This window comes from Mesoplodon mirus (genome assembly GCF_964341445.2).
Source record: "Mesoplodon mirus genome assembly, chromosome: 2".
Taxonomy (NCBI): domain Eukaryota; kingdom Metazoa; phylum Chordata; class Mammalia; order Artiodactyla; family Ziphiidae; genus Mesoplodon; species Mesoplodon mirus.
Genome location: NC_138977.1, coordinates 196229165 through 196517522, shown reverse-complemented (window position 1 = coordinate 196517522; position 288358 = coordinate 196229165). Strand labels below are relative to the sequence as shown.

The 288358-nt window shown below is 40.0% G+C and overlaps 3 protein-coding genes across 6 annotated transcripts; all 3 read right to left on the bottom strand.

The window, feature by feature from the left end:
- Nucleotides 1–42819: 42819 nt before the first annotated feature.
- CYP26A1 (cytochrome P450 family 26 subfamily A member 1) lies at nt 42820–46317 on the bottom strand. The gene is made up of 7 exons (XM_082608088.1): nt 46120–46317; nt 45702–45926; nt 45161–45451; nt 44913–45071; nt 44293–44427; nt 43623–43775; nt 42820–43349 (listed from the first exon to the last, which is right to left on the bottom strand). Exons 1-7 carry the CDS (start codon nt 46306–46308, stop codon nt 43008–43010), a joined length of 1494 nt encoding a protein of 497 aa, XP_082464214.1. The 5' UTR covers nt 46309–46317; the 3' UTR covers nt 42820–43007.
- A 4764-nt stretch (nt 46318–51081) lies between these two features.
- CYP26C1 (cytochrome P450 family 26 subfamily C member 1) lies at nt 51082–58913 on the bottom strand (the record flags this gene model as incomplete). Its single annotated transcript, XM_082611193.1, has 6 exons — nt 51082–51459; nt 53385–53714; nt 55672–55830; nt 57198–57473; nt 57964–58188; nt 58710–58913. 6 exons carry the CDS (start codon nt 58911–58913, stop codon nt 51082–51084), a joined length of 1572 nt encoding a protein of 523 aa, XP_082467319.1.
- Nucleotides 58914–60677: 1764 nt separating this feature from the next.
- EXOC6 (exocyst complex component 6) lies at nt 60678–266718 on the bottom strand (the record flags this gene model as incomplete). 4 transcript variants are annotated; one of them, XM_082630072.1, is made up of 23 exons in its annotated part: nt 60678–61961; nt 63077–63189; nt 97866–97939; nt 113998–114139; nt 126556–126585; nt 137133–137312; nt 160252–160386; nt 160937–161048; nt 164870–164979; nt 170557–170662; nt 174621–174718; nt 179643–179714; nt 181210–181330; nt 181454–181500; nt 192377–192460; nt 197056–197124; nt 199139–199291; nt 212211–212415; nt 216987–217032; nt 219729–219819; nt 219909–219956; nt 221235–221406; nt 254348–254459. In XM_082630072.1, the coding sequence occupies 23 exons, from the start codon at nt 254446–254448 to the stop codon at nt 61829–61831; spliced, it is 2442 nt and encodes an 813-aa protein (XP_082486198.1). In that variant the 3' UTR covers nt 60678–61828. The 4 variants fall into 4 exon arrangements, with proteins under 4 accessions (XP_082486198.1, XP_082486201.1, XP_082486199.1 ...); XM_082630075.1 differs by lacking the exons at nt 126556–126585; nt 254348–254459 and adding an exon at nt 266606–266718; XM_082630073.1 differs by lacking the exon at nt 126556–126585.
- Nucleotides 266719–288358: the final 21640 nt, after the last annotated feature.

Below are 288358 nucleotides of genomic sequence, written 5' to 3'. Positions count from 1 at the left end.
AAAAAAAAGGGAAAGTTGTTGCAGATGGTCACTGACATGACACCACGGTCGACTGCTCACTTGGCCTAATTTCATCAGAGGTCCTATTACTAATACTCTACTAAACCTTTTTCCATCGAGACAAACCTACTCTAGACAGTTTCTGGTGGCTGACAATGACTTTTTGATGGAAAATACTGGAATGGGTTCTACATCCTTCTCTCACTCACTAGCTTGGCTAACTCATTTAGCTTCTCCGAGGGGTATAGTTGGTGTGACCATCTGTTCGAGTTTGCCCAGAACAGTACTATCTACACCTATGGCCCCACTGTAACTATGAATGGGGCCCCCTATTACTGTAAAGTATTCCAGTCTGGATCATAAGTTATATGGTCACTTCAAGTACGGTGTTCCTCTCTTGAGGTTATTCCCGTTCTTTTAATAGCAGCACCTAGATGTCTGAGGAATTGAAACCGTGGGTTAAATTCTTTTCACCTGCCTTCACTAATCAAGGTTGTTTTAAGACTTGCACGTCCTCCAAGCAGCACGTAGCCTTGGAGCTTTTGCCCGAGCTGTTTTCCTGGAACTTGGGGTCAGCTGCGTCTAGTTCATGCTGAGCCGGTTAAGACTGGATGGGGCCACCGACCCCCGAACTGGGCTTACATGAGTGTCGCATGCCCTTTCAATATCAGAGCCGAAAACTCCACCCTCAGAAGGTGCCGAGACCTATAGCCTAGTTATGCCTGCGCAGAATGACGATTACCGCACCTTTTCCCCACACTCTCTGTGCCTCAGACCGCCCTACTTCTTTATTCTTTACCTCAGAAATACTCCAGCCCCTTGGCTTCAGGGAGGAGTATTTGAGATTCGGTCTCCCGTCTGCTTGCATGGCTGCCTTGCAAATAACCTCTCTCTTTGCTGCAAAACTCTCAGCATTTCGGCTTGCTGTGCATCGCGCAAAACGAACCTGGCTCCGGTAACAGTATCTTCCTGCCCTATATGGCTTAGGCAGCCCAAGCTGGCCAATTATCGGTCTGCATCCCCCGGCCATGGCGATTGGTTCAAAGCTGAGCATGTGGCCCACACCTGGCCAATAAGGGTAGACAGGCGGAACTTCCATACAAACTATCAAGGAGGAGGCCCTCTCTTTCCAGGGAGGTTGCTCAGGTGCTGGTAGGTTATCAATTTAGAGTTGTTGGCGGCTACACCATGAGGGACACCTGCCAGATAAGGAAGCCACACAATATACAAGAACTGAGAAGTGGAAAGAACCAGCATTCTGATGATATGGGCTTAAACCCCTGCACTGAAGCCAGACCCATGCGAGGACCTTCTAGTTAAATGAAACAATGATTTCCCTGTTATGCACAGGCTAGTTTGACTTGGGTTCTGTCCCTTGCAGCTGAAGGGGGGCTGCCTGAGAAAGAGAGGTCAGATTAGAGCATTTCAGCTCTGGCACTTCATGCTTCCATTGATAAATTCACACATGTGCATGTACACACACACACACACGCACACACACACAGAGAGAATAACATGCATAGAGCTCCAACCCCACTGAGAAAACCCAGGCATTACCCACCCAGGTCTTCCAGGTCTTTCATCGTTCGGTAATACTTAGAAGAACATCAAACAGTACCTAATCCAGTGTTTTTCTGACTTCTCCATGGAGACCTAGGTTCTTTTTTTTTTTTTTTTTTTTTTTTTTTGCGGTATGCGGGCCTCTCAGTGTTCTGGCCTCTCCCGTTGCGGAGCACAGGCTCCGGACGCGCAGTCTCAGCGGCCATGGCTCACGGGCCCAGCCGCTCCGCGGCATGTGAGATCTTCCCAGACCAGGGCACGAACCCATGTTCCCTGCATCGGCAGGCGGACTCTCAACCACTGCGCCACCAGGGAAGCCCTAGGTTCTTCTTTTTTTTTTTTTTTTTTTTTGCGGTACGCAGGCTTCTCACCGCTGCGGCCCCTCCCGCCGCAGAGCACAGGCTCCGGACGCACAGGTCCAGCGGCCATGGCCCACGGGCCCAGCCACTCCGCCGCACGCGGGATCCTCCCGGACCGGGGCACGAACCCGCGTCCCCTGCATCAGCAGGCGGACTCCCAACCACTGCGCCACCAGGGAAGCCCTAGACCTAGGTTCTAAGGACATGTCTCAGTGGCCATCCCGGGTAGGGGGAAGGGAATAACAGGGATAGAGCCTGAGGTGGGGCCGGGCTCAACAGCCGTCCCCTGCTTCATTCAGGGAAGCTCCACTCTTACCTGCTTTATATATTAGGAATCAGCTTGAGAGTTCATGTAGAGGACAAAAAGGATTCCATTGCTCTAAGAAGATTGGAAAAACACGTACTTGGTCCAAACCCATCATTTTAATGATGAAAACCCCAGAATCCAGACATAGCTCACTCCCCGCCAAGCCCCTCCCCTCTTCCACTGACACCCTCATCACCACCACATGGTCACACATAGTTGATATGACAGGGAAGACTTGAACCCTGCCTGGTTCTCTGATGTCACAGTGGCTTCCTTAGTATAATAAAAAACCTTTGACTTCACAGTTACGAAGACAAATAGAGTTATATTTATAGCATAAGCAATGCATATTTATATAGTATATAAGTATAATAGGAATAAAATATCCTGCTTGTTTGCTTGCTTAGTGTCTGTGTCCCTCACTAGGTCCTTAGCCCCATGTGGGAGGGAACTAGGTGGATGGGAACCCAGCACCTAAAACACAGTAGGAGCTCAAGAAAATTTTGTTAAAAAAAAAAGAGAAAAAGAAAAATAACGAATTTATAGATGCTAAACAGCACCATAGGGATGAAATCATCAAAATCCAGGTTGCAAAAAATTCTACAGGACAAACACTAGTTTCTTCAACAAATAAATCTCAAGCGGGGAAAAAAAAACCAGTGGAGAAGGAATCTACAGATTAAGAGAGCTCTGAGCAATATATGAAACAGATGTGATATGTGGATCTGATTCGAACCAGCCAAATGTTAAATTTATGGGATAATCAGGAAAATTTCAAAGACCATATGAATGTTGGTTAACATTATTATTGTTTTCGTTTAGGTGTAACAATGACATTGACCGTCCCTTGCTTTGAGTGTCCTTTGCCAAACACTCCCTTGACTGTGTTTAAATAAGAGTCCCTATCTTTTAGAAATATACATGGAAATAGTTACAGCCAAGATGACACAATGAGGCTTCCCTGGTGGCTCAGTGGTTAAGAATCCGCCTGCCAATTCAGGGGACACGGGTTCGAGCCCTGGCCCAGGAAGATCCCACATGCCGCGGAACAACCAAGCCCGTGAGCCACAACTACTGAGCCTGCGCGTCTAGAGCCCATGCTCCGCAACGAGAAGCCACCGCAATGAGAAGCCCACACACAGCAACGAAGAGTAGCCCCCGCTCGCCACAACTAGAGAAAGTCTGCGTGCAGCAACGAAGACCCAATGCAGCCAAAAATAAACAAATTAATTAATTTAAAAAATAGATGACACAATGGCAGGAATTTTGTGCAAATAATCTGGGGGTGGGAGGGGAGGTTGGTGTAGAGATGGAAGAAGAACGGCCTCAAGTTGGTCATTGTTGAAGCTGGGAAAAGCCTATATGGGGGTTCTTGGTACTGTTTTGCTATTTTTGTGTATATCTGAGGTTTTCTATAATAAAAATTTATTTTTATTATAAAATAATAAAATATTATTATTGGGGATGCTGAGGGATGGGAGGGAGAGAAAGAAAGAGAAAGGAAAAGAAGGAAGATCCTAGCCTTTGCAGTCAAACTTGGATTCAAATCTTGGCTCTTCCGCTTACCAGCTGTGAGACTTAAGATACTTCTTGTCATCAGTTCCCTTAACTGTGATGGAACTAAAAATAGCACCTGTCGCCTAGCATGGGTTATAAGAATCAAATGAAATCATATATGTAACGTGTGTCTAATAAATTGTATGTAATAAATGACACCAGCAATTAAGACCAAATATAAAACATGCTGCCCTCATTATCCAAGTATAATTGGTGTTTTTAAAATTACACCTTGGGAATTCCCTGGTGGTCCAGTGGTTAGGACTCTGCACTCTCACTGCCGAGGGCTGGGGTTCAATCCCTGGTCAGAATCTGCAAGCCACGTGGTGTGGCCAAAAAATAAAAATAAAGGGCCTCCCTGGTGGCGCAGTGGTTGAGAGTCCGCCTGCCGATGCAGGGGATACGGGTTCGTGCCCCGGTCTGGGAGGATCCCATATGCCGCGGAGCGGCTGGGCCCGTGAGCCATGGCCGCTGGGCCTGCGCATCCGGAGCCTGTGCTCCGCAACGGGGGAGGCCACAGCAGTGAGAGGCCCGCATACCGCAAAAAGAAAAAAAAAAAAAAAAAAAAAAAAAAAAAAAAAAAAAATAAAAATAAAAATAAAAATTACACTTTAATAACAATAATAACTAAAGTTAGAGTACTTATTATGTACCCAGCACAGTTATAGATGTTTTACATGTAAAAATTCATTTAATCCTCACACTTAAAGTGAATCCTCTTTAAACAAGATTAAAAAGTTTGCAGTAAATAGTGACATAATAGTGACAAAAATGGATGGACATTTATCTTTGAAAAATGAAACTAAGTAAAAATAAGTTTATTTTATCTTATATTAAACCACATTTGGAAAATAGTAGTAAATGTGCTCTAATTCTTAGAACAAACAGCAGATAAATGTTTTTAGGATTTCTTTGGTGCAATTTTTTCTGACAACGTTACATGATAGCACAACAGTAATATTCTTCACATTTTGTTTTTCAGCACAGTCATAAAAATAGTAATTCTCACAAAAATATTAGAGGACTTCGTCCATTTTCTGAAGCCTTCCTTAATATTTCATATTCAAATCATTCTCTCTTGAAGCATCCTGTTGATTTTCTCTCCTTCAATTGTTAAGTGGGCTAATCCTGCCAAATCCACATTTGTTAACAGCTTTGTCTGAAACCATAGGAATTCTCCAACATCACCCTTCAGAATGCTTCATGAAATCCTGCATCTTTGCAAGGTTTTTCAATATGCTGTTAACTTGGATAGATGTTGATGTTACGTAGGGTGAAGGTATTCAAAGGGCATTGATTGTATAAATTGTTAGTTATTAGGGAATTCTGCTTCCCTGTGCTACCTGCCAATTGTTGAGACTAGAATACTGTATCTCAGATGATCTTGTATAAAGTGAAAGTCTCGTGTAAATCATATATAGCCCCAAACTCCTGAAAAGCATTATTAGAACTGACATTTCAGTATTTCAGCCTAAAAGGTTTTTGGCCTAATTATCTTGACAGTTCCCCTAAATCTCCATTTCTCTTTGATTTTATGGATGTAGATTAAACCACCTCCTCTTAAACCCATTCAGATGGACAAAGCTGGGAAGAGCAGCAGGGCCCACCAAAGGCAAGATTAAAAAGTTAAAGATGGGGACTTCCTTGGTGGCACAGTGGTTAAGAATCCGCCTCTCAATGCCAGGGACACAGGTTCGAGCCCTGGTCTGGGAAGATCCCACATGCCGCGGAGCAGGTAAGCCCGTGCACCACAACTACTGAGGCTGTGCTCTAGAGCCCGCAAGCCACAACTACTGAGCCCACATGCCACAACTGCTGAAGCCCATGCACCTAGACCCTGTGCTCCGCAACAAGAGAAGCCACCGCAATGAGAAGCCCGTGCACCACAACCAAGAGTAGCCCCCGCTCGCCACAACTAGAAAAAGCCGCCGCGCAGCAATGAAGATGAACGCAGCCAAAAATAAATAAATAAGTAAATTTATTTTAAAAAATAAGTTTAAGATGAACTTCGGCCTTTCGTGACTTAGTGTTAACCAGAATTCAAACTCCTGCTGCTTAACCAGAGAATTCCTTTTAATTCAATTCATGCAAATAAATATTTCAGGTCTAACATACAAAGTAAAATGGGGAATGACACCACAGGGAGTAAAATGTTGCTGTATTTCAGCCTTACCACCAAATGTAAACATAATCTCCATTGATTATTTGAATAATGTCACGATGTAACAAATCTCAGCAGTATCTGACAGAGATCAGAGGGAAAGTCCATAAATATAACATGAGAGATTTTACTTCCTGAACCACATAAAACCTTGCAAAGATAAACCATTTACAGCCAACTGAATTTATATTCATAAATGTGACAATCTGCCTTTACCAATGTTGACCAAGCTGGCCCCAACACATGGGAATCACATTTGGAGCATGTTAAAAATAGATTTTTTAGATATATCCCACAGACATGCTAATCAGTAGTTCTAGGAGGAGAGCCCAGGAACTGATATATTTTAACAAATATCCCAAGAATCCTTCAGTTCACTTAAGTTTAAAAAGCACTGACTTAGTCAAGTTGGGACATTAAGAGTGAGGATGGTTAGACAATAAACACAGTACCTCCAGCTGATCTCTGGAATCAACATGGAAAGTAAATCGAAATAGGCTTTGGCAGCAGGCAGATGTCGGGGTGGAACTTGGCTTTCCCCCTTCCTTGCTCCAAGCCCTTGAAGAGGTAATTAACATTTGTAAGTTTCTTTTTCCTGGTGTGTAAAATGGGTATAACACCAACCCATAAGAGAAGGAAATAAGGTAAGTAAATGAGAGAACTCAGCATGCTATTTGACATATAGTAAGTGTGCAGTAAATCACTTCACCTTGTATATTGCTGGAAAATGGGTCCCATGAAGAATAATATGGGCCAATACAAGCTACAAGTGTGGCATTCTTTATATCAGCCAGGTGCACCCTGCCAGTATCCTTCTCTACCAGCCCCAGCCACAATCACACCGGACGTCTGTAGATAAAATTAGACACAACCCAGCTGTATTGTGCCAGTGCTGCCACCTGTTGACAGCTCTTCTCCTCTTTCCCCTTGAGGGGCTCATACCCGCACTGCACTCTCCCTTTTCTTCTGTCACCATTTCCCCTTCTATTACTAGCAACTGGCATTGTCTTTCACGTGAAACATCTAACTCTTTTTTTTCCCCTTCTTTTGCTCAAAAACCTCTGAAAACACTTCCTCTTACCTGCCCCCAACACTCTCCATCTGTGTTCGATCTGGGTGCCAAAACCAACCTCAAAAGGAGCTGATGAACATAAGGGAGCTGTAGGGGCAATTCTACCCGTAGCACGGAACAGAAAAGCGAAATTGGAATAAAAAGCATGGCTGTCAACCTGGGAAGTCCTTGAAGGTACCCAGAAGTTCCCTTCAGAATCAGTCCAGAAACTCGTGCCTTTCTTAACCTTTAAGAAAAACTTTCTTGGGCTTCCCTGGTGGCACAGTGGTTGAGAGTCCGCCTGCCAATGCAGGGGACACAGGTTCGTGCCCTGGTCTGGGAGGATCCCACATGCCGCGGAGCGGCTGGGCCTGTGAGCCATGGCCGCTGGGCCTGCGCGTCCGGAGCCTGTGCTCCGCAATGGGAGAGGCCACGACAGTGAGAGGCCCGCGTACTGCAAAAAAAAAAAAAAAAAAACTTTCTCAAATACCAGCTCTCATGATCAGTCACAAGCAATTTCTCTTTTAATCCTTTTATTGCTGCTCATGAAGGGAAGAAACCCTGGTCTAGGTCACAGGTGTGGCCCTCGTAAGAGGTAGTGCTAGAATCACTGAGGCCCACGTATGTGAAGGTGGTCATCTTTCTTCTACTCCGAACTGCTTCTTGGCACCCCATTCTAGTGTGCTCTACGGAGTGGAGAGGATGTTGTGCTTACTGGACTCCTGCTTATACCCTCACTGGATTCCTCTCCTCTTTTGTCTTGCTCCCCTTCCTTTCCTCCCGAATTCATTGTTTTTCCCACTCCCCAACTTAGCACCATCAGATCTGGATTCAAATTCTGGCAGTACCACTTACTAGGTGTGTGGCACGGGGTACACCATCCTTCTGAGCCTCAGTGTTCCCTATCTTTAAAATGGGAGTAGTGAAAATACCAAAGTCATAAGGTCACTATGAGGACTCAATGAAATAATAAGTTCAGAAGACAGTTATTGTGTGTGTCACACTTAGCACTGGGGCTGGCGCAGAGCCAGCACTCAACACCTGTTAGTTCTTGCTTTTAGCTCCTCTGTGTCTTTCACTTGTGCTAGCATGGGCTTGCCAGCAAACCTGGGGGAGTACTCCTTGGCCCCTCATGTGCCAGACTCATTCTCACTACTGCCAGAGGATGTGTTAAAGTAGCAGAGGAGAAGGGATGGACAAACCTTCATGGGGGTTAAGGAGCCTGCAGGACTTTTCCTGAAGGAGATTCACTTTTCCTCTTGCCTATTTTCCAAGCCTCTGTAACTCATTCAGGTCAGGAAGTAACAGAAGCAGTTTAACCTTTGAACACATTTCTATTCTTTACCTAAAAAGTAAAGGTACATTTTTTTTTTTTTTTTTTTTTTTTTTTTGCGGTACACGGGCCTCTCACTGCTGTGGCCTCTCCCCTTGCGGAGCACAGGCTCCGGACGCGCAGGCTCAGCGGCCGTGGCTCACGGGCCCAGCCGCTCCGCGGCATGTGGGATCTTCCCGGACCAGGGCACGAACCCGTGTCCCCTGCATCGGCAGGCGGACTCTCAACCACTGCGCCACCAGGGAAGCCCTAAAGGTACATTTTTAAATGTCTTTCTCCTGATTAGAAATGAGACGTGATTATTCAGGATATTTTGGAAAAACACAGAAAGCTTCAAAGAAGATGAAAATCCCCTGAAATCCCCTCCGCCCTGAGATACTAATAACATTTGCCATCTTTTTCATGTGCATATATCTCTATGTTTGTTAAAAATAGACTCCTGGGCTTCCCTGGTGGCGCATTGGTTGAGAGTCGACCCGGGTTCGTGCCCCGGTCTGGGAAGATCCCACATGCCGCGGAGCGGCTGGGCCCATGAGCCATGGCCGCTGAGCCTGCGCGTCCGGAGCCTGTGCTCCACAATGGGAGAGGCCACAACAGTGAGAGGACCGCATACCGCAAAAAAAAATAAAATAAAAATAAAAGACTCCTACCATTGTTGAACGTTTTTATCATATTTGTATGTTTTGCTTTTGTCCCTTATATGGTGAACATTTCTCAGGATTGAATATTCATTGGAAATGATTGTACCATAATCCATCATGAAAAATATGATTATTTACATATATTTCATGGTTTCCAATTTTATACAATTTACACTACCCTGAAAAATACATTTTTTATCAGAAATCTTTTGTCCTCAATTCCAATTATTTCTCTGGGATTAATTTCTGGAGGGGGATTTTTGGGGTCAGAATGCAATGTCCTTCTTAAGACTCTTGGTAGATGTTGCAAAATTTCTGCAGAAAGATTGTACTGCTTTACAACCCCATCAGCAAAGTCTGAGGGACCTAAAAGGCCCGCTTTTAGTCTTGGCGTCCTGATGAAATAGCCCCTTTGGTATCTGAGTAAAGGTTGTAAGGGCTACTTAATGAGCATTCAAGAGGGATTGACCTTGCTTCCTGCTGCTTACTTTCTTCAAGAGAACCACCGCTGTATTAAAGAGGCGTCATGCTTCAAACAACCCCTACAGCCTGAAATCATCCTAAATTTCTCCACCATCTTTTTAGTGAGACCCCAAATGCACCTGCACTAAAACTGGCTTGCATGCCTCACGACACCCAGAACCCCACCATCACCACCCTCATATGTTGCCTTCATAACACTAATTGCAAGTAGTAACTTTTTGTTCACTTGTTTCGTGTGTATCTCCCCCAGTATAATGTAAGCTCCACGAGGGGCCATCTTACTTTTTCACGACTGTAAGCTCAGCCCTGGCCCTCTGTCCAGCACAGAGCAAGTGCTCAATAAATATTGTTCAGTGACTGAATGATTCATCTTTGTCTTTCCCATGCCACACCTGCCCTCATCCCAGGTTTACAAGAGTAGTTTTGGGGTCCATAAACAGATGTAAATTTTTAATAGTGACCTGCAGTATAGCCAGTTACTATACCACCAAGGAGCACTGAGTTTCTTGACTGGCATAGTCTATTTTGTTAACAAAATTCACTGTTATCCACAAGCTGCCCAGTTTAGAAAATCACTTCAAGGAGCGCCACCAGCACCAGGTGATAGCTTGACCACTGGTGGACTGTCATATTAGTTGTACGATGCTGGGTAAGTTACTTAACCTTACTGTGCCTCAGTTTCCTCATCTGTAAAACAGGAATACTAATGGTATCCTCCTCATATTGTTTTCAGGAGGATTAATGAGCTAATACATGTAAAGCACCTGGAACGGTGACTTGCACCCAGTAAGGACCAGGGAATGTTCACCATCACGATTGCTGCTGTCCCACGGCCACCAGCCCTTGCACCACCTCCATCACCTCCAACTCCTGCTTCCTCAGCCTGACTCTCACCCCCTACCCATTCTTCCTTCTCACATCTCAGATTTAAGTCCTCCCACTATTAAGATCTATCAAGCACCAGCTACAAGCCACCGTGCTAAGGGCTAAGGAAATGTGTTTGCCTTTCTCTTGGAATCTAGTCCAGGACACAGACAAGAAACTGGGCAGTCATGACACAGCATGAAAGGAGTTAGGATGGGGGTAGGTGTGCTGCCATGGGGCCACCTAACCCAGGCTTGGCGAACCAGAAAAGCTTTCCTGCACAAAGAGACCCAGAAGATGAACAGAAATGAGACCACTTAGGGGGTCACAGGAGACAAAAGGTGAAGAAGAAAATTACAGGAAGAGCCCACAGAAAGGCCCAGAGACAAGTGAGGAGAGACCAGTTCAGGGCAGTAAAAAAGCTTCTATGACAGGAAAAAAATGGGGGAGGTGGGGGGAGAGCAGGGAGCTCTGAGAGGTGACGATATGGACCCCAGCCTGACCAGATCATCCTGAGGAGTTTGAAGGCAACAGGGAACATCTGAAGGGTTTTGAGCTGGGTAGTGATGTGATCATATTTCCTTTTTAAAACATCACTCTGGCTGCTGAGGTTAAGAATGGAGAGTCTTCCCTGGTGGTCCAGTGGTAAAGAATCTACCTTATAGTGCAAGGGACAAAGGTTCGATCCCTGGTCAGGAAACTTAAGATCCCACATGCCATGGGGCAACTGGGCCCACGACCCACAACTACTGAGCTCGCACGCCTCAACTAGAGAGCCCACGTGCCACAAACTGCAGAGCCCGTGTGCTCTGAAACCTGCATGCCACAACTACAGAGCCCACACACCCTGGAGCCTGCGCGCCGCAACTAGAGATAGAAAAAACCCACACGCCGCAACAAAGAGCCCACCTGCTGCAACTAAGACCCGATGCAGCCAAAAATAAACTAACTAAATAAATAAATAGTAAATCTTAAAAAAAATAATAATGGAGCCACAGAGACCAGTTAAGGGGCACCAGATCCAGGTGGGATGTCAGTGGGAACTGGGGTTGGAAAGGGTTGGATGGACTTGTGAGTATTGAGGAGAAGCAATGAGCCAGACGTAGAGATGGACTGGATAGTGGCGGGGGGTGGGGGAGGGAGTTACCCTCTCCCAGGCCCTGACCACTTGCCCCTGGGTCCTCCGGTGCCTCCACTCCTAATGCACACCCCCACTTGGCAGCCAGATTCTGCTTCCCCAAGTACCATCTTAAACTGGTCCCCTCTGATCCCCCAAACTACCAGGATTCCTAATCATTGGCTTGGTCACCTCTGCTCACCTGGGAACATGGTGGCTTCCACTTCCATTCCTCATTCACACCGTTGACCTGCCCGCTGTCCCCCTGCCTGGATGTGTCTTCCAGCTCTTTCTCATCCTTCAGGTCTCAGCTTCAGCATCACCGGCCCAGAGAGGGCTCCCCTGAGCACCCCGTTATTCTCACAGCGCTGACAATGAGCGTGCATTTGTGTTTGTGGCCCACTGGCTTCCCCTTCACACACACACTTCAAATGTCAGTCCATGAGGACGAGGACCCTGGCGCCTGTTTTCCATCATCGCCCAGACTCTAGCACTATGTCTGGCACACGCTGGTGCCCAATAAATATTTGTAGAATGAGGAACAAGTGAAGGAAACACACTTTGCTCCCAACCATCAGTCAAGGCAATTGCCTTCATAATCCAACCCTCACGTGCCTCTGAACCTCCATCTCCAACCTCACCCCTACACTCACACAAACCACCACAAACATACGTGCGTGCATGCATGCTCACACCCATCCACCCACACACACACTTTAGCCTCAACAGTGTGAACCTGGCTACAATTTCCCAAATACCAAACCGTTGCACACATGGTTTCCCCTGTAGTCCTCCTATCCACCCAGTCAACTCCTACTGATCCTTTAAATCCCAGCTCAGACATCACTGCTTTCAGGAAGCCTTTGCTCAGCACCTCATGCCAACGAAGTTACTCTCCCCCTTCCTCTCTGCTCCCTCTGCACCGTATTTATTGCACCTGTATGTCATCATTGCCTTGTATTTGAATTCTCTGCACATCTCCCCTACTAGACTTGACAGAGGGCAAGTCCTACCTTTCAACTCTGGAACCCCAGTCCTCTCAGGGTTTTTGGAAAAATAATACTTTGTTACACAGGTTACCGCTCCCTTCCTCTCCCTCCTGAAAGACCTGCACCAACCTCCTAAGGCCTTGGCACAAAAGCAGCTCTTCTGCTTTCAGACATGACGCTGACTGTTGATTTGGTTGGCCTTGTCCTTGTCCTTCAACAGCCAAGGGCCAGCGGCAAATCACAGTTCCTCCCTCCCCATCGTCCCCAACATTTTCATACAAGTAAAAGTAAATACAAAAATGGACATCCCAAACCAGACGCAATAGCAGTGGCTTCCTCTGGGGGGTGAGGAGAGGGAGCCTAAGGTCTGAGGAGGGAAGGTTTTCTTTTTGCTAAATGCTCTTTGTTGAGTTTTTACTATGGGAATGTATTCATTTTTCAGTTACGTTGTAATAATAAAGTAGTTACTAAACAGCATGTGCATCAAGGGCAGGAAGCCTTAAGAAGGAAAAGGCACCACAGGTCAGACCCTCAGGGAACGTATGAAGGGGATGGGGCCACCCAGATGCGGAAGAGGCAACTGAGGCCCTTTTTAGAGGCATCTGCTTCCCCATCCTCCTGCCCTGCTGCATCCTCCATCATTGGATGAACAAACAGAGACATCACCATGCTCGACACCAGCAAAAAAAGAAAAGTTTTGACAAAATTATACACCTGTTAAACACGCCCACTATCAAGATATAGATCATTTCCACCATCCCAGAGCATCCTTCATGCTTCCTTCCTGTCAGACTAACCCTTACCCAGTACGCAAACAGGCAAACAGTGTTCTGATTTTTATCACTATAGATTAACTTTGCCTATTCTAGAACTTAATAGAGATGAAAACGTACAGCATATGACTTTTAGTCTGACTTCTTTCACTTAGCATACTATTTTGAGGTTTATTCATGTTGTTGGGTGTTTTAAGAGTTTGTTCCTTTTTATTGCTGGGTACTCTTCTATTATGTGAAAATGGCACAGTTGTTTTTATCCATTCTCCTGTTAATGAACATTTGGGTTGTTTCCAGTTTGGGGCTCTTATGAATAAAGTTACTAAGAACGTTTTTTAAAAAAGAAAAAAAGGGGGGAATTGGGACCATCACTGAATCTATCTGACCCAAGAGTGACAGATATCATCCTACAGGGGCAGGAGAGAAATCTCACGCACCCATAAGTCATGCATCTTGGGGCCTGGCTATTTGAGGCTATGTCCCTGGGCTCTACCAATGAAGAGGGCAGTATGCCTTCCAGGGCCTTCTGGGGCTGCAGATGTGTAAACGGCTGCCCACATGCAATGCAACAACTCATCATAAACACAAGCACTGGGTACAAAGGTGAGTGGAGAGGAAAGTAAGGATTTTTTTCCAGCCACAGCTTCAATCGGCCAGTGTCTCTGGGACTGTCTCTCCCCATCACCCCCTCTGCACATTAAGGACCCAAAGCCTGGGAGGCCCAGCTCCCAGCCACCTGGGGGGCCTGGAACACACATTCTTTTCTTCAGCACTGAGTCTAGGGACCACCTGGTGACCTGTGCCACCTCTTCTCCCAGGAGAAAGTGGCTTTTTTTTTGTCCACAGTGTTAGAGAAAGGAGACCCCTTCATGGGCTAGAAAACAGTTGCCTTGTTTGTTTTTTCCCTCCCCTTCATGAACCCAGGTTTTGAAAGTCCTGCGCTGAACCTACCCTGGCTACTTACCTCTCTTCATAATTATGCACAAGGCCACAGCTGCGACAACTATAACTTGACACTTGGCAATGCAACTTGGTCCCCTAAATAACTGCCAGCACGGGTATAAAACCTGCAACAATGCCGGCCTGGTGGCTATTAGGGTGATTTACTCTGGACCACATCAAGTTCAGAGGCCGGGAAAGAGAGCAGACCCTGAAATGGTCTTTCACACTTGTGTCGTAAATTCAGATCACAGCTTCAAAGGTGGTGCCAAAGTGTGGTAACCCAAAGTCAAGGGGCCTAGGTTTTGTTTTCCAGGGCAAAGGGACACCATCAATGATGGGAGAGTTCTGCAGAGTGACCCACAGATGGGTTCCTGGCCACCTCTCCCCTCGCTGAATTCCCTTGGCCTCAAGGAAGGGACATAAAAGGTGTCGGTGGCCCCCATGCTCGGTAAATCACTGGGTGTGAACCCAGACAGGCTGGGTGATGGCCTTCGGGGGCCCCTTCTCCTGGAGGCTACACCCAGCAGGCCTCATGCTCAGTGACCTCACTGACGGGTCACCAGGAGTGTGACCACTCGGCCTGCTCAGCCACCAGAAGGGACATTTCCCAGGGTTAGGAAGAGGTGACGGGAGAAGCGTCCTCAAGTCCCCCAAAGACATGGCCTCGGCTCTCTCTTTGGGTAGGAATTTTACTTCACAGAGCTCTTAGGAAAACACCACATGCCGATACTGACAGCTTAATCATCCTCCAGCGTTCACTGAGCTCAGGCTTGGTGCCAAGAAGAGTGCTACTGGAAAAAAAAAAAAGATTTTGTTTCAGGACCAAAAAGGCCAATGGGAAAAAGAAGTGGATATATTGCATTAGAAGCAATTATCAAAGTCATTCGTCAACAACAGGTCCCACCTATTAAGGGAATACTTTGTCCCAATATTGACCTCGAGAGGTAAATATGGTCAGAACTGCCATTTTACAGGAAACAGCAGTCAAGGAACTCTCCCACAATCTCACCACTAGCTGCATCTAGGTGGGTGAAAGCTTTCACATTACATTGTCACATTTAAAAATTCAGCACTTGGGGGACTTCCCTGGTGGCGCAGTGGTTAAGAATCCGTCTGTCAGTGCAGGGGACATGGGTTCAAGCCCTGGTCCAGGAAGATTCCACATGCCGCGGAGCAAGTAACCCTGTGCGCCACAACTACTGAGCCCACGTGCCACAACCACTGAAGCCCACGGGCCTAAAGCCCGTGCTCTGCCACAAGAGAAGCCACCGCAATGAGAAGCCCACGCACGGCAATGAAGAATAGCCCCCGCTTGCCGCAACTAGGGAAAGCCTGTGCGCAGCAACAAACACCCAACACAGCCAAAAACTAATTAATTCATTAATTTAAAAAAATTTAGCATTGGGGTGGTGCATTTACACCTAGTGATCAGGTCCTTTCAGGCACAAAGCACAAGCGTTTTAACCATTTTTATGCAATTTTGGAAAAGAAACATCTTTCTCTTCATTTTATTCAATATAGTAGAAAAACAAGTTGGCACGAAATGTATCTTAAGCTTAGATATTTACCGCGTGGCGAGAGTTAAGAACCAGCTGGTGATCCAAGGAAGTCCAGGGACTCAGGAGACCTGGGGTCCAATCCCACCCTGTCACTCACTTGCTGTGTGACCCCAGTCAACTCCCTTCCCTTTTTGATGTCTCAGGTTTATCTTCTAAGATGAGGAGGCTTATTTCTCAGGTTCCCTCCCACCCAGCTATAAAGTTGGAGTTTTAATACATGCGCTGGGAGGGGAGCCTGTCACCCAGACACCCCAGTCCAAGCGTGTAAAGTTGTTCAAGGCCCTTTCTACTTTATCTTACCTCACTGTGCTTGTTCAGTTAGGTTTGCACTATACTGGAACCATAGAAAATCAAGTTTTATGTAGCAGAGCTTCTGCCATTAATACCACAGAGTGGCCTAGTCCAGGGATGGCAAATAGGTTTTATTTTGTTTGCATTACATCAATCAAGGTCGAGTCAGGGGACAGAAATCACACCAGGTATTTTAATAGACAGAATGAATATAAAGAATTGTTAACTAGGCAACCCAAAAAGTAAAAAGAGAACTCTAGGGTATCACGGAGGTTTCAACTGCAGGAGTAGCTATACTCCTACAGCCAGGGCCCAAAGGGAATTAATAAAACATCGAAGCTTGGATGAGGGTCCCTCAGAGGCAAGATTCAGACCCATGAGGAAGGGGCTGGCAGACTGGTGCCAGTGTCTCTAAAGGAGCACAAGGAGGCTGGTTTTATAGGTGTGTTGGGAAAACTACAAACTGGGTTCAGCATTTACTACAGGAAGAAACTGCCACTGCTGGAGTGAAGGACCGTTGCCCAGGTGACATGCACAGGAACACAACCAGACCCCAAGGAGCCAGTCCCTTCTGTCCCCAAGCCTGGCAGCTTCCCTCTAGCTCCCCCTGCTGGGCAGAGTCCCAGCCCCAGCATCCCAAAGCAGGTATGGAAGGGTGAGGTTGGAATTGAGAGACAGGCATTTGGGTTTGCTACCTGGCCCAGCTACCTGGTATTGCTTCTGGAGTGCAATACTGAGGCTTATGAAGTCTAGTCTAGGCTCAGCAGAAAAAAACTCTCGTGACAAATTGGTGATGTGGACCAGAAGCCTAGAAAAGAGAAATGGTGGCATGAATACCACATATTTGCCCTTCCTCTGGTGACTAAATGACCTACCACAGTAAGCATGAACAGTAAGTGCTACTTCCCAACCTCCAAGATCATGGACAGCTGGGCGGGCAAAGTGAGCCACAGAGCCAAGATGGCGACCCACCAGACCCACTCCTGTCCCTCACGGCCAGCGATCACTCACCTAATGTTCGTGATTAGGTTGTTGTGTCCAGAATCCGAAAGTAAATTCTAGACCCATCACCCAGTGATTTCCAGGGAACTGTTGGTTAGAGCACGAGAGGGATGGTTTGAAAGGATGACCCTGACTACTGCCTTAGCCCCAGCCGAGGATATTCTTCTCATAGGACCATGGAAGGGCAAGAGTGGAGGATGGGGGCAGAATCTCAGACAACACCGCAGGCCAGGCTTCCCCACAGGGCCTCAGCCTAGAGAAGAGAATTCATCACAAGGCTGGCAAGGCTTTGGAGTCGGGTAGCCCTGTGTTCAAACCCCAGGTCAGCCACTTTCTTGGTGTTTAGATTAAGTAACAGATACAATCTCTGTTCATAAATCAGGTAGACAAGAAAGATCCATTCGTATGTTTTGAAAGCACAACTTCATTTCTATTTTGCATAAGAAATGATGATTCTAGACTTTTCCGGGAGTGTTCCAGAAGGGTTTCAGTGGTGGGTGGGAGCCAGCTTGCCCCAGCTCATGAGAGCAGACTGTACACAGCTTTTCCCAACTCTGCATACAGTGACCTCACGTTGGTAGCTTGAAATCAGCTGTGATGGAGCAGTTGCACCACAAAATCAGCAAGTGCTACAAAATCAGGGCTTCTTTCTTTTCTTTGAAAGCCAGTTCACCAGACTCCACTGGTCCCCTTCCTTTCCCAGGGCTTGCATTCAGGTTGGGAGGGGAAGAGGGTGGAGGGTAGATCTGGAATGAAGTAGGGCCCGTCAGGCATGGCTCCACACAGCTCACCCCCAGGATAACCCTGTTCCTGTCTGCAAGGCATCTGCAGATACTTCTCTCTTCCCCCTTCTGTGCCACCTCTGCTGAAGGGACAATCTGGGAGGCTGCCCCCTTGTTCCCTCACTTAAGACTCACCACAAAGCCCTTCCCTGCAGTTCTGGGGGGTGGGGGTGTTTCTTCACTCTCCTTACCTCTTACCCCCAGCCCCAGGAAGCTTTTTTTTAAACGTACATAAAATCCTTCCCTTCTCAAAATACTATTCTTGAAGTTTTTAAGCTTTTGGAAACAAAAAACCAGGAAGCTCTGTCTCAAATCTACCTTGAGCTCAGGAGCACAGGACGGACTTTCTGTCTGAATGGGAAAAAGAGGAGGGCAGACATACTAGAAAGGAAAAAAAGGTTAATATGACCAAGAATTCAGGTCACAAGCACATTCCAGAATTCTGAGGCTTTGGGGTTTTTCTCTACCACTAGAATGAGCTAATAGCTTTATCACACTTCCCTGCTGAGGCTGGAAGGACAAATAATGTTAGTAAATGGTCTCTACAGTGCTTAGCACATAGTAGGTGGCTTCTTTTACCTCCATTGAGGCTGTGCCCAACAAGTCGAGACACTGGAGAGAGAGAGCCGGCGTGGGTGCCTCATCCTTCCCTGTCTTGCCCAGGGAAGGGTTGTGATCCATTGAAATGTCACAGGACCCATCCTCCTAGGCTTTGAGACACAGATACTGCTACATTAATATGGAATAAAAACCCCACCTGCTCAATTAATGTGTAATGTTCTCTTAGGTTAAGCAAAAAGGCAAATGGAATATTTAACAAGTGAATAAAACCAGTAATGGTCTCTCCGAGCGTAGAAGCTTGGCAAGCCACCCTCTTCTTGGATGGTTTCCCTTTAGTCCCTTTCCAAGCCTCCTTTCTTTCCTGTTATTCTAACTCTACATGTTCCCTCTGGTCAGTTTCATCCGTAACCACAGCTGCCAGGCACCTCCCCTCTGCCATCCATTGATGAATCCCAATTCCATTATTCTCTGCCCTGAACACCAGACCATAGCTGCAGCTGTCTCTTGGACATCTCCAGATACACTTCCCACAGACATACCCAAATTCAACATGTCCCGTCTTGAACCCTTCCTCTTCCCCCTTCTCCTGACATTGACCATGGTCTGCTTCTCTGTCCTAGTGAATGTTACTTTCACCTCCTTCATTCTCGTTCCTCACATTCATTCGATTATGAGGTCCTGTGGTTCAACTCCCTGTAGTGCCTGCCTCTGTAGCCTTTCTCTCCAGGTGCCTTGGAGCAGCCATTGTTTCTCACAGGGACAACCAACTGCTCCTGCAAACTCCTTTCTCCGCTCTCCCACTTTGCCCCTTTCCAGTCCAGCCTTCGTTGCCTAAAACAAATCTGAATGTATTAGAGTTCCCTATTCAGTGGCTCCCTAATACCTATGCACTGGAGTTGGAACTTCAGCAGGATACACATGGCTCTCCATGAACCAGAGATTATGCCCTAAACTTCAGCCTCATCTATTCACTCTCGCCATGCTGCCTGCTGCTGCCTGCTCCAGACACACGGGACTACCTGTACTTTCTAGTTCCTTCTGCCCATGGCACCATTTTTCTCTTTTTGCTCCTGGTAAGTCATACCTATTTTTACACCTCCAAGTTTAGCACCTTCTCTGTGAAGTCTTCCTGGATTCCCAACCTCTCTGATCTAATTGGATAAGTCCCTCCTTGAGACCACATATGCCTCCTTTTAAGGCTTCCCTCTCTCTTTATCTCCCTGAAATACAATTCTTCCTTTACATATCCATTTTCTCCCCTGTGCTGGGCTCACTGAAGGCAGCTTGTCTTAATCTTGCCTATCCTATGAAATAAGAGGTCTCTTATAAATGGGAGTGGGTAAATAGAATTTTTCTGTTGGAAGGTTATTGGGTTTGTGAAGTAGGATGTCAGAAGTATGAAGTTTCAGTATGAAGAGTGATATATGAAGTCTGAAGTGGTAAAATCGAATCTAAACAGACTTTAGTAAGTTAAGGATGCATACTGTTAGTCCTAGAGAAACCACTAAAAATATCTTTTTAATGGCTAAGAAACAAATAAAGTAAAGTGAGATATCAAAAAATATTTGATTAACCCAAAAGAAGGCAGAAAAGGAGCAATGGAGAAACAGAAAAACTGAATAAACAAATGGAAAACAAGTAGCAAGATAAGAGGTTTAAACACGGCCATATCAATCATGACTTTAAATGTAAAAATCCTATTTGAAACTCAGAGATGATCCAACTGGATGAAAAGTAAGACTCAAACACATGCTATCTATAAGAGATACAGGTTAATTATGAAGACGCAAATACATTGGAAATAAAAGAGATGATTAAAGATATAATGATAATGGGGGCAATTCTTCAGGAAGGAAGGTATAACTATCTTAAATTTGTATGTACCTAATAATAGAGATTCAAAACTCATGAAGAAAACCTAAAAGAAATAAAGGGGGAAATAGACAAATCCATAATTGTGGTTAGATGTTTTAACACTCCTCTCTCAAAATTCGATACAGCAAGTAGGCAAAAAAGTCATTAAGGAGCAACACCATCAACCAACTTGGTAACCACTTTGAAAACATTTTGGGAATTTCTTTAAAAATTAAACATACATCTACCCTTTGATCCAGCAAGTCCACTCCTAGGTATTTACTCAAGATCAATGAAAATACATGACCACAAAAAGACTTGTTCACGAATTCTTATAGTTACTTTTTTCAGCCCCAAACTGGAAACAACCCAAAAGTACATAAACAGATGAATGTATAAATGAATTGTGGTGTCAGTAAACTAGATTTTTACTCAGTTATAAAGAGGGACAAACTACAATGAACATATCAACATGGATGAATCTTTTTTTTTTTTTTGCGGTACATGGGCCTCTCACTGTTGTGGCCTCTCCCGTTGCGGAGCACAGGCTCTGGACGCGCAGGCTCAGCGGCCATGGCTCTCAGGCCCAGCCGTTCCGCTGCATGTGGGATCTTCCCGGACCGGGGCACAAACTCGTGTCCCCTGCATCGGCAGGCAGACTCTCAACCACTGCACCACCAGGGAAGCCCAACATGGATGAATCTTAAAAAACATTATACTGAGCAAAAGAAGTCAAATCCAAAAGAATACATACTGCATGATTCCCTTTATATGAAGTCCTAAAACAAGCAAAACTAATTTACAGGGACAGAAAACATATAAGTGGCTGACTGGAGGACAAGTTGACTCCACAGCCATGAGAAACTTTCCTAAGGTGATGGAAATGTTTTATTTCTTGACCGTGATGGTAATTACGCAAAGGTATACATTTGACAAAGCTAATTGAGCTGTACACTTGAAAATGTGTGCAATTTAAGATATGTAAATTATACCGCCAAAAGGTTGACTATTAAAAAAAAAAGTCTGGGGGCTTTCCTGGTGGCGCAGTGGTTGAGAGTCCGCCTGCCAATGCAGGGGACACGGGTTCGTGCCCCGGTCTGGGAAGATCCCATATGCCACAGAGCGGCTAGGCCCGTGAGCCATGGCCGCTGAGCCTGCGCGTCCGGAGCCTGTGCTCCACAGCGGGAGAGGCCACAGCAGTGAGAGGCCCACGTACTGCAAAAAAAAAAAAGTAATGAAGTACTGATACATGCTACAAGGTGATGAATCTCGAAAATGTTATCCTAAGTGAAAGAAGCCAGACACAAAATGTCACATATAGTAGGATCTCATTTATATGAAATATCCAGAATAAGTAAAACCATAGAGAGAGAATGCAGATAGTGGTTGCCAGGGATTGAGGGAAGGGGTGAAATGGGGGGGAAACTGCTCAATAGTTTTCCTTTTGGGGTGATGAAAATGTTTTGGAATTAAATAGAGGTGGTGGTTGTTTGTACAACATTGTGAATGTGCTAAATGTCTCTGAGTTGTTCACTTTAAAGTGATTAATTTTATGTTATTTGAATTTTACCACCATAAAAAAGAGGAGTTTCTTCCACTTCCAACTAAGAGAGAGAAACAGAAACCAAATTTGCCTCCATGCCCAAAACAACCAAAAAGAATGGACAAAATATATGAAACAATGATTTCCAGGACACTGTATATCAGGAAACAAAGGACAGTGATCCCTGAGAGGCAGGGAACAAACGAGGCAAACTCTATGATTGCTCCAGTTTCTAATTTGAAAGAGTTTCCAGGCCACAGCACACAGAGGGGGAATCCAGGTGGAATCCACCAGACTCCCCAGTATGAAGAAACACAGCTGAGTCTTGAAAGATCAATAGACACTGAAAGTATACAATCATATCTATAGGAATACAGAAATATCTAACAACAAACAAGATGTAATTTTAAATGTTTGGCATCCAATAAAAAAATTACCAGGTATGTAAAAAAGCTGGAGAATATGATTCAAAATGAAGAGAAAAATTACCAGTCCTAACCAATTTGGAACTGACACAGATGTCAGAATTAGCAGAGATGGACATTAAAACAGTTATTATAACTACATTCCATGTGTTCAAAAAGTTAAGTAGAGGCAAGGAAGGTACCAGAAAAGTTTAACTAAAATTGAACTTCTAGAGATGCACCCTACAATGTCTGAGATGAAAAATATCCTGAATGGGATTAACAGCAGATGAGACATTGCAGAAAAAGAAAATAGTGAATTTGAATAAATAGCAATAGAAACAATCCAAAATGAAACAAAGAAAGAAAAGAGGATTTTTAAGATGAAAAGAGCATTAGTGAGCCATGAGACTACTTCAAGCAATCCCCAAAGGAGAGGAAAGAGAGAAGATAAAGGGAAAAAATATTTGAAGAAATAATGGCTGGAATTCTTCCAAATTTGGTGAAAAATGTAAACCCACAAATCCAAGAAACTCAACAAACTCCAAGCACAAAAGGTTTTGAGAAAACTATTTCAAGATATGTCATAATCATATTGCTCACAATCAGTGATAAAATTTTAAAAACATCCAGAGGAAAAAAAGACACATTAGGCACAGAGGAACAGAAGTACGGCTAACAACAGATTTCTTGTCAGAAGCAGTGAAAGTGACAAGACAGTGAACCGATATCTCTCGAGTACCAAAAGCAAAAAGCTATGTATCTAAAATTCTCTACTTGGTGAAAATATCTTTCAAAAATAAAGACCTTATCAGACATACAAAAGCTGAAAGAATTAATCACAACAGACATATACTACAGGAAACTTTAAAGGAATTCCATCAGGCAGAAGGTAAATGATACTAGATAGAATTATGTGTCAACACAAAGGAACAAAGAACATCAAAAATGGTGACTACATTGGCAAATACAGGAGATTTGTTCTAATTACACAAATATGTTTTTTAAATAATTGATAGTTTTAACCAAAAAATAATAACATAATGAGAGATTTATATGTAATATGTTTTTTATAGAGACAAAATATATGAAGCAATAACTTTCAAGACACTGGACATCAGGCAACAAAGGACTGTGATCCCTGAAAGACAGGGAACAAATGAGGTGAACCCCACGATTACTCCAGTTACTGACTTGAAAGATATACATATCTCAACAATAGGCGTAGAGAAGAGAATTGGAATTGGAGGATTATTGTTTTAAGGTTCTTATCCAAGTATTGGAAAGGGTGTGGAGCAAATGGACCTATCTTACACTGCTTGTAAAAATGTAAAATGGTACATCACTTTGGAAAACAGTTTGGAAGGTTTTTTTTTTTTTTTTTTTTTTTGCGTTACGGGGGCCTCTCACTGTTGTGGCCTCTCCTGTTGCGGAGCATAGGCTCCGGATGCACAGGCTCAGCGGCCATGGCTCACGGGCCCAGCCACTCCGCGGCATGTGGGATCTTCCCGGACCGGGGCACGAACCCGTGTCCCTTGCATCGGCAGGCGGACTCTCAACCACTGCGCCACCAGGGAAGCCCCTGGAAGTTTTTTTAAAAGTTAAACATATGCCCATTATATGATCTGGTCATTCCACTCCTAGTTATTTATCCAAGATAAATGAAAGCTCATGTCCATACAAACACAGGTACATGAATGTTCATAGCACCTTTATGTGTAATGGCTAAAAACTGGAAGCTAAATTGTCTATCAACAGATGGATATGTGAACAAATTGTGGTATATCCATATAATGGAGTGCTATTCAGCAACAAAAAGGAACAAGTCATTATACACATAATAACATGAAGAATTATAATGAGTGAAAAGTCAACACAAAAAGAGCATCCTGTATGATTCCATTTATAGAAAATTCTAGAAAATGCAAACTAATCTGTAATAACAGACCAGTGATTTCCCAGGCATTAGAGAAGCAGGGAGGAACAGGTGAGAGAGATTGCAAAGGAGAAAATTTTATGGGAGATTACAAGGAAACTTTTATGGGCGATAGATATGTTTCCTCTCAATTGTTGTGATGGTTTTACGGGTGTATACCAATGTCAAAATTTATGAAATTGTATACTTTATGTGCCATTTATTGTATGTGAATTATTCTTCAATAGAGCTGTCAAAATAATACATATATACAATAAATTTTTAAGAATCCACCCGGGACTTCCCTGGCGATCCAGTGGCTAAGACGCCACGCTCCCAAAGCAGGGGGCACGGGTTCGATCCCTGGCTGGGGAACTAGGATCCCACGAGCTGCGCGGTGTGGTCTAAAAAAAATTAAAATTAAAAATTAAAAATCTGCCCAGAATCAGCATTTTCCTTCACAATTTCTTGCAGCATCTGTTTTCCTGGTCACTTGCCCTCCCTGCTGCACAGAAACAGGGATGGAGGCTGGCATGGCTGTGGTCAGCATGACACGAGGCGCTGCTCCATCCCCGCCCCTTCCCCATCCCCCAGGCCCAGAGCCATTTCAGTCCCCTTCCCCACGGCCTGCAGCAGATTCACCGGAAGGGAAGAGCAGCCCCCAACCCCTACCTTTGCCCCTACCTTTCTACCCTTCTCGGTGCGTGGCTCCAACTCCCCCCCTCCCCCGCCGGGCGCCCCCCAGCTTATCAGGTGTCCCCAGCCAACAGCTGAGTGTCTGCACAGGGACACCCTTCTCCTGCTCCAGGCTCTGCTCTCACCTTCCCAGGCTAAGGACAGCACTTCCAGGACCCTCCCTGATCCCTCAGGCCCCAGCCCAGACCCCTCTGTCAGGCACTTCTGGGGAAGTCCCCTGCTGTTACTTCAGGGAGATTGAAACAATTTGGTTCTGCTTAAAGCTTCTGTTTGAGGAGTTTGTCACACATGCTAATGAACAGCCGGCTGACAGAGCAGACACAAGGGCAGGAGGGGCGGGGTGGGGGTGGGGGGCCTTCTAATGAATTCTTCCCGGGCGGCTGGGCTGATAAGATTCGGACAAATCGATGACTGGGGCACCTCCTGTCTCCTGGACTTCGGTCACTTCACCTCCCTGAGCAGCTAAGCTCCCAGGCTGTGCTTCTGGGGTCCTCATGGGCTGGGCAAGGCAGGGAAGGATGCGTGGGCAGTGCAAGCGTGGGCAGTGCAAGTGTGGGCAGTGGGTGGGTGTGTGTGGGGTTGGCTGGGCCCAACTCCTGCCCATTCTCCCCACTGTGCCCAACCTCAGGTGCTTCTAAGCCAAGACAGAGGAATCGCCGAGCAACTTATCAGGGGGTTTCAACAAATCAAGACAGTGCTCTTTTCCCCGCTTTGTTCTTAGTGAGCTTTTTCCTTCTTATGTGAGTGGCCCTTATGTATAATAGAAATAAAGAAAACACAGAAGAAAATTAAACCGCATGTGATCCCACCACCTAGAGATAACCATTTTCATTCTGTTTTCATTTCTTCCTTATGTTTTTTGTTTTTTTTTGTTTTTTTTTGTTTTTTTTTTTTTGCGGTACGCGGGCCTCTCACCGTTGCGGCCTCTCCCGTTGCGGAGCACAGGCTCCGGACGCACAGGCCCAGCGGCCATGGCTCACGGGCCCAGCCGCTCCGCGGCATGTGGGATCTTCCCAGACCGGGGCACGAACCCGTTTCCCCTGCATCGGCAGGCGGACTCTCAACCACTGCGCCACCAGGGAAGCCCTTCCTCATGTTTTTAATGCATATGTTTTTGAAAGCAAAAGTGGGTTCATGATAATGGTGATGTTTATTGAGCAAGTGCTTACCTTGCCTAGGTAGGCTGTGCTAAGCACTTCACGTGGATTATCTCGTTTAATTTTCACAATAGCTCTGAGTGATGATGTAATTATTATTCCATGTATGGGGTAACGGAGGCTTAAAGAAGTTAAGTAGCTTGTCTAATGTCATCCAGCAATGAAATAGTGAGGCTGGGATTTCAGCTCGGGAGATCTGATTCCAGAACTGGCTCTCTCACTCCTAGTGCTTCGAAACTGACTACATATCCTTAAATATCTCTCCAAGTCCTTAGCTTTCAGGGTCATTTTAAATGACTACATAATAGTCTATTGTTCAGATGTACCATAATTTCCCCAATCCCCTATCCATGGACATCACGTTGTTTTGAATAATACAGTCTCCAACAAGCATCCTTATAGTTAAATATTTGCTCCAAAACTAAAATTAGAAACCTTGGGTCAAAGAATATGTATAATTTGAAGGCTTTTGATACATGTTGCCAAGATTGTCCTCCAAAAATAATGGACCAAATTATGCTTCCTACATCTTCATCCACACAAGACTACAAAGCATTCTTCACTCAAGTGATTAGAGGCAGCTCAAATTCTACTGCATGAATAATAAAAATTAGATTAATTAGGGGCTCAGGGTAGCCCAACCTTTTCCAGTGGAAATTCCATCCCCCCAGAGCAGAAGAACTGGAGCCAGACATTGGGAAGAAAGGAGCCTGGGGCAGAGAACACAAGACCAACTTCGACTTGACTGAATCAGCTCAGTAATTCTAAATTTCTCAGAAATGCCTTGTTTCAACCATTGTCATTGAACAGTCACTGTCAATGATCAAAAGGGAGAATAGTGTGTGGAATGTCATGAGTCCCTTGGCTGCTAAGTCAATCTGCTATCTACCGCTGCTTTTATGCTTGCTTCCTGACGTCCCAGGCTTGAAATAAAGATACTGTACTATTGTATTCTATACAGTGCTGTACAGTAAAGTACACAAAAGCACAACCACTTGTAGAGGGTATTTTCATGCATGTGAAAATATATGCCAGATACATGAACTAACTTACGTGATTGGACGTGTGAATGCACGTTCGCATCTTTGAAAGTTTGCAGCTTGAAGGTTCGTAGGTAGGGGACTTACTGTAATCTCCCTTTGGACTAATTCAAAGTCAACTGCTTACAGTTGACAACTGCTTAGAGATCTAAATCCTTTCTGCCATACAATGCAAACTAACCACAAGAATGATAGCCCACCACAATCACAAATCCCTCTCACATTCAAGGGAAGTGGACTATATAAGACGTGTACACCGGGGTTGGGAATATTGGGGGTCATCTTAAAATTCTGCCTACAACAGTGACTGTGGCTGAGAGAATAGATAATGACTGAATGAACGCATAAATAAACGAAGTGCTCGCCTGTGCAGATAGAAGGGAGGAGAATGGTCTAAATGTGCACTCACATTGGGATCTGAGTTTGCAGATCCCAGGCCTGCTTCACTCTCCCAGGAGTAGGGACCATGAGAGCTCCCCTCTGTCCCCAGCATCTGACAGAGCATAAGCTTACCCAGAAGCTGAACATACGATCTGTTCTTTGAAGCTTGGAGCAGGGGTAAGTGATAATAATCCAGACAGCAGTAAAGATGAAAAGATCACACCTTATTTATGAGACAAAAAACTTTCATGCCAAATCCCACTTCTCTTCCCTTCTCCCACCTCGTGGGTGTTTACACCATCCCCTCTGAGGAACAGCCTCTCACAGAGACCAACATCTGACCTGGGAAAGCTATATACATTCACTCCAGCCATGAAAGGCACATCCAGGAAGCCACCACTCTCTCACCCCACACTGAGCTGGTCCATGGGGAAAGGCATGGACCTCAGCCCCGTTTACCCTGTCTCTTCTTTCTAGACCATAAAATAACCCTAATCCATAACCACATTCCTCCTGAGTATCAGATGGGCCCAGAGAGTTGGACAAGAGCTAAGCCACCATAAAGAATATTCCCGGAAGAAGAGGCTAAGACCATCTCCATGGTCAGTTGCCTTTCAGCCTGTATTGATGACCGCTCAGTCCTCCATGAACCTGGTGGTGACACCACCTCAGGCTCTTGTGTATAACTTAGGAGGCTTTGCTCATCTCAGGGAGAAGGGGGATGACCGTCCACCTCCCTGTCTGCAGCTGGGGAAACCTCCACCGCCCTCAACATGAAGCATTCTATCATCTTCAGGCATATGAGTTCCACCTCTTTCTGGGATGCCTTTTGGCTGAAATGTGTACTCATCCATTCAAAACTGATTTTGGAAGACCTGTAATGGGCCAGGCATTTTGTTCTAGGTGCCAGGGGTATAACGATGTCAAAGTAAAAACCCTTGTCTTCAAGGACCTTTGATTTAGTGAGGAACACAGACTGTAAGCAAGATAAATAAGGAAATTATATGACATATCAGATGGTGATAAAGTGCTCTGGAGAAAAACAAAGTCAGGAAAGCGGAGAGGGAAGGCGCACGGAGGAAGGAAGCAATGTTAAATAGGGTAGGAGGGAAGGCTGCCTGAGAAGTTGACATGTGAGTTGAGCTACGACTTAAAGGTAATAAAGGGGTGAGTCACCTGGGTATGTAAGTAGCTGCAAGCACAGAAGCCCTGAGACAGCGTGGCTTGCGTGTTTGTGAAACAGCGAGAGGGCCAGACACAGCTGGAGAAAGAGGAAAAGAAACAGGAGACAAGACAGAGCAGCAAGGAGGGCAGGGGCTCCAGAGCACACAGGACCTCCTCAGCTATTGTCACGCCTCTCTTTGGCTTACTCAGAATGACACTGGGAGCCCTTGCAGGGTAGTGAGGAGAGGGGGACCATGAGCCTGCTTGCATTTTTAAGGGGTCATTGTGGCCAGTGTGTGGAGGACAAACTGTGGAGGTATATAGGGTGGGGCTGCTTCACTGGGCCAGGAACACCAGGTCAGGATCTGAAATCCTGGCCCTCAGTGAACATTTCTTGAGTAAGTGAATTGAATGCCTGGGTCGAAGGCCAGCTGAGAGTCTGTGAAAAGAATAAGACAGAAAGGGAACAGGAGGACATAGTTATCAGGGCCTCAGGAAGCTGGGACTGTGGCTAAAAGATCAGCCAGGTAGAAGGAAGAAGCAAGTGAGATTAGTAACTAGCTGGCCAGCAAGCCAGCAAGGCCCACTACAGGAGCCAGTCCTTCAGGCAGATGGAGTTTGTCCCCTCCCAAGCACTTTTTTTTTCCCACTCACCTAGTACTTATTGAGCTCCTACTGCGTAGCAGGTGCCTTTAACACAGAGCAGTAAACATGAAAATCAAGAGCTTGCTGCTTTGCGGGGAAGATGGTCAAGTGATCATACAAATAAGGAATAAAAGAGTTATGGGTTGTAGCAAGTGCTGTGAAGGATACCGTATTGATATAAAATAAATGGGACCTAAGCAAAGATCCAACCAACCAAACAGTGTGTGTGGCAGGGGGTGGCGGGGGCAGTATTCCAGACAGAGGAGACAGCATGTGCAAAGGCCCTGGGGAGCGGAAATCCACAGTGGTTCCAAGAACTAAAAGGAAAACTCCATGGGTTTGAAAGTTAAGCAGGGGCCTTGGTACATCCCGCTTAGGTGGTCCAGGACTGTAAAGGACTGTGCAGGAGGAACAGGACTGGGAGAACAGGTACTGGGTGTAACAGCTGCAGGTGGGTCCTGAGCTCCAGGGATGCTCACTCCCCCAAGAGACCCAGGAAAAAGCTGTCGGCACCAGCAGTTCCTGGACTCACTCAGAGCTTCAGAGGGCACCAATAACCATTGTTAAATGGCCCAAGCATTTTAACAGGTTTATACATGAAATTGTGATAGGAAGATGTAGGAGCTTATTTACTGTTAGTTCTTTATTCCATGAGAGTCACATTTCTGCTTAAAAACAGAGAAAGGAAAAAATAAAAATACAGTCACCCCTTGGTAGTTGCAGGGGGTTGGCTCCAGTAGACCCCGCTTATTCGAAATTCCACAGATGCTCAAGTTCCTGATGGGAAATAGCCATAGTACAGTCGGCCCACTGTAGCCACAGGTTTCACATTCATAGCTGAATCTGCAGATGCGGAACCCGCAGATAGGAAGGTCCTGACTGTACTATATTCCTTCTAGGTGGCACCCCAAAACAAAGGAACTCTATACTAATACTTTTAGCTCAATTTTTGGATTAAAATAGAAAAGGGAAAAACAAAATCCATGGGAATCCTAATTAAAAGTAGCCTTCACCATACATTTAAAAAAAATCACATAGCCAGTTCTATTCCAGCTAATATATATTTAATATATATTAAATTTATGATATCCCACTAAGGGAAAGATCCTTCTTCTGAAAATAGAAAAAAAAGGGGGGGGGATAAAACTCTTCTAGATGATACAGACAGGCGAACAACATTTGCCAATAAGAAAAAATCACATCCTCTCTTAAATACTTCTGAAGTAACACCTGCAACATCTTCCTAACTCACAGTACTTTCGTCTCTCTTCTAGAAACCCCGAAAGCCCCACTCCTCCCAGGCCTACATGGGGACACCTCACCCCAGCTGGACCAATGTAACTCTCACCCAGGAATCTGGATGGCAACTGAGAGACAGCTTATCAGTCTTGGCAGGTGGACGGAATAGGTGGGAGACTGACTTAATAGCTCCCCACAGCCATGTCCTACCGTATGTTCTGCAAAGTGAGAAGGCTATCCAGTCCACAAACAGGTATAAGCTCTTTCTGTGGCTGGATCTGGGAAAGCCAGGATCACCTGAATACACATGGGCTGAGGCTTCCAGGATTCCCATCCAGCTGCAGACAAGCACTTTCTCCTTGGGCCTCACTTTCTCCATCTAGAAAACAATTGAAGTGCCTCTTCCAGCTATACAGCCTGTGACTCCTGAGGACAAAAGCAGTCTGATTGGAAGCTGGGAAGCAGATTTCCCACCTGTTATGGACTGAATATTTGTGTGTTCCCTGTCCCCCAGATTCATATGTTGAAGTCCTAACCTCCAAAGTGACTGTATTTGGAGATAAGACCTGTGAGGAGGTGAAAAGGTTAAATGAGATACTAAGGGTGGAGCCTTAATCCTATATGATTGGCATCCTTATGAGAAGAGGAAGAGACACCAGGACTCTCTCTCTCTCTCTCTCTCTCTCTGTCCTGTGACACAACAAGAAGGCAGCCATCTGCAAGCTAGGAAGAGAACTCTTACTAGGAGTTGAATCGGCTGGCACCTTGATCTTGGACTTCCCAGCTTCCAGAACTGTGAGAAAATAAATTTCTTTTGTTTAAGACACCCGATCTGTGGTATTTGTCATGGCAGCCCAAGTTGACTGACGCATCACCTCTTCTTCAAAGTAGGGCAGAGCAGGCTCTCATATGAGGATAGTTGCCCTGCAGCACCGCATGAAAGCCCCCTGAATGCACACAGCCTGCTTTAAACGGCAGCCACCAGCTTCCCAAGAGACATGAGCAGGAAGGCTCTTCAACAAGCCCCCAAATCTTCCCTGGCCTCATCCCTTAGCCACCCCTCTACAAGGATCCGGGAGCAGACAAAATTCCGCCAGTCCCCCCGGGTGTCCCTCCAGTCTCCTCTGCTGATGCCTGCTGCTTCCTCGGTGAGCAGAGGAAGAACCACTTGGCAAATGAGTGGCCTTGGAGGCAGGAGCACAGCCCAGGACTGTCTGGGCAAGGAGAACTGGCCCCTCCTGCCTTGTTCCCCAGGCTTTCCTGCTGGGATGTGTGGAAAGTGCCAGACGGGGACCTTGGAGGGTTGGGAAGTGGACGGCCCTAGGCCTCTCCTCCAGCCATGCTGCAGTCGCCTGAAATTTATATAGAGGCTCCCCTCCCCCTCTCGTCTTCCTTCATCTCAGTTGACCCACAGCCTCCCCTAAAGCTCACAAAATGCCATTTTCATTCCACTGTGTTATCATTATGCACGAAGACCTTAATGTTCATTAAGATGGAAGACTGGGACGACAACGCAGATCTCTGTCCTGTTTGTTTTGATAATGAAAGCTTGGTTCCTTAAAATCCAATTTTTATGTCTTTTTAAAAATGTCTCTTGGGCTTCCCTGGTGGCGCAGTGGTTGAGAGTCCGCCTGCCGATGCAGGGGACACGGGTTCGTGCCCCGGTCCGGGAAGATCCCACATGCCGTGGAGGGGCTGGGCCCGTGAGCCATGGTCGCTGGGCCTGTGTGTCCGGAGCCTGTGCTCTGCAATGGGAGAGGCCGCAACGGTGAGAGGCCCGCGTACCTCAAAAAAAAAAAAAAAAAAAAAAAAAAAAGTCTCAGCCTCCCTTTATAGCCCTCTCTCTCTCAGGCCTACATCTTGCTCTGTGCCCTTGGGAGTTACCTCCTGAGGAGCCTTGAAAAAACACAACCACAAAAGTCTGTCTATCTCCTCCCTTGGCTTCAGAGATCCTGGCTCCCCAGCTACCCGCCCCCCTCCCTTTCTATACACCTCTAGACACCGCACCCGCTGAACAGCAGTCTCTCCCTCCAAACTTGTGTCCACAGCCAAGCTCTCCTGAAAACCAGACCTAGCACCTGCCTGGGGACATGTCCACCTGGTGTCCTGTGGGTCTCCACCCCACAGACCCACCTGTCTCTTCCCCAAACCAGCATCTGCTTCTGGTCCCCGTCCCTCTCAGGAAGCTCACCTGTCCCTAGTCACCATTGTTATTAAGCTTGGGCTCCTGCATCTCCTCATTCCCTGATCTAGAGCATCATGGAGCCCAAGTACATCCACCACCCAGATGTCTCTGGCTTCTGTCTTCTCCTTGACACACCCAATTGTGCCCTAACTTCCTCTCCTCTGAACTTCTCCAATAAACTCACAACTAATTACCAACTGGGGAACTTTACCTCCTTGAGCTTGAGGATGAACTCTGGTAACATATGTAAATATCAATCACCTAGCAAGTGCCAAACAAACATTAATTCTTCCCCCACTTCTTCAGGCCAGTTCTCCGTGATGTGGTTTATCCTCTAGGGACAAATCTGATTTCTAGATCTGTAGTTTGCCAAAGACACCCTGCAATTTTCTGCTTCCGATCATTCAGCCGCAAGAGTATTGAGTGTCTTTCTTCCCCCATCTTAAACCAAGTTCATATTGTATAAAATGATCTGGTTATTTTGATTTATCTAAACTTTTCAGATCAGATTGATACCTGACTTTTTAAAAATAATTATGATTTTTTAAAGCTTGTCTCAGGAAGTTTTTATAAAACAAAGTAGAAAAAACTCATTCCCATTAGGCATTATCCTTCCTTCTCACTTTACTTTTGGAAGGATTTTCAATTCAAATTGAGGATAAACTGTATTTTCACTTAGAAAAACACATTCCCTCTTAAGAATAAATTCCCCCTCAAAACAGCCATATCTTTATATGTGTAACAATTTAACATGAAAATGTTATTGATCTCTTTTCTTCTTCTTCTTCTTTCCCATCATCTCTTTAATGATGGAAATTTAGGACTGCACAATCATACGTGCGCGTGCACACACACACATACACACATCCTTTGTCTTTTCAGATTTCTTCCCAACAAATCCTCACAAGTGACAGTGATCAGGTTTAATTTAAATTATTTTAGCTGACATCAGCTTAGGGCCAGATCCTCAATATCAAAACAGAATGGAAAATTGAAATAAAACTCATAGCTTCTACCAAGTTATCCTGACAATTGCCCGAAGTTCTGTATCTCTCAAGAGAACTGCTTTCAGATCAATAGAGAAGAAAAGGTGTGTTAGTGTGTTGATGACTAAAGGGACAGTTGGTTCTGGAGTGTCGAGCTGAGTGTGTGGGCTCTGGAGACAGACCCTCTGAGCTGGACTCCTGACTGTGCCCCTTAAGAGCTAAGGGACTCTGGATGAGTTGCTAACATCTCTGAGTTTCAGTTTTCTCATTTGGGTTGTTGTGAGGATTAAATTAATTCATACATAGAAGTTAGGACAGTGCCTGGCACATACTAAGCATTCGGTGACAATAAGAATCACTATTATTCCAGATAAAATCAGTGCCCCTTCCAAGTACCATAAACCTATAGGCAATATAATGTAATGATTAGAACCTTTTACTCAGACAGCCTGGGTTCAAATCCTGACTCCACTACTTACTGGCTGTGTGGCTCTGGGCAAGTTACATAACCATTCTGTGCCTCAATAGCTCCATTTGTAAAAGGTGTATTAAAAACTGTACCTGGGGCCTCCCTGGTGGCGCAGTGGTTGAGAGTCCGCCTGCCGATGCAGGGGATACGGGTTCGTGCCCCGGTCTGGGAGGATCCCATATGCCGCGGAGCGGCTGGTCCCGTGAGCCATGGCCGCTGAGCCTGCGCATCCGGAGCCTGTGCTCCGCAACGGGAGAGGCCACAACAGTGAGAGGCCCGCGTACGGAAAAAAAAAAAAAAAAACTGTACCTGCATCATGGAAATGTCCTGAGAATGAAATGAGACAATGTGAAATACTTAGCACATATAGTAAATGCTCACTGAAGTCTGGTTGTTACTTTTCTTTGCACTCTATGAAAAAAAAGGTTAATTAACTCAAAATTGCTTCCCGAACCGCACAGAGGTTTTCAAAAGGCTAGTGTTGTAAGGTTTTCCACCTTAGCTGCTGATTAGGGACCAAGCTGTATTACAACACACCTCCTATTTGAAGGTTATCCCGAGGTAGGTGGGCCGCAAAGGCCCCTGGGATCAAAGGAGGTCAGAGAACCCCTCTCTCTGCAATTGGCAGCCGGTATGTGGGCATGTGACTGGGCTCAGCCAATCAGATGCTTGCAACTGGGCGGTGGTTTCTGAGAGAGAGTGGGGAAGGTTGGAGCGGGGGAAGGGTCCGAGGGGAGGGGAGACTGAGGGCTGACCTCTAGAGCATCATTCACTTCACCCACAACACCTTCACTTTTTCTCTCTCCTAAAATTAATTACAAAATCAACACATATTCTTTACAACCAGAAGAAGCATCCATAAATGTACTCAGAAAGTGTGATTTATCTCTTTGCAAAATATCCCCCTCAATTTTCCCAGTCAATAACCTAAGTCCCTCTGCAACTTTTTCTCCCTACTTAACAGTACATCGTAGTCATCCTTCAAGGTCAATGGAAGTCTATCATATGCACCCTATTATGACTCCATAAATTTCCATAACATAAATGAACCACTGTTTTTTCAAACACTCCTCTTCAGATAGACACCTTTTTTGGCTCTCCATTACAGTTTTAAATGCACGTTCTCATTGCCACAGCCTCACTCTCAAGACTCAATCCTACAGAAATATAGCACTAGTTTGTATATAAGGCTGCACAAACAAGGTTACTTACTGATTGCAAGTTGCTTAGAGTATCAGAAACTGGAAATAACCTAAATGCCCAGAAATCTCCCCTAATCTGTGTTTTTATGGCATTTTGTTTGGGCAAGGGGGAGGAATTTCAACTGTGAAAAGTGATTTATGAAAACCACTACTCAAACCCAGGTGAGAATTGGGAACTTTAGGTTCCTTCCAACAATGAAACTTTAGATGCCCTTCATTTTGGGGAATCTTGGAGGCAGGAAGAAAAAAATAAGATGTGTACGTCAAGGTCAGATTACCACAGCACAAGTGGGCCATTGTCAGATCTATTTCACCCACATGGACAGCAAATCTGAATCCTCAGAGAGCCCAAGTTCAGGTTTTGTTCCTATTCAGAGTCCTAGACTGCAATGTGCATAAGAATCACCTGGGACTTTTGATAAACTGCAGATTGATTCAGCAGGTCTAGGGTGGGGTCTGAGATGTTGCATCTCTAACAAGCAACCAGGTGATGTAGATACTGCTGGTCCATGGACCGTACTTTGAGTTGTAAGGACCTAATCAATTCACATCTGCTGTCTGAACTGAATTTTCCTATTTTTCAAATAATGTGGTCGATTAGGGTGACCAACCATCTGACTTCTCCCAGGACTATTCAGTTTTGCACTGAAAGTCCTGAGTACTAGGAAACAGGACAGTTGGATTAGAGCAGGGTCAGATAACTCAGTGGCCTGACAAGTAATATAAATGAAGGAAGTGGGCTGGTTGGAGACTTTGGCAAACAGAAGGGCTTAAACGCTCACTCTGAGGCTCTACCCAAGGGTCTCCAACTTGCAACCTTGGCACACATGACCCCTCAGACTCCGTGCGCTGAGAAATGCTGTAATAGAGATTTTCTGATGGCAGTTGTAAGTTCCCATATGTGATGGGTCACTATGAAAATATTAGAAATCAAGCACTGCCCAGAAAAGGGATGAAAATGCTTCTAAGAGAGAGCAGAAGAGGCTACCCACCTACTCAAAAACTGAGTATGGTATCCAGCCTCCAAGATGGCCCCCAATGGTCCTCACCTCCTTGTATTCACATCCCTCCTACAATGAATAGGGCTAAACTGTGTAACCAACAGGATACTGTGGAAATGGAGTGTGACTTCCAAGGCCAGGTCATGAAACATACTGAGGCTTCAGTATTGTCTTGCCACTTTGTTAGACCACTTGCTCTGAAGGAGGTCAGCTGCCATGTTGTGAGAATGCCCAAGCAGTCCTAGGAGAGATTCATATAGCAGGATACTGAGACCTCCTGCCAACAGCCCTGTGAGGGAGCTATCTTGGAAGTGGATCTTCCAGCTTCAGCTAAGCCTTCAAGTGACACAGCCCCAGCCAATATCTTAGCTGCAACCCTATGAGAGACTCTGAGACAGAACCACAGTCAAGCCATCCTCAATCAAGCACTCTGAAAACTTCTCAAGGATCAAAGACCCAAGATGTTGCAAACTGGCAGCCATCAGGGCCAGAAACAAGTTTTATTCTGCCTGCACATTTTTTTTAACTTTTTATTTTATATTGGAGTATAGGCGATTCACAATGTTGTGATAGTTTCAGGTGCACAGCAAAGGGACTCAGCCATACATATGCATGTATCCATTCTCCCCCAAACTCCCCTCCCATCCAGGCTGCCACCTAACACTGAGCAGAGTTCCCTGTTCTACACAGGAGGTCCCCGTTGGCCATCCATTTCAAACATATACCTGCACATTTTTCTTTAATGTGAATTAGTTACGAACATCTAAACATCAGGATGTTCGCATGCAAATCTGAATTTCTAGCACCTCCTGAAAAATGGGAAGAGCTTTCATGCCTACAGGTCAAGGATAGGCCAGACTGAGCAGCACCTGCCCCTTTAGAGTGGACTGGTATGCCCTGCATTAACACACCTACCTTCCCCATCTGTTTCTCTCCCTGGTTCATATCACTTGTTAAATTACCTCCTGGCACCCATGAGTCTGTGATCCTTGACTTAGAGATCAGAAACCTTTCTGTCGGTGGTTCTCAAAGCGTGGTCCTGGGACCAGCAGCATCAGCATCACCTGGGGACTAGCTAGAAATGCAAATTCTTGGGTCAATCTAGAAACTCTGGGGTGAAGCCCAGTAATTTGTATTTCAGCAAGCCCTCCAGGGGATTCTGATGCATGCTAACATTGAGAACCACTGTTTCTCACAAATAAGGTTTCCTGCCTTTGGAAACTGTGTTAGTTTTCTAGGGCTGCCATTTTTAAAAGTACTACAACCTAGGTGGCTTAGAACAACAAAAATTGATTGTCTCACGGTTCCGGAGGCAGCTCTTGTCTAGAAGGCTGAAATCAAGTCTCACAGTTCTTGTCTGGAAGTCTGAAGTGGGCTCCCTCTGAAACCTGCAGGGGACTCCTTCCTTGACTCTTCCTAGCTTCTGGAGGTTTGTCAGGAATCTTCAGCATTCCTTAGGCTGCAGATAACATCACTTCAGTCCTCCATCTTCACATGGCATTCTCCATGCGTGTCTTCACATCATCTCCCCTCTGCGTGCATCTCCCTGGGTCCCAATTTCCCCTTCTTATAAGGACTCCAATCAAATTGGATGAGGACACAGCTGAAGACCTCATTTTAACTTGATTACCTCTGTAAAGACCCTATTTCCAAATAAGGTCACATTCTGATGTACTGAGGGTTCGAACTTCAGCATTTTTTTCCCCTGGGAAGGGGGATACAATTTAACCCATAACAGAAACAATTTTCGGCTGTGCAGTAGAAGAAACTTAAAATGTCTGAGGGTCCAGCTCTACCAACACGCAAACCCAGCCCCCGGCCCCACCAGAAATGCCTGCAATCTGTACCCAGGTGCTCTCAGAGGCACGGTGAGAAGCAGAACCTGTAAGCAATTTAGTCTCAAATAATCTGCTCACCTGCCCTTTATTCCTGACATGTATATAAATAAACAATATGTTTTTTTAATTGAAGACTAATGCTACAATGTACCAGACACTGGACAGCCAGTCCTGATTCTCTGTTGTGGCCTTAAATTTCTTGGAGCCTCAGATTTCTCGGCTGTAAACCTAGGGGCTCGGATGATCTATCCATAATCTCCCTTCCAGCTCTAAAAGTCTGTGACTAATTGACGATTAAATGAACTTTCCATTTCAAAATACCAAATCCCCTCCTCTATCATTAAATAAATCACTGTTATGTTGGATGGTATGGCTGTACTTAATGAATCAATCAACATGTTTCGTCAAATGTCTGTTGTAAGCGAAGTACCTTGTCCTCTTTTCACAAAGCATTTGAGTTAAATACATCTGTTAGTGACCAGATAAAATACTTGAAGCATCTGTGGTCAGAGATGAGTGAGTAGATTTCTGACCCCTTGATAGACTAGGGAGGGGCTTGGCAGTGGTGAGAACTCGTAAGTTGTGGGTCAGCTTCTGTGCTGTGGTGCATGGTTATGAATATTGCAACATGATAACTCTCACCCAGAAAACTCACCTCGTAATCCAGGGCTAAGTTTCCACTCTGTCCCAGGGTTCTAACTCGAGTTGACTCTACTTCAAAAGAAGGAAAGCTTGTTTGGCCAAATACCCATGGAGCATCGGTTTCAGGAATGTGACATGCTGTTAAACCACAGCCGTGTAAGCTTGCGGCTGCTGAGATTTTCCAAGGAAGAAAGTTTCACTTTTCAAAGAAAAACATGGCACCGCAAAGCTGGAGAGACATGAGGTGAATGGCGTCGATTGGCCTCAAGAAACATTTTCTCCCAAAGAACACCTCTTATGTGTGAGTGTGTTCTGGGGGAGGGCAGGGAAGCACATGAGAATGAATTTACAGGATGCCAACGATGAGACACAGCTCCTGCCTTTGAGTAGCTTTTCAGGGAGCTCTGGGGAACGTCTCAGGGCATTGCCCCAGAAGCCAGGTCAAGAGGATGGTCAGCATGGCACAGCTGGGAGAGGCATAGGGGCTGCAGGAGCAGACACAGGACCTGGACCTGCAAGCAACAGGTCACAAGGCAGGAGAGAGGTCTCCCAGCAATCAACGCAGGGATTCAGCGTCTCTGTGAAGACACGCATCAGCCTCCCTGGGTCCCACCTCCACATTTGGCTTGGAGCTTTGACAGAATGACCACCAAGGACTGCTGAATGCCTCTGGAAGAGGATGTCAGGACGTCCTGTCTCCTTAGATTGGAGTTAACGTGCATTTCAAAGTAAAGTGAGTATCTGAGCGGCTGAATTAATACAGAATCAAGTCTCAGAGAATCACAATTCTTGAATTTTGGAAGGGAATTTGGGAGTCATGTAACCCAACCTTTCCCTCCGTGTCAGAATCCTTATGGCCGCTTGGTTATCGGCTTCAGTTTGGATGCCTCAGTTGACAGGGAGCTTCTGTCTCCCTTCTATGCCATGCTCAGCGACCAGTGGTTTCCCCACCAGTGTCCATGAAATCCAGGGGGGCAAGGGACAAAAAAAGTTGCAGAGGGACTTAGGTTATTGGCTGTGTCATCACCAGAGGGCTCTAGTTGACTCAAAGTGTTTTCCTTATATGGTGCTAACATTTCCTTCCTTCTCGCTTACCCTCCTCAGTGCATGCTCTGTCCTTCAGAACAGGTCTGAACCCGCATTTACTACAGCAGCACTTCAACTATTGGAAGGTGGGGCCTCCACAGCCTCCCTAAACATTCCTAGTTCCTCTCACAGTGCTTTTGTGGGGCAGCTCCTGGACCTGGGGAGGGTCGTCTGAACCCTGACTAGTACGCACATGTCCTTTGAAAAACATGGGCCCCACTCCCTAAAAACCGAGAGCCATTTTCCAGGGAGAGTGAAAGCAACATAGGTCAAGTAATGGGCAGTACGTGGGCAACGCTCAAAACCAGAGCCACAGAGACGCAGTGGATGGTGGCTACTTCAGAAGCTAAAAGACGGTCCAGGTCATCCCCGCCTGGGGTGACTCTTCCAGAGGGGCCGGGAAGCCATGACCAGGCCTGAGGCTGAGTATTTGCTAAGCCCTGGGTGATTGTAGCCTCTCACTGTCTGGGGCAAAAGCAGGCCCCGGGCCAGAGTCTGTGGACCCTGGATTTCATGGACACTGGTGGGGAAACCACTGGTCGCTGAGCTTGGCATAGAAGGGAGAAGCCCGCCCCCTTGTGGACCTCTGGGGGGTGGCAAGGTACAAAAAGCACCCTGAAACCTAGAAGGAGATGAGGGGTCAGGGGGGAGCAGCCGCTTCCTGTCGCTGCTCCCATTTCCCCAGTTGCTTGCAAGAGAATTGATCTCTGGAGTGTCACAGGGAAGGGGAGTGGTGGCAGGGGACATGAAGGGAAGTTAGGATGTGGAGACTGCTGGGTCTTCTGGCAACAGAAAGTTGGAGACAAATCAGGCAGGTGTTACTAGATGATGGAAAAAAAAGAAGGAAAAAGCAGCAGGAGGCCTTTCCTGGTTCTGCCACTCCCTGGGTGGCCCCAGGCAAATCACAGTCCCTCTCTGGGCCTCCCAGGGCTAAGCTGGGTGAAGACTACAATCCCTCTGAATGCTGGTGCTTTATGGACTAAGCTGGATGCCTTCATATGCCAGTCCTGACAATGGTCTGTCCTTGGTGGCACCACACCCCTGACTGAAGAGAAGGGGGGATGGGAGGCAGCCAGGGCCAGGGGTACGTGTGGAAGGGGAGACGGAGGCTGCCAACTTGACCCGTTTGGCAGGTCTACCCAAGGCCCAGGAGGGCACAGCACCCTCCATCACAATGCCAGGCCCCGGGGTGCCCCCAAAGAGTCCTTTCTCATAGTGGTCTCCCGTCCTTCCACAACGCTGGCCAAATCTAAATCTGGAACAGTGACCTCCTCCTGAAACACTTGTCCACTGGGTGATGCACGAACGCTGACCCAGAGGAAGCTGGGCTGAAAAAACACGCTTGCCCCAGACATTGTGACCAGGGCCCATCTAACGTCCACACGGCAGCCACAAGCATCGATTCTGCCTCACACGAACACACGTTGAATCTGCCTTTACTCAGCGCTAAGCGCATTATCAAAGATTGTGTTTTTAACGTATTTTCGAGATAAATTCCGCAGTACTCTGTAATCGATGAGTCTAATTAAGCTAAGTGTAGCACTGGGAGAAGCAACCCAGAAGCACTTTCCTTAGAGCTCTCTGGGTAAAAAATATAGGTGGATTTCAAAAATTAAATTATATGCTAAAATGGCTCAAATTTCTTTCTGCACTGTGCTCATACAGACACGCGGTCACGGTGTCACCGAAGACAGGGTTTTGAAACACTGACTGTCCTCTGGCAAAAAGAAAAGTATTGAAACCCTTAAAAAATGACCTTGTATAAATTATCCGAAATAATGTCCTCAGGCTAGTGTGCTTCTAACTGGAATGATCCAGGGCGACCGTTATGGGGCGGGGTGGGTAGGGTCAGCTTTGTACATCACAGTACACTAAAGCTTTGGCTGAAAAAAAAAAAAAAAGCCTGTAATTTCTCATTAAAAAAAAAAGGCATTTATAAGGTTATTATAAGGTATTATAAATTATTATGTAAACACCCCTTAAAAAACAGAGGATTCCAACCTTAAGTTACAATCCAAGTTCCACCTAAAAAACTAAAGTCAGTTAGAACATGTAATTCTCATTGTAGTCAGAACCCTTTTCAAACACCTATTTAGACCACCTAGTTTTTCTGCAGTATTGCCAAATTCTAAAATTGTAATGAAAAATTTAAAGTCCAAAACCTACAAGCCATCAGAGTTTCAGTAAGCAGATTGTGCCATTTCAAAACTGAAAATGTGCTTGCATAAGCAAGTCACTGGGCTAACCTTTCTGGATTGAGAGTCTGGCCTTCAGTTCAGAACATGGCTATGCCAGGGTCAGAAATGTGACAAAACTGCGCTTTCACGGAGGTTAGCCAAGGTTCACAGGGTCATGACTGGGCCATTTTATCAGTCATGTCAGGCTCACACCCTATTGCCTGGCATAGATAAAAACTTTATCTGTCAGTTTGTTAAATTTACTCCTCCTGCCTTATTTTCAATAAAGAAAACCTGGACCCGCTTATCTAAACCAGAGATTGGCCTTTTCCAATACTGTTTTCATATGCAACTTCAGAGTAAAGGAAACACACCAGTGATTTGGGGTCTCATTTTAGTCAATAACTGTCTTACCTAAAACTCTAATTTCAGAAAACAGTTCTGACACTGTGCAACACCATAGATTTATTATGTTTATTAAACATACTAAGTTTATGGCTGAAGGTGTTATATTAGATGATCTTCTCAAAGTGTTCTCTTTTCAAATTCAGCTTTCCCTAAAGTAAAGCAAACCCCTCCCCAAATTTTTAATTAACTTTGATAGATTTTCCAAATAGAGAATCTAAATTATCATCAAAAACTTAACAAAATTACCTTTAGACTGACTCACACACATATAATATATGCTTTCTAATAACTGTTAAGAGAAAAAAACAGCTAAAGTTTCTTCCTCCCAGAAAATAGATATGTACAGATGACAAATAAAGCCATGAATGTAGACATTTAGAAATCTGGTTAAATATACAAATATAAAACCGGTGAGTTTCCCCCCACAGGAATATTAAACGCAACACAAGCACCTTCAGATTTTACTTTATTTGTAAACTATCCAGTTCATTATTTTAATATTTAAAGACTGTGGTACTGTAGAAGAGACACATAAATATTATAATATACATTTAGCAATTAAATATAATAAAATCAACATGACACTAGGTAAAAACGCATATGTACTCTTCAAATAAGTCTGAGGTCTGGGCATTCCCGCCCATCAGATTTCCCCCTGGAAACGGGTGAACCTTGCCGGGAGATCATCCACAGGATACACAGTGGGACTCGTTTTCATTGTAGGAGGTCCATTTAGAAGCTGCCAGTCACAATGCCTGGCCAGCTCCACTGTAAATATTTTGAGAAGAATTTTTGCGAACTCTTTCCCTACACAGCTCCTAAGCCCTCCTCCAAATGGAATGAAGCTGAACCTGGATGCATCCTCCGGGTGAAGCAGCAGAAAGCGGTCAGGATTGAATTCCTCCTTGTTGGTGAAGATATCGGCGACATCGTGAGTATCACAGATACTGTAGATAACATTCCAGCCCTTGGGAATCTGGTATCCCTGCAAAAGATTATGAAGTCCAAAGGACTGACAAACTGGAATTCAACCTTCAACAGGAAAAAAATCTATCACTGATATCCTTGGAGGAGTTATGAGCTGAAAGAAAGGAGATGGGGGAGGTGGAGAGAGAAACAGAGAGACAGACAGACATTCAGAGGCAGGACAATGTTATCAAAAGCCTAAGAAATTTAAGTCAAAGGACAGAGAAACAAAGGGAGATTTAAAACTACAACACAAAAGGTAAGGGTGGGAGGGAGAGAACTTTTAACTTACATTTAATTCAAAAGTCTTAAGGGCAACCCGAAACCCTCCTGGAACTGGGGGATTCAGTCGAAGGGTCTCTTTAATAACACACCCAGTGTACTTAAGCTGTTCCAAAACTTCCATGTCCAACTTGTTGTCTTGATTGCCCTTGCAAAGTAAACCCTATCAAAACAGTCACACAGAGGTGAACGGTTATCCTGTGCTCCAATAAAATCAGCCCAGCAGACGTAAACAGGGCTTAAGTAGCGGCTGGACCCAAAGGGCCTCATGATGGGAAAGTGTGAGGGGGAAACAGGGAGCAGCTAGTTACCATTTGCCTCCACCCCTGGGCCCAAGTCCACTATCTGTTTACAATTCCAAGAGAATCCTGCTCACCAGTTAGAACCACCAAGTTTCTCCCCTCCCCCAATCACCACCACCACTGCTGGCTGCCACCACAGTCCCCCGGGAGTTCCCCATTCATGCCCTTGAACACACAAATCCAAGAAAGTGGAACCTCTCTGAAAATCTCCAAGGTTCTGCAAAACGTGGAGAAGAACAAGGCTGAACCCTGCCCGAGTGGGATCACAGCTCAAGATTCCTTCTTTTTTATTGGGAAAGGACACTTACCTTTTGGGAAGCTGGCTAGACAGTAGCTGAGTTTCTTAAGGTAATCCCCCCACCCCCTCAGTTCCCCTACCTTACTTTTCAGCTCCTCTCGGACTTTCTGGAGGACATGTGGGTAGAGCCCCAGGTAAGTGATCAGAGATGTAGCTGCACTGGCCGTGGTTTCGTGTCCTCCAAAGAGGAGCTCAGTTGAAGACTGCTTTAGTGCCTAAGAGTGGATTAAGACGAACGTTTTGACAAGTCTGCACGCGATTTTACAGAGCGACTACTCAGAATAGAACTGAGGGTCCTGGAGGGAAGATGAGAAGGGCTGAAAGGGTGCTGACAGAAAATCCATTTAAACAAAATGCTAAGACCCTTTAGTTCAGCTAGAGCAGTAAGGCCAGTAAGAGCCCACTCTCCCAGGAACTCTTAAATTAAAGCCTTGGTTGTATTATAATCACCCAACATTATTTATTTACATCTTGCAAATTCCAACTTTCCTTTTAAAACCTGGAAGGGATAGGGAAAGAAGCCTCTCCCCACAGCTCCGCGGACCAGGTGTCTCACCTCTGTGTCCCATCCCTGGGGTCTGGGAGGGCTTCCTACTCTGGGAACCTGGGCCCCAGGCGGGCACTTTGGGGACCCCAGGAACTGCGCTTGGAAAGCCAGGGGATCAAACTCCGCCGTGTCTCTCCTGAAGCTGCCACTCACCTGCATGTCCAGCCTCTCTCCCCTCTCCCACGAGTGCTCGATCAACAGCTGCAGCGCATCTTTGTAGCCGCCGTCCGCCTCGGCTGCCCGCAGCCCGCAGATCTTGGCGCGAATGTTCTCCTCGATGCGCGCGTGGATGAGGTTCCGCGCCTTCAGTCCCTGAGCGCAGAGAGCGCACGGCGGTGAGCAGAAGCCCGGACCCCGCGCTCCCGGAGCCTCTAGCTCCGCACCCTACATGCCGCCCTTACCCGGTACAGCCCGCTGAAGGGCACGTCTATGGGCAACGAGAAGAGATTGCGGGTCATTTCCTCGAAGGCCTCTACCAGCTGCTGCTCTGCTTCCCCGCCGCTCGCCAGCCGGGACTCGCAGCCCATCAGGATGCGCATAGCGATGCGGAACATAAGGCGCTTCACCTGGGGGTAGACTAGGAGGCCGCTCTCACCGCAGCTCAGCCACTGCTCCAGGCAATTGCCCACTTCCTCAGCGATCACTGGCACGTAGCACTGGAGCGCCTCGCGGCTGAAGGCCCGCATAATCACCTGAGCTCCGAGGAGGGAAGAGTGTTAAAACCGGGCCCCACCCGCCCCTCTCGCCTTCCGGGGCCCCCTTCCGGAAACCCACAACCCCACCAGACCCAAGGCACTTCCCGGCTGGGAAAGCTACACTGGGTTTGAGAGGGTACCTAGCCGACGCCTTATGCAGCTGGCGCTCGCCCAGCATCTATTTGCCTGAACCCCACACGCGAATCGGGTACCCCTTCCTGCCAAGGCGCCGCCACCCCGCCCTCACCTTCTTGCGCTGCTTGTGCAAGGAGTCGTGCAGGTTGGAGAGGCAGCCGGAGCCCAGGATGGTGCGCACAGACGCGGGCCAGTGGACTGACACCAGCCGGTGCTCCCCGAGCAAGATGCGCCGCACGTTGTCCGCTCCCATCACCCGCACCGTGGGCCGACCGAACAGATGTGTCTTGTAGATGAAGCCGTATTTCCTTCGCTTCATCTGCAGGAACTTCCTTCGCTGCGAGAGGAAAGCGGAGGAGAAAGGCGGGAGTGAGGGGGCGCCAGGGAGCGCCGAGCCTCCGGCTAGTACTGATCCTAGCCTCAGTCACCTCCCTTCCGGGGGCGCCTACCCCGGCTTCAGTGGAAGCCTGGAGCCGAGTCGGGCTCCGGGACTCCGGGGAACCGCCCTGTCCCGCCCCTATCTCCCTTACCTGAAGCACCATCTGCAAAGTTTCCCCAAAGAAGGGGAAGCCCATAGTTCCGGGGGGCAACGGGAGGGCGCAGCTGCGGTCCCGGCTGCTCACGCAGTACAGGTCCCAGAGCTTGATCGCTGCCAGGAAGAGCAGCAGCGGTAGCACGAAGGTGCAGAGAGCACTGGCCAGCAATGCTAGGAGCCCCATGGCGCGCCGCGACCTCCCGCGCCACCTGCCGCCGTCGCCAGAGCTCCGAACCTGCCGCGCGCCCGCTTTATAGGCGGCCCAGGTTGCTGCCCACGTTACCTTAGACAAATTAGTTCACCCAAAGTTCATCTTTAATTGCGGATTGGGCCCCTGGCTCCTCCCCCCTCGAGGCGCTGCCCAAAATCTTTAACCGTTTGTTCCGCGCAGAGGCAGAGGCGGCGCGGTGGCGGCTTCCCTCAGAGCGCGCCTCCTGGGGTGCAGGGCTAGGAGCAGCCTGCTTCGCCCATACAAGTTGTGCGGGGCTCTGGGACGCTGGCAGGGGCCGAGCCGGGCTCTGGGGAGCGGGAACTCCAAGCCCTGGGCTTCCTGGCGGTCTCTTTGGAATCCCTCCCGCCGGGTCCGACGGGCGGTCCCAGACCAGAGCTGCCTGCACTGGCTTTCCGTTTACAGGCGCCGTGTGGGCCCCCTTCCACCTGCTGGGGGAGCAAAGGGAAGTGCGTTCAGAGATCGTCCAGCTTTCTCGTCCCACAGGTGGGGAAACTGAGGTGCAGAACGCAGAGCAAAACGCAGGCCTCCCGATTCTCCCAAAGATCCCATAGAAGAGCCCAGGGCCAGGACCCAAGCGAGAGTCGCGGGGAGTCGTGACCGGCTGACCATAGATTGCCAGCTCTCCAAGCCCCTCAAGGAGGTCCACACTCATGAAGTCTTGGAAAGTCCTACTTAAGGTACAAGAGAGGCTCCAGATCCTCAGGACTCCAGGTGCAGCCCTGCACAAGTCTGAGCCCTAACTCTTGACTCCCCAGTGGGGGACAACAGTGGCAATTCATCCGCGGCTCGGCGGCAACCAGAGCTCTGCGATCCTGCCACAGCCGGCCGGATCCCGAGGGCCCTGGGGTTAGCAGCTCCAGCTAGGCAGAGGGGAAGAGGGTCCTTGGCCCTGGCAGGATAAGGACACCGAGATGGAGGATGGATGGAAAGCCCGGAGTCTGGACTCTGAGTCCCGGCTCCATCTCCACTTGAATGACCTTGGGCAAGTTACCGCACAGCCTTGCGCCTGTCTCCTCCTCCTCAATATGGAGGTGCTCATTCTTGACCTGTCTACACCACGGGGAAGCTGTGAGTTTCCAAAAGGGGCTTGTGGGTGCAAATACTCTTCCCAGCTCCAGGCACGCTAGGCTTCGTTACCAAGGTGACCTGGGCTCCGGGCACTGGAGCCATCCTCCGCTCTCCCAGCTCCCACCGGGCAGAAAGCCACCCAGGCGAGAGGGGGGCTGGGTCCTAAACTCAGGCCTCTGCCGGCCGCTGTTAAGAGTGTTGAGGGAATCCGTACTGGGAAGTGAGGCTTCTGGCCTTCGCCCAGCTATACAATCGGCTGCTCCTGCAGCCAATGCCTGGAGCTCGGACACTGCGGGAAGCGCACGTGCGCTCCCTGCTTCCCGCCTGGTCGAGCCAGTGGGATTGGGTCCGAACTGCCTCGGACCAGTCAGGGCCACACGCCCCCTTTGATTTGAGCGATGAACCCTCCAGTCGCGCCTAAAACGAAGCAATGATATACGTTTGTTTAAAACTGAAGAGCCGGCTCTCCCAGGAGCACGCCTCACTCATTGGAAAGCGTCCCTCGGGGATGGAATATACTTTGATCCTGACAGCTGTTAAATACGCGGCCCTCCCGCGGTGGTCCCCAAACCCGGCGGGTCGGGAAGTGTCTGCGGAGTCGCAGGGACCGCACACTCGCCGAAACGCTCCAAGCCTGGGTCGCCCCAGGATGTATTTCGGAGATTCGGCGTTTCTCCGTAAACCTACTTGGCGTTTCAGAGGCTCTAGAGAAGGGTCTCTCCCACTGTTATTTCTTCTAACGATTTCACAACTCTAAGCAGTGACAGACGACTTCGGGGGCACCGACTGGAACCGGGTCGAGACGCGCTGGAGGTAATTCTCAGAAATCCCGGGCCCGCCCCTTTCTGGACAGTGCCTCCGGCCGGTGAGCAAAGCTGGCGAGCGGGGGGCGTGACCTGGGGCCCAGTCCCAATCCTCCGGCCTGACCCGCCTGTGACCCCTGCAGGCCGGACCGTGACATCCGAGTGAACTCTGCAGGGCCATCTCGCCAAGTTCAGCGCGCGCCGGGTCACAAGATGAGCGGGGCCTGCGCGCTGGAAATTGCCACAAGGGGGAAAAATGTTTTAATCTACCTGCCTATCGAGACCCGCGGCGGCGACCGGCAGGAAAGGATTAAATGGGATAGTGAGGATCATTAAAGAACATCTTAAAGGGGGAGGGGCCCATAAATTACCAGCCCAATAAGAACTTTGACCTAGATACCTTGCCAAACTTTTCGTGGGTGGCAGTAGGTGGGGAGAGGGTTCACTGGAAAAAAAAAATGTTTCCAAGATGTCTGCAAAACAGCCTGTTGCTAAGGGTTGGGGGTTGGGGAGTGACTTCCTGACTGGGGTCAGGGGAGCCCAGGCAGCTGAAGCACGCATCCTCCACCTTTCTTTCAACTCCTTCTTCCTTTGTCTTGAGCACTCATCCCCACCCCAGGGTTCTAGACCTGCTGTTCCCTCTGCTTGGGGTGCCTCTTTCCCAGCTCACCGCTTGCTGGTTCCTTCCAAAGTTGAATGTCACCCCAGGGAAGTCTTCCCAGGCCCCAGCCTGCCCGGCACTCTGCATTGCAGGCCCGTTTTATTTTCTCCACAGCACCATCATCATCAGACATGTTCTTGCTCTTGTCTGTGAGTTTATTTACTGTCTACCTCCTTGGTGAGCACGCCAAGTCCAGGAGGGCAAGAACCACATCTGCTCCTTCCTCAGAGAATCAAGAGCTACTAAAGCAAGAGCTCAGATTTTCTTGGAAATTACTGAGAATGAAGTATCAATGGGAAATTAGAGCAAAATTGGAGCTGCCCCTACAGGGGCTTATAGTTAGTGCAGACCACCAGCAGGTAAACCAGGTCTCTTGGAACCAGCTAAGTCTGGGCTTCTGAGAGCCCCCTCCCCCAGTCTCTCTCCCCAAGTCAGAATCAGCCCCAAGCCCTCGTCCTCCCACCACCTCAGCCTAGTGGAGTTTCTCAGGCCGAGATGTTGTCTCTGCAGCTTCAGGAGCGCCCTGAGGGCAGGCCCCCAGATCTGCCACTTCTTGCCGGCTCTGTGGCTCTGTCACCTGCCTGCAGATCCCATGGCCTGGCGCCAGGGCCTGTGGTCAGCAGTGGGTGATGAATTGCCCTGGAGGGGGTTATGGCGGTGTCAGCCGAGCTCCGAAGGGCCTGCTGCACTCTTGAGCTACCGACCCTGCCTGTGTCTGCTGCTTCCCCCTTTCCTTCTGGCCCCAGGATCCACCTTAAGCGTAAGGTCAGGAGGGCATCAGCTTTCTTCTGGTTCATTAAGGGGTCAGCTCAGGCCTTGGCGGCAACCTCCCTGACTCACCCATCATGTCCAACTGCCCCCAGCCTGTCCAAAGGTGGGTGGCAGGTTACAGTGAGCTGTTAGGAATAATGACGCTGGAGGCTCTTGGTTTAGATTTAAACACTGTTGGGAACTTCTGTGTTGGAAAGGTCCAGAGAGTCCTTAGGCCAACCTAGGGATCACGCTGAAAGGATAAAAGGCCAAAAGCTTCGCAGCAGCCACAGGCCTGGGAGCTGGAGCAGGGAGTAAGTGATGGGGTATAGGAGAGCACTGGCTGAGTGGTCCAGTCTCTTGCCTGTTTCTCCCCTGTAATAAAGGTGGTTGAAGCAGTAAACCAGAACGTTCCTGCAGCCAACTATCTTGGAGATAATTCACAGGCCAGCTCCCTGGAGCTATGCTCAAGAGAGAAGTTCCATCAGCCTGGACCCCAGGCTGCCCCAGTTCCTAGTCCCTCTCTGGATATATGCAGGGTAGGTCCTTCTGGGGGAAGGGGAGGGGTTCTTTCCTGAGTCTCCCTCACCCCTCATCCCACTTTCCCACCAGGGAGCAGCTGCCCAGCTAAGCTGTAGCCCCCTCACCCAACTATTGCCAGGAAACTATTTCTTGGCCTTTCTGTTTTGGGTACAAATACCTCAAACGTCTCTATGTCTCAATCTCCCATGAAAATAATCCAGCCTTAAAGAGTCCTCTCGTTTGCCTATTCTCCCTTGTATAAATGGAAAGATTAAACGCGTTCTTGAACTAGGAAGTTTTCTTTTAAGAAATCGCCAGCAGAATCCGGCAGTGTTGAGCCTGTTTAGAGCCCTGGAAGCGCCCACCGTTCTGGGTTTCTGCCGAGACCTGCAGAGTGGCTAGGGCGCACCTAGTGGAGGCCAGCTGCCTGAAGGCCTTCCGTTGAGCGCCTTCTCGGTGTCTTCCTATGGCCCAAAGCCAGGCCAGAGATGCGCTCCCGGCGTCCCCTCTTCCTCGCGACCGTTGCAGGTCCCGCATTGTTCTACGGCCCAATCCTCCCCTAACAAGCCTCCCCACGGCCCTGCAATCCACGCCTCCTCCCGGGTTTGGCTTCTAGTGGAGATGTTCCCTCCATCCCTGCTTCGAAATCCTGGGAAGGGCTTAAGAGACTTGGCCCACCACCTTTCCTTCCTCAGGGTGCGTGCGGAGTGCAGGAGGCACCTTCCCACTGGCCAGGGCACTTCTCCAGTGCGGTGGCGGTGGCTCACGCGTCTCCTCCCGCAGAGTCCGGCGCAGAGCCGCATTCGGTAACCGTTTGGTGAACTAGAGAGGGCGCCCGACCCGGTACTGGGGAACGGCAGAAGGGCGGCTCCGCAAGTGCTCCGCTGCCACTGGCCAAGTCAGGTTCCGCGGCGCAGCGGGTCAGAAGCGTCGCCCATCCTGCGCAGCCGAAGGCGCAAGCGGGTGGAAAAAGAGCCGAAGACCGTCCACCGGGTGCACGATGGGCACGGTCTGCATGGCGGGGAAGGCAGGCGTGGCCAGCTCCCAGCGCGCCGTGCGCACCAGCTCCACCGCGAGCAGCTGGAGCACGGCCTGCGCCAGCTCCTGGCCGAGACAGCTGCGCGCACCGCCGCCGAACGGGATATAATGGAAGCGGCCGGCGGCGCCCCGCGCATCCTCGCCCTCAGTGCCGAAGCGCTCTGGGTCGAAGCCCTCAGGCGGGCTGCGGTACACCGCGGCCGTCTCGTGCGTGTCCCGGATGCTGTACATCACGTTCCAGCCCTTGGGGATTTGATAGCCCTGCGGGGAGGTGAGGAGACCCGCCTGACCACGAGGCACCCGGAAACCCAGCCCGAACCGATCCTCCACCCGGGGTATATCAAACAGGCTTCCGAAAACAAGCAGGGAGGCGCGTCTCACCCGGAAGCTACGGCTCTGCATACCCATATCAGCTCCTTCCCTGGTGAGCTGTGTGACGATGGGCTACATGCTCATCTCTGAGCCTCAGTTTCTTAACTGATAAAGTGAGAACAAAAATGCCCATCTTGTTGTGAGGATTCAAATAACGGGTCTGGCCATATATATTAGTGGTCAGTAAATGTGCTCTATTATTTGTTTCACTGTTTTGTTTTTGCCTTTTTTGTTCTCACGTTAGATCGGGAGACCTAAATTCTAGTCCTGCACCCACCAGTTGCCTGGGTCAGAACAATGCAAACGACAGCTCCTCTATGGTCATCTCAATTTTACAGCTTCTCTTGGGACTGAACGGAAAACTGCCTCTCTGTCCTCACCACCCATCAGCTGTAATGTTCAGATCAGGCAGCCACACTCTAAAAAGGTGCACATGAGAATTAAATTGTTGGAAGGCAGCTTTCAGGCTCCTTTTGCTCACCTCCAACTTTTTCAGCTATTCCACTTTTGTGATGTCTTCCAGTCCCGAGCATCCTGCTTCCCTTGCCTGAACAGCTTCAGGAGGCTCTCACAGGCAAACAGATTTCGGAATCACCAAGGCACTCTCCCTCTCCTCTCTAGGCCTGTTTTCCCATCTGGAACCTGGAGGATGGCTAAGACCCCTGCCTCTATTCACCCTGGTGGTCCAGTGCCCTTCTCCTGCGGTTTCTCTAAGGTCTTGCACCCCAGCGCCTGCATGACATCTGAATTCCAAGATTCAGCATCCACGACACTTCTAAACCCCTCACTAATCCACCTACCTTTGTCTGGGCCATCCCCTCCCAGTGATGTGCCGTCCCCATCCTAACCCCTCACTGTTCCAGTTCAAATGCTGGCTCCCAAAATGTTTTGGTGTCATTCAGCTAGAGATCACTCTCTTCTTCACACCAGTTTGTGATGAAGTTGCTGGCTCTGGCCCCCTTTCTTTCCATGACAGCAACTCAGGGGCACAATCCCATTCCCTTAGGGGTCCTCAAATCCTGGTATGCAATGCACTAGGGACATTTGCTGTTTAGTTTAAAGTAAGGGTCAAGGAAGGAGGTGCCCACTCTGCCTGGAGCCACCCAGAGAGTGGGCTGGTGGTAGGGGGGATGCAGGGACAGCCATTCAGGCAAACACCTTCAGTTTAGCGGTGCTAGGGCTCCCCTCCCCCATGCTGCTACTGCAAAGCACAGTGGGGCCCCACCTGGAGTCAAAGCTGGAAGGGACCAAGGCAGCTTCCTTCCAGAGAGCAAACTGAGGCCCAGAGTGAGAAGGGAATTGCCCAGGGTCATAGAGAGATGGAGCCAGTCCTAGACCTTAACTTTCTTGCCCAGCTCATGCCAACCTGATCATACCCCATACTTTAATTAGCCCGCTTCCCTGGAATCCGGCCTCAGCCGGAGGCCTGGACTGGTAACAGTGATTAATCCCTTTTTCTTGTGAGGGAGCCAGAGAGATGGGGTACGGGACATAGTGGGGGTCTCTCTTTGTGCCCCACCCAGCCTCACTGGCTGAAAGGGGGGTGCTGGGCGGAGAAAAGGATGTTTTTATTCTAAAACTCGGCTCTAACTGGTTCACCCGGACCACTGCCAGAAGCTAAAGTGTACAGAGCCCCTAACCTTGCTTTGCTCCCTCAACCGTGGTTCCCGGGAAATGGAAGAGGATTCAGCCCATTTTCCAGGAGGGAAAGCGGAGGCCCGGAGAGGGGGAAGAGTAGACAGCTCGGTCGTAACCCCAACCCCACCTCCCCGCGGCCAGCGGCAGGGGCGGGGCGGGCGGCGCGGCGCACTTACGTCGAGCTCGAAGGTGCGCAGGGCTGTCCGGTAGCCCCCAGACACGGGCGGCAGGAGGCGCAGCACCTCCTTGACCACGCAGCCGACGTAGCGCAGGCGGCCGAGCGCCGCCAGGCTGAGGTCGGGCTCGCAGCCGCAGTTGGCCAGGGGCCCAGCACCGCCCCCTGAGGCCGCCGGCACGCAGCCGCACGCGCGCCCCAGCCCCTGCGCCGCCAGCTCCTGCCGGATCTTGGCGATGGCCGCCGGGTGCTGCAGGAGTAACAGGACGAGGGACGTGCTGGCACTGGCCGTGGTGAAGAAGGCGGCGAAGAGGAGCTCCACAGCTGACTCCTGCAAGACAGCCCGGGAGCGCTGAGTCTCCGTTAGCCGGGCCTCGGCCTCGTGGCCCCCTAACTGAGGCGCAGGGGCCCCACATTTGCCGTTGCGCACAGGCCAGAGCGCCGGGTGCTCCCGTGGCGCGGCTACCTGTGCAGGTCCTGGAGTCGATTGCATCCCAAGTCCGACACTTGGGGAAGTCACAGATAGCAACGAGCAAGAGGAGGATCTATCCACTTGCCGTGGGAGGTTCCCAAAGATAATGCCAGGAACTTTTTTTGTGTACAGTTCTTAGCGCTTTATGTGTACTAACTCATTCGATACTCACCCGATCCTGTGCTGCACAATATGCCCGTTTTACTGAGGCTCTGAGAGGTGCTCGAGGTCCCTGCTGTCACCAGTCCCAGTAGCCGAGCTGGGAGTCCAGCGCTCTTAACCATGCAGCGCTGCCTGCAAGCACTGCTGACAACCCCAGTTGGGCGTCCTGACGGTGACGGCAGTGGAACTGACCAAGGCACCCGCAGCAGCAGCGCCAGCCTCCCACCAACGCAAGCATCGTGCTCCTCCTGCTTAGCGGTGGTCCCAGTGACCAAACCTCTTCCTGGTGTGCACTGCCGGAAGGACGGAGGGGCCCGGTGGCTTCGGCGTCCAGGCCCCAGCCCTCACTGCCTGCCTCTGCCCTCCCAACTCCCCGTGTGTTGTCTTCCTTCCTTGCAGCACCCAGTTTGTGTTTACACACTGATTGATGTTATTATAGGATGAATACGTACCCCTCCCTCTCGCACCGAGGGCAAGGGCTATAGTTTGCTCACTGCTGTTTCCCCAGGCCCAGCATGGAGCCTGGCACTGAATAGGTAGATAATAATATGTGTGGAATGAATGACCTGATCCAAGGCTAACTGCCTGCCCTGGACAAGATGGGGAGCGGGGACAGAGACCTTGGGGCCCCAAGGTCCTCCCTGGCCAGCCAGAACTGAAGATTTCTGGCCAGTGGGTCCCTTCCTGAGAACCTGGAGGGTGTTGTCACCAGCTCCCCAGCCCTGCCAAGGCCGAGGGACCATCCACTTCTTTCCATACCACTCCCCTTCCCAGCCCAGAACTGCTCCTGTCCACTGGCTCCCCCGTGACTCATGAGCCCCCTGCTCATCTACTCCTAACTCCTTTGACTCTTCCAGACTTCACAGCCACCCAGGAGTCAGGAAAGAGATTATCAGTCCCATTCTCGGAGAAGAAACTCAGGCTGAGTGAGCCCCACCCTTCAGTGGCTGGCTAGTGGAAAGTGGGAAATTGAGGCCCCGAGAAAGGATGGGAGTTGCTTATGGAAGGCTTAAGGTGTTCCCATTTCTAACTTCCCTGCCCCCCAACCTCTCCACTCCTTTTTGGGTTCTGGAGCAGGTGGGTCCAGGGACCACTCCAAAGCTTCCCTCCTTACCTCCATTGTATGTGCACTATGCATACATGAGGAGGGGTTCTAATTCTCCAGGAGATTCTGCAGTGGCAAAACAGAGAGGTGCCAGGTGCCAAGGTGGCTCATGGAAGTGTAGATTTGGGGAGGAAGAGGGGAGCTTCAAGGAGACTGTGGAATTTAACCCTGAACCCTTAGGGTTTGTAGAGAAAAGGGGTGAAGAGAGCTTCATAGGCAGGGGGACAGCAGAGGCAAAGGCATGGAGTGACAGAGAAGTGGGGGAGGGGGAGAGCGGTTTGCTGCCAGAACCGGTAAGGGAGGGCCTAGGATTCATGCCATGGACTCTCCTCTGAAAGGGATGGTGACTGGCCCAAGGCCACAGAGATAGTGGGTGCAGCTGAGCCATACGTAGAAGCCAGGTCTCCTCTTTCCCCTCGCCCTGAGGAGTGCCTGTGGCTCAAAGTGGGCCCAGACAGGATGTAGCTCCGTTGCTCCAGGGATGCAGCATGTGTGTAGAGACCTGCTAGAAACGCAAAAGAGGGGAGGAAAAAATCTCCCGCCACCTACCTTCAGCTCCTGCACTGAGAGCTCATGGCCCAGCTCCCTAGTGCTGTGTATGATTCCGTCGAGGGCATCGCCTGGCTCTGCAGCAGCCTTGTCTTCATGAAGCTTCTCTGCAATGGCCTCCTCCAGGTGCCGATGCAGCTGGTCCCGTGCCCGGATGCCCTGATGTGCGGGGAGAGAAGGGAGGTGGGGCAGGAAGGCTGAGGGGACCAGCCCTGGACACCTACCCCCAAAATCTCCCCAGTGCTGGTCTGGCTCTGCTGAGAGCTTGGTGTTAAAAGTTTCCCAGCTTAGCTCCATGCCTGGCACATAGAAGGGGCTCAAAAAATGCTTAGGAATTTGTCCATTAACCCCACACACCATTCTCTCTTGATCACAAGCCCCCTTTGGGGCAAGGCAAACAGTTACTGTCCTCCTGATGGGAGGATGCTGAGGCTCAGAGAGGTCAAGCCATTATCCAGAGTCACACAGCTGTCAAGTGTCCATGTCTGGCACAGAACCCTCCCAGGGAGTCAGTCCATTGTTCTTTCCCTGCACAAGGCTCAGGCAGGGGCAGTGGGCACCAGTGCAGAGAGGAAGGGACAACTTGATGCGCTCAGGAAAGCTCTGGCTTAAAGGACACTACTGGAAGTCTAAACATTAGCCTTTGTAAAGGGGTAGGCAAGAGGGCTGGGGTGACCCTCCAGAGTTCATGGAGCAAGCACAGTGAAAGCGGCTGCCTGGGGAAGCATTTTGAGCACTTGGGCTTTTTAGTCAGGGGAGATGCGGTTCAAATCCTGCCCCCCTCCCTAATAGCTGTGTGATCTTGGGTAAGTCATTTAACGTCTCTGAGCTTCAGCTTCTTCATCAATAAAATGAGAATAATAATACTTTGCAGACTGAGAGGATTAAATCAGAAAATGTACCCAAGGCAATCAGCCCATATAGCATGTACGTTTATACATAACTATTATTTTTATTCAGGTGACTGAAAACCAGGGCACCAGCACAATAAGAAGCCCCAGTTCGGTTGCTCTCTGGGCCCAGCCCATTGCTCTGAAGTTTGAAGAGGCCATGGTTCTCTGATCCGGAAACTAGTGGGCCTGGGGCCGCAGGCGGGGAGCCGGTACCCACCCCTCTCCAGCTGGCGCCGGGCTGGGTCGGGGGTGGGGGTGGGGGGCGTGTCTGCGGCCCTAGTGCTCCCATCCATTCCGCAGCCACGGGTCTTCCGAAGAGGCGCTGGAGGCCAGGCCAGGAGGCGCCGCCCTGGGGAGGGGCTGGGACGACTGGCTGGGCGCCCGCCACCGAGACCCAACGTCGGGAAGTCGGAGGCTGCTGGGGCTGGAGCTCGTTCCTCAGGCGTGACCCAGAGAGGGTGGGTGGCCCGCCGCGGGTCACACAGCGAGTCAGGACAGAGGCCAGCCCCGACGCCCACCGCCACACCACGCCGCCTCCCCACACTGTGCAGAGCCTCCATCTCCCAGCAGAGGTGACGCCTGTGGCGCACCGAGGGAGCCCCAAAGGGAAGGTTTGGGGAGGGGCGGCAGTACCTTGCGCAGGCCACTGAAGGGCACATCTAGGGGAAGCGAGAAGAGGTTCTCCACGAACTGCTCGAAGGTCCGGGCCAGCTCCGAGCACTGCGCCTCGTCTAGCCGCAGCCCCAGTAGGATGCGCGCAGCCATGCGAAAGGTGAGCGCTTTGGCGGCCTCATAGACAGCGACCGGCCCGCGGGTCGCGCACCAGGAGCGCACCTCACGCCGCAGCGCCCCCTGCAGGCGAGGCACGTAGCGCTCCAGCGCCGCGCGGTTAAACACTCGCGCCAGGATCTGTGGGGAGCGCGCGGGGTCAGCCCTGGCAGCCGTCCGGCTCTCTCTGCTCCGCGACTCCATAGGAGCCAAAAGGCCAATTTCGGCCCCTTTCTCCTCTTCTAAGAGACCCGGACCCAAATGTGTTGGGTTTTGCTCTCGCCATTCCGTCTAGTTCTTCTCTGATGTACACAGTCCCTCCCATCCATCCAGGCTACAGGGGCCACCTCCTCCAGGAAGTCGTCGCTAACCCTCTCTAAGTTTGAATTTCCAGCGCTTCTGGTATCAGAATCGCAGAAGATCGAAGATGAAAGGACCTTTAAGTCCCAGTCCTAGCCTTATAAGCCAAAGCCGGAGAAGGTAAGGGGCTGGCCCAGTGGCACCCACTTGTTAGTCAAGGGCCCTGGCCAGGTTCACAGTGTACCCCTAACCTCGCCCCGGACTGGGCCACAGCAGGTTCTCTGAAACCGCGGGTCTGACGTCCCGACGGCACCTTCTGTTTTAGGCTCACCTTGCGCCGCTGCCGGTGCGGCTCGCCAACCGCGCCGAGCAGTGTGTGCGAGCCCAGTAGGATGTGCGCGCTCTGCGGCCACTGGCTGCGCACAAGGCGGTGCTCGCCCAGCAAGATTGTGCGCACGTTCTCGGCGCCGCTCACGCGGATCACCGGCCTGCCCAGCAGGTGCGTCTTGAACACTGTCCCGTAGCGCTCCCGGCGGGAGCTGTGGAAGCGCGAGCCCTGCGAGCCAAGAGCGAAGAGGGATGGGGCCGCTGGGCCTCGGCTGGGGATCTAGCCCAGGCCTCCCAACTGCCGCTTGATAAAAACCTCCTGCTCTAGGCTGGCGCCTTACTCTTTACAAAACAGTCTCAAATGGGCCTCGCGACTACCCTATGGTAATGTACATGCTCCTGTTCCCATTGGTGAGATGAGGAAACTGAGGCTCAGAATGGGGACACGAGCGCCAAAGAGCTCACTGCTGAGACTCGCCCTAGACTCGCACCATTCTATGGTGGCAGGACATAGGGTCCTGGAACCCCTCTGTTCACCCCCGCGTTTTGTCGGGACTTAAGTTGCGTTGGAGAGAACTCCAGTGACATACGGTCCCTTCGAGGGAGCAGCTGGGCAAAGGTCAGGGCCGTGTATGCTCCCTGGGGCCCTGGGCGACAGGAAGAGGCTGGCTACGAACCCTGGGAACATTGAGAACCAGTGGGGAATAGAGAAGGAGCCATATTGGGGTGCGGAAACGACGGACTGCTCACCTGAACTAACCAATGCAGCGTTTCCCCGAAGAAGGGCCAGCCCATGGAACCTTTGGGCAGGGGCAGGGCAGAGGCTCGGTCCCGGCTCAGCGTCCAGCGGAGGGTCCAGAGGTGCTGGGCCAAGCTGAGCAGCAGGCCCGCGCACAGGAGAGCGGTGCCCGCCGCCCCCAGCACCGACAGGCAGCTCAGCCCCCAGGGGAACATGGCGAGCCTGCCGGGGCCAGGCCGCTCCGAGCGCAGGAGGCGCAGGAGGCGCAGGAGCTGCGGCGCAGGAGGCGCAGGAGCTGCGGCGCAGGAGGCGCAGGAGCTGCGGCGCCGGCAGCGCGCAGTGTTCACCTGTTCTGTCCGGAAAGTGCCTGGGGCTCGGGGATCAAAACCGAGATTTACAACCTCGGACAAGGACTTCGCTCTAAAAGCAGACGGGCAGCGGAGGGCAGCAGTGACCACGCGCCCTTAGGGAACGTGCCTTCATCGAGACCCGCGCGCTCAGGACTTTTCCCGGAGTCCGACGGCTCCCGGGCCAAAACGCAACCCCCTTGCGCGGGCGCCGGCTGCCTCAGGACCGCTCGAACCTCCCACCTCCCACCTCCCCTGGTCAGCACTCCTTCGATAGAAGCAGCGAAGGAGGGCAAAGAAAGGAGCAACTCACCGGTGTTGCCAACCAGGGCTGCGCTCACCCGGACTGTAGACCCCCGCCCACCTCTCTCTTCTCCAGCCTTTTAACCCTTTTCGGCCCACCCAGGCCACATTTATATAGGTATTGGCTCCCTCCCTACGGATTGATACCGATTCACACGACGTGACCCGCCTCTGCATATTTAAAGCGCTCCACGCAGAGTAATGATTGGAGGCGGTGGGCAGCGGCGCGCTCTCCGAGGGGTTGAAGTGGGGGAGTGGCAGCCGCTGCGGCGCTATGGCTAAGCCGGGGGCCGTACCCCCGCGCAGATCCTCGGGCGGGGCCTGCAGTTTCGCGCCAAGAACCTCCCGGCTCCCAGCAGGAGCTCGGCGGGTGGACTGACCAAGCGCACGGAGCTAATGCGGGCTCTCTCTGGGATCCCCACCCTCGAACTTCCAGGTGCCCCTTCCCCTCCCGGCACTCCAAGCCTAAAGGGCTGGGGGTTCTCCCCTTTGCTCTGCTTCTGTTTCAGGGAAACTGCGGTCTTCGATGCCTACCTTGGCATCGCAAGCCCTGATGGCCGGGGTTGAGAATCTCGACGTCCCCACCCCTTCGAGGTCTCTGATCTACCACTTCCAGAATCCTTCAAAAGATGGTAGTGTCACTGCTTCTCAAAGCTTCACGGAGACCCCCTAATCCCACGAGGAGCAGATATCCCCCGGCGCCTTTCGGGGCTCGAGGACCAAATTCACTGTCCCCTCCCCCTTCGTATCCTTCCCACCCCATCATTCTACATGATTGCTTCTTGGGGCTTTTTGTGGGACCCGAAATGCCCCAGGACTCGGGCGTCCCAGTCCCTACAGCGCAACGCGAGGGGTGCGGGGTGTGTGTGTGTGTGTGTGTGTGTGTGCAGGGTGCTTGTTTTCCTGCGAACAGTAAAGCGAACTCCTCAAGACCATCACCGCTGAGGACCCACAGTGGTCTGCTCCAAGCAGTACAAAGGAGGCGTCTCTCCGAATCTGGGGACGCCTCATCCCAAGCCGGGGAGACACCCCTGGTGACCTGGAGAGCTGGGTAAGGCACTGGAGGGTCACTACATTCCAGTCCTCAAAGAGAACTATCAGCTCGCGGCTTCTCTGGTAACTTCCAGATTGTATTGTGCCTGTAATTACCATATTTTCCATGTAATATTTTTTAAAACGTTAAATACTTTAGGATAAGAGACGGTCAAGGGAATAAAGGTTTATTTTCTTTGTTTTGGTGACACTCCCATTCCAATAACTAGGGAATAATAGCCCTTCTGAAGAAAGCAGTTGTTTTAAGTCAGGAAGTTCTAAATAGATGCAGTATCATTGAATTTCCAACAACTTGCTCAACCTTTTTAATATTTAATCACAAAATCAAGAAATGTACATATAATTCTTTACACTTACTTTACAGAGTCAAATAAAAGTTTCTTACAGGCATAAATCCTGAAAATGCAAAAGGATTATTCAGCTTAAATACAATGAAGAGAAAGTAAGGATCAGATTGTTATTACCATCTGGACCACAGTACTTTACACAGTAAAACGTACATTCATTTTAGGTTTTCCAGAGTTCATTTGGTTTGGCTTGTTTCCACAGTGAGGACAGGGTACTGAGTCTGCTCTTTGAAGAAAGTAACCTGACCCCTGTGGTAACTTCTGTGTGTAGGAACACATCTCTCCTAGCACAAGCGGCACCTGAAGTGGTTAGTCCCACTTAGTTTCTGTCCTTCTAACTTGAACCAAACCAAACCAAATAAATGGGGCCAGCTACAAACACTATAGTTAGAAATATTAACCCTGCTGAACAGAAACACCTTGCATCTTTAGAAAATCAAATTCCTTTTCTTCATATTCAGATTAAATTAAACCACCCAAGTAGAACAAAATAATTCAAATTCTTATTGGGTTAAATTAAGTTTGATTTCAGGGACTTTTAAAGATTTATATTTCCTCCCTCGAAATCAGCAGAATTAGAAATTTTAGTCTATTTAAATAATATTGAGGTGAAAATTAAAGCTAAAAGTCAGAAAATGACAGTGAAAGATCAGACATAATTTCATTCCAAAACCAGATACTGGAAAACAAACAAACAAACAAAAAACAAAACAGAAAAATCATTCAAGTCTAAGTAGAAAAAACACCAATATATAGAGGCATAAGTTCTTCTAATGTATTTACACAATCAGTTTCATAGACCATTTTTGACCTGATTTATATATTAGTTTTGCCTTTATTCCCTAGAAGTGAAAAAAAATTAATGTCAGGTTTTCCATATATAAAATATTATTCAGGTATTTAAAAATCCATACAAATGATATTTATAATTCTTTCTTGTTTAAGCTCTCTCATCAGTGTCTTTTCTCTACTGTATTTTTGAATTCTGCAAACAACTTTCTGTATCATGACCAGTGCCTGTTAGAGATCAATGTTGAGACACCATGGATTTGGTGTCACTGAGTGCAAGCAATGTGAAGTTTATGTGTGCTGGGACATACCATTCACCAAACTTCTCAGCTGCTTCACAACTGTCTCTATCAACTTCTGTTTGTCTCGATCATTCTTCCTGAATTGAGCAAATATATTGTTCTTTTTGCTAGTATCCTTCATCCTAGGAATATACGTGAATGAAGAAGCTTAGTAAAAGGAAATTAAAAGCTATACTGTCACAAGTGAAATATCTTGGCATGCTCTGGATTATCTCACACTAATCCTATGCTTGAAAAATATACTTCAAAGAAAATAGGTACTACTAATAGAATTACAGAGAAAGCAACCACACAAAATATTAGCAGCTTTATTTTGCATTTTATATGAAGTGGTGTTTTTTGCATTAGTATGTAAATCTAAAGCAAGTTTTCTTACGTGATGCTATTTTCTAATATCATTCCATAAAGTATGCTAAAATACATACCCTCTATGGACTCTGCAAATCACACTCATAGCAAGACAAGGTGAAAGGAAAAATAACATTAGAAAATTTAAAGCAGTAATTTGTTTGCCTCAGTGGTGTTTCATGGCATTGTAAAACAAGCTTACATTTATTTAAAACAGTTCCTATGTCCTCTCAAATCAAATACACCACAGATATTTTGAAATGTGGGAAAACAATATACACTTTTAATTCAAAAATTGAAAATTTTAATAGTGATGCTTAAAATGAAGTATGGTAGAGTGAAAAGAAAACCTGCCACATAAAAGAAGGAAAAGTAACACCTACACTTGTTTTACTTTTAATTGGATAAGACACACCAGTAAGAGTTCTGTTACTTCAGTTTTATAATATCATTTTTTCGAAACGCATACCTCTCTACCTGTAAAGAATCCAAGCCCATCATGGTAGGATCTAGACAGCGCTGGTGGCAAACATTCCAATCCCTAACTACGTTTTACAAAATACTTTCTTTCCTGTGTTACAGTATTTAAAAAAAAAAAGTTCCAATTCTCACTTATCTGCAGTAAACGTATTTCTAAAGCCAATTAGGTCAGATATTGAGGATACAATAGGAAAAATGTTTTGTTTGTATCAACATAAACATCTCATATAAAATTACACAACACTGAAGGCGAGAAAGAAAGAGGCTTATGTTTTGATCATTAAAATGAACTGAACTTTTAAGTTCCATATAGACATTTCTCTTTTGATAAAAATGTCTAGTTCTTCAATTATCACTGAATCATAAAATGCTAAAATGGTATGCAAAAATGTTTGCAGAATATACTCACTTCTCCAAAAGAGTAAGGGCTGTGTTTGGATTCACCCGAAGGTACTTAGAAGCTGGCTGACCATAATCAGCTAGATAAGTAGACCAATCCCAAACCATAAACAGGTCAAGGAGCTGAGGAAGACGGGGAAAAATGTTAAAGCAACTTTTGACTATTTATCCACAGCTAATACATAAAGTATATGTTACTCGTGATCCATTTTAATATGACCTGCTTCTCAGATGGAACAGAATAAGGAATCTCATTTTTAAAAGTTCATTAACTATATTTTATAACCAACAGTGTATAATATCTTTTCACTTTTCAAATTACTAACATTGTCAGGCCTTGCCTTTCTAATAAAATACTTAATTGCATTTTCAAATAATTGTAAAATAATGAAAAGTTATATAATTATATTAACACGTAGTGAGGTACAGAGATTTAATCTTTACACATTATTCAGTTCATACTCAAATTTAATTAATGAGGGTTGCTGCTACTAACTGAAGAATTTTAAAGAACTTAAATTGAACCTTTTTTTAAAAAAAGAGGTTAAGTATGTTTACCTTTCAAAGAAGTCGTTTGCACCTAGACTTTTCCCAAAGTAATTTAAACCGAAAAGCTCAGATAATCTCAATGAAGTGCATTAAACAACCTCTTCTGGATTCTCCCTGGTGATAGATCCTCAGTAGTGTTATGAAATGAGGCCTTCAGGACTCAGCCTGTTAACTCTAGGCAATCATTTTGTATAAACAAACAACAACAAAAAGGAAACCTTCTTGTTTTCCGTAGTGTTTTAAAATTGACTATTTGCTCTATAATCTCCAGTTAGAATTGTTGTCAAATATGGAAGTAATCTTTTAAAAGCAATGAAGTGCCTAAACCAAAGCACCAAACTCCTTATCCAAATTTAAAACCCTAATCCCCTTTAAGCCATTTAAAACCAACTTCCTATCCCCATTTGAATTGTTTCAGAAAGATAAATGCTTTACTTACTACCTTCCTTCGGTTTTTATATTACTTTTTCTTTTTGTTTTAGCTCACTTTATAAGTAAGGGGTGTATTGGTTTTGCTTTCAAATGAAGGAAGTATTTGTATTTACTCATAGGATATGTGAGCCAACCCACTGGCTCTGAGAGGGATAAAATTTCTGGGGTGGTTAAAACGTACAGAAAGTTACAAGAAAGTTACAAGAAACTAGCTCTTCCTTAGGAAGATAATGGACTTGTTTGACTCTTCCCATCCAATATACGGCTGCTAATAGAGACTTTCTTGTACAAAGCAGAAAATTCTATAATGAAAATATTTACTACTAATATTAAAAGCCACACTATTTTCTTTCGGACAACATTCTAGGCCATGCCAGCCATACCAAAAGTTAAAACACTGGTACAGAAACTACACTGAGACAATGTTAAAAGAACACAGTCTTAAAAAGAAAAGGGAACATATTTCAAGTTCTGTGTAATTTTTGACTCTTGCTTAGCAACAAGTACATTTTCCCCTTCTTTCACAAGGAGGAAAAGTTACTTTCTACACTCTGCAGTGAAAATGTAAATTAGTATAACTTCTCTGGAATGTGAATTTGCAGTATGTATTTAAGAACCTTATAAAAAGGCCCATCCCCTTTGACTCAGTAATCCTACTTCTAGGAATCTAACTTCAATAGACAATAATAAAGGTAGATATAAACTTATGAACAAATATATTAATCTCAAAAATGTTATTTGTGTTACCAAAAATTGAAGAAGAAAAAAACCCCACTGAAAACAGCTTAAATCTCAGTATTAAGACAATGGTTAAGTAGTGAGGTGTATCTATCTGTAAAACAAGTATCATGTGGTTATTCAAATTGATGCTTACATAGAATTTTAAATAGCTTGGGAAGAAGTTTATGATAAATATTACTACTAAAATTACATAAAAACCCATCAAAAGAGAGTGGAAAAAAAGTTAAGAAAATGTTAAGAAGAGTTGTAATTTGTGTGGTGGGATTATGGGTAACTGTTATTGTCTTCTTTATTTTCATAATATTCTACAATGGGCATGTATTAACTTTAGAGTTAGAAATAAGGTTTACATAAATACATGTATATTTTTTTCGAATAAATTTCAATAATGAATTCTCCTCATTCAAAATAAAAGCCTCATTTTGAAGGAGTCCTCTTCCAGGTATACGTATGTGTTAGCTCAAGTGTGTGTGGGCATGCGCACAGTCAGCAAAAAGCAACCACTTAATAATGTACTGGCTGCAAATTCCCTTTCTTTCCAAAGGCAACAGCAACATGACCTTTGGGACCTGGAAGAAGAGGCCTTAAAATAAGGGCTGATCTACCCCCAGGTGGGAAAGGAGGAGCCCATTTAATGAATTTAAAACCTACACCAACTCCAGCTGTGAGTATAGAAATGGTTCTTTTACAGCACAGAAACAGACTTTCCTAGATAAAGAAATATTACGCTTACTTTTTTCATGTATGGTCTGACACTCATATGCAAATTTCTTATTGCTAGAAATTACAGGAACCACAAAATTTAACCTAACTGCCCATCTGTAGACAAGTCTAATCCATATGCTTTCAAATTTACACTAATACTTTATAGAAATACATACAGTGAATAGTTAACTTGTAGATATCAATGGAAATCTGCATAAATTTGCACACTAATGGTTAAGGAATGCATTGCCAAGGTGGATAAAAGGGCTAAGGAAGGTAAGATTTACTTATTCATTCAACAAATATTGACTGCCCACCTACAACGTGCAAACTACTGTGCTAGGCACCAGAGATACAGTATTGAATGAGACAAAGTCCCTGTCCTCAAAGAGTTTCCGCTGTAAGTGGGGAAAGTGGGGAGGCAGAGTTAATAAGGAAACAAGTAATTTTTATGTTAACATGAAGAAATTATAAAGAAAAAAACTATTCACACACAATCTTAGTAGCTTAAACTAGAGTAACACATGAGGAAGCTACTGTCAATTTAACATTAAGTAAGATAGAAACTGATTTACATAGGAGCTAACACTGCTTGCTCTGTATTCTCAGGCCATGAATCCAGTGGTTATAGACTTGAGCACCATTTCAGTGTCCATGCCCCAAAGGATACATGGATGTGGGTGGAGAGGAATGATAAGGCCTAGCAAGCATGCTGATCTCATATTCTGATTTCTCATTTCCACGTGTGTAAGTGACAGGGCCCTGTGGGGCTCCTAGGCACAAGAGTCTTCTTTTGTCCCCCAATTCTTGTAGGCAAAACTCCAGCCTCCATGACCTTCTCTGAGTTCCAAAGGGTAGATGTGAACAGCTGCTAATCAAGGGAGGAACAGCCAAGAAACCACCTGAGGCCAGATTAAAGGGAGCAGAGACTCTCCTCGAGATTAGGAGACCACCTGAGACAGATGAAAGGAGGGCAGGCCCTGCACATACCTTAATCTTGTCAGAGACCCCATCCTTGAACCACTGTTATAAAACCCTTCATCAAATTCTCTGGGGTTGGGACACATAGTTTTTTGAGGCAGGAGCCTGCTGTGTCCCCCTTTGCCTGGCAAAGCAATAAAGCTATCCTTTTCTACTTCACCCAAAACTCTGTCTCTGAGATTTGACACCAGTGCAGAGAAGCGGAGCTTTTGGCATCATAAGGATTTTTCAAATGCATAAACCACATTTAATAAGTAAACAGAAACAAACTTCACCGAGCTGGGCAGGCAAACTCGTAAAGTATGTCCAGCAGAGCGTAACCTCTCAGTAGATATTCAAGAAATATCACTCCCTGACTGATGATACCAGACCACTATTCCAAGTTACTTAGGAGCTTTTTTCTTAGGCTTCATGAGTACAAAAAATGAGCACCCTACAGACAATTTCGGTTTATGAAGACAGCTCTAAAAAAAGGCCAAAGTTGGCCAGCAGGCAAACTAGGGCTAGTGAATGTAGTCAACTGACTTCCACCTTTCCCAGGCTTTCCCTGGGGCTTGATAAAGAGGATAGATACCCTTATGATAAGGCATTGGGTCTAATGTTAATTGAGGTAAATGATCTTCTTAGAGAAAGAGCAGTAATATTTCTGAATGGTCTACCAGTGTCCTTCCATCCATAACAATTATAAGATCCTTTTCACTTTTTAAAGTACAGTTATACTGACATGAAAGATGTAACACAAAACTAGGACGTTATTCCTGGGTCCTACCTAACACTATGCCAGGCCAGATTTACGGAATGAGTCCATTTCTATAGGCTGCTACCTATGCCTATTTCGACCAAGAAGCATGATCCCAGGTCTCTGGGACTGTTTTAAAAGAACGTGACTGCTCTGGAGCCAGAGTGTGACGGGAAGGGATGCGGAAACTGAAGTGGCACCAGGTACAACCACTGACACTCCTCTTCACTCCACACAGTCATTGCCTTGGGGACTGCCTCTCACATTCGGTGAGGTTCCACAGGATGTACTAGGTCCTTAATATTTAAGTTATGGAAAACCTTACTTCTCTATCTCAAGTTTTGCTTTCTTCAGATGGCAGTAAACAAATAATACATTTGTTATTAATCATACAAAATCTCCCTCAGTCTTAGAAATAAACTGTAAGACATGGTCTCAACAGGTGAATTTATTAGTTAACACATATACCTGAAGTCCAAAGATGTAGACCAAACATGAACAAAAACAAAATCTCCCCTAGATTATCCAAAAGCAATTTTACAATTACTTATTAGAGGATAAAGTCAGGCATATTAAAATGAAAATTGGTATTAAGTTCTAAAAATGGGTTTGTTCCAATAGTCAAGTAAAGTAATTCCACCTTAAATCCTTTAGGGAAGTAAGCAAAGTATGGATCATATAAAAATGAATAGCAAAATAATGTGCCTCAGTTCTATTTCATCATGATTTTTAAGATTACCTAAAATTAGCAACCTAACTTTTTTTTTCACCAAAGATTCAAAAACACCCTTCATAACTAATCTAATAATGTAAGGTGGGATTTATGCCAACTTTTTAAAGTGAGTTGTATGTTTCACTTCCTCAGCCACCCCTGTGTGTGTCCAGCAAACAAAAAGATTCAGCTTAAGGAAAGAAATGGTTGCATGGGTGGTCCATTTATATCCTCAAAATAGTTGAATCACGGAAGAATCACTGAATTAGTCTGTGTCAAGGCATTTAGCTTGCTGACAGCTTCTCATCCTAAGTCGCACTCGAAATCTACACCCAAGAAACTTGGGGTCTCAGACCTGTTGAGATCACTTTGCACAACTGACACAATGAATCTAGGCCGACTTTAAACCATTCTATGAAACTCTTGAAGTGACTTTTTGCTTTTGTAAAAGTGAACCCAGAGCGCCAGGTCATTTTTTCCTTGAATCTGGTTTAGCTTTCTTTGTTTTGGGTCTTTTGGGTTTTGCTTTTGAAGCACCTCAGGGGCAGTGACCCAAGGCAGAAGATAAATAAAGTTAAGCCAACCTCAAGAGAAAAGCAATTGGGGATACCAGGTTTGCTTTTGTAAATGTGAACAGTGACCTGGGGGCTCAGGGTCAACTTTAGTCCCCCAAATTCCCCTTTCCAAACACTAAATCCACCTGGGGGACCTCAAAGTTGCTTTGCAGATTCCAAAAGTAAACCAGGAGATCATTTTTCCTTTGCCTCCAAAAAACAAAGCCAAAGCAAGGGTTCCTAAAGTGCTTCAGAGATTTTAACAACAACAAAAATCCTAAACCAGAATGTAGCTTTAAGGAAGAAATATGAGTAATTAGGCACTGGGGATTCAAGAAAAATGGGTCTTACTAAATTGGCCACAATGGGGGGAAATACAAGTCCTTTTTCTTTTTTTTTTTTTTTTTTTTTTAAATTTATTTATTTATTGTTGGCTGTGTTGGGTCTTCATTTCTGTGCGAGGGCTTTCTCCATTTGCGGCGAGCAGGGGCCACTCTTCATCGCGGTGCGCGGGCCTCTCACTGTCGCAGCCTCTCTTGTTGCGGGGCACAGGCTCCAGATGCGCAGGCTCAGTAGTTGTGGTTCATGGGCCTAGCTGCTCTGTGGCATGTGGGATCTTCCCAGACCAGGGCTCGAACCCATGTCCCCTGCATTGGCAGGCAGATTCTTAACCACTGTGCCACCAGGGAAGCCCCCCCCTTTTTCTAAATAGATGTTGAAATCAAATGACAAGCTCTATATGCTTTTTTTAAAAATAAATAAATTTATTTATTTATTTATTTTTAGCTGCGTTGGGTCTTTGTTGCTGCGCGTGGGCTTTCTCTAGTTGCAGTGAGCGGGGGTCTTCGTTGTGGTGCACGGGCTTCTCACTGCGGTGGCTTCTCTCGTTGTGGAGCATGGGCTCTAGGTGTGTGGGCTTCAGTAGTTGTGGCACGCGGGCTCAGCAGTTGTGGCTTGTGGTCTCTATAGAGTGCAGGCTCAGCAGTTGTGGCACACAGGCTTAGTTGCTCTGCGGCATGTGGGATCTTCCCGGACCAGGGCTCAAATCTGTGTCCCCTGCATTGGCAGGTGGATTCTTAACCATTGTTCCACCAGGGAAGTCCCTCCATCTACTCTTTTTTTTTAAATTAATTAATTTATTTTTTAAAACTTTTATTTATTTTTGGTTGCGTTGGGTCTTTGTTGCTCTGCCCGGGCTTTCTCTAGTTGTGGCGAGCAGGGGCCGCTCTTCGTTGCGGGGTGTGGGCTTCTCCTTGCAGTGGTTTCTCTTGTTGCAGAGCATGGGCTCTAGGCGCGGGGGCTTCAGTAGATGTGGCATGCGGGCCCAGCAGTTGTGGCTCGCGGGCTCTAGAGTGCAGACTCAGTAGTTGTGGCGCACGGGCTTAGATGCCCCGCGGCATGTGGGATCTTCCCGGACCAGGGCTCGAACCCGTGTCCCCTGCATTGGCAGGTGGATTCTCAACCACTGCGCCACCAGGGAAGGCCCCCTCCATCTACTTTTTAAAGCACTTGGCTTCACCCTTTTCCAGCTATTTGAAAACATATTTGGAAAATTCCACATGCAGCATGGAAGAGAATTTTCAGTAGCAGTTAGAAAGGGCTTGGGCAAAAACTGTAAAGAAGCAGTAATGTGCTTCCACCCACCTCACTTTTTGCCCTCAGGTGTTAATTGCCCTCCTGCTGCCTTTTGGCTCTCTGGTACACCTGACCCCTAACCGGTGCCTGCCCTCTTTAACCGTCCCATCTGCCAAACCCGCTCTCAGCTAGCCTTTCCACTCCCACCTATGTGAGGATCAGAAGCAAGCTCTGAGCACATTGTGGCTTAAAGGCATTCATCTCTTCAAGTCACTTAATTCAAGTGAACTGCACACAGCAGAAGTAGAATGTTCTTAAAGTATTTTTGATGGTAAGCCATGTAATAGTCCTAAATAACTACTAGGTGGGTTTGGAATTTGGGGGGAAAAAAGAGGCAAAAAGAATTTATATCATCAGATTTATACACATCTATATTTGCTTTACCTTGAATTTCTTGGTCACTACCATGGCTAAAAGACCATGCAGATACATATACGTGTACAATTTTATGTGGAAATTTATTCTTTATTAAAAAAAATTTTTTTTAAGGAAAGAGGTATTTATGTATTTATTTACTTTTGGCTGCGTTGGGTCTTCGTTACTGCGTGCAGGCTTTTTCTAGTTGCAGCGAGTGGGGGCTACTCTTCGTTGTGGTGCGTGAGCTTCTCATTGCAGTAGCTTCTCTTGTTGTGAAGCACAGGCTATAGGCATGCTGGCTTCAGTAGTTGTGGCTTGTGGGCTCTACAGCGCAGCCTCAGTAGTTGTGGCACACAGGCTTAGTTGCTCCGCAGCACGTGGGATCTTCCTGGACCAGGGATCGAACCCGTGCCCCCTGCATCGGCAGGCAGATTCTTAACCACTAAGCCACTAGGGAAGTTCCTCTTTATTAAAATTAATTTTATCAAGTAATACATGGTTAATAATCAAATGGGGCATGTCATGAAAACCAACAGTCCATTACCCTACCCTTTCCATTCTCAGAAGCAATCATGTTAACTCTTTCTGTTTTAATACTGGTGATTACCTCAATATCTCTAAATATGCTTATTTTTCTAGTTTTTATTTATCATGTTGCAGTTACCATATATGAGGATTTACCTTACTTATACTACCTTCCTGTTTTTGGTAGTTATAACAATTTTTCTCTATTTTTGCTTTTATAATTTTAATATAATTAAACTCCTATTTTTGGGCCTCCCTGGTGGTGCAGTGGTTGAGAGTCCGCCTGCTGATGCAGGGGACGGGGGTTCGTGCCCCGGTCCAGGAAGATCCCACATGCCGTGGAGTGGCTGGGCCCCTGAGCCGTGGCTGCTGAGCCTGAGCGTCCGGAGCCTGTGCTCCGCAACGGGAGAGGCCACAGCAGTGAGAGGCCCGCGTACCGCAAAAAAAAAAAAAAAAAAAAAAGAAACTCCTATTTTTTGTTATATCACCTTAAAAAATTTTTTTTAACAGTTTTGAGATATATTTCACATACCATTCAATTTATCCATTTAAAGTATACAAATCAATGGTCTTGAGTACATTCACAGAATTCTGCAACTATCTCAATCAATTTGAGAACATTTTTATCCCGCAGAAGAATACCCATACCCATTAGCAGTCACTTTTGAAACTGGAGTCATGTAACATGTGGTTTTTTGTGTCTGGCTTCTTTCACTTAACATAATGTTTTCAAGGTTCAGCCATGTTGTAGCAGGCATCAGGACTTCATCTTTACTGCCAAATAACATTCCATTATATGGATATACCATATTTGTTTATCCATTGATCAGTTAGTGGACATTTGGGTTATTCCCATTTGGGGGCTATTATGAATAACAACTGCTATGAACAAGTTTTTGTGTGGACATGTGTTTTTATTTCTCTTGGGTATATATCTAGGAGTAGAATTTGTTACAGAAACTTTTAAGAGGATCTTTTGACTCTCCATTTAGTAATGTAAGAATATTAGCACATTATATAGCTGAATTTTAAATAATTCTTTTGGCAATTGGGGTTTAAAATATTTATATTATGTATTTAAACCCAAATAATAAAAGATGTGTAACTAAAGTTTTCTAAAAGTTATTTATGAATGCAGAATATATTAATAAATTATTATCAATAATTTGGGGGGACTGCCCTGGCGGTCCAGTGGTTAAGACTCCACTCTCCCACTGCAGGGGGTGCGGGTTCTCTATCCCTGATTGGGGAACTAAGATCCCACGTGCCATGCGGCTCAGTGCTCCCCGACCCCAACCAGAGCCACCAAAGAAAGAATTTTTTCATCCTCTATTTCTAAAACACGAAAAACCTTGTAACTATCCAAACAGAAGAGAACATTTCAGGTATTTTGCTCAAGTAGATTTACCTCAAATAGCTGAATGTGATTTTGGTTTTTATGATACCTTTACATGTATATGTGACTTGTTTTTCTTCAGCCATGAGTACCTGATTCAGCTGCCTCATACTGTAAGGCGAGTCACACACTGAGTGCTAGCACTTACCTAATTACCCAAACCAGAAACCTGGATTCAGGTTGCTTTGACTCTTCTCCCTCACAACTCCTGCATCTTACTTATTGCCAAATTGTGTCAATTTAACTTCCTAAATATTTTTTTCCTAAATACTTCTTGAATTCACTTGCTACCTACCTTCCACCACCACCACACTACTACTACTGTCCTAGATTAGATATCATACTCTCTCCCATGGGGCCTTTGGTCTTGCCTATCCCCTCTGCTTCTCCTTCTAATACGCCAGGATCCATCAACCTCCACACCGCTGCCAGAGAGATGCAGCTAAAATACAAGTCTTATCATACCATTCACTTGCTTAAAACTTTCAGTGGCTTCCCAGCTCCTACAAGATAAAGTTCAAGCTCCTTAACATGACATGCAAAATGACTTTTTGGCTTCCTCTCCTGCCTTGGAATTTAAGCTCCTAAACAAGGAACTACTCATAGTTCTCTTACAAACCGTGATGATGCCCCAGGACATTGTCATTTTCTTCTCTGAGTCCCCTTCCCCTCCTTCTTCACCCAGGTAACTCTTACTTATCCCATAAAATTTAAATCTGGATTCGCCTCTCTCAGGAAGTCTCCCCAGACCACTAAGCGTTAGCTGTTCCTCTTTCGTGTGTCCTCAGAGCCCCCTCCACAAATCTCTATCATAGTATTTTTCACAGTATGCTGATATCACAGTTATTCTGTCTACCCACTGAAGAATCAAATATCAATAATTCCTTTTGTAGTCTGGACAGTTCATGGCTATCTCAGCCCTGTCTCTTTCTAATACGCCAATAGTTGAAGTGCCTTTTCTTCTTCCTAATAATGTACTTTGTAAGTGCCTCAAAGCTGGTGACTTGTTTTGCTTACTCTCTGTATCTTCACATTTGGCCCAGTACCTGGTATATAGTAGGAACCAAGTAAATGTATGTTGAGATGAACTGCAAATGTTACCTTTTGACACAAAGGTAAGTATGTTGAGATGAACTGCAAATGTTACCTTTTATGTCTACACAGAGCCCACATCATATATATTAATAAGATGGCTATGTTATCATTTACTTTACATGCCAACTATTTACAATCAAGACAACTCTGAATTTTTAGTAATGTCTTATAATTATTCTGAAGGCCAGACTAGTCTCTTTGACTGATTTAATTTACATTATAGAATGTACTAAAATATTTCATAACCGAAGTTCTGCTCCTGAGATTACCGTTTGTAAACCAGTGATGCTACCGTCAAGCATGTTAAATAAACATTCCCAGGTCATACCTTTAATTTTCTGTCTGATTCATTATATCATCTGCCACACTTATATAACAGGTAGTTATATAATGACTTCACCAATGAAGCTCAGACTTCTAATACTAAAGAAATCAAACCTTGAAATTCATGATGTGAGGTGTTCACTAGACTTTCAGTTCTCTCTGATGAGTCACTTTGCTTCATTGAAGCTCTGAAGAAATAAGATCTGCTTATATGAATTGACTTTGGAAGAAATCAAACAACAAAGGAAAACAATATGGATTAGCCAATGAAGAAAAATTGTATGCCAATGTGTCTTTACTCCAGGATATAGTAGTTGTTCAAATGTGGGAAGCTAGACTGGGCTGGGGTTTCTTTAAGTTCTCCTTTAGACTGCAGTTGTTAAGAAAAAGAGGGAGGGACTAACCATTTTTTAAAATTTGTAAGAGTCTAAGTGGATATTTCTCTCCCTTCCTCCCCATGGTTGTGTTTTAAAATAATCCAAATGAAAACTTGGAGACTCTAATAGCTGGATTAATTTAGTCTTCAAAAAAATAAGTCACATATGTTTTACTCTAAAATTTTAGCAAGTAATATATATTATTTATAATTTGTCATTAGTTATAAACACTGAGTTTTGCCTTTGAAACAACAAAGCTAAACTAAAACTAAAACTAAATACTTCAGGCCCCAAGACATATTATCATTCTATTCTTTAGCATGGAACTCAGACCATTTGAGACAAATGAAACATACCATGACCATTAAATCCCAATTGCCTCAGAAGGAAAAGGGAGATTGTCACTGTCTGCTAAGGTATTACCATAGAAACTAAGGCAGACACCCCAGTTCTAGTCCTTGCAAGAAATTTTTAGTGAAGTGGGGAACTGAGTTTCAGATACATATGTCATTTGTTCAGCTTTCTAGAGATAAGGTCTCAGTTTTATGTCCTAGAATATAAATACAGACTCTTTATCCTTTTGCCTTAGATTCCTAAAGAATGCAGAGTTAGCTAGTCTACCATACTTAGCATAATGGACATAAGGAAAATAAGGACCTTTATGGTCTATATTAAAGACAAAGAATACTACAATATCTTGGTGAGTATTTGTATTTAATGGGGCTTGCATCCTCACTCATTTTTTTCTTTCAAATCTTATAATAGATTTTATAATTTTTACTCAACTTAAAAAGATATGTATTTTTTGCTTTTCTAAATCTAAAAGGCACTTACTTCTCTTATGTTAACTTATTAACCCCTAATTATCCAGACCTGATTGTATGTAATTACCTTTTGTCAGGTATAATAATTTGCTCAATAAACATGTCAGAACACTTGCTGCTTTGTCTGTTTTAACAGATAAATTTGTTTTTCCATAGCCCCAAGGCATAATTAAATATGAAAACAGGGGGCAGTTATCAAACTACACAAAAGCTGATTCATGAAGGAAGTGCATATTGGGTTGGCCAAAAAGTTCGTTACGGAGTTACAGAAAACCCGAACGAACTTTTTGGCCAGCCCAACGCGTAAAAGGAGCCATGGCTTACTTTGGGACCTGACACTTGCCTGAGTGCTTAGTTAGTTACAGATTTCTGGGACAGGGTAACAGTAACAACATTGTGATGTGATCTTCAAAAGGGCAACTGGCAAACTTTAAGACGCACCTTAATTAAGAAGCAGCTGTTGGTAAATAGCTATTGGCATCCATCCCTCTTTCACTACAGGTTATAGCAGTAAAATACAAAAAGAGAAACTAAATAAAAACAACAGGAGAAGGACTTATTTTCTTGGGAACATAAATGCAGCCAGTGGAATTAAATGGCTTGTGATCTAAGTCCTACAATGCTTGCATGATGTGACTCTACACTATGGGAGTGCAAAATGAAATCCCTACCTGACCTCTGGATAGCCTAAACAGGAAATTAGGACATTTCTAAGCAAAATAGGCTGCGTCATCCTGTTAAGATAATTGTTTCCTTTGACACTCTGCATAAACATCTTACACTAGGCTGTCAGAAAAAATTCAAGCCATAGAGTCTCTTCATTGACTGCCCTCAACATAGCTGAGGAGGTTAAGTTTGTTGGTAATTAGGAAGACAAAGAAGGGGAAAGAGGTATAACAAACAGGTAAGAAAGTTGGAAGCAGTCTTTAAGTATTTAGAGAGAAGTTGAAAATAAATTCATATTTTTTAAAAGGAATTTAATTCTTAAGAAGAATCTGGGTTAATTATGAGAGTATTCAATGATTGGTGCTTCAGGATGTCAGAAATCGGTACCATTTGGTTGGGAAAAATCAAGTTCCTCCAATGTCTCACATGATTAATACTCTACAGATATGACTTGTTTATGTGATTATATTTCACTTGGATAAGAAGTGCTGTTTCAGGACTTCCTTGGCGGTCCAGTGTTTAAGACTCCATGCTTCCACTGCAAGGGGTGTGGGTTCGATCCCTGGTTGGGGAACTAAATTCCCACATGCCGCACGGCCAAAAAATTGGAAAAAAAAAATGCTGTTTCTTTTGACGCCAACAGAATATTTATGTCTATACCTTATTAAATTCCCTCCCAACTCAGTTTTTTTTAAAAAAAATCAGCTTTCATTTTGAATTAATAATTTAAGGGAGTTATAAACTCTGGATCTCAACTTCCTCTTCTATAAAATGAAGGGATTGTGTCTGTATGTGACAAGTACTCTATTTGACACTAGCAATGAAAAGATAAAATGATGACCCAGTGTTTGGATTCAAAGAGTTCCTAAGTGTAATGGAAGAGATAGATAATCATACAAACATAATTATGAACTAACATGAGAATTACACTGACAGAGTTCAGTATAGGTTATTATTATTAGAGCCTTCAATCTTGCTTGGGGGAGTGAGAAGTAAACCCAAGAAAGTACCTTAGTTGGTACCCAAACTGGGTCTTACAAAGGAGTTAATCAAGGGAAAGATGGGGTTTTTCAAGCAGATGAGACAGCATGAGAAAAGGTACAAAGATAAGAAACAGCTGCTTATGGGAAGTGTCACGCACTTTATAGTGTTGCTGAACTGAAATATAAGTAAAGAAGATGGTAGGACAAGATAGGCTGGAGAAGGGGATGGGGGCCAGGCCATGAAAAAACATGTATGTCTTGTTAGGGAACTTTGGGTAGCCACTGAAAGGTCTTAAACGAGGGAGCTGACATAGTCATATTCATCATTTAGATAGGTAACTCCAGCAGCTCTGTGAAGAATGGATTTGAGGAGAAAAAACTAAAGGCACAAAAATTAGTTAGGAAACTGCTGTGATAACCTTGAAATACACCAGAACAGATAAGTAAGTAGTTGGGTTTAAGAAATATTTAGGAGGGAGCTTCCCTGGTGGCGCAGTGGTTGAGAATCTGCCTGCTAATGCAGGGGACACGGGTTTGAGCCCTGGTCTGGGAAGATCCCACATGCCACGGAGCAACTGGGCCCGTGAGCCACAACTACTGAGCCTGCGCGTCTGGAGCCTGTGCTCCGCAGCAAGAGAGGCCGTGATAGTGAGAGGCCTGCGCACCGTGATGAAGAGTGGCCCCCGCTTGCCACAACTAGAGAAAGCCCTCGCACAGAAACAAAGACCCAACACAGCAAAAATAAATAAATTAATAAACTCCTACCCCCAACCAAAAAAAAAGAAAGAAATATTTAGGAGGAAAAATCCCTAGGACATGATGAATGACTAGGTGTGGGACACAGCAGAGTGGTGCCATCAACCAGAATAGAGAACATGGAAAGAAGATCTGATTTGAGAATAAGGGGAGATGATGAGTTGATGAGTTGACAGCTTTGGCCACACAGGATGCAAGACACACATCCCATTGGAAATGTCTACCAAACAACTAGATATGTATCTAAGGCATAGAGCATTTGTGCCAGAGATCTGATGAGAACGGATGAGTTCACCCAGGTAAAGTGGATAGAGAACAGTGTCCTAAGAACAGAAACCTCAGGGTCACCAACATTTAGGCAGTAGGAAAAGAAAGCCACAAAAGAGACAAAGAACATTAAGAGAGGACAGCCTTTGAAGAAGAGAGAATTTGAGAGAGGATGTGATCAACATTATCAAACGCAGTAGGAAGAACCAGTAAGATAAGGGCTGAAAACGTCTACTGGCCTTCCCTGGTGACTTAAGTGAATACTGTTTTAGTGAGCAGTGCAGCAAAGCAGGTTGGGTTGAGGAATGAACTGAGAAATGAGGAAATACGGACATAATCCCTTCTAAATCATTCTCTTAAGGAAACTGGGTGCAAAGGAGAGAAAAAAGAGATTGGAAATAGCTAGAATGAGACTAGAGAAGATACTCTCAAACTTCCCTGGCAGTCCAGTGGTTAAGACTCCATGCTCCCAATGCAGGGGGGAAAGGTTCGATCGCTGGTCACGGATCTGGGGAACTAAGATCCTGACTGCAGCACAGTGCAGCCAAAAAGAAAAAAAAAGAAGAAAATACTCTTATTCTCTCTTTCCTTCTCTCAGATAGGAAAGATCTGAACATGTTTTTAGGCTAAGGTAGTTAGGAAAAGGATAAAGCAGAGGAAAGGTAGAGGAGTAATGAAACAAAGTCTCATAAAAAAAAGATGGCATCAAGGGCATAGGAAGATGGAGAGCCTTGAATAAAATGGCTACCTATCATCTGAGTCTGAAGGAGGGAAAGTGAGGATGAGTGTGAATACAGATAAACTGTTTGACTGTAAAAGCAACAGCGATAGATTGACGGTGATAGAGAGGAATTAAGGAAGCTTAAAGGGGCTGGAGCTTTCACTCAAGAGTGGAAGAACACTGGCTCTATAAATAGAAATGGGGAACTAGGAGAACAACAATCTCTCATTCACACAGTGCAGCCCGTGGAAGAACGCATGGCTACCACTAGAGAGGGCTATGGGCTTAGCAGTACCCTCAGAATTCTACAACAAGGAGGCAGAGAAAACATTCTGCCCACAGTAAAAGCTGTAGGGCCATTTACATTGGAATGAAGGTGTAAGAGGGCTAGAAGAAGTGAAAAGGTACAGAGTAAACAAAACAATGAGGGAATGAGACAGGAAAAAGGTTGGGAGGTGGGAAGGAATGGAGAAAGTAAGTGGAAAGAGAAGGGAGAAAGTACTTAACTTTATTAAGCAATCAAATATTTAATCTTCTAGAAGGAGGGATACATGGTTGGGAAGTGCCAGAAATGACAATGTCTGACCAAGACTCAGGAAGAAATGGGGAAAGTTGCCATGAAGTTTTCAAAAGGACAGAGAGGCCTCTGTTTGAATGTGGGCTATCTCAAGACATCTGGAGCAGCAGTAAGGGTCCTGCCTGGTTAAGGGGAGAGCTTCTAGGAGCTCTGGTTAGATTTTCTGAAATCCCTTCTAATTCTCAAGTCTTAGGATTTCATGACCATGAAAATCATTGAGTCACAGACCGAAGGTAATTGGAAGATGATCTGACATTTAAGAAAACACAAGAGTCAAAGATAAAGAACTATAAATTGTAACACACTTTAGGGACTAAACTGTCACTTAACATTAAATACTAAGCACTGTAATGTATACCTAAGAAGAAAGTTCAGGCAAAAATACTATAATGATTAATTCTCAAGCCAAATAATCGCTTCAGCAATCTCATCCTTTCAATATATATTAGCAAAAATTTTCATCATGACTATATGATCCACTTGGTTCTTAAGAAGTCACTATTGACCTAAAATACACTAATCTAAATTTATTTTAATACATGGTTTCATAAACATATAAGAGCGGAATGCATCCCCCCTTCCAAATGCTAGCTGAATGTTAGCAGTGTTGAGTTCCCCGAGCCATCTAAATTTGAGGATGGGTGGCTCTACAGACAACTGAGAACTTCCTAAAGTTTGGAATATGTACATATACCTAATTTGGGGGTTATGTCTGTTTCTCACTTTCCAACCAAATTATGAGTCCTTCAAGGGCATGGTAATCTGTCTTACTTCTCCTTTAGGATACTCAATAAAAGTTTGTTGAACTGAACTAAATTACATTTCATAGAACACTTTCAGATGCAAAAGTTTAAGGACTGTGTCTTTTCTGTGACAAAACACAGCCATAAAGGAAAAGCAGAGAAATTAACGCACATGTAAAAGCTTCTAATTTAAATCACTAGAAAAGCTTTGCACAAATATAGCCTGACTCTGGGACTCTTTCACACATAGATTACCTAGTGGATCCTGATAGTCTTTACACAAAGTTCACAAATCACCTAACTGTTAATTTTTCTTTATCTCTATTTCAGACCATTAATCATATTTGTGTATAACTTTTCACTTGAACATCTCATTCCAGCGAAGTGGAGGCTTTTCTATACTTTATAAAAGGAGAAACCAAGTTTCAGAGAGATTGTCTTGTTCAAATTTATATGTGAAGTAGGATTAAAAACTAATTTCCTCAATTTATAAATTAAGTGCTTAAACAACTTATTTAGGATGGCTTAATTTACATAGGACTTCTTTTTATTTGTATGTATAACCCATCTGCTTTCAAAAAGAATGCTTGGTAAGGTTTTTTAGAACACTGCTGTAAGATTTCACATTAGATATAGCAAATATAGTATGGGCAATCCAGGTTATTTTGTTATATGTAGCAAAAAAATCATAACAGTGAATATGGTGTTTCTGGTTATAATATTCATTAGTATGTGAAACAAACTACATTATTGCTATCTTTCTGACAAAGCATTTAAATATTTAAACTTCTCATAAATTATCCTCACAACTCAAAGAAATCTATAATTAAAAAGAAGAACATTTCTGGCTTCCCTGGTGGCACAGTGATTAAGAATCTGCCTGCCAATGCAGGGGACACGCGTTCGAGCCCTGGTCAGGGAAGATCCCATGTGCCACAGAGCAACTAAGCCCATGCGCCACAACTACTGAGCCTGCACTCTAGAGCCCATGAGCCACAACTACTGAGCCTGCGAGCCTCAACTACTGAAGCCTGCGTGCCTAGAGCCCATGCTCCACAACAAGAGAAGCCACCGCAATGAGAAGCCTGAGCACCGCAACGAAGGGTAGCCCCCGCTCGCCGTAACTAGAGAAAGCCCGCACTCAGTAATGAAGACCCAACACAGCCAAAAATAAATAAATAAAATAAATAAATTTATATTTAAAAAAGAGAAACATTTCTATTTAATAAAAGAAAAAATATTAGAGAAAAATATTATTTCTTATAAATGAATAATTGGAATTTTGGCAAAAATGTGAATTAATTTTGAGAGGAAGGATAAAGTTCCCTTTTGGAAAGTGTCAAATACTGATTTTATATCTAATAATTAATGGATGTATAATAGTTATTAAAAGCCAGAATATCACTACTCTTTATTGCTGGCAGACTATTCTAAAAATTTTAACTTATCCCTATCAGTGAAAAAAATAGCAAGAATATCAATGATTAAAAACCTTTAGATTTGGGACTACCTCTATTTACATTATGCACTGGCTTATAATTCCCAGTCTATGGAGGCAAAGACTCACTCCTTTTGTAACACATTGAAAATTTACCTCAAAATTAATCATACTATAATACTATAGATAAGGAATATTCCCTATTTGTCCAAATGCACAATTACACAAATGATTTTTCCCCATAAATCTGTTAATTTTGTTTATTGTCATATTTACTAACTTAAGCATTTCTCTTTAAAATAATTCTGATTGGTATAATTTTTTTGAGCATTATTTTGGCAGTACCCAGTAATTCCACTTCTAAAGGGCTGTAAAAATACTTACACTATTGCTCAATATAGATGCCTAGGAATATTAACTGCAGCATTACTTATATGTAGAGAAACTGGAGGGACTTCCCTGGTGGTCCAGTGGTTAAGAATCTGCCTTCCAATGCAGGGGACATGGGTTTGATCCCTGGTTGGGGAACTAAGATCCCACATGCCACGGTGCAACTAAGCCCATGTGCCACAACTACTGAGCCTGCGCTCTAGAGCCCGTGCGCCACAACTAGAGAGAAGCCTACGTGCCACAACAAAAGATCTCACATGCTGCAACCAAGACCCGATGCAGCCAAATAAATAAATATTAAAAAAAAAAAGAAAGAAAAACTGGAGACTCCTTAATGTCCAACAAAAGAGAACTTGTTTAATAAACTACTCATATGAAAGAATGCTATGAAGAAGTGAAAAAGAGTAAAGTAGAGCCATATTTACCAATATGAAATCATGTAGCGTTGCATGAAAAATGTAAATTATAGCGTATATGGTCCATTTCCCCCCTCAATCAAAGAATTCTGTATGTGTGCATACAAGTGGGTGCATGTGTGTGTGTTTAAATGTACATTTTAAAAAGTCTATCGGGAAACACACCAATGATTTTGAGAGGTTGAAGAGGAGGAAAAAATGAGAGCTTTCCTTTTATACACTTCTTCATGTTAGATTTTTCTGTGTGTTTTAAACAGGAAGCATGCAATGTTAACTTCCTGATTTTTATAATTGTAGGTAACTATACAAAAAATTACCATTGGGGGAAGCTGGGTGAAGTATACAAAGGATGTCTCTTAACTATATTTGTAACTTCTTGAGAGTCTGTAATTACTTAAAAAAAAAAAAACAAAAAGAACTGTGAGCATGTATCATTTTTGTAATTATTATGGTGTTTGTTTGATTTTTTTCCCCTATTTTCAAAAAATCATTTAGAGGGTAATTTTCCAAACTACAAAACAGCTCTAAACCTTTACCCTTAAAATAATCACAAAAATCTAAGTTCAAAATTTATATCAATAACTGAAGAAGGTATAAGCATAAATTACATACCTAGTTAAGCACATAAACTGTAAGGCACCAGAATTATGACACTGAAAGGCAAAAGTCATTTAGGTACAGCCTAATCCTTCCTAATCTAAGCTCTCCCAAAGGGCAGCATACTTTTCTAATATCTGGACCTTAAAGGTAAACTTTGTGAGATGTCTGATCTTGTTATATTCAGGAGTAAACCCAAAAACGTCTTCCTTTTATTCTTTGGCACTTCAAATGAATTTAGGATTGTCTAAGGAAAAAATGCTTGCTGGAGGAGCTGTGTGAACAAGCTTGTTGTCCTGCTACCATATCTAGTCAAGCATTTGGATACTACAACTTTGGCAAATCCCATTAATACTTTAAGAAGTCAAAGACTTTAAAACTTCTAAAGAAAGTTCCTGTGAAGTAGTCGCAGGGGCATGTTTAAGCAAGCAGAGTGTGTATACAATATAGTAACAAATACAATGCAAACAAAAGAAGATTTGTTTAATTATAGTGGAAATAATTGTTATTTAAAAGTGCCTTCTTCCTCATCATAAAAGAATAAACTGGACTAGTGGCAAAAGAATTGTATGTTATGATGCCTTAAGATTAGTAACAGAAGACAGAAATTTCAAAGTAAAGTCTTGGCAGATGCCCAGTCTCCAAGGCAAGAATTATGGCCTAACAATTCCTTCATAACTTACAAGGCTCGTTTCATGTCCCTTTAGGTAGAATCCAAAGTTGTTCAGTTTGAGTCAAATACAAGTATATATTTATCAGGTTTCTCCTATCTTTCTCTGGTGAAGTGCATCTGAACTTCTTTCCTAAATTTTATAACCATTTGGGGGCATGTTAGAGAGAGACTGTCTGACTATGTATATAAAAGGGTAGAAGAAATTAGGTGAGGAGGATAATGAGAACAAGAAAGTGGGTTCCCAGGGTACTTCCCTTATTCAGCAATATTGTTAGAAGGAACTATGCTCCTCATAGTTTAACATGATATAGGTCTGGCACACAAGCCTTGCCATCACCCAGATGAAGTACGGTATACGCAAAGAGATGGTAACTTCTGAATCAACTAATGACACCTGCAATGCAAATTTCACACAATTCACTGATTTTAACAACAAAGATTAAGCATGCCATGAAAAAGATCTCTCCCTGAAGTAAATTATACACCATTTTCCCACACAGATTTCATTAAATCATTAAAATATATAGTTGACATAGTTGAGGAAATAGTTTCCCAACAGCACATGGTAGTTATTAAGAGAAGCAGGAATCCATCCTATTTCCTGATTTCCTACACGATAATGTCCTCTTCAACACACCATTTAGATTCTTCAGTGGCTTTCTCTCTACACTCCTTAATTTCCATCCTTTCAGCCAAGATATCTTTCTGAATCTAATAGTCATGTTTATCTTCAACTTTATCTTCTTTGATACCAACTAACTCATCTCTCTAGCTCTTATTTTATTGTCTACTGTTCAATTCTGTTTCCCCAGTGGCTGGCTACATAAGGCACTCAATAAACATTTCTTGAATAAATGAATTAGTAAATGAAGCAATAAATGAAAATCCATCCATGCATAATGCCTTTTACTACAAACAGTTCTAGGATTCCGCTAACAAATGTTTAATTTACTTATACACTGCCTTGTTCCAAAGGCATCTTAAAGCAACTTACAAAAATACATGCAAGATAAATACAGCTTAATAACTGAGAAAAGTCAGGGCCAAGAGAAAGTGAAGACAGGAGAGAAGATAAGGTTAGTATACAAAATGCACGTGATGCTATCCTATATATTTGAGCATTCTAGCTCTGTAATGAAGAATAAAATATAATTAGTTGGATAACTCACAGTATTTTGAGATAAAAACAAACTAGTTGTTGTGGATAAATCCAACCATTTCTCATATTGAAAACAGAAACCTCTGAGTCTACATGAAGAAGCTACTGTGAAATATAGTGAACCACAGCATCAGTAATTAAGCATAGCAATCAATCATCTATACCCTAGACTACCAAAATAATCATCTAACTGTTCTTCCTGATTCTAATTTTGTCCCTTTTCCATCTATTCTCCTTAGGATAGCCAGCATAATCTTTTTAAAATGCAAATCAGAGGATGATACTAACCTGCCTAAAATCCTTGAATGGTTTCCCATCATACATAACATCCCAAACTCCTTAACAAGGCCCTCAAGGTCCTACACGACTTGGCTCTGACAACCTTCCCAATTTCATTTGCACCTCTTTTCCCCTTGCTCACTACACTATAGCCACACTTTCTCTTCCCTGACAGCACCTTAGGACTTTTCATTTGCTCCTCCCTCTGCCAGGAATACTATTTCCCCATATCTCCTAATTTCATTCGGATATCTACTCCTTAAAGAGGTTTACCCTGACAACCCAATCTGAAGTGGTCCACTAACTCCCAGTTACTATTCACGTTAACCAGTTTTATTTTTCTCACAGAATCTAAATGTATTTGAAATTCTATATAAAGCTATTTGAAATTATCATTGTTTGTTATGGATCTCCCTCCAACAAAACAAGTTTTAAGAGCAGGGATCTTGCCTATCTTGTTCACCACTGTATCACCAGCACTTAAAAGAGTGCCCAGAGCAGGTGCTCAAATATTTGTTTAATCAATAAAGACATCTCTGGAAATGGGACAGCTCTTTGTGATCTGGCTTCATCTGGACAGCTTTCAGTTTCCCTAGAGCAGTGATGGTGAGACAACTGTTGTTAGGTCATATATGATGCCTTTGTGAATCTATTAAAACACTGGACCTTCTTCTCGGAAATATGCACATATAGACAAAATTTTGCATAAGCCTCCTAAAACCAACCTGTGATCCCCAGGTTAGAACCCCTGATCTAAAGGCACATAAGGACCTTTATGCAATGCAATCTATGTTATAACCAATTCCTGCTCATGGAGTTGAACGCTGAAGGGAAAAAAAAAAACAGTAAAAAGCTACAAATCATTCCTAACAGATTTCTCTACAAAGTGGTAGAATATCAGAGAAGTCAAATGAGCAATAGTCACAGCTAATGGTTACTTAGTCTCTCATGTAGCATATGGTACTGAGAAGCCCAGATTTGGAATTTATCATGAAAGAAAATGGCATGTATGTTGATGACATATATAAATAAGAAAACATCTGAAGTAGTTTTATGGGTTGCCTTTTTAAAAAATGGCATATACTATACTCTTGTTCCAACTATGAGATCATATTGGATCAGGATATGGATAGTAAAGTTCCAAAAATTGATAAAGTTAAAAAAAAAAAAACTAAAAAGAATTGGCTTAATATTCCGAATGGTCCATTGACTCTTCTGGGACACAGAGAATCTTCCCTGGGTACCATTAATAAAAAGATGCATGTATCAGGTCACAAAATGACTTCTAAAAAATATATTCTTTAAATTATGTCAGATCAAAGAAGTGATGGAAGGTAAAAGAGTTCTTTTAGGTGTACAGCTCCTCCTTTGCCTGCTAGGGAGGACCTGGTGACAGGTAAAAGAGGCAAAGTGAACAAAGGAGCTTTTGTTCCCCTACCCCTTCTCTTTTTGTATCTGAAGGTGCTTACAGCTAAGTTAACGTGTAAAGTAAACCATCTAGGCAAAAAATTTCTGTAAGTTCTAAAGGACTCTGAAGTTTTTTCATCACGTTTTTAGTACCACTAAGTAGGAATACTATCTTCTTTGTGACATTTTGGCTTTGTTTTAAGATTCTTATTTTGGAAGGTATTAGGTTTTCTGTCTTAAGGAAAGGTGCAGTTATCTCGAAAAAAGTCACTTCAAATGTATTTAATACTAGGAGATGCTCTTTATAACAAACAAAATATAGAACATACCTTGATTATTTTATCAAAATATCTCTTTCAAAAATTTCCCATCTCATTTACAGAGTATTAGTAAGGGGGGGGAAGTAGCAAATATATTCTTTATTTCTCTCCAAGTATGCATACTGTGGCTCAATAATGATAGCCTTGATGATTCACTAAGGAATCTGACAACTGTTAGGATCTGAACTCCATATGAGCTGGTATTTTAATTTCCCCCTTTAATCTCTTCATTCTTCACAAGCAATCCTGTGTTACTGTCTCATGCTTCTTAAAAACAAGTTATTCTGGGGCTTCCCTGGTGGCGCAGTGGTTGAGAGTCCGCCTGCCGATGCAGGGGACAAGGGTTCGTGCCCCGATCCCGGAAGATCCCACATGCCGCGGAGCGGCTGGGCCCGCGAGCCATGGCCGCGGAGCCTGTGTGTCCGGAGCCTGTGCTCCGCAACGGGAGAGGCCACAGCAGTGAGAGGCCCGCGTACAGCAAAAAAAAAAAAAAAAAAAAAAAAAAAAAACAAGTTATTCTGTATGACTGACTGACTGGTTTATTGAATCTAAGCAGCATTAATCCTCTAGTAATTACCATCCTTCATAAAATCATCTGAATGTTTTAAAAAAGAGGAAGTTCAACAAATTATTTTTGAAAACTTTCTACTATTTTCATCACTTTTGTATTATTTGTATTTTAATATTTAAATTTCATCTATCTACTGAAAGGTTTATCTTTTTGCTTTCAGAGCCCTATGTTTTAACTAGAACATAGTTCTAGGAACCCATAGAGTAATGCAGTGTAATAGTGGTCCACATAATTCAGTGTTTTCAAACTGTGTGCCATAGAACACTGATTTGCAGGATAGTAAGAGATTTTTTTTGAAAAGTATTTAGTACTCAAACAGGTTTGGGGGGAAAAAGGGGATACATCTCTATTATAGGACTTCTCAAAGCCTTCAATGTGCTAATGAAATTGTGAATTTACAAGAGAGGAACACAATATTCAGGATTTCCTAAATTTGTCTATAATTTACTTTCTTCATGACTCACTGTTCCAAATAACAGAAGTTTAGGACATGGTGCTTTATTTAAGTTCTGCTCTATATTTAGTCACTGCTGATCACTCAATTAAGGCATATACTGCCTTTGTCTAAATTCCTATAATTCCCGTTCAAAATATTTCTTTATCCATAGAAGAACAGTTGGGTTTGGAGCAATGACAACATTTCTTAGAAATAACATATTATTATTTTAGTATCCCTAATGATGACCAAGGTAAATCAAGAAATGTTTGTAATGCTTACACATTTACTCGAGAAGGCAGAGAAATGTGTCATGTATTTTTAGAAATACTCCCATCAAAACTAACTGAAATAAAAATTTTTTTACCGCTTTTAAAGTATGTTTCTTTTTTTTTTTTATTTTTTTTTTTTTGCGGTATGCGGGCCTCTCACTGTTGTGGCCTCTCCCGTTGCGGAGCACAGGCTCCGGACGCGCAGGCTCAGCGGCCATGGCTCACGGGCCCAGCCGCTCCGCGGCACGTGGGATCCTCCCGGACCAGGGCACGAACCCGTGTCCCCTGCACCGGCAGGCGGACTCCCAACCACTGCGCCACCAGGGAAGCCCCTAAAGTATGTTTCTTTACATGGAACATTAACTTACATGTAATATCCCAATTCCAAATAAGGTGTTTCTGTACACCAAAAATATTTTTGAATATAACTGAATAATTTGCATTCACTTATTCAACATTTATTGATTGTTTACTATGTGCCAGGAATAGGGTTAAGCAATACATGTATGGTAGTGAACAAAAAAGGCATGACTGGGCTTCCCTGGTGGCACAGTGGTTGAGAGTCCGCCTGCTGATGCAGGGGACACGGTTTCGTGCCCCGGTCCGGGAGGATCCCACATGCCGCGGAGTGGCTGGGCCCATGAGCCATAGCCACTGAGCTTGCACATCCGGAGCCTGTGCTCCACAACGGGAGAGGCCACAGCAGTGAGAGGCCCGTGTACCACAAAAAAAAAAAAAAAAAAAAAAAGGCATGATTCTTGTCTTCATGGGCTTGTAGCTTAGCTTTTTTCTTTTATGTTACCTGAATTGTTATGAATACTTGCTCTAGAATTGCTTTATTTTTAAAAATACGTTTGATGTTGTGGGGGTATAGTTAGGCTGCTATTTTAAAAACTCAACTTGATAACTAATTTGCTAATGGGGAATGGCATGAATCATGAAATATAAGCATACAGTTAGCTGGGGGACAACAGAAACCATTTTACTTGTATATTAGAAGCACATATCATTTATATTTCAAAGTCTTGTGTTTTATAACTATTTTACATTAAAATGCTACGAGAGGGACTTCCCTGGTGGTGCAGTGGTTAAGAATCCGCCTCCCAATGCAGAGGAGACGGGTTCAAGCCCTGGTCCGGGAAGATCCCACATGCTGCGGAGCAACTAAGCCCGTGCGCCACAACTACTGAGCTGCGCTCTAGAGCCCGCGAGCACAACTACTGAGCCTGTGTGCCAAAACTACTAAAGCCCGCACGCCTAGACCCCGTGCTCCGCAGCCAGAGAAGCCACCGCAATGAGAAACCCGTGCACCGCAACGAAGAGTAGCCCCCCCGCAACTAGAGAAAGCCCACGTGCTCCAACAAAGACCCAATGCAGCCAAAAATAAAAATAAATAAATTTATTTTAAAAAATGCTATGAGAGCCAATTCTTTTCAATAAATGGTGCTGGGTCAATTGCATAACCATGTGGAACAAAATCAATCTTGAACCTTACACCCCATACCATGCACAAAAATCAATTCCAGATGGATTGTAAACCTAAATATGAATGGTAAAACAATAAAACTTTTAGAAAAAAACATTTATAATTTCAGGGGAAGGCAAAGACTTCTTAAACTGGACATTAAAAAGAACTAATCATAAAGGAAAAAATAATAAATTGGATTTCATTAAAATTATGAGCTTTTATTCATCAAAAGCCACCACTAAGAGTGAACAGACCAGCCACAGAGCAGGAAAAGATACTTGCAATACACACATTTGACAAAGGAAGGACTCATATTCAGAATATACAAAGAACTTCTGGAAATCATTAAGAAGCAGACAATCCAATAGAAAAAAATGACGAAAAACCTGAAAAGTTTACTCACAAAGGAGGATATTCAAATAGACAATAAATAAATGAAAAGGAGTTCAATTTTATAAGTCATCAAGGAAACGCAGATTAAAATCACAATGTAAAACTATTGTATACTCCCTGGAATGGCTGAAAAGGAAGAGACAACTAATATCAAGTGATACCGAGGATGCAGAACAACAAGAACTCTTCTACACTGCTGGCTGAAGTACAAACTAGTATTCTTGCTTTGGAAAATGGCTTCACAGTGCCTATTAAAACTGATTATATACCTACCCCCCTGACTCAGCAATTCCACTCCTAGGTAAATACCTCAACAAAAATGGGTCTGTTCACCAAAAGACATGCAAAAGAATGTCATGTTAGCTCAATTTGTAACAATAAAACTGGAATCAATTCATATGTCCATCAATAGTAGAATGTATAAATTATGGTATATTTATATAATGGTAGACTACACAGCAAAGGGAATGAATGAACCATAGCTACATGTAACAACATGGATAAATTTCACAAACATAATATTGAGCAAAAGAAGGCAGAACCAAAAAGTTAATATTGGGGTCAAGGGTGGTGGTGGTAGGTTGAACTGGGAGATTGGGATTGACACATATACAGTAATATGTGTAAAATAGATAACTAATAAGAACCTGCTGTATAAAAAATAAATAAAATTAAATTAAAAAAAGAAAGTTAATACTGCATTATTCCATGTATACAGAGTTCAAAATCAGACAAAATTTATCTGTGGTGTTAGAAGTAACAATAGTTGTCATCCTTTGAGAGGGAGAAGTGCAGTGAGGGGTAGGAGTCTCTTTTGAGGTACTTACTGGTCAAGTTCTTTTTCTTGATCTGGGTGTTACAGAGATGTATTTATTTTGTCAAAAATCAGCAATAGTATGATTTGCCTAAATGTATGTTATATTTCAATAAAACATTTATTTGAAAAGTGCTATGAGATCCATATATATTTTGCACAATTCGAATTCTCTCTCAAATTCTCTAAATATAGTTCAGAGGAATGATCACCCCTCTTTTCCCTATTTTGCCTGAAATAAAATACTTGAAAATGGAAGCTAATCGTAGAGAAAGAAAAATTCTAATTTTTATGGCACAGGGTTGTAACAGGCAGAAGAAAATGGTATAGAAAAAGAAAATGGCTCATATATAAGCTAATAAGAACCACATATTTGATTTGCACTACAAAGGCATACCTCTCTAAGGCTTTAGACTATATATTCCCAGATTTTTTTTTTTTTTTTTTTTTAGCCGTGCAGCATATGGGATCTTAGTTCCCCAACCAGGGATCGAACCTGCACCCCCTGCAGTGGAAGTGAGGACTCTTAACCACTGGTCCGCCAGGGAGGTTCCCTATTCCCAGATTTTTAAAAGGCTCTTCATATGACAAGGTATCCGATCACTCACTACCTTTGTAGTTCTCTCATGTGCTCTCCAACTTGTGAGCGTCCATACCATCATGCACAGTCTTAACAGCCCCAAAGCACAGTGGTCTAACCCAAATACCACACTTTCATTAGTGTAGTCTAAGAATTCCCAGCACGCTGTTGGTTCATTTGGAGTTAACTAAAATGACCAGGTCTTTTTCATAATATAAGTCAGATTTCCTACATCCTGTATTTTTAAAAGTTTAATTAAAAAAATTAAATACAGCACTTAATATTTTTCTTGCTAAATTTAACTTTTTTGGCTTTGGCTTATCACTCAAGACTACTGAGAGCACTTTGATTTTGTCTTCTATCATCTTAGGTAACTTTTCTAGCTTTGTGTAATCTATACAAATAATTCATATTTCTTCTATGTATTTATCCAAGTCATCATTTAAAAAATATGTTGATCCCAAACTGTCAAAGACAGACATCTAGAGGGTGCTGCCAGATTCTTGACTTAAAGCAGCATTTCCCAAAGTATATTTCATGTAATACAAGCCAAAATTAGTAAGGGATGTGTTCTGTGATGAGTTTAGGTTTACCACACCATTTCTCACTCCTTACAATTCTAATGCACATGGTAAGTCTCTAAGAGGGAATTAGAGTACAAAGTGTTTCCCAAACTTAGCTGACTTGGAATCTTTTTTAAAGAAATCTTTTCTCATCTTGAGAAATCAGTGTTCCTGGAAAGACACTTCAGGAAAATGTAGGGTGAAAAGATACATCAGCCAACATTCTTTAGGGAAGAAACTGTTTTATTAGCTTCAAACCTACCTAATTGCATTATCATCCAACCTACCTCAACCTCTCCATATTGCCTGAAGGATTATCAAGATACTGTCAAATGCTGCAATAATATCTTGCCAGTCTAATTTATCACAAAGTGAAATAGGACCAGGTAAAGAGGATTTAGTATTAGGATTATTAGTGAGCCATGGATGCTCAGTCTACTGTGAGAATTATGCTCAATAAGAAGCTATGAAAGTGAGAGATACGTTTTTAAAGTTTCCCGCTAAGTTGGCTACATTTTAAAAGTTTTGGTGATTAAAAACTAATCTTTAGTGGACTTTCCTGGTGGTGCAGTGGTTAAGAATCTGCCTGCCAATGGAGAGGACACGCGTTTCATCCCTGGTCCGGGAAGATCCCACATGCCGTGGAGCAGCTGAGCCTGTGTACCACAACCACTGAGCCTGCGCTCTAGTGCCCAAGAGCCACAACTACTAAAGCCCGCGTGCCCTGGAGCCCATGCTCCGCAGTGGGAGAAGCTACAATGGTGAGAAGCCTGCGCACTGCAACAAAGAGTAGCCCCTGCTCACCGCAGCTAGAGAAGGCCCGCGCGCAGCAATGAAGACCCAATGCAGCCAAAAATAAATAAAATTTAAAAAACAAAACCAAAAAAACCTAATCTTTAGTTTCCTGGGAAATTCAGTTATGTGGGACACCTCACTTTCCAGTGATATTTACTGAAATCTTGCTATGTATTAAGAACGAGTTATTTTTCAAAGTATCACTGAATACTATATATTATACAAAGTCTTATAATAAAAATAGTTTTAAAATTTTAAGGTTTTCATACATTGTCAAAAGAATTTTACATATTTTGAAATTCTTTTGAAATCCGTTTGAAAGATTACATTTAACAAAAGAGATGGTCTTTGTAAAAGAAAACAGATACAAGTAAGTATACCAAAGTCCTTCACCATTTAGTGACTTCATTTCAGAACTGGGGGTAGAAGGTTGGTAGGCTTTACTTATAAAAAATGTACATACAGACAAATCATGTTCAAACGGCATGTTTAAAATTGAGTGAAGTAGTATACTCCCATAATGCAGTATGAGTACTGCTAATCCTCCACATTGTCTATTGGGGCAGTAGGTCTTAAAATGTTGTTGAGATAACTGGCTTCCATTAGCAAGCGTGTGATTGGCAGGATGATAAAGTCTTTTCACTCACAGGTCAGCTATTTCCTTTTCTTTAGAAGAGGGCAATTCTGATGATCCATCTTTTAGCTACAGTCTCTCATTGAGTCCCAATTCTCTTGCCTTCAGCTTTGATATGGTTCTAACTTTCCTCTTGTATCAGCTCATACTTGTCATCAACTCCTCTATTCAGAACAGCAAATATCAGGAGTTTGACCTCAGGGCAAAGTCCGGGTGGGCAGGTAAAATTTGACCACTAGACCTACTTCCTAATCTTTCATACCCAGCAATTCATGAAGCAGTATCAAATTCAAACTAAAAAACAGAAGCATGACCCCTTATAAGTACTATGAAAAGGGCTTTTTTGCCTTTCTAAGTATACTTGAAAAGAACTGTCAGCTGCCCTATTAAGACAGAAATGGATCACAGACCAGGAAAAAAAAAAAAAGGAAAAGTGCAGAAATTCAACTGAAATGTAAATAAAAGTGTTAGCACCCTCTTTATGTTTGGTGATACACTACTTCACAGAAAAGTGTTAAAATAATATGCTGCTATGAAATATCTTTATGAAGTTAGGAACATAAAAACACTACTGAAACTTAAGGTATCCTTATTTAAATAATCACTGATACTGATAAAAAACATTACATCACCTCATATGAGATTAAAGTTGTCAAAATGAATTTTATTTTTGGCCAATTCCCATACTTGGCATTTCACCACTAAACTGTTTGTAAGTTAATTTGAAAAACAAATATAGGTGAAAAATAACTATCATTATCAAATTATTAAATCCAGGCCTCTCAAATCATAAAATTCAAGTTATATCACAGCGGTCCAGTAGCTGAAGACAAGAATTAGTTGCATCGGGACTTCCCTGGTGGCACAGTGGTTAAGAATCCACCTGCCAATGCAGGGGACACAGGTTTGAGCCCTGGTCCAGGAAGATCCCACATGCCGCAGAGCAACTAAGGCCATATGCCACAACTACTGAGCCTGCGCTCTGGAGTCCACGAGCCACAACTACTGAGCCCACGTGCCACAACTACTGAAGCCTGCGCACCTAGAGCCCGTGCTCCGCAGCAAGAGAAGCCACTGCAATGAGAAGTCCACGCACTGCAATGAAGAATAGCCCCTGCTCACTGCAACTACAGAAAGCCCACGCACAGCAACAAAGACCCAATGCAGCCAAAAATAAATAAATAAATTAAAAAAAATAATTAGTTGCATCTTCTTGTTTATTTATTTATTTATTTATTATTTTTGGCTGTGTTGGGTCTTCACTGCTGCACACGGGCTTCAGTAGTTATGGCTCGTGGGCTCTAGAGCGCAGGCTCGGTAGTTGTGGCACATGGGCTTAGTCGCTCCGTGGCATGTGGGATCTTCCCGAACCAGGGCTGGAACCCGTGTCCCCTGCACTGGTAGGCGGGTTCTTAACCACTGCGCCACCACAGAAGTCCCTCTTCTTGTTTTAGAATACAAAAGTACAAGAAGAGAGCATAATTAAATTTTAACATTAATAATCAGAGAAAATAATTTTAAGCCTCTTTTAAGACTAGAAAAATTAATATGTCAAAAATTAGCTCATGGGGCTTCCCTGGTGGCGCAGTGGTTTACAGTCCGCCTGCCGATGCAGGGGACACGGGTTCATGCCCCGGTCTGGGAAGATCCCACATGCCGCGGAGCGGCTGGGCCCGTGAGCCATGGCCGCTGAGCCTGCGCGTCCGGAGCCTGTGCTCCGCAGGGGGAGGGGCCACAACAGTGAGAGGCCCGCGTACCGCAAAAAAAAAAAAAAAAAAATTAGCTCATCAAAATTTTCTATCCACTACTCGCTTCCACTGCGTACTAACTACCATACTTTAAAACTATGTTTTATATTAACTAGTTATTTCTATATAAATCTTTTATTTTAACAGTTCCATATATGTGTCATAATAGATTTCAGAATTCTAAATGTTTCATAATAGACTTTTTTATTCACTTAAGTCTCTTAAAGAAATTACCTTGCAGTGGTTAAGTATCCACCTGCCAATGCAGGGGACATGGGTTCGAGCCCTGGTCTGGGAAGATCCCACATGCCACGGAGCCACTAAGCCCGTGCGCCACAACTACTGAGCCTGCATACCACAACTACTGAAGCCCATGTGCCTAGAGCCCATGCTTCACAACAAGAGAAGCCACTGCAATGAGAAGCCCGTGTGCTGCAACGAAGAGTAGCCCCCGCTCACCGCAACTAGAGAAAGCCCACGTGCAGCAACGAAGACCCAATGCAGCCATAAATAAATAAATAAATAGATAGATAGATAGATAGATAGATAGATATTTTAAAAAAAGAAGTTACCTTGATGAGGAAATGTCAATCAGGACTTAATGCCTCTAAGTGTACTACTTGATAAGTAAATCAACAAAAAAGATTTGAGATGTTTATTAATATTTATAAGTCTGCCTTCATAACAATTCCCTAGTGAGCTATATGCTTGTAAAGAGGATTTCTTTGCTGTCAAATGATGATTGTGTTTGAAGGAAGAAAGTACCTAGGATCAGAGTTTTAATCTGCTTTGAACTAACTACCTATCTGGACAAATCAAGGAACAGAATCTTTGCCAACAGCTTTATAAATTATGTGATCCTACAGCAACATGGATGGATCTAGAGAATATCATATGAAGTGAAGTAAGTCAGAGAAAGACAAATATCATATGATATCACTCATTATGTGGAATCTAATTTTCAAAAAATGATACAAATGAACTTATTTACAAAACAGAAACAGACTTACAGATATCAAAAACAAACTTATGATTACCAAAGGGGAAACGCTGGGGGAAGGGATAAATCAGGAGCTTGAGATAAACATACACACACTACTATACACAAGATAGATAACCAACAAGGACCTACTATATAGCACAGGGAACTCTACTCAATATTCTGTGATAATCTATATGAGAAAAGAATCTGAAAAAGAATAAATATATTTGCATGTATAACTGAATCACTTTGCTGTACACCTGAAACTAACACAACATTGTAAATCAACTATACTCTAATAAAAAAGTTTTTTTAATTATGTGATCCCATCTACAATCCTACAATGAGATTACAAGCTAGTTAACAGCATAAAAATTCATACAAAACTGACAAAACAGCAAACAATAAATTTCAAATTTTCTGTGAACAGATTATTTGTATATAATGGGAGCTATCCTTGAATCACATATTCTTTGGATTGGAGATCATATTCATGTAAGTGGTCATAACCTAATTTGGAAATGAATATACCACCAAACCTGTTTCCAACTTGGTAAAGGACTCAGTTTTCTATATCATCTTATTAGGCGCAACAGGACAGCAACAGAGATAACTCCTTGTAAAGAAAATGGATCTACCTTCAATAGTAAGAATATCTTCTAATAAACTGAAATGGAAGTTCAGAATCCACTTTCTTCATTTTCTACTATCTTCCCCTTAACTTAGTAAAGCTAACCATCTGTAGATCTAGGTCACTCATAATAGTGTTTCTTGTTTGGCATAATACATGAGCACCAATTGTAAACAGAAATAAATATGAATACATTTTCATATTTATTTAGGTTATGAAAATATTTAGGTTATTTCATACTTATGTTATGAAAATATTTCATAAATACTTTCAGTGCTTTACAGATTATAATTGGGAGACAGAACAGCTTTTTCAATTTTCTTCTAAACTTGACTTGAAATACCAGTTATTTCCACATGACTCACTGTCTTGTAAGTATTCCTAGCCAGTTTGTGGGTATTGTGCTTCTCTAAAGGATTGTTAAGCTCCATAAGGATGAAACTATCTCTTATATTACTTTTGTGTCTATTTCAACCATATCTCCTCTCTCCAAATAATCAATACTTAGCATTTCATAAATACTTATTGAACACTGGCTTGGAATTAGAAAAAGCAGCTCTGTGTTCAAACATTTATTAAAATCAGAGCTCTTTAACTGCTCACACTGGTCCTGTTCCAAACATCACTGTGGAAGAGTCTATTCATACCAATGGTGGAGCCCCATCTCCAGTTATCTCCATCCCTCAAAGGGGATGGGACCATTAATAGACTGATACCACAGTGACTTTCTTTTAATCCCATCTCCATTTGGTTCTTCTTGCCAAGGGCAGCAGTCACTCCTGTTGTCAATCCTAGCACTCCTAAGCCCTCTAACTTGGATCTACCCCTCCTCCACACTCCTGTGCCTCTCAGCTTTATTAAGCTCCTTAATCCTATGATTAAGAAAGAAAAAGAAATAGGAGGAGGAGGAAAGAGGAAGAAAGGAATAAGAAGCAAAATTATGAGGGAGATGGAAAAAGGTAATATGAAGAAAATAAAGAAAACGACAATAGAGAAGTTAAAGAGTAAACTGAATAGAAGAAATTTAAAAATCATATTTGTTATTATACTTAGAGTTATGTGACTAGAAAAGAATTACATAAATGTATAATTAATTACCTTTAAAAATTAGTTTTATCCTTCTTTCTGGAAGCATACAGAAAAACTATAAAAATAACATTCTTTACACTGACAACATTTTAAGCAAGGGGTTCCTTTCAAGGTTGTAATAATGTACATTTAACTTGGGTCCTAAAACTAATGTTATACTACCAATTTTCATATATGACCATGAAATCATTAAGAAATAATTTAAGCTTCAAGTGTTACTAAACCAAAGTATAAAGTTTTAATTTATTCATGTGCTTTGCAAGTAATAACTAAGTTAAATATCCACCAATAAGAATGCCCCATGAAGTTGAGACACTGAATGGGTATAGGTTCAAAAGAAGGACCAAATACAGTTATCAAAGAAGAACTTTTCTAAAGAAAAGTTTTTTCAAGGCAAACAAGCATTCCTGTAGCATTAAAAAAAAAAAAAAAAAAAAGGTGAGAAGTAGAAACCAATAAATGAGAAGTACATTATTACATCTTACTTGTCTGAGGTCAATGAATGCTAGCTGCAGAGTATCCCCTTGGAATCCTGGCACGGGCTCAGAGCTGGCAAACACTATTTAAAAAAAAAAAGAATAAAAACAAGATTGCAAAATATACAAGGGTTTAACCACTAAATTAATTTCTACTCATTACAAATGTATTATAATATTTACAGGTAATCATTTCAAATGAAGACTATTTATAACCTTCAATTTTCACCACTGAGAATGTTCTCCACACCCATTACCACAAATATTTTAATAACTTTAAACTTCCAATCTGCCAGTTAATTACTCTAATCCTTAATTACAATAAATTTTAAATGGTTATCCATTTAACTTTTGTAAAAGTTCAAGGGTAGTAATATACTTCAATCAAGAAAAGTTTTCTGACTCTTTTTAGCCTTAAGTGAATGATTATAGAAGCATTTTGAAACTATACCAATTGCACGGTTGTCAACATATTTCAAAACATCTGCTTTGTTACAGAATTTGCTCTACACAAATCCTACTCTAGCTAACAGCGATAATAGGCAGCCATGTAAGAAGTCAGTTTTACAAGCAGTTTTACATTTTACAGCAGGTAAAATGTTCAAAGTAGCAAAATGAGGATGATGCAGGAATGCCTGTTCATTTATTTTAAATATTTTTTTTCCATAAAGGAATCCCACCTCTTTAAAAACTAAGAGACATCTTAAGACAAAATAGATTTCTTAAGACAGATTTCTTAATATCTTTAGAAGAAAAATATTTTGAAAGATATTTTTCAACAAATTTTTTTTTTTGGCCACGCCGCACGGCTTGCAGGATCTTCGTTCCTCAACCAGGGATTAAAGCAGGGCCACCACAGTGAAAGCGCCTATCCTAACCACTGGACCACCAGGGAATCCCTTTCAACAACTTTTTTGTACTTACAAAAAGTTAATACTAGTAACATAGCTTTGTTTAGTTAGTTGAAGACAATCTCAATACTAGTTATTCTGAAAACAAAAGACTTGTGGCTCATAAAAAAGACCCTATCATTTTACACACATGCTTCTCTGGTAAGAATATGAACACTTGCCACCACTCTCCTTCCCCATTAATATCTGAGTTTTCTTAGAGAGTATTATGGATTTTCCATTTGTGAATTTATCTGACCCAGTATTTTAGAAACTGCTTACATTGTTAGCCTATATAGATCTTGGAATAACAAATATAATTCTTAACTTTAGTATATTCTTGTGAAATATAGTTTAGAAAGGCTCAAAAATCAACATCTAAAAACAATAAATACATGAAAGCCTAGCACAGCGTAATTTATTTGGCATTTTTGGAGAATGAAGAATTCAAATTAAGTTTTTCTGTTGATGTTGTTTTTAAGTTAATTATAATTTTTGCTTTAAGCATCAAAACTTTTTTTCATCGTAGGCATTTTTTGATAAAGTTTTAAACTGCATCATAATACTTTCCCTTTTTTTTTTTAGAATACTAAACACTATATAAACTTTTCTTAATTCTCTTCATTGATAACCATTAAGAACACTTTTTATTCTATACAATACAATAAATTCCCAGGGCTGCTATGGTATTAACAGCTGTTTTCTATTACATTAAATAGCTCAGAATGCTGTGTTGTTTGAGTTCTCGTGTCTATCTTTTATAATTTTTCTGCCTTCCCTCTTACAGTTTTAACATAAATTCTTACTCCCTCCTCTCTCACTTATCTCTTATTTTGTTATCTTTAATCTCCTTGAGCAGGTAAGTAAGCTAATCAATTACTAGAGTAGTATCTAAAGTAAGAGAAAACACAGCCTGAGCATGGGCCTCTCCCACAAGTAAGGTGCATGAGTTTATATATGCCTTTGAGTATATGTACCTTTCAGTTACTCAGAGTTACACCATTTTCCTCCTTACTTCTTGGTTCTCTGCTGGGTACTAAGTAGCTATGGCCATTAGATAGGTGACTACATTCATCTTTCTCAGGCCCCCTATTTCCAGAAAACTAAGATTCATTCAGCAAATCTAACCATACTTTTCATTGTTTACTATAATCTACTCACATCACTGTCTTTTCATACAATGAGAAGTAGAATACTTTCATACTGTGGCAACTCCATCACCCCCTACCATTGCCCAGATAACTGAATTGCCTCTTTTTAGTAACATGAGATCTTAATTGAAAAATAACAAGCAAAATTCTAATAGCTTATTAAAAGAAAAGTTTTTTTTTAATCTAAAAAGTACTTTTCTTAAGACCATCCAGCATATCATTGGCTTTCGTGGCAAGTCTCAGGCTACTGTTTCCAAGTAACAATTAACTATGAATCCCCTAATGGTCTCTAATCAAGGCTGTATATGTTAGCTCAGCTTCTACCATCACCACATATACATACACATATAAAGACTTCCTATAATACAGAGAGACTTACTTTATATATCAGGCATAAAAATCAGCTCAATTTCAATTATACTTCGATTATTATGCACTTAATCTTCCAGAATTTTTCTACACTGAAAATAAGCTGTCATTTTTCTTCTCTCTCAGTTCCTATTTAAGATACTACAGTTTAATAAGCCCCATTGCTTGGCATTAATCCAAAGAGCTTAGAGTCAAAATTATAATAGTACCATAAATTTATATAACACTTTATAGCTTACAAAGCACTTTCTCACATACCGTCTTCTTTAATCGTCATAATAATTTATCTTAGTAAACAGGGCATGCAGATGATGGATCACAAAATCTTGCAGCTAGAAGAGACACCCCCCTTTGAAATATCTCCAACAGTCCTCTGAAGTCTCCGTTTAAAACTCACCAAGTTCTTCATTTTATAGGGCAGAAAAGTTAAAATTGAAGTGATTTGCCCAGATCACATAGCTGATTTAGATTTCCTGACATTCAATTCATTGATCCAGAACCTGATTAAGTATTCAGCCTCTCATCTTTTTTTTTTTTTTTTTTTTTTTTTTTTTTGCAGTACGCGGGCCTCTCACTGCTGCGGCCTCTCCCGTTGCGGAGCACAGGCTCCGGACGCACAGGCCCAGCGGCCATGGCTCACGGGCCCAGCCGCTCCGCGGCACATGGGATCCTCCCAGACCGGGGCACGAACCCGTATCCCCTGCATCGGCAGGCGGACTCTCAACCACTGCGCCACCAGGGAGGCCCCAGCCTCTCATCTTTTATGCCATCTCTTCTAAGAACCTAACCAATATGGAAGTGAAATTCACTAGTTTATAGCTCTCCGGTCTTTTCTCAAATATTTTTTAGGGATAGGAGGCTTCATATTTTTTCCTTTACTTCTTTAAAACTCAAATGCAGTCAATCCTGTTGGTTTTATCCTCTACAATATCTTCAGTCTGAATCTGTCTCTACCTCAGTTCAAGCTATCATCATTTCTTGCTTGCATTACTAAAATACATTCTTATCTGGTCTCTCTGCTTATTGTGTGCCACCTTTCCATCTACTTCTCCCAGTAAGATGTAAATGTGATTTATGCCACTTCACAGTTTAACACCTTTCAATGGTTCCCCATCACCTTCACAATAAAGTAGGACAAGTAAAATCCTTTATAACCTGGCCTTTGCCTATCTCTCTAGCCTCATCTCTTACCACCTTCCTAGGGGCACCTTAAACTCCTTCCATTCCAAACCATCTGCACTTCCTTGTATATACCACAGTCTCTTACCGAGTACCTTTGATCCTTCTGCCTGGAGCATCCTTCCCCTTCTTTTCCACTGGGTAACTCTTACTTATCCTTCCATTCAATCTACATCTTCCGTGGAAGACTTCCATTACCCTGCAGCCTGGGTTAGGTCCCTCCTCTGTGATCTCCCTGAAACTTCTGCACACAGCCTAACTATACTACCCATTTTGCTATCTTATAATTGTTTATCAGTCTGGGTTTTCCCACCAGACCATGAACTCCCTGAGGGTAGGAAATATACTTCCATTTTTATATCCCAATCACCTAGTATAAAGCCTGATACATAATGAGTAGGCAATAAAAGTTCCTTAAGTGAATGAAGGAAAACTGAACAAATAAACTCTAAGGGGATGCCATCCAATCCTGGTAATTGACACGTTCTCCAGCTTTTTGATTAGATCTAGAATGATGCTGTCCAACAGAACTTTCTCCAGTAATAGAAATATTCTATATCTGAGCTGAACTGAATTCTTAGTTTTATTTAATTTTAATTGAATAGTCGCATATGACTGCTAGACAGTGTAAATCTAGAACATTCTGTGCATATTTAGTGTATTTATTTCAAAATAACTGAGTGTGGGTAAGAATACTCCAAATGTTTCCTTCAGCCGAAACTAAATTGTGAGTTCTCACAGGAAATAGAGATTTTTTTTTCTTTAACCTTTACATACTCTGTGCCTGGTGTACAAGAGATATTCAGTAAATGCGCTGAATGAATAAATAATAATACAAATAATTAATTTATACTAATATGGTCCCAATAATTCTAGAGGTAGATTTCCATCTGAACTTTTTAAAGAATTGATGACTGATTTTTGGAATAGCTTTAAGTTTGTCTTCAGATTCCTTCTTGGCTCAAGCAGATTCTCAATTTTATATATTTGTCATATTTTGGGGCTTCTTTGTTCTCCACCCTTGGGCCAACTTTTTATTATTTTTATTTAATATCACCTACTTCTTAATATGATATCTTTGTCATTTAATCATGCCATTAAGGAAAGTTTTTTGTTTTTTTGTTTTTTCCAGTACACGGGCCTCTCACTGTTGTGGCCTCTCCCGTTGAGGAGCACAGGCTCCGGACGCGCAGGCTCAGAGGCCATGGCTCACGGGCCTAGCCACTCCGCGGCATGTGGGATCTTCCTGGACCGGGGCACAAACTCGTGTCCCCTGCATCAGCAGGCGGACTCTCAACCACTGCGCCACCAGGGAAGCCCAAAGATAGTTTTTAAAAACACACATTGATCTTGGTCTTTCAATAAGATATTTAAAAATAGTTTCCAGGGCTTCCTGGTGGCGCAGTGGTTAAGAGTCCGCCTGCCAGTGCAGGGGACACAGGTTCAAGCCCTGGTCCAGGAAGATCCCACATGCTGTGGAACAACTAGGGCTTTGCGCCACAACTAATGAGCCTGCGCTCAAGAGCCCACGAGCCACACCTACTGAGCCCACGTGCTGCAACTACTGAAGCCCGCACACCTAGAGCCCGTTCTGCGCGACGAGAAGCCACCACAATAAGAAGCCTGTGCACTGCAACGAAGAGTAGCCTCCGCTCACTGCAACTAGAGTAAGCCCACATGCAGCAACAAAGACCCAATACAGCCCCCAAAATAATTATTTAATTAATTAAAATGTAAATTAAAAAAAATTTTAAAGATTAAAAACAAATAAAATAACATTAGAGAGGGAGGTAGAGGGGAAGGTGTCACCTTATTGGGAAGGTAAATTTTTGCTGTATCAGTCTAACTGAGAAGAAAATACGATTGAATTAATTTAGATAAAACAAAGTAAAAATTAATACATACTGTTGAAGCTGTGATTATAATGACAAAAAAACCCTTACAAATTGGCAATCTATGATGTTTTAAGAGAACAGAGTATCTATAGGCAAAAACATGAATTATTTGTAAATCTAACAAAACTTTAAGCAGGAAAATATGCCCTTCCTGCCCTCAGGATCTATGCACAGATGTACAGGATTGGTATGGGGGGAACAAAGATGGCTAAGAAGTCAGGCTATAAGTATTTATCCTGGCATGAAAATATAAACCTCTGAAATTAAATGCAGAGGGAATAAGTCCTTGAACAATCCTGTCCTAGGCAGACCGTTATTTTTACTGTAAGGTGGATTATTTGGAAAACATTTACACAGGGTAGGAAGAATTGGGAAGTGCAAGAAAAAGTGCCCATGGAATCAGAAGAGTAAATAGATCAAAAGATTGAAAAAGAGGGTGAGGAGGCTAGGCTAAATAAACTCTCAAGACTGCTTGTGGATGACAAGGCAAGGACATATAAAATGGAATAATTTCATAACTAAATAAATGACTGACTGTAAATAAAAACAGTCTGCATATTGAAAAGATTTCTCATAATTCCATTTCTTACTAGATCTGAAGATTTAAATTGGCTAGTTAGAACCCAACTTTTGGCTCGGCAACGTATTCTATGTGGACCAGATGTGTCACTAGAAGCGATGACGAAGAGCACCATCTAGTGGTTTTTCTGGTGGTGAAGAACTCATGCCTGGGAGTCAGGGGTCTTGTTAGAATTCTTGACTGTTAAATTCTGTTACGTGTGGTTGGTAGCAGTGGAATGCAAGCCTCTAGAACCAACTGCCCCTCTACATTCATCACCCCACTCTTATATAAGGTAGTATCTATTCCTCTCCCTTTCTTGGAAAAGGAGCAAAGCAGCCTAAATTTGATACCCTAAATGCCATTAAAACCAGGAACAAACTCAAGTAGGCAAATAATAAAAGAGCATCCAGCTTACTTAAAAAAAAATAAAAGACAAATATCCTCTCATACCATCGACATGATTTTGCCTGAAACCTTTTATTTTGGGGTACGGACCTTTTTCAAGGATAGAATTAGAGGCCCTGGGGTCATAGCCATATACATACAAAAAAATCTATAGAGACTTTCTTTTTTTTTTTTTTTTTTGAGGTGGGCTAAGCCTTTATCCAATTGCAAAAAGACCAAGGCCTTCAAACCTAGAGATTCACCTATTTCTCAATAAATCATCATTGAAAAAGGTACCAGTGCTCTTCAACCTGGAGCTTTTTTAGTGCTTATGAATTTAGGATGTTAGACTCGTAAGAGTTAATAACCTCAGTTAGGTATTTGTGTAGAATATATGAAAAAGTACATTCTAGACCTATTCTGGGTACCTCAAATCCTTCTGATTGCCTGATGCTTTGGAAATGTTATTTTGTTAGGGATGTGAAGGATTTCTGAGATACCTTTATAGGAACTTAAGAAGACACTTTTATTTTTTCCTCTATACTGTTGCATTTGTAAGGTGCCTTCTGTTGCGACCCAATATATGAGGTGTTTAATAAAACAAAAGCACATACACAGATTTAGAACATCAGCTTTATGCCAAGCTTTATGCCAAGCTATGCCAAGCAAATGCTCCTCCAAGAAGTGATTTCTCTTGAACTTATACAAAATCTGTAACAGGATTAAAGGTTCATTGTAGCTTTGCGGGGGGCGGGCTACGTTTGCAATTCCGAATGGAATGCCTTCCTGACTTCTCCAACCACACAGTTATAGTAGTATTATTGGTTACGGTCAAGTTAACCAAAAATGTCTACTTTATTCATGCATAAGCCCTACCTAATATTCTCAATCAATACAACTTTTTATCTAAATTAGGTCTGCTTCTTATACTCTGTCATAGTACCATCTACTTTTCTAGAATTTAACAACTTATAATCATATTTATTAGTGCAGTCATATAACGAATGCCTCCCCACTGGGCCTAAACCCCAAGAGGGTTAGGGGCTTTTTCTGTTTTGTTTACCACTGTATCCCCTAAATGCCAAGGACTTGGTAGATATGAAGGAATTAATTAATGCATGACTCTAAAGTACCATACTCTTCTTCGCCTTAAATTTTACTACTTCTGGAACTTCCCTAGTGGCGCAGTGGTTAAGAATCTGCCTGCCAATGCAGGAGACACAGGTTCGATCCCCGGTCCGGCAAGATCCCACATGCCACGGAGCAACTAAGCCCGTGCACCACAACTACTGAGCTGACATGCCACAACTACTGACGCCTGCGCGCCTAGAGCCTGTGCTCCACAACAAGAGAAGCCACCGCAATGAGAAGCCCACACACCACAATGAAGAGTAGGCCCTGCTCACCGCGACTAGAGAAAGCCCACGTGCAGCAATGAAGACCCAATGCAACCAAAAATAAATAAAATAAACTTATAAAAATAAAAATAAACATAGTCATCAAATATGTGAAGAATTTTTATAAATGATCAGTTATATCTATATCAAGAAGTTGAATGGTCTCAAAGAAAATTACAGCAGCATCAATTGGCCTTAACCTTTTTTTAAAAAAAGAGGCAGCATTTTATGTATGTATGTATGTATGTATGTATGTATGTATGGCTGCGCCACGAGGCATGCAGGAGCTTAGTTCCCCCTGACCAAGGATTGAACCCGTGCCCTCTGCAGTGGAAGTGTGGAGTCTTAACCACTGGACCTGCCAGGAAAGTTCCTAGCCTTAACTTTTTGATAACAAAGTTAGGAGAACTCTAGAAAAGCAAATGTAGATTAGAGAGACTTCCTGATTTGTTAATTTGTTCATTTATGCAACATATACTCTATGAGCATAGCATTCTGCATTGGGTGCGGACAATTATAAATTCTATGTTGAATTTAATTTAACTATGTATCCTAGATAATTAAATCTCTTCTCTTTCCTCTCTCCTCTTCACCTTCCTCTCCTTTTCTCTTTCTTTTTTTCCCTCTTCATACCACCCACCCCAACCATGGGATGTATTCTCGGGTCTCTTCTACTATGTGAGTCTCTGACTCTAACCACCTAAATCATATAAAATTTACTCATTCACTAATTTTATGTATTCCCTCCTCCTCCTTTCAAAATGTCTGAAATCCATCATCTTCTCTTCATTCCCACTGCCCAAAGTCAAGCTCTTTCTATCCTCCACAGGAAAAAGTTGAATAGTCTTTTAACAGGTCTTCCTACTTGTAGTACCTTTCTCATTTCAGTTCAATTTCCACATGACACAGAGTTAACTTTCTATAATATAGACTTCATCATGTCATGGTCCTGATTAAAAAGCTTCAATGGGTCTCTATTGCTTATTAAATAAAGTCCAAGCATTCAGAAGTCTAACTTTTCTCAGCCATATCTTTCAATACTTTCAATCATGCATCTTGTAGTCTAGCTATACAAGACCGTATGAAGATTCCCTAAGCATTCTCTCATCACAGCACTTTTGCCTATGCCATTCCCTCTGCTCAGAATGCCCTTCCTTGCTTTTGATGAAACCTGACTCATCCTTTAAGACTCAAATTTCACTTCTATGACAGTCAATCTTTTCAACCCCGTGGCATGTAGGATTAATTGCTCCTTCTCTACAAGTGATACATACTTCTATAAAGAATTTATGGGGCTTCCCTAGTGGCGCAGTGGTTGAGAATCTGCCTGCCAATGCAGGGGACACGGGTTCGAGCCCTGGTCTGGGAGGATCCCACATGCCGCGGAGCAACTAGGCCCGTGAGCCACAACTACTGAGCCTGCGCGTCTGGAGCTTGTGCTCCGCAACAAGAGAGGCCGCGACAGTGAGAGGCCCGCGCACCGCGATGAAGAGTGGTCCCCACTTGCCACAACTAGAGAAAGCCCTCGCACAGAAATGAAGACCCAACACAGCAAAAATAAATAAATTAATTTAAAAAAGAAAGCTGTTGTATGTAGAAAACTTTAAAAAAAAAAAAAAGAATTTATGTTCTATTACAGTTATTTACATGTCTGTTTCCTCCCCATCTAGTATGTGAGATCTTTGCACCTGATTCATCTTTGATTTCCCAGTAATAACAGGTAGTAGGTTCCCATTAAACATCTGAATAAATGAATCTTCCCTACAAATCAGTTGACTCTACATGGAAAAAATTCAGTTACAGACTGAAATTTGAGCTCAAGCCAATTTAACTCATAAGTATGCGTGTCACAAGGAATACCAAGGAAAAGGGCACACACTGTTTGAAAAAATAAGTGAGTATATAGATGGATCAGTGCTAATTCTTTCACTACCAGAAAAAAACAAAAACAAAAACTAAAAGCACATGGCTGAATGATATGAGAAACTGAATTATTCGTAACTTTCTACCTCCCCAACTTCAGCTGGTTGTGCTATTTGTTTCTACCTGCAGACTAACATTTTAAGGCCTAGGAAATATATGCATAATGTTTTTACAAAGTAATGAGGATGGAAAAATCATCAAACCAAATTATAAAATTTAATTCAGAATAAAGGCCATTCTTGATGCTTATATTTGATGTTAACCTCTTATTGCTTAAATTCTTTGACTTAAGCTTTTCTTGAGTTACCCAAGATCTTTGGTCATTTATGGTATCTAGTTCCTGATCTCTGCTATCTAACTTCCTTGGACTCTGGATTTCTTACTAGTGTAAAACAGACTAGTAGGATTTTATGTTAATCCCACAAACCAGTCACAGACTTTTTTTTTTTTGGCTGCGTTGGATCTTTGTTTGCTGCACAGGGGCTTTCTCTAGTTGAGGCGAACGGGGGCTACTCTTCGCTGCAGTGTGCGGGCTTCTCATTGCAGTGGCCTCTCTTGTTGAGGAGTATGGGCCCTAGGTGTGCAGGCTTCAGTAGTTGTGGCACATGGGCTCAGTAGTTGTGGCTCGCGGGATCTAGAGCACAGGCTCAGTAGTTGTGGCACACGGGCTTACTTGCTCCACGGCATGTGGGATCTTCCCGGACCAGGGCTTGAACCTGTGTCCCCTGCACTGGCAGGCGGATTCTTAACCACTGGGTTACAAGTATAAGTGCCACCAGGGAAGTCCCTGGTCACAGACTTTTAAGTAATAGTTTCTAAGCCTCTTGAAGGGAAAGTAATTACTATGAATCAATATGGGTTTATGAAGAATCAGAGTAGTAACATTTTCTTCTTTGAAAAACTAATTAGACTGGTAGATGAGGAAAATTCAATGGCCATTATTATCCCTATATACCAGCAAGGCATCTGGCAAAGTTGCTCATAACTTTGAGCTATGATTTAGATTCAAAACTATGAGTTAGATTCAACTAGGGAATTAGCAACTGGCTGAAGAAATCTAAAGATACCCAAGAGTTTGAATAATGGATCTAAGTCAATATGAACAGATAGACCCATGTAATGTTGTGGTTCTCAAACTTTACTGTGCATCAGTATCACCTGAAAGGCCTACTCAAAAAGAAATTGCTGTGTCCTGTGCCCAGAATTCACAATTCAGCAGGTGGGGTTCAAGAATTCACATTGCTGGGACTTCCCTGGTGGTACAGTGGTGAAGAATCCACCTTCCAGTGCAAGGGACGCGGGTTTGATCCCTGGTCAGGGAACTAAGATCCCATGTGCCACGGGGCAATTAAGCCCGCGCACGCGCACCACGACTACTGAACTTGCGCACATCAATGAGGGAGCCTGAGTGCCGCAAACTACAGAGCCCACGTGCTCTGGAGCCCGTGTGCCACAACTAGAGAAGAGAAAACCCACATGCCACAACTAGAGAGAAGCCCATGTGCCACAAACGAAAGATCCTGCATGTTGCAACTAAGACCCAATGCAGCTAAAAAAAATAAAGAAAATAAAGAAATAAAATAAAATAAAAAAAGAATTCACACTGCTAACAAGTTCCCAGATGATACTGCTGCTGCTCATCTGGGAACCATGTTTTGAGAATCACTGATGTACTTTATATCAGGATACAGATATCAGGTTTTGTTCAACATTTTGCTAATGACCTTGTTAAATAAAAGCATGATTACAAATCTGCAGATGATATTAAATTTTGATATAAAAAGATCTCAATAGGCTAGCTGTGGGACAAATCTTTTTTTTTTTTTTTAATAGTTCAGAGTACAGACACCCCCTTAATTAATTAATTTATTTTTTTGCTGTGTTGGGTCTTCGTTTCTGTGCGAGGGCTTTCTCTAGTTGTGGCAAGTGGGGGCCACTCTTCATCACGGTGCACGGGCCTCTCACTATCGCGGCCTCTCTTGTTGCAGAGCACAGGCTCCAGACGCGCAGGCTCAGTAGTTGTGGCTCACGGGCCTAGTCGCTCCGCGGCATGTGGGATCCTCCCAGACCAGGGCTTGAACCCACGTCCCCTGCATTGGCAGGCAGATTCTCAACCACTGCGCCACCAGGGAAGCCCCGGGACAAATCTTAAAATAAAATTTAATAGGGATAATCTTAAAATCCTAAAACAAAAGCTAATCATCCAAGTATAAGAAAAACAAAGCTCGACAATCACACACAAAAGAAGAGAAAGATAAAGAGATTTTAGAACGCTACAGCTTCAATGATTCGAGAGTATACTCTGGTAACCACAAAAGGTAATAAGAGTTTGGATTTTACTAATAAAGTACAAAATATGGAACAATGTATTTGATAGTCCAACTACATATTATACTGGTTCCCCCACACCTGGGTATCTCTGTATTCAACTTCGGGTGTCAGACATTAAACAGAAGGCAGTCAAACCAGCTTGTTCAAAGAAGAGCTTTGGACCTAAAATCATTACCACATGAGAACAGTAAGAGGAATTGTTTATCTCTGGCCTCCAGAAGATTCAGAAAGATATGAGAGCAGTTTTCATATAATTGGCTTGTGGATGAAGACTCGGTTTTCTCTATATGACCCTAAGCGGAACTGCCACCTGTGGTTATCAGACTGCTTACTATACACAGGTACCCAGCTGAGGAGAGGAGTGGGGAGGGAACAGGGGCTGAAATCTAGCTCACTTGATAAGTCATGTGCCTTGGTGGGGATGTCCAGCTGGAAAAGGGGTAAACTTTTTTCTAATTCATAGAAAGGGGACAACACTGGAGGACTTTTTCCCTTCAGTGGGAATATCTTTTCTAATTTGCACAAAGGCACAATATGGACTAGTGGTCACTCTAGCCCTAAGGCAGAACTAGGTCCATTAGGAGAAGTTTAGAGAAAACAACTGCAACTCAATGTGAGAAACTGACAGAGTAATATATTAAATGCAAACTCATTTCCTGAAGAGTAATTCAATGTTCAAAGAATAGCTGGACAACTACTTGACCGGGTTATTTTAGAGTGTTTCAAGGTAGAGGAGTATGTGAGTATGTACTACTAGGCGGGTGGTGAAACTCAATGATCTTTTAGCTTCTAGGATTCTACATCTGAACTATCTGCCTATTTTCTCCATATCCCAGTTGATTCTAAAGGCATCCAGATTCCTTCTCTTCACAAATTTACCATACATTCTAGCCTTCCTCTTACCTAGCCAAATTCCTCTTCCTGTCTCCCTTTCTTCTCCTTTCCCTGCCCCAATATGTAGAAACTGCCCCAATATGTAGAAAGCATACACACGGCATTAATACTGAAAATAAACCTTGTATTTAAAAAAATTGCTGTCTTCCAGATTAAAAAACAAACAAACAAAAACACTATTTAAAATAGGGATGGGGCTTCCCTGGTGGCGCAGTGGTTGAGAGTCCGCCTGCCGATGCAGGGGACACGGGTTCGTGCCCCGATCCCGGAGGATCCCACATGCCGCGGAGCGGCTGGGTCCGCGAGCCATGGCCGCGGAGCCTGTGTGTCCGGAGCCTGTGCTCCGCAACGGGAGGGGCCGCAGCAGTGAGAGGCCCGCGTACAGCAAAAAAAAAAAAAATAAATAAAATAGGGATGAAGGGAATTCCCTGGTGGTCCAGAGGTTAGGACTCCATGCTTCCTTTACAGGGGGCACAGGTTCGATCCCTGGTCAGGGAACTAAGACCCTGCAAGCTGTGTGGAGCGGCCAAAAAAAAAAGGGGGATGAAAACTAAAATTCCTTTGAACATATTATTAGAGAAAGCTAAGTTTCATTTTTAAATGATTTATATATCAATCACTAAAAGTCATGAGTTGGGGAGTAGATAATTCTTTTGCACCAGGAAGAGAGTGGAATAGATATGAAAAATGTAATGTCAGGGAATTCCCTGGTGGTCCAGTGGTGAGGACTCTGAGCTTCCAATGCCGGGGGCCTGGGTTTGATCCTTGGTTGGGTAACTAAGATCCCACAAGCCTCGTGGTGTGGCCGGGGGGGGGGAATGTAATGTCAATTTTTATTTGTTCAGTGAGTACTGAATGTGTGATCCTGTATTAAGTAATGATTAAGTAATATTTGATAAAAATCAAGGAGCAGAGCCAACCACAGCCATAATCTTATAGGAATCTGAGTTATCTTCTGTGGTTTGTCTTTGAGTCCTGGTTTCCCCCTTTCCATATCTATAGTACCAGAACCTTGGCCCCCACCAGGCTAGGGTTTATTCCTCTTGCACGTAACCCCGACATCTTTAACTGAGTTATACCTTATACTTAGGTATAATCTCTTCCAAGAGATTAGTCTTTTAAGAAAACATCAACATTTTAAAAGGAACCTTCAGTAACTCCACCCAAGTAAGTAACTAAAGGGAGAAACTGTCCTATGATGTAACAGAGAGGCAAAGTTTTGTGTTTTTTGTGCCTTTCTCTAAGTATAGTTAGGCTTACTCTTCATGGAGAGGTAAGAGGACAGAGAAAAGCCCTAGATACCTGAAGCTGCCTAACCAAACAGTAATTTCCATTTTTTAACAAAAATATCTAATTGAGAAGACACAACCAAATACCAATAGAGGGCTCAACCACCCTCAAGCAATATTTACGTAAAATGTTTACATAAGCATTATCATACTGAAATGATCTCATAAGACAAGTTTTTTTTCCTTTTGGCGTGCGGCACAGCTTGTGGGATCTTAGGTTCCTACCAGGGATCGAATCCAGGCCCTTGTAATGAAATCACGGAATCCTAACCACTGGACCGCCAGGGAATTCCCTCGTAAGATAGCTTCTAAAGAACTTTAAGAAATCAGTTTCAAATTATTTGTAGAATGAATTAACAATTACTTTGAGTTAGAAACATTTTAAAAAGTGCTTTTTGGTAAGTATTTTTGTAAATACAAGATAAATATCATTTTATAAACAATAGTTTTATTTTGAGAAAGAAGTATATAAAGGTTTTCTAATTAGAGAAAATTAGAAATGCTTTCTAGGAAAAGAAAATGAATCCTTCTCTTCCCTAGGGAAAAACTATCTTTCTTTTGCTTTGTAGATCAGTATTTCTCTTTTTTTGAAGGAAATAGGTGGGTTTTTTAAAACTTTGCGTTTCTTTTTTTGTGTAATAAACAATTGATCTTGATCGAAGAGCCTATATAATTATTTTAAATATTAATATGTTTTTCCTAGCAGAATGCTTTATATACAGAAGCAGACAAATATTTTTTACTTGTTGAAAAAAAAAATCTGTCACTCCTGCTTCAGGTGCAAGCCACAGACATTTAATTTTTTAACGTCTTTCACAGAGAATATATTATTGCAAAATCTGCCCAAATAAATATTTTATAATCCTTCTTGTGCCCCACTGATTTTCAGTTTATCAACAGTGGTGCCTGACTAAACTGTCAACCAAGGATTTTTATCATTTAATCAGTGTACCATTCATTTGAAAGTAATGCAAAAAATTGTTCCATAAACTCATGTTCTGTATAAGGGTAACCTACATCTAGAAGTATATATAACAAGGCGAATAACTAAATAGCACATTCAATTTTGAAGGTGACTGGCTAATGTCAACATTAGATTATGGAATCTGCTAACTTGTCACCTAAAGAAAATAAAGTGAAAAACAATGGTAAAGGTAAAGACTTGAGAAATTCTTTGAGAAAGAGAATCAAAATTTCAGAATATAAAAGAAGCTTCACTTGGAATGCAGGGTCCTAAGATTAATCTTTAGCAGGTATCTGAAAAGTTATTTATAGTAAAGTAAGAATGATAAACTTGGAATAATTTCATTCACTTACTACAAACCTCAGGAGAGTCCTGGCAAGAAGACAAGAATAACCAAGAGAAGAAATAAAGGAAAAAAAAAGAATCATAAATGAATCACCTTTTTAATTATCCAGTCTGGATTGTCACTTCAGTGCCCCTCTAGAGCAGAGGTCCCCAACCTTCTTGGCACCAGGGACCGGTTTCGTGGAAGACAACTTTAACATGGGCAGGGGGGTGGGGGTGAGGGGGGTGGTTGGCTCAGGCGGTAATGGGAGCGATGGGGGGCGGCAGATAAAGCTTCGCTCACTTGACCGCCGCGCTCACCTCCTGCTCTGTGGCCCGGTTCTGAACAGGCCGTGGACCAGTAGCAGTCCACGGCCCAGGGGTTGGGGACGCCCGCTCTAGAGGCCCTAAATGTGAAACTGAGATATTTTTCTCTTGTTGAAAAGAAGTTGCTTCTAAGGCTGCCGAAAGTTTAACTGAATCAGGCCTCTTCCCTCCTTTATGAACTATCCTACTACATACTATTTTTTCATATAATTTAAATATAGATTCTTAGAAATGCATCAGATTTAAACAATAAGGTACTTACATTCACACTGTATGACATCTAAGTTAAATTGCTGAACGGCTCCCATGCTTATCTGTTTTAACTCACTGTCCAGGAGCATCTGCATTAATGATGTTGACAGATGCTGGCAGGCTGACATGCAAGCAGTCTGGGCAACTTTCCCCTGTTATACAAATATCCAAACCAAAAAATAAACAAACAAACAAACATATAAATATATCATCGTGTATCACAAAAGTTATATACATGGCATTTTTTTGTTGGTTTTTTTGGTAGAATAGTAATTATTGGCCTTTCTCTTTCTGTGTTCTGAGTGGCTGTCTTTTAGCATAGGAATTGAAAGTAATATTCTGTTGACTTGTCCTTCTCAAGATATAAATATCATTAAAGCTCTAACTGCATGCAGAAAAATTAAAGTACAAGTTTAAAACCCATTATTTATTATTTCAGATCTCCTGAAATGCCTCAAGTATTTTTAAAAATGCACACTAAAATATGGCATTTGTGACATAAAGTAACTGTCATGTTGACAGAACATTTTATTCATATAATGCTCTTTAAGCTTTCCTTTATAGTTAACCAAGCCAAGAATTAAAGAAGTTAATAGTGTAATTTATTAGAATTGAAACTATACCTAATATGCTTTATAATATATACTTTGATATGTATGTAATATATAAAATATACTTTATAAAATATACTTTGAGTCATTAAGTCCTTACTTCTAATAGGAACATTAGTTTGTAGCACAGCTTCAATTAGGAGGGAAAAAAAGAAGCTTGCATACCAATATGATTTCACAGTCATCTACAGATCTTCATTTAGTTTTAGAAATTAAGTTTTAGAATCATCTGATAATTTAGAAATATGTAGTTAAGTGAGCTATAAATACTTGTGGTTGTCTTTTAGTATATATATTATTATGTTTTCTACTATAATAAGCTCCTAAAACTCTACATGAATTTTGACGGACAGCCTTGATTCAGGCTATATCTTCTTTAAAATGATAGAAAGTAATTTAAAATGTTTAGCCTCCAGATTACTGGGATCACAATATAATATTGCTTTTAGTATAAATTGTTCTTCTAAGCAGGCTTTTTATTTCAACTAAAAGTTTAAGTGAAAATATTACAAAAACTATTTTAGGTAAAGTTTTCCAGTGTAATGCTGCTCCTAGTATGGCTATCTCCAAACCACAAGTATGTGATTTGGTGATGGATTGACTCCCATGATAGGATTCAAAGATCTAGGAACAGGGTTAGAAATAATGACATTTGGAAGATGTGCCGTGTTCTGCCTCATTCTCATTAACAAATATTTACCCAGTGATATTTGATAATTATATTTTTTCCTACTTATCACAAAGGCCAATAAAGCTACAAAATCATGAAAATCTTCCAAACATAAATGCTATAATAGATGAAAAATGTTTACATAGGGTTGATCTGTTAGAAAAGTAAGAACAAACATAATATATTTTCAAGTTTACTAGAACAGCTGTTCATTAAGTTACACATTTAAAGTCAGACTAGAAACAAGCAACTTTTATGAATCTTTTATGAGTCTTCAGCATATAGACACTATGCGCAGTGGAAAAACTGTGCATCTGAAATGGAATGCCAATATCTAAATCAAAAACTTTAGAGATAAAAGCTGATGCAAACAATATATTTGACAGATACTGATGGAACTGCCAAAAAGGAATGTAACAAACAATGCAAAACCCAGCATGCTTCAAGACCCCCCAAACCCAAGAGGAATTAGTCTAGGAGACATGCAGCTCCATTCCCCAAGCAGAATAATATCAATATGAATGAGGGGCAGGAGGGAGACAGAAAAAGAAGAAATCAGTGGCATGTAATTTAATTACAATGTAATAGGCTTGAGAATAGTTAATGGAAATGTCATTTTGACCAAATGGAACAACTAGTGCGTTTTAGTTTAATGTACTTCTCCATCAAATCAGCTCCATGTCCTACTTATGTTGCCACTATAATGTACTAACTGCAAAAGCAGATTAATAAATTGCCAGAACAATTATTATTACATTCATTTCATAAACAAACACACTGCATAATGTTAGTAGTATTATTTTAAGGTGATCTTTAAATTTTAACATAGGTTCAGATGCTACAAATGACTACGTAGCAATAGTAATGGAGCCAAAATGATGGTACTAGTACAAAAATTCAGGCTATTCCATAAATTTGGTGGATATAGGTAATGAAAACATATGTGTGTGCGCATGCACACGCACACACACATGCAAACACACGTGCGTTTAGCTTTTTGTTTAAATAATACATGTAATAATAAAATCTTAATATAAAATTTCCTTTGATTATGCATATTAAATACAGGCTTATTGTTCTCAAAGATAGAAGTTTAAAATATTTGTAAAATATTCAAATGAAAAATTCTTCCTTTTTTATAGCTCAAAATTAATATCAAAGGTTCAAATCCTTTAAATATTTAAAGTTATATTCTATAAGATTATACTTTCTTAAATGTCTACTTCCTGATTATAAAATGTGAACAAATATTCTTACATTTTATCTATTACTTATTTTGAGACAGAAAATTTTAATGTTCCCGAAACTTGCACATTACAAAAACATCTCTGGCAATTCATTTTTGATGTCTGTAGGCCTTGGTACACTTTTGTATAACCAAAACACCCCTTTCTGAACACTATTTTGCTATTATTGTTGATCCTTTTAATACTGTATCGCTTTCTAGAACAAAAATAATCTAAGTACTTTTACAACTATCTTTAAAAACTAGCCTTTTTCATTAGAGATGCTCTGGTTTTTAACATTACAGCAAACAAAGCCAAAGTAATTAAGTGAAGTGACTGAGAAAACACAGCGCATTTAATATCAAGCACCTAGAAATTTCTGCTGTCCTCATCTGAAAAATTAATTGCAACTATTATTAACATTCTCCTCTTTAACAACATAAATTTCAGTAAATAAGTAAAAACACCTGCCAAACTTTTAAAGGTAACTACTTTTTTACCCTGATCTAACATTTTGCTGAAAAACAACTTGTAAAGAGAGAAAACCCTTGGACAAACTTCTTATATTTCAAAGGAACTTGTAAAAGAGAATCTGCTGACATATTAGATCCTTTTTGCATTACTCAAAAGCTTTTCTTCTAAGAACAATTGTGGTAAAGAGACATTTGGCTCCTAGGAAATTCCCAAAGGGTCAACCATATGCATCCTTCCATGGCACCTTCACAGTGCTGCTTTCTAGATCCATGTCTCAAAAGCAGCTTTCATCATTTACTTGTGTGTCAGTCAATATGATTTATGGACTGCATTCAACAAAGTCAAAGCATATAGAATGAGAAATATGACTACAATCTGCTAATTTGTTTTGTATTGAGCCACTTAAGAGTCAAAGACCTAATGTCAGACTGAGACCAGCAACACAATTAACCGGTCGGTGACAGATTCATCCATCCTCCCTGCCAGGCTGTGCCAATCAAAGACAGCATGAGGTGACATTTGGTGAAATCAGTAAGAAAACTCATTCTCTAAGTAACCTATGTGAGACCTTGATTGACACTTTTTGAATTTAGTTTGTGGAACACAGACACTCTTTACCCAATAGTCCCTCACTGCAAGCTGTGAAATAAGGCTTTTAATGCCAATCACAGGAACAATAAACCACAAACCACCAATCCTCAGTTTAAAAGGAATCAAGGAAACACATCTGTTTGTATGTCGAGCCAAATTTTCAAAATAATTTACTATTATAGATTAGGCTAAAGATACTCTGCTTCCTTTGAAACGTCGTAAAATGACATGGTAACAAAAATACAACACATTTTATTAGATTATAGCTCAAAACTGTTTTGGTTTCAAAGTAATGTTTTGATAGATCTACTCTCATATAATAGTAGGAGAAATGTAGAATACTTAAAAACTAATTTGACACATTTAAATTTTCATTTGAAGTTTTCATTTCTGTCTCACCATTCTCTTATTTCAAAGGCCTAATAAAGCAGGACGGTTTGATTTCAATAGTACTTATTTGAAAGCATTTTTCAATGCTGCTTTCATTCTCTCAAATACATTTAACATAAAAATGTACTCCTGAAATCACAACCATTCTTTCTGCGTTGGTCTACTTTCCTTAATGATCCCCGGAGAATCCACTTTCCTTTATTTATACCCCCACAAAAGATCAACGTGGCACAAAAACCTACTTTTTATTTAAGTTAAAAAGAATATAGACTCAGAAATATTATGTGCTGTATTTATTAATCTTTAAATTGATAACAGGTTTTGTTTTAAAAGGTTATGTAACTCTTGTCAGGAAAAACTGGAAAACAAAATCATGGTCAATTTGAATATTAAATCTAACATTGATAAGCAGATTTATTAATTCTGATTCTATGTGGCTTTTTAAAGTTGTTATTAATTTTTAAAGTTATTTAAATAAAAATAGTAAAATACTGCTATATTATTCAAACTTACTGCCTCTCAGTTTGCTTCATGAATTTCAGTTATGAGACTATGAAATAGTCTTTTCAGAGGGAAGACAAAAGACGAAAGGAAGTATTTTGATGAATTGGTCAGTCTCCTAAAGAGCTACAATTTCTAGCCTTTTAAAACACATAGTCCAAAAGAGTGAAGTCTTTCATCAAATATGGAGTAAACATTAAAATTAGAAATAAATTCTTAATTGAAAAGTGATGCCTAGTTGAAAAGTAGACATTTTAATTTAAGAAATCTATTCTTCTTTCTCTTTTACATAAGAATCACTGATTTAAATTTTACTATATGAAACTATATTTACTCAAATGTAAAGAATGTTATTAAATCAGGAAAAAAGTACCTAAAACATGAAAATTTCTCCAAGGTGATTTCACAAATGCACAAAGATTCCTTTACCTAGTAAGTTATGTTTTAATCTATTTTCTGGCTGAACACTCTATATAAAACTGAAATGTCTCCGATTCCCAATACTACAGAATAGATGAGTTATAAAGGTTTAAATATCAAGATGAATTCCTTTAGTGAGTTTTAATAATAACGTTAACACTATCTTAAAGACACATTTTTGAGATTATGCCCCCAAAATTCATAGGTCTATCAAAATATACTTATTCTAACACCCCTAACATTCTCTAAAATACCTCCTTCACACCTCTCTATTCCTCTCATACTCTCTCTGTCCTCATCTAAGTAGCTCTAGCTCCCAGAGGATTGGTTATCACATCAGTTAACCACAATTCCCATAGTCAATTATGAATTCCCTTTTTCCCCCTCTGAGGCTTTTCTCCTCTAAACAATCCTCAATCATAAGGATACAAGACATAACATAAAGGCTTGCTCTCGGGACGGACACACACACACACACACACACACACACACACGGATTAAATAAAATAGAAGTATCGCAAGGTTAGGTTGGAAAAAAAATTCCCCAAACTTGGAAAACTTCAGGACACTTGTAATATATGGCACATTTCTATTTCATGCCTTATCCCAGCTTCCTTATCCCAACCATAGGTCTCATCAAACTTTGGTGGCCTTTTTCTTTTTTTTAAACAATCTTTTGAATGTGGCCTTTGATGACATGTAACACCCAGATTTTTAGCTTTCTGCAAGTATCATTGTTGCTGTCATGGCAAGTCCCATGACATCTTCAAACTCCTCCTAACTTTAAAAGGCAGAAAGAGAATGCAAGGACAAGTAGAGCAGTGGAAGTCTAGAAGAGGTCAAGGTTTTGAAGCTACTGATTATACCAGAAATCTGGATAAAATGGTAAAAGCTGCACGCATTCTTGTCCGAAATAGCACAAAGAGGGAGCTAGTTTGTACTATGTAGGAACTGACAGATTCTTCCTATCTCTTAAATCTACTTGATAACAGCAAATTGGGCAATTAGATACATGTTTAAGTAGGGAAGCAATAAAATATCAAGACCCTCTAACTTTCTCACTTGGCAAATGTAAGAAATACAAGAGAAGTTTCCACATGGTGACTGAATACTATGGTCAAGCCACAAGAATTAAGACTGAAAAACCGAAGTATCCCAGGAACTGTTATCAAAGCAACATCTCTTTGACAGCAGAGTCATAGCCTCATTTTTTTACATAAGAACCCAGCTCAGAGTATTAGGGCTAATATAATCATTAAAATGTACTATTTCACAACCCCAGTATGACTTAAAATTTACAAAGAAGTTGTCAGAATCACTAACAGGTTAGGCAACATAGAGTATTTCTGAAACAGGAGGGAAGGGGGCAGGGCACAACCTTTAAAAGAATGACAGAGCCCAAGGACACGACATAAACTGATTAGAACCAACTAGGTCCAAGATGGTGGACCAGTCGACTTCTACTAGACCTTGAGCCTCAGTATACGCTCACTGTAACACGTGAGCAAGCTAAATGACACACCCACAGGCACCATGACAGTTCCAAGGCCTACCATAAGGGTCAAAAAGTGGGTGGTAGCCCAATTCCTGGAAATCCCCCCCCTTCCCCAAAACAGCTGGAATACTCTTCCCACTCATTAGCCTATGAAATTACCCACCCCTATAAAAACTGACAACCCCCATACCCTGGTACCTTTCTTACCTTCTGAGATGGCCCACACTCTGACTGTGGAGTGTGTTTCTCTCTAATAAATCACTTCTTACCTATCACTTTGTCTCTCACTGAATTCTTTCTGTGATGAGACATCAAAACTCTGAGCCTCATTAAGTCCTGAGACCAGGCATGTGATCTCAGTTAAAAGACCGTGGGTTCAAGTCCCAATCTGGGTTTTGGCCGGGTTCAAGTCCTGGCCCGTGGGTTCAAGTCCCAACCTGAAGTTACACAGTTTCATTTCCACATGATCATTAGTAAAACGGACAAATGTCACCCAAGCCAAGAGGTGGCTGATATATTATAAACATAGCCATGTATATATAAACAGCACAGAGCAGGCCTTTGTCATTCAAGGATTTATGTTTAGGTTTCAACCTTTTAAGAATGACTCTGAGAATCCAGTACAAGTAGGGCCTCATTTGCTGAGGCACACATTTGAATTACTTGCTCTGTGAAATGGGTATTGGGCAGGGAGGGACCACTCAGACTGAATGCAGTCAAAGTCCCAACCTCCCCAAGTCAATGTGGCTTTGCTGTCTTCTGTTAGCCGACATGGATAAAGTAACTCTCGCTAAGGCCTACAGTTTTTAATTATATTTTATATCATTTCTGAAAGAAATTACATGGCACAGCAGTATTCTCATATTTGGGAATTTTCAAAGGTTTTGGGTATACTCATCCAGAATGTTAAGGGCTTTTTGAACAAGTAACTTCACTGGGCTAAATCCTAGATTGTGGGAATGTGGCTGGGGTAAATACTGTTAGAGTCACTTCCAGTTGAGGGGGTACCTGGGATAGGAGTTTAAAAGACTCAGGGAAATGTATCATGTGAGGGGAGGATACATATTAAAACAAAACAAAACCCATACAAAGGAGTGATGCCGAAAGCTCAGCTTCTCTGTACACCAGTGCTGAACCAAATCTCGGGGACAGAGTTTTGGGTGAAGAAGAAAAGGAGAGCTTTATTTTGAATACTTTGCCAGGCAAAGGGGGACACAGCAGTCTCCTGCCTTGAAAAACTATGTGTCCCAACCCAGGAGGATTTGATAAGGAGTTTTATAACAATGCTTCCGAAGGGTGGGGTTGCTGACAAGACTAGGGTGTGTGCAGGGTCTCAGGTGGTCTCCTAATCTTGAGGAGCATCTGTGGTCCCTTTAATCTTGCCTCAGGTAGTTTCTTGGCTGCTCCTCTCTTGATTAGCAACTGTTCAAATCTGCCCTTTGCAACTCTGGCAAGGTCATGGAGGTTGGAGTCTTGCCTCCAAGAAATGGGGGACAAAAAAAAGAGGCCTCCATGCCCGGGAGCCTCACAGGGCCCTGCTCAGTTTCAGGAGGAGGGAGCAAACAAGGTAGGTTATCTACTTACCTTGTTTTTTCTAAAGACAATCTTGCAAATGACATTCAACAATACCCTGAGAGTGAAAAATAAGTAGGTCAACTGCCCCCGTCTTGTTTCTAAACAGACAAAGGCTTTAAATCTCAATGCTACCATCTACCACACCAATTTCCATAAGAGGTAGAAAGATTTAAAACATGACAGCTTCCCTACCAGGCTTAAAGTCTCCTGAATGAAAGAAAATGAAGTGATTAAAATGTTGTTGCTTATCTTCTGAATTCCTCCCCCTATGTGCAATATTCATCTAAACATGCACTTTTGTTGGGACTTTACTCTGCAAAGTCTAATCTCTTTACTTTTTGTATTACAGTATCTTGCGCATAAGCTTTTTATGAGTATGTATCAGCATCTTGGCCTGTTGCATTTTGTCTTCTCTACCTGACCTGCAAACATTCTGTAAATATGAATTCACCAAAACAGTTCTACCTCTCCCATCAGCTCTATCCTCACCCTTATCCATTCCTGTCTGTTCCGTACAGGGAAGAAAAAAAAAAAAGTAGGGGCTCTTTAGCCTCACCAGACCCTGGCTTGCACAGGAAACTTCTGACTCCAACATCTTTCCCTACCATCTCCTTTCTTTCTCTCCAGGGGATCTGACCTCCTTTTCGCTATCTTCATCTGCTCACAATAAAACATAAATTCCAACTCAAACAATCTCTTATCCACATATTTTAGTCTCTTTTCCTCCCCCATCTCGACTTTTGCCTATTTAACTCGAGGTGGGGTGGGGTGGGGGGAGAGAACTATCTTCTATTTTTTTCTTTCTACTGTGTAATACAGGTTAAAGGGAAAGATAACATTTGCATTCCTAGAACTTATTCCTATCTGCAAAAACTCAAGTAACTTTCTAAACATGAATTCTCTGCTGCCATCTGGTAGTGAAACTGCTAGTGGTACATTTTCATTTGTTTTTAATACTGAATCTTCCTGTTCAAAATGATCCTTTGCTCATAAAGCCTGAATCAATGGTGTAGTTTATTTCATCTACAGCCATTAAAGAGTAAAGTTATAGGATATTTGTAAGTGTGCACATGCATGTATGTACTAATACTGTGTGTATTTGTATAGGTTGGGAAGAGTCCACTTTATTTTTTATTATTATTAGTTTAAAATATTTATTTATTTATTTATTTTGGCTGCGCAGGGTCTTAGTTGCTGCGTGCGCACTCTTAGATGCAGCATGTGGACTCTTTGTTGCGGCATGCGAACTCTTAGTTGCAGCATGCAGAATCTAGTTCCCTTACCAGGAATCAAACCCAGGCCCCCTGAACTGGAAGTGCAGAGTCTTACCCACTGGACCACCAGGGAAGTCCCAGAGTCCATTTTACTTATTTCCATTTATATGTCCCTGATCTGTTACAGGTGGTTCTTGTAATTCTCTCCTAGCCCACTGGCTTCCTACTAAAACTCCCATGCTATTTCCTTCTAAAAGCCTTCTATTACTACTACTTCTTCCAACTATGCCCTGATTAAGAGCAATTCAAAATACCGTTTTTTATGACCTTTGACAGCAGAGAAATATTTAAGTATGCTATGCTATATACACACATAAGACTTACAAACTTTTGAAATTAAATTTCTCACCAAGATTAGTCAGCATTTAGCTAATAGAGACAGCAACTTAATACCTAAAAGGATTAAAGTTATAAAATTCAAGTATGTTCATTTTCAACTAAAAAGCAAGATTCTTTTTTTTTTACAATTAACTTCCAGCAGTGAAAATAACAACTGTTTTATTACATTATGAAAAAGCTTAAGAAAAAATATAAATTCTATTTCTAATAGTGGGCTTTGACTGTTTTCAACTTTTTCATTTACATTTTCTCTCAAAGTTCTCTCTCTCCAATGTACTGATATACTGTCAATGGTTTGCTCTTGTTGATTTCTGTGTACTTGGAAGTAACTTATTATAAATGTATGGAAATGAATATCAAAATGTGTCATAGAAATACCTAATTTATCACCACAGAAAGAATTATTTCATATAAGTAACTTTTTCAAAACACTGGACATTCAACTGCCAAATCTTTCTAAATTTCTCATGAATATTTATCTAAAACTGATCCCAAAATCTATCCCTCCTTAAATACAGGACAAGAAACAATTCGAGGTTTTTTTTTGGATGGCAGGATTAGTGTCACTTCTGCATTTTGAATATGCATATGGTCTATCTGCAGGAAACCTGTTAGCATGCTTAATAAGTACTTAACAACTACTACATTCATTTAATAAGCAAAAAGGTCAAGTGAAAGCATGAGGGTCTGTCTCTTCCATGAGTCAAAGTGTTTGTCCTTAGTGATGGCAATTTGCAAGTTATTTTGGTGCTGTAGGTTCTTTTATTTTATTTTAATCACTCTTCAAAATTTATAGTAGCATCTAGAGAGTTGTGATCTGAATTATATTATTCTTTCAAATATTTCTAATCAGTACTGATAACATCTTTACTAAATCACACTCATATAGACATTTTCTAAATTAGTGTCTGTAAATAATAGATTGCAAACTTTCGCTTCAAAACTAGAAAGTATTCTATATTTGACAAATAAATTTCTTGATTCAAAAATTCTGATTTTTGCAGTGTACGTTTTTTTTTTTTCTTGGCTGCGCCGCACAGCTTGCAGGATCTCAGTTCCCTGACCAGGGACTGAATCTGGGCCCCGGCAGTGAAAGCCCAGAATCTTAACCACTAGGCCACCAGGGAACTCGCTGCAGTATATTTTTCACACTTTTTAAACATATAAGAAAATGACTTTGGGGCTTCCCTGGTAGCGCAGTGGTTAAGAATCCACCTGCCAATGCAGGGGACACGGGTTTGAGCCCTGGTCCCGGAAGATCCCACATGCCGCAAAGCAACTAAGCCCGTGCACCACAACTACTGAGCCTGCGCTCTAGAGCCCAAGAGCCACAACTACTGAAGCCCATGCGCCACAACTACTGAAGCCAACGCACCTAGAGCCCATGCTCCACAACGAGAAGCCACCACAATGAGAAGTCCACACACCACAACAAAGAGTAGCCCCCGCTCACCACAACTAGAGAAAAGCCCGCACACAGCAACGAAGACCCAACAGTCAAAAATAAATAAATTAAAAAAAAAAAGAAAATGACTTTTAAAGTAGTCCGTTTCTTCACTATTTCTATCATATTAACTTTAAAAATACTTATCAAGCACTTACTCTATGTAACACACTGCTTAGATGCTACAGAAGATACAATGATGAGTAGATATAGCTCCTAACATAAACAGATTAAATTCCAATAGCAGAAAGAAGGCAAGTCTACAACCACAGTACAAGACAAAATATAAATAGAACCTTGAAAGTGGCACAAAGTAGCAACATATGGTTAAACAGAATTAGCAAAAGCTTCATGAAAGAGGTAACATTAAAGATGTCTTTTGGAAGAGATCCAAGATTTTTACAGTTATAAATGAAGACAAGATAGAAAATTGAAGCTAGATCCAGGACACAGTGAATTTTCCACTTTAAATGCCCTTGTTGAATCATGGACAGAAATGTATCAGAAAGAGGCCGAGATCATTTATTTGTTAGCCTGTGGAATTTTTACTTAATTCAGTAGATAAGTGAGAGACCCTGAAGTTTTGAATACAGAAAATAAGATTAAACTGTGCTTTGGAAAGGATTATCTGGCTTTGATATGTAGGATGAACTGCAATAAAGAGAGGCTATTGGCAGAGACTAACTAGAAGACAATTACAATAATCAAAATTTGAACTTTGATAATAGAAGTAAGAACACAACGGACAAAATATAGGTTAGGAACATTTAAATTTCAAATGCTAGATGAGATTTTTCAAAAAATAAGAATAATTTTTGATATCTATATTTAAACAACATTTGAGTTCTTATTTTGGCCGTCAAGAGCTTATAATTGGAGGTGGAAAGGATGAACAAATACAATAAAAAGCAAAATGTGATGAAGTCATTAAAAAAGGGTAGAAGCTAAGGCAATTCAGGAGAACACAACTAGGCTCAGGGTGAAAAAGAAACATTTGCATTGGGTCATGAACCACACTGTGTTATGCACTGAGTTGGATTTCTAGAAGTAGAGTTTGGCTAAGTGTTGTAGAGAAAAAGCATTCAGGAAAAGCATAAATAGTCTTACAAACAAGTAATAGTAACAACTAATATTTTTTGAGTGTTTATTTTATGCCAGGCACTTTTCTAAACATTTCATGTTATACTACCTCATTTAACCCTCACAAAAATCTACAGGCTATACACTCTTATTGAACTCATTTGCAGATAAGGAAAATATCTCCAAAGTGTGGCCTGTCATGCATGAGGTGACCACAGACAGCTTTCCCAAAGCACTGCCCTCACCACAGACACGTCATGATATTAACTTTCACAATCAAGTCCCAGAGAATCTTGACTGCTTCACCAAAACTACTAGTATTATCTTCAAACTTTGGTTTCCATAAAACTACAAATATAACAAGAACACTGCCAAAACAATTAGAATTTACCATAAACACCTATGCAGAGAAAAATAAGCCTGCAGAAAGTTCATTATTTTCTAATTCGCATGCTAGCTTTAGCTTGTATCTACTTACCGACATGGCTGCATGATCATTGCTGTTAGTCTGAGAAGGAAGTCAGACAGGCAATCAAATAAAAAAGGAAAATGTATTCCAATAACAACAGAAGTGGTGTTTAAAGTAGCAAAGCAAAATACACTGTAAGACAAGCAAGCTGTGTGTTGCTATAATTTAAAGGCATTAATTAATCACATAAATGTGACTATCATTTTATTTTGAAGATTTACAGGTGAGTTTTTACACCCACACTAATCAGATAAATCCTCCTCCAAACTTTTGTCTACCTAATCAAGTTGTCTATTTAGCATTAAAATACTGAGAACTTTAGCAGTTACTAAATGTCTGCTGAACCAGCAAATTTAGAAAACACCAGCCCATTGAAAGGGTTCTTTCCTGGAGAACAGTTATTCTCCAATTTTAAGCAAAAAAAGGTAGATTTCTAAGCTCCAGAAATTTTAGTTCAGTTAGGTCTAGAGGCAAGCGCTGGAATCTGAATTTTTAACAAGTGTCTCTCCCAAGTGATTTTAATACAAAAAGAAATAAAATGTCTATTTCTTTACACATAGAAAATTATACTGAATAAATGACTCTGAAGATGCATAGAAAGGATAAGCCACTATGCTTCCACATACTCTAATGCAGCTTAAAATAAATTACTCAAGGAAACATGGCACACTAAATCATCTTACAATTAAGCATTTAAATATATTTTCTCCCCTAAGAAGTGACAAGTCAAAGCAAAAAACAAATCATTGGTCTCAATTTAAATACATATTAGCCCCTGCTGAAGTTTTGTACTAAATACATGGTACTGGCTTATTCTTTTAAGATATTAAGAACTAAATTAGTTAAATATTAATTCCTTAAAATAATAATGATTAATAAAATTAAGTTTAAGGAGCCTTAAAATACTGTTTTTTAAATGATCTAATTTACTTTTCAAATTCCAGTAATAAACTATGTAATATTTAAGCATTACTTTTTTTTTTTAGAAAAAGATATTTACCCAGAAACATGGATTTAACCTTATTATATATTAGGTCAATGAAACTCAAAATCTATTTATTAGTGGCAGTTGAACATCTGGTATAGCCTACACCAAAGGTGACCCTCCATATGGGAAGTTGCCCTCTTCGCCAAACATACAATGAGTAAAGGAGCAACCACAAGCAGAAATGGAGGAAGAAGACACTTACCTAGCCAGGCAGATTATTGCAATTAACCCCAGTAAGCAGTGAGCTGGCAGCTGTGTTAGCCAGACAATTCATTCTTCTAGAAGACTGGACTAGACTCTAGATAATCTCTAAGTCCTTTCTAGATTTAACTTCCAATAAATTTTCTTTGGAATAGTAAAATTATCCCATCACCACAGTTATTTTATTCAACTATTTTTCCCAAAATCTTTCAAATTGTATGTAAAGGTATAAAATTGTATGTGAGATATAAAAGTCATAGAGTCAAGATGAAATTTAGCTAAGATTTAGTAACTCAGTCAATAAAAGTCAATGAACAACATTTAACACAAGAACACCATGTAAGTCATAAGACTTGTGATGTTTTCATCATTGCTCACATTATATAATTTTTGTATGTTATAGTCAATAAATCATCAGATCAATATTATACGTTATCATTTTTTAAAAATTAATATACCAATAAGAAAAAACAATTCGTAAGCATATATATATACAATAAATATATGGTTATGTTTTCATTTGATAAGCAAAGCACTAAAATGTATTCAACATTACCTATGTCACAATTTTAAAAATACAACCTTTTTTGTATTTTTTTTTTTTTTTTTTTTTTTTTTTTTTGCAGTACGTGGGCCTCTCACTGTTGTGGCCTCTCCCATTGCGGAGCACAGGCTCTGGATGTGCAGGCTTAGCGGCCATGGCTCACGGGCCTAGCCGCTCCGCGGCATGTGGGATCTTCCCGGACTGTGGCACAAACCCGTGTCCCCTGCATCGGCAGGTGGACTCTCAACCACTGAGCCGCCAGGGAAGCCCCTTTTTTGTATTTTTAATACAATTCTTTCTTGTCTCACATAAAAGGGTGATTAAAGCCTGTGACTGTACTATTGACTATTAAAGTTCTCCTTGGCAGTTTTCAGTGAAGTCAAAGGACGTGTACATTTATATACTTAACTCAGGAAAAAAGTATGAACCAAAGAACATAAAAGGGAAGAGCTAAATGAGAAAATAAGGTGCCAGAATGAATAAATCTAAGTTTAGGTTGGGATTTTACAGCTGTATAACACTTAATAACAAATTTTAGATATGGGAACCTTAGAGATGAACTCATACAATCACTTTACTTCAAAGAGAAGGAAACAAGTTGTTCAAAATCAAGATGGTAGACTAAGTTTATGTGTTTGCTTCCCATTGATCCTGAGATATAAGTGATACAAAAAGCACAGAATTACAAAAGGAATAAAATATTTAACAACAGAGAAAATGAAGGTGTAGGGAGAAATTCATCAAGGGATATTTTCTAAAAGACAGAAAGCTGATTAAATAGAGAAGAGAAAGCAACTGCCCATTATATGCTACCAGGGAACTACAGTGGAGCTGGAAGTCAGCTGTGCATTAGAGAGAGGTCCAGCTGTGCATATGAGAGAGGACAGAAATAAGAAATGGAATGGAAAACAGGGAAAGTAACTGAAGATTTCTGAAACAACTGTGCCAGTGATCCCCTAACTACAGAGCACAAGCATTTTCCATAATGAGAGAACTTCTAAGGGGAGAGCTGAGGCTCCTGGTATAGGTGGAAAGAGAGAGAGCAGGAAGGAGGGAGGGGGGGGAAAGCCCTCCTCATTCTGGCACAGTGTCATGACAATGGAAAGAGAGGCAGAGAAGGCTACACAATTTGTGGAGCTCAGTGCAAAATGGAAATGTGGGGTCCCTTGTTGAAAAATTATTAAGAATTTCAAGATGCCAGCAGAGGACCAACCCACATGCAGGACCCTTCTAAACTAGAGACCCCAGGCAACAGCACAGGTTACACATCCATGAAGTCAGCCCTGAAGAGAGGAAACCACAATCTCATGGATAGCTCCATACCTGCTCACTCTAAGGTGAAGAATCCTAGGCAAAATGCCTCTCAAATTAAAAAAAAATTCCAGTCAGATTCCTACTAAGGGGAAAAATAATCTATAAAAAAATAGGGTATTTATACAGTAGCAGAGTAAACCTATATCAGCGTTCCAGGTCCTCTTTGTTAAAAGAGAATGAGAAAAACAAAGAAACAAAAAGCCTATTAGAGAGTAACAGAGATAATTCAAGAAACAGAAAATACCTTCTTTAAAAAACACTCTAATACCTCAGGGAGATTTGAAAGATATATCCATTAAAAAAAATAGAGAGAACAGTATTCTAGAAAAGAGGAACACTTTTAAAACAGAAGTGATTCCTTAAAAATTAAAAAATACAACTAATAAAATATTCTCTAGAAGTACTGAAAATAAAATTTAGAAATTCTCCCAAAACAGGGAACAAAAAAAGATAAAGAGATAGGAAATGAAGGAAAGGATAATAGATATAGAAGACCAATCTAGTTAATGAGAGTCCAAGAAAGAGAGAACAGAGAAGTAGGGGGAAGAAAACTATCTAAAAAATAATAAAAGAGAATTTTCCTAAGCTGAATTTCTGCTTTGACAGAAAGGGATCATTGAGTAAAGAGCTAAGTGAATGAAATAAAAGCTTACATCTCCACACATCCTGTGACATTTTAGAATATTAAGGAATAAAAAATAAATCCTGAAACCTGGATGCCAGAAGACAATGGAGGAATGCAATAAAAATTGTCAGAGAAAAACTATTCAACCTAGAATTATTATAACCAGCTAAACTATCAATCAAACATGAGGACAAAAGAAGGTATTTCATGATATGCAAGGACTTAAATAGGAGGAAATTACTGAGGCAGTTTAGCAAAACCAACCAGTGAAGCAAAAAAAACCACACAGAATCCAGGAAACAGTTCCCAACCCCAGACAGCAGAGAAGGAAAGTCCTAGGTTAACAGCTACACAGAAATTCTAGAGAGCAACTGGTACAAAGTAGAGACAGAGGTCTCTGTAGCTGTCAGAAAACAGCAGATGAAGAACTGACAGAGTGAAGGGTAGGGAGGCTAACACCTTTACCTTACATAGAAGAGAATTAAGATACTGACTAAAGAAAAGGAACAAAAAATAGGAGTATAACCATTTTATATAAAGAAATGATAAACAGAAGAAATAAAACAAAATGTAACAATGAATGGAAGAAAAAGGGGTAAGCAAGAGGTTGCTATATGTGCCTTATCTTTCACAGTAGGGATTAACAGACATTCTCTTTTTAAGATAACCACCAGAAGAAATGAAAACATATGGTGAAATGGTAGCCTGGGGTTTGCGGGGGACAGGAGGAGGAGGTTATTTTCCATCCCAGACTCTTCTGGGCTACTTGATTTATTATCATGTACACAAATTAACTGAAATAAAAGTATATTAAAACCAAACAACCTTTATTTTCAGTTCTATGAAATAAAACAGACATTAGCAAATTAATCCAGAGACTGAATGATTTGTCTACTTCCATAATGCTGGTTAATTGGAAGAATCAGGCCTAGACCCCAAATCTCAGAACTTTCAGTATAGTGCTGCATTTTCAGAAAAAAATTCTTAAGGAGAGAATGGTTTTAAAAGTTAGACACTATCCATTTCTGGCTAAATCATGCATCTTCATTTACTGGATATATATATTTGTTTCTCATAGAAAGCATAATTTTTTAAACTACTTATGGAAATAAAAATGCAAATTAAAAATTCCGTGGCACCAGATTCATCATTTACATATATCCCTTAGTGGTTGTAAATCAATAAAACATCTTTACTGAAACAAATACATAACTAGCATTTATGAAAGAAAGAAATGCTGAGTGTTCTTTTCAGCAGCAGATCAGTGCTGGGTCTTTAGGTGGTACTGTATTCACAGTGAAAGGTTACTGAGTTCCATTTGGCAGTCATGAAGAATTACTAGATAACTTCAAGTTGCTCAACAATTTCTTCTATTTATAGACTTGTAAGGGGTGAATGAATGTTGAATGCTTTAAAAAATTCTTCTGGTTTTAAATTTTCTAGCTAATATAAAATCTTATTTAAAAAAACACAAAGCTTACAAGTTAGGCTCAAAAATAAGTATCATAAATGCATAGAAAAAGATGACTTGTAGAATACATGCCAAAATGTTAACTGTGGTTTTCCTTTTACAAGATAACAGCAGGTAATTTTTATTTTCTTCTATACTTAGCAATACGTTCTAGTTGTCAGGGAAAAAAAATTATTAGAAACAAGAAGGGTCACTTACACATTTAAAGTAGTAAAAATTGCTGATTCCAAGAGTACTGATTTGGGGATAAAATAATATTTATTCCATATACTAATCATACTTCACTGGCATTAGCTAGCATCTGACCATTAGCCACTGTAAGCACTTCAGTCAAGCTATAATAATTATTCAAATAAACATGCTTTACAGTATCTTTCACAATTAATGAAGTTTTTAAAATGTCTATATAATGCAAAAGTATAGAACTCAAAGCCAAATAATATCAAGCTAAAAATGTAGTCATAAATACAAGGAAAAAAAGCAAAAAGATATTAAAATAAAAGTAATACTATAAAGGGCCTTAAAACAACAGAGGAGGGCTTCCCTGGTGGCACAGTGGTTAAGAGTCCGCCTGCCGATGCAGGGGACACGGGTTCGTGCCCCGGTCCAGGAAGATCCCACATGTCGCTGAGCGGTTGGGCCCATGAGCCATGGCCTCTGAGCCTGTGTGTCCAGAGACTGTGCTCCGCAATGGGAGAGGCCACAATAGTGAGAGGCCCGCGTACCGCAAAAAAAAAAAAAAAAAACAGAGGAAGAAAGGAGAAGGAAAGATAAAACTAACATTTATTAGCAGTACCTACTTTATGTCAAGCACCCTGCCAGTCAACTATTTCACACGCGATTTAAATTCATACTCTGATAGTCCTATGGGAAAAATGGATTCTGCCCATTTTGCAGAAGGAAAGGGGCTCAGAGAGGTTACGCAGCTTGCCAGGATTCCAGAGCCAAGAAATTAAAAATCTAAGGCTCAAACATAAGTCCTTCTAACGCTAAAGACCACCCTGTTCTCTCCTCCCTTCATCACCTGGTCCCTAAGAACAATAACAGATAAATGGGTCTAGCTCTGAGTCATAAAACGGCAAGTTCCCTTGAGGCAGACAATATATTTAGCAGGGCAGCTTAACATCATTATTATAAATACTGCCTTTTAGCTTGCTGTTAATTCCTATGGCCAGTAGAGAGCCTGGCTTCTCTGCTAGAGCACAGGGAAATGCAGATGAGGAGATAATTCAACATGGAAGCAAGGAAGCTCTTTACTTTTCCGCCCTCTGCACAGGCTTGCACTGGCTGACTCTTAAGAGAAACAGGTGAGGGAAGTAATATACCAATACTCTCACGCATCCAACCCCAGAGATAGGAGGTATTTAAAGTAGACATTACTGGTGATCTTCCAAATCCTGCAGCTTTCTACCACAACCACAGTGTAGTAGAAAAGAGAAAACAATAAAGTTCTTTCTCTGGGCTCCATCAAAACCATTATTATCCATTAACTTCTATTATTCTCATACCCTGTGAGCAGAGAACACAATTCTATTATAACTTTTCTAGAACCAATGGAAATTTTACTAGGCAATGTGGTCAGCAACTGCATTTCATGGCTACCTTTAATGGAGAAAATATTCTTTTGCAACAATGGTAGGGACTGACAAAAAATAAATATGCAATGAAGTTAAGAATGGAGCTTGTAAACTAAAAGTCTTAGGTACTTTTTAGGGTCGGGGGCGAGAGAGTCATCTTTATACCACAGAACCTACACTTCTCTGTCCAATTATTTGCGGTACCGGCACTAGCTGCACTATTTGAAAGAGTGACCCTTGGTTTCATAGCTCCCACTGCCTCAAACTCATGGCGTTGTTTATTAACACTGCCAAAACCAACGATCATGGAGCCAAAACTAGCTCCCCCATGTAATTCCTCATGTCTATGCATGGACAAGCTGACCGACTTGGGACTGACTGTGATAAATAAATATCTTCTGAAGATTCTTTTCGTTTGAAAGAGTCCAAAACTGGCCCCTCTTTCTATCTGGGTACAAAGGTAACCTGAAGACAAGGATTTATTTTCAGCTTAAAACATTTAAATAAAAATGGTAGCTTATATAATGCCATATGTTGCTTAGAAAAATAATACATTTAATAACATTGCCTCTGTTCTTTGCTTGAAAGAACACAAACTAACTGGATATTTTATACAATTTCCGGATTTCAGAGAATTAATACACTAAGCCATAATATAATTATCAATCTTGCTAAAATTTACCATAGGCAATAATTTAATATTTTTGCTTGGGAATTATACTTTTAGTTCATCCCTTCAATAAGAATATACTGTTGTTAGTACCATTTTTTTCTTTTCCTAGCTGTAAACTATAATTTTCTCCTTATTTGGTCATATACTACATTTATTGTTGGTCTACATTGTATAAAAGTGTGTTTTCTTTGCAGAAAAACCCATGTTAGATGACATAAAAATCCAAAATGGCACACAAAGGTTCACCTAAAACTATACAAAATATCATAATAGATCAGATGAGTGACAGGAGTCTGTCATTCTCAATGTCACCAGAGTAAGTCCTATGAAAAAGCAGGATTTCCCTCTAGATGTCAGTCTCCTGAGGTGAGGCATTAACCCCAAACATTTCTAACATATAACCTCTCTTAATCTTACCCTAGTTATGCACAAAATCCCTACCCATCATCTCATGTCAACCTGCGAAGCAGATACTGCAACAATAGAAACATGATGTGTGTGTATCTTGTGTATGTGTGCACACATGTGCATGTGTTTATTCTTGAGGACTGGTTTTGGCTAGAAGCACGGAGATTTACATTCACAAGGTGAATTCCAATTAACTGAACAATTATTTAATGCATACTTTTTTGAAATTAATTGATATAAAAATTATACACACATACACACACACACACACACACACACGTTCCCTTTTTCAACTCAAGGACAACAGTGAGGAATATAGTATCATCCCTGGGTAAGCTTCTAAAAGTTCTTTGGCACAAATGCACTGTTAAAATCTCTTTAAGAAATTCTTTAATTTATTTTTTAGCAACACCTTCCTTCAACTATTCTAAGTGGCCCTTTGATCGGGAAAGACTGAAGGGTGAGGAGAATAACATTTCTTTTTTTCATTTTAAACAAGGGAGATGGTTGGAAGCAGTTGGGTAGGCTCCATATTAAACTTTTTTGTGTCTAGCTACATCTTAGCATGAGATTAAAAAGGTCAAAATTTTTCCCTATTTGTATAGAACTATTCCATTCACATTTTAACAGTAGTTCTGTTATTTTTTTAAATATACCTAATGAGAGAATGTGCACCCTACCATCATCTCTTTGATCTTTGCCTTCCTTTTTTTTTTTTTCCCTTTGGTTGCACCATGCAGCTTGTGGGATCTTAGCTCCCCAACCAGGGACTGAACCTGGGCCCTCAGCAGTGAAAACGTGGAGTCCTAGCCACTAGACCGCCAGGGAATTCCCTTTGCATCCCTCTTCTGAAGAATCCAGTGTTTCAGCCTATTCACGCTCAAATGTCCCTGTTACATCGGTTTTTTTTTAATGTTTCATCAACAGATTATTCAAGATATAGATGTACTATGACTTTATATTAGTATAGAACAATGCTCCTATTTTACTTTTAATCTCTAGCCTAAAAATATCCAATAATTTCTTGGCCTTTTCTGATAGGAAAAGGCGTTGATTATACTGACTTTCATAAAAACTACTCCTATTAGAGTTTATTTCTATTTAAGCCTATGCTGTCAACTTCAGGGTTCTGTTTTGGGTTTGGTGGAAAGAGAGTTGTAGTTATTTGGGTTAAAAAGTAAAACAAATTAAAATTTCAAACAACTGACTAAAGAGGTATCATGATCCCTAATTTCAAACTATACTGCAAAGCCACAGTAATCAAAACATGGTATTGGTACAAAACAGACACACTGTTCAGTGGAACATAATAGAGAGTCCAGGAATAAACCCACACATACATGGACAACTAATTTACAACAAAGAGGCCAAGAACATACAGTGGGGAAAGGAGAATCTTTTCAATAAATGGTGTTGGGAAAACTGGGCAGCCACATGCAAAAAAATGAAACTAGACCAATATCTTATACCATACACAAAAATTAACTCAAAATGGATTAAAGACTTGAAACTATAAAATTTCTGTAAGAAAACATAGGAGGTAACCTCCTTGACATTGGTCTTAGCCATGTTTTTTTAGATCTGACTCCAAAGGTAAGAGAAACAAAAGCAAAAATAAACAAATGTGCCACATGAAACTAAAAAGCTTCTGCACAGTGAAGGAAACCATCAACAAAATGAAAAGGCAATGGGACAAGATATTTGCAAATCATATACCCAATAAGGGGTTAATATCCAAGATATATAATGAACTCACACAACTCAACAACAAAAAAATAAACAGCTGAAAAACTGGACAGAAGATCTGAATAGATATTTTTCTAAAGACATACAGATGGCCAACAGGCACATGAAAAGATGTTCAACATCACTAATCATCAGGAAAATGCAAATCAAAACTTCAATGAGATATCACCTCACATTTGTTAGAATGGCTATGATCAAAACAACCAGAAATAATAAGTATTGGAGAAAATGTGGAGAAAAGGGAACCCTCATATGCTGTTGGTGAGAATGTAAACTGGTGCAGCCACTATGGAAAACAGTATGGAGAGTCCTCAAAAAATTAAGAGTAGAACTTCCATATGATCCAGCTGTTCTAGTTCTGCATATTTATTTGGAGAAACAGGAAGATACAGATTTGAAAGTATATGCACCCCTATGATCACTGAAGCATAATTAACAATAGCCAAGATATGAGAACAACCTAAGTGTCCATCAATGGATGAATAGATAAAGAAAATGTAGCACATGTATACAACACAATGCTATACAGCTATAAAAAAGAAAGAAATCTTGCCATTTGTGACAACATGGATGGAACTTGAGAGTATTATGCTAAGTGAAATAAGTCAGATGGAGAAAGACAAATACTGTATGATTGCATTTGTATGTGGAATCAAACAAAATAAAAACAAAGACAAACAACGAACTCAAAAATACAGAGAATGGACTGGGGGTTACCAGAGGGGTAGGGGTTGGGGGGAGGGTGAAGTGGGGAAGTGGGTGAAGGGGATGGTAACTAGACTTATGGTGGTGGTCACTGTAGTGTATACAAATATTGACTTACAATGTTATACATCTGAAATGTATATAAAGGTTATATACCAATTTTTACTCAATAAAAAATGGCTAAGATTCATCACAAATTGATTTATAAAAACAGAGAAGAAATATTCAAGCTAGGAAGTTGGTTTAAACAAGTAAGCCTCCAACTAAAATTGAATTCTAAAGTATACTTTAGAAAGCAAAATTATAACAATTTTTTGAAATTTTTTATACTTACAGGCAAATGAGTAAACACTTGAAAGATGCTTCTCAAAAAATTAATAAGATCCATTAAGTAACCACTAGCTCTTCCATCTGGCTCAGACATTGTCCAGTCATAATCAGCAAGCTGAACAAATTCATCAATTTTCTGATTAAGTTTGGTATATATTTCTCCTTCTGCTGCATGTCGGGCATCCTGACAGAAGACAACATAAAAAGTAAGAAACAGTTATAGAAGCAGTTAATAAAACAAGTTTTCTTAAAATTCTAAATTTTGTTTTTTATTTTTCTTTGGTCTAACATCTTAAATATTTATTCAAAGTCCAAGAAAACTGTTGGATTTTTGGCTGGAAGTATTTGAGTAGATATCACTTTTTTTCCATTTTTACTATTACCTTTTTTGTCTTTATCTGGTAGTAGAACTTATTAGTTATCAATTCTGAATTGTTCTCACAGCTCTAAGAAATGGAAAACTGAAGTTGTCAAGAATGCAGAAGACCACTCCCATCCGTTGACTCACTGAGGGAAATTAAGTTGGACTATCACAGAAGAAATGAAACTTACTGGTGTTTTGAGTCAAATAGCCCCCAACCCCCACCGCTGCCCACAAAATGGTAACTTCTCAAGGAGGAGAAAAGAAACAAAGGGAGTGATGCAAAAATAGCAGAGTAAGGATATACAAACATTTTCTGATCCATAAAAGCATCAAGAAAACTAGCAATAGTTGTCAAAAATCAATTTTTCTAGAAGTCTGGAAATTAATTCAAAACTTGTAGCAATTCAAGCAGCATTATTCATGAAAAATTTCTGAATCTTGGTAAGGAAACAAGCTTTGTGATGTTTTGATGTGCCCCATTTCCACTCTCCTTGCCCGGGTCCAGCTCCACAGTATCCTTGAAAATCAACATCCCACAACTGTGGTGCAAACCAGCAGCCTGTCAGTGAACAAAGTGGGGCAGAATGGACTGGAGCTCCTTCAAAGCCACATTCCCAGAAAATTATCATTATTTGACCTATCTGGTGGTTCCCTGGAAGACATCACTTGCAGAGATGTCTTTATATGACCTAAACTGGTGATTGTCCAGAGCAGAAAGCCTTTTTCTTGGGAGCATTTGTTAAAAACAATTATAGGCAATTGTTTAACATCACAGATACCTCAGGTGGTAGATAATAGCTAGGGTATACAATAAGCTAACCAAAAAGCTTAAAAGGAAAAACTGGGGAATGAGATGTCCACAGATGGCTTTGAAAAGCTCTGACATATTCCTGGGAACCTAGAAGACTATGTACATGCGTAGGGCTGTTCACCTGCTCAGGAAAGACCTGAGAAAGCTCTAAGCTCTCAGTTACAGCTGACCCCAAAGCTCTGTGCAAGCAGGAAGCGAAGACTAATGCAGAGTTGTCAAATGCCTGATTGCTGAAGGCATGCCCCAATACACACACAGAGTCCCTTAGCAAAGACTGGGAGACTGACTGGTTCCAGGTTTTTAAGGAAATCTATGTCCAATCATTAGCTGGCCACTAAGCTAACCAAGCAGAGACTTAAGTGGCCACACACAACAAAAAATACAGACTTCACAGAATTAATTCAGAGAAGTCATGAAACAACCAACCAACCACCAACAAGAAACAACAAACCTTGAGGAGAGAAGAGAATCTGACTTCCAGAATTGCCACATTACATTATTTAATTAATTTATTTATTTAAAAAATATTATTGGAGTATAGTTGATTTACAACGTTGTGTTAGTTTCAGGTGTACAGCAAAGTGAATCACTTATACATATATTCACTCCTTTTTTTTTTTTTTTATATTCACTCTTTTTTAAGATTCTTTTTCCATATAGGCCATTACAGAGTATTAAGTAGAGTTTCCTGTGCTATACAGTAGGTTCTTATTAGTTATCTATTTTTACTATTAGTAATGTGTATATCTCAATCCCAATCTCCCAATTTATCCCTGCCCCCCTTATCCCCTGGTAATCATATGTTTGCTTTCTACATCTGTGACTCTACTGTTTTGCAAATAAGTTCATTTGTACCCTTTTTTTAGATTCCACATATAAGCGAAATCATATGATATTTGTCTTTCTCTGTCTGACTTACTTCACTTACTATGACAATCTCTAGGTCCATCCATGTTACATTATTATTTTAAATGTCCAGTTTTCAACAAAATTTACAAGTTACACAAAGAAACAAGAAACTATGAGACACTGGTCTATAAGACAAAGGTTTTAAATCAGCTATTTAAAATAACCAAAGAACTAAAGGAAAATGTGAGAACAATACCTCACAAAATTGACTATAAATTAAGAGACAGAAATTACTTTTAAAAAAGAAGAACCTAATAAAAATTCTGCAGTTGAAAAATACAATAAATGAAATGAAAAAATCATTACAGGGGTTCAACAGCAAATCTGAGTAGGCAGAAGACAAAGAAGATTAGATCAACAATATGAACCACTAGACCTAACAGACATCTACTGAACATTCAACTCAACATTAGCAGACCATGCATTATTCTCAAGTGAACATAGGACACTATCCAGAACAGAGCATACGTTAGGTCATAAAACAAACCTTTAAAGTACTGAAATCATACAAAGTATGCTCTCTGACCACAACGGAATGGAATTAGAAATTAATAACAGAAGGCGATGGAAAATTCACAAATATATGGAAGTTAAACAAGAGACTCCAATAAATAACTAATGGGTCAAAGAAGAAATCATGATCAAAATCAAAAACTACTTTGAGGGACTTCCCTGGTGGTCCAGGGGTTAAGACTCAGCACTTCCACTGCAGTGGGCGCAGATTCGATGTGGTCGGGGAAGTTCCACATGCCGCATGGTGAGGCCAAGAAAACAAACAAAAAAAACCCAAAAAACTTTGCGATAAACAAAAATAAAAGCACACTATCAAAACATACAGGATACAATGAAAGAGGTGCTTAGAGAGAAATTTATAGCTATACATGCTTATATTATAAATGAAGAAAGATCTCACATCAATAACCTAAACTTCCAACTTAAGAAGCTAGAAGAGGGCTTCCCTGGTGGCGCAGTGGTTGAGAGTCCGCCTGCCGATGCAGGGGACTCGGGTTCATGCCCTGGTGCAGGAAGATCCCACATGCCGTGGAGCGGCTGGGCCCGTGAGCCATGGCCGCTGAGCCTGTGCATCCGGAGCCTGTGCGTCCGGAGCCTGTGCTCTGCAACGGGAGAGGCCACAACAGTGGGAGGCCCGCGTACCGCAAAAAAAAAAAAAAAGAAGCTAGAAGAAGAAATGAGAGTTGTGGGTTCTCACTCAGACAGCGGCACTCTGACAGAACAGCATGAGGGATGTTGGGGGACTGAAGATTATGCATTGTGTCTTTTGGAACCAAGGCAAAAGATCTTCACGCCTATGCTTCTCTTTTAAAGGATCACACAGGGGCTTCCCTGGTGGCGCAGTGGTTGAGAGTCTGCCTGCCAATGCAGGGAACACGGGTTCGTGCCCCGGTCCGGGAAGATCCCACATGCCATGGAGCGGCTGGGCCCGTGAGCCATGGCCGCTGAGCCTGCGCGTCCGGAGCCTGTGCTCCGCAATGGGAGAGGCCACAACAGTGAGAGGCCCGCGTACCGCAAAAAAAAAAAATTAAAAAAAATAAAAAAATAAAAAAAATAAAGGATCACACAGACTTGGACAAAAAGCATTTTGAAAGTTAAAACTAGAACAATCTTTGCCTTTCTCTCAGTTTTTTTTAGACTGTAAAAGGCCCTGGAATTCCTTTTATCACCTTAAGGAGGGTGGACAACTTGCCACTCTGGCTAGTAGAACTGAGAGCTAGATTTAATTTGATGGTGGTTGGGGGCAGTGGTGGTGGCAATGTGATATTTCTGGCAAAACTAATACTTATTGGGAATTCCCTGGCAGTCGAGTGGTTGGGACTCTGACCTTTCACTGCCGAGGGCGCAGGTCCAACCCCTGGTCGGGGAACTAAGATCCCGCAAGCCACACATCACGGCCAAAAAGAAAAACAACAACAACAACAAATATTTATTTAGATTCATATCTTGACTAAGAAGAGACCTAAGTATCACTCACCATTATCAGTCCCATAATATATTTGAATACAACTTAACCTAATATATCATTTATATCATGTCCATGAATAACAGCAGTACGAAGACACAGATATCTCCCACCCTCAAGGATCTCACAATCCAGGAAGAGATACAATATTACAAAACATGATTAGTGCTATATTAGAGGTTTAAAACAAAGCATGCTGAGTAAACAAAGGAGGAAATAATTACTACTTATTTGATAAAAAGCTTTGTAGAAGGGATGTCATTTGAGTTGTAACTTTTAAAAATATAATCAGGAGCTCTTACTTTGGTATTTTGGTTTGTGTGCCTTAAGAAATTTTCAAAAAAAGAACAGCGTAAGAGAAGGTAAACATGGACAATCAAAACGTACCATTTTCGCATTTCAATGCTTTTTTGGCTCCCTCTCTAATTTTCACAATGTCTAACCACTTACTACTCACGTTGGGTTGAAGAAAACTAACTACTGGTAGACATCTTTCCATTTGCATGCTTGCCTACACAATAGGATTGAAACAGGAATTCCAAGAAAGATTTTTCTGTTCTCCCTACTCAGAGGTCTAACACAAATTTGACACAGATAACAAAAACTTTCAACACTGTCTCTCCTCAACTATAAAGGAAAACAAACATTGTTTTAAATAAACAGGAATTTAAGATAAGGTAATGTTATTAACTGAAATTTTAATAATTATTAAATATGACAGTAGCTAAATAAGTTCTGACTCAAAATAAAATTAACTACAGCAACTTAAGCTCTGTTAAAATTTCTAATGCAATGCAACTCTACTCAGAAAAATCTTAAGATTGAGGAGTTTAACATTAGAGTTTATCAATAACACTGTATCAGCCACTATAAATTTGGTACTCTTAGGTAATGTAGGTACAAAACACCCACTAAAATGTAAGCTCCATTAAGGCAGAAAGTTTGCATCTGTTTCTGTTCACTGATTAATCCTCAGCACCTAGAACAGTGCTTGCAACAGAGCAGACAGTTGATGAGTACTTGTTAAAAAAATTTTTTTAATCACTCCTGCCTCAAAGAAGTTTATAACCTAGTTGGGATAGAAAAGTACCACAAATAAAATAATCACAGAATGAATAAATATTAACAAATTAGTAATGACTACATGTGTAGTAAAAGTGTAGTGAAAAAGGAGAGATCATGTGGGCTGGAAAGGCTTATGTCACTTGCTGTTCCAGTTACTATTGTTGAGTAACAAACTACCCCCCAAATCTTAGTGACTTAACATAATAGGCATTTTATTCTGCTCACAGATTCCATGGGTTAGGAATGCAGACAAGGAACAGTAAGGATGACTTTGTTCCACTCTATCCAGGACCTCAACTGGGATGACTTGAAGGCTGAGAATGAGACTCAGCAGGGGATTAGAATCACCTGGAGGTTTCCTCGCTCACATGTCTGGATAGGCAGACTCTCCATATGGCTTGGCTTCCCCACAGCATGGTGGCTACAGGGTACCTGGACTTCTTACATGGCAGCTCAGGCCTCCAAGCATGTGTGTTCCATGGATTAAGGTGGAAACAACATTGTTTTCCCTGTCATCTATTGGTTAAAGCAGTCACAAGCCTGCCCAGATTCCAGGGGAGGGGACATAGATCCCCACTTCTTAAGGACAGAAGTGTCAAGAAATTTATAGTCATGAAAAGAAATCACCATCTTGCTAATAATGAATAATGGAAAAATTATTTATAAAAAATACGGGCCAGGGGTTTGAGAAAATAAGAAGAGGTTTGACGGCCACTATTTCACTTATCTTTATATCTTGAGCAAATTACTTAACTTTTGTAAATCCTAGTTTTTCATCTATGAAAAGAGCATCATCATCACTCAGAAAGCTGTTCTGAACATTACACAAGTTTCTACCATTAATGTAAAATACCAAACAGTACTTGGTACCTAGTAGGTGCTCAAAAAAAGTTAGTTTCCTTGCACCTACTACTGTTGGGTACTTAGTAATGCTCAATAAATGTTTCTTAAGTGAACCGTATTGAGACAATTAGTATAATCTCAAGCCTTTCATATTGTCCAATTAGCTTAAGTTAACTATAGTTATTTGCATGTAAGGGAGAAAAAAATTGGGTATTAAACATTCACAGAATAATTTTTTAAAACATGAAACAGTGGTGAGATGGAAAGGGGGTCATATTTAATGTGCAGCAATTAGTCATGGCAATAATATATATCTCTCTTTAGCCTCCTGAACAGCATTAGGGGCAGGTACCCAAGATGGCAAATGCTTTTGGCCTACAGAACTAAACCATTACACACACTAATGATACCACTTATATGTCAGTTTCTCAAAGCAATATAAAAGTGTTTATTATTACCACTTTGCATTTTGCCCCAGTGTTCATCATCAGCCCCCTCTGTTTCATGTCTCACTACCTTTACTGAATCTCTGCAATTCTAGAAGACAGCTGGATAAGGGAGGCTTAAAGCTCAGAACTGTATAAGCATCCCATAATGCTCAACCCACTTCCCTTCTATCACCAGGCAAAGAAAATTTGGAGTCTCACTGCTCCCATCTTCCACTACATTCCCTATCTGCTGCACTCAGACTGCTACATATGATTTCTCTTGCTTTTCTGGGATGCCTCTAACATAGGCAAAAAGGGAACAAGATACCTAACAAAATTTTAAAAACCAGTATCAAGGGACCCCTTTCCTCCAAACTCAAAGAGCTAAATAACTTGGTGTAATTTTAGACTTTTTTGTTAAATGGCCATTCTTTTAAAAGCCTAATTTAAATCTACCTTTAAAATCAATGGTATACTTAATTTCCCTTTTTACTCTACAGAATTTCATTAAAATAAAGAAGATGTTATTTCGCATTTTCCTAGATTTTAAAAAAAGCAATATGGAACAATTAAAATATTAACCAAAATTTGAGATGGAGAGAGGGTCCAAAAATCTAGAAAATTTGAAGTCATGAAAGAAAACAAATGCTGTATTTATCTGAAGGAAGAAAAATTATAAAAGTGATGATGATGAAACCATTCACATTATAGTCAAATAAAGTCATTATATGCTTTCTGGATAAAGTGATTCAAAACCCACTAATTTTCTAAAAAAAGAACTAAGCAAAAATAAACGGAAAAAACTCAAAATTTATTTATTACGTTTTGTTGTTACTATTTAGAAATTTGCTGATTGATCTACTTTTCTGAGGTGACATCAAGAACAGGTTCCACTTTTCCCATAAACTATCCAGATTAAGATAAATTTAAATGAAGTTTGGGAGAGGGGTATTTTTTATTTTTAGAAGCTTATTAATACTTTCAACAGGCTATAATAACAAAGAAATCTAAGGCAGTCAGTGGCTGTGCTGTGTGAAAGAAAAATTTCGAACAGCAGTTCTAGGCAGAAAAGGGTTTCTTTTCTTTTCTTTTTTTTTTGGCTGCATTGGGTCTTTGTTGCTCTGTGTAGGCTTTCTCTAGTTGTGGCGAGCAGGGGCTACTCTAGTTGCGGTGCACAGGCTTCTCACTGCAGTGGCTTCTCTTGTTGCATAGTACGGGCTCTAGCCTCGCAGGCTTCAGTAGTTGTGGCATGCAGGCCCTGAAGAGCATGGGCTTCAGTAGTTGTGGTGTGCAGGCTCAGTAGTTGTGGCACATGGAGTTAGCTGCATGTGGGATCTTCCCAGACCAGGGATCAAACCTGTGTCCTCTGTATTGGCAGGCGGACTCTTAACCACTGCACCACCAGGGAAGTCCAGAAACATGTTTTAAAGTTAACACCTGAAAGGACTTTGCTAAGGACTAAGGATTCTGCTTATTTTATAATCCAGACAAATATAATCATTACAAAACAGGTGCATGACCTGACTCACTACATTTTATTTTTAAAGAAATAGGAGTAAGGAAAGAAACACAGAAAAAGATTTCATTGTAACTTTTCCTGTATTTATACACAAGGATACACTGAATTATTTGGTAAGATATTTCTAAAAGAGATCATTAATTGTTATTTAGAGACTGTTAAGAAAATTAGTTTGGATTTCCTGGGTAGTTATACTACAGGTGAAACGGAAATACTCTCAATCCTTATGACCTGACCAGAAAGTCAAGAACATATCAACTAACTCCTAAATTAAATTTTAAAAGATTCAGCTTATAAACAAAGCAATTAAATTCCTCCTTTGCTTGTTAAAGAAACAGTGCCCTCTGGAGACAGAAATGTATGCCGCATAACTTGAGAACTATTTTTTATTTCAATGTGCAAGAATTAAGTGATACCATACTATCAGTGGTTCTCAACCACAGGTGTGCAACAGAATCACCCTAAGAATTTTTTTAAACAGACATATGCACAAACTCCATGCTAGACTTCACAGACCATAAGCATGTGTGTTCTGAATAAAAGATAAGTAGTAATATCACTGAGTATTTTAGTAAATATCTATAATTTACTGTCTATCATCCATTCCCCCTTCTTGGAAAAGTCCTCAGATGCATTTTGGAAAAATCACTCTGCCCCCATTCACAGCTCTATTTGGTCTGGATAGGACTGATCTAGTGCCAAGGATGGATCCTGATGAGTTTAAGTCAACTAACCATGGTCATCCTCTTACCCACAGGGAGTTCCTTAGCAGCTAGTAGAGGGACACATTCTTTTAGATGATAGAGCATGAGGATATAAGGTTTGGAACTGTGACCTCGCAGCCATTTTACTACCAGAGGAGAAAGCCTATAGCTGCTGCCCCACCATGTACAGTCTGAAGATGAGGCCAAAACTGCATAAAGTGGAGTTCAAAGATAGAAGGACTTTGGGTCCTTGGTGACATTTCCTGAGTAGCTGGCTCTGCCTTACATGGAATCTGCCCTATTCTTGGACTTTCCAGTCATACTGGCTAATAATTTCCCTCTACTGTTTAAGACAGTTCGAGTTGGGTTTTCTATCAGTTCTTGTCAATTTTCTTTTAGTTTCCTTGATTAATACAAGTGGCTTAAAACATTTTATTGAACATTCTAGAAAAAGAAAGGTTACATTTAATATTACTCATTTGGAGCAAGGGGAACACTTCTATGACATTTTTCTGAGCCTTAAAAATCTAAGCAAGAGATGAAGTTGGAATTGTCAAAATGAAGGTGTCCTCCCTAGCTAATTTCTTCCTGCTCTTAATTCAAGAAATGATGCTTTGATAACCTATGCTCTTGATCTGGAAATTTCTAAATGTTAGTAGCATATAGCATCCAACTCGTTAGTCAACGTCACTAGTGATACTATAGACAGAGGGAAAAAAGTAGATAAGACTGATCATAGAAACCTAGTAATCAGTTATGATGTGGGAAGGGATATGACAGGAGCAGTTAAAAAGAAATACATCTAAGATAGCTCCAGATTTTCCAGGAAAGGAAGCAAGAAAAATGGTGGTACCACCATAAAAAAATCAGACAGGCAGAAAGAGGAGCCAATTTTAAAAATTACGATTTTTTTACCTTTACATATTTTAGATATCAGTGTGACAATTAAGGGAAGTTGTTTTAATCTTATATTTGGCACCTAAAATCAATTTAAAAAGAAAAGTGATTTGCTTCCTTATGCTTCAACTTAATTTAATGAAATGGCTACTTATCACTAGGTTTTTTCATTATACAATATTACTGTGATTCAAAAATAAAAGTTGTAGGTTTTAGGATATGCTTGGTTGCCTTATATACATGCAAATCATATATTACCTCTTGCCCAATAACACTCTGGATTAAACAAAGCTCAAGATCTGCTCCACATGAACTAAGAGGTCAAATGTAAAAAGTGAAAGAAAGTTTATATTAATTACAAGAACTGGAGTTTTCATAAAGTTCCAGAAAACTCTTTGATTTTTTTTTTTTTTTTGCCATGCCACGGGGCATGAGGGATCTTAGTTCCACAGCCAGGGATCAAACCCGTGCCCCCTGCAGTGGAAGTGTGGAGTCTTAACCACTGGACTGCCAGGGAAGTCCCTAAAAGATATTTCTTCATAAAAGAACACAGTCAACATGTAGTATAAATCAGGGATGCATAATCTCTTAGTTCTAAAGTCAACAGGTCACAAATAGTATACTAATTGTTCCATTAGAGATACAGATTACTGTAGGAGTTACAGTTAATTACACCTAAACAATTTCCATGGGGCAAATCCAAAACTCTTCTTAAGATAACTAGAGTTAGATAATAAAAGCTGGGACTTCCCTGTGTCCAGTGGCTAAGACTCTGTGCTCCCTATGCAGGGGGCCCGAGCTTGATCCCTGGTCAGGGAATTAGATCCTGCATGCCGCTATAAAGATCCCGCATGCTGTAACGAAGACTGAAGATCCCAAGTACCACAATTAAGACCCGATGCAGCCAAATAAATAAATATTTTAAAAAAAGATAATAAAAGCTAAAGTAGCACACAGAAAGCTACGGCTCAGATGAGAGAAAAAGAAGCTGAAGACAGAATTTAAGGAACCTGATACCAACTGTCGAGAAAGAATTATATTTTCCCCCAGAAGAAACATTCAAAACACATGTAAACCAAACATGATTTTTAAACAAAATATGCATACTTATTAACACAAAATAAATAAATATGATTTTATATCCCTTCTGCTGGGTCATTGCATTTTAGGTTCAGGATCTCTGAACTTTCTGATCTTGAGCTGTCTAGCTTCTAAGAACGGGTTTATACCAGTTCTTCCCTTTCCTCATCTCCGCTGATTGCAACCTTATCCATGCTCCAAATTGATGCAATACCCAAATGCCTTCAGGGTCCAGGCAGGGAAACATAAATGAGTATGACTGGCAAGGTGACTGTGGCAGGCAGGATAACTATGGAGCATATATCTATCTAAAGGTGAGATTCCAAATGCTATAAAACCAAATCAAACATGTCTACAGGACCACATTTTTCTATTTGTTATACACTGTGGTTGTTTCTTTGTAGTTATCTGTCCTTTTAGATTAAAAAATCCTAGTGGTTAAGAACCATTCCACAACCCTTCCTCAGCAACTAGCACAGTACAACAGAAATATATTTTTGCTCTATAAATATGATTTAATATATCCTCCCAGTCCAAAACTATCAGTTTAGATGAAAAGTTCCAAGCAATTATTGATTTGTCCCAGAAAAATGTCCTCTGGGGGACTTCCCTGGTGGCGCAGTAGTTAAGAATCCGCCTGCCAATGCAAAACTCCTGAAGCCGAAACTAAATAAATAAATAAATTATATTTTTTAAAATGTCCTTTGGACACAATCAAAGCCTCACTTTAGATAGGACAAAGGATTTCTTTTTTGAGGGGGGCTGCGTTGGGTCTTCATTGCTGTGCATGGGCTTTCTCTAGCTGTGACGAGCAGGGGCTACTCTGTCATGATGAGTGGGCTTCTCATTGCGGTGGCTTCTCTTGATGCGGAGCACGGGCTCTAGGCATGCAGGCTTCAGTAGTTGCGGCATGTGGACTCTGTAGTTGTGGCATATGGCCTCAGTAGTTGTGGCTCGCAGGCTCTAGAGCACAGGCTTAGTTGTGGTGCACAGGCTTAGTTGCTCCGCGGCATGTGGGATCTCCCCAGAGCAGGGATCGAACCCATGTCCCCTGCATTGGCAGGCAGATTCTTAACCACTGTGCCACCAGGGAAGTCCTAGGACAAAGTATTTCATTTCTTGCTCCTTACCACAGTAGGTCCTAGAAAAATCTAAGCCTAACACAGAGCCACTTGCTAAGCTACTCCACTTCTAACAATAGGCCAAAAAGGGCAATATATGTTTTGAACTAGAATCAGAGTCTAGACTAATTCAAAATCCAGCTTCTGGATTATCTGGGACTGTTATAAATCATTATAAATTGAATCATTTTCTAATTCTCAAATTACCAAATTACCTCCTTTTTCTTTTAAAAAGACAAGTGCTATTTACCTTTCCAGTTTTCAGGGACTTCTGTATCTCAAAAGTTTTTAAGAATGTCTAGGGGCTTTGGAGTAGCATCTGCCACTTCTTAGGTAATCTAGGTTGTTTGTGATCAGGTTTGCACATCATCTGATATAAACAGTTTTTTAAAGTAGCCTCAACCATTTCCTTCCCTATTCTGTTTCTGCTTTCCACACCTTTATAAGAGGCACTTGCTATAAGCAACTGACTACTGATGATAAATTACAGAAAAACAGAAAGCTGAGCACATTCATGTATCAATGGGGTCCATAAATTTTGTGATCTTCCTCTTTGGCTTACAGAGCTGAAAAATGCTTTTTTTTTTCCTGTTAGCTTTTATAGTTTTGGTGAAGTAGCATCCCCATTTTTCACTTTTCTGTATAATTAAACTAATTATTTATTCAATAAATATTTAAGCTTTGGCTTTTTTCCTTTTTCTGATCTATCTTTTAGGACTTTATGTCATTCAAATGTATTAAATCAGCTGCAAGCATGAAACTGCTTTATGCAGCCCTCTCTAATGGGGGGAAGATAAGGAGAAGCTGGTGGTAATGAGTGACAAAAGAAATAAATGTCACATACCTTTTAAAAATGACAACCAAGTTACATAAATAAAACACGAAGTTGTACAAAGGAACACTCCACCAATAACACAAGACTATGTACAAAGCACATGAGTAATCAGAAATTGAAATGTAATTAATCAGTCAAGAAATAATATTGCAAGTGTTATAGCAAAGCAGAAATAAATCAACTTTATATGTAAAATAATGTAACAGTTATAACTTAAATGAGAAATTTTTAAACTTCCTAACGCCTTACTAGTTTTAAAAGTATGATTATATCAGTTTATGAATTTATATCTTTACCACTAAAAATTAAATAAGAATTTTATTTTATTCATACAATAACACCTCAGTTATTCAGAGGTCACATTTGCAGTCAATAATCAAGAAGAAAGCAAAAACAAGTCTCTGAGTAGCTGAAAATAAATTGTAGTAAATTTTATAATGGAATACTACACTGAATTGAAAATAAACTACAGCTACATGCAGCAACACAAATGAAACATTCCAAAATATCATATTGAGTGAAAGAAGTGAGATACACAAAAAGATGCACTATATATGATTCCATATAAATAGTGCCCCAAACAGACAAAACTAATCAGTACTATTAAGAGTCAGTACTGAAAGGCAGAGATAATGACTGGGAAGAGGGATGAGGAAGGCTTCTACAATACTACTTATCTAATGTTTTATTTCTTGATTTCATAATTACATGGGTGAGTTCACTTTTTTCAATTTAAATGTAATTTATTTTTTAGAGCAGTTTTAGGTGCATAGCAAAATTGAGAGAAAGGTACAGTGATTTCCCATATACCTCGTGACCCCACACTGCCACTGTCAAATGCCCCCCAGTGAGGTACATTTGTTACCATAAATGAACCTACATTGAAATATCATTATTATTCAAAGGTCATCGTTTAAATTAAGGTTCACTCTTGGTGCTGTATACTCTATGGGTTTGGACAAATGTATCAAGACATGTATCTACCATTACAGTATCATACAGAGTGTCTAAATTATGTTCATGTTTTAGTGTTTCATGGAAGACAGACTTGTGAGCAATGAAATTGGATATTTAGCTGAGGAGATTTCTAAGCAAAGTATTGAAGGAGCAGCTTGGTTCATACTGACTGCTTATAGTAAAACGAGAAAAGAGAGAAATGAATAAAAAATTGTTAAGCAAAAAGGAATCAGAACTTAAAGATGTGGAAAATTCTCAACATGTCCATATTGCAAAAACTGAGAAAGCAGGTTAGCAAGAGAACCCCAAGGGTAAAGCTAAACTATCAGTTGGTAAAGAGATTATGGGGGACTTCCCTGGTGGTGCAGTGGTTAAGAATCTGCCTGCCAGGGGCTTCCCTGGTGGTGCAGTGGTTGAGAGTCTGCCTGCTAATGCAGGAGACACGGGTTCGAGCCCTGGTCTGGGAGGATCCCACATGCCGCGGAGCAACTAAGCCCGTGAGCCGCAACTACTGAGCCTGCGCGTCTGGAGCCTGTGCTCCGCAACGGGAGAGGCCACGATAGTGAGAGGCCCGTGCACTGCGATGAAGAGTGGCCCCCACTTGCCACAACTAGAGAAAGCCCTCGCACAGAAACGAAGACCCAACATGGCCATAAATAAATAAATAAATAAATAAATAAAAGCTGCCCTCCCAGAGGGGGCTCTTATGCCTCATTTGGGAAAAAAAAAAAAAAAAAAGAATCTGCCTGCCAATGCAGGAGACAGGGGTTCGATCTCTGGTCTGGAAAGACCCCACATGCTGCGAAGCAACTAAACCCATGTGCCACAACTACTGAGCCTGCGCTCTAGAGCCCGCGAGGCACAACTACTGAGCCCGCGTGCCACAATTACTGGAGCCTGCGCGCCTAGAGCCCGTGCTCCACAACAAGAGAAGCCACCGCAATGAGAAGTCCATGCACAGCAGCGAAGACCCAACACAGCCAAAAATAAATACATACATACATAAATAAGAAATTATGGGACTACATGAGCAGAAACTGCCAATTTGAAAATGAAGGGAGGCTATTGGGCTTCTTAGATGTTACAGGACAGGACCACACAGCTAATAGCAACAACTATGTGCTATTCTTCAAGACAACTGAATAATAACCCCTAAGGTAACTCAGAGATCATCAGAGCTGCCTCCTTGGTTCAAAAAGGGGGGCCACTGCCTCAGATTCAACAGGTCAGAAGGCAGCCACCCAGAGCCTTGTGGATGGGCCCCCTCCAGGCAGAGCTGCAGAGGCACAACCCCCACCTCAACAAGGCTAGAAAGCAGAATATTAAACCAAAGAGGATTAGTCTTGAGCCTTATGATCTAATGAAATTCACCATACTAAGTTTTGGACTTGCTTGGGACCTGTCACCCCTTTCCTTCTTTTCTCTTTCTCCCTATTGGAATGGAACTTCTATCCTATGCCTGTCCCATAGTTATAACTAAGAAGCACATGACTTGTCTGGTTTCACAAGTTTGCAACTGGAGAGGAATTTTGCCTTAGAATGAATCATATCTGGAGTTTCACCCATATATGATTTAAATGATATTTAGATAAGATTCTGGACGTAAGAACTTAGAGTTAATGCTGGAACAAGTTAAGACTTTGGGGGCTCTTGGGATGAAATGAGTGTATTTTGGATGCAAGGACATGAATTTTGGGGATCAGGGCAGAATGTTATGGACTGAATTATGTGCCTCCAAAATTCAAATGTTGAAGCCCTAACCCCCACTGTGATGGTATTTGGAGATGGGGACTTTGGATAATTAGGTTTAGAGGAGGTCATGAGGAACAGGGCCCTCATGATGGGATTAGCGCCCTTATAAGAAAAGGAGGAGCCATCAGAGATCTTTTGCTGTCTACCATATGAGGACACAGTGATAAGGTGGCCATCTGTAAGCCAGTACCTACCATGCTGGTACCTTAATCTCTGACTTCCAGCCTCTAGAACTGTGAGAAAATAATTTTTTCTTGTTTAAGCCACATAGTCTATGCCTCTTTGTTTGTTTGTTTGTTTTTTATGGCAGCTTGAGCCACTTAATGCACTAATAGGAAAGCTATTAACTTTCATACTTTAACCTGTGCCTTGAAACTTTGTTATACTTGCTAATTAGTTTCAGAAGGTTTTTTAAAAAAATTCTTTCAGAGTTTCTGCATAAACAGTCATATCATTTGCAAAGAAAACTGGTTTTACTTCTCCCTTCCCAATCGGTACATCTTTTCTTTTTCTTACTGCATCAGCTAGAACTTCCTGTATGATGTTGAAAAGGAGTGGTGAAAGGGAACATCCTTGCCTAGTTCCTAACATTAGTGGGAAAGCTTCAAGTTTCTCACCATTAAGTATGATACTAACTGTAGGTTTTTTGTAGATATTCTTTATCAAGTTGAGGAAGTTCTCCTCTATTACAAGTTTACTGATAGTTTTTATCAAGAATGGGGGTTGAATTTTATCAAATGCTTTTTCTGTATTTATTGATATAACCATGTGATTTTTCTTCTTTAGCTTGCTGATGTGATGGATTATATTAACTGATTTTTGAATGATGAACAAGCTTCACATAGTAGGATAAATCCCACTTGGTCATGATGTAGAATTCCTTTTATAAATTGTTAGATTCAATCTGATAATATTTTACTAAGGATTTTTGCATCTATGTTCATGTCAGATATTGGTCTGTAGTTTTCTTTTCTTATAATGTCTTTGTTTGGTTTTGGTGTTAGGGTAATGCTGGCCTCAGAGAATGAATTGAGAAGTATTCTCTCTGCTTCTATACGAAAGATATTGTAGATAATTGGTGTAATTTCTTCCTTAAATGTTTGGTAGAATTCATCAGTAAACCCATCTGGGCCTGGTGCTTTGTTTCAGGAGGTTACTAATTATTGATTCAATTTCTTTAATTGATACAGGCCTATTCAGGTTGTCTATTTCTTCTTGTGTGAGTTTTGGCAGATTGTTATCTTTCAAGGAGTTTGTTCATTTCATCTAGTTTGTCAAATTTGTGAGCACAGAGTTGTTCATAATATTCCTTTTTATGCTTTTCTTTCTTGACCCACATGTTTAAAAGTATGTTGTTTAATCTCCAAGTATTTGGGATTTTCCAGTTATCTTTCTGTTACTGATATCTTGTTTAACTCCATTGTGGTCTTACAGCAGACACTGTATGATTTCTATTCTTTAAAATGTGTTAAGGTGTGTTTCATGCCTCAAAATGTGGTTTATCTTGGTGAAGATTGCATGTGAGCTTGAGAAGAATGCATGTTCTGCTGTTGCTAGATAAGTAGTCTATAAATGTTGATTATATCCAGTTGATTGATGGTGCTGTTGAGTTCAACTATGTTCTTACCAATCTTCTGTCTGCTGGATCTGACCATTTCTGGTAAGAGTCGTGTTGAAGTCTCTAACTGTAACAGTGGATCCATCCATTTCTCCTTGAAATTCTATCAGTTTTGGCTTCACATATTTTGACCATCGTCAGGCACATGCACATGAAGAATTGTTATGTCATCTTGGAGAATTGACCCCTTTGTCATTATGTAATGGCCCACTTTATCCCTGATAATAACTTTCTTTGCTCTGAAGTTTGCTGTTTGAAATTAATATAGCCACTCCCACTTTTTGATTAGTGTTAACATGGTATATCTTCCTCTATCCACTAATTTTTTTGAATAATTTTCTAAATTATTTATTTATTTATTTGGCTGCACCAGGTCTTAGTTGCGGCACACGGGATCTTCGTTGCTGCATGAAGGGTCTTTAGTTGCGGCATGTGGGATCTAGTTCCCTGACCAGGGATCGAACCCAGGCCCCCTGCATTGGGAGCATGGAGTCTTAGCCACTGGACCACCAGAGAAGTCTCTCCATCCACTTATTTTTAATCTATGTATGTCTTTGTATTTAAAGTGGGTTTTATAAACAACCTATAATTGGGTCTTATTTTATTGATCCACTCTGACAATCTCTGTCTTTCAGTTGGTGTTTTTAGACAGGAGATGTTTAAAGTGACTATTGATGGCTGGATTAATATCTACCATATTTGTTACTGTTTTCTATCTGTTGCGCTTGTTCTTTGTTTCTACTTCTGTGTTCCTCTTTTTCTGTCTTTCGTGTATTAATTGAGCATTGTATGATTCCATTTTCTCTTCTTTCCTAGCATATTGGTTGTACTTTTTTTTTTTTTAGCTTTTTTTTAGTGGTTGCCCTAGAGTTTCCAATATACATTCACAATTATTTCAATTCCACTTTCAAATAACACTAACACTACACCATTTCATAGGTAGTGTGAGTACCTTATAATTACAAAATAATTCTAATTCCTCCCTTCCTACCCTGTGTCATTGCTGTCATTCATGTAAACATACATAAGTACACATATATACACACAACTATATATATATATATGCATACATAATTGAACACATTGCTATTAATCTTTTGAACAAACTGTTTTCTGTTAGATCAATTAAAGATTTTACCTTCACTTGTACTTTCTCTGATGCTCTTCCTTTCTTTATATAGATCCAAGTTTCTAACCTATATCATTTTCTTTACCTCTAAAGAAGTTATTTTAACATTTCTTGCAAGGCAGGTCTACTGGCAACAAATTTCCTCAATTTTTGTTTGTCTGAGAAAGCATTTTTCCTTCACTTTTGAAGGATAATTTCATAGTATATAAAATTTTATGTTGGTGTTTTTCTCTCAACACTTCAAATATTCTCCTCCATTCTCTTCTTGCTTACATGGTTTATGAAGAGAAGATGTAATTCTTATCTTTGTTAGTCTAGGTAAGCTTTTTCCTCTAGATTCTTGAAGGATTTTTTATCTTTAATTTTGGGCAATTTTGAACATGATATGCCTAAGGTGTAATTATTTCGGTATTTATCCTGCTTGGTGTTCCCTAAGCTTTTTGAATCCATGGTTTGTTGTGTGACATAAATTTGGGAGAAATCTCTGTCATTATTGGATCAAATATTGCTTCTGTTCCTTTCTCTCTTTTTTCTCCTTCTAATATTCCCATTGCATGTATGCTACACCTTTTGTAGTCATCCCACAGTTCTTGGATATTCTTATTCAGTGTTTTTTTCTTTGCTTTTCTGTTTTGGAAGTTTCTATTGACAGATCCCCAAGCTCAGAGAGTCTTTTTTCAGCCATGCCCAATCTACTGATAGGTCCATCAAAGGCATTATTCATCTCTGTTGCAGTGTTTGTGATCGCTAGCATTTCTTTTTGATTCTTTCTTAAATTCTCCATCTCTCTGCTTACATTACCCATCTGTTCCTGCATGCTGTCTGCTTTATCCATTAAAGTACTTAGCATACTAATCATAGGTTTTTAAAAAAAAAAATTCCTGGTCTGATAATTCCAATAGTCCTGACATATCTGAATATGGTTCTAATACCGTATCTATCTCTTCAAACTGTATTTTTTGTCTTTTAGTCTGCCTTGTAATTTTTTCCTGATAGCTGGACATGGTGTACTGGGTGAAAAGAATTGCAGGAATTAGGCCTTTAGTAATGTGGCAGTAAGACAGTGGGAGAGGAGAAGTGTTCTTTAGTCCTACGATTAGGTCTTCATCTTTAAGTAAGCCTTTGCCCCTTAGCTGTGCACTTCACATGTGCTTTTCATTTCCACCCCTCAAGTTGGACAGGATGGCCAGAGCAGAGCATCTCTCATTAGTTTAGGCACTGGTAAATAATTTATTTTGAGGTAAGATCTTGTTGAGAAAAACAGAATGCTTAAAGAACTGAATGCTCTGGCATATTTCAAAATGGTTCCTTTTCCCTTGCCCCTGCTGGAAATGTGAGAGGATTTTCCTCAAATCTTCACTGAGAGAACCTGGTGCCCCCTCTAAGACTGGGTTCCCCTGGAGTTTTAACTCTCAAACTTGTCCATACTGATTTTCTAATATTCATTAATTATACTTCAGGTTTTCCTACCCCAGTAATGATTCCTATGGGTTTCTACTCCATTAAGTTGTGATTCTCTGTATTTCCCTACTTCTCCAATTTTGGGGGTAGCAGTGTGTCCTGTGATCTCACTTCTCTGAAAGATCAAGGAAGAATTGATTTTTTCAGTTTTCTCAGCTTTTTACTTGTTGGGACAGAGTGATAACTTCCCAGCTCTTTACATGCCGGACTAGAAACTGGAAGTCTGTGTTCACTTTTTAATAATTAATTGAGCTATATCTATTTATAATTATTGCATTTATAAATTGTGTGTGCTTATATATGAATGTTACATTTTTTTTAAAAAGTTTTTTTAGAGTCCACGTACCATGTCCTTGCTCCACAGGAAGAGAATTTCAAGCCCTTAATCAAAGATAATTTACCACTGTCACTTTAGCCATAATCCTAAAAACACTTTGCTACATACTCATCAATAGATTAAAAAAGGCAAAATGAAAAAGAATAGCAAGCATATTCTTTCTAGGCACTTACAGTTGCAACAATCACCGCCAGGACTCAAAAGGAAAGGACTCTTCAGGGTGGCAGGTTGGAAAAGCTCCAGGGAGCAAAGTTAAAAAGCTCTGATGCCAAAGAAAAAGAACTGGGCCATTTGTCTACACAGATTAAAAAGGGAATGGTATTCCCATTTTCCCCTCTATTCTGATGCAAATCTTTTCAGTTAGAGGCCTTACATTAGCTTCAAGTAGCTCTCAGTGTGGGTCCAGGTTAATTTCAAAAAGCTGTGGTACTGCTTGAGGGCAGGAACTACTTACTTTACCTCTTTTGTACCACTCACAGATTTAATACAATGAAAGGCAAGCTAACAAGGCAGTCTATATAATATTTCATAAAGTAAACAAATATGATATAAAATCTACCACTTTATATATGCATATGTGGGATTTTGGAGGGGAAGCAAATGGAGGTATGGGTAAAAGGATCATGTAAGTGCTTATTTCTATAATCATTAAGCAACTAAATAGAAATATGTTTGATCAGGTCACTGGACTGAAAAGAATTAGGCTAAGAAGTTAACTAAGCAATCCATGCTAATATCTGTAATCAAGACTGTACTTTAATCATCTACAGATTGACTATTCACTGTGAATGGAAATTCCCCCAATCTCCCTCAGTAATTCACTTTAATGTTGATTTAATGATTCTCCCTGTTGAACTGCTTTCTCATAGTACAGTTTAAGACAAATTCCTCTTGAAACAGATCAAAGGAAGAGTTGAAGAACACTTAACCTTCAAATATTGAGCTTGAAATAGCTCTTGTTTTTATATCATAAGACAGAAAGGGTTTCCTGAGTTCTGTGCAAAAATAAAACAAAAAATAAACAACAAAAAATAAGGATGCTCTACTATTTGTACAGGCTGAACTTGATTTCCTAGAAAACCCAAGGGGTATCCTATGGCAGTTGTAGCTTCAACTAAATATCTACAACTTAAGGACCACTGGAACGATGGACCAGAGCTAACATTTCTAAACATTTCCTCTCAACAGGCAGATTTTGAGAAGTGTAGTTCCAAGATTCCTTAATCTGAGGCATCATGTTCCAGTATCTGTGGTTCTTTGACTTACAACTGATAAGAAAAATTGCTTGAAGATCCTTAGATGCACCAGATGTCAACGCATTTCATGTTTTAATCAAAGTACAGAGTAAGCCTATTAAATATAATGTTAATAGTTAAATATGCTTACAACTCCATTCCCTAGTAAATCCCTTCTTGACAGCATATGAGTAACACATGGACATAAGGACAGAGAACAAGAAAGAAAAAGAAGGATTGTGTAAAATCTAATATTGAAGCAAAGAATCAATTTGTGGATAAATAAATGTCTACAAATTTGTGCAGTCTCCTCCTATATTATGGTACTTATTATATCATATTGTCAAGTGTCTTTTTATAGTTTTTTCTCCTGTGAGCTCCTTGAGGGCAGGGATACACTTCTATATTTTCAGCACCTAATAGAGTGCTCAGAGCACAGATCATGTACAACAAATGGCACTGTGCTAAGTATCCCCTTTAATCCTCAGAATATTTCTATGAGGTAGATAATATATTGCTATTCTAATTTTGTAGATAATAAAACCAGGAATCATTAAAATGAAAGAATGTGGCCAAAGTCACACAGCAGTCTAACTCCAGAGTATATGCCCTTAATTACTGTACTATACTATCTGAATAAATGAACGCCTGTTTTGTCCAGCTTCTGTCTCAGTTTTAATAAATAATTTTATTAATTCATTCACTCAGATATCATCTGCATTTGTGTCTTATGGATTAGGATGACAACATGGGCTCAAGAATCATCAGAGGAACATAAGACTTGGGGGCCAGGCAGATAATTTAGGAACCAAGGGTCTTTTCTGGACTTCACACTTTCAAAGTCTGGTTACTGTTTTTTGTTTTTGTTTTTTGGGGTTTTCTGGTTGCACCACGTGGCACGTGGGATCTTAGTTCTCCAACCAGGGATCAATCCTGTGTCCCCTGCATTGGAAGTGCGGAGTCTTAACCACTAGACTGCAAAGTCTGGTTACTGTTAACATTAAATTAGTTATATCTAAATACAAGTATACTGAATTTTTTAACTGTAAATGATTATACTATAATTTTAGGAGATAAATTGGGTAATTTATAATATAGCAAGAGTAGGGAAGATGAGAATTCTTATTAATAGAAAACTTAGAAAGGGCTATGAGGTTAAACTAGCAAGCCTATTTTATAGATAAGGGATCAGTAAATGGTTTATGTTAGTTTAACAAAATATTCAAGGCAAAAGGATTTATTCTGCTAGACTATGCCAGTGTCTCATTTACATGATTTCCAAATCAATAAAATAATAAAAGTTTATATACCAAATTTATGAAATTATTTAATTCATAATGCTTAAAACAACCATTAATTAATCTTTTGTTATATCCCATGGTATTACAAAAACAAATATCTGTCCATTCAGAAAAGAGTAGGACTTGAATAACATTTAATAAGGCAATATTTACTTTTCTTCAGATCAGAGCCAATAAAGGATGTAAAGCAAATCTTACACTTGTCTAATTCTTCTTACAATTTTAATTTCCAAACATACATACACTTATATATATTACATATACAATTAACTATTAAACTGTGAGACATGAAAGAAAATCAAGTTAGACTGATTCAGCACTACTCTAAGTCTTCAAAACATGAAGAAAATGTAATATAGCTATAGAAAATCAATGTACTTTTTTTTTTTTTTTGCGGTACGCGGGCCTCTCACCATTGTGGCCTCTCCCGTTGTGGAGCACAGGCTCCGGATGCGCAGGCTCAGCAGCCATGGCTCACGGGCCCAGCCGCTCCATGGCATGTGGGATCTTCCCGGACCGGGGCACGAACCCGTGTCCCCTGCATCGGCAGTCGGACTCCCAACCACTGCGCCACCAGGGAAGCCCTACTTTTCTTCATTTTAACAAGATGTTTAATGCCAAAGAGGAACTGACATTTATCTGCTCATTGTTGACACTGATTACCTCTAATTTTCAATTGTTAGAAATATAATGGAATCATGTGTATAACAAAAATTGTCTTTACTTTTTAAAAGTTTGCTTACAGTGAAATAAAAACTTTTGGTCAGATTTTTACATACCTTAAAAGTAGAGAGCCCATAAAGTCTTGTGGTATGAACAGTTTCTTGAGAAATATTTGTAATGTTAGTTATAAAGTCCTCAAGGTATTTGCAAGCTTGTTCCAGGTGTGTGGTGTTTATAATGATTTGCACTAGCTAGAAAATAGAAAATGCCTCCAGTGAAATGCAGGTTACATGTATACAAAGCCATTTGATTTTTAAAATTAGGATTATTACTTCCAGCAACTGTACCACTTCTGCATAATTATAGCATTATAGGATACAACTGATTATCTGATTTCAAAAGCCTGCTGTAAATACTGCTTATGAATGCTATCATCTAAAAAAAATAACCAAGTGTCTAACTAGCAACTAATTTAAAATAACTTTTCAAAGAACTTTTTCAAATTTTATACATTCACCAAGTAAAAAAAAATGAGTATTTTCACTTTTCATGTAAAGTCTGGCAAACATGAATCTCCATATATCTTCTAACATCATCAGCTATCTACTATTCCCCATGTAAACCCTTTTCCCTCACATCACTGGAATTTACAATGATGCTTTTATTTTAAAACAAACCCACTTCTATTAATAAATTTAAAATGGAAAGCTAGTTTTATAGGATGATGTTCAGCAATAAATTAATTTAAAATAATTGTTTCATATAATGAAACATTTAGCTATAAATATCTTTTTAACCTACCTCTGTCAAACCTATATGAGGTTTTTTAATAAGATTCAGTAAACAGCTACTCAAAGTTCTGGTCAGCAGCAGATTTGTTGATTTTCTAAGCATATCATCTATTTCTGTTGAGCTAAAAACAAAGGTTGATTTTATTAAGGTTTCCACAAGGGTTACAATTAGTTAGCTTCCTAAATAATTTAATGCAATTTACTAAAATAATTTGCTCTAATTCCTTTATATCTTTAAATAAATTACAGTCATTCATATCTATTAAATCACATATTTCAATTCAATTTAGTTTCACAAAAGGGATACTTTCCATAAAGTAGAATGTTCATTTATAGAATAATTTAAATGTATTCAATTAACCATTACAGTAAAACCATGGAGTACTTAGTATAAGGAAATAAAACTATTCTTAAATTATGACTCCATTATGGTACAGCCACTTTCAAAGACACTTTATATACAACTATAGCTAAAATTACTTTTAAAATACAAATTGATGTGAACCCTCTGGATACAATCGCTAGATTTGATTTTAATATAACTAAGCTATCCATTTCCATTGAGAACTTTTTAAAAAAAGATTCAAAGAAATTACTTGCCTTACACTAGTTTCAATTTGGGGGAGGGAGGAACTAACCCTATGATGTTTCTTAACATCCTAAAAATTACTAGCCTAGCACTAAAAAGCTTATTATTTTCTTCTAACCACTAGGCCTTCAATTTAAGTGTCATGATTTTTTGTATATAGCCTCATTATCAAAACGGTTAAGCTGTCCTTAGACCAAGTTTTCTCAGTCTCAGCACTATTGACATTTAGGCTAGATAATTCTTTGTTGTGGAGCTGTCTTGTCTTGTACCACTGAAAGATGTTTAGCAGCATCCCTGTCCTCCACCCGCCTGATGCAAGTAGCACTCTTCCCCCTAGTTGTGACAACCCAAAATGTCTCTAGACAGTGTCAAATATACCCTGGGGGGCAAAACTGCCCCAGATGAGACTCACTACTGCCTTAAACACAGTCTAACATTTTATTTTTAGCACCCTTTCACTTTTTACTTTATTAAAACATTACTCTTAAAAATCTATGAAGTACAAATATTTACTAGTTTACATTTATTTTAAATATGCAAATAGAACAAGATTTGACAAAACAGGTAATTTTCACTACTATTCTAATATTCTCCATTTTAATGCAGGTACTCTTCAATTTCTGCTAACCCTAATTCTGGCAAACCTGAGGAGAATATGCCTCTCTGATTTCTTCGTATCTAAAGTCAAGACTTCCCAGGGAATAGCATATATATACCAGTAGGGTTTCAGGGTTACACAGTAGCAAACTCTCTGACAGAAATCAGTAGTGTCCCTAGAACAAGCAACGTACTCACACCGATATAAAGGAGGTGGTTGCCAATTCCTCTGGTTTCCTTTCTGACACACTCAAATTATGCTTAAAGACACCCTGTATAGCATCCTTTTCAGATGAAAAGTTATGCATGACAGATAATGCCTTTTGTTTTAATTCCCCTGAACTTCCTTGAATGCTGAATCAATGCGTAAGTAAAAGCAGAGAAAGAAGACCTATCAGCACTTACGTCCTATTCGTGCCAGCAAGATTTACCCAACAATGACCAGGATTTTCTCCAAGAGGTTTTTATCCTAACTGAGCAATTTTTTCCCCTTAACTCCTTCTCTTTTGAGCTTATAACCTGTACTCTTCCTAATTTTTAAATAACAAATAACACAGTAATTAAATCTCAATATACAATAAATCTCCTAAATTATTTTAGAGCTTAGCCTCTTATGAGAACTGAAAATTCCTTAAAGATCATATTAGATCCAGATGTTTTCTCTGCAACCAAATAACTGAGACTTTAGAGTCTCATCATGAAATCACTTAATTCTCTGGCCCTGCTCTTATTCACATATAAAAAGAACCCCAAACATTTTTACTATAAGAGCTCCAAAGCATCTTTTTGGTCTAAAAATCTAACTGCAAAATATGTTTAAACATAATAAAAGAGTTTTAAACACAGCAAGTTATTTTTCCATAATTCTTTAATGACAAATTTTAAAAAAATGACTCAGCTCAATTTTAGGCCACAGATGTAAATTTTTAAAACAAAATGTCAGAAAGCTGATAATCTAGAATAAATTTAGATTTAGATATTTTTATACTAACTATGCTTTCTGTATTCTGAACTACAAAATGAAAATAGCCAATGTTATTTAGTAAAGCTAATTTTAAAAAATGTAAGTATAAAAAGCCTTGCTAAATGAAAAACATAGTATCACAGAGTTAAATAGAATGACTGGATATTGAACTAACAAAAATGACAAATATTTTTATCAAAGAGAGAAGGAAAAAATAGATAATCTTTTCTGCTGTAGCATTAGTATACAACATTTACCTTTTAGAATGCTAGGAGTTCATGCACAAAAAGAGCCAGAACTGAGGGGGCAATTCTAGTTCTAGTCAGTCAATAGGGAAGCTTTAGGGATAATTACACATAATATTATGACTAAGGGCTTTTATCTTTGGTGTTATAAATGTGGTAAAAAATCAAATAACGGGACTTCCCTGGTGGCATAGTGGTTTAGAATCCACCTGCCAGTGCAGGGGACACGGGTTCGAGCCCTGGTCCAGGAAGATCCCACATGCCACAGAGCAACTAAGCCCGTGCGCCGCAACTACTGGGCCTGCGCTCTAGAGCTCACAAGCCACAACTACTGAGCCCCCGCATGCCACAACTACTGAAGCCTGCGTGCCCAGATCCTGTGCTCCACAACAAAGACAAGCCACCACTATGAGAAGCCCATGCACCGCAACGAAGAGTAGCCCCTGCTTGCCACAACTAGAGGAAGCCCGCGTGTAGCAACGAAGACCCAATGCAGCCATAAATAAATAAATAAATAAATTTACTTATTTAAAAAAATCAAGTAACAATTAGAGATCCACTGTCTCTCCTCTGTAAATAAACAAAATGAAAGTTAATTCCAAACTGCTAAATTTCTATACTTTCTACAGTTTACCTCCCATCTACCATCCACATTGAGGCCAGAGTAAACTTTCTAAAATATTACTCCAGTCCTGTCCTTTCTTAGTTAAAAATTCTTCAATAGTTCCCCAATGCCTGCAAATGAAATATAAAAACTCCAAGCTCTAGTCTCACATCTTATATTGTAGTATCTCATCTGCTCCTACCTTATGTGCCTACCATGTGCCAGGCTACACAGAGTGCTTTATACACGCTCACTACCTCATTTAATTCTTAAAACCACCCTATGAGTTATGTCTCTCATTTTACAGATGAGGGAACTGCAATTTAAACAGATTAAGTGACTAGCCCAAAGTCCTACTACAGCTAATGAGTGTCAACATCAAGAATCAAGCTCAGGTGTAAGTCTGAAGCTTATGTTCTTAACTACTGCATTATACTGCTGTTTTAGATCGGAACTTTAGAATGTTCAATGAAAAAAAAGATAGGCATAAATTATTGGTAGCTCTTGGACCATTAGAGCTCCACTAATGAAAACTACCACTGTAATAGTCTGTCATTCCTTTTCAATGAATACCCATTTGTATCCACTGTTTTTCCAATGCTGAATGATATTGTGTGTTATGTTATAAGCTAATGTCTTTAAAATACATGTTTAGAAACTTTGGTATAAGAGACTAGTAGAGTATGATGAAGCTTAAGGCAGTGGTTCTTAAACTTGGAGTGCATCAGAATCACCCAGAGTACTTGGTAAAGCCAAGGGCTCCATCCTCAGTTTCTAATTCAGTAGGTCTGAGGTTGCATTTCTAGTTAACCCCAAATGCCACTAAGATATGTAAGCCTTCCAACGAGATAACAGTCCACTGAAGAGTCATGGCCTAAAAATCAAGTGTTAATGTTTCACAAAAATAGCTATGATAAAGATACATTTCTTATTAATAAACTTACCTCCGGTGTAATGACTCTGAAAATTTAAGGCTGGCATAAATAAATTCTTTAACTTGAATATAAATATGAGGCACTGATTGAGACATGGGCAGTTTCTTTGGGAAAGATTGCTGTTGAAAGAAAAACAAAGTTGAAACTGTTGCTGAAATTTTAGAAAAAGATATTCTAATCACCTCAAAAATGTAAAAATTAAATTGATTTCACATTTGAATTAGTAGTTAATACCTGCATTTTAAAGTCTACTGTTATCTCATTATTTTTAAGATTTTAAAAAGAACTAAAATATTTCTGAAGAAAATAATGTGGCAATTTACCTGTTTCTTAAATCATGTTATCAGACTTCTAACAAGCAGAGAAAGTATATAAGTGTGTGTCCTGATCATAAGTATCCTGCAGAAGATGCTTAACTTTTTGCTTCCTTGCAGCCGTAATACAGAGTCAGGTTGGCATGAAAATTATGGGCCAGCTTCCTGGCTCAGTGTCATCAAATAATTCTAAGACTCCCTTCACTTGCTTGAATGCCAATTTAAGAAAGTATCCACTTCACTCCATAACTCCTAGAATACCTTACAGCAGCTTTCTGACCTATATACATCTAATGCCAGTATGAAGCTAATGGTTTGCAGTGTGCTTCTTGGCTAAAATGCTTTATCAGCCAACATCCATTAGCAAATTCTCAGTCTCCAAAAGGTAAACTCTCTTGAAGATTGTTACCAAAAGCCCCCTCTTTACGCTTCATGAAGCCTAATCTACTTCAATCTTCACATTCATTGCAACTTAGTTTACATCATTGAAAACACCCTCACGAAGGTCACCAATGACCTCACAGGTGTTAAATCCAATAACTTTTCATGTTACCTGATTCACCTGAACAATCTGACACAATGGGCCTCCTGCTTTCCCCAGCCCCTAAAAAACCCCCATTTTATTTATTTACTTTTGGCCACTCCAGGGGGCATGTAGGATCTTAAGTTTCCCGACCAGTGATTGAACCCGTGCCCCCTGCACTGGAAAAACAGTGTCTTAACCACTGGACCACCAGGGAAGTCTCGCCTCCTGCTTCTTAAATGATCTCTCCTTCCTTGGAATCCCTGACCCACACTGGTTTTCCTCTGTTTCTCTACTTTCTCTATATCTCCTCCTCTAGCCATCCCTTAATTGCTACTCCTTAGGGTTCTATCCTACACCTTCTTCCCTTCTTACCACACATACTGTCCTTAGAGAATCTCACCTACTCTCACCATGCAAGTGCCAATATCTCCCAAATCTAAAACTCTAGGCCAAATCTTTCTCATGAAGTCCAAATCTGTACATCTAACATTTGAACACCTCAATTTAGCTGTAACATTTGAGACATTCTCAACAGAACCAAAAGTGAAATGATCATCCCTTCTTTCTAAATCTGCTCCTCTTGCGTTTCCTATCTTAGTGAATGCTACCACCATCCAAGGCAGAAATGTGGCTATCACACTTGCGCCTCTATCTCCATCATCCCTCATATGCAAGTGATAATCAACTCCTGTCATTCCTACTTCCTAAATATCTCAAATCAAGTTCCACAGCCATAACTCCCATTCAGGTCACCAATCTCTCTTGCCAAAATAACTGCAACAATCCCCAAGCTAGTATCCCAGCCTTACTCTTCTCCAATCCATTCCCCACACACTAGCCAGAGAGATCTTTCTAAAGCACAAATCTGATTATGTTTTTACTGCTTGAAATCTGGTGGTGACTTATTCGAGCCATCAGGCTAAGCTCCCTAACACTGTTTACAAGGCCTATTATAGTCTGCCACTTTCTACTTCATCTTCATTTTTTGATCTTCGTCTCTTGCACTTCATCAACCTTATACTGCAGAATTACAGCCTTTCTCCATGCTGTATCTTCTGTCTTGAGCAGGGCCAACTTCTGTGAATTGTAATTTCCTGTTTATTTAATCTATCCCTCACTTGACTACAAGTTCCTTGACAGCAGAGACTGAAAAACTAGCACATAGCACAGTGTCTACTAGATAGCAGGTGAATGATAAATATATGAATTAACATATGTATTCTTAGGTACCTCCAGCAGAAAGAAACTTACAATAAGCTGGTAGTGAAAACATTTGCAGAGAGCAGTCTCTCTCCAAAACTGGTAGGTTCAACCTTTCCAAATTTAGGAACTGAATTAGGAGTACTACAAAAATCAACTAAAGAGTTGCTATTCTTTAAAATCACCTTATAATAATGTGAGAGCTAACTCACCTCCAAGTTATGTTTTACAGAATAATGAAACCAAAATTAACTATTTGAAAGCTATTTCAACTTTAAGAATTGATTTTAATGACATTAAAGACAATATGAACATGTTCTTATTTTAGCCAAAGGATCCTAGTTAAATTAGCACAGCTATCTGCAAAAAGACAGATTTTAGCATATATGTTCAGTCTTATTCCTTTCTCACTTGTCATTTCTGCTGAAAATAACTCATGTTATTTGAGAGACAATTTTACATCTTTTTCAATCGTTTTAATTGAAAATTATACTTAAAATAGGAAAAAATTAAATATATAAACACACAACCAAGAGACTATTACTACATAACTTACGAGATTTCTAAGTTATCACATTTAAATTTTCCATGTGCCTTTTGCCTTAATGACAGTTTTTTTTAATGATGAATAATACACAAACCAATGAATACAATTCCTAACAAGCTTAATCCTCAGATGCTGTATATTTTGGAAGTACCCTACAAGCAAAGTCAAATATCCTTTTAATTATAAATCTATTTAGAATACTTTAGTGTAATTAGAAGAGACATTAGAGATTATTTAGTTCAACCTCCTTATTTGACAGATGAGGCAAAAATGCCCAAATAGGGTAAGTCACTTGCCCATAATAAGCCACAGACAGAGCTGGCACATGAATCCAGACCGAATCCAGTGCTCTTTTTGCAGATGCTATATCCTGAACACATTTATTACCAGTAACTAAAACAAAACAAAGCCAAGCTGTGAGACAGAGAATATTCTTGTAATATTTCTTTTTAAAAAAATACATTTATTGGGCGTCCCTGGTGGCACAGTGGTTGAGAGTCTGCCTGCCGATGCAGGGGACACAGGTTCGTGCCCCGGTCCGGGAAGATCCCACATGCCCCAGAGCGGCTGGGCCCGTGAGCCATGGCCGCTGATCCTGCGTGTCCGGAGCCTGTGCTCCACAACAGGAGAGGCCACAACAGTGAGAGGCCCGCGTACCGCAAAAAAAAAACCAACAAAAAACCCCACAACATTTATTTATTTATTTGTCTGTTTGTCTATTTATTTATTTTTGGCTGCATTGGGTCTTTGTTGCTGCACGCGGGCTTTCTCTAGTTGCGGTGAGCGGGGGCTACTCTTCGTTGCAGTGCGAGCATTTCCCATTGCCGTGGCTTCTCTTGTTGTGGAGCACGGGCGCTAGGCACGCGGGCTTCAGTAGTTGTGGCTCGCGGGCTTAGGTGCTCTACGGCATATGGGATCTTCCCGGACCAGGGATCGAACCTGTGTCCCCTGCATTGGCAGGCGGATTCCTTTTTTTTTTTTTCCAGTATGTATGTGTGTATGTATGTATGTATGTATGTATGTATTTATTTATTCATTCATTCATTCATTCATTCATTCATTCATTTATAGCTGCGTCGGGTCTTAGATGTGGCACGCAGGATCTTCACTAAGGCATGCAGGCTCTTCATTGCAGCGTGCGGGCTTCTCTCTAGTTGTGGTGTGCAGGTTTTCTCCTCTCTAGTTGTGGTGCACGGGCTCCAGGGTGCATGGGCTCTGTAGCTGTGGCGCGTGTGTTCCAGAGCACGCAGCTCTAGTTGTGGTGCACGAGCTCAGTAGTTGTGGCATGCAGGCTTAGTTGCCCCGTGGCATGTGGGATCTTAGTTCCCTGACCAGGGATCGAACCCTCAACCCCTGCATTATAAGGTGGATTCTTTACCACTGGACCACCAGGGAAGTCCTGGCAGGCAGATTCTTAACCACTGCACCATGAGGGAAGGCCCTCGTAATATTTCTTGACAGGGAAACTTTGATTGGGATTTCAAAAATACAGAACTAGAGGGCTTCCCTGGTGGCGCAGTGGTTGAGAGTCCGCCTGCCAATGCAGGGGACGCGGGTTCATGTCCCGGTCTGGGAAGATCCCACATGCCGCGGAGCGGCTGGGCCCGTGAGCCATGGCCGCTGAGCCTGTGCGTCCGGAGCCTGTGCTCTGCAACGGGAGAGGCCACAACAGTGAGAAGACCGCGTACCGCAAAAAAAAGAAAAAAAAATACAGAACTAGAATAATTATTCTGGTCTTTTGTGTGTATTAGAATACAATTAGGTATGTGCAATGGCAGTGTTAGCTATAATCTAAAAGCTATGCATTAAAATACTTGGTCCTGTATTTAGTGACTATTACACATAATATGCTTAGTTTATGTATATACAAATGTAACATAAAAATTTACAGTCACAATTCACACAACTCATTCAGAATTCACTCTTGTTCATTATTAAGGGATAAAAATGTAGAAAAGGACTAAATTATAAAGTGTTGAAAAAATAATAAAAAAGATTAAGGGAAAAAAAATCAAAAATGAAGAGAATGAGAAAGGTTATAACAGGAAATATGACATCCTTTTCTCGTAAGATCTAATTCTACCCAGGGATACTGGATTGGTACATGTGTGTGTGTTTCTGTGTGCACGCACGCATATGGGCAATCAGGTGTATTTCCAGAATACTCTACATGCTGGTCTATTTCCTTTCTCTAGCCTATCTTTTGTTCAGACATCTTGACTCCAGAAATAGACATTCTTACTTCAGAAAAAAATCTACAGGTGGCTATTGCCTTCATACACCTCTTATTTAACCAAGATAAACTTTTTTTTAAAATAAATTTATTTATTTTATTTATTTTATTTTTGGCTGCGTTCGGTCTTCGTTCCTGCATGCAGGCTTTCTCTACTTGCAGTAAGCAGGGGTTACTCTTCGTTGCGGTGCGTGGGCTTCTCATCGCGGTGGCTTCTCTTGTTGCAGAGCACAGGCCCCAGGTGCGTGGGCTTCAGTAGTTGTGGCGCATGGGCTCAGTAGTTGTGGATCGTGGGCTCTAGAGCCCAGGCTCAGTAGTTTTGGTGCATGGGCTTAGTTGCTCCTCAGCATGTGGGACCTTCCCAGACCAGGGATCAAACCCGTGTCCCCTGCATTGGCAAGCGGATTCTTAACCACTGCGCCACCAGGGAAGTCCCCAAGATAAACTTTTTATACAAATATATTTTTAGAAAAAAAGCCACAAAATGACATCTTCCACAGTGATGGAAATTTCAAAGAAATTCTCTCTTTCCTTACAATATTATCTTATTCCTATAATCTACTCAACATTTAGTATATCTAATTTGGAATCCACCCAATGATAGTAACACCTGCCCTGGGAATCCACCTAATATTTGGGACAAGGGCTCCTAGTAGCCCCAGGAAAGTCCTTTCTTAACCTCACCAAAATAGTAGTAGTAGGAGTAACATAATCTTTAAAAGTTAACAAAACATAATTAATTTTCTCAAATAACACAACAATAACAACAAAAGCCTCAAAAGAAGCTATTCTCACACTATCAGGTTAATATAATGTAGCAATAAATATGATTAATTTATTTTTAAGAAATTTCTTGAATTAAGAACTAGCTTGTACCTTTTCAAGGTCTGGATCTTGAAAGGGAAATTTACTGATGACTGTTTTATATTCTTCTTCATTAACAATAGGGATGGGACTATAATTATCTTCTTCAAAAATGTCCCTGTTAAGAAAGAAGACAGAATTGAAATTTAATATTAGAAAACATATCAATAGAGTGCTATAGGACAATACTTTTAAAAAACCCCAACAATTACAAAATCATTTTTTGTGTGTCAGTTAAAGTTCTAAACAGGAAACAGTGCCTAATCACTCAGAATTCTGAAATTCAATAGCAAATAAGTCTGTCCCTCAAAATTAATGTGCAATCTCTTCTTTCCATTTGATATAGTCTGAACAAACTCATTACAACTAAAAATGAGGTGAAGAGTATCCCAGTCACATTTCTTGATAGGAACAACTCTCAAGTTGTATGTTTTTTGTCTTCTCTTTCCAACTAGACCATAAGCTCCTTGAAGATAAAAACAATGTCTTCCATTTGTTTGTCTCTCATAATGTTGTACTTAGAAAAGGACCTTTTATACTTAGTAAGGTAGACACATTTACTACTCACCAAATAGGCAAAGTCATATGACTAGTTTTAGCCACTGGACTGTGAATACAAGTTACATGTGTTGCTTTAAGTCTAAAGCATTTATGAACTAACTGTGTGACCCTTAGTCCCACGGTGATAGGGGAGACCACCATGTTGAGAAAGTAGAATTACAGGTGTCAAAAGCTCAAATCTTGGACTACTAGACGCACTATGGACTTCTGTGCAAGTGAGAAATAAAATGCCAGTGTTCATCCAATGAGATTTGGGGCATTTTTGTTACCGTAGCATAACTCATCCTGTCCTAATATACCTGCTGTCCAATCAACTTCCTTTTAATCAATAATTCAGTTTGATTTTTATTTACTGAGCACCTATTATGTGCTAGTCTGGGCTAACTCTGATGAAAACTCCCTACCCTCATGAAAATAAAAGCAAGATCCCTGTTCTCAAACCTAACAGGAGAGACAGATATGCAAACAAATTATAATGTTTATAATGATGTGTTATACGTACAATAAAAGAGGTGCAAGTTTCAGAAATAGGACAAAGGAGGAAGTGATAAACTTTATCAGAGTAGGTGGGGGACATCTCATGAAAAGTTTTACAGAGGAGCTACGGGCTCTGTAGGGTCTTCAAAGATGAAAAGAAACACTTCTAATGAGATTATGGGAGAACAGCATTTCAGAAAGATGTGACATAACATGCAAATCATAAGCGGAGAAAAAGTGTAAGTGTGGGGAGGGGTTGAGTAAAACCACAAGTAGTGCAGTACTACTGGAGTATAAAGTATTCAAGGGACATGGTTTAAACTGAGCCTGGGCAGATGGACAAACTGAGGCATGCAGATTTTATCCTGTAGGCAGTGGAATACCATAGTAGGTTTTAGGCAGAGGAATGTCATAGGAAGACTTTCACACAGTGGAGGAAAAACTAGGAAAAGGACAATAATGAACAGAGAGACGCCAGCTAGAAAGACTGAATAATCCAAATAAGAAGTGATGAGAATTTGAATTAAAGCTGTATTTGTGTAGGAAGAGAGGAAGTGGCAGGAACAAGAGTTTTTAAGAAGTAAAATATATGGGATTTAGAAACTAAATGAGGATTATGAGGGAAAGTATTATATATTCCTGATGAATCCGTGGTTTCTGGACAGGGCAAATGGACAAATGATGTATACCTCACCTCATCAGAGACATCTGCTGAGGTAAGGAACATAAGAGAAGGATATGGTTTGGACAGTGGATGATGGATATCTAATTGATAAATGGCTCTGGCATCTTAATGAGAGGCTGGAAATAAAGTCATATGCTTGTAAATCACTGAGGTGCACAAGGTAGTTAAAATACGACTCTGTTTGGAGCTAGGCAATCAAGAATATAAATAAAACACTAGTGCTCTCAATATAGGTGGAGGGAACCACACACTGATAAAGTATGACAGTAGTCAGATCATAAATTCTATCATGGACGTCGTCAAGTTTTAATTATTCAGTACTGATAACTTTACTTTTTCCCCATTTAACTGTTAGGTTGTCAATTCACTACCGGTACAGTCTTTGAAGATACAGATCAAGGACAAAAAATGCTTAAAATCTGCTACTTCTTAAAAATCTAAGCAAAAAGCATGACAGTACTGAAAGTAGAAGTCAAAATATATTTGGTAATTACAATTGACATGCTATCATTTGCTCTCATCCATGATGATAATGGAGGATAATGTTAATCCTATCTCTTTTTGAAGGAACCCATTAGCTTTTCAGAGAGAAAACAATACCTCACAGTTTCCCCAATCTTGAGGAACAATCTCACTACTAGAAGTCTTAAGATAGATAAGAGAGAATAGCTGGTTCAATACAAATCTATCAGCAACTGTAAAAACTTAAACAGTCTTCTGAGAAGGGTAAGTTAATAACAGAAATCCTATAAGTAAAGATTTTTATATACAAATATATATAAATAAAGATATCATATTATATCACATTAGATCATGGCATATATATTATATATTACCATCCCTATCAATAAGCACTACCTCTATTTCTAAAATACTAAGTATCAAAAATTGTTAACATTTATACATGACTCATCTAAGACTGTCAACTATTCATTTGGGACAACATCCTGACAAGATCACTCCTATGGAATGTTAATACCAAAAGCTTAAATAAGGATTGATTTAGTTCATCTTAATAGAAGTGTATAAACTTGTAAACCACTTCGGTATTTTAAAAGATTTCTATCACAGTATTCAGAAGGTCAGCCCTCCATAGGTTTTGAAAACTGATGGGGTAAATGCCAAGCTAGTGTTAAATCATTTAACATATTTTCTATTTTAATAACATCAACTATTATTGCCACAGTGTTTCTATCATATTTTGGCTAACCTAGATGTAAGCTCTCAAGATTGACTTTTTGTTGAAACAAAGAAAAAAAGAAAGGAAGGAAGGGAGAAAGGCAGAAAGGGAGAGAGAAAAGTTTTTAGAATTTAAAAAGGAGGGAGTTGATATTTCTTTTCATGGCAACACAAAATTATATAGTTATTAAAATACTTTGTGCCCTGAAGGCAAGTGGTTAAGGCAAAAATAATTGTCCTAATTAGATACTTTAAGATTTTTAATTTAACAATTATGTTGTTTGTAAAAATAGCACTTTCCCCAAAGAAAATTTATAAGCCATAAATTTTTGTCTCTAGTACTAAATACCATTGAATATTTACAGCCTCATATCTAATCATTTACTGGGGCAAAAAACTACAGAGATTAGGACTGAAAGTAGAACAATTAAAAATTGATTATAAGTGGTACAGCCACTGTGAAAAGCAGTATGGAGGTTCTTCAAAATATTTAACATATATTAACCATACAATCCAGCAATTCCACTTCTGGGTATATGCCCAAAAGAACTGAAAACAGGGACCCAAACAGATAACTGTTCGCCAAGGTTCACAGAGGCATCATCCACAATTGCTACAAGGTGAAAACAACCCAAATATCTGTAAGTGGATGAATGGATAAATAAAATGTGATATACATAATGAAATATTATTTAGCCTTAAAAAGGAATCAAATTTTGACACATGCTACAATATGGATGAAGCTTGAAGACATTATGCTAAGTGAAATAATCCAGACACAAAAAAAACAGACAAATCCAGACACAAAAACTGAACATTGTATGATTCTACTTATATGAAGTACCTAGAGTAGTTGAATTCATAGAGACAAAGCAGAATGGTGATTGCCAGGGACTAGAAGAAGAGAATGGGGGTTACTGTTTAACTGGTACAGAGTTTCAGCTTAGGAAGATAAAAAAGTTCTGGAGATGGATAGTGGTGATGGTTGCAACAACGTGAATATACTTAATGCCACTGAACTGTACATTCATAAAAGGTTAAAATGGTTAAGTTATATATATTTTACCACAATAAAAAATATTATAAGCATTTTTTATTGCTAAATGCAAAAACCAATTACTTTAGCATTTGACAAACTTTTTCATTACATTAAGGCACCATGGCTTAGACTAACCTGAAAACTCCAGCCCATTTTTTAAGCAGTGTTTCATTGTATTGATCTCTTATTTCAAATAAAAGGTCAAAAAGTCGGTTCACTGGAAAACCATAACCCTAAAACACACACAAAAAAGCAGATAAACCAGTAAAATAAATAAAGATATTCATTTTTAAAAGTTCAGAATACTAGAGAACTGTTTGAAGTGATCACTGTATCATATTGTATGCCATCCTAACAGTATGAAAAAAAGATATCCTTTCGACTTTCTACTAAGTTGTACTAGGTAAAAAGGAGTCTAGAAAGAGTTTTATGAACTGGAATAATTTTTTTATTTCTTCTCTCTCTTTTTTGTCTGGATTACACTGTTAACCTTAAAAAGTATTAGAAGTCAGAATTGGAGAAAAAGTTCAAGATTAGTGATCTATACATCTTGGGAAGTTGTCTCTAAATAAGACACAAGAAGAAAAGAGAATACATTCTGTCTGAGACATGATGGTTTCCTTTTGCACCTTCAATTTAACACTGACTTTGTTGTACAGAGAAAAGTTATCAAATGTAACACTCCAAAACTTTATTCCTTTACAACTCCAAATCCATTTGAAATGCTACCCATATCAGGACCAAACACTTCCTGCTCGCCTCAAAGTTGTCCCTATTCCCCTTCAAGGCTTACTTCTTCATCTTTGGTCTTGATCCTATCTCCTCCTGCAGGAACTGCTCCATGCATTATCTACTCACTCTGCTGTGTCTTTAACTTCCACTAGCTCCTTTCTCTTCACTAAATAAACATGCTAAATTGCCTCCCACCTTTAAACCAAGAACAACTAAAGAAAACAAAAAAGCCTTCCCTCAGTTTCCTGTGTCACTCCTTACATAGCCAAACCTACTACAATCTAACTCTCACTCCTATTCCTTTATTGAAACTGCTCTTAGCAATGTCACAGAGAATCTCCTGAATATAAAATTCCACGATCTCTCACTCCATCTTACCTCTGTTTCTTGAAACTCTTCTGTTTTGAATTCTATAACACCACTCTCTCTCCTTGTTCTCCTTTTATCTATGAGTAATCCTTCTGGATTCCTTTTTTCTTCTATCTCTATCCTTCAATCTTTTCTTCTAGCTCTCTAGGGCAATTTCAAGTTGTTTGACTTCAAACACTACTTTCTCTGATTATTCTCAATCTGTATCTCTAGCTAGACCTCTATAAATTCTAAATATTTAATTCCAACAGCAATTAGACATCTCTAGTCAGTCTGCCAACAGGCACATTAAAGTTAACTTATCTCTTCCCTTTCAGACTAAACCACGTGTTCTTCCTATTTCCTATCCCTGTTAATAGTTCTATCATCAATCCAATTTATCAGGAAAGAAACGTGAAAGTCATCTAAATGCCCTCAAAACAAACACATCTAATCAGTCATCAAATTCTTTTGATTTTACCTCCTTTACAAATCTCATTCAAACCTATCATTCTTCTCTATCATTTACTACCTTTCTTTCTTCCAGAAATCTTCCCAGTATCACTGTTTTACTTCAGGTCCTTAACATCTCTTGCCTAGACCACTGACTGTAAGAGCTTCCTAAACTGAAATTCCAACCATCTGTCTCTTTCAACTCAATCTATTGCCCAACTCTTAAAATTATCATCTGAAAGTGCACATCTGATCATGCCATTCCCCTATAGAAAGCTTACTAAAGCCTCACAAGACATGCCACAATCTGGCTCAAACTACCTTATCAGTTTCATTACCACTCTCTGCCCTTCTTTGCTTACACTCAAACACTACAGTTTTTTGTTTTAGTTTTTTTTTTTTTTTTTGCGGTACGCAGGCCTCTCACTGTTGTGGCAGGCTCAGAGGCCATGGCTCACGGGCCCAGCCGCTCCACGGCATGTGGGATCCTCCCGGACCGAGGCACGAACCCGTGTCCCCTGCATCAGCAGGCGGACTCTCAACCACTGCGCCACCAGGGAAGCCCACACTACAGTTTTTAACACCATTAAGCTGCTCAGCCAGTCTCATGCTCACCATACCATACCTCTACCTGTAACTGACACATGCTATTTTGTCTGCCATTAATGCCTCTTCCTTCATATCTACTTGCTAAACTCACATTTCCTTCAAAATCCAGCTCACATTTCAACTTTCTGTGTAGCCTTTCCCAAATCCTGGAATCAAAGTTATCATTCTATCTTCTATGAGCCCAAAGCTATTTAATATATTACTAAATTAGTATGTCTTATTATACATCTTATTTGTTTACAACTAAAGTGTGAGTTTCTTGAAGCCAAGAATCTTTATGTCCCTACCGTTCTACTGATTTTTATATCTATCACTGTATATATCATCTAGCTGCTAGCACACAGGGGGTGCTCAAAAAATGTTAATGAATGAATCAATAAATGCTTGCTTTTTATTTGCTTAATAGGCAGTAAGCAGAACTATGAACATGCTGTTTTTTATTTTTAATTTATTGTTTAGTCAGCTTTGTTTTAAATGATGAAATAATTACATTTTTAAAAGAAAAAAATTCCTTAAGTTGGCAAAGTGCCAATTTTAAAAGCTAAATATTGTGCAATATTCTTTAATTAGTTAAAGGTTAATTAGAAAAGACCCTACTCAGGATTCCCCTGGTGGTCCAGTGGTAAGAATCCACCTTCCAATGCAGGGGATGCGGGTTCGATCCCTGATCGGGGAACTAAGATCCCACATGCCACAGGGCAACTAAGCAAGCCTGCACGATCTGGAGCCTGCGTGCCACAACTACAGAGCCCACATGCAACAACTACTGAGCCCGCATGCCACGACTAGAGAGCCCACGTGCTGCAACTACTGAGCCCACATGTTCTGGAGCCCGTACACCACAACTAGAGAGCCCCCATGCCACAGCTAGAGAGCCCTCGTGCTGCAACTACTGAGCCTGCGTGTCACAACTAGACAGAAGCCTGCACACTGCAACGAAAGATCCTGCATGCTGCAACAAAGATCCCGTGTGCCGCAACTAAGGCCAGACACAACCAAATAAATAAATAAATAAATAAATATTTTTTTAAAAAAGAAAAGACTTTCCTCAATTCTTCAATTATTAAGTATAACTTGAAAAGCCAGTATTTATTAATTCAGTATGAGATTTACCTAATAATCAGCCTGTCAGTATTCAGTGAAATGAAAATACTGCAGAATTTCTGAATAAGTAAGAAGAACTGGTTTGTTTTCCTTAACTTTATTTCAAAGCAGTAGGATGAGAAAGGTATATTTACAAGGGTTTATGCACCCATCACTGTTGCTTTTCTAATGCTTCTATTATTTGAATGTTGTCTATTACTCCTTGATTCTCTGCAGAGTTCCTTGGAAACACATCAAATACTCAATCTACAACTGAATCTACAGTTGTACTCAAAGTGCCAACTCAAGAACAGCTTGTATGGTTTTTAAAAAAGAGGTAAGGAGGTTGCACCAGAATATGTATCAGTGCTGATACTGATATCAAGGAAGTCTTGTTACCAAAAAAAAAAAAAAAAAAAAAGCCAACTGAGCTAAATTTTGTACTTAGTGACATAGTTGATTTACATTCTGATAAAAGTTTCTTTTCATTATGGATCCATAACAAACGATTTGTAGACCTGTGATCCCTGGACCATATTTTGAGTAGCAATGCTTTAAGTCATTAAGGATAGCAAACCTCCCTCAAGTTACTTAGACATAGGCCCCAGATATTAAGGAAGTCTTTAATAAAACTTCCTAAGTTTTCTTACAGAGAAATCAGTATTACAGGTACATTAGTCACAAAATTTATGAAAGCAAAAAAACCCCAAATTATTTTGGTATTATAGTATAAGCCATACAAACTAATAAAGATGTAAGGCAATAAAATAATTTACTAAGGAGCTTGTGGTATCTTCTCCTTAGGTTTAAGAATAAAATAGACAACTATTATTCTAGGATGGAAAGACTCCTGTGATAAAGCCAACAATTTAGCATTTCCCAAAGCATTTTTTATGAAGCTCTAGATCTAAAAGATTCTCTAAGGGGAAAAAAGATTTACGTGTCAAATATGTTGGGAAAATGCTGCATAATCACCTTCCTTTTGGAAACGTATGGTGTAAATTTGCTCTGAGATAGGCTTTTAGTGGAAAAATCTGTTTTACTTCACTCAGCATTTTCTAAACATTTTTGACCACAGAACTTTTTAAGTAACATCTATTATCACACTTTGGAAAATGCTGGTCTATATTTCACAAAAAAGTTATTCCAACCATAAAAATCCCATAAATTTAAGCATGAAAAACAAATGCAATCAATTCTTTATTATCTGTGATCAAGGAAGAGGGACAAGTTTAAAACTTTGATACTGAAAACCACCACAAAGACATTGAGTTTTAAGATAATTCAGTTTTAACCTTATTTTAAAAAGAAAAACAAAACCCAAAACGCAAAGAAGTAAAGTGATTTGCTTACAGTCACAGTACACCTGAAATTAGGAAGAAAATAAGTACACACAGCTTTCAAACTAGTATGTGTTTTCATATACAGTATCACATTTAAAACTCAAAACAATTCTGAAAACTAGTAATTAACAAACTCATTTTCACAAATGAGGATCTAAAGTTTAGAAAAGTTGTAGACATACAATTAGTCAATAGCAAAGGTTGAATATAAACTCCAGGTCTTTGTGATTCCACAGCTCATGTTCATTATCCTCAGGCAGAACTTTAATCTTCTAATTTCTAGTTCAGGGTTCTTTCCACTACACCGTGTATTTTTTTTTTAACTGCAAAAATATTGCATCTACTCTAACAGAATGACCAATATTTTAAAAGATGGTAATATTCCCTGAGCTCTGTCCAAGCTTCATAATCAGGAAGGAGGTGGTATGAAAAGTCCTGAGTAATAGGAGAATATCAACACATAAGTAAACATTTGATTACTACTAATTTACCACCATTAAGCCACAATAAAATAAATGAGTGTGGACTATGTTTTGAATAGTTTTAAGTGCTCAAATAGCCATTAATTGAATATTAGATTATCACCCACCTGCAGAGTATCTGCAAATATTACAATGAGATTCTTCAGTTCCAGAACAAGATCAGGATCAGTGCAATAAGACTGCGAGAATGAAGGGTAAGTCGGGGTGGAAACACAAACAAACAAACACACACCAGAGTCATTTGGTTAAAAACTAAGAAATAAAACTTTAAAATTTCTCCCTTAATTTGCCTGATTTACAATAAATTTGAAGTCTTGGTTATTAGATCCACAGCTGGCTTCCTCTATTCATGAAAAAATTCTTAGGGAAAGATCATAACATGACATAACTAAAGTATCTGTATTATATGAAAAGAAATTTTTCTGAAATTTGTACACCCTAAACTATGGTCAAAGCAATGATGCTTATATTTCTAAAAGTCTTTAGATTTTAAGGAACTAGTTATTTCAAATTGAAAAAATGGTTTATATATAGACCATATATTTCTACTTTTCAATTATTTATTCTATTATAAAAGAGATACAATCAATATATTTCTCTAATATAAGAAATGACAATTTAAGTATTTTCTTAGTAATGCACCAAAGAAAAATAATTAATTTCAAAGGGATAGTGAAATTCATTCTTGTCCCCTTAATAGCATGTAATAAGATTTTAAATATGATATGTTGCATTTAATATATTATGATTTCATACGTGATGCCATGGAATTAATAGGAAGCACACTATCATATTACATATTCATAGCTGGCCTGAATATAAACCATGATAAAATGTATTGTTCTTTATTATAATATGTTAGAAAAAGTTGTAGTTCATTGGACAAATACTGTATCCAGAATCTATGTCCCTGATAAATAAAAATATATAATGTATTTATAATCTAAATATCACTTAAACTAATAATCTTCCTGCAAAATACTTTCAATCTCTATTCTCAATAATAAAATTTTAAATAATAGATTATAAAATTTTAAGTTTGGGGAAATTTCACTGAAGGTAAACTCCCAAAATTGTCTTAAAAAAAAGTCCACACTAAGAAATTATTAATTTCAATAGTCTTTATAACACATATTTTTATTTCCACAAAAGGCATATTATAAAAATATTTTATCATTTTACCTTCATTCATAAAAATAATTCTCACTACTTAAAGGGTCATTATTCTAAATGAGTTCAAATTCTGAGAACTGCATATTTTTAAGAAATTTATAACTGTATTACTGCAAACAAATTATAAACATCGAAGAACAAGTTCTACTGAGTTTTAATGGTGGAGTTTACTTTGGAAACAAAGAATCTGGACTGATAATTAAAAACCCTTTCTTCATGGTGCTTTTCAGTGATCTAATGAAGAGGTCAGTTGAGACTAATGAGACCAGCTTAATGCTTCATCTTCTATAATGCTGGACTAAAAGTGTCTTCAGAAGCCCCACTCAGTTGCAATATTACCAGACAAACAAAGGCCTGTCATTACTACTTCCAAATCTGAGCAATTACCAAAAAAAAAAAAGCAGAACTAATGGAGGTATAGTGTTCTTCTGACATTATGCATTTCAGAAGTTCTTGAAGTAACTGAATTAAAAATTTAGTAACATAAATTGTCTGACTTACTGAATGAGCTCTAAGGACAGCAATTATCTTTGAGAGGGCCATGTTCCAAAGTTCATCAGTGTATGCCCTGGTTACTAATCCTTGGGTCACATGTAAAATGTGATCTTCCACCACAAAGAACCTAAGAACAGTAATTACCAAAATAACATGAGTTAAAAAAAAATTAAAACCTAAATAGGAGATCATTAGTTCTGACACATAACACAATATCAAAATAATACTTATTGCCATATTAGATACATACCCTACAATTTGAGTGAAATATCTTCTATAGCCATCAACTGTTTCATGCTTTAAATGAAAAATAAAAATCAATTTAAAACAATAAATATCAGTAACATAAAAGTTAGTTCCAAATCAGTGCAACATTTATTAACAAATATTTATTGAGAGTCTACTACATGCTGCATACATTTTTAAGGCACCAGGGATACACTGGTAAATAACAAAAAGTCCTTACCCCTCATGGAACTTGCATTCGAAAGGAAATAAACAATAAGCAAATTAAAAAGTTAATATGATTTCAGAACCTCCTTCTCAGCAGGCTAGTTCAAGCTACCATCATCTCTCACTTGGACAATTACATCATTCTCCTACCTAGTCTTCCAAGCTTTCAGGCTTGATCCCTACAGTCTATTCTCCAGATAGCTGCCAGAATGACAGTTTTCAAACAGTAATCAAATAATTATATCATTTGCTAAAAATCCTCCAATGACTTTTCATCTGATTCATAATACAAGTCAAATTCCTTTAAAATGGTCTATGATTTCCTATTGTTTATAATTTTAACAAAAGGTATACAGGAAAATATTTGATCATTTGAATTTCATAAAAGTTTATTACATGAAATATAACAATTAAGTTCAAGTATTATATTTTATATATTTCATAAAAGTGATCAAAAATTTCAAACATCTGGATTTTTTCAGGGAGGGGACTGTTATTACTTTTTGAATTAAAAATACTATGATCAGAGAATATAGTCTCTATGACACAAATGTTTGATATTTCTTGATACTTGCTTTATAACACAGTATGTAGTCACATTTTATGCTCCATGTGTACTTAAAAAAATGTTTCTACAGGTGCTGAAACAGAATTCGTTTTGTTTTGTTTTTTTTTTGGCTGCACTGTTGGCTTTTGGGATCTTAGTTCCCCGACCAGGGACTGAACCCAGGCCCATCGCAGTGAAAGTGCTAAGTGATAACCACTGGACCCTCAGGGAATTCCCAAACAGAATTCTATACAGTTTATTAGATAAGCCTATTAAGCATGTTCTGTATTCTTATTAATATTCTGTCTACTGGCTGATAAGATACTGAAGCATCCACTATGCTTATGGATGTTTTTATTTATCCTTTAAGTTGTGGCAATTTTGCTTTAAATATTTTGAGTCAATGTTATCAAGTACTTATAGATTTAAATTACCATTTTTATCACCTCTAAGACATAAATTTCTTTTATCATTCTAGCTTTTTAAAATTATATTTAAGTAGAGAAGCAAGAAGAACAGAAGCAAGAAGAATGACAGAAGCAAGAAGACAGCAGAAGCAAGAAGAACTACAATCCTGCAGCCTGTGGAACAAAAACCACATTCACAGAAAGACAGACAAGATGAAAAGGCAGAGGGCTAATGTACCAGACGAAGGAACAAGATAAAACCCCCAAAAAACAACTAAATGAAGTGGAGACAGGCAACCTTCCAGAAAAAGAATTCAGAATAATGATAGTGAAGATGATCCAGGACCTCGGAAAAAGAATGGAGGCAAAGATCGAGAAGATGCAAGAAATGTTTAACAAAGACCCAGAAGAATTAAAGAACAAACAAACAGAGATGAACAATACAGTAACTGAAATGAAAAATACACTAGAAGGAATCAATAGCAGAATAACTGAGGCAGAAGAACGGATAAGTGACCTGGAAGACAGAATGGTGGAATTTGCTGCCGCAGAACAGAATAAAGAAAAAAGAATGAAAAGAAATGAAGACAGCCTAAGAGACCTCTGGGACAACATTAAACACAACTACATCCACATTATAGGGGTCCCAGAAGGAGAAGAGAGAGAGAGAGGACCCGAGAAACTATTTGAAGAGATTATAGTCGAAAACTTCCCTAACATGGGAAAGGAAATAGCCACCCAAGTCCAGGAAGCGCAGACAGTCCCATACAGGATAAACCCAAGGAGAAACATGCCGAGACACTTAATAATCAAACTGGCAAAAATTAAAGACAAAGAAAAATTATTGAAAGCAGCAAGGGAAAAACAACAAATAACATACAAGGGAACTCCCATAAGGTTAACAGCTGATTTCTCAGCAGAAACTCTACAAGCCAGAAGGGACTGGCACGATATAGTTAAAGTGATGAAAGGGAAGAGCCTACAACCAAGATTACTCTACCCGGCAAGGATCTCATTCAGATTCGATGGAGAAATCAAAAGCTTTACAGACAAGCTAAAGCTAAGAGAATTCAGCACCACCAAACCAGCTCTACAATAAATGCTAAAGGAACTTCTCTAAGTGGGAAACATAAGAGAAGAAAATGACCTACGAAAACAAACCCAAAACAATTAAGAAAATGGCAATAGGAACATACATATCGATAATTACCTTAAATGTGAATGGATTAAATGCTCCAACCAAAAGAAAAAGGCTCACTGAATGGATACAAAAACAAGACCCATATATATGCTATCTACAAGAGACCTACTTCAGACCTAGGGACACATACAGACTGAAAGTGAGGGGATGGAAAAAGATATTCCATGCAAATGGAAATCAAAAGAAAGCTGGAGTAGTAATACTCATATCAGACAAAATAGACTTTAAAATAAAGAATGTTACAAGAGACAAGGAAGGACGCTACTTAATGATCAAGGGATCAATCCAAGAAGAAGATATAACAATTATAAATATATATGCACCCAACATAGGAGCACCTCAATAAATAAGGCAACTGCTAACAGCTATAAAAGAGGAAATTGACAGTAACACAATAATAGTGGGGGACTTTAACACCTCACTTACACCAATGGACAGATCATCCAAAATGAAAATAAATAAGGAAACAGAAGCTTTAAATGACACAACAGATCAGATAGATTTAATTGATATTTATAGGAAATTCCATCCAAAACCAGCAGATTACACCTTCTTCTCAAGTATGCACAGAACATTCTCCAGGATAGATCACATCTTGGGTCACAAATCAAGCCTCAGTAAATTTAAGAAAATTGAAATCATATCAAGCATCTTTTCTGACCACAACGCTATGAGCTTAGATATCAATTACGGGAAAAAAAACGTAAAAAACACAAAAACATGGAGGCTAAACAATATGTTACTAAATAACCAAGAGATCACTGAAGAAATCAAAGAGGAAATCAAAAAATACCTAAAGACAAATGACAATGAAAACACGATGATCCAAAACCTATGGGATGCAGCAAAAGCAGTTCTAAGAGGGAAGTTTATGGCTATACAAGCCTACCTCAAGAAACAAGAAAAATCTCAAATAAACAATCTAACCTTACACCTAAAGGAACTAGAGAAAGAAGAACAAACAAAACCCAAAGTTAGCAGAAGGAAAGAAATCATAAAGATCAGAGCAGAAATAAATGCAATAGAAACAAAGAAAACAATAGCAAAGATCAATAAAACCAAAAGCTGGTTCTTTGAGAAGATAAACAAAATTGATAAACCATCAGCCAGACTCATCAAGAAAAAGAGGGAGAGGACTCAAATCAATAAAATTAGACATGAAAAAGGAGAAGTTACAACAGACACCGCAGAAATACAAAGCATCCTAAGAGACTACTACAGGCAACTCCACGCCAATAAAATGGACAACCTGGAAGAAATGGACAAATTCTTAGAAAGGTATAACCTTCCATGACTAAACCAGGAAGAAATAGAAAATATGAACAGACCAATCACATGTAATGAAATTGAAACTGTGATTAAAAATCTTCCAACAAACAGAAGTCCAGGACCAGATGGCTTCACAGGTGAATTCTATCAAACATTTAGAGAAGAGCTAACACCCATCCTTCTCAAACTCTTCCAAAAATTGCAGAGGAAGGAACACTCCCAAATTCATTCTATGAGGCCACCATCACCCTGATACCAAAACCAGACAAAGATACTACAAAAAAATAAAATTAAAGACCAATATCACTGATGAATATAGATGCAAAAATCCTCAACAAAATACTAGCAAACAGAATCCAACAACACATTAAAAGGATCATATACCATGACCAAGTGGGATTTATCCCAGGGATGCAAGGGTTCTTCAATATATGCAAATCAATCAATGTGATACACCATATTAACAAATTGAAGAATAAAAACCATATGGTCATCTCAATATATGCAGAAAAAGCTTTTGACAAACTTTAACACCTATTTATAATAAAAACTCTCCAGAAAGTGGGCATAGAGGGAACCTACCTCAACATAATAAAGGCCATATACGACAAACCCACAGCAAACATCACTCTCAATGGTGAAAAGCTGAAAACATTTCCTCTAAGGAACAAGACAAGGATGTCCATTCTCACCACTATTATTCAACATAGTTTTGGAAGTCCTAGCCACGGCAATCAGAGAAGAAAAAGAAATAAGAGGAATACAAATTGGAAAAGAAGAAGTAAAACTGTCACTGTTTGCAGATGACATGATACTATACATAGAGAATCCTAAAGATGCCCCCAGAAAACTACTAGAGCTAATCAATGAATTTGGTAAAGTTGGAGGATACAAAATCAATGCACAGAAATCTCTTGCATTCCTATACACTAATGAAGAAAAATCTGAAAGAGAAATTAAGATAACACTCCCATTTACCATTGCAACAAAAAGAATAAAATACCTAGGAATATAACTACCTGGGGAGACAAAAGACCTGTATGCAGAAAACTATAAGACACTGATGAAAGAAATTAAAGATGATACCAACAGATGAAGAGATATACCATGTTCTTGGATTGGAAGAATCAATATTGTGAAAATGACTCTACTACCCAAAGCAATCTACAAATTCAATGCAATCCCTATCAAATTACCAATGGCAGTTTTTACAGAACTAGAACAAAAAAATCTTAAAATTTGTATGGAGACACAAAAGACCCCAAACAGCCAAAGCAGTGTTGAGGGAAAAAAACGGAGCTGGAGGAATCAGACTCCCTGACTTCAGACTATACTACAAAGCTACAATAATCAAGACAATATGGTACTGGCACAAAAACAGAAATATAGATCAATGGAACAAGATAAAAAGCCCAGAGATAAACCCATGCACCTATGGTCAACTAATCTATGACAAAGGAGGCAAGGATATACAATGGAGAAAAGACAGTCTCTTCAATAAGTGGTGCTGAGAAAACTGGACAGCTACATGTAAAAGAATGAAATTAGAACACTTCCTAACACCATACAGAAAAATAAACTCAAAATAGATTAGAGACCTAAATTTAAGTCCAGACACTGTAAAACTCTTAGAGGAAAACATAGGAAGAACAATCTTTGACATAAATCACAGCAAGATCTCTTTTGATCCACCTCCTAGAGTAATGGAAATAAGAACAAAAATAAACAAATGGGACCTAATGAAACTTAAAAGCTTTTGCAAAGCAAAGGAAACCATAAGCAAGATGAAAAGACAACCCTCAGAATGGGAGAGAATATTTGCAAACGAATCAACGGACAAAGGATTAATCTCCAAAATAAATAAGCAGCTCATGCAGCTCAATATTAAAAAAACAAACAACCCAATCCAAAAATGGGCAGAAGACCTAAATAGACATTTCTCCAAAGAAGACATACAGATGGCCAAGAAGCACATGAAAAGCTGCTCCACATCACTAATTATTAGAGAAATGCAAATCAAAACTACAATGAGGTATCACCTCACACCAGTTAGAATGGGCATCATCAGAAAATCTACAAACAACAAATGCTGGAGAGAGTGTGGAGAAAAGGGAACCCTCTTGCACTGTTGGTGGGAATGTAAATTCATACAGCCACTATGGAGAACAGTATGGAAGTTCCTTAAATAACTAAAAATAGAATTACCATATGACCCAGCAATCCCACTCCTGGGCATATACCCAGAGAAAACCATAATTCAAAAAGACACATGCACCCCAGTGTTCATTGCAGCACTATTTACAATAGCCAGGTCATGGAAGCAACCTAAATGCCCATCGACAGACAAATGGATAAAGAAGATGTGGTACATGTGTACAAGGGAATATTACTCAGCCATTAAAGGGAATGAAATTGGGTCATTCGTAGAGACATGGATGGATCTAGAGACTGTCATACAGAGTGAAGTAAGTCAGAAAAACAAATATCATATTTTAACACATATATGTGGAACCTAGAAAAACGGTACAGATGAACGGGTTTGCAGGGCAGAAATTGAGACACAGACGTAGAGAAAAAATAAAAATTATATTTAAGTATATACTGTTTCTATTCTTTTAGTGGTTACAGAAATTACATTATGCATACTTAAGTAATCAAACTCCAAAATTAATCAATAATTTTACTCTTTTCTGGACAATTCCAAAACTGTAGAACAGTTTCACTTCATTAACTTCCATCTCACACTAATGTTTATGTTTTTGTTACTGTGCATTTCAACTCTATCTTGTTTTAATGTCCATAATATTTTATTAATATTATTTTCTATAGTCAACACAGATTTGTCCACATATTTACACTTTCCTTGCTATTCATTCCTTCTAACATCTCATATCTTCCATTTGGCATCACTTTCCTTTTGACTGCAGTATATCCTTTCTTTAGTAAGGGTGTCTTGGTAACAAACTCTCCTCTTCTTTGCCTGAAAATGTCTATCTTTGCCCTTGTTCTGCTGAATATAGAATCCCAGGTAGACAGTTATTTCCCTTCAGCACTGAAAATATTCCACTGTCTTGTTTATTTGAAAATAATCTCTTCTCTCTGGGTATTTTTGAGGTCTTCTCTTTTATCTTTGTTTTTAAAGTCAAATTTACTGAGGTATAATTTACATAAAGCAAAATTAAAACCCTTTCTACATACAGAGTCCGATGAGTTTTGATGAACATAGACATTTGTGTCACCACAACCAAAATCAAGATATAGAATATTTCCATCTCAAAAAAAGTTCCCTTTATGCCCCTCTACAGTGGATCACTCTGCCCAACCCTGGCCCGTTGTCACGGATCCCATTCTATCCCATAGTTTTGCCTTTTCAAAAATGTCATATAACACAAATCGTATTATACATAACTTTGTTGTATCTGAATTTTTTCACCTAGAATAATGCTGTTAAGATTTATCCATGTCACTGAATGTATCAGTTCCTCTTCTACTGCTGAGTACTATTCCATTATGACGGGGTACAACAATTTTTTTTTTTTTTTTTTTTTTTCAGTACGCGGGCCTCTCACTGCTGTGGCCTCTCCCGTTGCGGAGCACAGGCTCTGGATGTGCAGGCTCAGTGGCCATGGCTCACGGGCCTAGCCGCTCCACAGCATGTGGGATGTTCCTGGACTGGGGCACGAACCCGTGTCCCCTGCATCGGCAGGTGGACTCTCAACCACTGCACCACCAGGGAAGCCCGAGGTACGACAATTTGTTTATCTATTCACTAGCTCACAGACATTTGAGATGTTTCCAGTTTCTGGCATTTATGAATAAAGCTACTATAAACATTCACATATGAGCCACTATGTGGATAAATTTTCATCTCTCACGGGTAAAAACCTAGGAGTGGAATTGCTGGGTCATATGGCAAGTGTATGCTTAACATTATAACAAACTGTCAAACTATTTTCCAAAGTGGCAGTACAATATTTATACCTATCAGAAGTTTATGAGAGTTCTAGCTGCTCCAAATCCTCACCAGCACTTGCTATTATCAATCTTTTTAATTTTAGCCATTCTAGTAGGTACGTAGAGGTATCTCATTGTGGTTTTAATTTGCATTTCCCTGATGAAAAATGATATTTAACATCTTTTCATGTGCTTATTTGCCATCTGTGTATCTTTGGTAAAATGTCTATTTGAATCTTTTTAGTCTGTCTTTAGTTAGTTATACAAGTTCTTTATATATTCTGGATACAAGCCTTTTATTAGACATGAGTTTTGCAAATGTTCTCTCCATCTATGTCTTGTCTTTTCATTTTCGTGACACTGCCTTTTGAAGAGTAGAAGTTTTCCATTTTGATGTTCAATCTATCAATTTCTTTCTTTATGGTTCATGCTTTATGTATCTCACCTAAGAAAATACTGCCTAACCCAAAGTCACAAAGATTTTAACCTTTGTTTTTTCCAAAAGTTTTACAATTTTAGCTCTTATATTTGGGTCCATGATCCATTTCTTGAAATGTTGAATGAGGTAAGCATCAACATTCATTTTTTTGCAAATGGATAATTTCATTCTCTTGTAGTAAAAAGACACACTTTGTACAATTTCAAGTTTTTTAATATTTACTGACATTTATTTTATTACCCAGAATATCTATCTTGGTAAAACTTCCAGGTACACTTGGAAAAGCACGTGTATTCTGCTGTTTTGGGTGAATTATTCAATAAATGTCAATTAGTTCACTTAGCTCATAATGTTTTTCAGGTCTTCTATTTTCTCTTTACCTTTGGTGTTCTACATTTTCATTTTAAGTTCTCTAAAAGTGTACTTCTTTTTATTTAACCTACTTGGATTCCTTGGACTTGACTCTGTAGGTTTCTGTTTCTCATCTGTCTTAGTAAGTTCTCAGGTATTACCTCAAATATTCCTCTGTTCCTCTTGTTCTATCCTCTCTTTCTAAAACTGCAACTAAATATGTTACACCTCTCTGTATCTCCTCTATCTTTCTTCTATATTTTTATTCTTTTTTTTTTGTTTTTTGTTTTTTGGTTTTTCTTGGTACGCGGGCCTCTCACTGTTGTGGCCTTTCCCGTTGCGGAGCACAGCCTCCGGACGCGCAGGCTCAGCGGCCATGGCTCACAGGTCCAGCCGCTCCGCAGCATGTGGGATCTTCCCGGACCGGGGCACAAACCCATGTCCCCTGCATCAGCAGGCGGACTCTCAACCACTGCGCCACCAGGGAAGCCCCTATATTTTTATTCTTTTGTCTCTCTATGATGTAGTCTAGAAATTTCTTCAGATCAACTAAGAGAATTCATCAATGTGTTCACGAAATTTTTCATGTTGGCTAATATATCTTTTTTTTTTTTTTTTTTTTGCAGTACGCGGGCCTCTCACTGCTGTGGCCTCTCCCGTTGTGGAGCACAGGCTCCAGATGCGCAGGCTCAGTGGCCATGGCTCACAGGCCCAGCCGCTGCATGGCATGTGGGATCTTCCCAGACCGGGGCACGAACCCATGTCCCCGGCATTGGCAGGCAGACTCTCAACCACTGCGCCACCAGGGAAGCCCTGGCTAATATACCTTTAATTACTAGGTATTCTACTTGATTTTTTTCCACATTTTTTTGGTAATTCCTTTAGAGTTTCTTGTTGCCTAATGATATCAGCAAGCTTGCCTTTTATTTCTTTAAATATAATAGTGTTATTTTATATTCTATGCCTAATAACTCAAATATTGAAAGTCTTTTACAATTTATTTCTGTTGTCAATATTTCTAATGATTCTCACTTGTTTGATAACTAATTCTGAGTATGAGTTGCTAACTTTCCTTGAAACCTCAACTATGGATATCCTTTAATTTGGTATGAAGGTTTGGGGAAGAACTGCATTTGCTTCTACTAGGCACCTGGAGACAATATCAAAATGGAACCACTTTAAATTTTCAGCTTGAGATTTTTTTGATTATCCAAGTAGAATGAATTTGGATTGCAAACACATTTGAAGAACTGCTTGTTGTGAATTCTCAGAGATTTTTTTTTCTTTCTTTACTCAGCACCAGGATTTGGGATAGGCAATTTTCTTTAGTGTATTTGGCAAAAGGACCAGAGAGGTTTTGCTAGATGGTTTTATCTCTAGGTCATACTAATAATGGGCTATAATTCTTTGGAGTCTCAGCTTTACAAAGGAGACAGTCTCTTATCACCCACTTTGGGTGACTCTACACTTAGCCCCCTGTACCCTTATGTCCTCAAAACTTATGCTTTCCCATTCAGCACATGCCCCTAGGATAAAAGCTACATTCAGTTCTTCATTATGCCTGTCTGAATTTCTTTCCTCATTTAGGTTTTCCTGTTTTGTTTTTCTTATATTTAGGTGTATTGAGGTATAAGTTACATGAACAAAACTCTTTTTCATGTGCTGTTTCTATGTGTTTTCACAAATACATCTAGTCACATACCTATCACCATAGCCAACATATAGAACAGTTCCATATTGACTTAGTTTTTTTTTTTACATTATAGATTATTTTATTTCAATTTTTCCTTATTTTTCTACAGTGAATACATCACAATTTTATAACCAAAAAAATACATATATTCTTGAGAATGACTAATAAAAATCCCACAAACATAGCCCTTTCAGATTACTTATTTAGTCTTTGTCAGGACTATACTTTCCTACCTGATCCTCAGTACATTTTAAAAGAATTTAAGATTTAAAAAAATGTTTTATCCAGCATCTTTAGTTGTTTTTTCAGTAGAACAATTAATCAAGATACACAGTCTAGGGCTTCCCTGGTGGCGCAGTGGTTGAGAGCCTGCCTGCCGATGCAGGGGACACAGGTTCGTGCCCCAGTCCAGGAAGATCCCACATGCTGCGGAGCGGCTGGGCCTGTGAGCCATGGCTGCTGAGCCTGCGCGTCCGGAGCCTGTGCTCCGCAACAGGAGAGGCCACAACAGTGAGAGGCCCGTGTACTGCAAAAAAAAAAAAAAAAAAAAAAAAGATACACAGTCTACCAGATTGTCAGAAACTAATTATCACTCCCTGACATTTAATATATTTACTTATTTATCTTGTTATGTATTCATTGTCATATTTATTCACTTACAGTCTATCTTCCCTAATAGAATGTAAGTTCATGAGAGAAGAGACTTAGCCATTTTGTTCACTGCTGTAACCTCCACACCTAAACCAATTATTGGAAATGGTAGGTATTCAATAAATATTTGTAGTTGAATGCATGCCTTGAAGAAATTAAAGAGGATAAAAACTTCAACATAACCAATTCAAAATTTTCACATACTTACCATATTTGACTGGGGTTGCAATACCAGTCTTGCCTGTTTCTTTCTTTGTTTTCGGTAATAATTTTCAAATGTTTCCTCATCACCCTAAAATAAAATCAGAAGAGTAATGAAAAACACACATACACAAACACACTGCTAAATGGCTAACTTTACCCCGTAAGAGTCATTTTTCAGTTTTTAACAACTGAATTTAAATGCGGAATGGTATTTCATATTGAATACCAAGAACAAGTTTTGGCATTATGGTTCATAGATAGTAACCTTGTTTGGTATCATGACAATTAAGAAGACTAAAGGTAAGTTCAAATAATTTGACTGTTCCCCAACTTGTCACTTAGCCTTTATACATTTTTGACTGAAGAAAGAAAATATCGCTGTCAGTGAGGGAAACTAAGAAAATCAGTTGGAAGCCTCAACTTCTGAACATGTTGTACAAGAACTAAGCAAATCTGACCACAGGACAAAATATACTATTTCTAACATGGTTTACTATTAATCTGCACAGGAAGAGAAAGGAAGGAACCCTTTGTGTATACTGTCCCTTGATTAAAGAAGACTTCTCCTTTATTTGGCACCTTGGAAGTTTTTACACATCAAGACAATGCACAATGGTACCATCAGGTATCAGTGAAGGATATGTTTTTCTTTTATAAAGTACGTGTGGTAGCCTCCAAGACACCCCCCAAAGATCCCTTGTGTAGTCTCCTCCCACATTGTACCAAGGTAGGTCTATGTGACCAATAGGATGCAGCAGAAGTAAAAGTATGTCACTTCTGAATTAAGTTATAAAAGGCATCATGGTTTTTATTTGGTTTCTCTCAGATCACTCACTTCTGGGGAAAGCCAGTTGCCACATCATGAAGACTATCAGGCAGACTTGCAGACAGCCCATGCGGCAAGAAACTGAGACCTGCCAACAGCCACATCTGTTACACAGGTATAAAGGTACAGTCTTTCCCAGAGGACTTAGTGCCTGTTGACATAAACTCCCAGATAAAGATATATAAAGTGTCTGTATTAAAAACTGAGTGTTGTGTGGAAGAGTCAAGTCAATTACTAAATGCAGCAAATCTTTATGAAATATCAGGTAGAACGGAAGGCACTGGGGTAAGAACAACAAACAACACTCATGGTCTCTTGCAGATCCTACACATATAGAACAGGAATAACACAAAGTAACAGAAGTGCCTACTGGAACTCACTGTAGCACGGTGCCACATAAGACAGAAAGATTGAGCACTATCAAAGCAAAAAATCATTCTTCTACACCAAACTCAAAAACTTATAGGAGAACATCCAATTCGAAAGGAGTTGTGAAAGAATAAAACTTCATGTGATTAGACAAAAGGAAGCCTAGTTTTCAATGTTACTACAGATAGCAGTGTGATCGTGATGGAACCTCACCTCTGTTTGCCTCAGGTACGAATGCAGTTAAGTGTATATACTACTACCTCACACTGAAAAGTATCTATGAAGTTAAGGTAGGTTGTACTCACACACACTGAAAGAACTATTTTACCAGAGACTAGACTAAAAGTATTATTGTTTTGATACTACACTATGATTTATTATAGCTTTAAAAAGAGAAATTCTTTGTAAAGGTCTATTCAGTAAAGTTCAACACACTTGAAACGTCACTTACTTCTCTGTAAAACAGCAAGTTTACATTGATATTGTGTTGTTAGATCACTTGCATCTCAGCTAGGAAGTGCAGAACTAGTCCTGTCTTTTAATAGAGGGCTAAAAGAAAAATGTTAACAAATAAAGATAGTTCTATTTGCTCTAATTAACATGATCACCATTCTTTTTTCAATTACATAAATAATCCAAACCTCAAAACTCCTTCAAAGTCAATGGCTTAAGAAGGCAGTGGGATGACATATTCAAAGTGCTGAAAGAAAAACCAAGAATTCTATATCCAACAAAACTACTCTTAAAAAGCAAAGGAGAGGGAATTCCCTGGTTGTCTAGTGGTTAGGACTCTGTGTTTTCAGTGCTGAGGGCCCAGGTTCAATCCCTGGTTGAGGAACTAAGATCCCACAAGCTGCGCAGTGTGGCCAAAAAAAAAAAAAAAAAAAAGCAAAAGAGAAATTAAGACACTCCCAGATAAACAAAATTGAGAGAATTTGACACTACCAGAACCTTCCCTAAAAGAAACACTAACAGAAGTACTTCAGTCAGAAATGCAAGGACACTAGACAGTAACTCTAATTCACATGAAGAAATTAAAAGTACCAGTAAAAGTAAATACAGAGGAAAATATAAAGACAGTGTATGTGCATTTTTGTTTGTAACTCTTTTCTTCTAATTTAAAAAAACAACTGCATAAAGAATTATAAAATTATAAAACTGTGTCAATGGCTAATGTGTAAATATATAATTAGTATGAGAACAATAACATAAAGGAGAGGGATTAATGAGAACTAATTATACTGTTTTAAGATAAAGATGTTATTTGTAATTCCCAGGGCAAACACTAAGAAAATACTAAATATATAAATGTGTGTGTGTGTGTGTGTGTGTGCGTATAAATAAATGACAAGGGAATTAAAATGGTACATGAGACAATATCTATTTAATGCAAAAGAAGGCAATAATAGAGAAAGAGAGGAACAAAAAAAGACATCAGACATATTAAAACAACCAGTAGATGTAAATTCTACCTTATCAGTAATTACATAAATATAAATGAACTAAACAATCCAATCAAGAGGAAGAGATCAGCAGACTGAACTGAAAAAAAAAACACAGATCCATCTATATGCTATCTTACAAGAGACACATTTTAGATTCAAAGACACAAAAAGGTCAAAAATAACATAATAAAAAAATATACCATGCCAAGAGTAACCAAAAGAGCCTGAGTGCCTATACTATAATCAGCCAAAATAGAATTTAAGACAAAAAATATTACAAAGAAGGACATTTTATAATGAAAAAAGGTCTTACCATGGAGACATAACAATTATAAACATATACACACATAACAACAAAGCCTCAAAAACATACGAAGCAAAAACTGGCAGAACTAAGGAAGAATAGACAATTCGACAGTTATAGCTGGAGGCTTCAATAATCCCACTTTTAATAACAGATGAAACAAGCAAAAGATCAACAAAGATAAAGAAGATTTGAACACTATAATCAACTAAACCTAACTGATGGTTATAGAAAACACCACCCAACAACAGCCAGATACACATTATTCTCAAGTTTACATGAAACATTCTCCAGGATAAAGAATATGTTATGCCATAAAACAAGCCTCAATAAATTTAAAAGGACTGGAATCATACAAAGTATGATCTGTGACTACAGTGGGATTAAATTAGGAATCAATAACAGAAGAACTTTTGTTTGTGAACAGAAATTCACAAACATGGAGATTAAACACACTTCTAAATAACTAATGGGTTAAAGAAGAAATCACAGGAAATTAGAAAATACTTTGAGATAAATGGAAACAAAAACACAACACACCAAAACTCATGGAATGCAGCTAAAGCAGTAGTTAGAAGGAAATTTATAGCTTTAAATGTCTGTATTAAAAAAGAAGAAAGGGACTTGTCTGGTGGCACAGTGGTTAAGAATATATCTGCCAGGGCTTCCCTGGTGGCTCAGTGATTAAGAATCTGCCTGCCAATGCAAGGGACACGGGTTCGAGCCCTGGTCCAGGAAGATCCCACATGCCACGGAGCAACGAAGCCCGTGTGCTGCAACTACTGAGCCTGCGTGCCACAAATACCAAAGCCCACACGCCTAGAGCCTGTGTTCCACAACAAGAGAAGCCACCGCAATGAGAAGCCTACACACCACAACAAAGAGTAGCCCCCACTTGTCACAACTAGAGAAAACCCGTGCGCAGCAACAAAGATCCAACACTGCCAAAAATAAAATAAAATAAAATAAATTTTTTAATAAATAAAAAAGAAGACAGATCTCAATCAATAACTTAAACTTCTACCTACATGAAGGAAGTTGGACACAAAAGGCCACATATAGTATGATTCCATTTATATGAAATACCCAGAATAGGCAAATCCATAGAGACAGAAAGTAAATTAATGGTTGTCAGGGACTGGGGGGAGGGGAGAATAAGGAGTGACTGCTAACAGGTAAGAGGTTTCTTTTTGTAGTAATAAAATGTTCTGGAATTAGTTGTAATGGCTGCACATCCTTGTGAATTATACTAAAACCACTGAACTGTATACTTTAAAAGGGTAACATTTTGGGTATATGAATTATATCAGAATAGTGCAATCATGTTTTTAAAAAAGATAATTGTTTAACCAAAACTAGTAACAATGTAGTGTGGGGTAAACAAATGTAGAAGTAACATATTTAAAAGTAACTGTGATACAACAGTACAAAGGCAAGAAGGAAGAAATGTAAGGTTCTTTTAACATACATGAAAAGTATACTTGAAAGTGCACCATGATTAAGTTAAAGAAAAAAGTAAATGCCTTACACACAGTGGATATTTCACAAGTAAATATTGCATGAAGGTTTAGAGCTCAATGAGCTGGTGGTCAGCCTTTAGAAAAAGCAGGCCTAAAATGCATACCTGTCTTTTTAATAATACAAATATACACACACAAATGTGTATACACACATATGTATATACACACAGAGATATATATGTATATATATACCCATGCACATATACAAAAGATACTTACCAGAACAGAATAAATGTGCAAACATCGGTAAACAGGGGAAAAATCAACAAGATCCTGAACAGTTAAGACCTGAAAAATAAAACCATTTTTTAAAAATTATAGGTCAAACTACTAGTCTACTGTTGAATAATATAAAATTAGAAAAGGAGATTCATGCACTTTGTGTTATAACATTTATCAACTATAAAAAGCACACACTATAAACACAATGCCTTTTTTATTTTGTTTTGGCATTTGTTTAGTAATTCATTCTGCATATATTTATCATCATTGTTGACTATTTTAGATTATAAGGTAATAAAGGGGAGAGACTGTATATCTTTAACATGCTTGATAGATTACCAGAAAATTGCTATGGATAACTAGATACATCATTATTGCTTCTGGTAAAGATGATGCACAAATGTATGATTTAGCTATAGATGAAATTCCTTCTCTTATGCATGACTTAAAATTATTTCATCAAATTGAAGAAATCATCATTATTATTTTATGGAACACTAACAAAGAAAAAAAACCACTACCACTTGAAACTGTAGTATCATCAATTTTAAGATGTTTCCTGATTCTGAGATGTTAATAATATTTTTTAAAGTACACCTTACAATTAAAGAAACAGTAATATAAAGTTCCCTAAACTTGAGAAATAAACTCTTTTTAAAGGAACACATTTCTATTCTCATGAATCCTCTGAGTGAACTTAAATTATTTTTATTATAGAGTTACTTATTTCGGAAAATGACAGAAACAAAATGTAGTAATAATTAGAGTATGGATTTCGGTGTTGGGCCTGACGGCAATGTTCCCAGCAATTAAAGATATACAAAACAGACTAGGGAAAACTGAGACACGAAGACCAGATGGTCCATTTTTACCATTCTGAATCTCAAGGGAGAAAAGACTTACAGAGATTCTCTGAATATTGATTAAGAAAGAGCAAAAAAGTAGATTTCAAAAACATTTATTTCATTTCAAGGGACTAATCAGTTCACATTAATTCCACATTAGAAAGACATTAAACTATTCAAGGCTGTTTATTTATCTGTATATCAGACATCTACTATATATGCAAACATAAATGTATATACATACATACATATTAACATACATATACGTACACACACATATATACACACACACACTCACAAATACATACAGACTCACTCATCCTCAGGTATATAATGCAAATGTACATACTGAACACTCATTGGTTCCCCCAGACACAGAGAAGCCATGGACACATATTTATATGGTTCCTTTTTAATCAATCAATTAAAAGTTCTTACTACACCCCAACAGTGTCCTTAGAAAAAGAATTTAAACTCTCACTGACAAGGTGAAACTTATAAACAATTGGGAATACTAGACTCCTTATGGTATTAACTAAATTCAAAAGGAATTCAACAGAAAAGATAAAAAGTAGGCTCAACAGAAGACTTCGAGGAGGGAACAAAAGCAGCACTAGGACTAGGAATGAATTTGACTGAAGAGGATAAAAGAAAGCAAATATTTAGGACAATTTCAAGGTTTCTAGACTGAGTAAAACTTTTTTAAGAAACTGAAAACTTAACTTTAATCATATTAAAATTATTTTGTAGTATCTCAGCACCAGCCGAAGGATAAAAAGGTAGGCTATCCAGAATTAGTCTAAATGGCAAGGTTAAGCCATCATGCAATTAAATGTCTGCCACAAGTAATTAAATTATGAGTGATCACTACAAAAATATCATTAAATTTACACTTTTACTGCTAATTATGGCAGAAAACCTAGGTTCAACTATCTGCAGCTTACAAATATAATCTACAATATATCTTGTTTATCTGTCAATTATTCAGTCTAACATTTCAGATGACTCCTTTGCCCTAATAGCTCATTACAAACTGATCTACGTAAATTCAGTTTCCACATGGCAAGACTGAGTGAGTGTCACACAGACAACATTACAACTCAAGAGAAAAAAAAACATCCAATAATAGATGAGGGAGGGAGAAAGGAAAGAAAAGAAAAAAGGAAGAAAAGAAAGGAAGGAAGAAACAAACAAAGATACAAAGAAAGAAAGAGAAAGATACAAATTCCCATCACCTCCTCTTCATTCTCATCCTCTTCCTCAAACACAGGTTTCAATACAATTTCATTCCTTTCTTCTGGAATTCTATCATTTATATACATAGTCTTCCCAAATTTTACATTATTTTGCTTCTGCAGAATAACACTGAAGAGTTTCTGCTGCTGTGCCTATTTGGGAAAAAGAAAAATTAAGTTTATTTGAAAAATTATTGTAATCAAAATTGGTTCAAGAAGTTATTCATATTTTCTCATCTTTTTATTATTTATTTATTTGCAGTACGTGGGCCTCTCACTGTTGTGGCCTCTCCCGTTGCAGAGCACAGGCTCCGGACGCACAGGCTCAGTAGCCATGGTTCACGGGCCCAGCCGCTCCGTGGCATGTGGGATCTTCCCGGACCGGAGCACGAACCCGTGTCCCCTGCATCGGCAGGCAGACTCTCAACCGCTGCGCCACCAGGGAAGCCCTTCTCATCTTTTTAATGTCTGTAGGTGTAGGATCTGGAATGATGTCCCATTTTTGTTCATGATTTGCACCCTCCTTTTTTCAACAGTCTTGCAGGGGTTATCAATTTTATCTGAAAAGACTAAGAACCAACTTTTGTCTTTGTTGATCCTCCCTTTTGTATTTTGTTTTCTATTATATTGGTTTCTACTCTTGATTATCTCCTTCCAGTTTCTTTTTTTCAATTTTATTTTATTGTGGTAAGCAACTTTAACATGAGATCTACCCTCTTAAATTTTAAAGTGTACATACATATTACATTATTAATATGTATATCAATAATTTAATACATTATTGTTGATAGGTATAATACTGATATTTATAGAAGACCTCTAGAGTTTGTTCATCACTTTTTTTTTTTTTGGCCGCACTGTGCGGCTTGTGTGATCTTAGTTCTCCGACCAGGGACAGAACCGGGTCCACAGCAGTGAAAGCTCGGAGTTCAAACCGAGACAGGCCTAGGACCTGGGACCCTTTGCTTCAGTGCTGCAATACTTGCACCTGGACGAACCTCTCCTCCAGCAACAAAATACAAAGAAACTATAAGGGACTAAAAATAACTGCATGCATGAACAGTTGGGGCAAACTGTGGACAAAAGATACAAAGGGACCAAAAATCCCCACTGCCACTTTTTAAGAGCCCAGAGCAAAAGCAGGGTACTGAGCATGCCCTCTACACATTAGGCCACCTAAAGGGTGGGCAAAACACCTAAGCCATCCCTCCAGCCTGACCCATGGACACACCCCTACCCTCACCCCATATAAGGAACAAGCTCACCCCTCCTCAGGGAGTAAGCAAGCAAAGGAACCTGTTGTCTGTTCTCGCTCCCCCCTGCTGCAGCAGGGGCCCCAGTAAAGCCTTGGCTGAATTTCTTGTCTGGCCTCTAGTCAATTTCTACTGATTAGGGAAGACCAAGAACCCTGGTAGGTATCACTAACCACTGGACTGCCAAGGGATTCCCTAGAGCTTGTTCATCTATACTGAAACTTTATGTCTGTTGATTAGTAACTCCTCATTTCCCCCTGGCAACCACCATCCCACTCTTTGATTCTATGAATTTGACTAACTTAGATAGCTGATAATTTCCTTTTTAAAGGCTGGATAGTATTCCATTATAGGTACATACCACATTTTCTTAATCCATTCATTTATCAATGGACGTTTACACTGTTTCCACATCTTAGGTATTGTGAATAATGCTGCAAAGAGCATGGGAGTGCTAATATTCGTCAAGACCCTGATTTCAGGATTTTTAGATAAATACCCATAGTAGAACATACGATAGCTCCATTGTTAACTTTTTTTTTTAATTAGTTGATTTATTTTTAATTTTTTGGGGCTGTGTTGGGTCTTCACTGCTGTGCACAGACTTTCTCTAGTTGTGGCGATCAGTGCTCTTGGATGTGGTGCTCGGGCTTCTCATTGTGGTGGCCTCTCTTGTTGCAGAGCACAGGCTCTAGGCACGTGGGCTTCACTAGTTGTGGCATGCAGGCTCAGTAGTTGTGGTTTGTGAGCTCTAGAGCACAGGCTTAGTAGTTGTGGCACACGGGCTTAGTTGCTTTGTGGCATGTGGGATCTTCCCGGACCAGGGCTCAAACCCATGTCCCCTTCATTGGCAGACAGATACTTAACCACTGCGCCACCAGGGAAGTCCCCATTGTTAACTTTTTGAGGAACCTCCATACTGTTTTCCATAGCAGCTACACCATTATATATTCCCGCCAACATTTTACAAGAGTTCCAATTTCTCCACATCCTTACCAACACTTGCTATCTTTTTTTTTTTTTTTTTGCGGTATGTGGGCCTCTCACTGTTGTGGCCTCTCCTGCTGTGGAGCACAGGCTCCGGACACACAGGCCCAGCGGCCATGGCTCACGGGCCCAGCCACTCCGCGGCATGTGGGATCTTCCCGGACTGGGGCACGAACCCGTGTCCCCTGCATCGGCAGGCAGACTCTCAACCACTGCGCCACCAGGGAAGCCCTGTTTTTTTTGATAATAGCCATCTTGAGAGGTGTAAGGTGACATCCCATTGTGATTTTGATTTGCATTTCCCTAATGGTTAATAAAGTTAGCATCTTTTCATATATCTGTTGGCCATTTTTATGTCTCCTTTGGAGAAATGTCTTTTCAAATCCCTAGCTCATTTTTTAATCAGGTGATTAGTTTTGCTTTGTTTTTTGCTAGTAAGTTGTATGATTTCCTTACATATTTTGGAGACTAACCCCTAATCAGATACACAGTTTGCAATTTTTTTCTTCCATGCCGTAGGTTGTCTTTTCACTCTGTTTCCTTTGCTATGCAGAAGCTTTTGAGTTAGATGTAATTCCACTTATTTTTGTTTATGTTGCCTATGCTTTTTGTGTCATATCAATACTTCTACTTTCATTGAGTTTAATTTGCTACTGTTTCTCTAACTTCTTGAAATGGATACTTAGTATCATTGATTTCTGTCTTTCTTTCCTAATTTATAAATTTAAGCCTACAAATTTCCCTTAAACTTGGCTTTTATCATATCCTACAAGTTTTTCATATATCACATTTTCATTATAATTCAATTCAAAATATTTTCTGGTTTCAAATGAGTTTCTTCTTTGACCCATGGGTTATTTAGAATTTTATTTCTTAATTTCCAAATATATAGGAATTTTCTACTTATCTATTTATTACCAGTTTCAGGAATAATTCCAATGTGGCCAGAGAATATGTTCTATATTATTTCAATCCTTTGAAATGTATTGACATTTCCTCTATGGACTAAAACATAATCAATTTTGATGAAGTTCTTTAAAAATGTATATTCTGAAATTAAGAGATACAGTGTTACATGTGTCAATTAGGTCAATTGCTAATAATTATTTTAAAGGACTAAATCCTTACTATACCTATTGGCTCTAGTAGTTACTGAGAGGAGTGTTGAAATCTATTATGATTGTCAAGATGTCTATTTCTCCTTTTAATTCTGACAATTTTTGCTTTTACATATTTTGAGACTATGTTATTAGATAGAAATAAATTTAGAATTGTTTATTTTCCTGATGAACTGAACCTTTTATCACTATGAAATGTTACTCTTTCTTAAGCTTTCTGTCTTAAAGCCTACTTTAATATTAATGTACATACATCAGCTTTCTCTTGGTTAATCTTTTCATGATACAACTCTTCCATCCTTTTGCTTTCAACCTCTCTATATGTTTATATGTAAGATGTCTTCTGAAAGCAGCATAATTTAACAGAGTTTTTAAAACTCATTATCAATTCCCCTCCCAACTTAAGTGTGGTTGTTGTTTCACACTGTTAATTCTATACATACATAAACCTTATAAGATGATTTTGTTTCATACAGCCAATAGATATGTAGTTTTATCCCAAATAGTTGCCCTTTCTATTTACTTCTGCATCTCTGGCCTTCTAACTGGGATGATTTTATGTCTGAAAACACTAATATTTCCTTTAGTGCAGGTCTGCTAGAAAAAAATTATCTAGGTTTTTATTTATCTGAAAAATACCTTCATTTCACCTGCATTTCTAAAAGATTTTTGCTAGGTACAGAATTCTAGGTTGACACATAAGGCTTATCAGCACTTCAGATATACTTTTCACTATGTTTTGGCTTCCATTGATTCTGCTGAGAAGTCAGCTATTGACTGATATTATTATTGTCCTTTTGAAGATAATACATTTTTTCCTCTGGCTGTTTTAAAATTTTTCTTTGTTAGTTTTCAGTATTTTACTATTATATGCCTAAATATGGGTTTGTATTTCTTCTGCTTAGAATTCATAGCACTTTGGTGGCTTCAAGGTCTGTCCATATTTTTTATGCCCTATTCTCTCTCTTTTCTCCTTCTGGGACTATAATTACATATACACTAAACCTTTTCACCTCACCCCATATGTCTCTAAGCCCTTTCCTGTACTTTCCATTCTTTTGTCTTTCTGGGCTTCAATTTGGATATTTTCCTCTGACCTATCTTCTGGTTCATTAATTTTTTCTTCAGCTGTGTCTAATATGTTCTGCCTCCTATACGATGAGTTCTTAATTTGTTAATATATTTTCAGTTTTAGAATCTCAAGATGATTCGCTTTATGGTTTCCAATGATCTCCAACTTCTCAATCTTGTCTTATAATTCCTTGAATACATTGGGTTGGTCAAAAAGTTCATTCGGGTTTTTCCATAACATCTTACAGAAAAACCCGAATGAACTTTCTGGCCACACCATTATTAATTAATTAATATTAAAGTCTATGTCTAATAGTTCCATTATTTAGACTTTGTTTTGCATCCTAGATTTAAGCTTTATATCAATTACCAATGAGTATACTCATCTTCCATTGAGTGATTCAGGTCAAATAATGATTCAATTATTTTAATGACCTTTGGTTTGGAGCACTGTCAAGGTTTTACAAAACAATTACCACTAATTCTTTTTTAAGAGGAAAACCAAATACATTCATCTAAAAACACTAGAAAAATTTGGGCTTCCCTGGTGGCACAGTGGTTGAGAGTCCACCTGCCGATGCAGGGGATGCGGGATCGTGCCCCAGTCTGGGAAGATCCCACATGCCGCAGAGTGGCTAGGCCCGTGAGCCATGCACTGAGCCTGCATGTCCGGAGCCTGTGCTCTGCAACAGGAGAGGCCACAACAGTGAGAGGCCCGCATACCGCAAAAAGAAATAATAAATAATAAATAAAAATAAAAACACTAGAAAATTTAAAAGATATGATACATACAGGAACATACATAAAATATACTGCCTTAACTTCAATGGATTATTTGTAGAGAAAAATGTCTACTAACCTCACAGAAGGAACTATGGTATCAAGTTGCAAGCTTATTTTATCTTCCACAGAAAATGACCACAGCTTGTGAAGACTAAGAATGCAGAAGCTGTTATCCCACAACTGACTTAATTATTGACAAAAATGAACATTTATACAGATTAATAAGTTGAGAAGCCTTGTATTTTTTTTATACATTTTAGTGATACTTCACTATCAGAACTTCATTATCAGAGATTGAAAAAAACATAGGCTTAATTCCAGGATTTTAATTTCCTTACATAATGCATGTTAGTGGAACATTCCCTCTGTTGTGATAGGTCAGATCGTAGCTACTCTGTTCTGTTAGCATGTAGAAAGTTTATCCACTGTCTCTTTCGGGTGAATTTTCTCTGAGGAATACACTACTGCCAATCAGACCTTTCTAATCCCAGGTAATCAGACAATGCAAATCACAGAAATCTAGCTCTGCCCTCACCTAGACTTTAAGGCTGGCTCCAGAGGCTTGTGCTTAAGAAAATCATTATCCCTTCTCCTCCATTACCATTATTAACCTACTCACTGAAAAAAAAAAATCAGAATTCCCTTTCTCCCTCTGTGCCCAAACTTATTTTGTCTATGATTTTTGGTTTTCAGAGTAAAAAATCATTTATTTAGAACACTGCTTCCAAACAGTGTTATGTACAAAACTAACATTTCACACATTATCAATAGATACTCCTTGAAAAAAGGGTTCTATGCTCAAATAAGTAAGATAAATATTACATACTTTACCTCCCTTCCAGGGGATTTACAATTCATAAGAAATATGCTTAACTTTATTTAACCCAGGTTTCCAAAACTTATTTGACCATTTAGTCCCGTTCTCCCCTAAAGAACAGTATTAAAATGTGTGCCAGGGGATATAATATGAAAATGTTAACTGAGACTATGAACTTTAGGTATTTAATGACTAATTAAGTATCAGACTACTCATAGTGGATTCATCTATCACATTAGAATGAGGAAAAAAAACACTACAAACGCAAGTCTGCCTTTTACTTTAAAAAATTCTCCCTAGAGAAGCTAAAGCTCAGCTCTAAATTCCTTCAAAAAAAAAAAACTTTTTGTGCATCTCATGCTGGGCACAGTGCTAGATCCCAGGAAGGTAAAAATAAATAGGATATATCCCCTCACTTAAAAAACTCACTGTCCAGTTAAAAACACAAAATATGCAATTATAGTGTAGTGTGAAAAGTACAACAGACATATGCACTGAGAAGGAAGAGACCATCGCTTACTAGCAGTAGTGAGACAGAGGAAGGTAGATTTTACAGATGAAGTAATACTTAAGTCAGCTTCTGGGGGGGAAAAAAGCAGCAATTCATCAGACTGGAAAATTTAGAAGAATGGAAGGCGTTCTAGGTAGAGGAAATAAGCAGTGTAGTCAAAGTAGTGCTACTGCTGCAGCACACAGGAAGGGGGAGTATCCAGAGATGAGGCTTTTGTTTCATGCTGAGGGATCTGAACTTAGGTAAAGAGTAACCGGGAATCACTGAAGAGTGAGTGATGTGGTTAACGCTGAATTTTAGGATAATAAGCAAAAGGAGAAAAGACTAGACATAAGGAGAATAATTAATTTGATATAACAACAGTCTGGGTATGTACAGCAGAGGATACAGAAGCTACAGATATTTAGAAGTAAAACTGATAGTTACTAAGTAGGACTTTGTAACAAACTACATAGAGTATAAATACTCCTGAAAAGTCTAAAGTACTCCCCAGTTTCTGGCTTGTGAAAACAGGAGATACTGCTATCTGAGACAGGAAATACAGAAAACACAGATTTAGTGAGAAGATAATGAGGTTACTTTCAGAAATGCTAAGTTTGAAGTGCCTATAGGACATTCGAGTGAATATATAACAAGCAAATCCATAAATGGGACATGAGATCACAGAATTAAACACAAGATACAGAGAACCTCCAAGGGAGGGAGCTACTTAGCAAAGTACAAGGTTTCCATTTATGTCACCTAAGGAGATTCCAGAACCGAACTGTGATTCTGACAAAGTGATGACACTTTATGAGAGACTCCAGAAGGCTTCCAATGCTCAAAAAAACCATAAGATATTAAATGGGTGCAAGAAGGGAAACCAAAATTGAACAAAACACAAATTTTCTTATCAGATCTTAAGGACTCTAGTTGTTCCACCATAAGAAAACTCTCTAACCTCTCAGTTTCGTGGGAGACACCTTCTAAAGGAAATATTGTAAGGAAAAAATCCCTATAGACAGATGATTAGGAAAGGTTTCTGTATAAAACATCTGTCTTTTGGTTGCAGAGGTAGGGAGCTTGATTGTTTATACAAAAAAAAAAAAAAAAAAGAAAGAAAATAGTGGTGAACCAGGAAGTCTATTCCTGCCCAGCAGGAAATTCTTATAAACCTTAAGTCCTAGAGCCCATGATTTGATGGACTGCCTAGGTAGAAAAAGTCCAAAACCATTCTACGAAAAACAGGTCAGAGAGAATAAGTTTAATAATGAAACTCTTAATTAAAATGTATAACGGAACATGAACTTTAAACTACTGTTCACATCTTCACACTGAAAAATCTTCCATGTGATTGTGTTTTTAATCCCCATGGCATACACATAATTCCTTGTTCACATGTAGGAGAAAAAGTACTGAAAACAAGAATAAAGATACTGAAGGCAAGAACATAAAGTTGAAGAGCTCACCAGTGTGGAAGAACATTCACTGATCAGAGGCAATCACTCAGGAAGACTTAAGATCCTGAAAATAATGGGAGGTGCTATGGGAAGAATCAATTGCTTCTCTGACTCCCATTTTAGCATAAAATGTACCAGCAGTCCTGTGAGCATCTTGAATTGTTGTGTCAGCAGTGGAGGAGAAAGAGGAGCTCTTCAGAGGAAAACTATGAAATCCCACACTTTATTCTAGCTTAACAGTGAGTTAATGTCCAATCTTTTGGTTCTACCGGGGCTTTCTTAACCTATATAGTTCTCTGGAATAATCATATTATCTAGATTCAGAATCTCTGGATTCTTTTCCTGAACTTGGCTTCAAATCTTACTCTCTTACACTTTCTTAATATTTATTTTTTCCAGGCTACTAATGTGATGTTCAAACTCTAACTTGCTGGCCTACACTTCTACTATTTCTGTTCCTATAACACCACCCACAACTAACCATATTCCCACCATCCCAATGGTAGGGAAAATAGCCCCAGGCCTAGCTTTCATAGAAAAGAGAGGCAAAAAGTGTGGTTTAAATTCTGCTTAGTAGCTTCTTCTTATTTACAGCAAATAAAGATATTTTGGGGAATTCCCTGGAGGTCCAGTGGTTAATACTCAGTGCCCTCACTACCAGGACCTGGGTTTGATCCCTGGTCAGGGAACTAAGATCCCACAAGCTACTCAGCGCGGCCAAAAAACAAAAAACAAACAAACAAAAAAGAACTTTTGTCAACCAAGTATTTAACTAATCTTAACAATAGATAACTATCAAAATAATTTGAAAATCAAATCTGCTATATGGAGAAAAGGAAACCCTCATAAACTGTTGATGGGAATGTAAATTGGTGCATCCGCTGTGGAAAATAGTATGGAGGTTTCTCAAAAAACTAAAAATAGAGCTACCCTATGACCCAGCAATTCCACTCCTGGGTATACATCCAAAAGAAAAAACAAAAACACTAATTAGAAATGATACATAGGGCTTCCCTGGTGGCGCAGTGGTTGAGAGTCCGCCTGCCGAGGCTAGGGGACATGGGTTCGTGCCCCAGCCCGGGAGGACCCCACATGCCGCGGAGTGGCTGGGCCCGTGAGCCATGACCACTGAGCCTGCGCGTCCGGAGCCTGTGCTCCGCAACGAGAGGCCACAACAGTGAGAGGCCCCAACAGTGAGAGGCCCGCGTACCAGAAAAAAAAAAAAAAAGATACATAAACCTCAATGTTCACAGCAGCATTATTTACAATTCCCAAGATATGAAAGTAACCTAAGTGTCCAATACACAGATGAATGGATAAAGAAGATGTGAGATATAGATGCGCACACACGCACACACACACACGCAATGGAATACTACTCAACCATAAAAAGGTATGAAATTTTGACATTTGCAGCAACATGAATGGACTTGGAGGGCATTATGCTAAGTGAAAGAATTCAGAGAAAGACAAATACTGTATGATACCACTTATACATAGAGTCTAAAAAATACAACAAACTAATGAATATAACAAAAAAGAAGCAGATTCACAGATACAGAGAACAAACTAGTGGTTACCAGTGGGGAGAGGGAAGAGGGAGGGGCAATATAGGGGTATGGGATTAAGAGGTACAAACGATTAGGTATAAAATAAGCTACAAGGATATATTGTACAACATGTGGAATAGAGCCAATACTTTAAAGTAACTATAAATGAAGTATAACCTTTAAACATTGTGAATCACTATATCGTAAAACTGTAACTTATATAACATTGTATATCAACTATACTTCAATAAAAAAATTAAAATTTAAAAAATAATAATAAAACAATGAGAAAAGTAAAAAAAAAAGAAAAGAAAGAAAGAAAGAAAAGAAAATCTGCTATAGTCCATCTACAGGTAAGAAACACTTAACTACAAATTTTTTTAAAATGAGACAACTTTTAGAAAACATTATTGTATATCCTCACAAGTCCTACATTATTGTACATTGTTTTCATTTTTTAAAGTAAATTCATCCTGGTAAAGAATTTTCAAAATCAATGTATCCTCAAAGTAAAACAATCTATTAAACAAGGCAAGTTAACATAGAATATAATACTGTGTAAAGCTGAAACAATTAATAGAAATATAATGGAGTTATCTGATTTATAGCCAATCCTTTAAAAGTTAAAATAGGAAGAAACTTCATATACTGAATTTTAATTTCCTCTGCTGTGGCAATAATCTGATACAGACATATTTCTTTAATTAGAAAAATGAACAGACAACCTAATCAAAAAATGGCCAGAAGACCTAAACAGACATTTCTCCAAAGAAGACATACAGATGGCCAATAGGCACATGAAAAGATGCTCAACATTGCTAATTAGTAGAGAAATGCAAATCAAAACTACAATGAGGTATCACCTCACACCAGTCAGAATGGCCATCATTAAAAAGTCTACAAATGACAAATGCTGGAGAGGGTGTAGAGAAAAGGGAACCCTCCAACACTGTTGGTGGGAATGTAAATCGATACAGCCACTACAGAAAAAAAAGTACGGAGGTTCCTTAAAAAACTAAAAATAGAGTTGCCATAACATCCAGCAATCCCATTCCTGGGCCATATCCAGAGAAAACTCTAATTCGAAAAGATACATGCACCCCAATGTTCACAGCAGCACTGTTTATGATAGCAAAGATATGGAAGCAACCTAAATGTACATCAACAGATGAAGGGATAAAGAACATGTGGTGTATATATATAATGGAATACTACTCAGCCATAAAAGGATGAATGAATTAATGCTATTTGCAGCAACATGGATGGACCTAGAGATTATCATACTAAGTGAAGAAAGTAAGAAAGAGACAAATACCATGCAACATCACTTATAAGTGGAATATAAAATATGATACAAATGAATTTATTTACAATACAGAAACAGACTCATAAACACAGAAAACAAACTTAAGAGTTACCAAAGGGGAAAGGGGGCGGGGGAGGGATAAATTAGGAGTTTGGGATTAGCAGATACAAACTACTATGTATAACACAGATAAACAACAAGGTCCTACTGTTTAGCACAGGGAACTGTATTCAATATCCTGTAATAAACCATAATGGAAAAAAAACATGAAAAAGAATATGTATACATATAACTGAATCACTTCGCTGTAAACCAGAAACACAACACTGTAAACCAACGACACTTCAATTTAAAAAAAAAGAAAAAAGAGGGACTTCCCAGGTGGCACAGTGGATAAGACTCCACTCTCCCAATGCAGGGGGCCCAGGTTCAATCCCTAGTCAGGGAACTAGATCCCACATGCATGCCGCAACTAAGAGTTCGCATGCCACAACTAAGGAGCCCTGAAGCCACAGCTAAGGAGCCCACCTACTGCAACTAAGGAGCCCACCTACCGCAAATAATTAATTAATTAATTAAAAATTTTTTAAAAAAGAAAATAAAAGCTTCTCTAAAGTAGTTTGTAATACTTGAGAAAAAATCAGGAGTTAGAAAGCATGATGAACATAGCTTTATTTCTATGACACTGTGATTATTGGGGGGTTTTAAAAGCGAACTCTTAGAAGTTTTAATTCATTTAAATAATTTTAAAACTTTTTATTACTGAAAATTTCAAATACAAAGTAAACAGATAAATATAATGAACTCTCAAGTTCACATCACCTATCTTCAACAATTAATGTTTATACATCCTTGTTTCATCTATGTCTTTACCTATTCACTCCACAAACCCCCCATGCATTGTTTACAATTTTTTTATTTTTATTTTTTTATTTTTTATTTTTTTGCGGTACGCGGGCCTCTCACTGTTGTGGCCTCTCCCATTGTGGAGCACAGGCTCCGGACGTGCAGGCTCAGCGGCCATGGCTCACGGACCCTGCCACTCCGTGGCATATGGGATCTTCCCGGACCGGGGCACGAATCCATGTCCCCTGCATTGGCAGGCGGACTCTCAACCACTGCGCCACCAGGGAAGCCCTTACAATTTTTTTTCAGATAAGACTTACATACAGTAAAATATACAGATCTTAACTATACAATTTTGACAAGCGGATATACTTTGTCATGGTATAGAACATTTCCATCTCCCCAGAAAGTTCCCTTGTGTCGCTTCCCAGGCAATCTCCCCACCCAGAGACAGCTACTGTGTTGATTTTTTTTTTTTAACTTTAAATTAGTTTTGCCTGCTTTAGAATTGCATACAAATAGATATAAGTGTGTGCTTTTCTGTGTCCAGCTTCTGTAGCTCAGCATAATGTCTGGGAGATTCATACGTGTTGTTACACATATCAGAAATTCATTCCTTCTTATTGCTAAGTAATATTCTATTGCATGAGTATAGCACAATTTGTGTATCCATTCTCCTTTTGATGTCCATTTGGCTTGTTTCCAGTTTTTTGGCTAGTTGTGAACAAAGCTGCTGAGCATCGAGCATCGTGAGGATGCGCTTTCATTTCTCATTGGTAAATACCTAGGAGAGTAACTGCTGACTCAAAAGGTAGGTACATTAATTTTATAACTGCCAAATATTTTCCCATTGTTTGCCTTTCTGTTATTGAGCTGTAAGAGTTAATTCAAAGATAATACTTTCAATTTGCTTTAAAAAGAGAACAATTTATAACCTTAGCATAAAAGGGCTCCCACTTACCTCTGTGGCTGCCACTTTTTAGCTAATTTTATACCAAATTTGCTGAAAAAAGTTAATGTGATACTACATACATGGGGAAGATTGCTGAGAGATCAGTTGGTGAATCAAGTTAGATCAACTTTACTTAATTAAATAAGGAATAACTGCAAACCAAAGAAGAAATGCTGATGAAATCCATTCTAAACAAGAATAAGGAAAGCTAAGAAAAGGCTAAAACTAAACAAAAACAAGTATTTTATGTAAGTAAAAAAAGTAAACTTTGGTATATTCTATAACCTAGATTATTAACGAACATTAAATTAAAAGTCTCCTTTTTAAGAATGTCTGTATGTGTAAAACTGAGTCACTTTGCTGTACAGCAGAGATTGGCACAGCACTGTAAATCAATTATACTTCAATAAATAAATAAAATTCTACTTTTTAGTCTCACCTGTTTCATTGCTGTTTCACCTATTTTGTCAGAATGTTTGCGAATGCTTTCCAAAAAGTCTTTGAGATCAGACATGGAGATTTCTTTAATATCTTCACGGAGCTTAGGAAGATTTTCTATCATTAGCTGACAAAACCGGTATTGACTAACCCGGGGAAAATACACATTCTCTAATTGTTCCATAGTTTTTAGAGCAGAATAATACCTGTGAGAAGTTAAAAAGAACACTCTATAAAAAGTTCTTATTACATTTATTTTACAAGTAAGTCCAAATAATCAGTCCAACACTCCCAACAAAAAGGATATTGTTATAGTAAAAATAAAATAAATAAAATTAACATCTATTTCTATTTACTAAGCACAAACTATAAACCATATGAAAAAGTTGCAGGATGAAAATTCACTAACAAACAACTTCTGTACTTCATTTCATCTAAATGTATAACATCACAAGCATCATCACAGTCATCATAATACCTTAAATGTATATATGTATAATAGTTCCAAAATTTTTAATTAGAATACTTAAGTTATTTGATATATGATTTCATGATATCTCTCCCATCCACATCCCCTACTATCAAAAAAGTACACAGCACAGGTTTAAATCAAATCAAAGTGAAATATATTTTAAGAAAAATTTTTTGGAAAATTTTACACTCTTTAAGGCAATTAGAAATAATATTGTGTCACAAAAACCATTTAAAAAGCCATTAATAGAGTAATTTTTTTTCAATTCAAAAAATATTTTTTGAATGCCTATTACTTATAAAAGCATTGGTGGGGGCTTCCCTGGTGGCGCAGTGGTTGAGAGTCTGCCTGCCGATGCAGGGGACACGGGTTCGTGCTCCGGTCCGGGAGGATCCCACATGCCGCGGAGCAGCTGGGCCCGTGAACCACGGCCACTGAGCCTGCGCATCCGGAGCCTGTGCTCTGCGGCAGGAGAGGCCACAACAGTGAGAGGCCTGCGTACCGCACAAAAAAAAAAACAAAAAAAAAAACATTGGTGAAGATGGCGGTGTGGGAAGACTTGGAGTTAGCATCTCCCCACAACTAGGACGCCTGCCAGCCACTGGTGCGGGGCTGTGATGCCCAAGGAGATGGGAGTGAACCAGTTAGAGGTAGGGAGACTGAGAGGGGAGGAGAAGTGGAGGCCAGACAGGATCGGTGCCCCTGAGGCCAGGGAGAAGAGGAGAGGCAGGTGGGAGGGACTCTCCGGGAGGAGCGGGAGAGGAGCAGAGGGCAATCACCTGGCCCACTGGGCCCGGGGAGCCTGCTGAGCTCCCAAGCCTGTCCCCCCACCTCCAAAGCCCCATTCCAGGCCATGCGGGTGCTGGGGGCATAGGAGGGAGGCTGGGGAGATCAGGAGAGGCAGGTGGGAGGGGCCCTCCAGGACTGAGGAGCAGGAGAGGAGAGGAGGGTGTTTGCCCCGACCACTGGAGCCCAGGAAGCCTGCTGGGCTCCCAGGTGAGGTCCCCTGCCCTCTGAGACCAGGGGTGGGGGGCACGCCTGGTAACCTTCTGTTCCTTCAGCCTAAGCCCCACCCCCCACAGCCCCCAGGGCCTTTTCCAGACCTGTGGGTCCAGAGCATTGGCCCCACCCACCGCCCAAACCTCACCCTTGCTTAGGCCCCGCCCTCCACATCCCAGGCCTCGCTCCCCCCCACCCCTTTTTTTTTTTTTTTTGCGGTATGCGGGCCTCTCACTGCTATGGCCTCTCCCATTGCGGAGCACAGGCTCCAGACGTGCAGGCTCAGCGGCCATGGCTCACGGGTCCAGCCGCTCCACGGCATGTGGGATCTTCCCGCACCGGGGCACGAACCCGTGTCCCCTGCATCAGCAGGCGGACTCTCAACCACTGTGCCACCAGGGAAGCCCGCTCCCCCCCTTTTTTTTTTCCTTTTCCCTCCTCTTTTTTACTATTGTGGTACTGATGTACCTTCCAGGTGTTGATTCATCTATATTTTTATTTTTACATTCTTTCTAACATATCTGTTAATTTCCTAGTCTTATTTTATTTTTTACTTTGTTATTGTTCTTTTTTTTTTTTGCCACCCCACGGGGCTTGCAGGATCTTGGTTCAGGAGCCCGGGGTTGGGAAGAAGCTCCTGCAGTGGGAGCTCCGAGTCCCAACCACTGGACTAACAGAGACCTTGGTACATCCAACCTGACTTAAAACACTGATATCTGTGTGACAAAAAATAATTTTTTTAAAGAAGAAAAAGAGGGACTTCCCTGGTGGTGCAGTGGTTAAGAGTCCGCCTGCCAATGCAGGGGACATGGGTTGGATCCCTGGTCCAGGAAGATCCCACATGCCAGGGAGCAACTGAGCCCATGTGCTACGACTACTGAGCCTGCGCTGTAGAGGCCGCGAGCCACAACTACTGAGTCCACATGCCACAATTGCTGAAGCCCACGTGCCTAGAGCCCGTGCTCCACAACAAGAGAAGCCACCACAATGAGAAGCCCGCGCACCGCAACAAAGAGTAGCCCCCACTCGCCACAACTAGAGAAAGCCCGTGCACAGCAACGAAGACCCAATGCAGCTAAAAATAAATTAATTTATAAAACTAAAAAAAAGTTTTAAAAATAAACTCACTTTCACTTAAAAAAAAAGTAGGTTCACAAAGTACCCAGCACAATGGAAGTAAACAGACCCACCCACATCAAAGCTCACACCAGGAAATTACAGACCACAGATGACAAAGAGAAGATGCTAAAAGAGAGAAAATGTGGGTCACAAACTATGGATGAGAAATCAGAATGACTTCAAACTTCTCATTGGCAAACGTGGAAGTTGGACGGCATGAAAGATAGGGTGTGTGTGTGTGTGTGTGTGTGTGTGTATTATATAATAAGCCTACCTAGCATGCAGATGCAGATCTTAGTTTCTAAATACCATTACTCACTAAAAGGAGCTGTACTTTGGAGGACGGCTCTAGATCTAGGGCAAGAAAAGTACATGAGTCTGGAACATCTTACTCATTGTATGATAAGCAAGAAAGCACTCAAAGACTCCTCAAATGAGGACACAGGAACTGGCTTAAGGGGTTCCCCTAGACAAACTGGGGACAATTTGTGCATTAAAAAGAATAAAGAGAATTACAGATTATAACTCATTTATTTTTTAAAAATCTGTGAGTCCATAGTGATAATCAGAAAAACAAAGAGCTAAAAAGAGGAAAAGTTCTTTACATTAAAAAGTCAGCTAATAAATGTTAAAGGAATGATAGAAGTATAAAAATCACCATTTTGTAACCCCAATGTGATAAGTGACTAAAATAAAACTCCTAAAACCACTGGGTGAAAGATTGTCAAGAAACAGGACTCAAAATATCACCCCCCACAGATTACATATTAATTGCAAAGAGAAAAATATACCTTTTCTTAAGAGATCTGATAGCCATCCCCTTAAGCAAATCATCAAATTTAGGATAACCTAGAGATAATCTGATAGCATATACCTTCTGATGTCATACACAATACCACTTATGTTGTACTCATGCCAAAAACATGTAATCTGCATCTAATCATGAGAGAATGATCAAACAAATCCAAAATGCCCTGGTCTACAAGACAACTAACTTTTTCTTTGTTTTTCATGAGAAACAAAGAAAAGTGGGAAGACTATTCTAGATTACAGGGACCAAAAAATACATACTAACCAATATTTCAGGAAGGAAAAGAAGATATAAGACATTTTGGGGACAACTGGGTAAATTTAGATATAAATATTAGATTACGAATATCTGAAGAAATATATAATGCCCCAAGCTTGAAAATAGAGAAGTAATAGTAAAACTTAGTTATTTAATGACATAAATGTAAATACCAAAATAATTTCTTAAAAGAGGTAAAGGTTTTTGCCCCTAGGAAGGAGGAATGGTGAATGGCAAAAAGGGAAGGTGATGTCTGGGGTTTTTTTTTGCAACAAACACACAGAACTATTATCTATTATTGTACTTAAAATATGAAGATGTACAACTTTGATAGATAAAATACAATAAATTAATAATATACACATAAAATAAAACTCTTTCAGAATAGATTATGGCTCATGTATTAGTTAGGAACAAAATCATTCTACAATTAGTACCGATTGGTAAAGACCAATAAAATTCAATGTAAAGCACTATGAAGCAGGACATACACAAATCTGAGTATAGATTTGCATATACTGCAATGTGATAATTAAGCAGTTATTAATAAACAAGAAGAAATGATTAGTTCCCTGTTTCAAGCACATCTCATTTGATTATTCTATGTAATTTAAAATTGTTCATCTTTAAAACATTTTAAACATAATTATATCTAATGCTCCTACAGCAATTCATAAACTACTTTAAATTACTTTATCTTCCATCTGTCATGTATTCATATGTATTATAAAAGAGAACATGAACTACACTAGCCCAGATTACCAAAATGTAACTACCCACACTTTGCTTTCACAAAGTACACACTTAGCCTTTGATTGTATGCAACATTAATGTGTTGTTAATCAATATTTTTTTATTCCTGTTCAGTTGTCTATTTGTTCTTCATCAATATTATCAATCTCTGATATCAATTACAAAGGACAAGGATCCACAAATAAATGGCTAAGGACTGCTTTACTGAATGATCCTGATGGGCAAACTGCATTAACAAAGAATGGTTAAACACAGAAAAGCAACACTTCAGATGATTCACTATAATTTACGGTAATTTTATCTATGCTCTCAGTAATAGGAAAAAAAACTCTTATTAAAAACAATTAGGAAAGAAAACAACTCACCTTTTTGCACTCATCTGTTCTTTCAGCTTACTGTACATTTCCAGCACTGCATTAAAAAATATAACTTATTTTAGCTTTCAAAATAAAAAAACATTTTGAGAGATGAAAATAATTAAAGCAGGGAAGAACATATAAATTCATAATTTTCTCCGTACCTTGATTTAGGCTTATATTTTCAAATAAAATTTTATACTTCAATTAAATGAAAACATTTTAATTTCTACATATATTGAACATTACATTACATAAATTAATACATTATATTGAAATGGGAACACCTGTACATGCTAACACCTATAACTGAGACAACAACCTAGTAACAATTATCCTAATCAGAAACTTACTAATATCTCTTCCTGCAGTGGAAGTGGAAGTTTGGATTTTAGTTATTTGAGAGAGAAAGCTGAGCAACAGTGAGATCAATTGATTTTGATTCAATATACCAAATAAAATAATGCAACTGTGTTACAGCTCACTAAACAAAATTTTACACCAAACGCACAGAGAAAGAAAAAACTCAAAAGTTTACAGCGGAGAGTAAATTATAATAAAGGCATAAATAAACATAACAAAGTATCTATATTTGTTTTATCATTTCCATCGAAGGCTCAGAAATACAATTATTCAATAAAATTGTTATAAGCTTCAGCAAGAAGACACACTGCCACCAAAAAGGTTTTAATGCAATGATGTAGATTACCATTCATCCTTAGTAAAATTTCAAAGTATAAAGTAGGTAAATTACTGTTAGATCATCAAGTCAGCTCACATTTTCCTAGACAAGAGAGATAGACACATTTTTTTTTTCAGATTTTTTACAGTCTTATGGCTACTCCCTAGGGGTCTTCAGGTTCACAAAAGATATTGTTTAACTGCCTCAAAAAACATAAAAACTGCAATGGTGGCTATAATGAACCAGCCCTAACTCTGCAGACCCTATATATATCTCTATCAAAGTCCCTTTATTGCAATGCAATATATCTCACATTTTCCAATCAAAGTGTTACAGTGAACACATAACCTAGGAAAGAGCCTAAAAAACTGCTGCTACAAGTATAAACTTTCTTTGAAGTCTCCTGTTTTATATCAACAATTCATGTAAATTTCACATCTACCTTACATTATTTCCATATTGTTTTCATATAAAAATAATGCTTTCCTCAAAAATAATTAATTAACTAATACACCAGGAAAACGCATTGTTTACCCTGTGACTTCTTATATCCTCTCATACTCCTCTTAACCTAAGGAGGAGTTAGGTAGTTGTACAGTAATGGCTTACTTGTCTTTATTCACATTAGATGGTGGGACCCTTCAGAGCTGGGACTATATCATTTTCAACTTTATATTTCCAATATCTACCATAATGCCTGACACAAAAAAGTAGGTATGAGTGTATAATTAGATAGAAGGATAAATGGAGGAAAGGAGGTAGTTCTGGATGTGGCTATTAAGAACACAATGTTGACATGAACTCAGATTTCCTGTCCAGCCTTGAGAGCAAAGACAGTAGCAGTAAAAAAAAATCTAGCTTCTACTTCCCTTTATTTCTCTATTTCAAATAGCCCACTAGGGTTGAATAAGCTGAATTTACTCTTTCTTATTCCATCAGTACCCAACTTTTTAGGCTCATTACCATTCAGGGACAAAGCATTCAAACCTAGAGGCTGTGTTCATGACTATTTCAGTGTATCTGATGGTGACAAAGAGGTATTATTAAGCATTACTATAAGGAAATAGGTTTCTCAACCCTAAAACCTAACATAATAAGCAGACATTTTATTTACTCAAAGTTAATGTGCACATATCCCTGGTCCATTAGAAATTAAGATGAGCAGAATTTCAGTGATTCTAAAACCAAAAAAAGCTTTATTCTCACAAGTCAGAAAACAATTTTTTTAGCTAATAAAATATGCTAACAGTTTATGTAATTTGTAGTCTAAGCTAAATTTACATTATATAAATATTATACAAAGCACCTTATTTGATTGCCCTGGATATGGAGGTTCAGGTTCCTTCCAAAAAAAAAAATAAGTTAAAAATGGGACACTGAGATTTAGCTTACTATATTAAAAAAGGATGCCATATACCTGTTTCCTTTTGTTTGAACAGGGTATATCCAGGTAAAGAAAGTACTGGTTAGTTTCTTCAGAATTTATTTGATGTCCCAGGAATATGTGAGCCCTAACAGAGACACCAGAAACTCAAAACCTAAAAAGTCAGTCTTCCCAAAATATAAGACGAAAGGCAAGACCGAAAAAGGGAAAAGATCTAGCACTTTTGGATGTTTTCTTATTAGCAAAATGAAATTGTGACCAAAGACAAACCTGCTTAAGTGACAAAAAGAAAACAATGGAAAACTAAAGGTAAAAAAATTAGGCAAATTAGGAAAATGAAAGAAAATGTAATCAAAAGACACTCTCTCCATGGGAAAGTATTCTGAGGGGAAAAAAGGCAGGGGGTGGATTGGGGAGGGACAAAGGGCAAACTAGGCAGAAAGGAAATGGAAAGGTAGAGGTTGTTCTAGGAGACTGATGTGACAGATCATCAAATAGGGGCCTTATAATAAGGAAAACCATGAAAATTCAGGGAATAAAGTAGATAAGAAAGAATACCATGGGCTCTGTGGGGGGGACAATCACCAAGTAATCTGTAATACCTATAATGAATAATGACTATACACTACCATTAAATTACAATTTCACCAAGCTGAACGTTACATTATAGTCAAGTTTAACTTACCTGGAAGGCATAACTGCAATTTTTCTACTACAGTTGTAATATTCCTCTGCTGAATTCTACATCGAATAATATCTTCTGTTTGGACTATCACCTTAAAAAGAAGAAATGTCCATATTTTAAAATGAACAGTTAAATTGCATCCACATATTGAATACACAGAAAAATGTATCATTTTCTCACCTCCTTTCCAGCATCTTGAAATCTTCGGTTGGTATCAGTAACTTGCACCTTAAAAATAATTTCACCTTAGTTAGACAAATACACATAAAACTGCCCTGATGTAACTGCTCACCCTTGTAATCAGATCATGCTTCATGAGAAACTTAGAACAAAGAAATGCAAATTCAAATTAACTCTACAGCTTGAACTTGAACTTTTGATTGAAAAGGGCTTTTGTTAACTTCAATTACTTATGACAGTTCTTTTTAACAGATTCTGTGGCAAACTTCTCAAATTTAATCCAGATTTTTGAACTTTACTTGCTTCTCTAAGTCTGTAAAACAATTCAAATCACTGACCCAGTTGACCACTGGTCCCTTTTTGATAACTTCAATGAGGTCTATGTGCCATTCATTGTCTGTAGGAAATGGTGATTGCATTTTATGGTAATTAAACATTCATACTTTGCTGAATGCAAACACTGGGTGGTTGATTAACATCAAACACGGAAATCTCAATCCACAGCAACATTTTAATGCTGCAGGTGCAGGCAAAGCTCAACCTCAAATTTTCCCACATATTAAGTGACTCATTAGGTCATCATAGTAAGGAAGCACATTCTGGTTTATTAAAAATCTCATTAATTTCTGAACAAAGATGCTCAGTGACCTCATTGATGCTGTATTTGGTCTCTTGTTATCTGAATATCCTTTATATAATGGTTTTCTAATCATAACCTCTGGTGAACCAGGGTCATTCTGTCTGCTAAGCTCTCCAAATGTAAAGAAAAGATAAATAGGACAATTCTTATAACTAAATATTTTGTATTCTGACAGAACAAATCCAGGTCTCATTTAATAAATAATGTTTTTGCTGTGTGGCAGAAAATGTAGACCAACTTTCCTTAAGGAAACTACACATTGCTATTAAACTAAGAAAAAAAACCAAAAAACAGTTTCACTATTACTAAATAATTTTGAGAACACAATCATTTATAGTAAGTTTTTAGAAGTTTTCAGAAGATAGCTTTTTATCAATATTGTAGTAATCGTCACTTTAGAACTCGAAAACTCCAAATGAGGCCTTTCATTGTGTGAATTTTTTTAGTTCAATTCCCTGCATGGAAAGAAATCCTGTTAAGTAAATGCATTACTTGGTTTACAAAAAAAAAAAAGAGATTACTCCTGTCATTAGCATGACAACTGTATTAATAGAGCATTCCCAAATATGTACACTAATCCACTTCTTAAAAAGAGTGCATTTAATAATGATTTGTAAATATGCACTATAAACTAATACTTGAGTAATTTGAGAGCAAAGGTAAATAGAATTTTAACTGTTTCTTACCTTCAGTTTTTCTGCATCAGTCCTTACTTTAAGGAGTTCTGTAATAGCATCTACAAAACCCTGATGATGAAAATTACACATCTTTTCAATTTCCTTGTCATGATTACGGATACAAGCATCTAACTTTTCCATAAACTTCTTGTGTGCATTTGGTTGGTCATCATACACAGACCTGTATATATACAAAAAGAAAGCTAACATTAACTTCCCAGTTCACCAAAATTTACTCTTTATTAAGCCCAACCCAATCTCTGGAAGAGCTGATATCTTAAAATAAAATCTCTGAACAAACAAACTAGGTTGACAGTACTGACATTAATAGAAATAATTTGGGTGGAAAATACTTAACTTCTTTTTGAACATGTTAATATTTAAAGAGCCACAAGCCCTCTAGATATATCACTAGGCATCTGGAAATAAAAGTCTGAGATTCAGGAGATGAATCTTCAACATACTAGTGCTCAAAAAAGAATCACTAAGTGAATGATGAAGGAATGAATGAACAAACTCCTGATTCCTACAGCATTTACTATGTGTCAGGACATATTCTGAGTGCTTTAATATATTAACTCTTTAATCCTCATAACAAGCCTGTAACGTAGTATTGTTATTACCCTTGTTAATTTACAGGTAAGTTACAGATTATGTAACTGTCATAAATTCCACAACTAGCAAGTGACAGCTACTTGCTAGTTGTGGAATGAACATGAATACGGGATATGAATCCTGGTAATCTGGCTCCAGACTTCATATTCCCAAGTACAAGGCCATACTGCAATCACTCCAATGTTCTCTAAACATGACGTTTAGAGACTACTTTATCTTAGTATCTTAGCTACTGTATCTTAGCTTCTGCTGTCTCCACACTGAGGGACTTCCCCATCCACCATGAAGGAAAGGATTAACCTTGCCCAAAAGAAGGTTTGGCCCTTGCTCCCAACTCCTAGGCGGTTAGCCTTTGGAATGTCCTGCCTGATAGATGCCTTTGTTTACTTGGGCGCCTTGGGCAATGCCAAATAGTCTAAGCTAACAATGTGACTTACAATGTGATTTACAGTTGATGGGGGCATGGGACCACATGGTATGAGCTCTGGAGGGGCTGAAGATTAAGGTCAGCAACTCAGGCAGTCAGCCGTGCCTATGGGACCAACCCCCAGTAAAAGACACCATGGCTTGGGAGAGCTTCCCTGGTTAGTAATACTCCATGACTGTTACCATGCATCATTGCTGGGGGAAATAAGTGCTGTCCACATGACTCCAGTAGGAAAGGACAATTGGAAGCTCCCTGATGGAACTCTCCTAGATCCTGCCTGATGTGCCTTCTCCTGTTGTTAATTTTAATCTGTATCTTTTTAAAAATTATTATTATTTTATTTATTTAGGCTGCACTGGGCTTTCGGGTTTCTCTAATTGCGGCACACAGGCTTAGTTGCAGTATGTGGGATCTTAGCTCCCCAACCAGGGATCAAACCCGGGCCCCCTGAGTTGGGAGCGCGGAGTGTCAACCACTGGACCATACTGAACCTGAAAGCAGTCTTGGGGACCTCCCAAAAATGTGCGCCCCCATCTGTTGCCCATGGTTTGAGGTTCAAGTCCCATTTCCTCCAGCAGGTCTTTTTCAATCATTTCCATGCCAAGTAATCTTTTCATCTGTAGGACAGACGAAGAGTCAGTCTGCTCACTGACACATTATATACAAATATTTCTTTACATTGTAACTTAAATGTTTCAAGTATATGTCATATATTGTGTTTCTCCACAAAGACCATAAGCTTCTTGAGGGCAGTCTCCACGTGGCAGATTTTTAGTGAGTACCTATTATAACACTAGACACAGCATTATAAGGTTGCAATCATTAAGAACTTGGGCCTTCAAGAGCTAAGCTAGAACTAGGCTCTGATCTTGGATATCTTTTCTTTTCTACCTATACTGTCTCTAGATCTCACCTAGACTTGGAGTTTTAAATTCCATAAACACTCTGACACCTCCCAAATTTATATTTCTAGGCCTGACCTCTCCCTTGAACTTCAAACTCATGCATCACTCCAACTGGATATCTGATAAGCATCTCTAATATATCCAAAATGAATTCCTATCTTCTTCCCCAAACCCTGGTCCTCCCACAGCCTTCCCTCATATTAGTAAACTCCATTATTCTAGTTGTTCAGGCAAAAAAACCTTGAAATCATCCCTGACTATTCTCTTCTCTCACCTCCCCACCAAAACAATCCAGCCACATCTCACTACCTCCACTGGTATCACCCTGCACTAAGCCAACAACGTGTCTTGCCTAGATTATTGCCAACAGCTCCCTAACCAGTCTCCTTGATTCCATCCTTGTTTCCCTTCAGTCTGTTCTCAACAAAGTAGACATAATAATCCCACTAAAATATAAGTCAGACCCCATGTCTCTCTTCTGCTCAAAACCCTATTTTTCTTACAGCAGCCTATAAAGCCCTATATAATTCTGCCCCATATTATCATAATGACCTCACTTCCTAATACTTTACTTATTCCACGCCAGCAACACTGGCCTCCTTGTGGTTCCTGAAACACACCAAGCACATTCCTGTCCTATGCTTTGCACATGCTGTTTCCTCTAGCTGGATCACATTTCTCACACATGGCTGTCTCCCTCTCCTCCTTCAGGTTTTTGGGTCTCCTTCTTGATGAAGCCCTTTCTGGCCACAATATCCACATTATAAACACACACACACACACACACAATTCCCTTTCCTGCTTTTTTTTTTTTCTAAAATAAAGGAATTTACTTTGTCACTGCATCACTCTTACCACTATTGAATATGCTCTCTATTTCACACTTTTATTTTCTGTCTTTGCTCACTGGAATGTAAGTTGCAGGAGGGCAGAGAGTTTTTGTCTGTTTTGCTCCCTGTTGTACACCCAGCCCTAGAATAGAGCCTAACATGTAGCAGATGGTCAATAAATAATTGATAGATGGACAGATGGATGGATGGAATCAAAAAGGACACTTACTAGCTGCTCAACCTCAGCTAAGCCATCCAACTTCTCTAAATCCAAATTCTCTCAACAATAAAATAGGGACTTAAAAAAGTATCTACATCAGAGTGTTATGACGATTAAGTTAGTAAACATATGAAAAACTCTTAGCACAATAACTGACACATAGTAAGTGCTCAATATACACTGGCTACTATCATAGTATGCACATAAGAGACAACCAAATCCTTGTTAAATAAGTGAACCATCTCATCTGCTGAATAATTAAGTACTGGCTGCAAATATCAAATAGCTAGCACTCAATTACCCATGCTGTAGGAGTTAACTACCCCTAATACCTGACAATTGTATAGGAACTTTTATAATTTTTACATCTAATGTTTCATTTATTTCTTACACCACACCAGAGAAAATATCATTGCCTCCTTTTTACAAATGAGGAAACAGGCATAGAAATGGTAAATGAGTTGCCCAGCATCGCCTAGTTAGTGAGTGACTGATGCAGTACCAGAATTCCCATCTCATGCTTTTCCTATAATTAACACATATAGCTAACAAGAACTCTTAATTAAACAAACAACATTATACCAAAGGAAAATTTGTGTGCAAGAGGAAATTTATTTAACTGACCCTGGTGTGCTATAAACAAATTTTTATTTCATAATTGTGAACAAGTGTTATATTTCTTTAAGTAATGTATATATATGCATTTCTAAGATCACTTTTTACATATTTTAATAAAAGTTTGATATTTATCTGGCTCTTAAAATACCAGGTAGTAAACAGAAAATACCAAAAGAACCGGCTCTTTTTTTTTTTTCTATTACTGTTGTAGCATTGTAGCAATAAACTAGCAAGAGGAATTTCAGGAATGCCCTACTACAATGTCACTCCAAAGGAAAGTTTGACTCCTTTTGTGAGTGCAAAGGCAATACTGTTATCTCTTTAAAAAATAACACTGACACATAAATAAAAAGAAAGAAGAGAAACAATAGTTATTTCCCAGAAGTCTATTTTATTTTAGAAAGTTCTTAAAGTCCAAACCTTAGTGTGCCTTTCCAATTTATTCTCTAGAGCTTTAAGAACTACTCCTGGGCTTCCCTGGTGGCGCAGTGGTTGAGAGTCCGCCTGCCGATGCAGGGGACACGGGTTCGTGTCCCGGTCCCGGAAGATCCCACATGCCGCGGAGCGGCTGGGCCTGTGAGCCATGGCCGCTGGGCCTGCGCGTCCGGAGCCTGTGCTCCGCAAGGGGAGAGGCCACAACGGTGAGAGGCCCGCGTACCGCAAAAAAAAAAAAAACTACTGCTTCATAGTGATTCAGAACACTGCCAGTGTATCATAGCATCTATTTATATATATACACACATATATAGGGATATAATACACATATTACAGCATATATATTAAAACATTTAATAGCAGTGTATTATAGCAGGTGAACACCTTTTTTCCTACTGATGTTATTAGTATGGAGAAAAACAATATCATGACATAACGTAATACCCACCATCTGTTAACAGAAAACCAAAGCCTGAAATGGGTGAACTACTTACAGTCCATGCCTTATGCTATTAAAATAGAATGGTAAGTCCCAATATAGGAAATAAAATTAACATTAAAGAATTAGTACTGTGAATGAGAAGGAAGAGTAGGTCTTGATCTGCCTACTGATAAGTCTCTCCTGACCCTTGGTAACCATCTGCCATTCCAGTCCTGAGTACAAGCTGCACTCCAAGCTGATACAACCACTTGTCAACCACAGTCCGTATCAAGGAGATCATTCTGAGCAGAGTACACAGAAATGAAGTTGAGATAAAGAAATGTTCTAAATCACAGAAATGAATTACATTTAAACAAAGTATTGAAGGATGACCTGACAAGTGCCAGAATCCAAAATTCACCAAATGATAGAATATTCTAGGGTCCTGAAAAGAACCCTAGGAAGTTCATAGTTCTGCCTTTCTTAATTTAATAGATGCAACGCAAATCTAAAAGCCAAATCCAAGTACTCAAAACAGGCATTAATCACGGCATGTAGTTGAGCTGACCCTCTGCCCACTCTTATGAAAAGTAAAGTAAAAAATAATTACTCTAAAAATTTGCCAGTAAAGCCAATAACAAATAGCTAAGTGAATAGAGACAGGCAGGAAGGGAGAAAAGGTGGGTATATATAGAACACTGGAAAAAGGAAGAAAAGAAGAGCAATTCTTATCCCAAGAATTTTTGCATAGCAAGAATTATCAATCTTCTCTCTGAAGGGGCCCATGCTTAATTATAGAGATAATCTGGTGACAAGGTGGAGGGAGACGTTTATGGAGAGAAGCAGAGAAGATGTGCACTCCCTGTCAACAATTCCCCAGAGACTTAGTGGACTAAAGAAGAGTCATATTCTGCTGCTTCTGGCTTAATGTAATAAAGACTACAAAAAAAACAGTAACACACAACCAAGTACTCACTATTAGGTGATTTACATGCATTATCTCATTAGTATTCACTACAGCTTAATGATCTAGATACTGTTTGCATCCCAATTTACAAATGTAGTTTGGGAAGATTAAGACTTTAAGTCCAAAGTCACAGAGTAGTGGGACCAAGATTTAACCCCAGGTCTACCTAGCTCCAAAGCCAGTGCTCTTAACCATTATTTTAGACAGCCCTCCAATCAGAAACGGTGATAAGCAGCATGAGAATGCAGAGAAGTTACCAGCATAGCAACTAACCAGATCACCTTTGAAGATCAACAATTGAGAATGACTCAGTAGGGAATCCCTGATGTGCACTGTTGCACCCATCAGGTGAAATCATCCAACGAACAGAAAAGGGGATGAGAACTGAGGCATAGCTAATTGTTAGGCAGCATTAAATTACAAACGCAAGAAAATAAGGAGGAATAAAGTATGAAGCAGAGAAAACTGAGGGCCCGGTACTCAGCTAACCTCAGCTGAAGGGACTCTGAAAAATCTATTTTTCTTCTTCCTTTTTATGTCTTTGAATGATAATCATTATTCTTTGAAATTCTGACTTGCAGGGCAAGAAAGGAAATACCATTCAGCACTATTCATTCCTTGAATCCTAAGTTGGTTAACAGTTGTATCCATCTAATTAGTGTGCAGATATATTGCTGTTCTAAATGTTCAAGCAATATACAATGTTAATGAAAATAATTTTTTCTTCTTTCAAAATGTCCCCGGGATTTTATAATGTCTATTGGCAAGCCTAATCAAGTTTCTATAAATAAATACACACAGATATGACAAAACCAGGAAGAGTGAACATTAGAAAGTCGGTAAATTTTCCACTACCCACATCCACTATAGTTGCAACTTAGTGGTCCATATATAGATAATGACTTCAATATAAGAGTCCAGTCAGCATTTCCAAAAGCTTAGCACAATAAAACCTTACTTCTGGCAAAATTTAATGCTAATCAGACAAAAGTCAGATGCAAAATCAATTTTAAGAGATGACTTTAAAACTTCGTGAAGAAAAACAAAGATGGACTATGCTACACTATGATTTTATTTACATATTTTAACTTTAGCAACTAGGAATGCATAAAAGCATTCCCGTATTTGTCTTAAAAAAATCTTTATGTCTTAAAAGCATAGCAAAAAAAAAATTTTAGGTACACACTTTCTATCTTCATTATATCTAATCTTCCACACCAATGCAAAGTACGGAAATATGAGTTATCTCACAGTATATGATCATCTGATATATCAGGCTTACAGCATGTAAACAAGTAAATGTGCTTTCTGAAATGCCTCTTGAATTGTATGCACAGGCCTCCACCTAGTGGTAATAAAGTAAATACAAGAAAACTAAGATGTCATTTAAATGTTAAAATTGGTTCTTTGAAAATTAATGCTTTTATCATCAAATCAAATGTCTTAATGGAGGCACTCAGGCTACTTCGATATTTTAGACAGATGCTACGTTCTGCTAATAATATTAATAATTTACTAATCATATTCCAATTTTTTTAAGGAAAACATCTTTCTGAAGGAAAACAAACATTCACAAGATACTATGTGAAAAAGAACTCACTTATTACTGGCAACATTAGGATTTTTTTGTCAAAAAGCATATAATACCCGTACACTATTTTCAGTATCTTTTTCTTTCATTGTATCTTCATTGTAAAAAAAAATTCCATCATAATAACTCTAAAGAAAATAAAATCTGTTTCCTGAGAAATTATTTTTTAAATTTTCTTTTACTAAAATAATTGTATCAGCTACTTCTGACTTCCACTGTATGCTTTTTAATGTCATTTTCTACTTTTTCAAACATTAACCATTTTTTCACCAGTTCCTCAAATGACACATTTGCCTTAATTCTGTACTTCTAGTAATAAAAAATTGTGTTTGCATCCATTTGAGCATTCTATATTCTTCCAGTCCATAGGCATTTTTCTATTCTCTCACCAATGTTTCAAATGGTTTATCAAACTTAATTTCTAAAATATTAATTTTATATTTCCAATAATTAGTATTCAAGATTTGGTATTTCATATTAATGAGATTATTTATGATACTTTTTCAGCAATTTCATATTTGTATTGAATGCTTTTCATGTTCTAAGTACCAATCATACTGATTAGCACTGAACTTTTGGTTACTAACTATAAAAGTATACTTTTCTAATATTAAACATATTTATGACAATTCACCACCCTAGGATTATCAGCTTTTGACAAATTTAACATTCCTAAAAACGCTGCTATGAAAACAATGTTAAACGTAATACAGAAAAAGTGATCAGAAGTTTTCAAAAGCTATGAAAACCATCTTATCCAATACAAATTACTTACTATCAATCTCAAAAATAGTTTTAAGAAAAGGTTGTCGGTATATCAATAAATTTGGTAAATTCAGCAAATTGGTCATGCAACAAACCCGTCATTTGGCAAGTAATTTAAGGCCAAGATTTGAAAATATTTCCTTAAATAGAAGCACATGAATTGCTAGTTTAAGTTCTTTCAGAACAGGATACATGTAAGCCCCAAGTATAAAAGGGCAGTTACACACAAGTGAGATGCTACTTTGTCTCATCAGCAGTTCTCTGTGCCTACTGTATGGATCCTGGAAACTAGGAGAAGCTACACTGAGATACTATAACTGCTCCTACCCTAAGTGACCACTTGGTTTTTGTATCCTACGCTATGTAAATTGGAAATGTAATCTAATTTTTCAATGGAGCAGTGTCTTCAATACCAGTTTACAACCCACTTGAAAACCTGCAGCTAGAGTCAGAAATGGGACTTGATACAGTGCAACTCTCTTCAGCAGCCTTTAGATACATTTAAGGTGCCCAAAATTCCAGTAACATCCATATGAGAAACAATGAGCTAAAATATTCAAAGAGAGCAAATGAGTTCTCATTGGGGAGAAAAGCCCCTTTTAAATAAGGTCACATGATTTGGAATTCTTTTTTTTTTAAACAACGAATAGCAAAGACACCATTTCCCTTCCTTAAATACACAAAAGGACTGCTCAAAGTACCACTCCATCTTGGGGAAAAAAATAAATTTATATTACAGTTACTTAGCAACTTATAACAGCAAGAAAGAAAGTAGTCAATATAAGGTATCATGTTAAATGTTAGTATTCCTAACATTTTCCATTTCATCAAATACATCAAACATGAATAACAAATTCCCAGAACTTTCCCTGATTCTCTGTAATCCAGGTGCAAATAAGAAGTGAAACAGCTCAAAAGCATTAACAGCAGGATAAAGAGAAAGGAGAATTCTTTCCAACAATATTCATTAAGTACCAACCATGTACAACAGAAACTGAAAATTAAGCGCAAAAGACAGGCATATGCACAGGTAACTTTAATACAGAGGATGGCTGCTCCCTAAATCATTAAAATTTATCTGTGCCGAGCCTAACTCTTCAAGGAGGCAGGAAAGTAAATGAAGTTTTATAACACAGGTCCAAAATTCTCCGACACACCTTCTCTTTCCTTTGAACTTGGACAGGCTTATGACTGCTTCAACCAATGGAATATAACTTAAGTAATAGTATGTGACTTCAGAACCTAGAAAGAAAAGCCATGCAGCTTCCACACAGAAGTCTTTAGATACTCATTCTGGGGAAAACCATCCATCACGTAAGAAATCTAACAATCCTAAAAATGACATGCTGAAGAGGCCACATGTGGGCACTCCCAAATGACAGCACATCAACTGCCAGCAATGTGAGTGAGCCACCGTGGCTGTCTAGTCCAGTTGAGCCTCAGCTGATTTTAGCCCAAGCAGCAACCAATATCTGACTGCAGGTGCATGAAAGACCCCAAGCCACAACTGTCCAGTAGAATCCTTCCCAAACCTCTGAAAAAGGTTTCTAAGTACACGAACAAATTGTTTGGACATTTGCTTAAAATATTTAAAATCGAATTAAATTTAAATCTTTTCCAGAATAATTCCTTTTTTCACTATTTCTTTTGCCCTTTTGGCACTAATCCTTTTTGGCACTGTCCTTAACTTCTTTTTTAACCCCAGGATGCTCCTCCCCACAATATGCCACAGTCTTAAACTTCCTTCAGAATTCACCTCAAGATAGTTCCTTTGGGATACTTTCATGAATAGCTATATTGAATAATGACTTCCCCATTAGCTGGAATTTTCCCAGCTCTTCTACATACAGTCTATAATACACTATCTTTTATTTATTTGTATAACACATCAAATTTATTCTCCAATTACTTAGTGTATGTTTTATCTTCTAAATTCCTTGAGAACTGAAGGTGTCTTCAGTCCACAAATGCTGTGAGGATGCAAAGAACTGCAAATCTTAATAAAGAGAAAAGGTTCACTAGAGGGCACTCTTCACCAAAAAGTAATCTCTAGAAATCCAAATATTTTTCTTTTACGATTGTATCAAAATACGGTGTGCATCTCATACTCAACCTAATTAACAACTAAGTACTGTGATATCAAAATAAAAATATTTCCTCCTTTCTTAAATCTGCTTTATGCTGTTATCTACTGCTTTAATATAATGGTTAAAAACAGCAGAACAACAAAAACAGACATACAAATCAATGGAACAAAATAGAGAGGCAAAAAATAAACCCACACACCTACGGTCAATTAATCTACGATAAAGGAGGCAAGAATATACAGTGGAGAAAAGACAAGCAAGTAGTGTTGGGAAAGCTGGACAGCTGCATGTAAATCAATGAAATTAAAACACTCCTTCACACCATATACAAAAATAAACTCCAAATGGTTTAAAGATCTAACTATAAGACATGATACCATAAATCTCCTAGAAGAGAACATAGGCAAAACGTCCTCAGACTTAAAACGTAGCAATATTTTCTTGGATCAGTCTCTCAAGTCAAAAGAAATAAGAGTAAATATAAACAAATGGGACCTAATCAAACTTAAAAGCTTCTGCACAGCCAAGGAAACCATTAACAAAATGAAAAGACAGGGTTTCCCTGGCGGCACAGTGGTTGAAAGTCTGCCTGCCGATGCAGGGGACACAGGTTCGTGCCCCAGTCCGGGAAGATCCCACATGCTGCAGAGCGGCTGGGCCCGTGAGCCATGGCCACTGAGCCTGCGCGTCCCGGAGCCTGTGCTCTGCAATGGGAGAGGCCACAACAGTGAGAGGCCCGCGTACCGAAAAAAAAAAAAAAAAAAAAGAAAGTCAGCTGTAAATGCATTTCATTCTAACTCTGAAAGGATTCCAAAATTATGCATTTTTAAAGTAAATATACATTAATACACATTAATTTAATTTTTATAATGTGTTTTTCAAAAGACACTTTGCCAAATAAGTGTAATTCAGAAATAGTGTGGAAGAAATCCGAAAGATGGTTACCCTGATACAAGGCTGATCCTAACTCCCACTATTCATCCTGACCACACAGTCCACTTCTGCTGGTCATTTCACAGCTCAGCAGAAAAAAACAGACAAAAAACAAGAAGTTGAGAAGAGCAATTCTGTGTCCATTCAAAAGCAGAATATAAACAAAATAAAAAATAAAAATAGTCTTTTACATTTGTACTGGTGCTTTGCAATCCACAAAGCAATTCTGCAAACATCATTGCATCTGACACCAAGAACCCTAGGGAAGTGGACAGGGCAACTGGTTTTATCTCTGCCTCACAGATGAAGGAAATGAGGCTCAGAGAAGTTAAAGGATTTGCTCAACAGCACGTGTCTACAAAAGGCCAGAGCCAGGTCTACAATCCAAGTCTTGAACTCACATGGAGTGTTAGAGAATATTGCACGAAAAAAGGTAAAAGGAGCTCACTGCAAAAAATCACCGAACACTCAGTTGCTGAAATTCTTTACCTTAAATATGTCAGTAACATGTTCATTACTCAATTCCAGAGCATCTTTCTTATTACTATGGCAATGCCTCTATTAATGAATTCTCTCAAAATTAAGCTCCTTTAAAATGAAGTTGGCAATACTCAAACATCAACAACACACACACTCTCTCACAAACCACACAAATAGTTGCCTGCCTTCACATTCAGGCATGACAGAAACAGAAAACAAGACAACAAACAAACCATTGTACATGGATTCTAATAGGCCTGGTCTACCAAATTGAAAAGAACTAGCCCTTCTAGTAAGAAAGGCTAAAAGCAAATCTGATTTATACTCTTTTTAACACAGGAATGAATGAATGAGGATAGGAATGATGAAAAAGAGAAGGCAGGGAAAGATGGCATCCTGTTTTTTCCATCATTTAAAATTGAAAAAGGGCCTGAAGACGGTACAAAGGTCAGTGATTTTTCTTGCATCAAGCAACCCCCAGTCCTGGAGAGAATAAACCAGAGACTGGCCTTACTAAACCTACTGGAGGCCTGTATCTTGTAACTGCAGAGCTGCAGAGGAATAAGGGACCTATATCTGACCTAGTACAAGTTCAAGATACAGGACCCGCCCTCCCTGAGTATAATTCTGGTCACATTCCTTACTGTTTCCAATCTTAATGTAAACCTTCCCACCTTTTAAAGTTAAAATTTAATAATGTTTTTATATTGCAGCTTTCATTATCTGATACTCTAAATCAGAAGGCAAAGCATCATGACTAAGATACAGGCTCAGAAGCCAAATGGCCTATGTTCATATCTAGCTCACCACTTACTGACTGCCTAGGGCAAATGACTTAATCTATCTCCACCTCAGTTTCTTCATCTGCAAAATGAGTACCTCATTTGCTTCTTATGAAGATTAAATAAAATAACACATATAAGTGTTTAAAACAGTGGCATATAGTAAATATTCAACAGATGTTAGCTATTACCTATTATTTCCTACATGATTATTTTCACTTCCAGGAACCAAGGTTCTAAGAAATTATTTTAGAGTTAATATCACTGTTCACAGAATTTCACAAAAAATAAGAACCACCTAAAAGTGCAACAACAGGAAATAATCAAATAGAGAAAATAGGTTGAAAATTATATATAATGTAATTTAACTTCATTTAACAAATATTTAACAAAGTTCAACATTTAAAATGTTGAATATCATAACTTCAATAAATAAATATTTGTTGTTTCTAACATAAAAAATGACTAGAATTTTGATTATCCGTAAGCAGTAGGAAAAAAAAGTGATTTTCTCCCTCCTCTCTATTCTATATATTCTTCAAGTTTTCTATAATGAAGGTTCTTGTTTTTCATTAATTCAGTTCAAAAAGTATTTAATATGAGTCTGTTGTACCCATGGCATTATGCTACATAACACAGTTGGAACTAATCAGAGATGCACGACAATAATAAGCTTCATGGACTATTACATTAGGCCTGCATTTAAGACATTTATTTAAAATATACAGGGAATTCCCTGGCGGTCCAGTGGTTAGGACTCAGCACTTTCACTGCATGGCCCAGGTTCAATCCCTGGTTGAAGAACTAAGATCCTGCAAGCTGCACAGTACAACCAAAAAAAAAGATAGAAAGAAAAGAAAATATATATCCTAAGACATACAACTAAATAACATTGTATAGCATTTTTTAAAATCCATGCTATAAGATTTCAGACACAGAAAATACACATATATGTATATGTGAGCATATATTTATTTATTTATTTATCCACATAGAATTCAGTCTTCTAAATGTCAAGGTTTCATAGAGGAAATAGGACCTAAGAAAGGAATTCAGTGACAGGTAATACTTGAGTAGGTGGAGAAATAAGGAGGAGGGAATTGAATCATGGTAAACACAGACAGGAAGGAACATAGTGTTGTGAAAAAGACAATTAAACTGTCTAACTGATATGAAGGATACCTGTTGTAAGTAGAGAGAATTCTATCATAACTCTTAGAGTAGTTATTCTTAACCTTTATCTGGGCAGTGGCCAGGGAGTGGCAAGACTCTTCTCTGCAATTTTAATAAAAGTTATAGATCTTCTCCCCAGAAAAGTGCACAAACACAACGGCAATATATTCTTTGTCTCTGAAAACTGTTCACAAGGCTGAACGAGCAGTACAGCCCCTTCCAATCACAGTACGTTGCACCAGAGGTGTACAACTGATCCGAGCTGGTTCAATTAGACACATTCTTTCAGGAATTTTGAAGTGGAATTCAGAAATAGCCAGCTGTATGTGCCTGACTGACATATAGAAGCTGTAGGTAGTCATCCTCAGAGAAAGCCAGACCTCAGAAAATGAAGACAGAATGAAGCATGGAGAAACAGAAAGAAATACGGTCTTCTACTTCTTTGTTCCAGTCTTTTGAGAAGTATGATTTTTGTGAGATACCCAGTAACTTTCATTTTTTTCCTTAAGTTAATTCAAGTTGGTTTGGTACTTACAACTAAAACAAACGAACAAAAAATCCTTAACTGAGACATACATGCACGCAGGCACACACGCACACAACACCCACACACATACACAATTTTACAATTATAAGGAGTTGACAAACTCCCTCATCTGATCAATACATTAGAGTACGTCTTCCCAAATGAATAAGTTATAGGCATACCACAATAATGATCATCTCAACCCTCATTCTAACTTTCTGTTTGTGACATGATATAAAAAATGCTGGTAAGAATTACCACAAAATAATCCAGAAATAAAGGCATAGTTTAAACAGATGCTTGAGGAAAAGAAAATGTCAAACAGATCTCTAGAATAATAATAATAAACAGTAATAATATAATGCCATCTAGCTTTTACACAACACTTTTAATTTCTTCAAAACATCCACAATATTGTACAGCCAAGTAAAGAACTCAGGATAAGTTAAGTGTCCTAAAATACCAGTGTTGGGTATCTAAACCAAATAGGTATCTTGTAGCTGCAGAGTAACTGAGAGTTTCTAGCAACTCTAGGAATGTATAAACACAGAAATGTATAAACACAACATTTAATTTCTTTCATCACAGAATGCTGAAAAAGATTTCTTGTTAACAAAATATTCACCCTTTTCCCATGAAATATTTCATCTAGTTTGCCACATGCATTCTTAGAATGCTTTAGTAAAAAATGCCCAGGTGTTTCCTCTAATTCAATTGAAGATAATTCTGTCAAACAATATTTCAATGATAGAGATGACATGCCCTAATTTTTTAAAAAATGGATATGATCATATCTTAGAGGATCATACAACCTATCAAAGCATCAAGATCAAGCAAAGGCAAAAAAGCAAAGGATGATTTTCTCCACATTTCTGATGTTATATTTTACTTGCCTTGTTTTCCTCTATGTACAATTTCTCAGCCTTGTTCTCAAGAATAGTATCCTGTTTCCATGCATAGGAAAGAGCCTAGTGCAGTCTGTTAGTTAACATTACTTCCTACAACTAGGATTGACATTCTGTAATACCAACATTAACACTCACTGGAATTCTGGTTAACAACACAGCACAAAGATGATGGTTAATGGACATCCTCTATGGTGAAATGTGAATTGATAATCAGCTAACAGATTTGCAATAGACTTCCTCCTTCCTGTTTTTACACTCCTGACCAAGGAGATGTCTCTTCCTGTTGACTTTTGTGCTACTTGGTAAAAAGCTAAAGATGAGGAATGGAAACACCTAATACACAGAAATTTAATTTCTCCTCTAGGATAACAAATTGAATTGCTAAATAAATTTTAATTCAAAAACCTTAAACAATTAAGCAGATTAATGAATGCAGACATAGACTGCTTCCCTAGAAGAATTTAGAAAATTCAACAAAAATATCAAATTGTCTACAGCAGATCTAATGTGCAGTTTGCCTAATAACTTAAGAGATGATCTATATATGCTACCAAAGTCCTTTACAGGAGTATTAATCTATAATTAAGGAGGAATTCTCTTAAGATTGACTTCTCAGCAAAACAACCAACAACAAAAACCACCATTCACTATGGAAAAGAGAAAATTATTTGAGCTTTACACTTACAGTCTGTGCACTTTATGCTAAAAAATACAGTTCAAAATATAAATATAAGATTAATATTTATATACCCAAAACGTTAGCAACAAACTTTCATAAAACAGAAACTATAAGAGATGTGAGAAGAGACAGTAACAAATTAACAAAATGGGACAGTAACACACCTCTCTCAATTCAAGAAAGATCAGGTGAAAAACAATATGAGGCCTTAGAAGATATAACCAACTTATTTAATAAGGAGTCTGTGTGTAAAACTGAGAACCCAAATAAAAAATATGCTTTATTTTCAAGAGTACATGAAACACTCATGAAAACTAACCATATATTAAGCCACAAATAAAAACCTCAGTGAATTCCAAACAATAGAATTAGTGCAAACAGATTTACCTAACTGTAGTGTAATAAAACTAAAGATTAAAAGCAAATTTTTAAAAATAAAAAACTTCATATCTAGAAAAATTTTTAAGACATACTATTAAAAAAACTGTTGGATCAAAGGGAAAATACAAAAATAAAACAGCAGAATTTCTTTAAGATAGCAATAAGGGGGCTTCCCTGGTGGCGCAGCGGTTGAGAGTCCGCCTGCCGATGCAGGGGACACAGGTTCGTGCCCCGGTCCGGGAGGATCCCACATGCCGCGGAGCAGCTAGGCCCATGAGCCATGGCCGCTGAGCCTGCGTGTCCGGAGCCTGTGCTCCGCAACGGGAGAGGCCACAACAGTGAGAGGCCCGCATACAGCAAAAAAAAAAAAAAAAAAAAAAAAAAAGATAGCAATAAGGAAAACAACAGAATATGTGAGATACAGCTAAATCAGTCATCAGAGAAAAATTAATAGCATTAAATAATTACCTCAATAAAATAAAATAAAGCAAATGCAAAATACAAAAAGCTAGAAAAAGAATAACATAAATCAAAAGAAACAGAAGAAATAAATTGTTAAATATAAAAGCAGAAAGGAATGAGTTAGAAAACAGAAATTACTAGAATGAATAAATTCCAAGACAGATTTTTTTTAAAAATCAACAAAACAGACCAACCACCAGCAAACCTAATCAAGGAAAAAGTGAGTGAAATCACAAATATCTACATTAGAACGGACAACGGGGATAAAACAAGCCATCAAAACTGAAGAAATTTTAGCATAAGACTACATTTGCACAACTCTACTCAAATAAATTTGAAGAAATGGATAATTTTTCAAAAGAATAAAACTTACTGACCCTGTATAGACAGAAAGTGTAACACAGACCAACTGTCACAGAAGAAATAAAGGAATCAAGACTATCCTACAAGAAAAAAAGAAAGAAACAGAAAGGCACCAGACCCAGCTGATCTCATCGGTAATTCTAACAAAACTTTAAAGATTAGATAATAATCAATACTAATTATATTATTCCAAAGAAAAAGAAAGAAAACTTCCAATTTTATTTAATGAAATAAGCACAACATTGATTCAAAGACCTGAGAAAGACTGCACCGAAGAAGAAAACTACAGACCATCTCATTTATGAGTATCAATGCAAAAAATTTTTGAAAAGCATATGCACAAACAGAATCCAATGGCACACTAAAACAGCAATCCATCATGACACAAATGGGATTTATTCTATGAAGACAGGACTATTTCAAAATAGGAAATGCATTAATAAATTCAATCATATTAATGGAGCAAAAGGAAAAAAAAAACATATGACCATCTCCATAGACACAGGAAAGACAAAATTCAGCAGTGTTTCATGTTAAAAACACTAAGTAAAATGGGTATTTTTCCTCAGCATAATAAAATATAAATACCTCGGCTCAAAAGCCAGAGTTCTCCTTAATGAGGAAACACTAAAGGCTTCCCTGCTAAAGTCAAGATAAAGATAAAGATGCCCACTATCTCTACTGTGTTGCAATTATTAGGCTATGAAGTTTGACTACATAGTAATCTAAGGTTTAAGACCTGGAATGGAAGAAGTAAGATTATTTCTATATACAAATTATATAATTATATTCCTAGAAAACCCATAAGGAATCAATGGAGAAAAAATTACTACAAACAGTAAGAAAATTTAATAAAGTAAGTTAAAAATTAACAAAGATTACCAGCATTCACATATATAAACAAAAATGAGAATGTAAGAAAAGACCCAACTAAAATAACAACCAAAAAATAACTACACGTAACCTTAAAGAATTCTAAAATTTATTTGTGCAAAACTTCTAACTCTCCTGAAAGACATAACATGTTGGTAGATATGAAGACTAAACATCATCAAGATGTCTGTTCTCACTATTTAATTTATAAATTTAACTCATTCTCAATAAAATACTTTGAGGATTTTTCTAGAATGAGACAAGTTTATTATTCGGTTCATTTGGAAGAATAAACAAGGAAGAGTCACTAGGAAACCCCTGAAAAAGATGAGCAATAAGGTGAGGGAAGCCCTACCAGATACTATAGCAATAGAGTCTCTATAATTGTATGATGGTATATAGCACATGAACAAACATGTAGACAATGAACAGGATAAAAACCAGAGATAGACCCACAACATAAGAAAATTCAGTAAATGATAATGGCAGCATCTCAAATCAATGAGAAAAAGATATACTTTTGAATAAGTGTTAAGATAGCTGGCTTGCCATATAAAAAAAGATAAAATCAGGAAATTCCCTGGTGATCCAGTGGTTAGGACTCCGTGCTTCCGCTGCAGGGGCGGGGGGCCAGCCAAAAAAAAAAAAGATAAAATCACATCATACCCCAGGCAAATTCAAGAGGATCAGAAATGTGAATGTAAAAAATAAAGCCATGCAAGTACCAAAAGAAAACATGAGTCGATTTCCCTATACCCTAGTAGCATGGAACACTTTCCTATAATTCAAAAATCAAGCAAAAAGGCCAAAGATTGATGAATTTTCTTTTCTTTTTTTGGCCATGCTGCGCGGCTTGTGGGACCTTAGTTCCCCGACGAGGGATCAAACCTGGGCCCTTGGCAGTGACAGCGTGGAGTCCTAATCACTGGACTGCCAGGGAATTCCCTGAATTTTATTTTCATAAAAACTTCTGCATGGCAAAAAAGGGATATGCATAGTAAAAGACAAAATGAAAAAAAATGTTTCCAACTAATGGCAAGAAAAACTGTGAAAGATTTTGAAATGGACAAAAACAATTACTGAATGTCCCACCTAAGGGCACCCTTCTAGATTATCTGTGGTTTTCACTGTCTTGGGCTATTTTACATTTCTGTAAATTGCTGAAAGCTGATAGTAATGCAAGTTACTCTTGCCCATAGAAATGCAAAACACTTTTACCAGTGGAATGCAACTGATTATTGCCCTGCAGATACTGACCAGTTATTTGTCTACTGACAAATCTATTTCAGCATTCCCAAATGCCTATATCATTTTTTTTTGCCATTGCCTTTAAAATAATTGTAACATCTTACTGGTTCTCTCATTAATTATTAAGTTAAATAAAATTCCCTGGCATGCATTAATTTTTATTTAATGATAGCTGTGACTTTCTCACTCAGTCATCACAGCTCTGTTTTTAGGGGGTTTTTTTTGGGGGGGGCGGTTCTTGGTTGGCTTTTTTTTCGCCATTCCGCGCAGCTTGTGGGATCTTAGTTCCCTGACCAGGGATTGAACATCCCCCCACCCCGCCCTTGGCAGTAAAAGCACAGAGTCCTAACCGCTGGACGGCCAGGAGAGTCCCTAATTTTATATCTGTATAATTTTATCATTTTTAAAATTTATCTTTTAATAGTTTTGGAGGTTTCACCAGGATGCCCAGTGGATTCACCCAGCAGAACCAGGAAACTGCATTACCACAGAACTGCACCTCATGGGCTGCTTTAGCTTTTCAAGGGCTTCTAGGAGGAAAACTCAAGTGGCAACATACATTTAACTTTGTTGACTCTGTTTCTGTAAGTTTTGTTTTGTTTCTTTTCCCTCTCTACAGATTGTATATTTTCATCTGGTTTCCAGTTACTATATGGCCAATAAGTTATTACCCCTAAGTGGTAGCAATGACTGAGAATTTGGTTTCATAGTTTGACATTTATTTGATGATCCCTATACAAGGATGACAAATCTCTTGGGTACAAGATGAAAGACACTCTGGTTTGTCTATTTGTCAATTTTGAGCTCAAATTTTTTAAGAACTTCATTTTCAGTTCTTTGATAACTAGACCCGGGAGGTTTTCTCTCTACAACTCATGTCTCTTGACCTGGGGGTGAAATTATAGAATCAAAGCTATAAAGCTCTGTATCTGTAATTCAGAAAGGTTTTTACCTCTCATTGTGTGTGATAAATCAAACAATTTATCTCCAGAGGTTATTCAGTATTTAGATTTTAAAGTCTCTATTTTGACTGGCTTATTGATAAAAAAAAAAGCACTTATATAAATGGAATATTTATAAAATTCCCAGAAAACAAAAGAAATTGAATTTCTAACACTTTAAATGTGCTAGACTTCTTTAAAAATTTCTTCCTACATGAATTAACTTAGAAACATTTAAAAAATCTAAGTTCAGGGCTTCCCTGGGGGCGCAGTGGTTGAGAGTCTGCCTGCCGATGCAGGGGACACGGATTCGTGCCCCAGTCCGGGAAGATCCCACATGCCACGGAGCGGCTAGGCCCGTGAACCATGGCAGCTGAGCCTGCGTGTCCAGAGCCTGTGCTCCGCAACGGGAGGAGCCCCAACAGTGAGAGGCCCGCGTACAGCAAAAAAAAAAAAAAAAAAAAATCTAAGTTCACATAACTCATGTACAGTTGACCCTTGAACAACACAAGAGTTAGGGGCACCAACCCTCCACACTGTCAAAAATCCACATATAACTTTATAGTTAGTCCTCCATATCCAAGGTTCCTCTGTATCTGCATTCTGTATTCGCCGATTCAACCAACCTCGGACCCTGTAGTACTGCTGTATCTACTACTGAAGAAAAATCTGCGTATAACTGCGCAGTTCAAACCCCTGTTGTTCAAGAGTTAACTGTACAACTTCAGCAAACAAGCCTAGTTGGATCATTTTGGTTTATAAAAATAGCTATTTATTTTTTATGATTAATCATTTTATTCCACTTGGGTTTGTTTTTCCCTGAACGCACACAGGTTTACTAATCAAACAAGCTAACATTACCCTACAAAAATATTCAAGATGATTAAAAATGTAAATTTGTGCTCAACTAAGCAGAATCATTACTCTGACAAACTTTTTATTTCAACACATATTAAAGATTAATTTCTAAGATCTTTAGGTAACTTAAAACCTTAATATTAAGTTAATTATGAGACAATCACTGGGTAGCAGTTAATTTTTAAGTATAATGGAATCCTAGCAGACTGATTACTAAGCATAACTAAGTTTATATACTTTTGCTTCTTATTTTTATATGCTATTGAAAATCTATAGTTTCCGGATGTGTCCATGAAAGTGTTCATTTTTGCCACTTTAAGGTATAAAAGTGACGTTTGTATCTGTAAGAAGTTGTATTCACGAGATTTGCTCTTATTCAGACAATTCTCAATGTTCCACTTCCGTGTTTCAATGTGAAATATAAATTAGTTACTTTGGTTAAAAGTTAGAACCATTAGCAGTAGTTAAGATAGTAGGAACAGTGACAGAGAAATACAACTGTGTATGTACTTCTGTTTTATCAAGGAAAAAGAGCAGCTTTCTCCTACAGCAGTAGTTTTCAAATTTGGGGGTCTCTTTTACATAACTCTCAAAACTTACTGAGAAATCGAAAAAGCTTTTGTTTATGTGGATTCTAACTATTGATATTTACCGAATTAAAAACTAAAACTGAGATTTTTTGTGTGTGGGTATGGGGGGTGCTGCGTAGCGTGGCTTGCAGGATCTTAGTTCCCTGAGCAGGGATGGAACCCAGGCCCCCAGCAGGGGAAGCGCCAAGTCCTAACTACTGGATTGCCAGGGAATTCCCAAAACAGATATATTTTTTTAAATTGACCGATTCATTTGAAAGTAGCAATGATAAATGCACTGCATTTTAATGTAAATAACCTCTTAGCATTATTTGAAAATAGTTTTGACCTCACAGATCCCAAACAAAGAACAAGTGCTCTAAAGCAAACTGTTTAAGAACATGGAAGAGCACAACGAAGGACAAAACATGGAAAATGAATTTTATTTGCCTTCATTTACAATATAAGACTGAAAATACGCTATGATATATGTTTAAAATTTAGCAACATTTGTTCAGTTTTGTTGGGCTTGCTTCCTTGGTTTACTGGTTTAATGACCTGCCTAAAATATGAAAGGTTACTCTTTACCTTCTGTGTAATCTGCCTAGATGACTGTTTTGCCAGAATAATGTCTGTACTTCATGTGGACTTTATTATATTCTTGATTATTCAATAAAAAACAGAAAAGGTTTCCTCTCACTTATGAAAGAACTAAGTTGCTTTACAATCAAGTTATCTATGTTTATTTTTTAAATGCTTTACTTTCACTTTAATTAACCAAGTTTTGCTTCTCAGGCAACCTCTGACAACTGTTCTGATTTTGCCTTTCCAATCTGGATCCTATAGAAAAAATAAAATAAAACTTTCAAGATATCTTTCACATCTATAACTGTCTTGGAGATTTCCCAGAAGAACCCAGAAAGAGCACAGTTATTTATTTTCATCTTATAAAAAGACTATAAATAATTAGGTTTGTTTGATATATTACTATAGTAAATGTTGCACGGGAAGAGCTGTCAAATTAGAGAGATGCTCACCCTTCCTAGGTTAAATGTGTATAAGTAAAAAATGTTATAATACAAACATTTTTGAAATTGTACTCTTCATGGGAAGCCCTTGAATGTCAATTTCTGGGACAAAAATTGCTAGCTCTAACTATGTTTTCACTAATCAAAACTTTTAAGTAGTAATGTATTGTACCTGACAGAAAATTTTACTGTTCTCCATTCTAATATTAGTTACAGGAATAAATTAACCATAGCCATTAAGCCTCTGTCATCTACAGATAGTCTTTGTTTCACTCTTACGCTTGCCCAAAAGCTCTGCTATAAGCTGTAAGTCCGAGTTTATGGCTTCAACAATGAAGGACAGTTTCAGAGCCTTGCGGCACTTCAAACTATTGACACTTCACAAAATAGACTTTTTAAAGTTAAACATAGAATAGCCATATGACTCAGCAATTCCACTCTTAGATATATACCTAAAAAAACTGAAAATAGACATTCAAACAAAAGCTTATACATGAATGTTCATAGCAGCACATTCACAACAACCAAAAGGTAGAAACAACCCAAATGTTCACCAACTGATGGATGAATAAAACATGGAATATCCACACAGTGGAATATTATTCAGCCATAAAAAAGAAAGAAGTACTGATACATTGTTACGATATAGATGAATCTCAAAACATTATGCTGAAATGAAAAAAAGACACAAAAAGTCATATACTGTATGCTTCTATCAATTTTTTTTTTTTTTTTTTTTTTGCGGTACGTGGGCCTCTCACTGTTGTGGCCTCTCCCGTTGCGGAGCACAGGCTCCGGACGCGCAGGCTCAGCGGCCATGGCTCACGGGCCCAGCCGCTCTGCGGCATGTGGGTTCTTCCTGGACCGGGGCACAAACCCCTGTCCCCTGCATCGGCAGGCGGACTCTCAACCACTGCGCCACCAGGGAAGCCCTCTATCAATATTTTAATGAAATATCCAAAAAAGGTAAATCCATAGAGACAGAAAACAGAGTAGTAGTTGCCAGCAGCTGGGGGAAGAGGGGGAATGGAGAGTAGCTACTTAAGGAGTACAGGGTTTCCTTTTGTAACGATGAAAATGTTTTGCAGCTAGATAGAGGTAATGGTTGTACAACATTGTGAATGTACTAAATGTCACTGAATTGTACCTTTAAAATGGCATATTTTATGTTTTGTGAATTCTACCTCTATTTAAATGAAAAACAAGATGAAGTTTCCCAGAATTCATGAACCTACTTCCTAGTGAAACAACCATAACCAATGAAAATTACTTAAAAACAAAAAACACCATTTGAAATCTCTGAAAATTGTCCCAAGAGCATACAGCAAATGAAGAAACATTTATTCAAGAAAATCTACTAAGAACAGTAAGAGCTTATGGCCCCTGAACCACAACTAACACTCTTCCTCCAGCTTAGCATGAAAGAAGCTCCATCCTGGCTGGGTGTGGCTAAGTAGTCAGGGCTTCCTCTCCCCCCAGGTTTCAGTTAAGGGTCAGAAAAAGGGCAGGCATACCGCATTTCTCATCCTCCCTCCCCCACAGCTCTGTGTTACAGAAGCTAAATTCCAGGTGAGTGTGGCTGAAAGGTTGGGGGCCTCCTTCTTCCACCCAGCCCTCCTTCCTCCACCCAGCCCCGTGAAGGATGTCATAGGACAGAGGCTTTCCCAAAGATGGAGTAGCCAGGAATACTGGGATCCCAACTGCCCCACCTCAGCTTGAGACAGGCTGGGACCTGGGACCCGTTGCTGCAGTGTCTGAACCTGGGCAAATGTCTCCTCCAGCAACAAAATACAAAGAAACTATAAGGGACTTAAAATAACTGCCTGCATATGCAGATGGGGCAAATTATGGACAAGACACAAAAAGACCAAAAAAAAACCCCAACTGCCACTTCTGAAGAGCCAGGAGCAAAAATAGGGTGTCAAGAGCAAAAGCAGTGTACTGTGCATGCCCCCTGCACTCAACACCACCAAAGGGGTGGGCAAACCACCTAAGCCACCCCTCCAGCCCTGACCCCTGGACACACCCCTACCTTCACCCCATTTAAGGAACCAGCTGGCCCCCACCTTGAGGAGCAAGCAAAGGAAATTGTTACCTGTTTTTGCTCCCCCTGCTGTAGCAGGGGCCCCAATAAAGCCTTGCCTGAATTTCTTGTCTGGTCTCTTATCCATTTCTATTGATTAAGGAAGGTCAAGAACCCTGGTCTGTGACAAGCTCGTAGGACAGGGGCTGTACACTTTGAGGGGCAGGCCAAGAAGAACAGAGGTTACTGCCCCACAGAGTCCCACTCCTCTGCCCCATCCAGAGTGCTGCTCTTTAAGAACAGTATCACCTGAAACAGGCCATTGTTCCTGCCCCAAGCTCTGGTGCAGTGGCGCAGAGATTATCCCCACTGGAAGAAGCAGGAGAAAATTGCAAAGTTCTCCCTCAAAAAACTGACTTTATTTCGAACAGAATGTAAGGAAGTCCAAACATTATGGTACTCTTGAAAACAATGGAGATTTTGGTAGTAAGCAATTGAGAGGAGGCTGGTACCTCCATGTGATCAACAAGTTAAATCATAGGTCAGCCAGTTTACCAAAAAGAACCAGAGAAAGAAAATGTGAAGAGCCCTCCTATGATCAGAACCTCAGAGATTGGCCTGAAAAACTAACCCTGCACTCAAACACGTATTTGTACATCATGTTCACAGCAGCATTCACAACAGCCAGAAGATGGAAGCAATCTGAGCGTCCATCAACAGATAATGGATAAACAGAAAAGTAGTATATACGTACAATAGTATATTATCCAGCCTCAAAAAGGAAGGAAATTCTGACACATGCTACAACATGGATGAACCTTGATGACATAATGTTAAGTGAGATAAGCCAGTCACAAAAGAACGATTATATGATTCCACTTATATGAGGTATCTAAAGTAATCATATTCATAGAAACAGAAAGTATGGTAGTAGTTACCGGGGGCTGCTGGGACAATGGGGAGTTACCATTTAATGAGTACAGTTTCAGTTTGGAAAGGTGAAAAAGTTCTGGAGATGGATGGTGGTTATGGCTGCAGAGCAATGTTAATGTACTTAATGAAACGAACTGCACATTTAAAATGGTAAACTTTATGTTATGTGTATTTTATCACAATTCTCTAAGTAATATTTAAAAATCAAGATTGGGAAGATTAGGGAACTTAATCCACTAGAAAAATCATTAAGCCAGGAATAAATATAAAATAGAGAAATAAATGAAAAAGTCTATCATTTTTTCCTTCAAACTTACTAAGCGTGATCTAGTTGGATGTGTTCTAGCTGCTGGGGTGTGTAGTAGATCCCTGTTACCTGGTGGTGCATTCTCCTCCCAGCTACTAAGGACCCATAGCTGCACCCTTCTCTGGAGACCTATGAGTAGGAGGCACTCTGCCCAGTAATGCCTGGGAAGGTGTGCCCCCCAGTAGTCACACACTCTGGGGGGTAGCCTATAGCCAATGAGAGGTTGTTGGAGGTGGGAGTAAAAGTTCAGCCCCATAGCCTCAAAGTGGAACAACTCTGTGATATCATTCTTTTTTTAAAAATTTATTTTATTTATTTATTTATTTTTGGCTGCACTGGGTCTTCGTTGCTGCACACGGGCTTTCTCTAGTTGCGGCGAGCGGTGGCTTCTCTTGTTGCAGAGCACGGGCTCTAGGGGCACAGGCTCAGTAGTTGTGGCACACGGGCTTAGTTGCTCCGCGGCATGTGGGACCTTCCCAGACCAGGGATTGAACCCGTGTCCCCTGCATTGGCAGGCTGGAATCTCAACCACTGTGCCACCAGGGAAGTCCCTGTGATATCACTCTAACTTCAGAGCTCCTCCTGGAATCAGGCTGAGGCTAGACTTAAGATGAACCCACAGTTTTAGATCTCCTCTACCCTATCCTATTTCCCTCACTCCTACAGGTTTCATCTGAAAGTACTGCCTCAACAAATTACTTGCATAAGGGGTAAAAAAAAACTACCACTGCAAAGGGGACCAGATTTAATTGGATTAGACTGTGAAACAACTTATGCCCCTGAATACTGTTGAAAACAATAAAGCAACCAGCCAGCAATTTCTGGAGTCTAACATGTCAGTGTGATATCAAGATAAGCAGGCAGGGACTTCGCTGGTGGTCCAGTGGTTAAGACTCCATGCTGTCAATGCAGAGGACATGGGTTCGATCCCTGGTCAGGGAACTAAGATCCCACATGCCACGGGGCGTGGCCAAAAGATTAAAAAAAAAAAAAGATAAGCAGACAGCTTAACAGAGAGATCAGGGAAAGACATAAGGAGAATTCTGCTAAAACCACTATCATTCCAGAGTGACTGTGTACATGCCAAGACTGTGCCCTCTGAGGAGCTGCAGCAGAGGCTTCACAATGTGAGGGAAATACACTTGACTGAAATAGTCCAGCCGAGCCACTAAACAAACAAACACAAACAAAAACAAGCTCCAGGGACTTCCCAGGTGGTCCAGTGGGTGAGACTCGGTGCTCCCAATACAGGGGGCCCAGGTTCAATCCCTGGTCAGGGAACTAGATCCCACATGCATGCTGCAACTAAGAAGTCTGCATGCCGCAACAAAGACCCTGCATGCCAAGCTAAGACCTGGCACAGCCAAAATAAATAAATTAATTAATTAAATAAATATTAGGGAAAGAAAAAAACAAGCCCCAGAAGGTGGTTGGGGGGGTGGGGGTGGGAATCAATATGAAGAGTTGATACACGGCTTCCCTGGTGGCGCAGTGGTTGAGAGTCCGCCTGCAGATGCAGGGGATACGGGTTCGTGCCCCAGTCTGGGAAGATCCCACATGCCGCGGAGTGGCTGGGCCCGTGAGCCATGGCCGCTGAGCCTGCGCGTCCGGAGCCTGTGCTCCACAACGGGAGAGGCCACAGCAGTGAGAGACCTGCGTACCACAAAAAAAAAAAAGAGTTGATACAATATACTGTCTAAACATTTTAGTTTTCAACCATAACACGAATTATGAGATAGGCAAAGAAATAGGAGACTCTGACCCACACACAGGAAAAGAAACAGGCCCTGTGAGAGGGCTTAGATGGTGGAGTTAACAAAGACTTCAAAGTACTAGGTTCATAGTACTAAAAACAAAACATGCTTAAAGAAGTGAAAGAAGGTATGATGACAATGTCTAATGAAATAAGAGACTATTGACAAAGAAAGAGAAATCATAAAAAAGAACCAAGTTAAAATCCTGGAGTTGAAAAGTCAACAACAGAAAAGAAACACTCATTAGAAGATCTCAACAGTAGACATAAATTAGCAGAAGAAAGACTACTTAAACATAGACTAATACAGAATATGTAATCCAAACAGAGAGAAAAAAGAATGAAGAAAATGCAGAGCTTCAGAGAAATGTGAACAGCGTTAAGCACACCAACATACACATGATGGGAGTATCAAAGTAAGGAAGAAAATGGAGCAGAAAGAATATCTGAAGAAATAATGGCTGAAATTTCCCAAATTTGATGAAAAACATTAAACTAAACATCTAAGATGATCAACAAACTACAAGAAGGATAAACACAAAGAACTCCATACCCAGACACATCACAGTAAAAATAATAAAAGACAAAGGGAAAATCTTGAAAACAAGGGGGAAAAAAACACATATAAGGGAACCCCACTGAGATTAACAGTTGACTTATCAACAGAAGAAATGGAGGCCAAAAGGCAGTGGGATAATATATTCAAGTGTTAAAAGAAAAAACTGTCAGCTAAGAATCTTATAACCAACAAAACTATCTTTCAAATAATGAAGGCGAAATAAAGACACTTGCAGATAAACAAAGACTGAGGGAATTAGTTACCAGCAGACCAGCCTTACAAGAAACACTAAGAGAAGTTCTTTATAATTAAAAGAGTGAACCCAGATGGCAATATGAACACATGCACACACACACACAAGAACACCAGCAAAGGTAACTATGTAATTCTAAAAGACAGTATAAATGCATCTTTCCTCTCTTAACTAATTTGAAAAGCAATTGCATAGGACAATATGTACATAAGTGTATTGACAACATATAGAAACATATTTGAAAATAACAGCACAAATTAAGTATGTGGGAACAAAGCTGTAATGGAATAAGAAAATGACACAACTAAAAACTCAGCAACAAATAAAGAGAATTAGAAATGGTAAATAAGGCTAATGCAACAAACTCTATAAATATACTTGCTCTCTTTCTCTCAGCTTCTTTGAAAAATAAGAAGTTATATACAGCAACAAATGTAACACCATATTGTTGTGTTTGTAACATATATAGATGTAAGATATTACAATAATAGCACAAAAAAGGGAAAGAGGAAACAGTTATATAGAAGTAACATTTCGGTACTTCACTGGAATTAATTTAGAATTAATCTGAAAGCTGATTCTGAGAGCAACCACTAAGAAATAAATTTCTTTTAAATAGTGGGAAAAAAATCACTAAAGTAATTAAAATGTTACACTAGAAAATATTCACTTAACAAAAAATATTAAAAAAAAATAAAAAAAGGCAGGGGGGACAGAGGAGCAAAAAGAAATGAGACATACAGAAAACAAAACGTAAAATGACAGCTATAAATCCAACTACATAAACATTAACATTCAATATGAATGGATTAAACAATCCAGTCAAAAGTCAGAGATTATCAAACTGGATAAAAAACAAGATCCATCACACTTTAGATTCACGGATAAAAATCGGTTGAAAGTAAAAGGATAGAAAAAGAGTCATTCAATCAAGAATATGTAACAAGTATACACATTTATACACCTAACAACAGAGCCCAAAACACATGAAGCAAAAACTATCCAATACCCAATAATGGATAGAACTAAGCATTATATCAAAAAGGAAGTAGAAGACTTTGAACAACTATTATCTAATGAGATCTAACAGACATCTATAGAATCTTCCACCCAACATCAGGATTCATATTCTTCTCAACTGCACATGGAACATTCTCCAGGATAGACCACATGTGAGGCCATAAAACAAGTCTCAATGAATTAAAAGGACTGAAGTCATACCAAGTATGATCTCTGACCAAATGCAATGAAATTAGAAATTAACCATGGAAGGACGTTTGAGAAATTCACAAATACATAGAAATTAAACAACATACGACTAAATAACCAATGACTCAAAGAAGAAATCACAAAGGAATTTTATTTATTTTATTTTATTTTTTTGCGGTACACGGGCCTCTCACTGTTGTGGCCTCTCCCGTCGTGGAGCACAGGCTCCGGACGCGCAGCCTCAGCGGCCATGGTTCACAGGCCCAGCCGCTCCGCGGCATGTGGGATCTTCCGGGACCGGGGCACGAACCCGTGTCCCCTGCATCCGCAGGTGGACTCTCAACCACTGCGCCACCAGGGAAGCCCGAAATACAATTGATTTTTGCATACTGATTTGGTGTCCTATATCCTTGCTAAACCCACTTAACAGTTCTAGTAGCTTTTCTATGCATTCCATAGGATTTTCTCTATAGATAATTACATGGTCTGCAAATAAAGATGATTTTCCAATCAAGGTTTTTTTTTCTTATCTTATTATACTGGCTAGGACCTCTAGTACAGTGTTGAATAGAAGTTGTGAGAAGGAACATCCTTGCTTTATTCCTGATTTTAGGAGAAAAGCATTCAGTCTTTCACCATTAAGTTTAATGTTAACTACAGGTTTTTCATAGATGCCTTTTTTCAGGCTGAGGAATTTCCATTCCTAGTTTCTGAGGGTTTTTATCAGGAATGAATGTTAGATTTGTCAATGCTTTCTCTGCATCTATTAAGATGATCATATAATTTTTTTTAGTTTAATATGAACTACGTCAGTTGGTTTTTCAAGTGTTAACCAGCATGCCTTCTTGAAATAAATCCCATTTATTATTCTTATATATTGTGGATTTAATTTGCTAAAATTCTGTTTAAAGTGTTTTAGTGTGTGTATTAATAATGCTGGTGTATAGTTTCCTTTTCTAGAAATGTCTTTGTTTAGTTTTGGTATCAGGTTAATGTTGACCTCAAAGTGAGTTGAGAATTGATCACTGGTATCTGCTCCCTTTTTTCCCCTAGAAGTTTATCAATTTTACTCATTTCAAAGAATGAGGTTTCAGTTTCACTGATTTTCTCAACTGTTTTTCTATTTCCTATTTCACTGATGTCCACTCTGATCATTATCATCTTCTTTCTTTGGCTCTTTTGGATTTCATTTGCTCTTTTTTTTCTAGTTTCTTAACTTAGAAGATGAGGCCATTATTTTAAACCATTCTTTTCCAGTAGAGGTGTTTAGTGTATTTCTCTCTAATTATAGATTTAGCTGTATCCCACAAATTTTGATATGTTGTGTTTTCATTTTATTCGTTCAAAATACTTTCTAATTTCTCTTTCCTTTTCTTCTTTCATCCATGGGTTATCTAGATGTGTGTTTTTCAGTGTTCAAATATTTGGGAATTTTCCAGATACTTTTCTACTGACTTCTAATTTAATTCTATTGTGGCCAAAGAACCACATCATACACCAGGCCCTGTGAAAAGTGTATAATATGCTTCTCATTTAATCATCTGGCTTCCTCCAGGAAGACTGATCTGATAAAGTGAGTCTGGAAAAGGTCAGGCTGAAAAAAAGTCTGCCACTAAGAAAAATAATATTAATAATAACTATAACAACATAAGCCTACATGCCAGCTAAAACTTAATTGAGAAATAACAACAAAAATTAATCTTAATGCTGAAATATTTATGAATGAACTGCTGTCTGGGATTTGCTTCAAAATAATCCAGGGTGAGGAAGAGTGGAAATGGGAAGAGATCAAATGAGACTGGCCAGGGGTTGAATTGAAGCTAGATGATAAATTCATGTGGCCCATTAGACTTTTCTACTTTTTAAAACACTTAAATTTTCCCATAATGAAAGTTTTTTTTTAATTTAGTATTAGCATTTCACTCAGTGAAACCTTGGGAAAAGATAACAGTAGCTTAAATTGTTCAAGAGAAAAGACCACTAATAGTACCTTCTACATGTGTGTGCAAAGAGTCTGCTTATAAATGAGAGATGACAAGTGTATATATAGGATAAGTGTGAGTCAACGTAGTTCGCTAAAAAAAAGAGTGTGGGTTTCAACAAAGTGAGGTTACAAAACTGTCCAGCAAAATAGAACAGAATGATAACACCATGAATATATATATATTCTATTTGTGTCACAAAAATCTCTCAATATACAGTTGACTGTTGAACAATGAGGGGGTTAGGGCCTCGGACTCTTCACGCAGTGAAAAATCCACATATAACCTATAGTCAGCTGTCCATACACTGGTTTCCTCCATATCCCGGGTTCCACATCCTCGGATTCAACCAACTGTGGATCGTGTAGTACCACGGTATTTGCTATTTTAAAAATCCCAGGTATAAGTGGATCGACAGTTTAAATCCATACTGTTCAAGAGCCAACTGTATTTCAAATTTTTCTTCTAAGTCAATTTCATCTGCTATCAAGAACACTGCCTAGCACATTTTCTCAAGAAGCATCATCTCCTTCATAACCAATACTATTTTCAAAAACGGACTGTCCTGATAACTGTACCACATACTGTACTCTTTCAGTTTCACCACGCAGTGAGGAAAACAAAGCTTCCTTTTAGTCTATGACTTCTACTTTCATTACCAAATGCAGAGTTTTATGAAAAGAATTACATTGAAAAATTAAGAAAATGCACTAATTATTATCATAAATGGAACTTCATTTGACAAAAATATATCAGATGCCTACCACATGCTTCGTGTTAGGCATACAGCAGTAAACAAATAGGCAAGGTCCCTAAGGTCCTGGGCTTTCTGGGCATCTAAACACCTACCCCTCCCCTGTCTACAAATAAAGAATCAAGGTCCAGAGAAGTTAAATGATTTTTGCCCATGACCGCACACTTCATCAGTGGTTAGACTAGGGTAAACCAAGAACCCAGGTCTCCGGATTATCAGAGCAAGGTGGATTTACGTCATAACTTGAACTGGCTTCACTTTATACTACATCCTCAGTCCACAAAATATCCAGCGCTCCATTTCTAGGAATGTATCCTGAAGAAATATAATAATAATGATTAAAGCCCAATGTGTCCCAAGTTCCCTAAGTGAATAATAATTTCATTATCATCACAGCGAAAAATGAAACCTTGTGTTTAAAAGGCACTCATCCTTGAAGAAAGTGCCTAACACTCTAATGGATCACTATAGTACCCGGCTAATATTCTATTAGGGCAGCAGGTATTCAGTCTGGAATATTCATTGTTTTTGTACTATTTTTAAAGGGTGGAGATTCTTTTTAAAATAAACTGGGAAATGCATGCAAAATTAATGTAACGTTCGTAAATAAGTAAAAGCTCCCCAGACTTGCCGAGCGAGCGCACGGTCACATCAGCGCGTTCCCGAGCGTCAGCTCCTCCCCTCCAGCCCACGCTCACTCCTCGCCCACTCTGGCCGCGCGGGAGGGGCGATAATGGTGCCGGCGTCTCCCGCTCAATTTCAATTCTCCCACGCCCTCGGCAGCCCAGCTCGCCAAGGTTTCCACCTGCGCGAGCGTCGGTACCTCTGTCACGCCGGCTGTCGGCACTTAACCTTGGCCTCCGCCACGCCCGCAGCCAAGCCGCCCTCGGCCCCTGCACGATCCGAGAGCCAGGAAGCCCCAGGCGCGTCCTCGAGACCCCAGGCCAGGGCCGGGACTGGGCTGCGAAGGCGGGGCGGCGCCGCGGCTCCCGGGGTCAGAGGCGCCTTGGCAGCCACACCCTCCAGCTGCGCGGTGACAGCTCCCGCCGCTGAGGCGGGCCGCGCCGACAGGTGTAGCCTCCCGTGCCGCCCCGCCCCGGTCCCGGCTCAGGTCCCGGCCAGCCGCCCTGAAGCGCCCCCACCCGCCCCCTCGCGCACCACCTGTCTGGCCGCTCCGCGCGCCACCGGCGGCGGACGACCCGCCCGGCTCCCGACGAGCGGCCGGAGGGGGCAGCCCGAGACCCCGGGAGGATGAGAGCTTTACCGGAGGGTGGGCCCCACGCAGGCGGTGTCGGTGCTCTGGATCTCCTGCAAGATCCGCTCGTGCTCCGGAACGGTGCCCAGACCTTCGCCGCTCTCCGCCATCTTGGCTGGAAGCTGAGGAGCCAGCGAGGCGCGGCGCCGCGAGAACCGCGGGGGCGAGCGGCCTGTGGCGCGAGCGCGAGGGGGCGGGGGAAAGGGGCGGGGCTGGGGAAGGGGCGGGGCGGGCGGGGTGGGGCGGGCAGCGCAGGGGCGCGCGGGTGGCGTGGGAGGCAGCGCGCGGGCCCGCGACCAGGTGTCGGGTCTCCACACCTGCGGGAGGCCAAGGTACTGCCGGGGGCGGTGGGGCGTGGAGACGCGTCACCTCCAGCTCTCGCTCGGCACTTGTCCCTAGTTGCTGTCTATTAAGTGGCTGGGCTTTAACACAGATCCCTGTATTCTGTGTGCCCGACCCTCTGCCACGCGCTGGGGATACTTTAGTAATGAGGGAGGTCGACAATCTGTAATAAAAGCTATGGGAACGTTTAACAGGGAGGCCTGATGTACTACTCTGGGTGGTGGAGAGTCAGAGAAAGGAAAACGTCTACTCAAGAAAAGCAAAATGGTGTGTGGGAGTACGATTTATTTTAGGAATGAGCCAGGAAGGTTCCAGCTGGCGACTGCTCTGAGTGGATTCCTGTCCCTGCCCGCGGGAAGTCCACAGAGGCCAGTCAACTTGGAAATAAATTATAAGCGCCAGAAAAAGTAAATGACATCAAACTATGACACCTTATGGCAAAGATAAAAGTGCAGTGTGTGATTTCATGCCAAAGTCCTTGAACCCAAGTGCCCCCAAGTTGCTGTGGCTGGGATAAGGCGTGGAAGCTCTTGAGAGCAGTGGGCATCAGCGAGATGGGAAAGAAAGGCAGGTGGCTTGGGCAAAGGTACTAGTGTAGAAGAGTTCTGTTTAGTGAAGTGTTTGTGGGACGCTGAGTAAACCAGTTTGTCATGGTCAAAGCAGCGACTGAGAAGGTTAGTCAAGAAGAGAGTACATACCTAGCCCTGAAGGACAAATATTTTCTGGTCTCCATTAATCCAGGGCTCTGAATGTCCCTTTGAGTCAACCAAGCTCTTTCCTATACAGCTGTGTAACTCACTCCTTCAGTGAGCTTTTTCTAGAAGCTTTTACTGCTTCCATCCTCCTCCCACAAAAATCCTGGGAGATGATATTGCATAATAATTAAGAGCATGAGCTCTGAAGACTGGTGTCTTCAATTTAATTCCCTGGTCCTTCACTCCACAGCTGGGTGACATTGTGCAAGAACCTAGTCCCTTTATAATTCAGTTTCCCCATCTGTAAATGACCATAATAGTACTGTCTACCTCATTTTGCTGTCCCGTGGTGTGTTAGCTTTCTATTATTGCTGGAACAAATTATCACAAACTTAGCTTAAAACAACTCAAATGGGGCCTCCCTGGTGGCGCAGTGGTTGAGAGTCCGCCTGCCGATGCAGGGGATACGGGTTCGTGCCCCGGTCTGGGAGGATCCCATATGCCGCGGAGCGGCTGGGCCCGTGAGCCATGGCCGCTGGGCCTGCGCATCCGGAGCCTGTGCTCCGCAACGGGGGAGGCCACAACAGTGAGAGGCCCGCATACCGCAAAAAAAAAAAAAAAAAAAAAACAACTCAAATGTATTATGTTATAGTTCTGTAGGCTTGATGTCTAATACGGGTCTCACTGGGCTAAAATCAAGGTGTCAGCACAACTGTGCTCTTTCCAGAGGCTCTCGGGGAGAATTCATTTCCTTACCTATTTCAGTTTCTAGAGGCCCTCCACATTCCTTGGCTCATGGCCCCCTTCCTCAGTCTTTCAAGCCAGCAATATTGCATCTCTCTGACCATTCTTCTGTAGTCACATCTCCCTTTGACTCTGACCTAGGCCAGAAAAGATTCTCTGCTTTTAAGGACCCATGGCATTAGGTTTGACACAACCCCGTAATTCTGGATAATCTTCTATCTCAAAGGCTTAACATTAATCACATCTGCAATATCCCTTTTGTCATGTGAGGTAATATATTTGCAGATTCCAGGGATTAGGACATGGACATTGTGGGGGAACCATTATTCTGCCTGCCACACTTAGTAAGGGCCCAATAAACATTACTAACATATATAAATGTCCTCCTTCCTATTAATGTGAAATTTCTGCCCTCCTTGGAAACTTCAACTCAGATTTATCTCCTTCATAAAGATTTCCCTAACGAATCACAACCTTCTCCACTGACTCTAGATTCAATGTAGCACATATATCCATTCCACCAACAACTGTTTTAAGAGTTTGCACTTGTTTTGATTAGTTCCTTTTTATAATTCGAATTTTGTTTGTTCTGTACAGTTGACCAACCCAGGGAACCGAAACACGGCTGACTTCAGTGCACACTGGCTTGGAAGACTAAGGAAGCTCTGCTACATCCAAATACTTATTCTACCAAGAAACCCTATCACAAGCCTGTTTCCACTGTCTTGATGGTACAAGAGAATCCAGATCTTCTCTGGGTAATCTCACTTCCTCAAGCTGTGAAAATATACAGAAAAAAAAAAAAAGAAATCTCTTCCCAAGTCCACCAGCACTTTCACACCATGTTAAGGTCCTTAAATTCAGAGATGACTTTTTTTTTTTAATTTTTCAATTTCTTATAGTTCCTCATAGAGTCCTGCACATGGCTGAGAGAAAGTTGGAGGGTCTTTAAACCAGACAATGCTGAAGTTCTGAAGCCATTGGAAAGAGTTCAGGATGAGTTAGAAAGGAGCATTCCAAACAGGTCTGAGTAGGTAGGAGTTTAATTAATCCATTATTGGTAATAATTAGGAATTAAAACAATATCAAGTTGTAAAAAGTTAGTGTCTTCAAACTTGTTCTTTATATGTTGACATTAAATATAACATCTTATAATATTGTGTATTCAGTTGCCTTAATAGAAATCTGCAGCACAAACAAAACGTTACCTCAGACTCCCTGATGTTTACTTTTATCAGGAGCTTCAATGCAAGAAATGATATTTATGGACTTTTGTCAGAGGATATAAACTTCATCCATTCCTCTGGTTATTTAAATTTTTATCCTTGGATGGAGCCAAATACCTAGACCCTAGTGTTTTGGCCCTTCATACCACTGTTTTTTACTGAGTAGTAAAAAACTGAATTTTTTTCTTAGCAGACTGTGTCCTCAATTGCTGAGGCACCACCACCTGGTGTTAGCACATCTGAAATGCAGGTTCAGCTCTTGAGAGGGGAGAATAAGCCTTTTGAAAATTGAACCTGAAACCAAAACATAAGATCCGAGAACAAATTTTTACTGTCCTACAAAGAGAACAGAAAGCCAGTTCTCTCTGCAGGAAATGGCAGGCTATCTTAGCTCAGACGATGAGCAGGGCCAGAATTCACTGTTCTGAAGAGTAAAGCAAGGTGAGGAGACATATGGCACAAGCCAGCTTCTTATTTGGCAATGCCCCATACTCGTGGGGCATTCCTTTCTGGAGTGTTCATTACCCAGACCTTTTCCCCTTCTCTTCTCCAACCCTGATGCCATCTGTCTAAACCCAGCTCCAATGCCCCTGCCCTTGGAAGCCAGCCCTGCTTACATACTCCTCACTCCTGGCCTGTTTCAACATCTGCCCATAGAGATTACCTCAACGTTAAGTGGCAGTATCTTCCCCTCAAGTCAAGTCAAGAGGGAAGGAAGTCCACATACCACTTCTCCTTCTGAAACAGCTCTTGCTGGTTCCCTCTGTGACTTCTGACAGTTCCGTTAATACCTGAAGTTTTTTGCTAAGAATTTAAAGTTAGATGTCCTAAATAGCTAACTATGTAAATTTTAATTATGGACGTAGCTATAACAAACACATTTATGTGAAAAAAGGCCTAAAGTGCTACATTTCTAAAAGGCTCCAAAATGAAGAATTTCAGCTATAGGCCAAAATAAAAACCATAATAGCTATTTACTGAGCACTATTTGCTAAGCCCTTTATATTATCTAATTTAATCTTTACTAATTTAATTCATATTTTTTTTGGTAATTAAATTAATACTAATTTTACTAAAATCTAATTTCACCCTCTGGGGTACTTTTGCTATCTCCAATTTCATTTGAAGAAACTGAGACTTAGAGAGATTAGGTCACTTGTCCAAAGCCACACAGCTAGTGAGTTGGAGAAGATGGAGCTAGTAAGCTGCTCCTGTTTTTCCTGTTAATGAAAAAAATCAGATAAGAAGACTGTTCCGATGTTGTTTTACCCAAGGAATAAATGACTCAGTCTGGTCTGAAGAGGTTGGGGGCAGTAGAGCACACTGGAGGGCTGCACATGCATGTCGAGTTATTTTGGGGGCAGTGGATGTTGACTTCCAGAGATCCACCAAAAATCTCTCATCAGGACTCCGGGGAGGGAAAAGATATATCAGGAAGACTGACAGAGCAGGAGACGCGCTCTGTGTCTGGCAGGAAACTAACCAGCAAAGTAAGGGTTTAACCTGTAGATAAAATCTTAATCATTAACGACTTATACTTTGAGCCGCTTGTCTACAGACTAATAAACAATCTTGGGAAAGCCTCTCCGTCAGAAGGAGGCTGTAGAATGCAGCTGCCCAGGTCTGGCATTTAAATGTTTGGGTTCAAATTCCAATTCATCTCTTACTAGATGTGGGGCCTCGGTAGAGTGACTTAACTTGTCTAAGCCTCAGTTTCTTGAAGTGTGAGTTGGGAGCAATAATAGTCCCTAGCTCACCAAGTGGTTAAAGGAGATTAAAGGGGATGATATATGTATAATGTTGCATGAGCACTGGAGACGAGGATTATCCAACATTTGTTATTAAATCAGGAAGCCCAGAATTTAGCTTCCTCTTTGGTAAAATAAAAATAAAAACCAGACACAATATTGTTCTTTTTTTCTAACCATTAACAAAATAGCCTAATTCTGTATCAGAGTTCTCTGAACCTGAACCTCATTTTTTTTTTTTTCTGAATGCTCGATGGGAGGAAACTGCCTGAAAGTTGTTCCTGTTGTGGCTGGGGAACCAGGGCCCTGTCTTTGGGTTAGACCCTTGGCTCTGGATCCACTTTAGTGAGCCCTCCGGATCTTGCTTTAAGTCAAGGGTCTCTTCATTGTCCTTGGAGGCACACACATCATGGTGCCGAACAATCAGCGAGTCTGTCTCCATTTCCAGGCATGGGACAATGTCTGTATAGTTTACTACCAGCCCAGTTACTATTTGTTAAATCAATAATACACATGCAAATACTTCTCATATTAAGCTTAATGTTGTAAAAGCATGTTTCATGAGATAGGGTACAGCTCTACAGAAAGATTCCCTTTCTCACTCCTAGGAACCCTATAGCAGACTTCCTGATCTTTATCCTCTCAAGCCTTTGCTAATAACATTCAGATGTTTCTTAAAGAGTTTAAGAGCCTTTGTTATATAATTGCAGAACTTTATCAAAATGTAGAGTACAGGCAGTCTTTATATATTGGCTCTTATCAACTAACCCTTCCCTGTGCCTTTTAGCCACTCTTTGGGGCTGTCTTGTCAGCTGCTTTCCTCCAGCTTCTACCTTGTTGGTGCAGTGACCCCAGGTGGCCATAGTCTGTAAGTGCAAGAGAATGTGAACAAAGCCCAGCCAGGCCTGGGAGGATTCCTGCGGCAAAACTGTGTCCAGGAATCTGTTCCATATCCCACAGAGGAGAACAATAGAAGGAAATCTGAAATTGAAGCCAAATAAAATCAGTTTTTATGAAATATGGGCCAGTCCTCAAAGAAGTTCAAAAGTAATTAGCCCCAGGTTCTCTTCATTCAACAACTGCTTTTATTGAACGCCTGCTGTGTGCCAGGTTCTGCGCTAAGCTCTCAGAGCTGGCTCATCCATGCGGGGCCTAAGAAGCTGCTCTTGGCTTAATGCCCTGCCATCACCATCTTGTAATTCTTAATAATTTTTTGAACAAGGAGGCCTGCATTTTCATTTTGCATTGGTCCTGTAAATTGTATCACTAGTCCTGCCCTCAGAACAATGTCCTGAAAGCACCATTACATTGCTCATCCCAAAGCTAAACATTTTAAAGTCCACTGAGCAATTAAAGAGCAACAGTATTTTCTCTGAATTCCATTCTCTCCTTCCTCTCCCCACGGCACGCCAGCGCCAGCTTATAACACCATTTTCTCTTCTCTTTCCTCTTTCTTTCCTCCTCATTGTTGGCTTTTTATTCCTCACTCTTTCCCCACTTAGCTTTTCTTTATTGCCTTTCACCCTCTCTCCCTCTCTTCTCACTCGTCCTATTGTCCTATTTTTTTTTCTTCTCTCAGCAAAAAAGGATTTAGATATGTAACTAATGTAATGTAATGAAATGTTAATCAAGATAATAATAGCTGACATTTACTCCCTGGACCTCCCTTTTGTTAAATAGGATCCCTGGACCTCCCTATCCTTCACCCTGATTTGTTATTCTTCATAGCACTTATTACCGCTTTTTAATTTATTTTTAGCTCTCTTCACTAAAAGCCCAGCTCCCTGTGAGCAGGGAGTTTCCAGGTCTCTTGATCTTGCTACATCAACAAGACCACTGCCCATTCTCCACCACTGCCTGCCACATTGGAGATGTTCCATAAATATTTACTTAATGAATGACTGAGCATTTGCTATGTATGAGCCACTACATTAAATACACATAATGCCTAATTCATATAAACCTTTCAATAGTTCTATTAGTAAGTAGTATAGAGGCAAAATTTGAACACATGTCCTTCTGGCTCCAGAGCCCATTCATTTAACCACTAAATAAACAGAACTGTCTCCTTGCTTGGAATACTTAGTTTCCAACGTAGAAAAAAAATGTTTTTTTTAACTTCTCTCTAGTGTTCCACTGAAGATCAAGCAGCTAATGGTATTATTTAAGTGTTCAGTGCAAATGTGGCAACTACACAGCCCACTGTCATCAGGGACCCCAGGCTTTCCTGAGGCACTACAGACGTGGCAGGCCTCAGTCATAATTAGGCCCACAATTATTCCTGAACAGTTTCTCTGGATTCCATTTTATATCCACAGCATGCTGCACACTACACCACTCCCATTAGAGATTAAATGAGGTCATGATATTACATTAGCATCAAATATAAGAATCAGTAAATAGGATTTTGAAAAGGGATACCTCTCTCCCCTGAATATTAGGCAACCAAAATAAAATTTACATTACTCAATATTTTCCCCCTGCTCAGAATTTCAAGATGTTGTGAGTGCTTGTTTACTTCAACACTCTAAAGTGTATATTATACTATGCTGGAATATATATCCCGGATGTAAATTAGACATAATAATAATAATAATAGCTAAAATATTGAACATTTACAATGTGCTAGGCCAGCATTGTGCTAAGCACTTCAAATACATTTGAGATAGGTTTTATTATAATTCCCATTTTATAGTTTCAGAAACTACGGCCAAAATCAAATAACTAATAAATGCTAGAGCTTTGATCTTAACATACTTAATGAAATAAGATTTAACAGAAATCTTACACTTCTGAAGATAAAAACAGCAAGAGCATCCTAGAATGTCTACAGCTGAATTTAACTAGTTATATTTTTTAGTATGTCATTCTAAGATTTTACTGTGTTTACAGTTCAGGCGGTTGTTTTTAGTTGTTGTTATTTTAATGTTTTCTGTTCTTTCCTAAAAGTATGTTATCTTCATTCTTAAAAACATTAAAGTCAAAGAAATAATAATATCCTGTTTGCTCTTAAACTGTTAAAACTTCATGGTCAGCTTTTGGAAAAGAGCCCGAGAGAGTCTGTGAGTACAAGTGTAAAACAATTATGTTATCATAAAACAATTACAAAAATTTCTTCTGGTACGTCATCATGTACAATTCCCTTTTCCTCCTATTTTTCCCAGCCCTCGGCAGGGCTTTCTTTGGATATGTCCTCCTTTTCTTCCTCCCACTAACACTGCACTGCCCTTCAATCTCTTTATCTCAGTCTCAGCTCTAGCCATAAGACACACTGTAATTTCTGAATTCAAATTGGTTCAGACATGTTATGATTTCAAGACCTGTTCTAAGAGGCTAACAACACACCTGCAGGAGCCTAAGAGGCGTAATAAGCCCAGGCTATATCCAGGTATGAGAGGGTATCCATGGGGGACCAGGTCTAATGAGTGAGGCCTGGCAGCAGGAAGTTCTAGTATGGATATGATCAATGGAAGGATGCTGCTCTACTGTGTTATCCTAAGACCATAGCTACCATTGCTATTTTATCAGAACCACTCTCAACATGAGGATTCAGAAAGCCACTACCAATGCACTGGAATTGATATACTACTAGTTGAAAGCTATTAACTATCCTTGTTCAAGGAAGTTGGTAATGCTGAGTAAGGCTGAATAAGGTACTAGCGTTGTAGTTCGTTTTCTTTTCTTTTCTTTTCTTTTGGCTGCACCATGGGGCATGTGGGACCATAGTTCCCTGACCAGGGATCAAAACCCGTGCACCCTGCAGTGGAAGCATGGAGGCTTAACCACTGGACCTCCAGGGAAGTCCCTGTAGTTTCTTTAAGCATGGCTCCAGACAGCCGGTAAGACTACCAGGGAGAGGCACGCCCCCTAGAGGCAGCAGCTGGCAAGGAGTTGGGCATATCTAGGCCAACTGGAGGAGCTGGAGTAAAAATCAGAAAACCTAATAAGAATAAGAAAATCTAGTGGAAATTACCATATGGTGGTAACATGATAAAAACAGTGATGCCCAGGGCAAAAGGATTAGGGTAGCAAAACTAATTCCAGACTCCACCTGCTCATGAGTTTTAGCCTACCAACCATCTGCCAGCCAGGTGATTCTGAATGCCCAAAGCAAAGCCATGCTAGGACAACACAGGCATTAGCAGTAGGCCTTTCTTTACATTTCTCCCTTTTCTTTGAAATTCAGTCACCGTCTGCATGGTTAACACCAAATTCCAATTTGCCACCCTGGAAATTTATTCCCCAATTCAATTGTTAGAGCTGCCTGAGATGTCTTTATCGGGTATTTCATTGGCAACACAAATAAACCATGGAAAAAACATAATGTCTCAACTCTCCCCTAAAATTATCTCTCCTTTAAACTTAATACTTTGGGCAGTGGTCCCATTTCACACACAGATGAAAACAAACACAGGATCTCAGAATCATCTGATTCTTGTCCACTTTTCCAGCAAAACAGAAAGAAGACCAAAGGAGTTGACTCAAGGGGCCCACTGGGAGAGTCAGGCAGGAGGCAGGATGGGAGCAGCCTTGTATGAAGTCAGGAGGTAGGTAGAAGGCAGCCCGGGCAGGTGAATGAGACTATGGCCATCGACAGTACCAGACAACACGAGTCCCGGTCCCAGCAACCCCCTCACGACTCCTAGGTGGAGGAGACCCATTCTCTCAGATGATGGTGGGGCTAAGTGTGCCAGGAAGCCTTGCATACCCTATTAAAGAAGGGCTGTTGAGCCACCCTTAAATGACACTAGCAGAAATCATCTTTGGGCTTTGAGTTCCTGAGCTCTCTGAGCTCACCTTGCTAGAGAAACAAACCCCACCTGACCCTGATCTGAACACTGACCTTGAGCAGGCCACCTCAGAAACAAGGTGGGCTGGGAGAGGAAGCTAACAGTTTAGGATTTTACAACAGAAAACGTCTGTAGAAGTAATGCCTTTCTTCTGTGACAGGGAAGAACAACTAGGAGAATGCTTGGATATTTTCTCTACCTCAATTCCCAGGTGCAGGGCTTTCCCTGAGAATGTTTCTCTGCTGTATTCCCAGCCCCATCCTCTCAATGTCCTAACCCTCCCCTCACTGTCCATTCCAGCCCTTGGGCCAATCTCCCTCCAGCCAAACTTCTTTTCCACCCTCTCTGCCTTCAGAACTTGTAACTATTCAAATACTTTAGCCTTCTCTTCTTCCCTGAAATGATGACTTTCTCTCTGGACTACCTTCTTTCTTTTGCCTCGCAAGGACATCATTAGCTCAGAAGCTCATACAAATTAGTTCAACAAATATTTATCTAGCTACTGTGTGCCAGGCATGGTAGAAGCTTCTGCAGAGGATGCTAAGATATAAGTAAGACACAGGTTGTGCCCTCAGGAGTCTTTAGCCTGAGAATGGTTATAGTATAAAATACACACACACACACACACACACACACACACACACGCATCCAAGTGAGTCAGAATAAACGCTCTGGATTCTTTGGGGCTTCAAAGGACGAAATGCTCACCTGTGGTTGATAAATCAGAACATTTGAGCTGTGCCTTGCAAGATGGGCTGGATTTTGGCAGGCAGAAATAAGAGTGAAGGATAATAAAGGAAAGGAACCATGAGCACGAGAAGGAAGAAAATCTCAGGGCATATTATCAAATAGTAAACACTCCAGTTTGGCCAAAATGGAAGTCCTGTCTTTATTTTCCAACCCTCATATTTGGCCACATGAGCTGATTATGTTCCATAAGAGCAGTGAGCCAGAATAGGTGACACTGGAATATCAGTGACATGCACAGGGATGTGTAGAAAGGCGTCGAATGCTAGCCTAAGAAGTCTTCATTTAATCGATGATTACAGCATCAGTTTAGGAAAACTAATTTTGGTGAATATTGTCCCAATTAAAGGCTTGTTAGGAGCTCTGTGTCTATCTTCCAAAATAACATTGAGGTGTTTTAACAGTAGCCTTTGGAAAAGACTGCTCTTACTCCTCATTCAATAACCTAAATACAAAGCTAACAGTGGGCATTCCAGGTCCACTGGTGGTGATGACAGGAAGCACCTGGAGAAAATATTTGTGCTGTGTCTACTCTTGTGCTGCTGGGAGAGTGCTGTGACTGCCAGATCTAAACCAATTCTTTTCTTTAGCAAGACCAAGTACAAGACTGGGATATTTGCCCTCAGAACAGAGGGTAGGACAGATCCAATACCCAAAGCAGGAAGTCAGATCCAGTACCAGAGCAAGACTAGCTGATAGTTCCAAGGATGCATGAAACCTATAGATGTTGGCCAGGGTTGTGAGATCAGGAGAGAAGTAGAGGGGGTCAGGGGTGAAGACCAAGGGCTCTAAAGCGGCAGTAGCAGCAGAGGCCACAGTAATTAACACACATCCAGGCTCCCTTTATCCCCCTCTCATGTTTCCCTTTAGACTTCTGACCTAGCCACCAGGCAGATGCACAAGTTTGAGAAGATGCTAGTACGGTATAAAGTATGTTCCATTTGGAAAAATTTACCAAGTTTCCTATTAGTGAAAAGCTTTAGTTTCTTCTACCTATTGAAGAGGGTAAAAATCACGTGCCCTTCTTCAAGGATGTTCATGATGCTCAGATAAAATGAAGGTGTAAGGAACAGTTATAATGGAGTTGTAATTATTTTTCAACTGCACCTACATACTGATAGCCCAAGAATCAACCAATAAATATCAGTATCTTCCCATACCCCCAACACTACCCTAGGCCCTTTGAAAAGATTCAGAATTTATTTAATGCAAAATCAAATTTAAACATTTGGGAGAAATTTATTCAGATTTAAACTGTAGGATTTCAAAGCATTTTGTCCTGGATCTTTCTGAGACTGAAAAGACAAGAGCAAAAAAAAAAAAAAAAAATCCTTTCACTTAATCTACAAATATTAGTCAACAAATATTTATTGTCTATCACTGTCACATTCAGTGATTACCATCCTGTTCCCACACTGATAAGTGTCAGGTACAGGCAGACAGTCAAAAAGAATTAAATTTTTAAAACTGCCTGTTTAACACAGAGATACATGGTCTTTCATTTTAATCCTGTCCTTGAACTATGCAAATTAATCCCCATCTTACCAAAGAAGCTATTTTTAAATCTTATATAGAAATAAAAAATACATATCCGAAAGGTCACCACATACCCAAGAGCAGCAACAATACAAGCAAGCATTCTACGTTTTTTCCTACAACTCACATCCACTCAAATATAAATGAGTTTCAATCTATTTGGAGTTGGCATGAGGTCCTTTTTGATCACTTGAAAGTCAGTTCTATTTTTTAACCTTGTGGTGATGAATCATGAAACAAATACAATGCAAAAAAAAGTGGATTATTTATTTACTGTCATTCCTCTAAGGATAAAATTTTGAAATTAGGTATGTACAGAGTTATAACCATTTTTCAAAAATTATTTTTTATTCTGTTTCAGAGAAAAGGATAAAAAGAAGTGAATAAGACTACCTTATGAACACTAAAGAAGAAATAACAAAATATCAAGGAGCCCTACCTTAAAGTAGCTTCAATGGGCAGCTCAAAAGACTGAATCTCGGCCAGGACATTCTCATAGGTTTGATCTGGGTCTTCCACCAACATTGCTCCTGATTTTCCAGCCACAGACATCAGATTTTAAGTGCAAAACAGTTGTAATTTATAAGAGAAATGCAGTTTTCCTTATAATTATGACAAGGGTTCTGTGTTCACCCAGAGTAGCAGCAAAAACTGAGCTCACTGTCTGACTTCACGCTATCAAAATCCTTGCTTCCAAGAATGTTGCACAGCTGTTGCTGTCCTGTCTCTACTTATAACGTTTAATTTATTATTAACCTTGACACAGTTCAGAAAGTTCCTGCCTGATGCCTGCTGTATTTATTTACTTGTTTCTCAAAGACAGTAACTGCAAACTTTGGTAGGAATTAGAAGAATTATACTATAAAAAGTTATTAAGTACAATCGACTTGTTAGGGCACATATTATAATGTTATTTATGCTAATTACACCATTAAAGCTATGCTCCTAGTTATTCCTGCAACTATACCCTTGCCCACAACCCTAAAAGATATAACAATCAGAGAAAAACATAACAATCCTATAGGATATAATTTTGAGGTCACTGGGCAAGCACCTTGATTCCCCATCTGTTTCACTTCTCCACACGACTCACTGCTGTGTCAAGTTCCACCATTATAGAGCCATTCCATTTTTTGTCTCCTGTTCAAATACAAATGCTCCTGGGAGTAAATTTTAATCCTTATCAATCATTTATGCCTTACTGTGAGTGAGTTTGCTAGACCCTTTCTGCAGGATAGATTTTGATGGGTAGGGCGAAAGCATGAAGGTGCCAGGACGTTAAGGGGCCTGGTTGCCACTAAGAGGAAGAAAGTGTGCAAGAACTAGAGGCCTAAAATATCAAGGAAAAATGTGGCCGACAGCCAGCCCCAAGCAGGCCTAAAAAATTAAATGGGTACATATTTCCCATTACCATTTGTACTAGATCTTCCTCAATTCTGAGTTTAACCTCATGCTTTCTTGTCCAGTACAAGAAAGTGGGTATTTAAGGGATGAGTAGGGACTTCCCTGGTGATCTAGTGGTTAGGACTCCGTGCTTCCACTGCAGGGGGCATGGGATCGATCCCTGGTCAGGGAACTAAGATCCCGCATCCCACATGCCTCACAGCCAAAGAAAATAAAAAATAAAGGGATGAGTAGTGACATTCTTCCATATGAATCTACATTTTTTAAGTTTTTATCAGATTTGTTAATAATGCTCCACAAAGAAGTTGAAGTTCTTTCTCCTCAAAATGTACTATTCATGTAATCACAAGGCATATGTCATAAATTGCATCCACTTTTCACTTTTCCCTGCATCCATACCTTTGCCAGTGCCTCACCGAGTGTCCCTCCATGCCCCAGGAATTTGGGCTTAGCCCATGAGTTCTGCTAGGCAATGATATATGAGCTGAAGTGACAGTACGTGAGCTCCAAGCCTGGGCTTTGTAAGGCCTCACATACTTCTCTTTGCACTCTTGCACTTCTGCCATCACCTGAGAAAAACAGGTGGACCCTGGCTAGCTTGCTGGTCCAAGGAGGATGAGAGATGCATGAAGCAGAGTCATCCCAACTGATCCACAAAACTGCAGGGAGAAGCTTATTTTCCCAACCAGCTGCAGCATTCTGATGCAGAGCTGCTCACCCTAGCCCCAGCCAGATCAGCCATGCCCCAAATACCCACAGAGCAATAATGAATGATGGTTCTTCGCAGCCACTGAGTCATGGGTTATACGCAGCAATAGCAAACCAATGCAGCATTCTTCACATCAACTCCACCAATAGGCTCAACTCTTAGCCCTAGTTTTCCTCCATGGCAGAATAGAAAAATGCATCAGGAATACGTCTAACACCATTTCCCCTTCTTCAAGACCTGACACAAAACAGTAATTTTCTATCTTGTATTAAAGTCATTTATGTGCAGGGTTTTTAATTTATACCAAATTATCAGATTATTTAAGAGCAGAATGTCTATTTGATTTGTATTTGTATTCCCTGTAACACAACACACTGCCCTGTGTAACAGTAGGTGCTCAAGAAATGCTTATTGAATGAATGAATGATTGACAGCAAAGCTACAAGCTAAGAGTTACTTCTGCCTTATGCCCAAGTGTTGGTCCAAATGATGCAAAAATATGAGATTTCCAGATTGAATTTATCAGACTATGAGAATACATAAATTCATGATGGGAAATCAGTCTGGTCATAAGAGAGTATTGGTCATCACTTTATTATATAGTAGAGAACAACTTCATAGGTAATGCCACATACACATGAACATATATCTGTGATGACCCACCGAGCCTTAAATATAACATAGTTTAAAATTTGATTTTTCTCCCTACATACCCCAAATTTTTATTTTTAAAATTTTCATACTGGGCTTCCCTGGTGGCGCAGTGGTTGAGAGTCCGCATGCCCATGCAGGGGACATGGGTTCATGCCCCGGTCCGGGAAGATACCACGTGCCGTGGAGCAGCTGGGCCCATGAGCCATGGCCGCTGAGCCTGCGCATCCAGAGCCTGTGCTCCGCAACGGGAGAGGCCACAACAGTGAGAGGCCCGCGTACCGCAAAAAAAAAAAAAAAAAAATTTCATACTTACAGAATAATTACAAGAACAATCACATAACCTTCATCTGATTCATCAATTGTTAACATTTTGTTACATTTGCTTTCTCTTTCTCTCTTTGTTTATTCAAGGGGATTTTATAATGTAGGCATATGCTTTTAATACATAGAGTGATAAAACTGTGTTAATTTAAATAGAGTATTTTTAGAACGGTATAATGCTATAAAGTAGTATAATTAATGTACCACAATAGCTTTGACTCATAGTTACTGCCCTACCCTGTTCCCACTACACAGCGCTGTTATCCTCTTCCTGTACAGCCAGCCCCACCAGGAGACTCAAACTCATCCATCCTGTTAGTTTGATTGCCTCCCTCCACCCCTTAGCTCTCCCCATACCTCCTCTGCTCCCACCCCGTCTCTTCTGCTCCTCCCACTTCTGTTAAGTGAATTTTCTCTCTGCTTCTTACTTTCTTCTAAGCCGTGTAAGACAGGCTACAACTTCCTGTTTCCACTGACTAAACCAGCATCTTCCTTTTATTCAAAACTTTCCTTGAGTGCCATTTCCTGCCGGAAGTCAGCACAGATTGAATGAACAGGAGAGGATCTCCTCCCAAAAGTAACAGTCAGAAAAACAACCTCCCCTCTCCCATAGCGCTGACAACAAATTCACCAAATAAGGAAAAGAAAAGGAGGTAATGGAAAAATTTTAAACAGCCATATTCCAAGATGCCCATAAAAGAGAATGGGGAGTAAGACTGGAATGTTCCCAGTCTCAACCCTTAACCTCGCCTCCCAGCTGCAGCTCAAACTCTTTTATAGTACTACTTTCTGGGATCAAGCCTGACCACTGACAGGAGATGATTAAGTAGCTCTAGGCCAGTGGTTCCCAATGGGTGATCTTGTCTCCTCCCACCCCTAGGGCAATGTCTGGAGACATTTTTGATTGTCTCAGCTGGAGGTGGGCGCTACTGACATCCAGTGGGCAGAGGCCAGAGGTGCTGCTAAATGATGCACGATGCACAGCACAATCCTCCACAACAAAGAATTATCTAGCCCCAAATGCCAGTAGGGCTGAGATTGGGAAATCCTGCCCTAAGCAGATCTTTGGGACACATCATCAGGCCATGTGTGGTGTTGATATGGCCCTGGTCCTGGGCCCCTTTCTAGGCATTTTTTTCCTGCTCTGTAACTAAGCCTTTGTTCTATTAATCTGCTAGGAACCCTCTAGAACTAGAAACTGACCCTTTAGAAAAAGTAAGTTTATTATTCAAATAAAACCTGGTTGGTTTTTTGCATTCCTCCCTCACCAAAACTGGAATCACAGCCTCCTTACTCTATACTGGAACCACCAATGGGAAACATTATGCTCATGGGTTTCATTGGCACAGGTGCCCCTTCTGCAATTTGCAGTCTCTAGGAAACAACTGGGAGCCTGGGGGCAAGGCAGGGGTGGTTAGAAGGTAGAAAGATACCAAAAGAGGTGGACTAGCCTGACAATTCTCACCTGGTGTTTAGTTCTGTTAAGAGGCTTGGTTCCACCCTTCCACCCCTACAGCATACCTTCCTGTAGAGGTAGTTTCCTCACCTTTATAGGTAACTCTCACACCTATATATCTCTTGATGGGTCCAGGAAATTTAAAAAACTGTTACCTAGGAATAAAAGAGAATTTCTTAGTATAATAAAAGGAGTCTATCCAAACAAACAAACAAAACAAAACAAAAAAAACCTCGTTAACATCTTACTTGGTGACAATATGTTAAACGTTGGCTTCCTCAGTTCAGGGAAAAAACAGTCCTTAACTCTATTTGAAATTGACCTGGAAGTCCTAGCCAATGCAATGAGGCAAGATAAAGAAATAAAAGATATAAAGGTTGGTAAGAAATAAGAAAAACTGACATTTGCAGAATACATGATTGTATTAAATAAATACAATAAGTATCTAGGAAGTTGATGTACTGACTAACTAGGACTTGAGGGTCTATTGGGCCACAACTGAAAGTGCTAACAAAATTTTAAAACATTAAGGAATGACAAGGTCCAAGATTTCAGAAAGGCAGAATGAGGATTACAAAGCCAGTGGGGCCAGAGGTCAACACTGAGTTAGGGGCCTGTAAGATAAGCAAAAGCACAAGAAAATCAGGAGCAGCCTGGATGTGGGAACTCCTGAGCAATTATCTAGAATGACCTTTAGCTTTTGAAGATTACTTTTATAAATTCATTTGGTATGGTAAGTGGATATTCTAACTTTTAGGGTCAGGGATGATGCCACAGGTAGCAGCAGCTCTTCATATGTCATAATATATAATCTGCCTTTCACCTCTGACTTGCTGCCTTACCATACACATCTGACAGTGTAACTTAAAATACAGGAACATTGCCCAGCTATTATATACGTGCACAGGAGTTCTCCACTTCCTCCCCCATAAAACTCAACGTGTGAGCTTCTAACCCCCACATGGTGACTTGTGTTTCTCTGGTCCTACCTTCCCCTACCTGGTATCTTCTCTGGCCAGCAACTGAGCTCTCCTAGGCCAGACTTGTCTCTGGTAGCTGGCACAGAGAACCATCTTTTTCAGCATCTCTCCACCTCTTCCTTTCTTCCTCTCTGTCTTCTGTTTTAATCTTCAGAGACATCAGGTACTTGTCATTCCTACCCCACTTGTCATTCTCATCCAAATAATCACTTTGTTACATGTGCACACACATTCAAGCATGTACATACACACACAACTTCTCTAAAACCACAGTATTTTTAAATGGAAGGATCATCTTCAAGCTCTAAAATTGAAGGTCAAAGAGATTTTTTTTTTAATTGCCTAAGATTTTTGTGTTGGTAACAGAACACAGAAAAGAGTGTTAACCTCCTGACTTGTAGTCCAGTGTTCCTCCGCTGTGCTATTCTGACTTTTTTTCCTCTAACTCTACCCCACCATGACTAGCATCTTTGCAAAGAAAGATCTAAGCAAAGAAATTTATCTCAATCAGAAATAATAAACATATTTTTTAACAAACACCTACATAGCAATTAACATATGCCAGACATTGTTCTAAGCATTTTACAAATATTAATTCATTTAATCCACACAACTTCCTATGAGGCTGATTATTATTATCTTCATAAACATATAAGTCAATCATGTAATCCAACTGCTAAAAGTCTAGTGCAATTTTAGGCTGTGCTAATAACAGTACAGAGTTCAGCGCAAAGAAGGCTAAAATTCAATTGTATTCTGTGTTCTCCTTCTGATATTCACTTGGCTCACTCCGTCACTTCCTTCAGACCTTTATTCAAAAGTCACCACCTCAGTGATGCCTTCACTGGAAACAAAATCCAACATTTTAACTTTGATCCAGAACTCTCTATCCCCACTACTTCCTCCAATGTATTTATTTATTTATTTTTATTGTTGCTGTTATTTTTTGGCCACGCCCCATGGTATGTGGGATCTTAGTTCCCCAACCAGGGATCCAAACCGCGCCCCCTGCAGTGGAAGCAGGAGTCTTTTTTTTTTTTCTTTTTTTTTTTTTTTTTATAACAAATTTAATCAGTTATACATATACATATGTTTCCATATCCCCTCCCTTTTGCGTCTCCCTCCCACCCTCCCTATCCCACCCCTCCAGGCGGTCACAAAGTACCGAGCTGATCTCCCTGTGCTCTGCGGCTGGGAAGCAGGAGTCTTAACCACTGGACCACCAAGGAAGTCCCCCTCTGCTTTATTTTTATCTCTCAATATTTATCATCTTTGAACATACAATACACTTCACCTGTTTTATTACCTGTCTCTCCTCTTAAAATGTAAGATTAATGAAGACAGGGAATTTTTTTCTGTTTTGTTCACTGAGGTATCTCCAGAGCCTAGAACTGTGCCTGGCAAAGAGGGGACACTCAATAGTGTTTGTTGAATGGGTGATGAATGAATAAATGAGAAAACGTACAGATGAGAAAGGTGAAAAATAAATACCTGAATAATTATAATATATGAAGGCAAGAGATGAGTACTAGAAAAGAAGAAGGAATAAAAATGCCAGGAAGAGCAACCCAAGTGTCCACTGAAAGATGAATGGATAAACAAGAATATAGTACAAACATACAATGGAATATTATTCAGTCTTAAAAAGGAAGGATATCCTGTCACATGCTCCAACATGGGTGAATCTGGAGGACATTATCCTAAGTGAAATAAGCCAGTCAGAAAAAGACAAATACTGTATGATTCCACTTATATGAGGTGTCTAAAATAGTCAAATTCATAGCCACAGAAAATAGAATGGTGGTTGCCAGGGGATGGGAGGAGTGGGAAACGGGGAGTTGTTGTTTAGTGGGTATAGAATTTCAATTTTGCAAGATGAAAAATTTCTGGAGATCTTGATACACAACAATGGGAATATACTTAACACTACTGAACTGAACACTTAGAAATGGTTAAGATGGTTTTAAAAAAAATAAAGGGAAAGCTCAGGAGAGAACAAAAATAGCCATGTAGGAGGGACATTGGTACTGAAAATTGAAGAATGGGTACTATTTGGATATTCTAGGGTGGTGAGGGAACTCACAGCCCATTCATATGCAAAGCAGTTGGTGGGAACATGGACTTCTGATGTAGAGAGAGGGCATGGCCAGGGAATTGAGTGAGGCCAGGGTGGTAAACAAGGGTTGCTTGCTGGAGAAAGGTGTGGAGATGGAGAAGTAAACAAAGAGTGTTCCCTTGTTGTTGTTTGCTGCTACTGTTACTATACCCACAGCAACTAACAGGATGGCTGGCACTAGTGAGGTGTTCAATAAATATTTGTTCAATAAATAACCTTGACACAGCAGTACAGTGCTTTGTAAGTAATAGGCAACCAATAAATATTTAATCGTGATATCACAGTTTGTCTTACAAAGGCTATCTAAAATAAAATCGTTAAAAGTTGTTTTAGTTATATTAGCATTATTATTTCAACATTAGGAAATCTTTCAAGATGCTCAATTAATTTTAAAACTTTAGCATTTTTATTTTCAGGAGACTCTCAGCAATATAGTTAGTTATTTGAAAGTTAGTTTTTTCAGAAGAATCTATGGTATCCAAAATTGTGTTTCCAGAGGCCATTCTATATATTTTTCCTATCATCTTCAAAATTCAGGATGTAAAATTTCATTACAAAAAGCATTTTGGTCTTTTAATGGATCAGTGTTTTCTCAATAAACTATATTCCTACTGTTCTTTTTTTTTTTCCTACTGTTCTTTAAAGAGTAATTTTTTTTTTTTTCCTGGCTGTGCTGCGCGGCTTGTGGGATTTTAGTTTCCTGACCAGGGATTGAACCTGGGCCCTCAGCAGTGAGAGCGTGGAGTCCTAACCACTAGACCAGCAGAGAATTCCTAAGAATAAAATTTTTAGGTAATTAAAAAAAAAGTTTTTTAATCTGTTCTAAATTTCTTTCTTTTTTACTGGCCACACTGCACAGCATGTGGGATCTTGGTTCCCCCACCAGGGATCGAATCTGCCCCCCTGCAGTGGAAGTGCAGAGTCTTAACCACTGGACCACCAGGGAAGTCCCTGTTCTAAACTTCTGATACAACTCACCACATTTTTCTGTTTCTAAACTCATAGAGGACATGGTGTTTCCATGAATATTATATCATTGCTGTTATCTGAGCTTCTACTCCCAGGAACATGCCATGGTTCTGTACATCTTGGAAACTTTATACATGCTACTTCCTTTATCTAGAGTACCCTCCCAAAACGTGTTTTCTTGTATGGAGCATGGAGATAATAACAGTATCACCTACCTCCTATGGTCATTGTGAAGATTACATGACTTTTGAACACTTATTAGGTAGAACACTCTGGAGAGTGTTTGGCACATGGACATCAGTGTGGGCTGTTACTGTTACTTATTTTTCAAGGCCTTGTTCAAATGCCTGGCTGTGTAGAATGATTTGCTACTATCTCCCATAACTCTCGAACATGTCTATCAAAGCTCTTACCCCTTAGTATTATTGTTTGTCTGTCAGATATTCATCTACCTTACTGGACTGTGAGCTACACAAAAGCAAGGAATGTGCCTTATGCTTCTTTATATTCCAAGCATCTAGCATGATGCATGGTGGGCATGTTCTGAATGAATGGAAGACTTCAGTGGGAATGACGAAGACAATATGACTCCAAAACAACCGTGAGTAGTGTTTACTGCTTAATTAAATTGACATTTTTCTATTTTGCCAAGGACATTCTGAATTGTTTTAATTAATTGTGATTATTGCTTTTCCTTATCTTCGTGCAAATCTGGGGTTTCATTAAGAGAAGGGGAAGGTAAAATCTCTTCTACCACTCACTGTTTTTCTGAGTTCTCAATAAACATAATTGCTCTGGTAGAAATAGCTTCCCCCAAGTAAATACTTGAAACTTATACCTCTTACGTTTGCTATGCTAGGGTGTTCTGATGGAAAATTTTTAGGGCGCCCTTGTTGATCTTTTTCCAAGTGTAAATCTTAAACATGTTCATCCTGGCGATAATCAACAGCGTCAGTCCTATTGTCACAGAGCTAGATTATGGCGCTACCTAGTGGTCAACTTTGGTCACGGAGTTCATTGAAACTGGCTCAGGCCCTTCTAGGTTTTAATTTTATTTTTTACATTGGCAATTGTAAAACGTCATCAGAAATCACTAAATATCTTGCTCTCTTTTTTCTAGTATTTCTGGCAACTGTTCTATGTGTCTTTTATCCTCCATTCATCTAGTTCAGATCTCTTCAACAGAACTGAGAAGACGTTATGCAAAGCCTATTACCAAGCTGCCAAAAAAAAAAAAAAAAATAGCTACCCTTTTCTTCCACAGGAAAACCTGTACCTTTACTGTCAGAATTCAGGACACTAACTTCTTTGGGCCACGACACGAGAGGATAGGTTCCCTTGTGCCCCATCTGAGTCTACGCACGTCTGGCAGGCAGCCCTTGGCAAGTACATCCTTCTTTGCACACATTCTTCTAAACAATCATCTCTTTTCCCTCTTTTGAAACCAAACAATCCCTTCAAAAATATGGTTTCAGGCATAAAATAGGAAATAGTACTAAACAAACGGAAATGTTTTGCTTTAAATACTGAAGCCATTTGTTTACATTAAGAAACAGTTTGCATTCAAAGCCCATAATTGAAAAGAAACATGAATCATCAATCACAAGGGGACTTTATAGATAAGAAATCGGTGCTGGCCTGAACAATTGTGTTAAACACGAACAACTCTTCTTGGGAGCTTTTGCTGAGTCATTTTTCAGGAAGTGGGCTGTCCAGGGAGATTTCTACGGGAGGAACAATTGACAATATTTTCGTATTAATAACCTCCAGTTACTTTATTGTTCTCAAAATTTTTGTTAATGAGTACTTTCCTGTTCAGTGAAAAAAAAATTAATCAAAAGACAAAGCCTAATCTGATTTATTTTTATATGTTTGAGGTTCTTTTCTTCTGTAAGTGATACTAAATATATTTAAGTAAGAGTTATAAAACATCCTCATTCCTGAGCATAATATCAGGAAATATTTTGTTCTGAATCTTTTTTTTTTTTAATATGTGCTATAGTATATACTGGACACGTTTCTTAGAGTGATTCCAAATAATCATTTTGGATTCAAATTCCTTTCAAGGCAGTGGCAGTGTTTCCACTTGGTTTGGAGCCTCTTCTGCCCAACTCTTTCTGAGATTTCTCTCAGTTACCCTCCTCAGATAAGTGACAGTCAGTGTGGGCTCCTGGACACCAACTAAAAGATTAGGCCATTCATACAAAGTACCCTCAGAAAACTCTCCAGTAAAAGCGTAGGACAGACCGGGTCAGTGAGTTCCCCAGAGACTCCCAAGTAGACACACTTTTTGGTCCTGTCCACAAGCAGAGCCTCTTTCTCTCTTAGTCTGTGACAAGGGACTGAGATCATCTGCCTATGGAATTGGGGATAGTCAATTGCAAAATAAGATCATTGTGTGATTATGATTTCTGTTAGTGTAAGTAATTATCATGCTTGTGGTCCTGATTTAACACAAATATATCTCCCACAAAGTGCCCCTGCTCCACCTGTCCCCACAGAAGCCCTGCTGAGAAAGCCTCACTTCACATGCACAGTGTAGCTTTCCTTCTATGCTAGGTGATAAACAAAGTGGTCCAGCTATGCAGGCAAGTAGCAGAATCAAAGTAGATTTCTGTGTAGTGTAGCAGTTACATGCACAGACTCCAGAATTGGACTTCCCGGGTTCAAATCCTATCTCTGCTAATTATTAGCTATGTGACCTTGGGGACGCTTCTGTGTCTGGAGTTTCCTTATGTACATAATAGACAAGCTCCTATCTCATAGATTTGTTGGGGAAATTAAATTAATTAATGCAAATAAGTTCTTCAGAACAGTGCCAGGAAAGTAAAAAAAAAAGCACTATGGAAGAGTTAGGATGATGCCATTGCTTAATAAGGAACCACATTATGAACCATTGAGGATAATTTTTTGTTTTTTTTTAATCAACTGCTTTATAATTTTGTTATAGTAAGTAGTATTGTTCTCCTATATCCTTTAAAATGGACATAGGCAGATGTTTCTCTGATGCTCAATGGTCAGAGTTTTGAAAAAGTCAGCGGCCCATAAAAATGTCAGGAGACTACAATACTCATATGCTTATTATAAAGTTATTTCTTATGTACCAATCTTTAACTTCTGTTTGTTTACTCATCGTTGAGAAAAGAAGCTACATATTTAAATACCTTCTATGTACTAAGCCCTTGAGAAATCCACAGGTCAGTGGAGAAATTTCTCCTTTATTCCAACCAGCCTGAGAGTAGGGGTCTGGGAGTGAGACACCTACAGTCTACACCCAGGATGGCGTGCACACCTGCTGAGAGAATTACCCTCTGGGCCTTCAAAGTGTCAGGCTTTGAATGCAGATCCATCTACTTCCAGAGCTGATAACCACTATGTCTCCCTGGCTCATTGAAGCTTCACAACCCAGGACAGTTCCTTTTACCTGAATCCTAGAACCTTACATTCCATGTGCAACCCCAGCATTAGTTACCTATTTGGTCTACCCTAGGCTCCTGGAGTTTATTTTATAGGGGTAAAAAGATGAATCAAGATTCTAATCTAAAGAGGGAATTCCCTGGCAATCCAGTGGTTAGGACTCTGCGCTTTCACTGCCAAGGACACGGGTTCAATCCCCAGTTGGGAAACTAAGATCCTGCAAGCCGCGTGGCTCAATCAAAAAAAAGATTAGAAAAAGAACCCCAAATCCCAGGAAGGAACCTCAAAAGAAAAAGGATCTGATTAAATGCAATTTTAGTGTTTCATTTTCTGCTTTGACATTCCCCAATGATAACTAAAGGACTGTACTGCGGAGAAAGGGGAAAGCTGCCGTTTTCTTGTGGTTTTCCTTCACATCTCCCTGGCTTCTCCTTCTCAGCCTTCTTCTTAGGCTTCTTTTCATCAGTCTGTCCTTTACGATTTTTTTTTAATATATAACTTTATTTATTTATTTATGGCTGCGTTGGGTCTTCGTTGCTGCATGCAGGCTTTCTCTAGTTGCGGCGAGCGGGCTTCTCATTGCGGTGGCTTCTCTTGTTGCACAGCACAGGCTCTATGTGTGTGGGCTTCAGTAGTTATGGCTCTCAGGCTCTAGAGCGCAGGCTCAATAGTTGTGGCACAGGGGCTTAGTTGCTGCCAGCCTGTGAGATCTTCCTGTACCAGGGCTCGAACCTGTGAGCCCTGGTCCAGGAAGATCCCACATACGCGCAGGCTCAACGGCCATGGCTCACGGGCCCAGCCGCTCCGCGGCACGGGGGATCTTCCCGGACCAGCCACGAACCCGTGCCCCCTGCATCAGCAGGCGGACTATCAACCACTGCGCCACCAGGGAAGCCCCGGCAGGCGGATTCTTAACCACTGCACTACCAGAGAAGTCCCGCTCTGTCCTTTAAATGTAGTTGTTTCCCAGGAATCTGTCCTCAACTACCTTTTCTTCTTACACTAGACTCTATGAGTTCGTCTTCCACTTGTATATTGATGAGTCCTAAATCCAGACGTTCAATTGCACGTCTCTCCTAAGCTCCAGACTTCATTTCTAACAACCTACATAACATATCCACCAGGATATCCTGTCTCAGCAGCACCTGACATTCAGCATATCCCAAGCTGAACACATTAAATTTCTTCTCCATCTTAGTCTGTTTGGGCTGTTATAACAGAATATCATAGAATGGGCGGTTTAAACAACAAACACTTATTTCTCACGGTTCTAAAAGGCTGAGAAGTCCAAAATGAAGGCACCAGCATATTTCGTGTCTGGTGAGAGCCTATTTCCTGGTCCATTATGGCCATCTTCTCACTGTGTCCTCACACGGTGGAAGCGGCAACAGAGCTCTCTGGAGTCTCTTTTATAAGGATACTAATCCCATTCACGTGGGCTCCACTTTCATGACCTAATCACCTCCCCAAACAATCACACTGGGGATTAGGTTTCAACATATGAATTCTGAGGGAACACAAACATTTAGTCTATAGCACTCTTCTCCCACTGTAAGCCAATTTCCATATGCCAAACACCCATCTACTAATAAGGATGATATTCCCAACACAGATATTCTCAACCCGCTCTTGCTCTCCAAATCAATCTCTGCCTATCTCTGATCCATTAGCTCTGAGCCTGGTCACCTCAGTGCCTTTGTAGATGCTGTTTCTTCTGTCTGGAATGCCTTTCCATCTGTTTAGCTGGTGAAAAAATATCTATGTATTCTTCAAGACTCAACATGGGGGGGCCTCCCTGGTGGCGCAGTGGTTGAGAGTCCGCCTGCCGATGCAGGGGATACGGGTTCGTGCCCCGGTCCGGGAGGGTCCCATATGCCGCGGAGCGGCTGGGCCCGTGAGCCATGGCCGCTGAGCCTGCGCATCCGGAGCCTGTGCTCCGCAACGGGAGAGGCCACAACAGTGAGAGGCCCGCGTACTGCAAAAAAAAAAAAAAAAAAAAGACTCAACATAGGGGACTTCCCTGGTGGCACAGTGGTTAAGAATCCACCTGTCAATGCAGGGGACACAGGTTCGAGTCCTGGTCTGGGAAGAACCCACATGCCGCAGAGCAACTAAGCCCGTGTGCCACAACTACTGAGACTGTGCTCTACAGCCGCAAGCCATAACTACTGAGCCCGCATGCCAAAACTTCTGAAGTCTGTGGGCCTAGAGCCTGTTCTCCGCAACAAGAGAAGCCACTGCAATGAGAAGCCCGTACACCGCAATGAAGAGTAGCCCCCACTCGCCGCAACTAGAGACAGCCCGTGCAACAAAGACCCAGTGCAGCCAAAAATAAATAAATTTATTAAAAAAACAAAAAAGACTCAACATAGACAGCCCCCTCCTCAAAGCCACCCTGGGTCTTGGATTGTACTCCACGTGGGACATAATTTGGACAGGGGACATATATATTTTATTTCCAATATAAACTATAAATTCAACTAAAGTTCTTTGAAGACCACTTCTGGGCCTTGGACCTATTCATATTTGTGGTTCTCAGAGCACTTAGTTACAGGACCTTACACATAGAATCCTCAACAAATGTGTGGTAGAATAATCAATCAATTAATGCAGTAAAGGGACTTCCCTGTTGGTGCAGTGGTTAAGAATCCGCCAGCCAATGCAGGGGACAGGGGTTCATTCCCTGGTCCAGGAAGATCCCACATGCCGCGGAGCAACTAAGCCCGTGCGCCACAACTACTGAGCCTGTGCTCTAGAGCCCACAAGTCACAACTACTGACTCCGCGTGCGTAGAGCCTGTGCTCCGAAACAAGAGAAGCCACCATAATGGGAAGCCTGCACACTGCAGCGAAGAGTAGCCCCCGCTTGCTGCAACTAGAGAAAGCCCACACGCAGCAACGAAGACCCAACACAGCCAAAAATAAATAAAATAAAATAAATAAAAATTTAAAAATGCAGTGAAAAGGAATCATTGTATTTTATAGTGGTGAGTTACTTCCTCCTCCACTCATTCTTTGTCTTCAAATTTCCCATTACTTACTATCACTTTTCTGGATTGGTCACCACTCAGAAATTTTTAATGTTGTAAACAGTCTATCTCACAAAACATTTTGGAGTATATTTGGTTTATAAGACCTGACACAATCTGGCCCCTTACAAGGACACCTATTGTAGAGTAAAAACCGAGTGAATGACTAATGTGAATTCCTTCACTTCAAACACACTATGATAAAAAGAAAAGTTTCCATTTATACCAGGTTTTGCAGGGTTGTGGTTCAATAGGTGATCTGTATGCTTCCTTTTTACTTCCAAACACATGTGTTCCTTTGTTTCTCAGGAAGTAATCATCGTGTAGCCATGGAAATCAACGACTGCAGAGGAAATGTTGCAGGGGAATAATGAAGCCAACTAACTCAACTCCACAAAAGTTGGTCACATCCTAAAATAATTAAAGTACAACCATCCAAATGCTCTTAGAGGAAGTGTTAATCGGTGCTTGGTATTTTTTTTTATTGGAGTATAGTTGCTTTACAATGTTGTGTTAGTTTCTACTGTACAGCAAAGTGAATCAGCTATACGTATACATATGTCCCCTCTTTTCTGGATTTCTGACCCATTTAGGTCACCACAGAGCATTGAGTAGAGTTCCCTGTGCTCTACAGTAGGTTCTCATTAGTTATCCATTTTATACTTGGTATTTTGACAATAACCTGTACAGTATGTGAAAGCATTTCAAAAATTCTAAAGAATTTATAAAGTGTAATATATTATCAAGACAAATGTACAAATATTTATTGAATGACTACTATGAACTAGGCCCTTTCACAATATTCCCTCATTTTATCATCTCAACAGCCCTATGAAATAGCTATTTTTGGTATTATTTCCAACTGCAGTTTAAAAAAAAAAAAAAAAGTGGACTCTGAGAGGTTGAATGACTTGCCCAGAGACAAGTAAGTGAGAGACAGCACTTGAAGAAGAATGCTCTTTCCACCAATCAGAATTCATCTTAGAGATGACTAATCAGAATTCATCTTAGAGATGAATGCTGCCCATGTTCCATGGCCTGAATCCTAAGAGGGACTCAGCACAAAAGAATCCGCCTCCCAATCAACTTTCCACTCTTGGAAGTAATATTCAACTGATTCTTTCTCTGCTTTCTCTGCTTGGAGGTGGATTGTGATTTGGAGGTTTAAGACCTCTCACTAACAGGAAAGAGCAAGACCATAAATTCTTTCTTTTAAGTCATTTATAAGCCATCAACATCTCATCAGTAACATTCTGACACAATGGACAATTCTACTGTTTTCTTCTTATACTAGATTTTGTTATGTCAAAATCTTTGTAAAGATCCACAGTTTGTGTTATACAGAAATTTATCTTGTAATGATGTTTCAGAAGAAGGCATTGAGAATGGTAACAGTATTTTAATCTTTATTTAGAATCTTAAAGTAATGGAGCTTATGTTAGGGAAAACTTATGGACACAGTCTCGTTACTTTATATGCTGTAACTGGCACAGTGGTTAAGAATCCGCCTGCCAACGCAGGGGACATGGGTTCGAGCCCTGGTCTGGAAAGATCCCACATGCAGTGGAGCAACTAAGCCCGCGAGCCACAACTACTGAGCCCACGCACCGCAACTACTGAAGCCCGCACGCCTAGAGCCCGTGCTCCGCAACAAGAGACGCCACTGCAGTGAGAAGCCCATTCACCTCAACGAAGAGTAGCCCCCGCTCGCCGCAGCTAGAGAAAGCCTGTGGGCAGCAATGAAGACCCAACGCAGCCAAAAATAAAAATAAAGAAATTCCCTTAGAAGTGCTAGAGTTATATACAAACTCTATTCCAAAGCTTTAGTCATGTCATTACTGATAGTGGTAGAAATGAATGTGTCAGACTCATTCAGATTCATTTGCTTTATCATAAGCAACCAACCACTGTCATTTACTAAGGACCAGTTATGTGCTTAGCTCTATACTAGGTTCTGTAAAAGATCCAGAAGAAATATGTGGTTGCCTTCTATGACAAGGTGAATTGGTAAAAATTATGTTAGGCTTCAAGTCACAGAGAAGAGACTACAAGTGGCCTTTGTTCTCTTGTGTAAAAGAGTCCAGATAGGACTAGGACTGGTCCAGGGCTGGTGTGTGCACTTATCTGCATGAGGCTGGGAAAGACAGACCAAAAGATATTTGGTCACAGTGCCATTTTGAATGTAGTTAGGATTCCATTAGAAAGGATGGAAAGAATGGGAATGGATAGAGAGAAGGTACCTACATTTGCAACCACCAAAGGTGAAGAAACAGAAGGACAGTAGAGCCCAGACAAAAAGATCAAGGTCTTCAAAATGAAAGAATAATTGGGATTAAATCTCAGCTCTGCTACTTACCAGAAGCAGTGGGATCAGCTAAAAGGTGCTTTGGACCAGGGTGGTAGAATGGAGATAATGAGAAGTGGTCAGATTTTGAATATATTTGAAGGTAGAACACACAGGATTTGTTAACGAATTAGAATGAGAGGTATTAGATAAAGAGGAGTTAAGGGTGATGCCAAGATGTTTTTTGTTTAAGCAGCTGGGAGAATGGAGTTGGCACTTACCGAGAAGGGGAACACTGTGGGAGAAGCAGGTTCAGGAAGGCAGTGGAAGGAGATCAGATGTTCAGATGTTTATTGGACATCCTAGTAGAGATGTTAAGTTGCAAGTTGGACATATGGTCTGGAGCACAAGGAAGTAGTACAGACTGGAGATATAAATTTAGAAGTGATCAACATATAGATAATATTTAAAGCCCTGAGATTGGGTGAGATCATCAAGGTAGTAAGTGTAGATGGAAAACAGAAGAGATTCTAGGACAGAGTCCTGGGGCACTCCAACATAGAAAGATCAACACTGGAGATCGAGAGATCTCCAACACAGAGATATCTAGGAAATGAAAAGAACAAGACAAAAAGAATTAGAAGCAATGTGGTAAATGGGAAACCAGGAGTGTAGTGGAAACCGTGTGAAGGTAATATTTATTTGAGAAGGGAGTGACTGTTTTAGATGCTGCTGATAGGCCAAGTAAGATGAGGACTGAAAATCAACCACTTCATTTGCTGTGGTTGCCTTATAAGAGTAGTTTCAGTGGATAGTGGGTATAAGAGAAGAAGAAACGAGGAGAAGAATTACAGACAACAAGTACAACTTTTTTGAGGAATTTTGCTGTCAAGGGAAGGAGAAAGGGGATCAAGAGAGGGTTTTTTTGGTTTGGTTTAGTCTTTGATGAGAGAATGCTTATATGGTACTGGGACAGAGAGCAGGAAATTGATGATGCAGGAGAGGGGAGGGTTTCTTGCAGCAAGCACTGTCTTTGACTGACTAGGCAAGGGGGGTGGAATCTAGTTTGTAAGTAGAGATGTTTCCTTTGTAAAGAGTGTGGAGAGTTCATCAAGAAGAACAGGAGGGAAGGCAGAGTCTATGAGCCCAGATGCTGGTAGGTGGGTACATGTGGTCGTGGGAGCTTGTAAAAGTTTTCTTCTGGTGGCTTCCATTTTCACAGTATATAGGGAGCAGGTCACCATGACAGTCAGGATGTGAAATGAGTGGTTGAAGATTTAAGAAAAGAAGAAAAGGTATAAAACAATCCCCTTCCAGTAGAGTGACCGAATGAATGGCCTCGGGAAATATAGTATGATTGCTGGGCAGCTTGAAGGGTCCACAAGAGATAAGTGATCAGAAATTTAAAATGAGACCAGTCAGCTTGGTTGTGTGTTTTTCTCTGGCTTCATTCAACTGTGTGAATGGAGTAGGGAAGGTTAAATTTAACAAAGGTTGTAGATTAGCCAAGTTAGTTCAACAAAGTAAGAGAAAGACAAGGGAGTTGAGAGTACATTCAAGGGACTGATTAAAACATTTGACCACAAATTTAAGCTGAGTAAGGGGAAAAGTGAGGACATGAAAGGAGTGAGGGGCCATGAAAATATAGTTGAATCAATGGATTTTAGGTTCCATTGGAGTTGAAGGATTGTTGGAGTTCACAGAGTGTTTGTATGTCTGCTAACAAAAAAAGCCTGAAATCCTCAAATCTAAGCCTCATTGATGTCCAAAGATGCTAGAACTTAGGGGCTTGCCAGTGTGAGCTTCCCCATTCACCCACCCCAAATAAACCAACCAGCCTTCTTCCCTATGTATCACTGACCTGATACAGAGAGTGACCTCATAATGCGGCGTGATTAAATCCTGGTCCCAGATTCCAGATTTCCATACACTTCCAGCTGTTTCCTGCAAATGGCAAAGTAGAGACTCTAGTGGGCTCTCTGACATGGCAGAATGCCAGGTCAACCAAAGAATGTCTCCTTTCTATAGCCTGGAGAGAACTGAACATCAGGTCTCAGGCAGTCTCTTGCGTTCATCAGTTCATCAGTTTTCAAGGCTAAGCCACATGTTTTCAGAAAGCGTCTCATTAAAGCTGTCCCACAAGCAGCAAGGCTGCTCTTTCTTGAGTCCCACTCTTACCTTGGGTGGAATGGAATGATCTATCAGAACCTCTCTGGCCAGGCTCTTTAAACAAGAGCAATGAAGAACCTAGTATTTTGGACCGTACAAGAAATGAAAAAAAAAAGGCCCCAAATCAAACATCCCAAGAAAACCATTCTTTCCGAGTGGGGTGCCAGGGTCCACTTTTCCCAGCCAGTATTTGACAAATGCACCCCCAAGCATCTTCATATCATTGACTAACTTCACAAAAACATCATAGAATCAAAAGAGCATTTACACGAGTCCTGCTGAAATTCCTCTTGCTCTTTCCTTGCCGGCCACTGAAAACCCAAGGTTTCTTTTAGTATCTAAGTTGATGACTCCATAGTCAGGCATCTTCAATTTCCCTTATACAAGTCTCTTGTGAGGATTTTAGAATTTTTAAACCTTTATCTTCATTGAGTGACACAGGCCTGGAAGAGAAGAAATGCTCAATTAATAGCCTTTTCTTTTTTTTTCTTTCAGCTTCTTTTAAAAAATCTCCCTGCAATAAACATAGGACCAACGATACAGGAGTTCTGAGTAAATGTGAGTTTACTTGATTATAACAAAAAAACCCAGCAAGTAATGTGCTTTTCTTTCTTTTTTTTTTTTTTCCGTACGCGGGCCTCTCACTGTTGTGGCCTCTCCCGTTGCGGAGCACAGGCTCCGGATGCGCAGGCTCAGCGGCCATGGCTCACGGGCCCAGCCGCTCCGCGGCATATGGGATCCTCCCAGACCGGGGCACGAACCCGTATCCCCTGCATCGGCAGGCGGACTCTCAACCACTGCGCCACCAGGGAGGCCCTGCTTTTCTTTCTTGAAACGTTTTTTTAGTCATTGAAAAAGTTTAAAATAAACATCAAATGCTACTCCTTTTTCCCTTTTAAGTCAGGTCCTACAATACTTATAATATTTGCCACCCTTCACAAATCCCAGATCCTATAAAAGGTTGAACTTAGATTATAAGGTAAAGATTTGCCATCAGAGAATGGAACTAAAAATCAGAATGTCTTGCTTCTGTGAGTTTAAGAAAAAGCCTTAATGGTTCTTTTTAGTGTGGGGTTTGGGGTTGAGTAGTATTTAAAGCACTAAACAGTCTCTCCAGTATTTGAGGGGATTAGGTTTAGAGTTCATTGTGTTGACTGTCTTTTGAAAGATTAGATAGTTTAGTTAGGCTCCTACTGACCATGTAAATGTCTCAGTGTTTATTGACTGTCTGCAGTCATTATCAAAGACTCTGAACACAATCGACACCTTGTAAACAGAAATCCCATTATTTTTGTGGTCCCGATAAGATTTACTGAGGATTTAATTTTTTTATGATTGACTGGCCAGTTAAAGATATTAATACAGTACAGAAGAGTATGATAAATGAGTATGAATTCAGTCAACAAACTTGCCCTTTTATTTTGTTTGAAAACTAAAATCTCATTTTACTTGTAGATTATAGAAATAATTATCTGTACAGTGCTCTGTTTAAAACTACTTAAGTACATTTGAATGTATTATATGCATTTCCACTAATCCTTCAATGATCAACAAAGGGATTTATGTGTTTTAGAAAGATGCCTCAAATCATCCAGTAGAATTCCACGGATGGTGTAGTAATTTAGTTTGGGAACATTATAAGGACTTATTTGTTGGGATGGTTTGGACCTGCTTTTTAAAATGCTTTAATCAAAATAAAATTCGAAAAGTCAGGCAATAGACATGTTGCATTTGACCACAGGTAAAAATCCATGGAATCAACATTATTTTGATTCTGAATCCGGTGATCTCTGATGGGGGAGGGTGGGGTTGCTATTCAAGCTTCCCTCCCTGCCCTCCAGTAAGGTGCGTGAAAGATAGGAGAGGGTAAGGGAAGTAGGGCCTCCCTGGGGACCTCTATGGCAAGACTTCAAGAAAAGATGACTTCTACAGCATTCGGAGTTTAATGAAAGCAAGAAGGAGCCCGGCTTCAGGAAGCATTGGCAGGGGGCTAAAGTTCAAAAAGAAAGCAGAAAGACAATTGGGATTAGACAGTTTTGCCTGAGAGAAGTGGAGTCCCCATCAACGCCTTTGATTGCCTCTGAATGAAACATAAATTACTGAACGCAGGACACAAAACCCCCATAATGAAACTGCAACACATCTCAGCAGCCTCAGCTCCCAGCCTTTGATCCCAGCCTTCATCCCCCCCGCCTTTGCTTCCTCACCTCTTCACTCTGAACATCCAAATGTCAGCTCTCCTGCGATGCCTTTACAAACTCCCTCAGACACATACGTCACTTGCTCCACTATATTCATGGATTTCTCATCATTTCTTTGTGTGCCCAGCTTTCCCACATCTGTAAGCTCTAAGAGGGCAGGATTCAAGCTTACTCTTTCTTTTTACAACCCCAGAGTTTAGCATATAATATGTGCTTAATAGATGTGTAAGGAAGAAGGAAGACACATATCTAGGACTTTGCTTACGCACCCGCCCCATTCTCTCCTCCAGTATGAAGCTCACCCATCAGTCAAAAACCAAGTGCTTTTTGAAGAGTCCCCTGACCAATGATCTCCCACTTCTTTAAACTCTCAAAGCACCTAGGTGAGAATTACACAATTGACACTTAACAGACTTGTGTCCTCAGCTTAGTTGTGTTTTTATATCTATGTGCCATTTCCCCAACCATAATCAAAGAGCTCTTT

What these genes read in the sequence shown, in the direction of transcription:
- CYP26A1 (XM_082608088.1), bottom strand. Translation starts at nt 46,308, where the DNA reads ATGGGGCTCCTAGCATTGCTGGCCAGTGCTCTCTGCACCTTCGTGCTA. An exon ending in GAGAGAGGCTGGACATGCAG is followed by an intron (nt 44,428 to 44,912) that starts GTGAGTGGCAGC and finishes ATCCACTCTTAG; the next exon opens with GCACTAAAGCAGTCTTCAAC. An exon ending in TTAAGACTTTTGAATTAAAT is followed by an intron (nt 43,350 to 43,622) that starts GTAAGTTAAAAG and finishes AATCTTTTGCAG; the next exon opens with GGATACCAGATTCCCAAGGG.